The sequence below is a fragment of the Falco peregrinus genome, chromosome 1 (genome assembly GCF_023634155.1).
Source record: "Falco peregrinus isolate bFalPer1 chromosome 1, bFalPer1.pri, whole genome shotgun sequence".
Lineage (NCBI taxonomy): Eukaryota > Metazoa > Chordata > Aves > Falconiformes > Falconidae > Falco > Falco peregrinus.
Genome location: NC_073721.1, coordinates 93,292,324 through 93,559,405, shown reverse-complemented (window position 1 = coordinate 93,559,405; position 267,082 = coordinate 93,292,324). Strand labels below are relative to the sequence as shown.

Sequence of the window (267,082 nt, the reverse complement as noted above, 5' to 3'; positions counted from 1 at the left end):
TATTGCTTATCATCCTGTAGTTTTCATAATACGTGAATGCAGCCAGATTGTTATGATCCCAGAGTCAGCAGTAGAATCTACAATGCATGATGATAGCAGGTTCTCAAATAAAACAGGATCTTGGACAGAGTGAAAAAATGCACCAAAAAAATTTGAGTAAACAACAACAAGACAATCTGCATCTTCTCGGTTTGTGTAGGAGATAAGTTGAAGCTTGGAAACATTTTCTGATATGCCCATTAATGGATGTACAACTCATCCAATCACTCAGGAGCTAATACGGCACTTTTCTGTTCTGTGCATAAAAAATGTCATGCCAAATGACTCTGAGTGGTATCCTTAATGATGAATTTACAACCATCAGTAAGGAGCCTTCTTCGATTGTCTGCATTAAAGCAGCAGATGATTATAATCCCATCCAGTGATGCTTTTCCTTGGCCTTATTAAAAAGAACAGCATACAAAGCAATCATACCCTTGGGTGTCTTTTGACTTGCTCATAAGTATGGCCTAAGTGTTGATTTCTTTTCCAAAAGAAGCCAAATTCCATTTTACAATGATGACAAATCCATCACCTAAAAACAAATGATAGGGGAATGACAATGAATGCCCTGATTGCTCACCTGAGACTAAAAATAATACCAGGTTTCACAGACAATGTTTAACTGGGTATATCTGTCAACTGTCAGTGCAGTGCATGGGAAATAGACAACGGACTCCCACTTTTCATCATCCCGCAGTTTGGGGCTTATCTCATGTATTTGTAATGCAGTGCTGCAGTCTCTCTTGGAGACCCTATATGCTTGATGGCTTATTCCCCATCCTCTGGCCCATGAACCACACGGTCCTACTGCATTGAGCAAGAGAAGCTTGACGTATCTGGAAATTAATTGTGAGTCAATGGGCACATATAATACCTGGAAAGATAAAGTCTGATTTCCCTTTTTGTCAAGTCACTTTTCTAAGGATTACTTTTATTAACCAAGCAAAGGGTTCCAGAACGGGACCACAGTAACACAGAATATGTGGTAAAAGACAGATCTTTCTAGCTTCCAGCAGTTTCTGCAGGAAGTGCTAATGTGCATCTCCTCTGTTTAGCTTCCTAACCAACTGTAGGAAACATGGATGTATTTCTATAGTACATACCAATCTCATGGATTCATGGAATCATAGAATCATTTAGGTTGATATTTCAGTTTTATAGTAAATCACTACTGAGTTTCTCCACACCTCCCTTTTGTGTTCCTAAGAATGCAGCTGAAGTCTTTAAAGTTCAGTCAGTAAAAAAATGAAAAGCAAGATCAATGGCATTTCTTCCTCAGTCTGCTTTTTTTTCCCCCTTCCATTCTGTTCCTCCCAGTAGGTAATTTCTGGAAATTATTTCAGCCGACTGAATCAAGTGAAGACATCTCATGGCAATAGAGGAGGTCTTGCAGGTTAGTTCTGGGGAATGATCGCATGTATTACAGATTCTTTTTTTGTTTTTTTCTTTCTACACCTTTGGTGCTCTGATCAGGTAGATGGACCTATTGACTTAGTTTGATGTTGTGGTGAATTATTTAGTATCAGAGATACATCAGTCAGCTAAACACTAACTAAAAAAACTATAGATATTTATGAGCATCAAAAAACCTAGAGCTCAGCGTAATAATTTCAGTGGTATGCATTCTAGAGAAGGCAATATACAGTTAAAAGAAAAAAGAAAAAAAAGAAAATGGAGAAAACAAGACAACTGAGTTCCATCTAATATTTTCCATTTCCTCAGAACTGTTCATTATTCACTGACATACAGGCAATGGTTGTGTTCCTCTTAAGAGTGAGAAGAAATAGAAATTAACTTGGTAATTTGCTTAAATTTTTGTATAATTGTCACTTTTTGAAATAAATAATTCATTCTATACTCCCTGCCTCTCCCTTTCCAATGTTCCAAAAACACTTTGGACTAATTCTGATCTGTTTGCAATTGTATGCATGTGTCTGTGTGTTAATAGCACAGTATGTTCTCTATGTCCATGTGCTGCAAATCCGGTTAACAGCAGCCTTGCGTCCTATTCTTTCCTGGTTGTACTTCATCACAAATGGTAAGTGATGAAATAACTAAAAATATTATTTATTTTTGCATTGAATTGTACAACTTCCAGAATTTCTTCATCCCAGTCCCATAGTTTTTATAAGGGTCACTTGCCTTATAACAACTTCAAAAGGTCATAACATATACCTTTAAACTGTATTTATGACTTAATAAAATATATTTTCTTGTGAACATATGTTTTAAAATTTATCCTTAGGTTATGTAATGGTTTTTATTTTTAGAAATTATTTCCATTATCAGGTCTTTGGTACTAACTTTACCTTTGGCATAATTATGTTTATGAAGTTACATGAGCTCTAAGAAAGCTCCGGAAGATGTTTCAGCCCAAATTTTTTCAAGTTTATGATACTTGAAGTGAAGTTCTGTGCTGTGAGACCTTGTTTAAATTCCACAATGTGGCACATAATTTGAGGATTTGCACCTGATAACCAAGAGTGATTAAATAAGTATACTGAATTTTGGCTGCTGCAAGGACTGTACATCACGACTGACTCTTCAGGCAAGAAAAGCAAGACCCATCGAGGAAATAGAAATACAACCCTAAAAATCTCACCCAGGGTGCCTTGGAATGAATGTGAGAGTCTGGTTAAATGCAGACCGCTCAAACACTTGTTGATTTATAAGCCTAAGGAGGTGAGAGGGAGAAGACGGACAGAAGAGATAGAAAGCTTTGCCATGGTCCTTGCCCTCATTGCTAGGAGTTTCAGTAAAATTTAAACCTGTTTCTAATTTATTACAGTGCCCATTACTTTATAATGGGTAATGAAATCCCCTTCTGCCAGTGTTGTCTCAAAAGTGAGAATACAAGATACTGCTTTTAATACAAAGCAGCGCCAGTTTGGGTGCCAGGTGAACTAGCACACCTTGGTAGTTTCCACAATCAGTTTTATACATGATTGCATGAAGATTAATTTGTTAACTTCCAACCCTCTAAGACTGATTGGATGGTCATCTACATAACGGTTAGACAATCTTACTGGTTAACTCGCATCATGCTCATTGGGGAAGGGTCTCTGTGGGCTGAGGTTTCTGGTGTAAGGGGTGTGATTTTTAGTATTATAATGAAGTAGTTAATGCTTAAGGACACATCTTTGGCTGTCTGTCCAACAAGTATCAGATCTGTCTTGATTGCAAGACTCTTGTGTTGCCAGCTTTCCAGGATGTAATGTTCTTCAAAGTCACCTTGTCCTAAGCAGCACTTACTTCAGCTAATCATCCCTGGTAGTTCTTTGTGTGGACAACCCGAGCTGAAGTAAGGTGTGCATTCTGTTTCTTCAAGGATATGTGCAGACTGTTAAACAAAACCATATGTCCCTACAGTATTTGCTAGTTAGCTTATACATTCTGGTTACAAAATTTGATAACAAATCACCCCCTTTGAGACTTACTTAAATATTAATACTAGATTAGTCTACTTTTCCTCACATTTTACTAGCTAATAATGAGCATCCTTTACACTGCACTGCATTAGAACATTAATGCAAACAAATGCTATTAATCCCAAACGGCATAGACTAATACTTTTTGTTATCCATAATTTCAAATCAAGAAACCAGGAAGTTAACCACAGCCAAATTTCCTGAAATCTGTATGTGGTGTCATCCTTCTGTATTTCATGTAAAATTTTTGTTTGGTTCTAGACTTCTTTTAAATCAGTGGCAACACAACTGCTTTGATCTATGTACACCCAACAGCTAGAGTTACAAACTGTATACAACCCTCCTTGTGAGGCTGACGTCATATCCAATGCCATTCCATTATGTAGCATAATTTTAGCCAAATCAGAAATTTCTTCTTGCATAGCTTGTATAGCATTGTAAGTTTCATTCCCAACAGTTTTTACTATGGCTGAGATATTCACTATTGTTTTTTCTAGTTCACTAACCCCTAACCAGGGAATAAACCACCTTACAAGTGAACGGAATGCCATAGGTCTCTCAGTTAAGAGGTTTGTTCATTTTTGTCTCGGCATATATGAGTGAATCCATCCATTAGATTGCAGTTGGTTTATTATAGTAATGGTAGGAATTAAAAGCTCCCGGAATGCAGGGAACAGCCCTATTTGAAGGTAAGATCTTTCTATCTTGATTTCCACATACTCAATACCATCCTTTCCCATAGTGGGCTTTCCATCCGATATGCCTCCTGTCGCAAACTGCATCTCCTACTTTTACTATAATAGTGCAATATGGATAATTTCCAATTTTGACTGCATATTTACAGATTAGATCACGTCCAAAAGGATTGGGTCTGGAATTAATACATCTTTGAATGCATCTCCCATATTTTGTTAGATTTAGGTTACTAATTTCTACATCCCAAATTTGTCTTTCATCTGTCTTTGGGAAGATAGATGCACTATTATTTGGGAATACAGGAGTCCAACTTGCATTTCCAGGCAATAGTACTGCTAGCAGAGACAATCTTTGTTGTGAATGTGCAGGGAATTGTGTATAAATCCAAAATTTGATCTATTAGCAATTTGAGCTGTTCTCTGGATTAGTTTTAGATGTGGTTTGTGATTCTAAGTTCCTGATTTGAACATATTATGCCATGTATTAGGAAAAGACCAATTATTATACCACCCATTTTTACACAAAAAATCTTATTTTAAAAGTGTTTGCTATTATCAAAATTAAATAAAACATCACCTCTCCTGGGATAAAAATGATCTCTATGTATGATTCAAATTCAGACCATGTGCAATTCATGAAACCTTTCTCAGTTTTAATTTAAAAGAGTTATTTTCTTCAACAGGCAAATTAATGTCTGTACTTCTTTTCACTTGAGTGTAATGTAGCCATGAATCAATCCCTGAAACCTTAACTGCAGTGTTCATTACCCATAATACCATGTAAGGTCCTTTTCAGTTCTCCTTCAAGGGTTCTTTCCTCCATGTCCAGATGTACACTTGGTCTCCAGGCTGAAATGGATGAACTGGAGCATCTAAGGGGATAGGTGCTCTCTGGTGAACATAGGGAAGAAAGTGTTCTAGACAAAGACAGAAGATATTCCTGAATCATTTGTTTTCCACTAATATGAATCTGTTCACTTTTTCCTGTAAGGTTTATAGCATAATATCTTCCATATAGTATCTCAAAGGGGCTTACCCCTTCCTGAGTGTTATGCAAATATGCATTAGAGCTATGGGGAGTAGGTCTACCCATTTTTCTTGGGTTTCTTGACCTAATTTATCAAGTTGTCTTTCTAATGTCTGATTCATTCTTTCTGCTTTTCCACTAGACTGTGATCTCCATGGAGTATGGAGTTCCCATTTTATTTTAAGAAATACAGGGACCCAATGAAGTGTTTCAGTTACAAAATGAGGGCCTCTATTTGACAATATTCCCTCTGAAACTCCAAATCTAGGAGTTACTTCTTTCAAAAGTATTCTCACTACCTCCTTAGATTTGTTGGTGTGACCCAGGAAAGCTTCAGGCCAACCTGAAAAGGTATCTACCATTACCAAAAGATACCTATACCCATAAGCCTTGGGTAATTCAGAAAAATCTATTAGCCAGTGTTCCCTGGGAATAGAACCCCTTTTTACCTCTCCAGGTGGAGGTATTTTCTCAATTTTTGGATTATTTTTAAGACAAATTGAACATTGTTTGACAAGTCCTACAGCAAATTGTTGCATCCATGGTCCTATGGCATATCTTTTGATGTTCAGAACCAATGCATCTGCTCCCATATGAATGTCTTCATGAGTTCATTGTAATAATTCTCTCATAATCAGAGTATTTACTATACATTGTCTACTAGGTGTAATCCACCAACCATCATTATTCTATTTGCACTGCAGTAGTTTGGCCAACTTATCTTGCTTTGCTGAATACTGGGGTGCAGGCATTGTTAATTCAGAAGCAGGAATTAGTGCCCAGATCATCTTAAATGATACTTGTTTGGTTGCTTCATCTGCCCTTTGGTTTCCTTGAGCAATATTTCTCTGACCAGATTGATGATCTTGACAATGCATTACTGCCACCTCCTTTGGTTCATTAATCGCTGTTAATAATTTCAGAATTTCCTTACCATATTTAATTGGAGTTTCCTGTGATGATAAAAGTCCTCTTTCTTTCCAGATAGGTCCATGAGCGTGGAGTACACCAAATATGTACTTAGAGTTGGTATACATATTGACCCATTTGTTCTTAAGAAAACATTTCAAATGCAAAACTGTAAAATAAACATCCTTTTCAGAGGCATTAGGCAACAACATATATGAATTAGGAACCACTGGGTGTACATCCAAACAATTTGGCTGATTGCTTGTGAATCTTGAACCAATTTGTGTTCCTGTAAATAAAGCTTCTTCGCTGGAGGATAGGGGTATTATATTTGGAACTACATTTGCATAACAGTCCTTATCATAAGAAATTATTTATCAATGGTTCAAGGCCCATTCCTGTTTCCAGTTTTATGGTATTTTTTTTTCTTACTGGTTTCACATGAGGCTTCAGCTCTACCTTAACTGGAGTTACATTCTTAGCTCTTCCAGGTTGTTGGGTGGCCCATACCTTGGGAACCACTGCATCCAGAATTTCTTCAGGTATGTCTTCATTCATCTTGCCATCAGCATCCTGTAGTAAACATAACTGTGCTTTCCAAGCATTGTCTTGTGGAATGTGAATTTAAATCTTATTTTTGACAAAGGTTATTTGAGCTCCCAGTTTACTTAATAAGTCTCAACCTAGGATTGGCATGGGACATTCTGGCATACATGAAATTTCATGTGTTAAAATTCTATTTCTGATTTTACACTTCATAGGAAGTAAGAAAGGTTTTACCTCTTGCTTTCCCATGGCCCCAGTCACTGATATATGATATTTACTTACTGGTCCTTTGCAGCTTGTTACTAAGGAATATGTTGCTCCTGTATCTACCAAAAAGTTTATAGTCTCATTCCCCAGGTGAATTGGAACCAGTGGAACTGCTGGGGAGATATCTATTCTATCCCCTGATCCTCTTTACTCTGAGTCATAAGTTCCCATCGTCAACAAATCAACCTCAGGCACCTGCCTCTGAGGTGTTTGACCGTCCTCTGCCCTAATTTTGGACATTCATTTCTCCAGTGTCCTCTTTTCCTGCAATAAACACGTTTTGAACCTTTCTGTCTTTCTGTTTCTCCTGTTGTATTTCCGCTTTTTCCCCGCTTCCTCTCTATCGTTGTAAGCTTCATAGGCAATTTCTGTTAACTAAGAAATGGACATTCCTCCTGCTCCATACACTTTCTGTAGTTTTTTTTCTGGATATGTGGGGCTGACTGTCTGATAAATAGCATATTAAACGTAGTTTTATTTTCTTCTACTTCTGGGTCTAAATTAGTATGTTTTTGTGCAGTTTCACATAATCTTTCATAAAATGCAGAAGGATTTTCATTTGCCTCTTGTTTTACATTGTATAACTTAGAGACATTTCTTTGCTTTGGAACTCCACATTGTATCCCATACAAAATAAGTTGTTGATATTGTTTTATTGTAGAGGAATGAAGGCAGTGGGTTGATTAGCATTGATAATATGCAGCTGTGGCTTTGCCTCGAAGGCAGTGGGTTGATTGACGTGGATGATGTGCAGCTGTAGCTCGTTCCTGCTAAGCAGTAAAATAGCCCTGAGGATTGTGGGAGAGGTGGTCTGACTTCTGGAGAAGAGTGAAACAGCATGGACAGTAGAATCTGGCTGATGATAAGAGCTTTGTTGCAGCCTGATAATTTGTTTGTGCTGCAACAATTGGTACCCCGTGTGAGGTGAACTGAGTTGGGCTCTTCCTACAACAACTGGTGCCCAACGTAGCTGAGGCAAGCAGGAGAACCTGCGACCCCTAACAGACACCGTGAGAGGTGATCTGGTGATGACTAATTGATATGGGTGTATTGCAATATTTGTTGTCCATCTTAACTTGAATTGCAACTTTTGGTGCCTGACATAGATGGAGACTAATTTATATGAGTGCAGAAGAAGAAAATTCTATGTTAATGATGCTTATAGATATATTTGAAAAAAGAAGCATCAAGTATAACAAGAAGGCAATAAGAAGTTTGCTAGGGTGGTGCAAAGTAAATGATGTGCTAAAAAATTGTCTCCAGCATTCAGACATGGCAAAACACTGGAGAATTTCTTTTTGAGGCTGCCTTGAGGGGGGATAAAATTGCAATATCACTAACAACATGGAGATTAGTCTTAGACTTACTAGAACAATCAAAAGTGGACAGGGAGACAAATACTATATTTGCAATGCTTATGGATATGTTTGAAAAAAGAGGTGTAAAATATGATAAAATGGCAATAAGAATTCTGCTAGTGTGGTGTAAAAAGTATGATTTTCCAGTCACAGTGAAAAAGGTTTTCAGCATTCAGACATGGCAAAGTGTTGGAAGGATAGTTCTTGAGGCTGCCTTGAGGGGGGACAAAATTGCTATAGCCTTGTTAAAATCATGGAGGTTGATCATAGATTTGCTAGAACAATCAGAAGTGGACAGAGAGACAAACCCTATATTAACAATGCTAATTAACCCACTGCCTTCATTCCTCTACATCTTATCATTGCTCTTCCAAGAGGTAAATTTGGATCCCAATCTGCTTCTGCTTTTGGCATAAACCTAGCAGGATTATCCCAAGAATTTTGTCTTTTGTTCTCCTCTTTAGTTTTTCCAAAAACCAATCTCTTTTCCTCTGGCGTAAAGAAGGTATTTAAGTGTCTGAATGTCTCCCCATGTAGGGTTATGATTGATTGTTATAGTTTGTCCCAGCCTATATGTTTTATCTGGATTATCTATATGATCCCACTGACTCCTTCCAATTAAGGAAATCTGAGGTAGTGAATGGAACATGTACAAAGACGGGAATTCCTTCAGGACCCACTGCCTGCCAAAGTGGAGCCTGAATGATGGCCTGCTGCAAACTTGTTCTTCCTGAAGTAGGACTGAAAGTATCTGACTCTTGAGTTCTTTCCACTCCTCCCTTTAACTCATTACTATTACTCTTCGTATATTTTGCTGTGCCACTAAAGCTTGCAAATCTTCGTCATTCCCCCCTCCTTAATACGACCCTGCCCGATTTCACGTGCTGGACAACATTTTTCCTGCTGTTTTTTCTACAAGCTTTCTGCCAGTATCAAAATGTCTCCCTTGCCCAACAATTTACATTTATTCCTAATACCATGATCATCCTTTAGAAAAACAAATCTACATATGGAACTTCATTGCATTTGTCCTGTCATCCACAGAACAACATTAGCTACAATATAGTATTATAATTCAAAGTTCCATTTTCTGACTAGTTTTCAACATCATCCGATTTGTACATTGGCCACCATTGATTACAATATATTTCAATTTATCTTCTGTCAAAGGATCCCCACCAAACTTATTCCAGTGTTTTAGGTTGCATCCCAAAGGAGAGTAAGGGTGTATCTTGATAGAGGAATGTGTAACCCATATTTCCTAGGAAAATTTGTCATAACAAAGGTATCATATATTAAGCTCAAGCTTTCTCACGATGTGATTTTTTTTTTTTTTTACTCATCGACTTACACCAAGATATTTCTCACAAAATTACCCAAACTAACAAAGACACAATCACAATAAATTAACAAAAATACAATTAATGTGGTGTTCAACGGTTCCTCTGTCAAAAGAAAACACCCCCTCCTTAGCTTATACAAGATCTTCGTTCTTTTTTGCACTGTTACGTTGCTTGCTTACAGCTGAGCAGGGGAGAGGAATGGATGGAATCCCTGAAGAATCAATTCAGTACGTGCTGGAGTCCACTCGGTCGTCTCCTCCTCTGGCTGAATCAAGTCAACCTGGGCAGCGTGCTTTCAGCACAGTCCCATCTGGGTCACCAAAGCTGTCATCTCAGAAGTGAATTTGTTACACTGTGTGCAAAATCAAAGAACAAGTCTAAGAGCATGAGATACTGCTTTTAATACAAAGCAGCGCCAGTTTGGGTGCCAGGTGAACTAGCACACCTTGGTAGTTTCCACAATCAATTTTATACATGATTGCATGAAGATTAATTTGTTAACTTCCAACCCTCTAAGACTGATTGGATGGTCATCTACATAACGGTTAGACAATCTTACTGGTTAACTCGCATCATGCTCATTGGGGAAGGGTCTCTGTGGGCTGAGGTTTCTGGTGTAAGGGGTGTGATTTTTAGTATTATAATGAAGTAGTTAATGCTTAAGGACACATCTTTGGCTGTCTGTCCAACAAGTATCAGATCTGTCTTGATTGCAAGACTCTTGTGTTGCCAGCTTTCCAGGATGTAATGTTCTTCAAAGTCGCCTTGTCCTAAGCAGCACTTACTTCAGCTAATCATCCCTGATAGTTCTTTGTGTGGACAACCCGAGCTGAAGTAAGGTGTGCATTCTGTTTCTTCAAGGATATGTGCAGACTGTTAAACAAAACCATATGTCCCTACAGTATTTGCTAGTTAGCTTACGTATTCTGGTTACAAAATTTGATAACACCAGGGGCTGTGTACCAATTAATCTTTAAATGTCTCTGGTAAGAATTGCAGATCTTAGATGTTGTCCTCATCAGACGTTCAGGGATAGCCTCTGTGTTGGGATAATTCTGGGCACTTGGGAAGCGATGTGTAAGAGGCTGAACTACCTTACCCCATCTGGCCATGTCCTAAAGGTCCTTTCATGACGGAGGACATTTATTACTTGAAAGGAAATGGAAGCAAATGTTTCCATGAGCAAAGTCAGGAAGGAGCTATTAACTTGAGAAAGAGAGGGGAAACATCAGATTTTCAGAGTTTGATGGGCACAGGAACTCCATGGACCAGACTGAGGGATCCGTACTTTTGTGAGCATAAGCATTATGCCCTGAGAAGAATTCTTACACAAAACTTATCAGCTGAAGGATTTTAACCTTGTCCTGTAATGTATTTTCACACAGGAAATACTGAATACTACTTACTGTTCTAGTTAAAATGTTCTTGGCTGTTGATTGTTAGTGCTTTTACCACTGTAAACCACTTAAAATCTCTGAAGAAGCAGGTGGAAGGCCAAGAAGATGAGAAATACTTGGAGTAGTCAATTAAGCAGAGGTCATAAATGAACCCCTTTTCAAGAGGCATCATCAAGAATTTGTCTGAAAAGAGACATTTCCAAAGAAGGAAGCAGGTGTCAAATTCCTTTTGGCAGCTGGATGCTTAAAGGCATTTAAAGTGAAAAGCTACCTGATCTACCAAGACACTGAGGGTATGTGCCTTAACAAGCAGAAGGGAACACCTATCGATGTTGGGGTTTACAACTTGCACACTGTAAGGAGGGTGCAGAATGGTGAGGAAAAGTGCTTGATGTGACCATGTTCTGCAGGATTTAGGGCACTGGCACTGTCAGTGAGGAGGAACTTGAAAATTATTTTTTGAGCTCTGTATTCAAACAGCTGTCTGTCTTCTGCAGTATGCAGTAGAAAAAGAGGTTTTGAGCCATTAGAAAAGCAAAGGAAGTGCAATAGCCCAGATTTTGATCATAATTACACCCAGGTGGTTCTGAAGTGACTACACCCGTGTCATTGAAGTTACACCAGTGCAAAACTTGTGTGAGAACTGAATCAAGCCCTTTGTTTTCTTGCATTTGTGTACCAAAAGAGCACTCTAACAGCTCTTAGTAAATAATAAATTAATAATGATGTGATAATCTCCCTTATGACTGGAAGAAGTACAGAAAAATTAGTGTCAGAGTAAGAATTGGCTTGTAGGATTCTTTGAATGTGTAATTTCTAGATCTGTATTGGATATGAGGCTTTTCTGGACTGACTTTAATTTTTATTTCAAACAGCAGGACCATCAAATTCAGTCAAGTTAGTATGTGGTGAACAGTACAAAACCTACAACATATACCTTATAGATCAGATCAGTAAGACCTCTGCTCTGTTCATCATAAAACACCTTTAAATCCCCAGAGAAAGTAGTAGTGAAAACTAATGAAAGCAGGTGCTTTTGCTGTCTTCCTGCTGTAAAGCAAATAATATTGTAGTAGTCGGTTTTGTTTGGGTTTCCCTGTTTGTGCCTCAGAATACACCAGATTGCAAGGTTACATCACATTTTTAATGACTGGAACCACGTCCTGAGATCCCCCTCCGACCACACCACAACTTCCTTCTTTCTTTTCCCCTCCCGGCCAGAGGACTGTATGTAATTATGCCGAGGACATAATTCAATTAAATATTGACAGAACATGTAATCACCACTCAGACCTCCCTCTGATAAATCTCTTTGCTGCTCTCTGACTTCTGTTTGTGGAAAGGCAGTAGAAATGCGTTTGGAAGATAAATTTCTCAATATTCTGTATCAGCCGGAGAGGCTCCTGCCTGATGCCCTGGGCTGTTCAGGTGTAAACCGTGCGGTTCTCGTCGGTGCTAAACAAAGCTCGGTGGGATGGAGGCTTGTGCTTCATGTGAAGCGGAGGATGCAAGAGGAGCAGATAACTTTTGATTTGTGCAAAGGAAAAGTGTGATCTCTTTCAGGGATTCCGGGCATTCAACAGCAAATTTTTCTTCTGCTGCTGATTAAAGAGAAAGTGATAAGTAAGAGCCCCACGTTCCGTTTCAAGGAGGAATGTAGTTTTAGAAAGCGGACTTAATGGAGAGGAAAAAAATTTTAAAATCCTGACCTTAGATAGCCTTTGACGAAAATCAAAGTGGCAGAAAGTAAAGACGAGGCTGTTTCTGCAACTATTAAAACCCAAGTGAGGACAGTGATCATTTCTGTCCATATGACCGGAAAATGTCCCGGGGGGTGGGGACGGGCCCGGGGGTTGCCCGTAACTTGGGATTACAACTAAAGCATGCCAAAAGCGGATCGGAAAAATAGATAAGGAGGTGAGAGAGGAAAGAAGGGCTTTATTGTAAAGTAAGGAAAACTAAGCTGTGGGGAGGAGAAAAAAATGGTAATCGTGGTGACAGAGGCTGCCCCTGTAGCCGACTGGGAGCGGACCCGCTGCGCGGGTGTGCGAGGGCTCCTCCGCCGTTGGTCCTCAGGGCAGGACGCGGTGGGGCCTGAGGGGCCCTGCGGGGACAGGGTCAGGGCTGCGGGGGGCGGCGGGCTGTCCCCGCAGCGGCACCTTCCCCGGCCCGGCGTGGGCGCCCGCCCCGCCGCCTGTCCCCTCCCGGGCTGTGCCGGCAACAGCGTCCGAAGGGAGCGGGGCGCCGCCGTCCTTAGCGAGGGGCAGCCCGGTTTGCGGATGCTTGGGAGCGGGGAAGCGCGCTCCTTCGTCCCGCTGGGGTCGGGGGAGGGAGCCGAGGCTGATGCGCCAGGCGACAGGGACAGGCACGGGTGGTGGCTGGAGGCGGCTCGGGCAGGGACACCTCCACCGTGCCCGGGAGGCGCTGCCCGCCGGGCGGAGCGGGGTGATGTCCGGCCGCAGCCCGCCCCGCTAAGGGCAGCCGCGGGGCTCCCCCTCCGCTCCGGGGCTTCGTCGGGGGAAGCGACGCTCAGCCCGCCGCCCCAGCATCACCGGCGGGGCGTTTTGACGTGCTGAGCGTTTTGGGGACCAGCAGAGCAGGCTGAGCGGCCCAGCGGGCATCTGAGCCGGGTCTTTTTGACACCTCAGCCAAAGTGATCCGATTTCCAGGGGCGCTGCGCTCCCGCCGCGGGCAAGGACTGCGGGGGGCGGAGGGGACCGAAGGCTGGGGTAGGAGCCGCTGGTTCAGCTGTGAGGGACCACCCGGTGCCGCTCGCCTGGCGGGAGCGGTTACACGGGCCGATCTACACCGTGAATGTTGAGGGGGAGGGACGTTGTGGGGGCAGAGGAACATTGTCATGGACGAGAGAGGGGCTGAACGCCCTTACAAACAGCTTTCCGCCGGTGTAGCTTAGCACTGCGAGCGCGACTCTGTCCTCCAGCTGCGGAGAGCGGCGTCCCCCGCCTGCCTTACCTTCGGGCGGTAACACCCTCCCCAAAACACAGCCCGGGGCTGGACAGCCCGGGCGCCCCGTCCCGCTGCTGTCAAGGGCAAGGAGGCGTTCAGAGGCACAGCGGGAGGTGCTTAAAGACCCCCTGTTTCTGGGCGGCTTTGCACAGCTCCTGCGGGGTTTAGGGGATGCTCTGCGCGCTCGGCTTCACCTGCCGGGCTCCGGGGGAGCCAGCGCCGGCACCCCGCACCCTTTGAACCGCGGCTGCCGGCCCCGGGCAGGGAGAACGCGGCTCGCACCGCCGGGCTGGGCGCTGCCCTCCCGCCCGAGCCCCGCACCGCCGTGGCACCGCGGGGCCGGCCCGGCCTCGCCGCAGGTGCGGGTCGCGCTGCCCCTGGCCGGGCTCCGGCTTCGGCTCCGGCACCGCCCGCGACGGGGCGTCCCCGGGGGGGGCGGCTCTCCCGGCTTTCCCCCGCCTGCTCTTTTGGCCGGGATTTGCTTTGACTGCACGGCGCCGGCCAGCCCTGCACCTTCGCCCTCCCACGGCTCAGCCCTGGGGGCGGCTGGCCGCGGTCAGAGAGGGAGCGCACAGCCCTCCCGGCGGTGGCTAGGACCACCGAGGTGCTGCCTCCCCCGGGAGCCCCGGAGGTTTGCATTTCCCCCTGGGGGTGCCCAGTGCCCCCCCTCCTCCCTTCTCCCTCTCCTGCCGCAGCCGAGCGAGAGCCCGTCGCCGGGCGCGGCAGCTGCTCGCCGCCCCCGAGGCCCCAGCAGCGCATCCTCTGCCGCTTCCCCTTCCCCTCCTCGGCTGCCGGGAGGGTATGGCGAGGCAGGCAAAAGGGAACTGCTGTCTGAAAGTAGAGGGAGGCAGTCAAGGTTAGACGTGTATTTACTCAACCTTTATTATTTAAAAAAATTCATTTTAAAAAAAAAAAAGGTGAACAAACGTCTTACAAAACCCCCCCACATAAATAGGACATTCCGTACAGCTCTGGCTATTGGCAGTTCTAGTACTTGACAACATCAGACGCGATTTCCTGGCATTAGAGAAACCCATTTCAAAATCGGTCATCACAAAGAAATACTAGAAATCCCACTTAGCACTTGCTAGGCAGCACGGAGCACTTGTACACAACTTTTCAGACACACACCCGCGCACACACGCAGCTGGGAACAGATCCCGTAGGAAGAGAGCCTCCTTAAAAAATAGTAAACGCTTCTCCAAAAAAAAAAAAAAGTTATTTACAAAACGCACATGGAAATACAGTATTGACAGAGCGTGGCTGGCAAATCAACATGATTTGAATAGAGAAAGGACTATGGCACATCTTGCTCGAAAGCTCGCACAGCAGCCTCCTTCGAGTGTCCCCGGGGAAAGACAGCTCCTGCCATCCGCCTCGCAGCGCCTTCTCCCTCCCCACCTCCCCTCCCGCCCTCCCCTCGCCTCTCCACCCCTGCACTTCTTGCCAGGTCCTTTTTACACTTGGATGACCACCGTGCTGGGGCTCTGGAGCCGGGTTTTGTACTGGTCTAGCCAGCTCCTCAGCTCCGAGATCTTGTAGCCCTCTGGTCCTCTGCCTCCCTGGTACATCACCTTCTCCTCCTGGATGATGTAGAGCCTCTCGAAGTAGGCACCGTAGGCGGCGCTGGAAGCATTGTCCATGGTGTCCACGGCCAGGGGGCAATCGGGCGCCCCTTCCCGCATCAGCTGAGCTGCCCGCAGCCTGTCCTGGAGGCACTGGTGCTTGGGGATGTTGTAGGCTGCGTCCGAGCTGACCCAGCCGTCGGAGGGGTGTGCTTCTTCGATGTACACCAGCAGGAAGTCAGCAATGTCCACGAAGTGCGCGGCCAGGCGCTGGAAGGACCTCAGGCGGGCCATGAACGGGGGTCAGGTGCAGCTGCCGAAGTTGAGGATGAGGGGTCTCTTGCCGCGGGCGAAGTCCAGGATGCGGAGCTTCTTCTGCCCGTCCAGCTGGATCACCTCGGGGTTGGGGGCTAAGGAGCCCACGTGCGCCGACTTGAAGAAGTCCAGCTTCTGCCCGTGCCACACGGCTTTCAGCGATTCCAGCGTGAACATGCGGTTGGAGTCGGACACGCAGACCGGGGGGTCGTCGGGGGGCGGCCCCTCGCTGGCGCTGGCCGCCTCCTCCGCCGTGGGCATCGTCAGCATCTTCTTCCTAATGCACAGAAAATCCAGGAGCCAGAGCATCACGGCGGTGAGCAGGAAGCGGGGGAAGAGGAGGATGCAGGCGGCCGCCTGGGTGAGCAGCTGCAAGGTGTGAACGCCAAGGGAGTGGAGCATCGCAGCGGCTTGTGCTGCAGGGCGCTGGCTGCCGGGGGTCCCCCACGCACCCTGCTTGCCGGGGTCTGTGCAGCACAGCTGAGATCCCGCTTCTCTTTAAGCCCATTTTATAGTCAGGGATTTAAATGAAAAGTGACTCCACCTCCGGCCAGAACCCGCCCCTCTGGAACTTGAGCCTGGGGATTACCTACCCCTCCACTCTAATGACCTAAAAATACACAGACAAAAGGGGAGAGAGCCCCGGCGGGAGCTGCGAGGGACGTGCAACCAAGCAGGGAGCCGCCGCTATCAGGCGCAGGCAGAGAGTCCGAGACAGGGCACCGCCGGGGTCCCCGGCCGCAGATAGCGGCAGGCGCTCACAAACAGCCCCGCCAAGGACAATGCAACAGGCGCGGCCCGGCCTGGCCCGGCCCCGCACGGGCTGTGCGAGCGCGGGGCCGCGGCGGGAGCGGGGGCCGGGGCCGTCCCAGCGGCGGTGCCTGCAGGTGACAGGGACGGGCCGCTCGTGCCGCGTCCCTCCCCGCGCCTCCGTCCCCTCCCCGCCCCGCCAGCTCCGGCGCCCCTGGGCACGGCCTCCGCCCCGCCACACGCCTCGGCGCCGCGGGGGCGCCCGGGGCTCGAACCCGCGGACGTGCCGCGCCCGCATCCTCCCCGCCGCGGCGGCGGGCGGCAGGCGGCTCGCTGACCGGCCTGCGGGCGCCCCTCGCCTCGCCGCGGGCGGACCCGGGCCCCGGCGGGCCCCGGCGGGCCCCGGCCCCGGGGGGGTGCCAGGTGGGCGCGGGCCGGCGGGCGCTGCCCCGCGGCGGAGGAGGGGCGCGGGGCGGCGCTCCGGCCGCTAGGGGTAGCTGTTGCCCGAGAAGCCGCGGCGGCGGCGGGGAGCCGCGGGGCCCTGCCGCCCCCCCCGGCCCAGCGGGGTCCGCACCCCGCCGCCTTTGCCCGGCCCCCGAGCCGGAAGAGGCGGCACCCCGCCGGCGGGCGGCCCCGGGCCGCGGGGGTCGCCGGCCTCCCCGAGGGAGCGAGGGTCACCGCGGGGAGCCCCGGGGCCGCGGCGGGGGGCCGCGCCGGGGCGTGAAGGCGGGGCCGGGCCGTGCGGCGGAGGCGGCCTGCGGGCGCGCTCGACGCCGTCCGGGCCGGGCCGGCCCTGCGCCCCAGGGGAGGGTCACCACGTCCCGCGCCGGGGCCGCTCGGCCCGGCCGGTGGCCAGTTCCGCAGGGAGGTGCCCCGCGGCGCGCGCGGCGGGCCCTCCGTCACGGCAGCGCCAGCGCGGGGGGCGGCAGGAGCGGCCGTGTGCCGGTGCCGGGGGTATACCTGCGCCTCCCTCCCGGGGGTTGGCCCGGCAGGGCCCGCAGGCAGGTGGCCGAGCTGTCCCATCGGGGACACGTGCTGGGACCTGGCAGGGCGCCGTTTGTGTCGGTAGCACCGTGCTGGCAGCACAGGGCACAGCTCAGGCCAGCCGTCTTTGGCCTTCCCCCGGGCAGGAGGCGTTTATGGCCTCGACGTTCCCTCTCGCTGACCTGGATGGGGACCTGGCCCTGGGCTACGGAGCTTAAATCAGATTCGGCCTGTGGACGCAGCCCTGGGCACAACACGCCAGCTACGCTCCCAGCCTTGCCACCCCACCGATGCGGGGCCGCACCTTGCTTCCTCACCAGCTGCCTCAGGAAGGGATAGTGTCCAAAATCCTGAGCACTGCCCTCTGCTATGCAAATGCAACTTGTGCATCCCTGAGCCGCTGCTACAGCTGCCACTCGCCCAGGTACCTGCCACGCTGGCGCTGGGGACGCGCGACCCATGCGTTCGATGTGCATATGGCCCCTGAGTGCCCCGTTCCTGCCCCTGGCCAACACCAGGGCTCTGGCTGCAGATTCCCAGGGACCCTGCGGACCTGCGACTCTCCCTGGGTGCTGCCCACACTTCTCCAAATGTGACTCTGTGCATCTCCGTCCTTCCCGTCTAACATCTGCAAAATGGAAAAATTAATGCTGAGCCTCCTCATGGGAGTCTAGGCGGCTTCATTTTTATGTAACTTACTACGAGAACTCTGAATAAAAGGCAACATTAAAATATCCTATTTTTTTTTTCCTTTATCTGGTTCCGAATAGGCTGCTTTAGAGCAATCTAATCAGGCACCTGGTTTGCAGCCCCCACCCTGTGCGTCATCTTTAGTTGGTATCAACAGCAAGTGAAGGGATTTAAGCATTTTAGCATCTGAATGGAAATATATGCTCCAGTCCTCATAAAGCCACATTCATACACTAGCCTGATTAATAACTTTTTTGGCATTCCATGGTGCTCAGTCCAGGGAAAATTACTGAGTAGATATTTACTATATTGTCAAACTTATTTTGAACTCTTCATGTGGGCCTCTCACCACCTCTCTGTGCAGTTATGCAATCTTGAAAACCACAAATTAAAGCCTCTAAACAGACGCAATAACAAATTGTGGTAGCTCTGAAGAAACCCCCAGGAAAAAAAATTGATCTCTCAAAGCGACCTCTTCAAACTATGCTGACAGACAAAAGCCTGAGTAAACAGATGGGTTTGCAACCCTGAGTATCAACAAACTTTGCTCTACTAGATCAGCGAGAGATATTCAGAGGTAAAAAAAGTATTTGGTCTTATAAAGCGTATTTGTAGATGGATAGGGACTTTGGAAATTACTTTTTCTCCATTCCTTTTGCTTTATTTTTATAGTTTGAAGGAAACTTGTGAGTTGGGGTGTCCTGTTCAGCTGTGGACAGAGCAAAGAACCAAAGCATTTTGCTCCAGTGGCCCACTGCTACACTTCCCTGCCACAGGAAAATTCAAGTAGAACCTGAGACGTGCTGTTTCCTAGCGAAACGGTGGCTCTACACAGCTCTACAAGCCACGCACCGATGCGTTCAGTTGACGTACAGGGCTTGTGTATTTAGACAAAACTCCGTGGGAAAGGGTGGAATTCCTTCTGCAGCCCTTTGGTTCTCAGGAGGTTTGAAGTGACATGTCACTGCTGTTCTCACTTCTGCGTTATGCTGGACCGTTTTCAAAGCCGTGTGTTTTCACTCCGGTAAACCCTCTCTCTACTTCACAGGGGCCATACCTCCCAGCCAGATCTTGGATTATTTTTAGATCTGTGGAGGTAGTTGGTCTTTCTAGGAATCCATATTGCTGCTACTAACAGCGTGGGAACTTATGTCTTCCTGTGCACTGAGGTTTTCATAGAATATATCCTAAACTATGCGATTTTCAGTGGCGCATCTGGTTATGGGTGCTTTTTACTCTTCTGCATGTGGTCTGTAGCTCAGCAGTCACTAACTTAACTTAAATATATATGTTTGTGTGTGTATGTGTCCCCACATGTGTGCACATACAGGATTCATGTTATTTCCTTTTTTTGAGAACTTTATATTTGTAGTTTTTCTTCATTTGATAAATGTAATTTGTAACTTTTAAAGTTCTTTTCATAAGCAGGAGCTAGAAAATAAATTCAGCAACTTACAAAAACAAAACCTCAAAAAGCTGAAATTGAAGCCATCAGGTCTGCTTTGATGTAGAGGATGTGTTGAAATGGTATATTTACATATTTGTATTCTATTTTATAATTTTCTGCGCAAAGGCATGCAATACTTTCTGACAGGAAACTAAATGTGTTTTGGAATAGTTCCACCTCTCGTGTCATCTAAGCTACATGTCATTGATGTGTTAGAACAGAGCTTTATGTCAGGGAAACAAAAAAGACTTAGCTGAAGTTTGGATCTGTCCCTGAAATAAGAGCTGGACAATTTCTCCCCGTGTGAGTGGCTACCCAGTGACTACAGAGAAGTGCAGTAGTGCAGTGGTAAATTACTCACCTGTCTGGTATCTGTTAGAAGTGGGTAAATGTTGTATTGCTGAAACTGGAGGTGGATAAACTCCATTTGCAGTTGTTTGCTCTTAGTGACACCTCTGGAAAAAAGTTACTGTAAGCTGGAGTCTGTGCATGGGTCTGGCTGTCTCTGGACCTACATCCCTCTTAATCTTTCACCACTTTTAGGTGATACCTGTTTTTCTTTTCCTCCCTCCTGTTTGTGGTTTGTTTCTTTTTTAAAATATATATATGAATCAGAAAAAAACCATGCAAAGTCAAGCACCTAGCTAATGTTTTGAGTAGGTTTGAGAACTGAAAGAAAAAAAGTGCCATGCCGCAGATTGGTCTACAAAATCACTAGCAGAGCCACGGACTTTGACTCTCATAGCCACCCGGGCGTTCTTACCTTTGAATACATGATAAGTACGCTGTATATGAAAAAAAGGTTCCCTGCACTGAGGCTTTTTGACATTTCCCCCCTCCCACACTTCTTGCTGACTCAGGGTTGAACTAGGAAGGAATTGTTTAATTTGGAGGGAGGACTGATGCCACAACAGGTCTGTTACTGCACACTCAGGTCTCAGCCTGAGTAAGCAGAAAACAACGTTTTCTTGAGTCTGTGAGCCACCTACCAATGCTTTGCAGCGTGACCAAGTGTACAGTTCCCCTGACGCGTTAGTGGGTTTCTGCACCTGCCTCCACACTGCTGCTCGCTAGTGCCCCTGTTGTGCTAGCAGCCTGTCAGTCTGTGGTAGAAACCAGATAACCAAAAGGTTCTCAATTAAAGAACTCTGGTTCTAAACTCAGATGATTTTGCTGACGGGGTTTACTGTAGGACCACTAAAATAGTGTGTAATAGCACAGCTTATGGTTCGACTTGATGAATGCCAAACAGTGCAACTTCCCACCCCATTAATCCTTCCTCACTTCTGCTTGCACCGTGTCCTGCAGTGACCTGGTTCGGGGACTAAGGAGGCAGAAAAGCTCGGCTTTAGAAAAATGAATTATTTCCTGACAGGTTAGTTCCCTAAACTGGCTCATGGCAAAAAAAGAGGTGATCACATGTGATGCAGAGAATGCACAAGAGAAATGGCCACAGCATGTGGCCAAGGCAGGGGTAGGTAACAGCACCATCCCCTCAGACTGCCTTAGCAATGTTATCAAACTGCCCCCAGGTGGAACTGCATAGTGAGAATGTGTCAAGAGCAGAAATTTCCTGAACAAGCTTCACTGCAAGGAAAATGTACGTAGTCTTACCCTTTTGTGTAGTGGAAGAGCATAGGAGATGTACAGGAGATGACAGTGGCTGTCACAAGGTCCTGCTGGGCAGTGTAGCCCAATGGGGTGCACAGCCGGCTTCTGGGGGGAGCCAGCAATGTCATCTTCAGCAGCAGCTGCTAACATGCTTCCTCCAGCAGTAGGAAATCAGATTATCCAGAACCCCCCCGTGCCAAACATATCTTTGCTACCCATCGAGCAAACTGCTCAAAAGCTGCCTTGGCTCAAGAGCTCAGGCTGGACCCCCTGGTAGTACGGTATAATTATAGTCATCTGAATAGTTTGTTCTGCAGCAAAGACAACAGTCTAGTCCAGAAGTGGAACCCCATAGAGTTATACTGAAGTGGCAACTTTATACGCATTGAATACAGATGAAGTCCTTGGCAGAAAGAAAAAATACTTTTTCTATTGTCTTTTTTCATACCAGTTTCAGGTGTGATGCACAGGAGGATGGGGAGATGCAATTTGCTTGAATCTAAATCTCCTCTAAGAATGTGGTAACAAAATTCACCATGTGCAGAGTTTTATAACAAAGTTTCAGCATATGACATCAAATTTCAATACATTAACACCGTTTAGAGAGATAAGAACAGCAGGCTGATAACTAAGGTCAGTTTTTCATCTTTTAAATGGCAGCACGGCAAGGGTGTTTTCTCAAAATATTAAGGTGATACTTTTGAGGTGACAGACGGGGTCCAGGCTTTGTTGAGGTAAAGGGAACACTGCTCCTTTGAGCAGCCTTGCCATGGGGACGTGTCACAGCAGACTGCCAGTCTTTGCTGCAGGCTGCTTCTCAGCGCCCTGAGGTCTGTGTGGTGAAAGCCATGAGCAAGCAGTGGCAGAACTACCAGCACCTTCCTTGTGATCAGGATGTTGCCCAAGCCGTGAGGCATGATAACAGACAGGAGGAGGGCTGAAGGCCCAGAGTGTGGTTTCCATCTTCTCACTTTCCCTAGCAAGTGCAGTAAAATATAAAGAATTTTAAAATAATTTCATTTAATAATTCTCAGGTTTTCAGGCAATTGCGTGTGCCCGGCTTGAGCTGATACACGTTTGAATTGTCAATCTGTGACAGACTCGGATGGGAAGGCAGGAAAAATAGCATTTAAAAAAAACATTTATTCAAGAAAAATCTTTAGGGATCATGTCTAGGATAATCTTTTTCAGGGTGACCCTCATTTCCTACAATACAATGGTTTTACCCAGCAGTGGTTTAACCGTTTTGAATAAGCTGTAGAGTGGAGAAACAAATATTTTATCAAGAATGGAGGAGTTTACCCAGAAAGGCAGGAGTATCAACCCACTTTAGAATATAGAACAGGGATGATTAATCTACTGACCTTTTAACCCCAACATCACAAAAATGTATATTACATCCATAACGTGGTCTGGTTTTGTGTAAATGATCGCTTTATGCATGACAGACCCGTTCAAAAAGCAAGCGGCATGCCAAAGAGGAAGCTAGAAGTGCATCACTGTGCACTTAGGCTCTCATCAAATAACTCACTTGCTTCAAGTCTTTTCTTTGAATATAAATGTTTATGAAGTTTTCCAGTGATTTTTTTTCTCCTGGCATTTGCCTCACGACTCATTATTTTTAGCCATGTAAAATGGCATTATGCAATTGCTGAAATTTGTCTCTTTCAGCCCATGATGATTTATAAGTCTTAATTTCCAGGATACTCCCTTGAAGTTACCTTCTCTTTGTGACCTCAGGATTTCTCTTCCCAGACCTTTGGTATTTATTTTTACTATTTCTGTGGTCAGGGTTTGGCAATGTTGTTTTGGATTAATGACAAACATACATAAGAACTGGAAGGAATGCACAACTTAATCTCCTAATTTAATGCATGGCTTGTTTATCAATAGTAGAAATAAATTTCTGGACAGGTTTGACACATCTTAATAACAGGCCTCTGCAGCCAGATAGAAAGATTTTGATGTATCTGAACTGCATGGATGCAATTTGCTTATTTTATATTGCAATGCAGTATTTCTTTCTCAAACTTTGCCCAGAAAGAATTGGAAGTGGAAGTCAGTTAGTTTGGACAAGTATGCATTGTTTATATGGAATATTGTAATTGACATAAAATTGTGTAAACCTGCTAACTTCTCTGCTTTTGGATGAAGAAAAGATCTTTGGCATAACAAGAGCCTGAATTTCTGTTCTATTTTTTCCTTTTATGCAGGAAACTGCAAATAATTTAATGCTCAGATGAAATTACTCAGCGTTTTACTCAATTGTTGAATTTTCCTCGTAAACGGTGTGTTTTGCTTTCATCATATATCCAGTATTTTTTTAACTGGCGTTTTCTGATGATCTTTTTACTTTCTCTGTGTATTATTTACCTTCATTGCTTACTTAGTTAGGCTTGATTCCTTTCCTACACAGCCTACTGTGAATAAAACTCTCCTCTGAAAATGATTAGTTTTGCACTTTGTTTACAGAATAGTCTTGCAATGTTATATCTGATAGTCATTAACAGGGAAGCAGAAATAAAAGGAGAAACATTAGTTCTTGCCACAAATAATTTTTAATTCACTGGGATCAGGATCTGGGCCAAAATGTTTAGGTTAGATCAACAGCTCAAGTTCATTTGAAGGGTCTCAATGTTTATGCCTAACAGCGCGTCCTCCTATGACTTTTTATTTTTAGCTGCTCAACAGTTCTTACTTTCTGTGAATTTTAAAGTTATTCTTAGACTAAGCAATACAGTCTCTTCACAGGGAAAAACTGTGACAAGCATAGCTATGTGATACAGCTCATCACTTCATAGGGGCCATCGTTTCCACCTGAAGCTCTGGCAGAAAAAAAACAACCAAAGATTAAATTATTGCTTTAAAAATAGATACTAAATTTTGGGTTCCAGTTCACTTTTCTCGGTGTGTGAATCGTTGTGGATAGCTGGAGAGGTCCACCACCCTGCGTGAAACTTAAATTAAGGGCCACAGTTATCTCTGAATATTAACATAGGTGCAAACCCGCTTCCTGGGATCCAACTATACATTTTTTTCTGACATTTTAATAAAATTGTTTTTGTAAGAGTACTAATCCCTTGCTACCAGTTCTTACCTGAAACCAAGTCTGAATTTCTTGAAAGAAGAAAATGGTGCTTTTTTAGAAAAAAGTATTAATAACCCCCTTTTTATATGGGAATTACATACTTCTATAAAGTGGGGAAAACATACATGAATAAAATGGATCAAAGCGATCTAAGCCCACTAGTAGAAAGGGGAAGGAGTTCTGAAATGCATATTTATTTATTGCAAAGAAACCCTGGATTTACTAGGTACCGAGGGAACATTTTTTTAAGAACAATTATGTTGTATTTGGAAAAACTGACATTTTCTTTCTTAACTAATTTTAATTGGCATTATGCTCCCACTGAGCCAAAAAAAAAAAAAAAAAAAGAAGGGAAGACAGCAGCAAAATATAAATTAAAGTAGGAGTTAGCTGATGAAAGCATAGACAAAAGGCTCTGAAACCTTTCTTACAAATACCTTCTTCAAAGTGGGGTGGTCCCGAGGCATTGGTGGCCTGTGCCTGTTCCTTGGCCTCTTTTACAGTCATCGATGTTGCGCTGCCAATGAAGCAGCTGTCACTTTTTACCAGCGTAATGCCTGCCAGCAGCCGGCTCAGAGTGCTGCTTTTAATTAAATTTCTGATTTCCATTGGATTTTGGTTTGCAGTTCACAGCTAACGGAGATTTTCAGGATGGGGTCTTATAGGGCATCTAGGAGTATTTCAGACACCTCTGCATTACAGAGATCTGTTCAGAGACATCAAGCATCACCTTAAAAGTAGATACGTTTTTGCTTCCATTACTTGCAAGAGCTCTTCCAGGATCTCGCTGCCGAAATGGCTAGAATCATTCGTATTTCCAGCCTAGATGTATCTATGGTTTGCTCGTGTGCCAACATTATGTCTTTGCTGAGACAGTTTTCCTGCCTCCCCTTTATGTGTTAAAGAATCAGAGGATCATTTAGGTTGGAAAGAACCTTTAAGATCATCAAGGGCAGTGCTGTCCCCTTAGGCACCACTCCACTGGAGCTAATAAGCCGAACTCTTGTGGGGCACGTCAGCGCTGGTGGGGACAGGCAGATTCAGGCTCTCTCGACTAATGATCTGAGTGAGCTGGGATGCGAATTGGCCCTCTCCTGGTGCCTATAGGGCTGTGGCAGTGTAATGCTAAGCCTGAGCTGGCGAGTTCTGCTGGAGACTTCATTAGCACCGTGCTAATTCAGGCTATATGGATTCTGGGCCAGTACGAGGCCGACTGAGGCTCACATTGGTCTGCACCTGTTTGTTCAGATGTGCTCACAGTCTCTTCTCGTGAGATGGATTTTCCATTTCTCTGATCCTCCTAGAAGCAGTCTTCGACACCTGTTTCATGTCAAGTCCATTTTCCTGCATCGTATAGGAAGAGATTAATTGGAGAACAAGAGATGGCTCTACCCTCTCCTCCTTTTCCTTGCATTAGCATTGCCTGGCACAGCATACGGTCGCTGGTTCAGCACAATCATTCTCATCAGTCTGGTTGATGTCTGGAAGTCAAGGACAAACACAGATGCAGCTTGACAGCTGAACACCTGGGCAATGAGCATGGCATATCAGGGACACGCTGGGTGTACCCTACATGTGCTGTGTTATCTGATCAGAGCTGTGCAATACAGCTGGGACCTACCTAAAACCCAAAGGGCAAATGAAAAGTTTATATACAGCAGTTCTGGAGCCTTTCTGTTGTATCAGCCAACACACCGTAGCCAACCCACATTGGTGAGCCCAGTGCAACTGGAGGGCATGGGGTGGATGGTGCACTCGCTGGCCATCTGTGTCGTTCACGTTTCCCACAGGCTGGATTTCCTGCTCACGCAGTGCATGGCATGGGATTTCCCAGACACAAACATGGGAGCCCAGGCACATGCTCGGGGGCCGTGTGACAGGGCTGTGGCTGTGGATCTCCCCCATATGGAGCACAGCTGTGTCTGCCCTTGAAAGGGATGACCTAAATTTCACACAGTACTCCAGTGACGTATGACCGGCACAACCCTCACTGCTGGAAATACCCTGTGTGGTTTTGAATTGTACTTGTTTACCATGGCTGCCTCTCTTTAGGAGCTCATGCTAACCCTGAATTTGACTGAACCATCTAGATTTTTCTCCTCCACGTGCAGCTGGCAAGTGCCCAGTTTATAGTGACATTTTTTGCTGCCAGCTTCATAAAACTGAGCTAGGCAGTTCTGGATTTCATCCTGTTTGTACTGCTTCAGTCCTTGAAGTCATTCAGGTCTTGCAGTGAAATAGCCCAGTCCTGTTCTGTACACTCACAGATTTCATAAACTCATTCCTGATTTTTTCACCCCGGTTTTCTACATTGTCTCTGCTGACCATATTCTTTGTGATGATGTTTGATCACGATAATCAGCAGACAGCAGGTAACCTTAGCTGGTGTAAACTGTCACAGCTTTTGCTATCAAAATAGTGCTGGTAATGTTTCCAGCTTAGGTTCTGCCAGTATGTAATTAGAAATGTACCTTTAAAATGCGATATTTCTTTAATGACTGTAAACATCTTTTAAAAGGATTCAGAAGGCTTTGCTTAAAAATATTACCATGCATATGAAATAGTTGCTCTTAGACAAAATTCACACTAAGAGTGTATCATAATATTAAAGGTGTTTCAGTATTAAAGGTTTATATGTTTCTGTTATTAGGAATATTCCCAGCTGTTTAACTCTGCTGTAACTGTGTTTTCTGTATACAAATGACCGCAGCTACTGCGACAAAGCACCATCCTCTTTCTTGAGGGAGTTGCCGGAGAGATATTGCAACACGCACTTGCTTGGCATGACATCAGTCCATTTCAACAGTGGCCTTGGAGCTGGCCTTTCAAGCAGTTTTGTTCTGTTATCTGAAGAACTGGGCATTATGTTGCTATCTTATTTTTTCTATGCCACAAGGGCTGTCTTAGTCCCATGCCCTCTCTCCGGCTTCATGGCTGTGAAGAAAACCTAAGAAACACAAACCAAACACAATAGTGCATCTGAAAGCAGCGTAGCTAACAACTGCAAGAGATACAAACTGGGCCACATCTTGCATATGTTCAGTACTGGTGACTTAAGTGTTGACATTGTCATGGTGACAATTAAGAAGCAAGAAGGGGAGGATCCTAGATCTGTGAGTCACCTCTCGTAACGAACCACCCAAGCTCAGGCCTAGCGGGCTGCATGGGTATGACCCCATCTTGGGGGGTAACCAAGCTGGAAGAGCATGTGTGTACACTAAGGAAACAGGAACAGGTCCTGTAATGAGCAGTCCTGTTTGCGGTGAGCAGTGTCTCGTCTGGGGAACTGGGACAGATGTTGCTTAACTAGTGGGTACTGCCATCACTTTGGCCATTTGGTCTTTGATAGAGGATGATCACATTTGTGCGTGTGGCAATAGAAGGCAGCAATGCAGCCACCAACATTTAATGAATCACTTTTGAAGGTGTTTGTAACTTTTTCTCTTTCCAAGCTATAATCAGTCAGAGAAGGACTCTATTAAATATTATCCTCCATTCTATGTGTAAAAATTATTTACTTTATTTGGTGTTTGAGGCATTATTTTTTCCATTAGGAAAGCAAGCTGTAATCTGTTAAACACCTGCATGGAAGTGTCCCAAAATGACCTGATATGATGAATACTGTTATAGTCTGTAGTTGAATAGGTGCTTCTTTCCCAGCTGTGGGAACTATGGAAACTGAAAATATTATTTCTGAAAAGTTCTGGAATCAACTTTTTCTCTTGCAGAGAGCTTTCTAGTATAGAATTAATGTTGCTTAAGTACATCTCCTTGCAATGAATGTTCCAAAAATAACAAGAGATGGTAAATAAGGTGACATTTATATTTGTGCAGTGCTCATTGCCATCAAATTCCACAACCACAGCCCTTTTGTATAGATATTCAATTTAACAATACATCACCTTTGATTCACAGCTCTGAATAGCTGAAAAATCCTCTTGTAATGCTTGCCCTTGGCCCCCAGTAACATGCCGTTTGCTTGAATTACATATGATGAGTAAGCACTTGAAGCAGTGTACATCTGTACATGTCAGTAATGTTTGTGGAAGGTTTAATTTAGCACCATATATTATATTGCAGTCTTCACTTTCTGGGAAAGGTGATGTGAAGAATTTGTTTTGCTAAGTAAAGACTGCAAAATTCATTACTTACTGTATGTTATTTTGATGTACTATATTTTAATTCTGGATGGATTTTTGCCATTTGAGGGCTGAACAATGTAAATGTTGAAGTTCAGTCTGTGCATTTGTGTCCTGAAGTACATGAGGATGACAGTACTAAAGAGGTTACTAGCACCTTTCTGCCAGTTCAGCTATGTTGTATGTTGGAGGTGAAGTCACTCCCTTCTGTGTAAGACAGAGCTGCTTGTATGCGGCATTTCTCTCCCTGTGTGCATTTGAAGTGTGGGGTACAAATTTTTACTTCCTCTTCTGCTCTAATTGAGCTGTGTAAAACTGCCCTAGAATTGCCATAGTTGTAACTGGATAGTACTATAAATGTATGTGCAGGCGCCCAAAATGTAACTCTTCTCTTTAAAATATATTTGGGATTTTTTTTTTTTTTGCTGTTTTGTTTTTTGGGTTGGTTGTTGTTTGTTTTTTTTTAAGTGGGAAAAATGAAATGCATTAAATTTGTTCAGCTGGCCTATTTGATCTCATCCAACCTGGTATCATACATAACTTGAACATCAAAATATTGTGGGAAACTGTGAGTAATCTGAGTCACTCAAGGTCTGACTAAGGCAAATTTTCAAGGCGATACTGAGAAACATACCTTTTAAAAGACTGTTGGATGTCCTGGTCCAAGCTGGCATACCTGTGGTGTTAGGAATGGTGTATTAGACACTGCAGAAACTAATGTAAAGCATGTGGTTCTCTTTTCATCTCTGTTGCCACACTTCTTTAAAAGGTTATCAACATCATTTCTAACTTTAGCAGCATCTCAGCCTCCATCTTTGAGTCCTGCACTTCTTCCTGTTACACATTCTTCCCATGAGTTAATATAATTTCTCCAAAGTGGCATTCCTTCAAACCATACTATAATAAGCATGGGTAGATGTACATCTACTTGTGGACCACTGGAGACCAGTCTTTGCCCAGATGTAACTGCAGACCTACTCAAAGACAATTCCATTAATTGCCACAGATCCATAGTTGCTGAGTGTCTTATGTGCTTGTCCAAAAGGAATTCACTGAGGCTATCAATGAACTTCACTCAATAACCACAAGTTCATAACAAATTTTGACTCTTACTAATACAGTACAATACAAATGAATGTGTTAACAGTGCAGTTGTTGTTTGAAAACAGCAGTGTTGCTTATGAGAGAAGAGTTTCTATTTTCCTAGTGCAATTTTCACACATTACTATTCATTTAAAGTGAAACAGAAATGAATAGCCACCCAGGCTTTGTAATCTAGATATTTAATGTCTGTTATACATCTATTCTTTTATTGTAACTTCTTCACTGTGTGTTTTTCAACTCTTACTCTGTCCCCATTAATAGCCTTCAGAAATGATTGGTTTTTTTGAAATATAACTTCAAAAGAGAAATGAAATTTTCCCAGCATGCTAAAATCTTGGGTAGTGTACAATGTTGTCACTAGTCATATAATTTAAAATTAACACCATTGACAAATGCTACTTTAAAGCTTCTATTGAAAAATCATAATATGTAAGTGCAGTAGGGCTTTTTGCTGATCTGGATTTATATTTGTATAATGTACAGTTAATAACTGGAGAGATCTTGTTAGAGATTGATTACTCTTCTTCAGTGTGTCCCTTGTTTTGTATCCCATTATTCACTCAAAGGGCTTAATTAAATGAATCTGAGTATAAGCACATATTTGCTGCAACAATCGCAATTCCCCATAGATAATTTTCTTTGGCTTGTCTTGCTGGGATTTCCAGGAAAGTTCCCAGAAACTGTTTCACAGAATAGAGGGATTTCTCTTTTTAAACCCCTTTTTTGGTGTTACACAAATTTGAGCCCAGAAGAGTCTAATTTTGAGAAATAACCATGAATACTATATGCATGTGTGCCTTTATAATAACAAAATCTTCAGAATAATTTGAGTTTAAGTCGAATCTTATTTGATTTCTGTGGTTGGCTTTGGAAACATTTGGTAGTTATTTTCCATTGAAATTTGCACCCGCTTGGGGCAGCAATATGTTTAAGTGGTTCTCCTGTTATTTCTGCTCTGTAATCTTAATTTTAAAGCTAGTTTTCCATTTTTTTTCTTCTTGTTCTGTGTGTATTTATCTTTTACATGGCAATATATAATTCTGCATTTGCTCTTGGTGGTCTTGATCTTAGTGTGTATGCATATATGTTGAAGGGGTACAACATACAGCCCTATAAAGACCATAGTTCTTTAATTTTGAGAAAGGGAGAAGGAGGGATTTTAATTTACATCCGTATTGCTGAAATAAAAATGTAGCCTCTCCATTCAAGAATGTGGCTGTGATTTTTCAAAATGACTTGTAAGGCTTAGAGGATTCCATTTATGGGTGACTAGCCTGGGATGTTTTTAAGAAACAAGTTTTTAGAGAAGGTTCAACATTACAGAAATTTTAACAGGACAAGCTGGCCCCAAAGAACCAGCAAAACTCTTAACTGCTGACCATGAGTGCAGTGCCATTCTCTGGGTCTCTGTTGCATCTGTTGGGTCAAGGTGCTTTATTCTGTATTAGACATTAAATAAAGGTGAATCATGCCTTAGTGTACTGACAGTCTGATGACAGGCACTAAAGAGATGAGGCACATGGAACGAGTCAAAAAGGAGAAGTTCTGTTATTCCGGGATGTTGGTTTTTTTTTGGCTTATTAACTTAGAGATCAATTAAAGACATTTCTATGAGAGCAGGAGAAAACTTCCTCTGAGCACACAGCAGACTGACAAGGTACAAGTCAGCTTGAATCCAGAAGCTGTATCACAGTGTCAGCATGCCGTGACTTAGTGGGAAGTACTAGCTTGGGCAAAGTAATCTGTTCACAGTGCTGCCCAATGTTTGTGCTAATGCTGGCTGGCTTCTTGCCAACTTGGGTAACTTAAAGGGAAGAGTGGCTCTGACTTCTCACACATTCGCACACATGCATCCATTTTTGTGAGTATCAAAGGCTTGTTCTGAGGGTTCCCAAATCAGCGGAGGCATACTGGTCATCTCTAAGGGTATTTACATCAAACCCCAAGAGCTCTAACTGGCATTAGCTGTGGTCAAGAGTTATACCTTAGAGCTCCATCTCATATGTGGTTTCATATGGCAAATACAAAGTAAGAAAGAGATTCTGCTTCCAAAGCTTCAGCCTGAATTGAGAGGAAGCTTAGATGGAAATGATCATCCAGCCTAATCCCTTGCCAAAGCAAGATTAGATCCTGCAGGCTGTTTTCTAGCATTTGCCAATTTGGCTATAAAAGCACCAAACAAATAGGATCCATTACTGCGAAGAGTCTGGGAAACTGTTCCATTGTTTAAAAGATGTCATGACAGTGCATTGTCTTCTGAAATTAACTATATATTTTTTTCTTATCTTAATTACATCTTATCCTTGGTTGTGTTCTGAGGTACCAAATTAAAATCTGACATTCTTAAAGGCTGTGTAGTTGTTGGCTATTGCAATTCACCTTTGTGTCCTCAAGCTGACCAACCTGGGGTGCTGGTCAGCCCAAGGGAAAGGGCTACACATCTGTGTGACCATAATTAGTCTATGTCACAGGGACCAGGGCAAATGATGGCTATAAAACTCCTTTTGCCTTCTTCATGTATCTGACCTGCTCTTCCCTAACACATCAGTTCCTCCATCCCATCACAACTTTTGCTGTTCTTCAATGAACGTTTGCCAGCAGCTATATCTACTTTAGTAAGTAGTGTGGCCTAGTAAGAGTGTGAGGTGAATGCAAAACAGGACCTGTAGAGTAAAATGGGTGGTGCTGAGGGCTTAAGATCCAGAATCATGCATGCTTTAAGGTTTTAGAATAGTTCTGGGCTGGTCCCTCAAACTGCATGTGTGTACTGGTTGGAGATGATTAGATGCACTCCTGGAACACACTTTTGGATTATTTTTTTCTGAAAGCCTTGTGAATCTGAGACTGCTTTATGGTGTGAAACAGAGCATGATGAGTAGGGGTGAACTAAAATGATAATGTAGGTACAATCCAGATCTTTTTGGGAATGTATTGTCCAGAGCTGAATGCAATGTTATTTAGTAGTAAGAGAGATTTGAGTCAGACTTCAGGAAAATGTAATGATAAGGGCAGCAAAGCGCTATGGAAGTTGAATAAAATCTATGATGAGAGGTTTTTAAGAAAAGGCTAAACAAAACAGAATTTGGGAATAAGATCAATATAGTTGTTCCTGCACAGAGAAACAGGAATGGATTCAGTCAGTTTATGACATCTCTTCAAGCCAGATTTCCTGTATGATTCCAAAGTGCACCACCATATCTCTTCTGGAGTAAGGACGTTTGCATAGACTACTCCAAAGGGCTTTGTTTTCTTGCTCTGTGACGGTGCAGTGCCTCATGCTATACTAGTGATTTCTTTCAGTACTGGACCTCCTTGTATTTCTTCCAGCTGATGAATGTGGAATGCCAGGGAATGCCAGGGAAGGTTGTGGAGCAGATCATCCTGAGTGCCATCATGCAGCACATACAGGACAGCCAGGTGATAAGGCCCAGCAAGCATGGGTTGATGAAAAGACAGGTCCTGCATGTCTAACCTGATCTCCTTCTATGACAAGGTGACGCGCTTAGTGGATGAGGGAAAGGCTGTGGATGTTGGTCTACGCAGACCTTGGTAAAGCCTTTGACGCCGTTTCCCACAGCGTTCTGCTGGAGAAAGTGGCTGCTGAGGGCTTGGCTGGGCGCAGGCTGGCTGGGTGAAAAGCTGGCTGGCTGGCCCAGCCCAGAGCACGGTGGTGCACGGAGTTACATCCCGCTGGCGGCCGGTCACACGTGGTGTTCCCCAGGGCTCAGCGCTGGGGCCAGTCCTGTTTGATTCTTTATCGACGATGCGGCCGAGGGGATCGAGTGCAGCCTCAGTCGGTTTGCAGAGGCCACCGGGCTGGGCAGGAGCGCTGCCCCGCTGGGGGGCAGGCGGCTCTGCAGGGGGATGGGGACAGGCTGGATCCATGGGCCAAGGCCAGTTGTAGGAGGTTCCACCTGGCTCCGTGCGGGTCCTGCACGGTCACACCAGCCCCAGGCAGCGCTGCGGGCTGGGGCAGAGGCTGGGAAGCTGCCCGGTGGAAAGGGGCCTCAGGGTGCTGGGTGATGGCTGGACATGAGCCAGCACCGTGCCCAGGTGGCCAAGGCGGCCAACAGCATCCTGGCTTGTGTCAGACACAGTGTGGCCAGCAGGGCCGGGGCAGTGACCGTCCCCCTGCACTCGGCACCGGTGAGGCTGCACCTGGAATCCTGTGTCCAGTTTGGCCCCTCGCCGCAGGAAAGACACGGGGGGGCTGGAGCGTGTCCAGGGAAGGGCAACGGGGCTGGTGAAGGGTTTTGTCCTGGTTTCGGTTGGGACAGCGTAGATTTTTTCTTAGTAGCTGGTACAAGGCTGTGTTTTGGATTTAGTATGAGAACAATGTTGATAACACACTGATGTTTTTAGTTGTTGCTAAGTCATGTTTATACTGAGTCAAGGACTTTTTGGTTCCTTAGGCCCTGCCAGCGAGAGGGCTGGAGGGGCATGGGAAACAGAGGGGGGACACAGCCAGGGCAGCTGACCCGAACTAGCCAAAGGGATATTCCATACCACGGGACGTCATGCTCAGTGTCTAAACTGGGGAGTGTCCGGTGCCCTCTGGTCGCTGCTCGGGGACCTGCTGGGCATCGGTCAGCAGGGCGTGAGCAGTTGCATTGTGCATCACTTGTGTTTTTTTTCCTTTTGGGTTTTATTCCTCTCTCTCCGCCCTTTTTCATTCCAATTGTTATTATATTCTATTTCAATTATTAATTTGTCCTTATCTTAACCCACGGGTTTTACTTTTTTCCCCAGCTGCCCTCGCCATCCGCTGGTAGGACCCGGGGGGAGTCAGCGGGTGAGTGGCTGCGCGGTGCTCAGTTGGCAGCTGGGTTAAACCACGCCAGGTCTGGAGCACAAGTCTTGTGAGGAGCAGCTGAGGGACCTGGGCTTGTTTCACCTGGAGAAAAGGAGGCTCAGGAGGGACCTTATTGCTCTCTACAACTACCTGGAAGGAGGTTGTAGCGAGGTGGGGGTCAGTCTCTTCTACCACATAACCAGCAACAGGACAAGATGAAATGGCCTTAGGTTGCTCCAGGGGAGCTTTAGATTGGATGTTAGGGACAATGTCTTCACCAAAAGAGTGGTCAAGCACTGGCACAGGCTGCCCAGAGAAGAGGTGGCATCACCATCCCTGGAGGTATTTAAAGGGCACGTAGATGTGGTGCTTGGGGACATGGTTCAGTGGTGGAATTGGCAATGCTGGGTTAATGGTTGGACTTGGTAATCTTAAAGATCTTGTCCAACCTAAATAATTCTATGATTTTGATAATGTATGTCCCTTATGCATATCAGTTTCAATTTTTCCAGTTTTAATTTTCTGTCCTTCCTCCTGCTGTTTAATATGTTTTTTTTTTTATCTTCCTTGGCTGCTGTTTAGAACTTCTCCTAGTTTAGCTACAACTACATTGGTGGCAATTTACTCTCCCAGACACTGAAAGTTTTCAATAAAGTTGAATGAAAAATGGTGTCTACGAAGCAATCTACATTGCCGGCGGTAATCTCCTGTTGTCCAGATTTCAAAACATGTAACTGATTCTCTTCAGGTCAGTTTAAAATCAGGTTCAGCGTGACATAATAGCAAATGCTTTACTAAAATGATGGCAAATGATTGTTTCCTGCTATTAACTTGTAATTTGGTCAAGCAAAAAACTTCAAATTAATAAAACTGCAGCCATTCTCTTCCTTTATATTGTACATCATTGTGAATTATTAAATTTATTGAAATAGAAACGCTGCCCACAAAATACACAGTACTGAACCAAAACCCAAACAAGTCTCACTTCTAAGCTTCAGATTACTCAAAAAGAGCCTCAGTAAATTTGGGCTTCTTTGCCCTTGAATTTAAATGGATGTTAAGACCTTAAGTCAGTAAGGTTCTTTTTAAAACACTTCTTTCTGTATGATTTATTGCTTTATGCATTTTCTGCTGTAGTTTATGAAGATCACAGTGTCCCAAGAGGACTGACCTTTTCAGTGGATGGTACAGGTGTCCAGTTTCAACACAGAGGACCAGTCTAGCCTTGCCTCTTGGCTGCTGTTTAATCCAGTCTCTGGGAAAATGAAGTAGCCTCAAACCTACCCTACTAATGTGTTTTAAAATCCAGGTCACTCATCTCCCAATAATTTATCTTAGCACTGACTCCTGCTCAAAAGATAACAAAAATTTAGAGCACCAAGAACATTTCATGTGTGTGCTTTTTTTGCTTTATGATGAATTTTAATTAGAAATATATATATATATATATTCCTTTCTCAGATATTTCCATTTCGCTAGGATAAATAGTATTCAGAAAGATTTTTCTTGATGTCCAAAATTATCTGTATACCCCTATCAATTTCTGATACTGATTTTAGTAATGTTAAAAAAGAACAATAAAGGGAAAATGTTTTGATACAAACATCAGCTTTGGAATGAAAACATTTTCAGCTATGAGGCTCCATTAGTTCTGCAGTTAGCAAATACTTCAATTGACACTGTTGTCAAACCAAGGACATAAGACTGAGAGTGTGATATGTTATCTGCTGCCAATTACGTAAGTTCATGATGCATAAGTTATTGCAAAAAATAAGGTCATGGCTCCTAAACCAACTCCTTTTGAAGTTGTAGTTCTTCATAAAACCTCCCACATATTTGTATATTTTAGTTGGTTAACTCTTAACTGAATTTATGTAAGTGCTTATGAAAATGAAGTATTATATGACGTTAAAGAAAAAGCAGAACCTTGTATGGTCTACAGGATTACCAACATGCTGATATCAAATGCTTGTAGAGAGGTGAATCTGTCTAAAACACAGATTTTAGTTCCAAATCAAAGAGCTTAATCAAAGTTCCTTATCAAAGAGCTGTTTGAAAATAAATGTTTTTGACCACCGAACATAAACATTAAAGTTATTACAGACCATTATATAGTGGATAGGTAAGAGGATTAGGACTCAACCTCCTCAGTTCTTGTCTTACCTTTTATATAGTCTTTTATGGTAACCTTACACTAATCACTGAATTTTTCGATTGCCTTCATTTATCTTTCTGTATGACTAAATATGACTAAATTTCCTGTTTGTCATATGAAGATAGTATGTAAGTAATAGACTTAAGCCTTCATTTGAAAAATGCCCGCAAAGCTGTGAAGAGCATCAGAGGAACAAATCACTCCACTCAGAACTGGAACAGTGAGGTCCTTTATCATGTCTGGGGCAGAGGTTTCAGAAACTTGAAGAATTGTTTAGGTACAGGACTTTTTTTTTTTTCACTTCAGAAAAAAAAGTACGACTTTTAAATATTCTCTCTTTTCAACATTTGATGGAAGCATGACCTTTGCAGATGATTTGACAAAGCCTCCCCTGGAACAGCTAGTAGTCATTGTTCTGCCTCATTTAGGTCAAGGACTGAAAAACAGGTTTTTATAGTCTACTAAATAACTTTACTGTAAGTCTTCGGGGTTTTTTTCTTGAGTTTTTGGGACCCCCCCCCCTCAGCTACCTCTGTTGCTCTGCAACTTAGCAAGTTTGTACAAGTAGTTACCTATTCACTGGCCTGGAGAAAGACCAATGCAATAGTCCAATGGGCAGTCTGAGTTCAAGTCCTTGCTCCAATTAATGTTTAATTATTTATACAAAGAGAAACAGGTCCAACAGGAGAGACGGAGGAGGCTGTTCTTCAGAATAACTGATAGTTTGGTAGCCTGAAAGCTTGCCTGGGATGCAGGATTCTGACGTTCAGACATCTTGCAGAACAGAAACTTGAAATCTGGACTTCTGTGCCACCAGTCAGTGCCTTGATGATAGGATGATTATCTGGGAGGGGTGACAGTTTTCTTGCTCTTTGATGTATTTCAAGTCTCATCCTAGGCATGAGAATCTATCCCAGGTAAGAGCTTCATAAGAACTGGTAAGTACCTGCAAAAAGTTATGGTGTCAACAGAATATAATTTGTCAGTGAAAAAATGCATCACTGTAAACTCTGATGGGGGCATGACTGGAGTTTTCACAACCATGTAGGTCCAGAGTGGTTTGGCCATTGTGATGATCCCTCAAAGCCAATGTGTTTGAAGGAGAGGTCAACAAGCAGCGCTGGAGGGCATGAGTCTCAGGAAGCCTGTAGAATGCCAAAGCATATGTCTGCATAAGTGTCAAACTTGTAAATTAGCTGTTGTTACAAAAGTTTAACAATGGGGAAATGGTCACATACAAACATTGGTTTGGGCATTAGGCTTTTGAGTCTTGCTGTTTTTAAACACTTCAGCTGACGTTGATATGAAACTGGGGCATAAAACCAGGAGCCGGACATGTGATCTGTTGCCAGTTGCCTTCAAACTACCACGTGATGAGGAAAAAAAGAGAGGAAGTGGATGGAGAAATGGGACAGGTCATCTGGACTCTGATAATTAATGTTCCTTAGAAAATAAAAGTTTTGAAACTTTCCTGGAAATGAGGTTTTATGATCTGCTACAATGGCCCACAGGGGGAATGCTGCAACCTACACATATTGACAATTGTGGTATTACCAGGCAGTTCATTTTTATGAGTAATTTCCAGACCAACCCTCAACCATGCAGTCATGCATACAGTGCAACAGTGTGCCATAGAAGAAAGACTCAGCTAGAGGCCAAAGATTATACAGATTTATTAATATTTGGGAAAAAGATCCTAACAGCAGAAAGCAAATTGAGCAAGAGAGAGGGGAAGAAAGAATGGACTTGACAACAAAGCGAGCTCTGTAAGGATGTGATCCAGAGCACAGTGAACTCAATAGAAAGATTTCCATTGATTTCTTAAGATCTTGGATAGATCTCAAGGGAACAGAGACACTCTGTCTTATACCTTTCCCCCTTCTTTCTCCAGCTGAATTGAAAATACATTCTTTCTGGTTCACAACTAGTATCATTTAGTAATCAAGCATCACAATCAAAATGTTGATCATACTTGGGATGTTAAAGCCAAGAATCCTTACCTAAGCAGCCACAGAAATGGCTTGGCTTTTCCAAGGGCTAAGCAATTTGCAAATTCTCTCTAACAGTACTTTCAACATTTTATTAGATTCAGAGTAGTCTTATCGCATACTTAACTTTGCAAACCCACTCTGCTTTCTCCTTTACAAAACTTTGCAAACCCACTCTGCTTTCTCCTTTACAACACAGAGACTAGCGGAGAAGTTGGATCCGTAATCTTGTTTCTCTTAAATCCTTCTCCATAAACACTTTTCTTGTAAAGGTAATGACCCGTTTAGTTGTCTTCTCTTTATGTCTGGTTTAAGTAGTTATAGCTGTTACTTTTAAATAGCTATTAAATATTTCAGTAGTTCTTAAACCATGCCAAAGAATACTTGGAATAAGAGAACAATGAACACAGATGACTGAAAATGAAGTTGTAGAAATGAATTTGATTATATATTATTCAGAAGAAAAAACCAGTTTTTTTGAAGTCCCTGTTAAGGGCTGTTAGAGAAAGCAATATACTTTGCACTGAGTGAGGCTACATAGATCATGAACCCTGGCCTCAAGTAATATATCTCCAAGATCAGCTCAGTTATCTGCTTTCAAAATCTTTCCTTCTATGGGAACAAAGGTTTGCTGCATAATGTAAGCAGTGTTTGACAAACTCATCCTGCTGTGATAGCAACTTGTATTTCATCCTACACACTGAAGAACATAATTTATCTTAACACTAGGCATTGAGCAAGGCTAGCTGTGGGGAAGTAGAACTACTAGGGTTTCCTTTTACTACTGAACTCAATTGAAATCTGCAGTTAAGCCAAGCCTGGTTTAAGTACTCTGTTAATTATTTTCTTTAACATGGTGTGAAAGACCAAGGCTGCTTTGTCGCAATAGGTGGGTAAGTTACCAGCGAGATGTGCCGAGTTGAGGAGCTGGTGACAACAGACAGAAAGAGGAATCCGCATTACTCCCCATCAGTTTGGAGATATAAGAATAAACTTCCTTATAGAGAAACCTGGAACATTTTCAGTGCAGAACATTCAACAGATAGTCCTACTGTCTGATAGATCACAGCCTTCTCAGTGACCTGGAGTTCAGGAGTGAACCCTTCCAGGTCCCTAAGAACAAACCCCTCACTTTGCCCAGGCTGTATGTGGTTGGAGTGCCTGCTCCTCGTCTTCCTCTCCACCGGGATGCCAGCTGTGTCAGAAAGCCCAGATTCCATGATCTGAGGATTTACCCATTCCCTTCACTAGCACAGAAGCTACTGGCTTTGGCAGTTCACTCTGTGATGTTTCCTGTAAGACCCCGTAAGGCAGCATCAGTGGAGAGACAGTTGTCCTTCCCCTGGCCTAAACACGTGCACACACACACTAACAACAGGCATTAGCAAGTCCTCCTGTAAGGTGATTCTGACCGAAGGGGCACAGTGCCAGCACTGTCTCAAGCTCTGCAACAGAGCAGAAAAAATGCAGTAGAAACGGTTTAAAAGAACATAAATGAATAAAAACCGGTGGTTCTCTGCTATTACAGCACTGGACACCGAACATCAATTCCAGTCTAAAGTCTAAAATGATGAAGCACAGAGCATGTGGAGTTTTCAGTTTAACTTCTGACCCAGACCTCCCTGAGGACAGTGGGAATCCCTCTGGGTTTGATAAGGCACAGTAGGGGCTCTTTTCTCAAGGACAGGTAAACACATAGTGATTAACAGGTCATAAAGGAGAACTGATCTTACTTCAAGGACTTGTTTTCTCAGATTCAACCTGCACTATCATCGGTGAAGATCCCCTGGGGGTCCTGCAGTTTTCCCTCTTTGGCTTGCTCTCAGGATTTGTTTTAGTGAGTCCCCTGTCCACAAAGAGGTGTGACAGGCTGATGCTTGAAAACCTGGTCCTGTTCACTCTGTCTGTGTCACAATAGATCTAATTTGTCTACCAGGAAGCCCCTTACGACCTGAGGAATAAAGGGGACACAGACTTTATTTGTAGAAGGTATTTTAAAAACTTGGCATTGTTGCCACAAATAATGTTCAGATGGAAAATCCTGATTCATAAACCAGTATACAAAGGTATGAGTTTGTTGGCCAGAAACAATTACTTATTCCATGCTGTGGAACAATAAGCCCACTAGCATACTGAGCTTGGTTATATACAGAAGTGATGATGATGGTAAATATGATATAGTTCTATGTCTATGACAAAATTAATGGATTTTTCTATGGACCCAGTGCAAATGCTATTGGAGTCCCCAGAAAAAAAACGACAAAAAAACCCCCAAACAAAAATCAAAAGGTGCTTTTCTGTGTTTGCATATGTAAGAAGATGAATGTCGGTTTGGATTTCAAAAACACGAGTCTCAGGATGTATCCAGACACATCCAACACATGACTACACAGCTGATGTATACATTTCTCCTTTTTTCCACTCTCACCATAACGTTCATCAAAGCAGTGGAGATGTTTGATATTCCTGGTGAGATGAGGTCAGTGCCCCTCTCTTGGAGCTGAATCATGTGAAGTAGAAGCTGAAAGAGGACAGAGGGCATGGGAGAGAATAGGTACTATTTTTAGTACAGGGGCATTCTTCAGTAGCCCTGGTATCATAGGAATCTGCAAGGAGAAGTCTCTGTTGGGGACGTGATTCATGAAATAATATACAGAAGGTATGTGGTGACCTGCAAGTAGCAGGCTTCTCTACAGTCATGTCATTGACACCTCTTTGCAATTTGATTTTACCATAAATGTGTGCTAATATTTCAGACATGATTTTTTCCCTTGGTCTTTTAGAGGGTAGCACAGATGGTGACTTCTCTTGTGCGTTTTGCCCTTTACGCTTGTTTCTAGAGACCACCTGAGTGCCTCCATTGTGGCTCTGTTCTTTTCAGAGTGCTATTGATTACATACTGCACTTCGTGGGAATCCGGTGTAAAGGGACAGCTTTATAAGCCATCACGGGCTCCAGGTATCTATTTTTATCAACCTGAGAAGCTGTTGCTTACAAAAAGAGACCCCTACTTCCCAGGCCATGTGTGGCTGACCTCGGTTAGTCCGAACTCCTTTGACCTCAGCGCAGCTTAAGCGATATGACAGCCGAGTCAGCCCCTTTAATTCCAGTCTTTGTGAGGCTCATGTGATAATCATGCACTTGCTCTGTCAGAGGAGCCGGCAAAGCGCAATTCTGTCTGTACGTGCTCCCTGCAGCAGACCTCTTTTCTTGCCTTCTCTCTTCCACCAGATTCCTTTCATTTTGTTGGTTCTATTCAGGAACAAAGAGGACTTTGTTGGATTGCCTTTGCGGTTTATTTTCCTGAGCCTTGGAAGATAGCAGACTTTTGCCACTGTTTTATCCAGCCCTTTATCACATGCACAATACCCTGAATGCTTGATGGAGGCTAGTGTGTGTTAGCCTAACTCTCTGCTTCTTTTTTTTTTTTTTTTTTTTTTTTCAGGTTGGAAGCCAGGGCTGACTTCTGGATGCCAAGTTAGGAATAATTGCCTGAGTAAAAACTCAGGGAGGAGTCTGTCCACACAGCTGCCATAAAGGCTGCAGTCAGAGGAGCTACAGTTGTCGGTAGATTTCGTCTTGTTTTTCATGTTCTCTGGCCTTATCAGGTCCCTGTGTCTACACAGATACGTGTTTATTTACAGATGTAGAACACATCCTCATCAAACAATTTTTGGGCACATGTTCAAAAAGAGGTAAAAAATGCATTGACTGGCCACTACAGCTAATAGTTAGTAGCTTTTATCTAAACGTGTAAAAGTTTTTTGACATGATAAACTGCTACAGTTTTCACAGATGTGGAAAGGCAGTTGCAGAAGAGTTAGATGAAGGACTCTGGTTGGTAGACTTTAACATAAAAGACTCCTCCAACTCTCTGGACAAGTCAGTAGTGTGGAGAAGACTAAAAAGAGGAGCTGACTCTAATCCTTTGCCCTAACCACTGTCCCAGCTGCTTTTCACATGACCTGCCACTTTACCTATTCCCAACACAAAGCTCCCAACGTGTTTCCTTTATTTAATGCATCAAAACATCTTTTTAAAATAATCGAAAATGTGGCCCTTACTCAAGGCTGCCCCTGAGTGATAGCTTTATCTATTTTGTCAATTGCCAGAAGGACACAGTGTGGTCCTGGAGAGTCTCTGGACAAGGTAATAACAGAGAGTTGCTTCATCAAAGCTCTTCCCATGAGGGACGAGATCTGTAACTTTGTTTTTAGTGGAACAAGCTAACATCTCCAAAGGCGCAGTAGGCATCAAAATACAGTGCTTCTGAGCTCTGTATGCAAAAGGTCAGGCAGTGTTTAATCCTGAGGGTGACCTCATGGACCTCGAGGGAATTTCATCAAGGATGTAGTTAGTCTGTATTTTGCAATAATCTGTAGGAAATAAGCTTGGCATTTCAGAGATAAAATTCGCAAGCAGTACCATTCCAGTCACCCAAAGTACTTTGTAGACGGGATTTCTGTGACAGTTTATTTCTAAAAAAGTCTCATGTTCTAAACTGAAACTTTCAGCCCTTACTCAGGCAAAAATTGCACAGAAACCAGTAGGAATACTGCCTAGAGCAGAGTGAAATAAAAGCTGGAGAATCTGGTGCTGTGTTATTTGGCTCATGCTGCAAAACTTCAGCAAATTTGTCTCTCACAAGCAAAGTGAGCCGTTTTGACAGCTTTTATTATATTGAATTACAATGACAAATAGGGGCATTGGTTTGTAGAACATTTGAAAGCGTGATAAACACAGTCCTAATGAGAAAGATGTTTCTTTTTATTTGAAAGAACACCACTGTTTTTTCTCATGCATACTCTAGGTGCACCAACAAAAATAGAAGACCTGGTTATCTAAGGCAAAATTCCTGAAATATCATTCTCTAATTCTCTAAGCTTTCACTTATTACTTTTTATTCCCAGAAGTATTTGATGATTTTATTGTCCACAAAAACTGTGACAGTAATAAAAGAAAATAAAATTCTTAGTGCAAACATAGAGTACCTCAGTGTTTTCTTATGAATTCAAGAATGAATGTAAAGTCAAACATGCTTTTCAACATTAAAAATCTTATTGTCCAGAGGATAAATGGTGCTTACAGTAAGCGGGTTGCTCTTGTATCTCCTATGCAGTTACAGTTCTTGGATTGTTTAACTCCAGTTTTACCCACCGTGGCACTTTTTGATCTTTGAAGACTACAGTGAGTAACTTGTACTATAAAAGAAAATAATTTTACATCCACATGCACATAAAAGTAGTAGCAGGCTCTTTGGAGAATGATCTGTTTGGAAAGCAGCTAGTATGTTACGGGTGCTGCCATAAGTAGCAACAATAGCAAGATAATTTTGCTTACCCACCAGTAACACTTGCAAGTGAAGGCATCTTGCCACAGCTGTTAGGAATTCGATCACTTGTAACAAAGTGTTTAGGCCAGGATGCGGGCATTTTACACGAGGGTCTATTTTGCTGAAAACAGTTTAGTGCTTCTGTCTCTTGCATTTCTAAACTTGCCTCGATGTCTACCTAATACCTTCTTTAAATGTGGAGAGTTGCACTGAGCCTGTGCAGGTTCATTCTGTTATGCCAGCTCCCTGACACAGACCCACGTATTTCATCACCTGCATTACTTTTGACATGGCATTAAAATGGAACTGGGAGGTTACTGCTGTTCACACAAGTGTAATCATGTGTCCAGAGCCTCCCCACAGGTACACATGTTTATGCATGCCCTTCACACACACGTGCATGTCCCTGTGAGCCCACGTGCTCCTTTGGCATTGTCAATCTTACTTTTTTCTAAGTTTCTGAGGAATTTTCAGGAGACTCAGCTCAGCTGTGTCTCTGCTGGCTGACCCTTTTTGCTTACTTCTTTCTTACTTTTCACTTGCCCATTTCTCTTTATTCTCCCTGCATGCCTGCCTCAAACGCTGTTGCAGCCTGCTGAGATCAAGCCCAGGAGCTGCCCAGAACAGAGACGCTTCTCCTAGTGCATCCTGGCAGCATTGCCTGTTCTCTGCAAGTTCATCGCTCCAGGAACTTGCTCTGTGTGCACAAATGCAGTGGGGTGCAGGACCAGATGAGAGGAAGCAGCCAAGAAAGGCACAGGAGCAGAATGCAGATGGAAATGATGCAAGATACGACAAATGTATATTCCTAGTTTAGGTGGATGCACAAGAAACAGCTGCCGCTGGGGCAGCCTCAGATCATCCAAACTGTGCTGAGAAGGGGCACAGCTAAAGGATTTTTTTATATGTTGTCTCATCCTCAAGGCGTGTTTTTCAGAGTGCAGAAATGCTTTTTATTGCATTAGAAGCCACCTGCTGCACATTTACAATTTTTAAATCATCCTTGCTTAGATTCAGCAGAGTTAGGGATAGGGAACTCCTATTGGATCCCATTATCATTTGAACTACCAGAGCAGTATTGTTCTATATGTTAATTTGCCAAGCACTCTGCTCATGTTTAAATAACTCGGTGTAATAGCCATGTAATTATTGCCTGTGCCTCTTAATACATATTCATAAGTTTGAAAAAAGTTTTAAAATCTTTCTCTTAGAGTTCAAACACCTTCCTGCCTCTTTTTAACCCTTTAAACCACTCCTCCTCGTCAAGAAGATCATGTTGACTTAATTTTATACATGGGGCAGTGGAGGGAGGACGAATCTACACTGACGACTTATGCTCTATTTCCTTTTACCAGATTGCTTTTAGACTCTCTTTTGAATGAACCGATTCCCTTAAAAACAAAACCCAAGAGGAGGGTTTGCTCCCGGAACCTCTCCAGAAGCACAATGAAAAAGGAAATGCCAAGTTTGACTCCTTGCACCCCACACAGACTATCCCCAGTGGCTGCTCAAAGTGATGTTTGGGAGGGTACATGTCCCCACATGAGCTTCAGCCCTTGGAGTGGCAGAATTGCTGGGAACCAGCTAGCACGACAGGCAGAGGTGGAGTTTATTTGGCTGAGATGGTGCTATCCCAACACATCTACTCCCATGCCCTCTTGCTGTCCAGCAGCCTGGTCTCTCGGCTCACAGCCTCGCAGCCCCAGCCCACTGGAGGATGCCTTCCCCTCTGCCAGCCTGCCCGCCCCATCCAGGCACAGCCTGGCAGCCTCCTTACTCCATGGCCAGGGTTTCTGGAGAGCTGTGTATGCTGGCATCGCATGGGGCAGCTCTGGGATGTCAGGGCTGCAGGCAGCACTGCTGGGTTCCCAGAGCAGCAGGGCTGCACCTTCCCTCTGCAAGAAGGTTTCTGCCGGGCCACGCTCAGGCCTTCCCCCATGACAGACCTGAAATGCAGAGGTGTATGCCCAAAAGTACGAGGCCTTGTCACCAGGGAATTTGCCTGGTGTAGGAAAAACACCTAAGGCTGGTGAGGATGCTGGCCTGAGCCTATAGGCAACTGGGCGGACACCTTCTACTCCCGAGTGAGAAAGACTGTGCTGCTCTGGGAGCAGAAAGCAAATTCCTAGGAGAAGGACTGACAGCTCTCATTGACACCATGGCAACACCCCGCCATGTTGACACCAGTGTCCTCAGCGCTCCAGGCAGTGAGGCCCTTCTCCAGCTCCTGCCTTAACTGCAGGGGAGCAGCTGCTGAGGCACCAGCCCTGCCAGGGGACCCTGCAGCCCTCCTCAGGACACAGCTGCGAAGGAGATGGGGTGTAAGTCTGCCTTTATGTTTTTCATGCTTACTACCACTTAGGCTTTTGTATGCCAAATACTGTATTTGTATATGCTAAGTGCCTGGTCCTGCACGGTCACACCAGCCCCAGGCAGCGCTGCGGGCTGGGGCAGAGGCTGGGAAGCTGCCCGGTGGAAAGGGGCCTCAGGGTGCTGGGTGATGGCTGGACATGAGCCAGCACCGTGCCCAGGTGGCCAAGGCGGCCAACAGCATCCTGGCTTGTGTCAGACACAGTGTGGCCAGCAGGGCCGGGGCAGTGACCGTCCCCCTGCACTCGGCACCGGTGAGGCCGCACCTGGAATCCTGTGTCCAGTTTGGCCCCTCGCCGCAGGAAAGACACGGGGGGGCTGGAGCGTGTCCAGGGAAGGGCAACGGGGCTGGTGAAGGGCTTTGTCCAGGTTTCTGTTGGGACAGCGTAGATTTTTTCTTAGTAGCTGGTACAAGGCTGTGTTTTGGATTTAGTATGAGAACAATGTTGATAACACACTGATGTTTTTAGTTGTTGCTAAGTCATGTTTATACTGAGTCAAGGACTTTTTGGTTCCTTAGGCCCTGCCAGCGAGAGGGCTGGAGGGGCATGGGAAACAGAGGGGGGACACAGCCAGGGCAGCTGACCCGAACTAGCCAAAGGGATATTCCATACCACGGGACGTCATGCTCAGTGTCTAAACTGGGGAGTGTCCGGTGCCCTCTGGTCGCTGCTCGGGGACCTGCTGGGCATAGGTCAGCAGGGCGTGAGCAGTTGCATTGTGCATCACTTGTGTTTTTTTTCCTTTTGGGTTTTATTCCTCTCTCTCCGCCCTTTTTCATTCCAATTGTTATTATATTCTATTTCAATTATTAATTTGTCCTTATCTTAACCCACGGGTTTTACTTTTTTCCCCAGCTGCCCTCGCCATCCGCTGGTAGGACCCGGGGGGAGTCAGCGGGTGAGTGGCTGCGCGGTGCTCAGTTGGCAGCTGGGTTAAACCACGACAGGTCTGGAGCACAAGTCTTGTGAGGAGCAACTGAGGGACCTGGGCTTGTTTCACCTGGAGAAAAGGAGGCTCAGGAGGGACCTTATTGCTCTCTACAACTACCTGGAAGGAGGTTGTAGCGAGGTGGGGGTCAGTCTCTTCTACCACATAACCAGCAACAGGACAAGATGAAATGGCCTTAGGTTGCTCCAGGGGAGCTTTAGATTGGATGTTAGGGACAATGTCTTCACCAAAAGAGTGGTCAAGCACTGGCACAGTGTAGAGGAATGAAGGCAGTGGGTTGTTGATTAGCATTGATAATATGCAGCTGTGGCTTTGCCTCGAAGGCAGTGGGTTGATTGACATGGATGATGTGCAGCTGTAGCTGTGTGGAGGAGGAGGGGGGGTGTTCTCACCTCTGGAGGAGGGAGAAACAGCATGGACAGTAGAATCTGACTGACGTTAAAAGCCTTGTTGCAGCCTGTTAGTTTGTTTGTGCTGCAACAGTTGGTGCCCTGTGTGAGGCTGACTGAGTTTGACTACAACAGCACAGGCTGCCCAGAGAAGAGGTGACATCACTATCCTTGCAGGTATTTAAAGGACAGATGTATTTAAAGGTGTAGATGTGGTGCTTAGGGACATGATTCAGTGGTGGTCTTGGCAATGCTGGGTTAATGGTTGAATTTTATGATCTTCAAGTCTTGTCCAACCTAAGTAATTCTATGATTTTGATAGTATAGGTGGTGTGCAACAGCACCATGTTAATGGGATATCCAGGGCCTGTTGTATGTAAGTTGAAACTCTCTGCAGGGTGGTAGGTGGGCGGTTCTCTTTACAACGATGGTTAAAAAAGAGGCAAAAGATCTGGAGACATGCTTCAAAGAAGCAGATGAGGAGGTAGAAAAGTAGAAAGTGGGGGAGCAATAGCCTTCTGGAGACATACAAATATACTTGGTAACCTTGGGGCTATCTCCCTGATGTGGAGAGGGGCTGAAGCTCCTGGTGACTGGAAGGGAAGCAGAAAGAAATCTCTGTGCATCCTGTGGGATTGGCAGTGGTGCTGGAAAGGGACACTGTCTGTGAGGGATACGTGGGGAAAGGGGGGAAAGACACACACCGACAGCATGGAATTATTGGTGACCTGGCTTATGGGTGGCTTACTGGTCACCTGGCACGGGTTATGCAAGAGGCAGCTATGACCTGTCCAGCCTGTCTCACCAGGTTTCTCATGCTGAGGTCAGCTAGCTGAACACATGCTCTGCTGAGAGCTCCCAGGCAGTCATACCCATGCTTGTCTTGATATGGTGTCATCACTGTAGGAGATGGTAAGTAGAATTTGCCCAGGTACCAGAAAGCATTTAGTTGCCAGTGAGTGAGGTAGGAAGGGAAACCCAGCTCCCATGGCACAGAGCAGAGTTTTAGATAGCTGCCCTTTTGCAGTTGTCTGGTATAGCTGGTGGTTCTACTCTGAGCCTTCTGCGTAGGGCTCGGAAAAGTGAAAAGTGGCTGTCTGTCTCTTTGGTTGAGGTATTTGTGGAGGATATTAAAGAGTTTCATTAGTTTGCCTGGTGCACGTTGGGCAAGTACCTGTACTAGCCTCCTGGTATTTTCAGTGCAGATGTTGCTTGAGCAGACAAGCTGCCTCATCTCACAGACCTCTGTCATAATCGTGCCCATGCTGGAATAGCCAGCCTTGAACTGGTTGCCATCAGCTGGTGAGAGCTGGGAACAATAAAATGATTGCAAAAGTTTTCTCTTTTACTATGGGTTTCTAGAAGGGGAACTGCTGATGCAGGGAGCCTTGAAGCTGGTCTGGTGTATATGAAAGTGTTGCCTCTATTAAGGGTAATCCTAGGTGCACAGCACAAACTAGTCTTCCAGGGGAAAAATGGTCTCTAGAGCCAGCATCTTTGAGCATGGAGAGACTGGCATGGAGAGCAGATGATGCTGTGTCCCGTGTTGGTGCCATCAACGTGAGAGAGCTTCCCTTTGGCATCAGTCTTGTCTATGCCTTGGAGGTCCTTGAGGAACAAGTCTGTCCATCTGACACAATGCCTTGGGAAAATGGAGTTTTTTTTTTTAAGAAGGTGGATCTATTGATAAGTGTGAAATAGCAGCAAGGGCTGTAGGGATGAACTCAAGGAACTTGTTCACTTCAGTGAAACAAGTGGGGGCAGTGGTGATCATGCTGCTGCCTGCATGTTGGATGACAGCTACCAGAAAGCTTAGAGCATGGCCCACTTCTAATGTGCTTGCTAGTCCTTTGGAGCAAACAAGGCTTGAGCATGATGTGGAGCTGTGCGTGGGTAGGTTCAGCAGCCCATGGATAGGTGTGGGGCTGGGGGTCGCTCCAGTTGCTGTTTGGTGCGAGTGAGACATGAGCTTTCTGATTTACTTGTCCCAGGTATTTGTGACAATGCAGAGGGAGACAATGAGAGTATAACTCTCCTGTTACGTTAACAGGGAATGGATTTGGACTTCCTCAGTCCCAGCGTTTCTGTTAGACCCTACTGCAACTCCAGCATTTGGATCTGTTTCTCTTATTGTACATTAGTTTCCTTTGGGGAATCCCTCTTTCTCTATATAAGAAACATGAAGCACAAACCATAACAGGCTCTATTAAATTATCCAAGAGATGTTGTGCTGGAGAGCATCCCTGGAAGTCATCCCGTTGCTCTGAGGCAAGATCACACTTAGCTAGATGGTCCCTGAGAGAAATTCCTGTAACTCTTCCTCGACACCTCCAGCGATGTGGCATCCACTACAAACTGAGGTTGTGATGCTTCGCTTGCCTTGCACTTCATTTATTTTTTTCCTCTTGACCTCAATGTATCTTTACTGCAAGTCAAGCTCACAATTTCTTGTCCAACTCTTGCTGCATACGGGAAAGCTTTCTTTTTGTAACAGCCTTTCCTTCATATTGGACAACCCTTTGGAGGCCTCTTTCTCTCTATCAAGGCTCCCCTTTCCCAAAGCACTTAATCTTCCTGCTGTGCTCTGCTGGCCTCTCTCTGGCTTCCCTGCACTGCTCTTCTGGTGTGAGCTTTGTGTCCCTGCTGACCTTGTTAGCAATTTAGGTCTAACATTCAATGTGTAACACAAACCTAGGAGTGAGGCGACTTGCTCCAAAGACCAGGACCCTGGCTGAATTCTAGCATGTGATTCTCCTAAAGGATAATAACTCTATGGGGATTTGGTGACCCCTCTGTATGTCCTGGGGAGGAGAGTGCTGGCCAAGGCCTGGGGAGTTCTGTGGCATGTTGGCCCTCCCTGCTCCATCTGCTTTCTATTGCGCTTGAAAAGGAAATTAACTGAGCTAAATGATTTCAAAGTGACATTCTCCACACTGCACTCTAATTCCGTAATTGCCAGCTCCGTGCAGTTCCCAGTACTAAAATGTTTAAAATAATAGCCTTCAAAAAGAGCCAAGGCTTCGAAAGGGCCACGCACCACCTCTGCTGGAGCAGTAAAATGGTGGCAGAATAATTTCCATATGCAGTGGATGGGTGTTTGGTTATTTGGGGGTCAAGCATAGTTTCTTCCTTTGCCAGGAATTTCTCTAAGCCAGGAGTCAAAATTACATTTTTCCTTTGTGAACTCTTAAAATGCTGTGTTGACTGATATATCGGCTGTGGTTTGGTCTACAGTTGACCGCTCAAGCTTGCTGGTGCAAATTTTTGAACAGACAAAAGAAACTTTCTTGTTTTTAACATGGGCTACTCTGTATCTCCATATAGATAGAAGGATGGAGTAAATTTTTACTCTTAGACCTTTGATCTGGTTCATTTCCCATGTGCAGTTCTGTAAATGCCTCAGTGGCAATGATAGCAGTGGCTCGGTTTTGTCTGACATGCGTTAACTACATCTTCAGTGTGGTGTAACATCTGGGACAAGAAAGACAATGCTCATCCGGCTGACAGCGGGCAGCCACCAGAGATTTGTTGGCCAGTGGTGGTTTGTACATCACAGCTCAGAACTGCTGGCTTAGAGGCTTCAGTGTGCAAACCTGCAAGACTAATTTTGTTTTTTACTAAACCATTTGCTGGTTTGTGTTGCATTCATTCCCTAACACTATCTCCATTTGCTCCATGCACACCTTATTTTTCCTTCCCCTTATTTTTTTGGTCAAGTGTTTTATTTCTTGAAATCTACCTCTGAAACCGTTCTGTGCTTTTGGCATAACTTATCTACCAGTATGATTGACTTTGCTATATAGTATTGAGTCCGCTTCTGGAACTCATCAAGTTATTGTAAAGGCTATTGTATGTATTCCATTAAATGAATGTGTATCTTGCCATACCTTTAAACAAGCTTTCTGTTGGTTTTGACAGAGAGAATTCAGCTTTTTCCTTAAAGTAGAAAATAACCAGAATAAAAATAGCAAGTAATCTCTCCAGCAACGAGCAGTCAGAATTTATGTTCTCAGTGTGCATGGCTCTGAAGATGTGATGATTTCCATTCAGCTGAGCATCAGAAAGATCAAAAGACTTTACTGAAGTGTAGCTGTCACTTTGATCAGAAAGCTGTATTGGAAACTTAATGAAAATTAGTGTTTTCTTTTGACAGTTGCGGTTCTTCCTATTTCTAGTTGTGGTGTTGGTACTATGGGAAAATAACCTGACCCTGTTGGGTCCAGACACTGCGGTTGGGTTTTGGGTGAGAGATTAGATCAGGCTTTCCTCCCCTACCACACCCCCCTGCCCAAAAATATAATTGCCTTGAATTTTGGCTCCATCCAGCTGATTTCTGAAGGTGGATTTCTTTTTCTTTTTCCTGATCACAAGTTATTTCATTCATTCCAGATTTTCCAGCTTTCTCAATTCCTGAACTGGATGCTCTTGCCTACTCTGGGCAGGAAAAATGATCTGATGGCTGAGGCCGTAGACTAAGACTTAGAAAGTTTTGGTAGAACTGTGTGGAAAAAGCTGGCCATATTTTTGGGGTGAGTTCAATGACCTGAAGTTTGGTTTTGTTGCAATTCCATTGTGCTTGACTTTACAGAGATCGCAGTGGAGGCTAGGGAAGACTGCAGGAGGAAGGTTTGGGAGGTTGACTGCTGGGATGGTGGCAGAGAATGAGTCAGGAATGAACAATGCAGGTCATCCCATGGGAAACTTTTTGACTGAGCTCTCCTTTGCATTCTCTCACTCAGGTGGTGACTGAATATGGCTTTGAAGTGATTTGCATTTATATTTATATTTAGCTGGGGGCAAAGCAACCTGTTTTCCTCAGCTTTGTTCTGAAGTTATCTAGAAAACTCTTGGTTCAGTGTATTCTGCATTCTTTCTTGGACTGGGATCTTAGTTTCTCTGGAAAAAGCAATTTTTGTTCTTTTGCTATTGGTTTTCTATTTTTTAAATCCCCCTAAAAAAATTCTCAAATTTAAAGTTGGAGCATTAATTTCCATAAGTATTTTACTTTGTGGTCTAATCCTTAGAGCATTAGCATATTAAACAGTTGGATGTTGATCTCAGCTGTTTAAAAAAATAAGATCTGTGAGTTAATTCCAGTGCTGGACCCTAAATAAGTGCCTGCAGATAAGGCACTCCAAAAGCTCTTGTTTCTCTCTGTAACCAGCTTCTACAAATACCAGCTGTAGTCATGTTCAGAGGTTAAACTGACTAGATCTGGGACAAATTAACATATTTAATTTGGATGCCCAGCTCTGAACTTTATAGGGTTCAAAGTGTTTATCACATGGTGGATTTGAAGCCTGATGGTGACCAGACCACGGCTTTGCATCACTGTAATTCTGCTGCTCCAAACACAGGGACCATCTTCAGAGTGGATGGTGGAAACCAGGGCAGAGATGTCCTTACACGCCCCTACCCTTAGAAGAGATGGCAGGAGCACTTGGCCTCAATGTCTATTTTTTCATCAGAAGTCAGCTGGCAATTTTGCTGGTGTTGGCTCTTTGGTGATGCAGAGCCGTCTGCCTCATCTAGAGCTTGAGCTGTCCCTGGGTCCTCTGCAGAACCAGCTTTGTGGGGAAATGGGCATGGTTTTTTTTTCCACAAAGTGACCGCTTCCAACAATGGTTGGTGCCAGCTTGCTTGGAAAAATTAAGCGGGTGGTTAAAGATTAGCCTGTGGCCTGAAGGCTATGGCCTTTTGAAAGAATCTTGTTTAAAAAAACAGACAGAAAAACAAACAGGAGGGGTTGTTCTCAGTTGTCTTCAGTAAAAGGAGCAGTTGATAACAGAATGGCATGTTTCTTCAGTGACACCTTGTGTCCCGCCCAATGAATATATCTAAATCCTTCCTGAACCCTGGAGAGGAGTCAAGCATCCAGAGAGAGTGTCTTTGCTCATGGGTTCAAGACTTCTGTGTTCAGCACGCTGGGCAGACACTTTGTCTCCGCTTTCCTCAGGAGCGTGTTGCCAGAGCCTGCCTGGCTGCTTCTGACAGCCAATATTTCCCACTGCAGAGCCGGCTGCTGCCTCCTCCCTGGGTCTATCGGCCACCTGGAAAGCCCAGCAGACAGCTTGGACCCTGCCATTCCCAAGCGGTATGCACTGGCCCATATGCAATGTGGGCCATAATCCCAGTTGCTAAACAAGAGAGAATATAGATGTTCCTGCATTTAGCCTGGGCAGCTGTCAGCCATGCTCCCCACGGCCTCGCTGAGGCTGTGCGACTGCCTGGTCTCCACCATCATAGCAGTGGGGATGAGCCGTGAAGTTTTCCTCCTAATTCTTAGGTTGCTTTATGCCCTGAAGCTTAAAAGCATAAAGCTTTCCAAAGCACTTGGCTTTATAAAATGCTTGTAATTCTGCGTATTTTTATTACCCGTGTGAAGGCTTCCACCAGTGTAACTTCATGGATTTCTAGTAGAATTATTCTTGATTTCTGTCCATGTGAGAAGAGGATCATATTCCAGGACTTTTCAGCCTGGGACAATTATATTTTCAATTGGAAGCATCATTTTGTCTATAGACATTTCCAAACCTAAATCTTTGAGTTCCACCAATTTATTTCATTGATATTTTGATGTCTTGGCCTGTTTTAGGATGGAAATGAAGGTTGAAATAACAGGATTCCCTCCAGAGTGGAAATTCTGATTTTTGAGCAGGTCTTGCGCAGTATATATGTTTATATACATCTCTCTGCAATGAGCACCTTGGGACCCCAAATAAAAGTTCATTACAGTTGTGTGTTTCTTGCAACAGCATTTGGCAATTTACCGATAAATGGAGAAATGTCCAATTTTAATCCAGCAGGAATTGTCTAGTAATTTCATGGATAAGCTTCATATTGTTCAACTTTTAAAACTAGTAAGGAATACAATAAATACTTGAGAATAGAAAACTCATGTATTTACAAGCTAAATGTAACTTGTGGTGAAGAAGAGAAGAAAACCCATGATACCCAGGTCAGTCTAATGTCCTTGAGATTTTTCTGTGTGGGAATTTGGCACAAGCAGATCTACTATGGCAAAATTAGTGTTTTGAGAATGCAGAGCATCCCTTTTAAGCTCCCCCAGCAGCTGTTTAACACTCCCCTCTTCTCCCTGCATGCCTCCTCTTCATCTCTGATGTTTGAAGCTGTTGCTCTGCTGACCTTCACCTTTCCCAAACCAACTTCTCTGCCTTGCAGACCTTTCTTTAAACAAAAACCTACCTATCATTTGTTTCAAAACCTTTGTTTCACATTCTTATCTTCCATCTTCCCTCTTTCCTCTTTATCAGTCTTCTCAGGACTGGCACCTGCTTTGGGGAAGACACCTTAGAGCGAGACAGGGAGGGCAAGAGGGCATCTTTGTGGCTAGGAACACACAAGGGAAAGTAATTTTACTTTTTCATCTTCCTCCTCCTAATACCAGAGGCTTTCTGTTTCTGGATGGAGACAAAATGAAATTTCCTCTTGTGTTTTTTTGGTTGCATGACAGCTTAGATGTTCCTATTCCCTGGGGATCAGTGGGGACAACGGGTGTTGAGCACCTCTGAAAATCCCTCTTCTTAGGAAGCCCTGCCTCAAAAGGCTGGGCTAGGTCAGGCTTGGCCCCACATGGCTACAGATTGACTCTGAATTGGGCCTGGATACACCTGACATATGCCGACCCAATGGCTCAGCTTGTCTTTTGCTATTTTTGTCTTTTCTTCAGGGAGACAGCTTGACTGCTTATCACAGTGCTTAATTCTCAGGTCACGATCTCTCTCTCTTGAGGTCATAGGGGAATTTTGGCTTGCCAAGTGTTAAACCTTCTGTGTTTATAAGCATTAAACTTAATGTGGTTACTGCTTGCTGCTCTGTTTTGTTTCAGTCTTGTGAAGACTATGACATATAGCTTAAGGACACTGCAGACAGTAACTCAAGCTCTGTTTAAGACATCACAGCTAAAAATGTTTCATGCTAATAACACATTATGGTAATGTGGGACAGACACTTTACGCTGTGTAAATATAAAACTTGCATGTTACGAGAATGAGATTTTATATTTTCTTGCCAAGGGAAATATTTACTTAATTTTTTTATAATATTGATTTTTACATCATTAAAAAAACACCATATTTTGTTAGCTTTTGTGTGAATTAGGGGATGGAATCTTAAAGTTATTTTAAAAATAGAAACCACATCATGCAACCATTTCTACACGATGTGGGAGTGCTGACCTCTTTAGTCACTTAAAAAACACAGTGTGGCTGAGTAGGGATGTCTGGTTGGCTTTTCCAATTGCTGCAGCTCCAACAGCCTGCAGGTGAATGACATGTGGGGAGGACTCTCTCTCTTCAGTCTTCTCACCTTCTTACTTATTTCTCTGATAGCTTTGGATCAGCACAAAATTCTTGTCCCACTGAGCATCTGCTGACCTCAGTGATCTGCTGAAGTCAATCAGCCTCTGCTGACCTCAGTGATTTCCCTAAGAACTATCATGTATATAGAGGCTTTCCTGTCCTTAAGACCTATATTTTAAGACCCTGTCCCAAAACTCACTGAGTCAATGGCAAGCCTTTAACTGACCTAAATAGGCTTTAAATTGAGTCTTAGTTCAGAATTTGCTAGTGGAATACAATAAGGATTTTGTGTCCCAGCATGTTTTGAGCAGAAGTACCTTTCTGCTTCTGGACAAAGAGGGTAAAGCTCTATTTGTGTGGGGCAGGGGATCAGTTCCTGATGTGGGTCCAGGGAAGTACTCTTATGTAAGAGGCCATGAACAACTCTTCTGCAAGCATTGAGAACTGTTTAAAGAGCCACTTGGCAGCTTTTTAATCTAGTTAGAAAAATGTGTGCAAATCTTATTTCAAGGTAAGTGAAAAAAACCAAAACCAAAACAAACGCTAGAGCTATTAAATTTAATCTCTGTCCAGAGCATAGTAATAAAGAAAGAAAGAAGAAAGTACCTACTTACCAAAGAACCATACAAACATACTAGGTCTTGTAAGTTTGTGTTTGCCTGGACTCCAACCAATGCCTGGCTGCACACTGTAAATTTGCAGGTGGTATTTTTGTTTGATTTCATTCAGTCCTCCAGAGCTACCTCTTCTCTAGGTGGAGGTTGTGTATAGATGTTACTTTACTCAGCTGTATGAGAAGGTCTTACACATACTTGGATGAGGTCTCACTATAAAAACCAGTAATTATTTTGCCTTGTATGTACTGGTTAAGGGACAAGACCTATATATAACAAGATACCTTGCTCTTCTATTGTTATGGAGCAATTGCTGGCACATTACAATGTGCTATTATAGGAAGCCAAATTCTGATCTCATTTGTAAATATGCAACCTTTATAGAATACGAGAGGCTCAGATGCATGTAAATGAGGGCAGGAGTTTACTTCATTCTTTAGAAATTTAAAGCAAAGTACAATCATACAAAAACAGAGGTGAAAGAGTCCTCAGCAGATCCTCAGTCACTGGTGTGGATCAAGATAGGACCAATTATGTTTATCATTCCTATCAGCTGTTCATTTGCATTGTACTAGAAGATAATCCAGCATGGGAAACTCCACTCCTTTCCCACATGATATATATCAACAATTCACAGTTAGGTTTTCCTTATGTCAAACCTGAATCTTCCCTACCGCAATCTTAATCCAGTTCCTTTTTGTCAGATCTACCATGTAATATTGCACTCCTGGTTTTTATATTGCTAGGAATATTCTCCTGTGTTTTCTCCCTGGAGGTGTTCACAGACATGTTTTCCAACAGGACAATTGTAGTTTAATTAAGGTGTTGTGGGGCAACAAGAATAGAAACTATTGCATCTACTGACAACAGTCATAGTTCTGCTTATCAGCATAATAGAAAAACAATTTAATTAAATGCCTCTGCTTAGTCAAGTGGGTTTGCAGTCTGAGTCTTCCATTCCTGTCAATGGAGCCAAATTTGTTTATTTTTGGGAATTCCAGAAATTCATGTAACCATTTTCCAAGAATGGCTGTTGTCAGCAGGCTGATAGTAATGTTGAATCATTTGTGCTGGGTTGTGACGAGGATTTTCGTTCCTGAAGAGACAGCAATTGAAAGGCAGGAGTATGTGTAGTTACAAACTGTGGTGGGCATGTACAGCGATGAATATGAAGAGGACAGAGGAGCTTTAAAAAGACCGGCCAGCCAACAGAGAGAAGGGGATTCAAGGTAGGGCACTATGGACTTGGCAAAGGAGATGAAAACTTTGTCCCTGTAAAGGAAACTTCCTAAAAATGCCTCACTGTTGGCTCCACTCTACTTATATTAGTGAGGCTAGAAGACTTAGTAATAGCCTAAAGGATTAAAAGCATGAGTGGGAGTTCTCTGCTTTGCCATACTGGTGGAACTGGAGGAGTGCTCACAACAGTGGGAAATCCTTAGCGAATATCCCTGGTGTAGATAGGGCCTCATAGAGCCTTTAGGAGTTAAATCTGCAGGAAATAAAAAGAGGGGGAGGGAGTGTGAGAGATGCAGTACAGACCGTTCCTAATAGGAGTAAAACTGCACATAGTCCAGAATACAATATATGGAATATAATTGAAAAGATGTTTTGAATGAACAATAACCTTTAAATTCTTTAGTGTGTGTTCTCTGAGCTGTAGAACGTTCTGATTGTTAAGGCAATTAGCTTTTAAAATAGTTATTTTTTTGATTTTAATTACATGCTGCATTTTGCCTTTGTTATTAGATGGGGTCAGTAAGGTTACTGAAGTAATTATTGCGCTCTGCTTGGCACTGGTTAAAGCATAACTGGAGTAACCGCATTCAATTCTGTATGAAAAAACGTGGACAAATTGAAGAATTTAGAGGAGTGGAAGAAAGATGGTAAGAAGTTTGGCATTCAGATCTAAGAGGAAAGGTTAAGATAACTTGGCACCTTTAGCCTAAAGGCAAAAGAAGAGTGTGGGGAACATAATAACAGGAGACATAAAGGAATGTTATAAAGAGGACAAGGATCAGTTATTCTCATTAGTCGACAAGGATGGGACAAATAATAATTGGCTGAAGCAGAAGGGAAGTTTTAGGTTAAATATTAGGCAAAACTGTAGAAGAACTGTTCAGCAGTTGGACAAGCTGCCAAGAGCCGTTGGACAATCACTGTCGTTGGAGTTATTCAAGGCCAGACACCCATCTACAGGAACAGTTATAGAATAATTAAATCAATCCTGCCACAGGCAGAAGGGTGGGCAAGGGGTCCTTCTGGCCTCAGTGACCAAGATTTTGCTATGGATCTACTTTTCCAGGATTCATGCCCACCCCCCTATTCTGTAAACTAGGGAGTCTGCTTTAGCATCCACTAAAATCAAGGAGGAGAGTAACAGTTTAAAGCTGCTCTTCAAAGGATCAGAAAACATGTTAGACATAAAATTATCCCATCATCTGTGTCCATGCATTTCTTTTTACAGTTTCTTAGAATCAGACTTCCTCTCCTCTGGGTGTCTCTGCTTTGTCCTTTTGAAAATGAGTTCCGGGAGAATAAAGTAGTAGCCAAAACAGAGTAGAATGGCTTTGGACTTACTCATTGCTATTCACTACTTTATGGCAGCTTTTAGAAGTTGAATTGTAAATAACCTCTGTGTTTTATTGACAATATGCTCCTCATCTTCTCTACTACTTATACGGAAGAAACTGATCATGCAGAGTGCAAACTCTGCCTTCCTGGTGTCAGCAGACCTCTTTCCATGGATTCTTTGAGATGCTGAAAACAAAGCAAACTTGGAGTAACTCTACAACAAGTTGTTTTGGTACACGATGATTACCAGCTGGACACAGTCCGAAGGTTGGCCTGGGCAGGTTCTGTTTTCATCTGCATGGTGAATGTCAAGGGATGGCTCCAGATATTGGTCACTGTATTTCCAAGCAGAGCAGATCATTTTTAGAGGTACATCACTGGTTTTGGCACATCAGATTAGAATCTGGTTGCCTGATGAACAATTTTTGCTTACTGCTTACGTGTTCTCTGAGAGACACTACAGAGGTGATATAAAGGGCAGAGCTAATTTGTATTACTATAGTGGTCTTAAAGTGGTAATTACATATGCAATTGTAAACCATGAGCCCAGCCTGTTCCCCTCCCCCCCTGTAGAGCTAATGAAAAACAAAGTAGTCTTAGTATTTTGTAAGATCCCAAATGCAGTGCAAGCAATCATTCGGCTGACTAACTGGAAGGCAGAGGCACAGTATGACTTTGCTTGAGTTAAACAAAAAAAACAAACACCAAAAACAAAAACAAAAAGTGCTGGTGGCAAAGATTTTAAATCCCCAGAATAAGGACAGAGTCATACAAAATCCTTGTATTTGCTAAGCCTGAAAACTGAGCAACCCCTAGTGTCTGGAATGCCCTCTCCGGCCGTGGTCTGCCCGCTTCTAGCCAGTAAGATTATCTCAAAGATACAGGGGTACGTCTGCTGTGGAGGTGACCTCTGCTGAATCAAGAGACTAGAAAACAGTCACAGAGCAGAAGATGCCATTGCAGTGATGTGCAACGCCACATGCAAACTAAACAACCCCATGACTATAACAATGAGATGCCTTCACTAAGCTCCATTGCTTTTTTTTTTTTTTTTTTTTTTTCCCCCCCTCCCCTCTTGTTTCCCTTGACATAAAGCAAAAGGTGCTGGGATGCTTTGAGGCAGGCTGCATAGCAGAGCTCCCCTGGGAAGGCTGAGCTGGGAAAAGTCACCCCTGGTAGAGGGGGACCTGCAGCATGTCTGTGTGCTGGATCGATACTTCCAGCCAGAGAGTAGGAAGGGCTGATATTTGCCCATCTTGCTCCCCATCATGGCCCTTGTACACCTGGGAGCTCCATGAGGAACCACAGCTGTCTCATCTCCAGGCTTCACTGTCTCTTACTCCGAGGATGCTCAGACCATCTTCTGCAAAGCATGGAAAGAGAAAGGGGGGATGTTTTACTCGGGCCTGCTTTTCTGCTCTTGTGGAGTCAAAAGAGACCATTTCATAGCATTCATAGCATTAAGTGTGTTTCTTTTATAAAAGCAGATTGTACTTTTGATGAATAATTTATATTTAACATCCATTAAAACCAAGCAAACAATGGTCTTTGAATTTAGTTATCCTTGGCAAATATTATTGATATGTATATATCTAATAGGTCATGCATCTAAGCAGGAGGGGAATGAACATTTTCTTCTGTAATGTCTATTAATGAGTCTACGTGCAAAACTTCATCCAATGGTTTTTTGGAACTATAAACCCTTCCTTTCTTGGCTTAGTTCTTCAGGCTCTGCTAACTCTTTCTTTTTTTATTTCTTCTTTTTTTTTTTTTTTTTTTCTTTTCCCCTGTTGTCTCATCCTGGACTAATTCACATGTGAATGTGAGGGGGAAGAGTACCTTCACCACCCCTTCGGTGCTGAATCAAAGCAGTCTGGAGGGCCAAGAGGCTAGGCACTTCTACTTACAGAAGTGGCTGATGTATTAGTGCGGAGGGCAACACAGCCCTAACAACACCAGTACTTAATAACTCAAAGCTGCTTGGTGTGGCCGTGCTTTTCCTGCTTGTGGGTCTCCTTGCTTGCTAGCACCACTTTGTAACCTCGGGCACCCTCGAGTCCCAACCCCCTCACTTTCAATTCACTGGGGAACTTGTGACCTAACCGCATTAAGGCTCTGCCTGCTCTGGCTTTTTCTATGATGGGGGTGTTTTAAAGAAGATTCCTTCTACAAAGTTGAAAGAGTGGAGAAAGAAAAGTCGGCATGACTTTGGGGTAGTGCAAGCGACTCATAGGAAACTCACTCTAGAGATATCTCCAGAGACTAGTCAAGACAAAAGTTACAGCACAAGCATTTGGAAGGGGGCCACTGCAAACAATTTGTCCTCATTCCAGTTGAGCAACTGTAAGCAGGGACATTTTCAACACAGGCCATTTAGGGACAGAAGGAAAGATTGGATGGCACTAAAAGAAACTACACAAATACATGGTGATAGGATGACTCGGCCACCCGCCACACATACTCTACTGTTTCATTGTTCTTTCTCCTATCATCCTGACATCTGAAAAGGTCCCACCCCGGCACAGTGGCATGGCACAGCAAAGACCGGCATAAATTAACTCCAGGTGACAAAATCACCTTCCTTGGCTAGCTTGCGTTAGGCAAGGAGGGAGGGCAGGGGTCGTATGTGTGGCAGGAGTTGAAGGCAACAGGGTAAAAAAGGATTTTGCTTGTTGAAGTGAGCAATACAGCAAACAGAATTAAAGATGCTTTGCTCTGATGTGGCATATTTTGCTCTGAAAGTCTTGGGTTTAAAAGGCTGCAGTCAACCTGTTTTTTGAGGAAATCCTTGGATATGGTTACCCCAATTTATTTAATCCTTCTCTTCCCCCTAACTCACAAACTGTTCTTGCTCTTCTATTTCCCCCAGCCTGTCAAAGGCACCATACCTTTCTGTGGAAAGTTTCTGTCACCCTCTGTGATTTTGTATTCATGCTGCATAAATAAGAACAAGACCTCCCTCCAGCACCTTGGCATGGGGTGGGGAGTTGCATGGGAGGATGGTGCATGATAGAAATATTATGTAAGCAAGGTCTGACTGTCTGCAGTCCTAGCTCTAGACAGCCGTTGTCCACAGATATTTTAAAGTGGCTTTTTTTCCACCCCCTCCTGAGCACTGCGTCACAATACAGTTCCATTCAGTGAAGAGCTGGCATTTGGGGGCTGGATGGCTCTGCTGGCCCATTTTGGGATGGGGCGCCTTTCATCTGTAGGTCACTGCTTTGAATTCTGCCCACATTTTTGGCAGCCGGGAGCCCTTCTCTTCTGATGGCAATGTGGCAGCATATGCAAAATTGCTAGGAAGTCTCCGATCCTAGACACCATGTCTAGATCGTAAAAGCTACCGTAACAATTGAGTCTAAATGGCACCCTTCTTGGCAGCTGAAGCAGAGGCCAAGCAATAAAAGGGCTATGGAGAATGGACTACTGTCTAGCATCCATAAGCTAATAGTGAAGAATACTGGTGAGGGAGTGTGAGAAAGTATGCACAGCCCATGAAGGCTCTTTTGGGTGAAAAGAGAGGATTTCAGTCTCCTAGGCTGAAAGGCCAACACCTTTCAATAGCAGAAGAATCATTTACAAATGTGAGAACAAAACCATTGTTAGTCCTCGTGCCTTTAACAATGCTGCTTCCTGTTGGCATCTTCTGCTTACTAATAACACAGTCCCACAATTTGTATCTTCACAGTGCTGCACGAGCACTAACTAATTAATCCTTTCTCACCCCTTGGAGGCAAGTAGTTTTTGCTTTTAATGGTCTGTAGTGGAGATGTCTTCCTTAAAACTGTTGCAGATATGTTTATAAAGGCTACATAATACTGACTACATAGCATATGCTAACCTTAGGATTTCTGCTCTTGGTACAGCTATTCCAGTTCAGGTAGGCTACACCCAGTTATATGTTTTGCTGAACTGAGATCTTAATTAAAATAAATGAGGACTAATTCTTGAGAAAAAACCTCAGAGCAGGGTAGGGTTTCAGCATAATGATACAAAACAAACAAACAGCCCCTCCTTTCTACCCTCCAAACAAATCAACTCCCCTTCACTGGAATAATCTCTGGCTGGCTGACCTTATTTATTCAGATGCTGACATGAATCATCATCTGAGCAAGTATTCCCTCCTACACCTGCAGTACTTGGGGTTATAGTTCTCCTGGTTTTCTGCGGCAATAAGAGCTTAGTGTTACTTGGAGCCGTCTCCATCTGGCAGGCCATGAAGTCCACAAAAGCACGGAGGTCTTTCTGTAAAAATGGAGACAGCCCAGATTGCTTTCTCTTTACACAACATCTCAGGAGGACTCCAGACTTCTCTCTTTTGCAGTTATAGTCAAGTGTGCAGTCTCTTTCCCTCCTATCTACTTTTTGTGTGATGACCTCTTCTTGGGGTAAAGAACTGCGTGGGTGAGTTTGGGGGGAGGGGTTGTTCTTCTCGGGAAAGCCAAATTGCAGGATGCAGCACATCTTGAGCTTGGCAGCCTTTCACGCTTCCCCAAGAGGCAGCTGAAGGGCCCAAGCAGGGGTAAGACGTTATCAGCTCACTTCTAGCATGCCAGAGCATATCCCTACACAAAGATAGTGACACACTCTGCACCACAGTTGACCTTCACAAACTAAAGGAGATCCTTCAGTGGTGGCTAAGGGAATATCTCATGTCATCTGTACGTTGTTACAAGGCTGAGTACTTAACAAACGAGTAGCTCTGCAGCATTAGCCATAAAGCGTGTACAAATGTGAAGGCAGAAGTTAAACATTATGTTATCTGCCAGTCATTCATTGTTTGAAGGGACTATCCCAAAAGTATGGCTGAGCGTTGGTGTCGTAAAGATCTATACATTGCTGTTGGAACGGGGTCATTTGTCACCATCTGGGATTATACCACTAGCAGTATACGAGCATATTCAGAGTATTATGCAGCTCCAGGTTTCAGCCATATGGAAAAAGTGTAATATAGTGAGAAATTCAATCCTTTAATAGAATCCAGAGCACCCTCCAGAATGTTTTCCTTAGTTTTAGTTCTTTGCAATGCAGACTTAATAACCATTGATGTAGCATTTAAATTGGAAGAGATGCGACATCTAGATAAGCTGGGAGATCTGCTGATACCAGCTGCCTTCTGATAGGAAAATCCCTTGCTGTTTCACTGGAAAAACCCACCAGGCTTACTAGAGCCAGAGGAAGGGTATGGCACAGCTGTGGCATGCATTAACCTCTTTTGACTTTTGTCTCTACAGACACCCAGAAGGGCTCCCTTATGCCAGAAGAAATATTCTTAAGTAATTTTCATTCTGGAAATTGTCTTTGCACTCAACTCTTTCACGCATTGCACATGTTCATGCATTACACATGCAATATGTTAAAAGCAGAAAAGGATTCTGACGTGTGACAGGATGCTGGTGGTGCACAAGAAAACAGGAGTCCTTCTGTCCTTCCCTGTCATCTACCCCTCTTTAAGGCCATATCTGTGCTAGACTAGTCATGTGGATATGACCTCACGCCTTGTAGGAGACAAGGTTGGTCTGTGCAAATCCATCAGTGACTGTGAGACACCAAAATGGTCATAGTGATGTCCTCAGAAGCCGAAACTGCTTTTTTATAATCTTGCCTGGTGGTGTCAGACCAGCTTCCCCGATGGCAGATAGAGTACATGAAACTGGATGCTATGTTGTTAAGGATTTGGAGTGGTGGTGAAACTGGGAGGAGTTCCTGTAAGAAATTAGCTTAATTGATTGAGAAATAATGATGCCTGGACCAGACTCTGCTGCTGGCTGAGCATCGACAGGAGTGTCTGAAGGAATTTGATGTAATTCTGAGCTCGAGGTATCCAAGAAAGGCTGTTCCTGAGACATGTACCTAGCATGGCATTATAGCCTAATGGCAGAGAAATGCAAATTTTCCCTGAAAAAATGGTGGGGTTTTCTGAGGTCAGGAGCAAATAATATATGTTGCTGTCTGGGAAAGGTACAAATAGCCACAGCTCAGTGCAAAAAACTACATTATGGCTATATCTGGCTTAAGTGCTACATAGTTCTGTGGGCTGTTAACAGATGTTGCCAGAGCAACTTGTTATGACAAGCTGTGTTGTATTTCTGAACCCAGTAATGTTACTGGCACCACCTCCCCCATCTCCCAGATGGGAGTTACCTCTGGTTGAGATAGGTTCACAGCCCGTCCCAAACAAATACCCTTGAAGCTCCACATGAGGAACTAATGAGGCTCTGAGCTAAGTTCAATGTGTGTGACGAATAGTCCTCTGATAGCCAGGTCTTCCTTGCCACTATACAGGTCCATAGAGCGAGTCGTGATATTTTAAGGAGCTACATTTTTAGAGCTAGACCAGGTGAGGAGATGACAGTGGGGAGAGAGTATAGATTGGCAGAAAATAGGGAAAGAAGGCTGGAGAGAGGCAGAGAAGCTCTGCAGAACAGCTGGCATCTAAGGTATTCATGTGGCAGTCCCATGCCTATGTCTATATTCTAAATCAGACAAAGAATTTGTACCCAGGTGGGTAGCCAAGTTGCAGTGCAATTGGATTTGGTTGGGTAGATTCTTCTGTGTCTTGTTTTTTGTAAAAAAAGTTTAAACTCATCTTAATGAGTCACGGGAAAATTTTTTTAGAAAACTCCGTTTTTTTTGAATATCAGTCAAGTTACAGGTCTTGCAGCCAGGTTGGTTTATCTCCTTAAGAAAACCCTGCAAGTAAACTTTTTGAGAAAGTGTATGCATGGTACAGTACATGATCTCTCAGTGAACCTGGCTAGCATAGGATGAGCTTTTCACACTGTGAAACAGATAAATCGGTGGCAGTGATGTAGCGCAGTAGGAAAGTCTGTGGGGGAAAAAACCACCCCAAAACCTTAGCATTTTGTAAGTCAGATGAAAAAAAAAACTGTATTGTGTTGCTTTGTTACTTTTCTTTCCTAGTGATGCAGAAGACACCTCGAAGAAGATTCCCACTTCATTGGCATTTCCTGGTGAGTAGCCAGCCAGAAATGAGGAAAAATGAACAAAGGCTCCTTCCAAGGGACAGCAGTGGGAATGGGTGCAGCGCATGACAGCCACCATTGACCCATCTTTCTTGGTTTGTGTGAGTCAAAGCAAAGTGTAATTGTGATGTAGCCCTTCATCTCTTGCTTACTTGACAGAACAATAATACTGAAAAGATAAATGAAGTGATAAAATAAACAAATCCTCTAAAGCTTTTATAATCTAACTGATTCTTGTCTCCCAAGCACAGCCTGCCCACTGGCAAGATGGGGAGTCGTAGTTTGTCAAAACCAACAGTCTACCGAGCCTGGAGAGAGAAATGCTTTTGAGCAAGAGGAAACGCATTTCTATCACTTTGCAAAAAGCAGGCCCTTAGTCTCACTGCGTATTTGATATGCTAAAAATAACTGTGTGACATGGTCTGTGATCAGGAGCTGTGCTGATCACAGCTGGTCAAAGCCAGCAAGAAATGTCTTGGGCCATTACGACCAAGAGGACGGGCTGATACAGACCACAACTGGCTTATTCTAAAAAGCAAATAACCCTGAGGGTCTGATCTGCAAAAGTGCTGAAGTAAGTGGGAGTTGTGGTTGCTCAGCACTTCCACGGATCAGGCTGCTCTGTCCTCATTAGCCCTGCTGCTGCTAACTCCTATAAACCCTGCAACTGCTTTTCATGCAGATAAGTTATCGTGCAGGAGTATCCCAACACCTGGGCTCTGCTGATATCCTGCCACCTTCCAGATGAGCTCCAGCCCCAGTCCTGGCTCAGGAGCTGCCCCAGCTGCTCTTAGAAAAAAGAAGGGTCTTAAAAGGCAGCTTCTGCACTGGGGTGGGGAGAAAAGGCTCTCCACCTTGGCAAATCCCACAGTGTCTCACAGAATGAAAGCCCCTGAAATACTTCCACAGCATTGGTATTCATTTTTGGTAGCCTAACATCTGTGGATGCCTAATTTTACTAATCCCGCCTGTGACTAGCTCAGGCAGGCTGGCTGATGCATTCGCAGAAAGATGGAGCTAACATGTGCAAGATCAGGAAAAAAGCCAAACCCTCAACAGACCAATGAATTCAAACAAGCAGGTTTCTGGGATTTGGACATGTCATGTCTGCCATCTAGTTACTAGTCAGGGCTTGTTCCATGTAGAAAATGAACAGTAAATAATCCAGCACCACATTAAAGGGGAATAAATTTACTGGGACTTTTGACAAATGAGAGAAAGACTTTCAATGGTATTTTAATTGAGGTGCTTGGAAAATAATATGATTAATAATTAAAATAAAAACATGTGAATTCCTGAACTTATTTTATTTGGCTGTAAAAGCAATTGTATATGCTAAACTAATAGGCAGGAATACAAGCAATGAAGTGTTACTGCAATAATGGAGTTGCAAGCTCTGGGTCCCACTCTCAAATACAATGAGGTTGTTAGCATGAGGTCCTCTTGGCATGAGACGTGATCTGGTAAAAGTTTGACCAGTGAAGTGGAAGCCAGGACATCAGAAGTTCTGTGCTGTTTTGTTCTTTGATTGATTGGGTAAGGCACAAATTGGCACAAAGAACCACTTTCAGTCTCAGTTTACCCATCTGTAAATGGAGACATATATCACAGTGATGTTACCAGACTTAAATATGTTAATGCATTTAAGCTTCTCAGGTGTAAGGTAATATAGAAAAATGAAAAGTTTATTGTTCTTAATCTAAAGTACTATATGAGATTTACAGTATTTGTAATCCTGTATTTCATCTGCAACTTTATCTGTGAATAATGTTTTGCTTTTATATGCGCAAACATGTTCTAGGTGAAAAACAGCATTTTCTTTGCTTTCTAACAAAACTTACTGTAGTGTGCTTTGACATTCAGAAATAAGGCTGCAGTTCTGTTGAGCATTGATTTAGTTTAAATCTTCAATTTAGTTAATTGTTCTGAGCCATGTAAGATGTTGATTTGCAGATAGTTATAGAACTGCTAAAATACTGCTTAAAGATGTAATACTGGCAAACAGTTTATTTGCAATGTAAAAGACCCCTCAACTTTACAAGCCAGAGTTGTTTGTTATAATGAGCACTACATTTTTGCACAGAAAACATTCACTTTATTTTTAGCTTTTTGTACATAAAAGAGGTTGCCCACAGCTAGAGAAGTACCAGTGTTTGCTATGTATAAAAGGAAGAATGAGTTAAGGGTCTTTTGCTGAACATGCTAGTGTTTTTGAAATACTGTGGCTGTCTCAATAGAACAAGATACTCCGTTTGTGTAAAAAGATATAAAAGGGCTGTATGATGATACTGTTAGTCCCTCTGAGCTCAGAAGCTCGAAGTACTCATTGAATAGGGTAGGACATAGTTCTGTTGGCCTCAGAGTCTGGCTCAGTTTCCAGTTTCTGGTGTTAGAGCAATGCTCCCTGACTTACTGTCAGATGATACCCTGGAGGGGACCTTACACTCGCAACGGGATGCCATTCCGAGGGCTGTCCCGGGTGGTGCTGAGTCAGCGGGTGACTCGTGGCAGTGCCCTGCAGTTGGGTCAGGATCTTGGTGGCAGTAAGGGTGATATGGCAGGGCAGTGCACAGGCTGAGCATTTCATCCTGTTGTAGTGGGGAATGTGACATGCCTAAGAAGGAGCAGAGCTGATACTGGACTGAGAGATTTGCATTCTCACCAAAGGTCAAATAACATATATGAATAACATGTGATAACACACTGAAGAAAAACTTGTCTGAATACCCTGCACTGAATACAGGGAATTAGTAGCCAATGCCAGAAGCAGCCAATGCACCTCTGCTGAGGGCAGCTGTGTTTGCCAGGGAGACAGGAAAAGTGTCAAAAAGAGATCTGCCCTGGTTTCAGCTGGGATAGAGTTCATTTGCTTCTCAGTAGCTGGTACAATGTGTGCTTTGGATTTAGTATGAGAATAAAGTTGATAACACACTGATGTTTAGCTGTTGTTAAGTAGTGCTTACTCTAAACCAAGGACTGTTCAAGTTTCCCATGCTCTGCCAGTGAGCAGGTGCACAAGTAGCTGGGGGGGACACCGCCAGGACAGCTGACCCAAACTAGCCAAAGGGATGTTCCATACCGTCGGATGTCATGCTTGGTATCTAAACTGGGGGAGCTGCTCGGGGACTGGCTGGGCATCGGTCAGCGGGCGGTGAGCAATTGTGCTGTGTGTGCTGCATCACTTGTTTTTTTCTTTCGGGTTTTATTCCTCTCTCCCTTTCATTACAATTGTTATTGATGTTGTTATTATTATCACCATCATTGTATTTTATTTCAATTATGAAATTTTTCTTATCTCAGCCCTCAAGTTTTACCTTTTTGCCCAGTTCTCCTCCCCATCCTGCTGCGGGGGGCAGGGAGGGGAGGGGGTGAATGGCTGTGTGGTGCTTAGTTGCCATCTGGGGTTAAACATGACGAGACCATCTCTCCAGGATATTCACCACAACCTGTGTGTCAGCTCCCTGGCCAGGCAAACTGGCTAAAAGCAGCCCTGTACCTTGGCCTGGGATTGACCAAGGTTGGTTAGCGTCACAGTAAAATTCAAGGACCTGATCTTCCCTGTGGCTCCTTTGGGGTGGTCCCATATACTTGGGTTGTCTCCGATCCCAACCCCCCAAGCTTTTTTCACCCTGAGCAAAGCTGCCGCAGGGTATGTGACAGAAGGGCTGCTGCATTACCCGGCAGAGCTGGGTTCTCTGCAAGCACAGCTGGTTGGGGCTGCCTTCATCTCAGATGGACGGGGTCGGGGACAGGTGACAGCTTCTTCCCTTTCACTGCTTGGAGAGGTCCTTTTTAGGCCTAATTCTCCCCTCACTAATTTTAGTCTTATGTAATTCAATTACTTTAGCGAAGTTGCCTCCTGATTTATGTCGGTGCAAGTGATCAGAGTATCAGCCCTTGAGCCTTTTACTGAAGTATGATGTTACACTATTTCTGGACATCATCATGTGCTGGTTGTGCAACAGATAAGAATAATGCTCAGTAAGTCATTAGTACTTCAGTTCAATTTGTGCTAAAATAATCAGCTACATCCCATTTAGTTTCTAAAGCTTCCTCATTATTGCAGCAAACATCAGACCCATGACCTGCTTTCCACTCTGAGAGAGAGGGATAAGTGAATTTAATGTGATCTCTGCATCACAAAAAGTCTGCTGCTGCTCCCTTGCAGTCAGGTGGTGTCTTATCATTGACTTCAGTGAAGGGAGGATCAGGTCCAAATTTCAAACATTTAATTTTCCAGCAGAAGAGAGTCAGGCTTAAACTGCTGCACTTCTCTGGCAAATAATGAATGGGACCTCATTATCTCCATTGGGACGTGACTTTACAGATGACTACATGCTGAAAGTATGCCACCGATAGACTGTCTCTGTCCTGAACTGTGAAACTTGCTCAGAGAATCAAAGACTGCTAACTTGCAAGACACTTCATTCATTCTCATATCATGAATGGTTTTGTCTATGAATGGGACTACTGACCTTGATGATCTGGTATCAGTGTTTCCTGCTAGGTACAAGCGCACAGTGATGCTGTGACTACTGAGCATTATTCCTGCATTTTCTTGAGACGAAAAGTCATGCATAGTAGCATTTACCGGTATTTCTTTCCTTGTAAGATATTACTGTGACCTTGTTCATTTACAAAGAATTTGATGTCTCTTTTGAAAACAATATACAGATTAAGAATCAAAGGAGTTGCTCCACAAGTTTGACGTAAAAGATCTTGGTCTGACTTTCTGAATGTATATTTGCTAAACTGTTATAAAGCCAGAAATTACAAAATGCACTTGATTAACTTTATCCTTATCGCATATTAGAGATGAAATACAAATAGTGCGGAAATAGAAATGATTTGACCTTGATGGATGTTTTTGCCCCTGCCACATATTCCCTGAATTCTACTTTTTAGAGGTATTATGGGGCTAAAATCAGTAGTAGTCCATGCGTGCTTTTCGAGAGTATCTATGGTGGGTGCTGCATAGAAAGCTTGTTGAGACTACGTAAGAGACTTAATGATTTATGGATTTATTTTTACAAAACTTTTCTGACTCAGATAAATACTGTTATTACTGTTCTGCAGATGGGTAAATTGAGGGACTGAAAGCTTAAGCAGCACGCACAAGATCACCCAGTGAGTCTAGAGAAAATAGGCTGGAACCAGAATGTTTTATTTCTATTTTCATATTCTGTAAGTGTTAGATCATCTTTCTCCCATGTTTAGCTGCTATTCTGGCATGAGCTCAGGACCATTATGATAGAGCTATTTTTCATACAATGGGATGAGACTGCCATGGCTTTAATTACAAGCATGTGTTCACTCTTTTATGGCATTGTGATTGTTATGTAAGGTGATGTGTAAAATTAATGAATTTTAAATTAGGAGTTTACATTACAAACCCTTTGGGTTAGGGAAAATTTTCTTTCTCTCCATCCATACAACACTTATTAACTTGGAGACCTAGTTAATGACTGGACCTTGGAACTCGTACCCCAATGCAAGACTAAAAGTAATTATCAATTATTTCTTTTCAAGATAGCAGTTGTTCTAAATAAATGGGGAGGAAATCCCACCTTCAGGAATTTGCAGAAAAGACTCAAGTGCTTACTGCTGGCTGAACACATTTTTCATAGAATTTACAACTGATGGGACACATACTCTTAAACTTGAGTTCAGGAGTAGGGGCATCCTAAATGTGTGGCCCTCAACATATGCTCCTAAATTTTGTAAATTTAACTCAACCCTTTTGGAGGACAATGTGATGGTTTCAGAAATGAATAAATAATGGTACATTTATAGACTCTTTTCAAAGAAAAGAAAGGTAGCCAATCCTTATGACTAATAACTATTATTTAAAGTACAATCTGAGTTGCTTCTTGTAAAATTTCAGCCAGAGTCCTGGCACGACTTGTGTGCCCAAGAAAAGGATATCTATATTGGGAATCAGCTGCTCTTACACAATCTTTGTGATGATTTGGAACCACTTAAAAACAAGTAGTTGATGATATAATACATTTTTTGGATTGAAGATATTCCTGCTTTGAATTAAGAGAATATATTGGTGGTTTAGTTAAATGTCTTTTAGTCAAAATTATATATTTTTATCTTGCAATTGAAGCCAGATCCTTCTCTTACTGTAAAAAAAATACAGGTGTGAAGAACTTTCAGCTGCTTTAAGCATGAGGTCATTTCTATATTGTAGTGGATTTCAAACGGTGGTGTATAGACCACCGAGGACCTGGGGAGTGTCTCCTGGAGATCTGTGGAGGAGCTGGCTAGTCAGATGGGATCTTTTTCTCCAACAGATTAATGGTGTTACAAGTAGCTAAAAATGCATTAAATAGTTTCCAGCTAGCACTTTTAGATGTTAACAGTTGTTCTTGCCTCAGGACAGTTATTCAGCCACCAAAACCAGGACGTAGCCTGTGTGATCAGAAAGCAGGGGTGAGTCTCAAAGATGAAATTTGTAAAGATGGTGTCTGTAGTCTGAAACTCTTTAGCGATCTCTAGCCTATGCCATGCTTTAAAACCCATTGGTGAATGCAAACATCTGACTTCACTGAGTGACTGAGGTGTATTTATATCATTGTGAGAATGCAAACAGGGCTCTAATGAATTGTAATGATTTTTTCTGATGTGGTACTGTCAGTATACAAGTTATTCAGAGGACTTACTGCTCGTAACATGCCCTACAATCACTAGTGATCAGCATACTGAGGACAAGTAAAACTATCTATTTCTTTAACCTTGAATAACCAAATAATAAAATAAAGATCACTTAAAAGAACACCCAATCTATTTTTTTAATCTGAAAAGCTTATAAAGGATACAAGACAGCAAAGCTAGTTGTAGTAATATAATACATACTTCGCATTTGGTTAATAATTGTAAACACATGATGAGTCCAAAGGCTAGCCTACATTTTGCTCCTTTGAGACTCCATTTAGTGTGTGCCTCAGGTGGCAGAGAAATAACCCAAAGTAAAATTTAGCCACCCATATGTGTGGCATTTCTAGAGCTGGTGTTCAGGAAAGACTGCTGTTGAAGGCGCTATTTTCCCACTAAATCTAGAAGGCAGAACACTGTTTCACTTGTGTTTTCTTTCTGAGGCAGGAAGCTGGCCACAGCAGTGAGAAGCATGGGTTATCAAAATATTTTTTGCTATGGAATATGCTTATAAATCACAGATTTCACAATGCTACTTATACAGAGTTTATGATGGCAATTGTCTGTCCGTTAAAACTGGGACTACTAAAAGGATTTGTCACTGAAATTCTTGAGGCGAGAATAATCTTTGGCCATTTTTAGACTGATGCAATACAAAATTACGAAGGAAAATAAAATGCAGTTAAACCCTGGTCAAAGAAATCGACACAACTCAGGGAGTCCACTCTAGGTCACTTGCCTAAATGAAGAAATTGATTTCAACAGCCATAGTAGATCAATTACGAATTGCTGAAATAATTAGTTAAAGCCATTACTTGGAAATCAATGGAAAAGAAACTGTAACCGTTTGCTCAATCCAGCAATTTAAATTTCCCAGGGTGCCGTGAATAAACTGTGAAATGTATCTTTAAAATAAAGTTTTTAATTAGAACTAGCAGTTCTGAACCTGCTGTTGGCAGGAGCCAACCTCCAGAAAAAGAGCCCAGTGCAATAGACTGTGAAGTGTCTGCTCACTGCTTTAGCATTTAAGAATTAAAAAAAAAACAACAATCAATCTTTAAAACTGAAAGTTGTGTTTCAACATCAACATGGGAAGATTTTTTTCTTCTGTGTGGCTAAAGCAGTTTGCAATTGTCAACTGTCATTTTTTACAATAGGTGACAAATACAGCTGGTTTCCTGAAGGATGAAACTTGTTTTACAGGAACACACACACACAAAAGAAAAAAGAAAAAAAAAAAAAAGGTAAAATGCACCTGCAGTAGTAGACTCGGCAATCTAAATACTATCCTACAGTCCACTGCTGGACTGCTGGTGTGGGCAATCCTTCATCAGTTGTGACCCAATTCAAGCAGTCAAGCAAGCACATGCTGAATTACAGTTTGCTTGAATTGCATTGTCTTTGTTGGGACTTAAGCACGTGTTTGAAGTTGAATATCTGTGTCTTAAATCGGGATTATATATGACCTATTATACATATACCTACTTGGCAGACATTTCTTGTCAAATATACCTTACTGCTGTTCCCGAAAATGAGAAGTGGTGATGCTTTTAAAACTCCCATCCCAGGCTGAGTGAAATAGGTGAATTTGTTGTTTTTGTGAACATCCATGGGAAAAAAATAAAAGCTTATGTTAAGGGCCAAAAGGTTAGGTGAATAAAAAAGCAGTGTCCCATGCCACCTGTCTCTGCTCCTTCTTCCAAGAATCATGAGTCTGACTCTGCTTCCCTTCTGCCTGTGGTTTAGGAGTCTTGGTGACCTCTACATTCCTCTTCTTCTTTCTTTGCTCTAACTGTGCTGCCCTTTAGCAGAATCCATTTTTTCTGTAGTCCAAGCCCAGTAACCCTTGTCGCTGACCTCACCAGCCATGTACTCAGCCTGAGCATGACTCACAGTAGTGATGAAAAATCCTTATTCTCCCTAATCTGGCCTTCTCAAGGAATGGGGGCTGGTGGTGGTGGAGAGGGGTTGGGGGAGATTCTGGTATTTCCAAACTTCCTTGCTGGAAGTGTTGTGTCAGTTACGATAATTTGGTGTAGCACATAAATCCTTAGGCTGACTTGCGATTCCCAGCACACCCCTTGTAGTCTAATTAAGGAATTGCATTTCTGTCAGTCACACACTCTGGTGGAAATGCAAGAATGTGAGAAACAATAGAAGCAGGCTAGTACTGAGTCAAAACAGATAAAGCCAAATTGCTTGTTGGACTGAAAGATGGGAGCAAGCAGATGAGAAGCAAGTTGGTCAGAAACCCATTGCTGCTGCTGATAGCTGCATGGCCGTGCGGACGGCGCATCGCTCCGCCTGTGAGCAAAGGGGGAAGGCAGGCAAACCAGCTGGAATGCGGTTAATCTTTTCTTTATGAAAGAGGAAAGATAAGGGCATCAAAATAATACAGTCTGCTACAGCCTGCTGCTGGATTTCAGAGTGAAGAGAGCATCTTACAGATAGATCAGGAGGAAAAAAATAGCTGGCATAAAATAACCCCATGAGTGGGTTGGGTATGAAGCGAGTGGTGCAGGGGCTGCGCGGGAACCAGGGCGGGTGGTGCTGCTCGCAGGCTGCTGGCTGCAGGCAACGCTCTGAATCAGTTCAAGATGGCTACCCAGGGGGAGCACATGGTGGGCCTCTTTCTCCTCTGGAGACTTCTATTTGTTCTCCCTTTCTTGGTGATTTTCTCTAATCTGAAGAACAAGATGTCCTCAATGAAAACAGATGTTTTGCTCCCTTGCATATGGAAAGAAAAATAATTCCCCCAAAATAGAATAAACCCAAAGAATGCTGAGACCAGGGATGAGTTTCCACAAAGTCAGGAGAACAAACCTCTTCATTAACACTCTGACCTGGCCGCTCATTTCCCACCGACACGCTGTGGAAGCTGTTGATGCAAAGATCCATGGGAAGACCTGGGTCTAAGAGCGGGCGAGCTGTGTGCCTCTGTAAAGCGTAAACACCACACTGAGCTGGCTCGCTGCTTTCCTCATCCACGGTCTCCCACTGCGAGATCCTGGTCAATGGCAGTTTTTGTCATTGGCTTCAGCGTAACTAGGAATCGGTCCCAGTATTTAATTTAAAGCACAGCACATAAAAACCCAAAATCATAACATCCCTGCTACATTTATAGAGCTGCATAAGCCACCGATTAACTAATGGATGAGATACTGAACTTTGCTTTACCATCTGTCTTTAATTACATAAAATAACTTGAAGCAATTAGCAAGAAAGAAACACTGTGACACAAATAAATAAATCCTATTGATAGAAACAGATGAGGGAATACTTAGGATATTTGAATATATGGATGAAAGTCACTAAAGCTGTATAATCCACACCCAATGATATTACAGGAATTATCTGACAGATGTACACCGACATTGCCAATTATTTTTAAAAATAATAGTTACCTGTGGAGATGGCAGAGAAACGAAAAGAAAGCTCTGTGTGGGTGACTAGAAAAGAAAATGTGTGGTCCATCCAGCAGCCGTGATGCCTAAGTTTTGTCTTTCACAGAGAAGAGAAACTAATATCAACAGAAAAATATACAAAGCATGAGGTTTCATAACTGCAGACCTAAACCCAGTCACATAAGTCTGCATGCTTCTCAAAGTTTAGGCACCAGTGGAGATTAGGCTCTTTAACACTTTGCAGGATTTAGGGTCTAAGTCTATTTTTTCAGTGTTCAAATACACTTCTGCTGTACAATAGCTGCTGAGTGATTGCTGTAGCTGATAGATGTCAAAAAATAGCTGTCAGCCCCAAATGGAAGCTCTGCAGTCACTTTGCAGAAATGGGTGTTACACCTGGAAGGCAACAGAATTGTCCTTAATGGCTGAGAGGCAAGTAGATCCCTAGTGAAAAAATGCTTAGTAAATCAGGGAGGAAATTAAAGTTGGTGGAATGATAAATAAATTATGAAGACGGCACAGACCAAATTCAGTGAGCGGGGCCTCTGCAAACAAGACAAATTTTATGTCATGCGCTAACAGTGGCTGTATTGATGCACTAGAAATCCATATCCCAAGGGTGGTGCTTGAAAAGACTTTGGTATCATTGTGGGGAAGCAACTGGATGCAGGACTTGGTCTGATGGTGTGAAAGAGGATTAATGTCAACTTTGAGCAGACATACAAGCGGAGTGTAATGCTGGCTATATGGCAGTGGTGTGGGTGCTAGAAATCTGAAAAAGGGTAGGAGAAAAGGCATAAGAATTGCTTGTAGATTGAAGAATATGCTTCATTTCCCTTATCAAAATGAGATGACTGGATTACAGTGTATAATTACCTTCACAACAAGAAAAAATGTATCTTGCATCAGACGAACGTATTGCAAGAATCAGTGGGTGGAAATGTAAGCCAAGGAAATTTAAGCAAGCAATGAGGTTTGTATTTGTAGCAGTAAGTGTGATGAACTGCTGAAACAAACTGCCCAAGAAAGCGATAGCGTGCATATCAAAACTTGATCCCTTTCTGGAAAATATGTGTCAGCCAAACAGAAATTATTGGGCTCAGTATACTCAGTGTATGGGGAACGGGGCAATGCTATAGCCTGTGACACAGAAGAGGTTAGACAGGATGAGGTAATGGTCCTTTCTGGCCTCAAAATCATAAATAAAGTAAAATGGCTTAAACATTTTAGGCCAAATTCTTCTTATTTCATACAGCTAAGTCATCCACTAAACCCAAGGAAACACTGAGGCAAACAGTATCGGGAGCAGCAAGTGGTAAGGTCTTGGAAAGGATAAAGCATAATAAATGTACCTTTCATTTAATATGCAACATTATACATTCTTTATGTTATAGATTTGGGGACCAAGGTTGTAGGCTACAGTCAGCTTGTTCAAAGTCGGCACTCAGCAAGCCAGGCAGTGTGCGCAGCAAGTGAACGGCCAGAGAAACGGACTGGGTGGGAGTGTAAGCGAGTGGATACGGGGAGCACTGAATATGTCATTTGTTACAGTTTCAAGTGTTCATGTCGAGAGAAAGATCTTTAATTGTTTTGGTGGGGAATACTGCTGTGTATGCTGAAATGGGAGGAAGAATGTAAACAAAGGGCAATGATCAATTGCTATGTTATTGTAGCTCGTAGAAATGTCTTGTGGGTCACGGCAGGGACTTTTGACAGACATTGTTCTATTTAATATGTCTATGTTGATTTCAAAGTAGAGATAAACAGCACACTAGTAAACGTGTTGATGATACTAAACCCAGAAGGAATGCAAACAGGAGACAGCAGATAAATTATATCAAATGACCAGCAGATATTAGAAAGCTGGGTACAAAATCTCCCAAACAACTCACAACAACAACAACAACAACAACAACAAAAAAGAAAAAAGATATAGTGGAATGTATATGGCCTGGCCATCAATATTGCTGATAGAGTTTCAACGTATAGGGGACAGCAGATCAGACGGGAGCGAGATATGAGTTTGCATAGCGATAAAGGCTATGCACATACAGACGTGTTACGAAGCAGGGAGGCAACAGTTCACGTGTAAAGCTCTATGCTATTACATTCAGCTCTGTGCTCCATATTGCCAGCCACTGACTGACTGGAAGGAGTTGGAAGAAATCCCACAACGATTCAAAGGCTGGAAAAATCACTTTGGGGGAAAGACTGAGGCTCAAACCCAGCATCTCATTAAACATAAACTTAACTTAAAGTGCATGAGCTGCACTGCTGATTTGCAACTCCCTTTATAGCCTTGCTAGGTGGCTTTAACAAAGGAACTACATATCAAATTAAGCAGTGCGTATGTTTAAGCACTTTGTTAAGCTGGAGCAGAAGGGACTTGGTGAGACCTGTGAGGAAACATGACAAAAGTCTGTGAGCCCTTGGCCATTGAAAGGTGCATATTGGCTGCATCGAAATCAGCAGGCAGGCAGTTATTTCCAGAAGGCTGGGCTGCTGCATTCTTATGCACAGAACAAAGGCCTGCAAAGGCTTAAACCAGACAACATTATATAACTGAAAGGCAGGAAGGCAGCAGAATCAGGCCTTTTCAGTGTAATTTTTGTTAAGGTGAAAATTGGAAGGCTGTCAGGTGGTCTTTCAAGGGAGGTTCATGTTGCTGAGGGTCTTAGGATAGGTTTGAATAAAGCACTGGCAAATGCTTATAAAGCACAGCTTTATGTCTTTACATTGGAAGGCTGGGAGTTCTTCCCTGTCCCAAGAACTCCTGATCATAAGGAGTCACCACAAAAGCTCCACAACTCAAGGTGGGATGAACGGTTCCCTTCTGAGCTCTGAAATCATCTCTGTGACTGTTCGTAAGAGTTCCTGTGAGGCTGAATTCCTATCGCTGATTTTCAAACCAAGGAAAATTAATCTTTAAAGACTAGGGCTGTGAAATGCTGAACTGGGATCACAAATATGGTGGGACTCTCTCTTCTATATAACCATTTATTGTGCTTGTAACAGAATTATCTGAAGTAGAGAGCAGTTTATTCTCTGAGGCTGACATTTGGGGGAGTTAGTACTCGATTCTTTTTGAAAGTCAAGAGAAGGTGAATACCCAGCCCCTTAGACTCTTTTAATCATTGCCACAGATTCAGATTTTATTTTGAATTTTGCTCAGAAACAGTAGAAAATAACTAGAAATAAGCACTTCAGTGTTTCACCTAATAATTCTAGACTTATAATGCAATAAGTATTGCATGATTTTATAATTAGTATTAGCAAATGACTGTGTAAAAGAACATGTAATATTTAATTTTATCTTTCAGAAATTTAATAGTGAAAATAAAAGTGTTGACTTTGGCAGGGATTTAGTCTTGGGAAGTCAGCAGGCACTCTCCTGGGCTTGACTAGTCAATACCCATAAGAATTTAATAAACCCCCTGCGTAGATCATGAAAAAAGCAATAGGGAAAGACCAAGGCAATGATGACTGGGGTAGAGCTTCCCTTTACAAATCTTGATTGAACAAATACTTGAAAGTCATGTTTGTCATCACAGGATGGAAGCCAGGATATGGGGTTAAATTATTCACATGAGTGAATATCTACAGATCCTTCTCCTTTTTCTTCTTTCTCATCGCCCTTTATAGTCCAGTTTTACAGTGGAGTGCTTCATTCATTCCCTAGTGCTTTTACTCTCCCAGCAGGATGTCTCTATAAGCTAGTTCGAGTGCCTAACTCGCAACTTATTGCTCTCCTCATACAGTTACTTAGTCCTAACATTCAGCACTCAGTCCCCTTTGGATGCTGAGTTGCTACAGCAGTTGTTAAAATTTTTATGTGTAGTACAGTACAAAAGCTACCAAAAGAGGGCAACATATGAGCCAACAATAAGAAATGTATCCTGACAAGTTTATGGTTGTGTATTTGTGACACCCTCCCCCTTTTCTTTTTGATAGAGCAAGAAATTTTAGCAGAGCTGGTCAGGAAACAGAATTTCCATTCTATGGGAAATTCCAACACTTAGGGAAAAAGTGAAGGTGCTGAAGTTTTCATGGACTTAAAACTCAGAGAAAATATATTTGGCATGATGGAAGTGTTCCATAAGTGTCAAATCATTCTCACACCAGAAAGCCCAAAAGTTATAATGACATTAAAATATTCAATTTGGTAGGAAAAATGTTAAATATATGAATGCTATAAAGTTCAAAACAAAATTAAATGAAGCAAGGAACCACTTAAACACTTTCACTTTACAGAAAACGATACTTTATATATTATTGAATGTAAATATTAATTTGTCTCTATTAAAAATGTTGTCAAAATAAGTATGGTCTCAAAAAAGCAAGCTGATTAAGACCAAGCTGTGTTTCCTGAAAGAATGTATTTCGTCTGAACATTGTTTAATTACAATTTTTTTGCAGTGAAATGCCTGAGAGAATTTCAAAATACTTTTAATAATCCTGCAAAAGACTAAGGTAAGTGGGCCATGTTCCAGGACCATCCCCGATGCTGTGTTTGTGAAGCTAGACAAAGTACTATCCCAAACACCAGGCATGTAAGCTCAGGAACTGCTATACCTTGGACAACACCAAATGTGCACTCGTTGGCAAACAGTTTATTATAAACAAAGGGTTTTTTCCAAAGTATTCAATAGTACTCCAAGGAGTTAGACAGTGTTGAACACATGCCAGCATGGCAATGGATACAGTAAGCAAATATAATCTACCTCACTTAGGGTAAATATTTGGCTACAAATGTATTGAAAGCTCTTTAATTCTTTGTACACTTCTATGATGGGAACCAGAGGAAAGACAGTGGAGATGTAAAGACTGGAGTGTGAGTTTTTTTCTTCTCTTATCAGCTGCCCAGATAGGCTAGCTGCCAGTCAAATTAAAAACCTCACTGGAGGAAATGAATGAAGGCCTGTAGGTGTAGAAATCCACTGTTTATACAGCTGCACCAAGTTCTGCTAATGATCAACCAGCATCAGCCACGTCTTTATGGAGATATGCAAAATTCTGTGGCAGTGTCCCAGAGGCTGACTATGGAATTTAGGGCATCCTCAGGGCTGTTTCCACACTGCACCACCCCCCCCCCCCTTTATTTGTCTCATCTCTTTTTTCGAGACTAACTTCTGCTTTCTTCTTGCTTCTATTATAGCTTAAAATGCTAGAAAGTATCTGGGAAGGAAAGGGGGCAGATATATGACCTATCTGGAGTGCAATGAAACATTTGGAAAGTTTGGAAGTACTCACCCATCTCGAAGACAGGATATTCTGCTTGCAGGAGCAATACCTTATCTTCTCTCATTGATCCATGTCCTGATTTTGCATCTGTATTCCTGTGGATTCCAAAAGAAGGAAAGATTTATTCTTCCTAGCCAGAAACAAGTAGAGATTCCTGTCTGGAGGGTTTCTCCATTGTCTGATCTACCCCATGAACAATGACTTTACAACATTCACCTGATGAAGGGCTGCAGAATCACAGGATATTAAATAAGATGTTCAGTATAGGAATGACAGCTCTGCACACTGTCTGTGTGGCTGGATCGAGTGTATTGACTCTAATCACAATGTTTTCAGACAGCTCCTGTATTCTGGATATGCAGGAAGCTATTTATATTCATCTGCTTGGCCTTCATTTCTTGTACTGCTCATCTAATTTTGATTAATGTCTTGATACTCCCTCCCAGGCAATGATGCTACTTTTGGGAGACAAACGAGGAACAGTTACAGAATATAATGTATTTATTTTAATGGCACTGGAAAGTGTGGTTCATTATCTGGTTGTGTTTATTTGTAGGAAAAAAGGTAAATTGCACCCTTAAAAATTCTTGCCTCATGGGTATGAGCCTGCACAAGTCTGACTGCCATCTTAACATTGCCACATTACCCAGAAGTCCAGGCACTGGTGTTTATTCAGGAAAGAATTGGCCCATGCACACAGACACACTGATTCTCACAAGTGGTTCTGTGTATGCCTTTGCTCCTTGGCTTCTGCCAAATTCAAGCCTAAATTCTAGGAAGCAACAATAACACTAACAGGAGTCACGTCAGACTTGAAAGCAATTGCCTTAGTTCTGTGGACACAAACTGGACTTCTTTTTCTTCCTTAGAAATGATTTTTAAACATGCCTTGGCTTCCCTGAGCTAGCACAGTTTTACCCTGCGAGTCAGGTTACGAAGAGGGGTCTATTACTCCCTTTGCAGATGTGGTACGTGAGCCTAGTTACATCACATTTTGAGGCAGATGGATCTCTGAAGGGAACTGCAGTATCCAATCATGTGTTTTCTGCCCCTTGCTATTGATTCTTGTGGTTAGTCTGTTTCTGATTTTATTTCTCTGTGTAGTTTAAGGGCAAGTCTGTGGTTTGCCCCATGTGCCCAAGTGAGGGAGCAAGGGTGCAGAAGACTGCCTGAAAATAAATAAATCAGAAACAGATAGAGTAATTGCAAGGACAAATGCCAAGGGATGGAGAACACACAGCATCCTCATGACCAGATACGCCTGGCCTGTTGGAGGAGGGATGGATGTTTCACCATGTGACATAACTCTGTACCACATTGGAGAAGAGAGCCAGAACGTCCTCTTCCTCGCCTGGCTGAGCAAAACCCTCTCGTGCGGTTTGCCCACGCGCCATGTCCCAGCACGGGGAGGAACAGCTTCCCTGAGGTAGGGGTGGGGAGGAGCAAGGCTGGGAAACCAGAGGCTGCTCTTGCCTCTCCAGTGCCTGCCCTGGAGCCAGCAGGGCTAAGCTGACACGAGGAAGGATGTAATCTGCTCCTGGTTGTTTTATGCTCAAAGCACATTACTTCCTTCTGTGGAATAAGAGGATAGTCATGGATGTCGTTGTGACTCATAGTCTCCTGGGGCAGCACGGCTCTGTGCCATGCCTATAATCAAATGACCCAGGGGGTGAATTAGGAAGGCTTTTGATGTCATTCTCTGAGCCCTGCACCACAGGAGACAAAGACTTCTTAACGTAACGTCAGGCTATCTCTTAAACATAACCATGAAACTAACTTTGACTTGCCAGCAGCTGGTACAGGCAGTGGCCTCCCTACACCGCTCTGGCACTTAGCATAAGAAATGTCATTATGTGGGTGGATTAGGCAGAACCTGTCAAAGTTGTGTGCATGTTCTGTGGCTGTGTTTCTTTCCCTCAGCTAATAACGCTGAGGAGATGGGGAGTGGGTTGACACATTTTCTGGCATGTGTCATGTAACCCAGTGAAGTGGAGGACATGTCAGCCACAAGACTCTTCTGCTTTAGTAAGTCACAGGCAGAAGTGACATGCCACACCGGCTAGCAGCCTTAATCCTGTATGTATTCACACCGCTAGAGCCTTCATCATGGTTTCAACTTCCCCAGGGCGCTCTGACAGAGCCAGAGGTATATTTGGAGAAAAGGGTAAGGAAATGTATCCAGACATATATTGTTTAAGCTCAGGGAAGCAGCAGTAGACAGATGCATTTGCATAGCATGTTACCTACAGACCCCGAAGAGCTTTACAAGTTGACTGACATGATCTCTGTAAGAACCACTGAATTTGGCACAGATGTACAGGTGGAAATATTCAGTGGCTGTTTTGCGGTGTGCAGAAATGCTCCATACCAGTTCAGCAGATGATACAAAGAATACCCACACCTGATAGGAAGAGGGTTTTAGGACAGAAGATTCTAAAGCAAGGCAACCAGAAACTAATGAAATTTAGGACAAAGTCACTGGTTCTGGCTCCCTAAACTGGTGAGAGGACAGTTGACATGAGTACTGAGGTAAAAGAATTTCCCAGGGTCCAGCACAATCTCAAGGTAAATCATCCTCAGGGGAGCAGGGAGGAGCTGTGTATTCAGTCTCACAGAGAAGCCTGGTTTTGCACAGCTCCCTGTTTAAAATCTGTGCCGAGGAGATGTGGTTTAGTCCCTGGGCTGAGGCAATATGCCAGGTGGGTTCCTCAGAAACCACCATCAGAGTAACAGAAGATGGGACAAGCATGTCCACCCGGTATGACTGAAATGCCATCTCCTGTCACTGCCAGTATGTTGCAGCTTTGTTCAGCTGTTGGGGGAAGACACATCGTCTGGGTGTCAGCTGCATATCATAAAACACACAGGTCATAGGTCTGATGTGACTTCTAGCACGGACAGCACCCAATTCACCAGCAAGAGTTACTGTACTGCGTTTTCCTGGTTAACTCCATCCCAGCTGAAACCAGGACACTCATAATTTAAAAAAAAAAACAATAAAAATGTAGGGCCAGCAGCTTCTGCAAGTAACTACAGGTGAACAACAACTGCTACTCTGTTGGAACATCTGTAGCATCTCAGGTCAAGAAAGGCCATCCCCAGGGGCCGTGTCAAGGTTCCATGTAAAACTGAAGAGCAGTAGTTGCATAAGCATAAATATTAAGTGGTAAAAATATAGCTTGGCAGGCACAGAGGCAGCCAGTGTGGACAGAGGAACTGCACAATCGCTCCACAGGGAAGGGGGTGCCTCCTCACTTCACTTGCTAGTGTTGAGGCACAGCATGGCATTGTAGTAAGGGGGTAACAGAAACTGCCTGGTAGCTATGCCTCTTGTAGACACACATCATCTCTCCTGGTGCCGGTGCTGCCCCTGTGTCAGACACAGCTGATTAGCCAGTCAGTCAGCTGGTACCTCCTGTGTGGGGCTGAAGAGCTGGATGGGACCTTGAGGGACTGCACCAGGATGCTCTGAGGTGCCAATTCTGCCATAGGGGAGGAAAAGACAGAGGATAATGCTGAGACAGGAGTTGACTCTGGCACTTAATTTGTGCTCGCCTGCACTGCCTGACATTTGTGTGAAGCTGAGACAACCTGCATCAACACGATGGCTGACATGGAGTTTGTATTGTCCCATGATCAACGTGACCCTGCTCAGATTGCCAGATAACGTCACATCTCCAGTTGTGTAACACTGCCACGCTCTCTAGATCCTGGGCCTGCAATCATTATTGAGCTGACTGTTTGTGTACTGGGGAGGGAATTCAAACATTGTTAATCAGTGGAAATGTTAGCTACGTGTCCTTTGGTGGGAGTAAAGCAACAATTCCTTATACATGCAAATACTGGAAGTAGGAATTCATTGGAGAGAAAGAGTATGTGCCAGCAGGGATAAAGGAAGAGCTTTCATTTCTGTATGAGTACACGCCGTGCAGCGTACACAGCAGTGTTTAGGTAGATACCAGTGTTTTGTAAATGAATGATCACATAACTTACAAAAAAAAAAAAAAATCCACTGCTGGCATGATATTTTTGATTTACAGCCAAATAAAAATTAAGCTAAACCCTGCATGTTCATTTATTGCTTTTATTTCCCCCCACCTTGTTTGTTTGCCTGCTTTCTTGTATAGTAATGTGTATATTGTTTGGTTGCTTGTTTGTTTTTCTTTGAAATAATTTTGCATTTAATTTTCTGGACTCTTGCAGAGCAGAAAGACTAGTACATGTGTATGTTTATGCACCTTTGTCCATGTACAAAGACTGATGGATAGCTAATAAAATGCACATCTCTGCAATCCTTTCAGGCTTAAGATCCGCAAGCAGAAGTTGTGAGTATTCAAATAAAATAGAACTGATCCAAAATGTACATATTTAGCTTAGATAATAGCAGCCCCCAGATATGTGCTGCTTTCTGCATTTGGAAATCTGTCAGTAGAACAAAGAGCAGGATATAGTAAGTCAGGCTGTCCTAAAAGCTTTGTGTGATAGACACACTTTACGGAGTTAGTTCCATTTCTCTCACATTTCAAAAGCAGACTCAGACCCTAATTATCATGAGGACAAATGCCACAAAATCATTTTTTGTAGTCAAGGATTGCAATATGTTTTAGAAATCAGAATATATGTTGAAAGAACACAGTTTGTCCCAAGGGTTCCAGTAGAGCTGTAAAGCTTCTTCTTGTTCCTTCCATTTGAAAAACTATTCCTGAATAGTCACTGTGCATATGGATTTTTTTTTACTATGGTTTTTTTTTGCTATTTTTCAGGGAGAAAAAATGTAAATGAGCTGTAAACCTCGTGTTGTTCTGAACTCCTTCTCTCCTCTTTCACCGATGAGTTCATCAAACAAAATTCCACAAGAAACAAATGTTATTATGAGATTAGCAGAATGAACGCCAGAGTTCAGATACTAAATGTTTTTTTTAAAAAACAGTGGGCTTAATGACGTGAAGGAAGTTGTAGTTTAAACATCAAGGTCAATTATTTCGTTAAATATTATTTAAAAGTTACTTGCTTTGAAACAAAACCAGAGCTATCCATTTCCCAAAAATGCAAACAGATAATTCTGCCCCTGTTTGTCAGCTTCACTAGATAACTTCTATTTGATCTTCAAATGAAAACAGTTTCTGTTTCAGATTTATACAACAGGCTGCCTGTAAAAAGAAAAAGATCTTAAGGCTGGACTGCTGTTTACTTTCCCTTCTAATCCTGTGAGAAGATTTGCATAAGAAAAGCAAGTAGGTTGGAGTCCAGGTTTTTCTGTCTACATCGAAAGCATGAGGATCAGCCAGTCCTCCCCATTTATTCAGAAAGAAAACAATTGCTTTTGTAAGTCAGGTGAGCAGGAAATCTTTCAGTAAATTCAGCAAGATTCCTTTAAAAGTAACAGGAGCTACTTATCAAGACTAAATGGAGCTTAGTTAAATAATTATAATAATCAAACACTCAGAGTCTAAGCCCTAAACCTGCCAGTTCCAGGTATGTTTCCTTATGCTGTATACTTAGTTTTAAAACAACATCCAGAATTGGTATTTCCTGGATCCTGCAAAGCAGCCCCCTTGTATTTGCAGGTAGCTTTCTCACCGTTTCTGACAGCATCGGTCTCATTTGGGCTCTCAGCGAGCAGAGCAGTTCCTGGTGGTGATGTGAGCTCTGGGTGCCACAACCCAGCGAGTGTCCCCAGCTCCAGGTGTGACCCCTGGAGCAAACCAGTTAACTCTGCTGCAGAATGGGAATATGGACCCATACCTACAACAGTGCTGTGAAGCAGAATACTTTGTGTGCAATGTACTTGGAGGTGCCTTCAGTGTACAGAAAGGCACATTATTATTTTATAGGAAGAGGATTAGAAGGGATGTTTGGGATCATGGGGTCAAGTCCCTTGCTGTGGGTGGTAACCACCACATCTCAGAAGCTGGTTCACAAACCAGTCCAATTCCATCTTCCAGCGGCTTTCATTCCCTCCTGCCTGTGGAAGGCCTTTCTGGGTCCTTACCACTCTGGTGGGGTGAAGCAGCTTTTCTGTTTCTAGTTTAATCCCTTCCTGGACAGTTTGAACCAATTCTTTCTCTTATAATTATTTTATTTGGGAGGAGGGGAGGGAAACTGTCTCATAATTTTAAGATTCATTTGAATTTTCCTCTGAGCTCCAGACACCTGGTGGAAAGATGCCAGCAACGCTGTAGGCTGGTTTGATGTACCAATAAAAATAAAATAAAATTAAAAAAAAACCCCACCAAGTAAGAAAAGCACCATTCTTAGAAAGCCTCCAGTGTTCCAGCTAGAGCACAAACAGCTTCTTATTTGGGACTCTCCTCGGGTAAATCAACAGCCCCAGGGCGAAGGGGCCGCGGCTCTTGTGGTCTCGCGCAAACCCAGACGCACACCCCGCCCGGGGGGGGGGGCACGACACACAGGGGAGGGAGGGAGGAAAGGGGAGGGGAGAGGGAGCCACCCTCAAACCGCGGCTGAGACCTCGCCCCAGGGAGCCGACGCTCCGCAGGGGCGAACCACCGGGGACCCCCCGGGCCCGCGGCGGGACGCAGGTCCCTGCCCGCCCCGCCGGGCGCAGCACCGCGCCCCCGGGCCCCGCCGGCGGGGGCAGCGCGGAGCGGCCGGGCCGCAGCGAGGCTGGCCGGGGAGGCAGAGCCGCCTTCTGCCCCCTGGCTCGGGCTTCCCCCTGCGCAGGGGGCGGGCGCCTCCGCTGGAGCGGCGCTCCCCCGGGCTGCGGGTGGTTTTTCGTTTGTTTGGATCTGACCTTTTTCCCCTGCCGCCTCCCGCAGGCCGCCCCGTTCCGCACCGCGGCCCCCAGGGCGGGTGGGCAGCGCTGCCGCCTGCTCCCGGCCGAGCCCCGGGCACGGGGAGGAGCAGCCTACGGGCTGCGACGGTGGCGAGCAGGGGGGATTCGGGGGCACCTCGCCCTGCCCGGGGTGGGAGAGCGGGGCTGTGGGTCCGTGCTTCTCGGCGGCCTGCGCCCCCTCTGCCCGCGGGTGAGGCCGGTGCGTGTCCCCCGTGGGAGCGCGGTGCGGTAGCAGCGCTCTGCCCCCGCGCGGGCCACGGGCTGCGGCGGAGGGGCAGGGGCTGGAGCCCGGGGCCCGGTGGGCCATCGGGAAATGCCGCCTCCAGCCCCGGACCGAAGAGCTTCCAGTCCGCGGCTACACTTGGCTCGACGGGGGCGGAAAGAGCTCCCCCCACCCCCCCAAACAACGACACCCCCCAGCCCAGTAAGGCTGAAGCAACAACCACCAGACGCCCTCGAAAAGCACGGGCCGAAGCTCGGTACCCCCAAAGAAAACTGAAAACCGAAAAGGGAGCGAGCCAACAGCTTCGCCAACGAGCACCCCTGAAACAGCGGGGCGAGCCCAGCTCCCCGCCCGCCCGGGCGCAGCGCCCCCAGTCCCGGCCGCCCGCAGGGGGCCCGGCGCCGGCGGAGCCACCCCCGCCCTCCAACCCCGCCCGCCGGTTCCTAATGCCCACAGTGCAGCCAGATGCCCCGAGTGATAACGGGGCCGGGCTGGGGGTCAGCCCCCGAGCCCCGAGTGGTAACGGGGCCGGGGTGGGGGTTGGCCCCCGAGCCCGGTGACACTGAAACCACAAAACAGCTGCAGGTTAAGGTCAGGGAGCGCGCTCGCTGCGAGAAGCGCTGCCACAGCACCTGCGGGGCGCCGGGCACAGCGGCGGCAGCAGCGGGAGAGCCTCCCCCGAGCGCTCCCGGAGCGGGGAGCGGAGCCGAGGAAGAGGGGCTTTTCCCGGGAAAGGGGGGCGGCGGGGGCCGGGACACCGCGTCGCAGCGCTGTGCGCGGGCGGGCCGCCCTGGGGCGCACCTTGCGCCCCCGCGCAGCTCCGCCGGGACCTGCGCGGCTTTGCCGCGGGCCGTCGTGCCTGGCCGGCTCGCGTCCAGCGAGAGCCTTTCCGGGAACCGGCTACTAAGAGCTCAGCGGCTGGAGCGGGGCGGGGGGAGGGCGGGGGGATGAAATAAAAGGCTAAAGAAACAGTGAGATTTTGGGAGCAGGACCAACTCCTAACGTGTTACATAAAAGCCACGGGCGGTTCTTATCAGCAAGCCCGGCCTGAAGAGGAACAATCCCCAGGACCGGCTCCAAAACAACCCTGTTAAAGGAACAATTGTGAAATGCCAGCTTCCCACCAGAGCATGAACAGCAGGAGCCGGGCATGTCCTGTCTGTAACCGGGCTTCTGACAACCAACAGCGAGGAGGGGGGGACGGGAGAGACGTGGGGGGACGGGATCCTCTCTTGACAAGATTTATCAAGAAACATTTAACTGGGCTTTAATCATATTAGCAAGAGCCCAATTAGGGCTGAGAGCGAAGCGAGGCGGCCGGCGGGCTGGGGAGAGGAGGAGGAGCGAGCGATGGAGTCACTCGAGGATAAAGTCCTTTCATCAGGCTGCGCTTTCGGCGAGCCGAGGAGTGCGAATAATCAGTGCCCTTCACTGGGGGGACGGGGGAGGGAGCGGGCGGGGAATGTGTGTAAAGGATCATTAAGGCCAGGCAGAAGGGGGTTTTTGTTGTTGTTTTTAATTATTACGGCTATTAAGGTGGTGTCCCTGGGCTCTCCCGGGCGCCGTTCTCAGGGCACGGAGCAGGCAATAAGCGAAGGGGTCTGGAGGCACCTGCTGCACCGCGACGACCTGCTCCGCGTGCGCTCGCAGGGCTCTCCCTCCCGGGGCAAAGCGGGGCTCCGTCCACCCTCGCTCCCCCGTTCCCCCCCCCTCCCCCCCTGCGAGGGAGAGTTTCCTTAAAAGCCCTTTCCCGGGTCGCCTCCCCCCGATGCCGAGCGCTTCCCCGGCGGCATCTCGCCCCCCGCGCGGCGCCCCGGGGGGAGCGCGGCCCCCGCCCCGCCGCAGGCCGGCCGCCGGGCAGGGCTCGCCGGGCGCCCCGGGAGGAGCGCGGCTCCGGGGCCGCCGGGGCGGGGGCGGAGGGCACATGGGGTCTTCCCGGGGTTCGAACATTCCATGCTTTCGCGTGGGGCGACCTGCCCCGTCTTTAGGGACCCGCCCGCTCCAGCTGGCGGGGATGGGGAGGGCGGAGAGCAAAGGCACAGAGAAAAACTAAGCGTGACAGGTGGGAGCGCAGGAAGCTGCTGGCGATGAGCCCTCCCCGGGTTACGCCGCCGCGGGGACACGCCGGTGGCAGCGCGGCGGCGGCGCTGGGCACTGCGAGGAGCGGGGGCGGCCGTGACCTTGCCCGCGGCTTTCGAGACATCGCCGGCAGCTGCCAGCTGCTGCCCCGGTTTCCGCGGCCGGGAGCGGGGAGATAAGGCGGTGGTGCAGCGGCACACCTTTCGCCCCGGAGGAGCCGGATCCCTGCCCCGCGGGGCAGAGGCTGCTGTTGCTTTATTTTTTCAACAGGGCAGGGCCGAGGGGGGTGGTGGTTGCCATTCGCTCCGATGAGCACCCCCGCTGTCGGCAGCCTCCTCCGCCCTGCCCGGCGCGGAGGGGCGCTCGCCCACCCTCCCGCCTCCTCGGGGCGGAGGGCCCGGCCGCGCCGACCCTTCCCCGCGCCCCGGGCCGCCGCCGCCGCCTCCTCGGGGGGCAGCGCCTCTCCCCCCCCCGCCCCGTGCCCTTTTTGTGACCGTGCCCCCGCCGCAGCTTTCCTGTCCCACGCTTACCTTTCCGGCCTGGCCGCCGAGGGGCTCGCCCCCCCCCTCCCGCCCCCCGCCCCGTCTCCGCCAGCCCCGCCGAGGGGGTGTCGCACGCCGCCGCGCCGGCAGAGCCCCGGCTCTCGCCTTGCGCGCACTCGGCTGGCGCTGGCAGCCCCGCCGGGTTCATCCGAGGACAGCGGCAGCTCCGCGCCGCGGCTCGTCTAGCTGCCAACGCCGCGGCGAGGCTGCCGCTGCCGCGGCCGGGGGTAACTCACGGCGGCCCGCGGCAGCCGCCGGGCAGCGGATCCGCCGGGCAGCGGATCCGCCGGGCAGCGGATCCGCCGGGCAGCGGATCCGCCGGGCAGCGGATCCGCCGGGCAGCGGATCCGCCGGGCAGCGGATCCGCCGGGCAGCGGATCCGCCGGGCAGCGGATCCGCCGGGCAGCGGATCCGCCGGGCAAGCGGGGAGCGGGCACGTCGCGGCCGTTCCTCGCCCCCTTCCCCGGGCACGGAGCCCCCCCCCCCCCCCCCCCCCCCCCTTTGCCCCGGCCCCTCTGCTTCTGCCAAGTGGAATAAACGCCCGGTTTACCGGCAAATATTCACCCTTCCGACACCGAACGGGAGGCCGCCCCCCCCCCCCCCCCCTTGCCGGGCCGGCACCCCCGTCGGAGGCGGGCCGGGGTCCGGCCCCGCGGCCGCCAGCGCTCCCGGCGGCACCCGCCCCCAACGTAAGTGACCGTCGGGTGCGGGGGGGGGGGGGCGTCCCTTGTGTCCCTGCCCCGGGCGCCAGGCACCCAGGGCGACACCCGCGGGCCGGGGCCCTCCTCCCGCCGTGGTCCCCGGGAGCCCGCCCCGCGGCGTGCCGCCGGCGTTCGCTCGGGCGAGGCGAGGGCGGCCGGGAGCCAGCGGAGCGGCGGGGAGGGGGCGGGAAAGGCGGGCAAGCACCGGGAAAGGCGGGCAAGCACAGGGAAAGGGCCCCGCCGGCAGAGCGCCGGGAGCACCGGTGTGCCGCAACGGCGCATCTGCGGGGGTCCTGCCGCATGTGGCTGCCGTGGGGTCCCGGTGGCATGTCCCAGCAAGGCCGAGTGGCAGTTGCCTCCCTGGCGAGCGTGCAGCCGGGCTCGGCGGGCCCAGGTGGGGCCTTTTCCGACCCTCCGCGCCATGCAGCTCTGCGCCAGCAGCACTTGGAGAGCCACATTTCGTGCGTGGTGTCCAGGGTGTGACAGGGATTTTAGACGTGAGGCTGTGGCGACACTCATCTTCCAGTCCACCCTATCGGCTGGATGCGCCCTTTTGAAAGCAGTGGCTCCCCAGACTTAAGAGATTTAATATTAAGAGTTTACTCCCTAAAGTAAGAGATTGTTAAAAGCTGCTTTATCAAGAAACGCCAGCTGCGAAGGGAGTGGGAATGAGCGCTCCGTTCTCTGGGTACACGCTCCGGTTTTGGATGTAGGAAGAAGGCATGACTGGGCCCGTGCTTGGGAACGCTTCAAAGCTACTTGTCATAAATGTGCTAAAATGATAAACTGTGGACTTATGGATGGGGATTATGTTGTCAGTGCTTCAACCTTAAGTTAATTTTTAAGTCCAGATTTCAGTCCTTTGAGAAAAAAAGAGTAGTAGTAGGAAGAGGCTATTATAATAGAAATGCTGACATTGCTAACTGTGGCAGTGTGAACTCACTACTATAATAAGACCTCAGCTAGCAGCCTAATTCCAAAGAGGTGATGTTATCTAGCAATAATGTAATCAGTTTGTTGGCTGTAACATAGGAAGCTGGGAATTGGTCTGTTTTATTGCTATTTTTGGCAAAAAAAAAATAAAATGTATAAGATGCCACGATCAAGGCAGGAGAGCTACCTTTGCTATTTAAAATAATAAAGCAGAGGTCCTCGTGGACATTTTTCACTTCAATGCAGTTTTACAGAAGTATATTTAAAAAGGGATGGCTAGTGAGAATGCGAGCTTTCAAGCTAGGGATTGGAGGATGGAAAGGCCCAAGGGCAGAACATTGTTAAAAGTTTTCAGAGAAGTCCCGAAAGCACAATGTTCACTTTACAAAATAGAAGTTTTCTCCTGGGTATCACTGAATGAGTTTGCATTAATTTGCAGCTGCATATTTAAAAGAAAAAGAAGGAAAGAAAAGAAATGAAAGAGACAAATGCCCTGTTAGTAATTTAGAATTATGCCGCAACCATTAAGAAAATTGCATCAGATATATGAAAAATTGAAACTGACCGCTTAAGCCTTTGAGTTCATACATTCAGTATTCTGCAGCCCTCGCTTCCTTCTTTTGAGAATTATTTTTAAGGAGTAAACATTCTGACAAGTTTCTAGGCAGCTTGCTCTCAAATTAGAAATAACAGCATAAGTGAATTAACTTGTAAGGCCTATGTATTAGTGAAACGTTATCGGTGAAATCTTCCATAGGTTAGTCAGTGATGTTACTTGAGGTCAGAATTTCACCCTCTATGAAGGTAGAAAGTCACAAGAATAGAGACAGACCATATTATCCCTCTAGTTCAGTTTTAGGTTTTACTGTTGCACTTGATAGTGTTCTGTGTGTTTAACCTGATTCAAAATTCACTAGATCAGTGGGACTCTTTGGGTTGGGGTTGTGAATTCTTTGAAGGATCAAGTCTTAAGTTTCTTCATGTTGCTAGGAAGCCCAGCAGTATCAAGACCAAGATCTGTGAAAGTATGTGAAGACAATTAAAACAAAGTAATGAGTATAGCCAAATCATAACTGTCCCTTTTCATGGAGCACCTTGCAAATAACAGAACTGTACAAGAATACTTGGGTGTGTCTGAGTCAACCCGTTCTGGAAATCCTATGATATGCAGCTGCAGAAGCTACACAAATTCTTGAAAAATTGTCAACAAAACCTGAAAGGACCCTAAGGGGTTTTATTCAAATTTGTTGAATCTTGAAAATCATGTTTCCTGAGTTGCGTATGAGCTGTGTTCTGCTTATGAATATATCATGTTGTCCAGTAACTCTTGAAAAGTAGGCTAACACTACTACAGCGACTACCTTGTTCATCTATCTTCTTAAGGCAACATGAACCCTCTTTTTAGATTTGGCATTTAACAAAGTGTTATTGTAAGTGTTACAACCGTTTGTGAATGTGTGTACTCTGGGCTGTGGAAAATCAGGGGCTGGCATTTGCTGTCAGGCTTACATCCAAAAACCTACGAGTTAATTTGCGCTATATGACCACTGGCACTACAGTGTGATGAATTGGAAAAGGTACTTTGTGAAACGTGTATGGTTCCAGAGCTGCTCTTAAACACTTGCTGGAAGCTAGAAAACAGATGTGATATAACAATAGTTGTTTTGTTTTGATTGTGGAGGATAATACCAGCCTGCGATTACTGATTGGATGTGAAACAAAGCTTTATGGCTATATGGACTGGATGTAGCATGGCAGCAGTCATACAGGATGCTAGTGGAAGCACTGCGTATTAGTTCTGTAAAAAGATTCAAACAGCAATTAATCACTGTAGAGGAATGAAGCTGGGTTAATTAGCATTGATAACATACAGCTGTGGGCTGGCTTCAGTGGCGGTGGGTTGGCTGATGTGGATAAGGTGCAGCTGTGGCTGGTTCCTGCTAAGTAGTTAAATAGCTCTAAGAAGCAGGGTCGACTAGCCTGAAGAGTATGAAGAGTCAGCGTGGACAGTAGATGAACTGTAGAAACCTTGTGGGGTATTGGTGGCTGTGTTGGGGCAAGGTGTGACAACTACTTATTGAAGTTACCCTGGTATGGGATGGTAAAAGCCTTGTTGCAGCTGGCTAGTTTTGCTAGTGCTGTGACAAATCACTTTCTCACAAATACAAGAATGAGAGGGTGCTGAAAAATTAATTGAGGAAATGAATGTATAGATACAGAGTATAGTAGTCTGGATGCCTGCTGCCACACTGGAAATCCCCAGACCACTAAAAGACAAAAATTGTAAGGACTTACATTGTTTGGAGCAATCCCTAACCTGATGTTTTCACTTTTTTTTTTTCATAAGTGCTCGCTTGTTGTCAGCACAGAAGAGGTTGCATTAGCCCAGTATAGACATTTTTGCTTCCTTAGTGCATGGTGCTTGAAGTCCTACCTCCTCTATCATCAGTCATGGTTACTTGGCTTTTTAATTTTGATACAAAATTTCGAGAGTTGGAGTATGATAGCACAGTGGTATGTCATTGTGCATATAGGAGGAGCAAAAGAAGCAAGTGAAAGAGGAAAAGGGGAAGGAGAGGGTGTTTGGAGAGCAGAGAAGGAAGATAGGAAATGTGAGGCTCTGCAACAGAGTGACTGGTGATGGCATGGGACAGGAAGAGACTGGACCATTGACCATGCAGAAAGCAGTGTTCAGAGATTGTGGTTTGATTAAATGGCCCCTTATTTAACATGCCCTGCATTTCTCTGCGGGAAAGCAACTTTCAATCTATGTGCAACAGTGAAAGATTGAAGAAGTAGAGAGAGAACGAAAAAGCAAGAGGCAATCTCTTAATTTGTTTCTTTCCTTTTCCTAAAGCCTGCCTAGCCCACATGTTGGGTCGGGTACATTTAGAGGGAATCTTGGATGAAACTAAGCTGGAGCTAGAACAAAGTTGGAAAGAAATTTGATTAAGTTTAAGGATGATAAAAAATATCTGACCTCCCTCCTCCCCCTCAGAGGGTATTTAATGCCCAGCAAAATCATCTACCCGTAGGCAAGTGCCTGACAAGAACATGGTATGTGTATCTACTCTGAAATCAGAGTTCAGGGTATATATGTGTAACTGCAACTCATACGTTGTCTTTTGGATAATTTGTTGACCTAAACTTACACATTTTGTCATCTTTTTCTACTTTTTTTTCCACTTATTTTTTCTGTGCTTTTGGGACAGAAAATCCCTCATGCAGTGTGGTCCAGGTTATACTGGATGTCTCATGCAGGGCAGTATCTTATTCCGTGCATGACTTACTCATGTTGCAAAAGCAGGGTGAGTAATGGGTGCTGGAATTTAGCTCTATATTGCATTTTGCATCTGGGGTTTCTGTAATAGGTTCATGAAGTTCACAGACGACCGCCAGTAATTTTTCTATTTTTCTACCTCCCATTCTGCTCTTTTCCATTTCTCCAGAGATTTTCTGCAGTCCTGGAGGACTTTGCAACTCTGCAAAATGATACAGAATTATATCAGAATGCTCCAAGCACTGTATAAACAGATAGACTGTATTTGTGATGCAAAGAGGGGTTTGGCTGGGCATGATCCCTTGTGGTTCTGGAACTGTGGGTCAGCATTGCACCTTTATCAGCGGCTGCAGGTCTTAGGGATGCGCCGTGTGTGTGTAGAGGAGAAGCAGTGCTGGACCACTCACATTGCAAGTGAGGTGCTTTAGATGGTACCCTGCAACATCACCCTTGGATCCACCATGAGGAAAACTGCTTACTATGTACCAGTGGTGCATTGAAGTACATGCCGGAGGACTCCAAGTACAAGGGTAAATCTGAAGTTAAAAAGCAGCTCTCTAATGCACTAAATCACTGATGTAGCACTCATTGTGAGAAATATGTCCAGGTACACCTTGTGGGAGTACACACAGGTCAGACGAAGAGGGTCTCAGAAAGAGATGCAAAACAAACAAAGTGTCCAGAATCACAAACATCTCATTACCTGATCCAGGAACAGAACAGAGGGGTTGTCTGTAGCTGCACTTTGTTCAAACTTCAGTTGGGCTTGTGTCGTAACTTACTGGTCCACACAGTTTGTCAGACCGTGGGCTATGGGTTTTCTTACTGATGATTCTGCAGCCTCCCCGGGCTCCTGGGGTGAGCTAGTGTACGAAGGTGAGTTTGTTCAGGGGTCTCTATTTAGTGCAAAGAGGTGGTGACAGAAGTTGCTGTATGAGTAAAGCTTGGGGGATGCTGCGCAAGGAGGTCTCCCCTGCTCTGTTCCAGTTCAAAGTCAAGCTGTCTAGATGAAACTGGGGAAAACTGTTCATACAGCTAGTGTTTGGTCTGAAAAGAAGAGAGGGAGACGCAAGGAGGACAGTAAATATCTGAATCTGTACACAGGAGCAGTAAGTCTGTTGGGTCAAGCCCCGAGTTCAGACCCAGAGGGTGCATGCAGTATAGCTGTGCAGAGTCCACTCTTGTGTCCTGCTAACCAGATCACAGTCACTTGTGAAAAAGCGTCTGATGCTTTCCAGGATAAGTTGGCCATTTAGTTTGTCTTTCTAAATCACAACAAAGTCAATAGAGTCAATAAAGCTCAAACAATGCTCTTCTAGAAATTCTCTCTGTCTTAAAATTGCCTTATTCCTATGTGTCTAAGTCTGTGTTTGGATGTGAATTGTAGGACCTTGGGGATATATGTAGAGTTCAGTTAAATTTTGACACGGGAGCAACTGCATTATTTTCCTATTCATTTTCCTAATCTGTAACCAAGCTTTTGTGCAAGACTCTTGGCACTGAAAGTCTGTTTGAAATTGAGTTGTGGAAGTGCAAGAGTTCATAACCCTTCTCTTGCAGCCGCTGTGAGTGCCACCTGAATGCTGAGTGCCTGCCTTAGGGAGTGGTGAGGTCCTCCTGTAGCCACTTGGGCCTAGCAGAGAGCAGCACTGTTACCAACTACACGACAAAGCACACAGAGAGTGCGTAGCACATCCTTCTCTCACCTTTGCCAGGAACAATTAATGAGACGCTTTATTATCCAAACCCTTTCCGAGGCTGAGCTTCAAACTCTTTAACCTGAGAATGGATTCAGCAGCATGCATTTCTTAGTGCCTTGTAGCTCACTAGGTTCCACTTTTGACAGCAATAGAAGAGTTTTCTATTGCAAGCCTTTACTTTCTTGTTTATTTAATATTCATGAACCACTGCTGCTGGCTTAATATGTTAACAGTTAAAGAATGGTCTGGTAACTACTTTTTTTCATGTATGGATTATAAAATGTAGTATCTTACAATATATTGTCTCGTCACTTTATGTGAAGATTTCATTAATGTGTTTTTCCTAAATAACAAACAGCTCCTGCAGAGCTTGTTAGCCATGTGAGGACCATGTGGTGTAAGCAGTTATAAATACACCAGTAAAAAACATTCCAGAGAATTATAAATCACTATAATGTTCAGCTCCAGTGGGTTGATGAATAGTATCTTTATTAACTTATTAACCACTTATCAAAATGATTTGTCTTGTACTTAGACTTAATTTTATGTTCACTGTAAATTTTATATAAAGCCTGACTTTGTTTTCTTTTGCCAGATGTATTTATTTCTGAGGCAAAACTCAGTCTCTTTGGCAAAAAGGAGGAAAATCAAAGAGGCATGATAATCAGCCTAAACTCATCCAAAGCACTTTAAAAATAGCCAGCCCACCTACTGCACTGGGAGATTATATAGTGCAGTGTACAGAAGCGCAGTGTGGAGTAGCTAAGGAATCGTGCAATATGTAAGCTTTTCAAAATGCACTTGAGGCAGCGGCTTTCTACCCAGTTTGTTCCTGCTGGGGCATCTGCCTCTCAGACCCCCACTCCCTTTCAGCTTGGTGCCCAGGATGTTTAATTCTGCTTTCCATGAGAAATGGCCCTGCACGGATTTTTGTTTCCAAATCAGTGGCTTATAGTGGAGAGAGCTGTGGCAGAAGGCGGTCGAAAAGAGCGAGACGGCGTTGTTGTTCAGCGACTGGTGTGGTGGGCGGTGGTGCACCAGCGTTGTCACTTGGGCTGTTACACAGATGGCCTGTGTAAACTTGAGTAAGATTCTAGCAGATAGGTCTGCAAAGGGATGTAGGCACACAGGTGCCCTGTGTGGGCCTTGCTAGGCTCCACAAAACCATGCCCAGCTGTCATCTCACTTTACAAGTGTCTCGGCTCTGCCAGGGAGAGCGTTACAGCCTGCAGGTTTTGTGTGTGGGGAGGGGGGTGTGTCTCGGTTAAGACCTTTCCTGGCCAGTCTTCTCAGCAGGGCCCTATGCAAAACTGTTGGACTGTTCAGGCCTCTGCTCCTACAGGAATACTGTTCCTTGGTGGATCCTATGGTTATCATGGTGACATGTAAATACCTGATGTATGCATACACCAGTTGAATTGGTCTAATTTACAAAAAGCATTTTTATCTTTTTTCCTGCTCTTCCCTACATCAAGCTTGCTCTCTCTCATTATAAATCCCTGCCTGTCTGTTCCTCTAGCCAGCTTTTATCAGTGTTTTACCTTTAATTGGTACGCATAGTTGGCCAGTTTATCTAATTTCCCAATAAACAATCTATCAGTGAAAGAGCTTTTGGCGTGTGGACAGCATACATTGCAAAAGGTGCCGTAGGAGAAAGAGTAGTATGTATGTGTGTTACTACACTACGGCTTAGGTCAGGTGGTCACATCACTCTGTTTGAGGGGAATTTTGCACCAAAATAAACTATGGAGTTGAGCAAAAGGGGATTTTCCCATGATAGACCAAACAGAATGTACTGTGCAAGCAAATGAGGAAATCCAGCCTCATGGTTTCCAGCATCACTGATTTTGGAAGGGTTAAGTACCTGCCAGTAACTGCATCTTGTTAATGTAATGTATATTGGCATTTCCTTTGCATATCTCTATTATGGAATTTGATGAAACAGCTTTTGTTTGTTCACACTTGTCTCTCTTAAAATTTGTATATCATCAGTAAATGTTATTTTTTCTGCAACAGCTTGCACTTTCTTCTCTAGGCAGACAGAAGCCAAGTCATCCTATTGCTTTAGATTATAAATTTCAGCTTGATTAAAAAAGTAAATATGTAGATTTTTACTGCTCCCGACAACAAGGATTGTCACCAGTTGACATGCTGAGGTTTGTTCTACAGGAGTGGAGGGGTTTGCGTGGACCTACAACATGGTATGAGGCCCTTAATACAAGTTTGATTGGGTTTTGTGGAGGTAGGAACAAGCAATTGATAGTGTGAGTCCAAGTGAACACATGGACTGGCCTTCATTTTTTCCGAAGGGTAGGAAGTTCTCTACTACTTTACAATGCATCGAAGACTTTTGATGCCCTTTGGCAGAAAATACGTTCACAGGGCAGGAGTTGGCTAGGCTGTGCACTTCAGATTATTTTAAGCATTTTATTTAGCTGAGAGCTGGAGTTCCCTAAATGGTTGGTGGGATTTGAAAAGACCTCAATGTGCACAGGGAGAGAGGAACCTGCTGTAGCTCTTTTGGGTCCGGAGCTGCCAAACATATAAATATAGATAAGCACGTCCCACTGACTGCAGGGAAAATTCAAATCAAGCTCTTTCTGAAGTTTTTTCAGAGTTGAGATTTTAAACAGTTTCTGTGTTAGGCTACAGTGTAGAAAAGAGTATGTGCTCATATAGTGAGCTTCCTCAAGTCAATACAGAAAATCAGATTTATTTGGTTAATATTATAACTTGGAAGTATAGTCAAGATTTTTGTAGAAAGGGTATACAAGAAAGCTGCTAAATTTAGAGAAAAGGTAATAATTATTCCTGTTGTGATACAGGGAAATAGCCATTGCCTGTTTTTCTACCGGCATTTGCTTCCTACTAACCAAATCATGTTTAGGAGTGACCTGTTGTATTTTTTTCGGCATGCCTTTTAAAGGTGGCGGAGAGAAAGCCTTGCAGGGAGGCTCTTATGCAATTATTGCTGTATATCTTCCTGCTTGTAAGCCCTAATTCCACTCTGATTTTTTTGTGTTTTTGTTTAAATCCTTGAAAAGATGTCATTCTCTCACTGAATGTGTTTTTCCTCCTAAACACAAGCTGTAAATACATACACAGATAATATTATGTGATTCTTTGAGTCAGCTGCTTGCAGTTCTTGTGTTCTATCCTAGGCAACTTTAGAAAATTATTATCAAACCTCATAAGCTGAGACATAAAAGCTCCTTGTCTCGTCTTTGCCATGGAAATTGCAAATTTTAACATGTAAGTGTATATGTAAAAAAATATCCCAGAGGTAACAGGCAAGTCGAATTTTGCAGGGTTGTTACAGACAGAGTGACATCTGTTTTTTATTGCAGTTAATGATTCCTAATACTATGTGCCATTTTGTGTTATGTAACCATTTATTATTAATCTGCATCTCCTATTACAAATCAGTTTTCAATGCTTTTCCCAGTCATATCCTGAGATAGTATGGCGGTATATTTATGCCTACTAAAATAAAACTAAAGGTTTCCTTCCATATTAAGGATTTTTGAAGTACTTGGAGATGGATTCTGTGTTCTCCGTGAAGTAACCATTGTCCTAATCATTACCAGGAATTGAACCTGGAACTACCAGAGCTAGAGGATAGCTTGACAATTTGAGCTCAAAAAGGCTAAATCTTCTGGCTAACAGTTGTAGGAGAGTCATGCCTTTTGTGGCTCTGGCAGACGTTACTAGTTGGAGAGGGAATTATGCTTGTGCAACTCAAAATTGTCAGTGAAATCCAGGGGAATTTGGGAGGTTGCAGGGAATGCAAAATTGGGCTCTTCCAGGAGCTTCCCAGTAAGCATGAAAGTGTTAGTGTGTGTGTGTGTGTGATGGGTAGTGAGAAAGCCTAACATCTGACATCGTTCTGGCTAAGTGCATCCTTCAGTTTTCCATTAGTGGTGGTGGAGTCTATCAGTGAATCCTTTCAGGAGTAACCAGCTGGCATTTCCTAAGCCCTTGTCTGTGTATCATGTAAAGCTCAGTGTTACCACTCTAAAGAAAGACCTTGAAAAGTTAAATGCCATTGGAATTCAGTAATGTAGGCCACAGTGTAAACTGTGGTTAAGTTGAGCTGAGGCCTGCTTTAGAGAAAGAACCTGTAGTTGATTAAGCCCTGCCTGTAGCTAGATAAAAATGAGTTTGAAGTAGATTAATATAAAAACAGTTAAAAGCTTCCTCGTTGTTGTCAGTTTTCAAAATGAAACTTGTCAAGAGTTTGGCAGAAAGAGCTCAAAGGAAGATCTGATTCTAAACTGAGAAAAACAAACCCAAAGGAGCAAACAGCAGTATGGACCTTCTCATGTTTGGTTGATTTAAGTGAATTTTCTCAGTGAAGGCTGTGACTTTATGGCCTTCATTTTTACTTGCCAAGCCATTTTTCTCCAGACTACAATCCTTCATGAGTTGTGTCTGATAGCTTTGTCTAGCACAGAAATTTCTTCTGTACTGCTTGGCCTATCTCCTCATGGCCTTCATGAATCTTCTCTGACATTTACTGTGTGTAATTATTATAAGAACATAAACCAAGGGCAAAACTCAAAAGACAGTCTTGGATTCAGCAAGAAACTGTCTGAGAGAGAATTGAAATGGAGACAGCGCAGCCTAACAGCTAGGGTCATGTCAGAGTTTTTGCTGGAATCCACTTCCATCTGTAACGTTGGATGGCATGTGACCTCTTTTTGCCACGCAAACAGTTTGGCCTACTGCTGGCACCACCACAGTTTGGTGGCAAGGTGGTGCAACTTTCTGTTGTTGACTTGGACTTAAATTCTGTAGTCCCAATGATGAATCAAAAGTGGGACTCGTAGACCATGTCCAGCTAATGCTACCAAAGTGTTTATCAAAGCACAATATTGACTTTACATAGTGTTACACTGGAAAGTCATTTTAGGACATGTTTGAGCTTTGACACCCTTTCTTAATATTTTTTTTTCCCATATCCTTTTGTATATACAGCTAGGTCATGTTAGTGACCACAGACATGAGTCTCCATTCCATTGCACTGGTTTTAAGCCAGAGTAATGCCACTGGTTTTCACAGTATAAAAGACTGATGAAATGTGGTGCAAAATTGATCCCATACATATTCCAATCTCTGAGCGACTTAATATTTAGTGCTAAAACATTTTAAACCTTTAAAAAATAACACTTCTATCAGTCATGTTACAGATTTAAAGTTTGCTGTCTCACGACTTGGCAAAACTTAAGCACATGCTGGGAAGCGGGTATGTCCTTAATCATGGCAAATCATGGGATATTTGATCCTTCAGTTTGACAGTCCTGTAGGAGCGTCAGCTAGTGCTCATGTATATTTACCTTAGTGTTGGAACAGCTTTTCCTCCAGTCTCTATTTTAGGGTAAAAGAATAGAAAAATTTCCATAGATGTAGGCTAATTTTTCCTTTTAAACGGTGGCAGTTTGAAAACTACATCAGACTGGCAATGTTATGGACTAAGAGATAAGTTAATGGAGACCTTGAGAAGGTAAACAAGGCAGAAGTTAGATGCAGGATGCTTCATGGTTCTGTAGGTTGTTCTGTGGCTACAGAAATAAAACCTGTCGTTGTTTCAACAACATACATATTGTAGATATGTATGCTTCTATTACATGCACAGTCCCTCTAACTACTAACAAACCTACTGCTCTGTTTGCAATATGAGAGCAGCACTGTGGCATCTTTAATCTGAAGCTAATGAGCCTGTTCCTGTTAAAATTAATTGCAAAGCTCCAGTTGACAGCAATAGGAGCAATCTCATTATTCTCAATGATTATAAGCTAATACTCCTGACAGCTGACTTGGGAAACTGAGACAGCCTGTAGTCTCAAGGGACAGATCATTGAGGACCTTCAGGTGTGTAAAAGGGGTATAGGGGTCTGTTGTATTTGAGACTTTGTTAAACCACAGATTTCCTGCATGACTTTTGGACTAGTTAATATGACTCCCTTCTGAATCTGTAAACTGGGCACAGCAGCACATCCTTACGTTAAAAGGAGTGATGTGCTCAGATAGTGATCTGTGGCCCATTTTGTGGTTGGAAGAGATTTCTCAAAAGGTTCAGGCATAAGCTTGGTCTGAAACAGTTGGGTAAGTAGCACTAGAAGGTAATTAATTATTAGTTAATTAGTTCAGTTAATTAGTAACTGGTAGAGTAACAGCTGCTGCTCCTGCTTGTTGTATAAGACTTGTAACTGATACACTTTAATGGTGTTGCAGTAGAGCAGCAAAGCAATAGTACTGCAAGTCAATTATTGCCTCTTTCAATGAGGCACTATGTGTCAGGTCCCTTCTAACTCAAGATATTCTGTGATTCTCTAGGTGAAATGGGGTAAGTATGTATACAATTAGGCTGTGGCATATTTAAGGCAATGAAACTTGGTTTATCCTGTAACAAAAATGATTATGTTAAACCACGTTGTCTTGCGCTGCTTAAGGGCTGAGGGTGTACAAAGACTGCTTGGTTCAGTGGATGTGTAACTTGTTAAGCCTTGGTAATTTGATCTGAGCTTATAAAGGCTTAGATAAGAAATTGTGGTTGTTCCTTCTAGTATCACCATCCCTGGTTACATAGAAACAGGTCTGGCCATATAAAGGTCTCACGAAGACTTACACTGATTAACATATTCCTGCCTCCTTTTCTGCCTTCTGCTTTTTTCCTGATTTAAATTGGCCGAAGAACAGAATATCTGGTTCATGGGAAGTCTTGTTTTCCTTACTTTTTTGGGGGTATGGCGTTTTGGTCCAAATTGATCTGGGAAATAAAAATAACTTTTTCTGCCAACCAGAAATTTTGAGATAATTTCATTCTGGAAACAACAAGCATCTAATTTCTGAAATAAATGTGCTTCCTTGTTCCTGCAGCTTCTCAGTGAAAATGGTATTTGACAGGTGACTGACTATCAGCTCTGTAGGGCAGTTGTGGGGCTATATGGGATTGGTGGTGCTCTGGAAGCCCTGCTCTCTGGGCTGCCTGGAAGACTGTTGCAGGTCTTCCAAGCTCTCAGCTGGCATTTACTGGTAGGTGAATGGAAAGTCTGGAAAGGCTGGAAATTACTGGGATTTCCATGTTTTCTGTACTCTCAGTGGGAAGTCGCTTCTTTTAAGGTCAGGGTTTCCAGACTTCCAGCTTAGTGGTTGAAACCATGGAAGCTTGGTGTTTTCCTACTTTGGGACTCTCCACTGAGCAGATCTGCCTCCTGATTCTCACTAAAGTCGCCTTTATTTCACACCTTGTTCTCCAGCATCAGGGTACTGTTCTGTGCTGTAGGAAGCAGAAAGCAGGGGCTCCCATTGAATATTTCATCTGTCTCCTTGCGCTGGAGATGTACCTACTTCGCTTTCAGCTAGCTTGCTGGGGTATGGGTAGCAATCCAGCTGTGGAAGCATGGAATTTAGTGTGGGCTAATTCCTGTATGCAGTTTACCCAGCTTCTTTGGGTGTGTCCTGCATGGCTGCTAGACCACAATGGAAACTACCCACGCAGCTTCAAACAGCTAACGAAGCGGCCTCGCACCCACCACACCCAGAGTCTGGAAGATTCTGGCCCATCTTGCAGAGTAACACTATGCAGAGTTACAGCATCTGGCTTTGGCAAGTCTGCAGGCACAGTCTTTGAAACAAAAACAAAACCATGCATCCTCACCACTGTTTCTTCCCTTATTTACATGACTAAATGCTGTAATGCACACATGTGGGTAAAAGCAGGAAGAATGCACCCCACCAGTGATTATGAGGGAACTGTAGTGGCTCAGCACCCTGCAGGATCTGCAGCTTCATCTGATCCACAGCTTTTTCTAGCCACACCAAGGGTTTCACACATCTTAAGCAGAGCTGGCACTTGCAGTGTGAAAGCTACCTAAGAGGTGTCAGATTTGGCCTTCAAAATTGAAGCAGTTTTATCAGACATTTTTACAGGCAAATTGCAAGTGCACCTATCCTTAATGCTGAATATCCTCCATACATTTCACCAGAGATGCAACTCCTTTCCTTGTCTCCTTCATATATGAGCGATACAGACCTCCTCTAACTGACATGCAAACACAGAAAAAAAATCTTGCAGTCTTGCTTGTGTTTCTACAAGTACACTTTCCATGCTGTGGAACCGAGCACCTTCAACTCCTTTTGTTGCCCCCATGACTTGCACTTCACAGATCTTGGTTTATGGATGTCTGCAGATGGCAGGAGATGGCAAATATTTTAGATGAAAGATGATGGAGAAACAACCTAGTATGCCAACAAAGACTGAAAGCAATTCTTGCTTTCTTCTATTTCAAACGTTTTTTGCAGAAAGGGTTTCTCTGGGAGTGTTAACACTGAATGCATCTGATCTTTCATGGTTTAAGTGATTTCTGCATGAATGCATTGTGTTCTCCTCGTGCAAGTACCTGTGCCTGTGAACAGATTTGAGCACGTAAAGACTGTTTTGGCTTTCAGTTTGTGTTTGAAGATGTCTGCCAATCGTAGACTTCCACAGCAGGAATATTGTGTAAGACCACATGTGTAAGAAAGTCATCCGTGTAACATCTAAAACTCATTGTTTCTTCCATTAGTTAAGAGGAAACACAGTTAGATTAGTTTCTTACCAAATGTGGTTTTTATGGCCTTCTCACAGCTTTGATGATCTTGTGGGAGCATGTAATCATAAATTATTAGAAGGAAATCCTAGCTACTCAGAGCTAAACACATCAGTTATCTTGTTAAGGGGAAAAATGTATATGAATGGATCAGTAGGATTAAATCACTGCAAGACATCATAACCCTCTGGGGAAACTAATAATCTTACTTGTCTCTATCATAAGTGAGCAGAAAGATATTTTTATGCAGACATTTTATTATAAAATGAAACATGGCACTCCAGGCACAAAGTGGAGCAAGAAACTGTGTATAAAAGCATATGTACATGTGTGTGTATACACACATCCATTCTTTTGGTACATGCATATTTCCTTCCAGATGCAGTTAAGAGTCCTGGCTGCTGTGAGGGTTTGGCAGCTTTCTTGTGCAGTGTGGGTGTTTATCATTCTACTGTGCTTGTTCATTTTGTGATGAGTTTCCTCTTGGGTGCAATTTTCAGGCACATGTTCCTGTCAACCAAGGTCAATGCTGAGCCAGAGAGGCAGTGCACAGGTGGTATGTCAGAGTTAGCCTCTGTCTTTTGGCTGCAGACAGTGGCACGTCTTAATTTAATTTATGATTAAACCATTGCCCTGATACAATACTGAAAATATTAGAGTCTTTCTGCCTGGATTTCAGAGAAATGGTTCTTCACATAAACAAGGGAAAAATGAGTGACTGCATATTAATAGACTCTCAGGACCTGACCAAAAGCCTGTTGAAGTCAATGGAAAGACTCCTTGGATTTCAGCAGGCTGAGCTTCGAGCCTTTAATGCATGCTCTGGTGCCTATAGCCCAGGTGGGAACAGCTCTTTGTTAGGCAGGAGGTGGCTTCTTACTTTACTCTCACAAGGTATAGTGCTGGTGGTGGTGGAGAAAGCTCAGGGTGATGGGAGAGTTCATGGCAAAGAGTGGTTTTTTTGCTGCTTGGGTGGCAACTGGGTTCTAAACAAAAATGCCCTAAGGGGAGAAGCACATCGGGGTCATTACAACTGTCATTTGGCAGTTACTAACATGTATTCTTGAAAAAAACTGTTAACACAATTTTGCTGTTTCTTGCCAAACAGCAAAGGCAAGCTGGCTATGTTTTGGAGCCAGAATTGGACTGCAAGCTTTAGAAATACTCTCTAGGATCAGCTGATCAAAAAACATAGGAAACTGAACACTAATAACCCTCCTACCTGCAGAAATCCATGCTTGTTCGCTCACAAACACATACTGTGTTTCTGTTAAACCTCAGATGTGCAGTAGAGATTATGGAAAGTTACACCAGATTTTTGCCTGTCCTTGAATTACAGTAATAATAACCTATGATGAGGTAATACTTTAAGATCAAGGTTGTTGATATTAATTGATTGGAAGAAATTTATTCAGCTATTTAAACTGTATAATGTTTTTGATTCCACTGGGAGTGGATAAAAGCCAGATTTTAGCCTTGTTTTCAGATTTTTCTTGTTAGAGCAGTGCTTCCTGTCCAGAGTAAAGGAGGAAATGCTTGTTCCTCCCAAGACTTTGAAGTTTCTCTGTTTGTCATGTTTAGCCTGGAACAAACAAGCCAGAACTTGCCTCTCACTGTATCTAAATGGCCAACATCCATGACCTGTGAGAAATTCAAGGCCTGAGAAGGGACACCAGTCCCGAGGGTCTATCACAACTCTGGATTCACTGTGACTCCAGTACTGCCGCTGTGCTGTGGCTGCATCACCCCTTTTAGAAGGGCTGCTAGTAAAGTAATAATGGTAGCCTGGAGTACAAAATCTGCAATAAAACCTGAAAAAAACTGTGGTGACAGGAGTAATTATAATGTTCCCCTGAAGCTGGACAGAGAAGGATATATAAAAGGCGGGCTGCAATCTAACTCACTGCGTTTTCCCATTGCTGTCTTGGTTCACTGGGGCAGTTTAACTGTGATTCTGTATCACTAGGTTACGTAAACTAAATATTGCTTAATTGCTTGACTTCAGCAAGTTCAGTGTAATCCAGTCCAGCCAATACAGTAAACGACCTGCCTGGAACCTTATAGAACAGTTTTCTTACTGCTCTAAGACACTTGTTTTGTTGAGACTAAGTTGGTACTTCTTAATGTGCTTTTGAATTTGTTTGGAACGTTTGTCTGTGTTGTGTCCTGCAAAACTGGAGGAAATGTAATTCAGTAACCAAACAGTATAGAATTTCTTGTATGTGCTGTGAATGTTGGCACAGATGGAAACTGGATTAGGTGAACAATGCTGATCTCTCAGAGTATTTTGTGTTTCTTTCTTGCACGCATAAAGAAAAATATCCTGAACTCATTTACTTGATGCCATTCTAGAGTAAATCCACTTTAGTTGATGATGTTAAACTACTAAGCCATGCTACTGATACGGCTGCATTTTATTACCTGCTTTATGCAAACCATGAATAATACAGAGAACACTAGCTACGTGATTTTAGTTTCGGATGCAGGATGTGTGATGCAATCCACTACAGAGTCTATGCACATATGCACCGAGCACATTTTTGAGCTACTGTACTTTGAAATCTGTGCCAGACATCTATGCAGCCAGACAGTAAACAAAGAAAATGATACCTTAGGCCAGGAACCTTCAACAGCACAGAGGGTTTACCTCAGAAACTTCAAATGGGAAACGTAGCATGTGTGAAGTCACGAAGGTTAGTAGGCCAACCAAGAGCAGTTTTGTGCCTGTGAGCTACACGTATGGGATCTAGAGTCAGTCCGAATTTTGCTACTGATTTCAAAAGGCATAGGACTTCCCCAAGTGTTTCTACAGCAGCTTCATTCCATTGGCATCAATGGAATTGCTACAGACTTGGTCAAGGATGCCAAAGGTGAATTTGATACGCTGTCAAAGGAGGTGGTGAAATTTTATATTTATTGCTTCATTCAAAAACCATTTTCCTCTGAATGTCAAATACTTCATGAACATTTTGCCTTAATCTATGTAAAAGTTCTCTTAAACTAAACCCATATTCTTATGCCACTGAACACAGATTCCACTGCATGATAAAGTATTGTAATTGCAATGAATATTAACTGCAGATTCTTCCAGATCCCAAAATGGGACTTTAAATTACAAAGTTTTGATATGTGGCTTACATGTTCCTGGAAATTCTGTGAAATTAAACAAAAGATTGAAGAAAACACTGTTTGGTGTTTTGGTTTGTTTTGGTTTGTGTTTTTTTTAGGTGTTTTTTTTTTTATTATTTTTTTTTTTCCAAAGCCAAGTGTAAGGTTAAAAGCTAAGCTTGAAACAATCTGGTCTGGCTACACAATTCATTGTAGACTTCAAGGAGGTTTGAGGAACTATTTCACATTCCTCAGTTGCAAGTGAATATAGCAATGAAGAAAAAAAAATGTTCTTGAAATGGGAAATCAAGCATCAAATATATTCATAGAAAACTGTGCAGAAAAAGGCTGCTGACGTATGATAATACTTTTGCTGATTTTGGTTTCTCTTTTTTTTTGTGTGTAAAGATTTTATGTTTAGTTAGTTTTCAGGTGATTATTTTTGATGCACTTGTAATAATGGTTATTATAACCTGAGTAGAGTAATTTACTGGCTAACTAATGATACTGTCTTCAGAACCATCAAAATCAAGTTGTGATGCCTGATGGGAAATGTAGTTTCAGATCTTTTCTCCCCATCATACTGAAAAACACTCAGTGTCAAAAGTTGTTTTTCTTATGTGCCAAACAGTACAATGGAGAAAATTGGAGAGTGTTTAGAGCCCTTGGCCTCTTTCTTTGGAGTATCTGTACACTGGCTCTACAGAAGCAGGGAAATGAATGTCCTTAAGGACAGAGAGGAGAGAATGAGTAGCAGAAGATGCTGAATTGCATAGCAGTCAAATAGGAGGAAAAGTACAACATGGGATTTCTCCCAGCAGATGATGTCTGTAGTCCAGAGGGTTCGATCTCTGAACATCGTCCAGTATCTGAGGAGACTGACGGGAAGTCTGAGGAAGGGTTTGTGCTAGTTAAATGCTGTCTGGGAAAACAAAAAGTATTACCAAGAGTTGGTCCCTGGCTTTCAGTTGCAGTTTTGCAGAAAGAAAACTCAGACCTATAATAGACTAATTTAAATATATTAGTCATACTGATATTGCCTTCCTGTATAATATTATTACCTGAAAAGTAAAGAAAATATTAATCATGGTTCTATGTTTCTGCTTCACTTGATAGGAGTGTGCTCTAGTTGAAAGCCTGGTGCTGTACTGTGCCCAGAGAAACCAACTCTACAATCTGATCTTGAACTACCAGCTTTAATATAGAAAAGGAATTTTGCTTTACAGTGGGCCCCCCACGTGAAAGGGGTTTTCTGAACAGAGTTTTGCGTTTGTGATTCCTCATCTTCCCCAGGGTTCGTCCAAGGGGTTACACCCCTGCAACCTTCGCTGGTAAATAGCCAGATGAGACTCGTTAAATCCAAGAATCGGGATTTGTCAGATGTGTAGATATATGTACATAACATGTTCAGAACCAGAGGTGTGGCTAACCTTCCCAAAATTTTGTCAGCTGCATGGGGGCAACAGACCCTGATTATGTGAAGAAGAGACTTCTTGCTTCAAGGGCTGGATTTGCTCCCTCCCTGAAAGCTAATGGTCAAAATTCTTTTGCCAGATTGAAAGCAGAGTTAGTCCTGAATCTGCAGCTTCCCTGCACTTTATATACATTGGGTTATATGGTAGGTTGTAAAAGGATGAGAAAGGTTCTTCAAGCAAAGTACAAATAACAGAAAATTAGTGGCTCATTGACTCTTCACAGGAGGCCTATTTAGCTAATACTAACAAAGCTTTTTCCCCTTTTTAACTAACATGGCTTCAAGTTTTAGCTGCTTTTGTTATAATTCACTCTGGCTTTTTTTCAGCCCTTGCCCTTTGCCTTTGTGATCTCTGTTTTCCTTCCATCTGTAGTTTCCTTTCCTATGTTTCTCTCAAGCAGATTCCTTCCATCCACTACAAGAATGGGTACTCAAATCAATTGTTGATTGAAATCCTGGCTCCCTGGGTGTTTCCCTCTGCTGCCTTTAGTAGTGTCAGGATTCAAGATACATTTGTTTTTCTTTCTTGCCATTACACAAATACTGCTCCCCAGTAGGACTTTGAAGTTCGTATTGTATTCATTAATAAGATTTTAAATCTTTTCAAGACAGTCCCTCCTAGCCCTTCTCCACCAGCAGGACGTGTAGCCCATTGCATATGAATTGGTTCCGGGAGTGGGGCCAGGGAGCATGGGAGTGGGGCTGGGCCAGGGAGTGGGAATAGCTCTTCCCTAAGCGTAGGAGAAGGGATTGCTGGGTCTTAGCTTGTGAGGGTTGAGGAGGGAAAAAGCACGGCCATCTGCACTGAGCATGGGTGGATCAGCTTCTCAGAGAGCTGCCAGCAGTAATGGGGAGTGGGGTCTGCTAGGACCCTAGGAGGTTCACAATTTGTGACCCAGCTGTTTGACCGAACCGGGACAAACTGTCTCCAGTGCAGTTTTGGCTACCCGCAACCTCTGTTGGCTTAGTCCCGTGTTTCTGATGCCAATGCATTGCCTAATGATGTCAGCGGGTGTTTTGGGTTTGCAAGGAATGCAGGAATGGGATCTCTGAAAAACAGAATCTGTATGTAGAAATGTCCTAAAACGAAAGATGTTTTGCAGAAACTTGCATTAAAATTGCAGCAAGAAAACTGAGCTTCTGCTAGTGCCTTGGCTATTGTTTTTATGAATTTTAAGAGCTACCTTACAGGTAGCTCACATTCTTCCAGGCTGTCTTCAGATGCTTTCATAATATGCTTCTGAGGGAAAATAACTCAGGAGAATCTTTCTGACCAAGACTATTTGCCGATTGCCTGGATACCATTGAAGTTTGTGAGACTTAGGAGCTTAAGCACTTTTCTGAATTAGGCTTCATCAGATCAGCATAGCTATTCCAGTGGCTCTTTTGTGGAGATGATAATGTCTCTCAAGTGTTAAAGATTTTAGCTTTACTTAATTTTTGTCCTAGAATTTAACAGTATGCTGTTGTGTCTATGCAGGCCTTTTCTAGGCTTAATGCTTTCAACAGCTGAGTGGAGTGGAGTCACCACACTTACTTCTTCCAAGGGTATTTCCTGCCATAGCCAGTAGTACTGCTTGCTTTAATGTTATCTTCTCATTCTTGTCAACTCTTTTGGAGTAGTCTTCCTTTCTTTTTTCTTGTTTTTGCTTGATGGCATAAGGTCTGAGACAGGAGTTGGGTTCTCTGTAGTAGATGTGCCACGCATGGTATGAAGCAACGCCTTTGTCTGTGGGTCTGTAATGGGCTTTTTGATAGGGCTGAGAGTCCACAAGTGCTTTCTGTGTGCTCGTGCAAAGAACTGATTATAGTTTGATCCAAACAATAAGTATTCACTTTTCTAATGTGATCCTCTGAGTATTCAGCATTCAGTATTATAAGCATCCCCAGATAGCTTCAGGATGAAAGCTTCTGAGACATATTAGCTTATTAGATGTTAGTTTTTAGACTCAGGATGTGTTGGACACTGGAGAGTTTCTGCTATAACAGTGTGTTGAATCCATTTCCATGTAGCCTTCAGCCCCTGCTGTGTATTGGCTTTTGTCAGACTGTGACAATCCCAATTGTGTTGAGGTTTTCTTACCTTCTGACAGAGAAATGTCATTGGCCTTTTCTGACCTTGTCCTGTGGTCACACATGAGGTTTTGAAAGGTCTTTTGAAATGACTTGGCTTTTCCCTTAGTACGATAATATTGCAGAGTACTACTTCCTGGATTTTCCTGCTAGAACATAACAGTTTTTACAGTGGTAAAGTTTTAAATAGTTTGAAATACTTGGCATCAGGATAGAGGGTTTTGTATGCAATATGTTAGTCAGTGTGACTTGTTAAACCCCTAAAAAGAGTGGCTTGTGCAAGAAACTGCATATTCCCTAGTAAATCATAGAAGTGTAGGAATGGGAGGGAGCTTGGGCGACCAGTCCATCTTTCTGTTTAGTGGCTGAGCCAAAGACTATTTTTGGCAGTGATTCGTCTAATCTTTCCATAATGGGCTCCAGTGATGAGGATTCCATGACCAGCCTCAGTGAGCTGTTCCAGTGTATGGATGTTTTTGTTAGTTATTTCGTCCTAATAGCTAACAAATCTTCTTTTGCCACATGGTAAGCGTAACTATTCTTCTAACCTTGCTGGGCATGAAGAACAGTTGATCACTGTCATATTTAGAACATCATCTTGCATATTTGAAAACTTATGTCTTCCCTCAGTCTCTTTTCTAGACTAAACAAACCCAAATCTTTCAGCTTTTCTTCCTAGATCATATATTCCAACCTGGTGTGGGGTTCTTTTTGTTTGTTTTGTTGCTCTTCTCTGGACTCTTCAGATTGTCTACATAAATCTTGAAACATATTGTTAAAAATGGAACTGTATTTTTGATCTGAGGCATCACTATTGCCAAAAGGTGTGGACTGATTACCTCTCATAAAATGCCATATTTGCAAGAGAATTATACTGCTAACTCAGTATCTAAGATCTTTCTGCAGTTCTGTAGCTAACTTGCTTTTCTCTGCTTTGTAATTGTGCATTTGATTTTCCTGCTGAGGTGCAGAACTTGTCTTTTTATTTCATCTCACCAATTTCACAGGCAATGATTAATTGACAACTCTTTGAACCTGTCCTGTGAAGGTTTTTCTACTCTTCACAGCTGGATGACCTGCAAATTTGAAGTGTGACTTAATATTCCATTGTTCTACTTCTAACTGGGCTTTAGTCAATCTTTTCAAAACAAAGCAATAACAACACAGTTTTCATCCAAGAGTCATATAGTAATGTCTTTTGCAGAACTTTCTTCTGCTGGTTTACTGATGAAAGCTTTAGGAGCGTGCTGTACAACATGTGTCACAATCTTACTAAATTTGAGATCCTATCTTCTGTTTCTCACTTAACCTGTGGGCCATAAACGTGGATCTAAACAGAACGGTCTGACGTGTTTTATTTTTCACCTCCGTTAGGAATGCTGGCCAGAATACTACCTGTGTCCCTGCTTCCCCCAGCCCTTCCCTAGAGCCAGTAGTCCCTTCTGGTCGGTCTGGTCTGAGTCACACCTGACAGTTTTATTAGAGCTTACGAACAGCATTGGGCAATGACTGGATCACTAGCTGAAGCTTGGCAGTATGTCTGTAATATCATGGATTTGTGCTTCTGGCAGGCAGGCAGCTAACACCCTATGACACTGGGTTGACAATGAATGTCTTTGTTCATCTTGGAAAGAATTGTAACAGAAAAGAAATAATCTTGCCATGATAGTCATCAATGGAGCAGACAAAAAAACCCCAAAAACAACCAAAACCCCAAAACACAGCAATTTACCTGTAGTCTGGTCTATTCAGTCACAGGTTTTCCAACACTGAAATGGGCCCTCTTTGCTTTCCAAATTATTTAAGAGCAATAAACATACTCATTAGCTGACTTGTCCTCCAACCACTTTAAAAAAGTTTTTAAATGGCTGCTTTATTTCCACCCCCTTTAACTCCTGGCAAATGCACAAATATCTAACTGAAGTCACATTACTTAAATAGAAACTAATAGAACTGCTTGTACAAATAGTTCAGGATCTGGTCACAAATATGCACTAAGCTGCTGGTCCTCCTGGGGTGAAATTCACCTTGGACAGAGACAAGAATTGCACCTTGTTAGTTCAAAAAAGGTAACTATACTCCTTGTATTTTAGTCAATCCAGCTATAAAGTGAAATGGAAAGGCGGAAGAGGGATCTCAAGAGTATTGCTCTTGAGTCATCAGCTCGATGGCTATTTATAACAAAAGAGGGTAATTGTAAAATAAGATGAAAATACTTTGGTTTTATATTAAGTTATCCTAAAGTGAATCATAGCCTCTGAACCAATAAATAATGGGTAAAAGTGTTTAAAGAGGAAAATATATTAATGAAAATATTATTTATTTATTTTATTTGTCTGTTCAGGAAGTGTGCTGTGCCAGTTGCAGTAGTAAACATACCTCCTTTGAATCACTGGAGATGAAAACCAGCCATATTATACTTGAGCTTAGGTGGCTCATATGGGTTTATAACTGTTTTGTATCATTTTGAGCATTCAGGAAAATCCGGCCCACAGATTTTTAAACTATGATTCTGGCTGCAGAGGCATAACACATTCTTTTCTGTTTTTAATAAGTGTCTCTCTTTGTGCAAGAAATCCTTCTAAAAAATTGTACCAGCAGTGCTAACCAATGGGTAGCAGCTAGAGGCGGGGGGGAGAGGAATTGCTTTGGCTGGACAGAGACTAAGGGATTTGTACACCCAAATTTCTATTGTTTTTAATAGGAATTTGGCTTCAAAAATCTTAGGCCTCATATGTATTCAGTCTCTAACAACTGGAGGTCTCTAACCATGCATTCCTATCTTGCTGGATCAAATCCTCCACTGGCTGGTGCACCAGCCAGGGGAAAGCAGATATGTCATCGCACGCATCCTCTGGCAAGACTCCTCCCTTGTCAGGTGCACTTTGCTGCTTTTCTGATCGAGAGCATCTACCATCTGCTGGCTGGAGCTTACAGCTGAAGGAAGGAGGAACCTGTACCCCACCAGGCGTGCAGAGGTTACTTAATAATCTTTAGAAGGTTTACTATGTTATAATGTGGATTAGTTTTTTCATTCTTTCAGTGGCTTTTCAGAAGATTAGGAGAGACTTTATGAAAGTGCAGGTCACTTGTGTGTCCTACCTTTATTCTATACACTCTGGCATACTGTCATTCTGATTCTCCCACGCAAATAACTGAAGGAAATGGAAAAACAAAAAAATTGATTATCTCATTTCAGTTCAGATGGGAAACCTGAATGGACACCCAGAAGCTTAAGTATATAACAAGGGGGTGCTAATTTAATTTCTGAAGGCATATATGATTATTGCAAACTCTGTAATTTAGGATTATTTACAAGAAAGCTAGGTATTACTTTATTGTATTGAGTTCATCAGTGGCTTATAGGTAGAGAATGTGACTTGTTAAGGTGGTTGTAGGTGAAAGGGAAATTTTTGCAATATTTGCATTTTCACTACCTTTTCAAATGATTCTGCAATTTATACAGAAGAGAACTAGCTATACAGAGAAAGCATTTGCTACTGCATATGCTGATATAAAAGTTGCAAAGGAGTGGATTCCTGAACAGAGCTGTGGTGGTGGTGCAGTTAGATTAAGTATGTTCAGTGTAAGTTTGTTAACGCGGAGGATATCAGAGAAATGAGAAACTCAGAAATCTTGATGAAGGCATCAAGACAACAGGACACATCATTTTGACACAGGAATTTTTATGGATTGCATGGGACTGGCTGTACTCCAGAATTAGTTCCAGGCCGAAATGTAATTCCATTCTATATCTTCCTTTGTGTTAGAAACCTGAGTAGTGAGTGGTTATTACGCTAAACTATGTTACGTGCGCTATTTAAGCACACTGAGTACAGTACATGATTACAACTCTATTTTTAAGTACACTTTAATGTGTTTTTACTTAGAATGGCTCTGTAGGTTAATGTTGGACTCAACCCGTATACACAGTGCATGTGGTTCTAGAGGGAAGTCGCATTATCTGCCAGCGCTGAGCATGAGAGGGGAAGTGCTCTCCAAACTCTATGAAAAGAATGTATAAACAGGCATGATATTTTTACTTTTCTGCCCATTGCAGCTGCTCCTTTCATCCCAAGAAAATAAGTGCTCGGTGCAGAGAAGGTGATGGCTGAAATTCTACACCTGTTCCCACAGATATGCAGCTTTCTGGCAGCATAGCACAATTCGTAGCAGGCAATTGAACCACCGAGCTAGTGGGCTAGGTTAATGGGAGGAATTACATTTAAATGCCTCTTTAGCACTTAAGGATGTCTCTAGGTGTCACTGGCATTCCTCTGCCTTCCCACATACCTTCTTCCCTCCTGTGTCAGTTCTTTCTGGGCTAGTTTTTGCTAGTGAAATTCCCATAGGAGCCATCGGTCTATTCTTGAGTTTGTGCCACCTGCCTGAGTCCTGACTACATCAATCCCTGGGTCTGTAGCCCACAGCTTAAAACTGAAAGGTGTTCTCATCCCCTTTCTTTCCTGTTCCACTTGAGGTTACAGCAAAAAGTATATGTAGAGAACATATACAATTTAATGATAAAAAGGCCTGTTTTGTGGTGTTGAATCAACCGTTCATTAAGGTTCTTACGTTTCAGACAGGAGATTTTGATTTAGATCTTCCACCTGTTTTGGTGGATGAAAAAAATCTTTTACCCAGGAGAGTGCTGTAACAGTAGCCAGGGTTGAGGCTTTTGTACTTGATGCCCTCCTGCTGTGTTTTCCTTATGCAGTATTCAGAGGGTAAGAAAAAGAATAGTTTCTAGAAAGTCTATTTTAGGACATTTACTACAGAGGAAAGAGAGGTAGATCTCTCTCTGTTGAGACTAATAGACATCTAGAAAGTGAAATATTTTTTTTTAAAAAGGTGTGTGTATATGGGGAGCGGGCAGGACACTGGCAGCCCGCTGTGGCAGCTTGGTGGCTGACATTCTGCTGGAAGATGTAGGTTAAAAATCTCTCAGCAGAGTAAGAACAGGAAACTGAGGCTGAGATTTATGAATGCCCTGACACTTGGGTTGCAGAGTCTGTAAGTGTGTGTGTGTGTGATCTTATACTGCACTTGTCTTTGTGTTTCCACTGGCTAACTTAAGCAGCTTCCTGCTTAGTTTGCTGCTGTCTGTGTATCCCATTTCAGTGTGCCTGGGGCCTCTGATTGATTTATGTGTTGCTGCCAGCTTGCGACAGCTCATGTGGTTATCACCTCTAGCTGTTTACCCCACCCTTAAAGTGCTAAATAACGCCAGTGGTTCAGCAGCTGGTTTATGAACAGCTCAAATATCACCACAGGGAGGGCGAGGGGGACACTCGGGCACAGTAACCTCATCAGCTGTCTGGGGCTGAGCCATGTCTTCTTGGCCATTCAAACTAGTCTTCCCTCACACGGCACGGGCCAGGTACAAGGCAGAGCTGCTGTGGTCAGGTGCCCTTTAGAATCTAGCTTAGATGCACAAGAGTTGTATTTTGTAGTGCTGACTCTAGCCCTTCTAGTACAGTCTTCTGAATTTAATGTCTGAACTCCATGCGTAATGAAGAGCCTCATTTGACAGATGCTGAATTGGGAAGTGCTATTAAGACTGGAGGAGCCTGTTCTGAGCATACCTGGAAGTGGGCACCTTGGGAATGTCGCTTGGAAATGAAGCCATCAGAAGCTGGGATTCAGTTAGCTAAATATGGTCCTGCTTCTGAACCAGGTTTTTAGACTCCATTCATAATGATATCTGGGGAAATGGACACACTTCTGTGGTATAGAGCATCTCTGGAAACGTATGTCTTGAATAGGCCAGATGAAGTGTGCCCTGAAATGGCCCATTTCTCTCCGCTGTCTTCAGGAGCCAAGGGGGCTGCCTCAGCTGCAGACATCATATCCCAGACTCCCAAAGTGAGATGAGATGAGTATCTCCTGTAGGAAACGGAACTGAGCTGGGCAGAAGCTGATCTGGAGATTCATTGGGTCAAAATCTGGATTTAGGCCCTTCTATATCCAGGTGCAGTTCCTTCCCTATCCAGGCTTTCCCAGCTTGCAAGGCTCAGAAGGGCGTAGTGTTTCTGAGCACTGGGCTTTGGTTTGCCTTTCTGGTGTGTCTCAGTGGAGGTGGAGGAGGGCAGGCTTCCCGCTCTGGTGCAGGAGAAGGGTGTAGTAGCATCTGTCCTGGGTGTTTGCATCTGCTGAGCCTCTGCCGCCTGCCTTGTTTTGGACCCACACAATGAGGCATTAGGAGATGGCCGCTGAACAAGGATGTGGGCCCTGCCCCCCATATCCCTTTTCCCCCTCCATGTTTTAAGTACCACACAACATGAAGTGCGCTCTGGTCTCCTAGCTGGGCATCCTAGCCTGTCCTTTCCTGTCCTGTCTTTCAGCTGCCTCCAGCTCATATAGAAAAGGAGACAGTTCCTCTTAAGCACCCAAATAAAAGTTGGAGTTCTCTAAGCGCTCACCTACTCCCCAGTGTCTCTTTTTTTTTTTTTTTTTTTTTTTTTGTTCTTTTTGTGGCGTGTATCTGGAGTCATTTGGCTTAGGGTTCTTAGCATTGTGATTTAGAGAGGGAAGAGAAACTTCTAGGTAGAGATGTCAACATTACCAATTGCTCCATGTTTCCAGGAAACATCTAGCTGATCCAAACTGGGGAAAAAAATCTGCTGTGAAAAGCTCTTTTAAATTAGAGAGTTTACATAGCTGAGGGGAAACTCAGGTTTCCTTTTTAGTTTAGGTTAGAATTACAAAGGTAGATGCATATAATTTTTTTTCCCTTGAAGTTTTTATCTAGTTAATTTTCCATTTCTTTCTCTTTTTTTCTTGTTTACAGTTCCTGTGCTTATGTAACAGCTCTCCAGAGGAAGCTGCTCACAAGCCCATCTGATATTTCGTGCCAGCTGTTTCAGTGGAGGCGTGCTGGATCAGACTGAGCTCCACCTTCTTCGTTGAGGTATACTATATGAGTAACACCATAAAATACTGTTCAGTCAGAATGATAGCTTATTTAACCTCTTGGCACTCTTTTCATTAATTTCTTCTTGGATCAATTATTATGTTTTGTCTGTCACAAAACTGGGCTGAAAACTCCTCTGGGCATGGAATGTGTCATTCATTTAAACAACATCAAGGCACACTGTTCATGTTTAATTATACTTTAATGCAAGTGCTAAACTGTTTTCAGTCACATTTAACAAACATGTTTTCTGGGACTGGTTGCTGCCTGACCTCAAGTAAGGGCAAGTTAGGCTAAGCCTTGAAATGCTGCATCAAGCTGTCATCTCAAATAGAAGTGAGCTCATTCATCCTCACGTGAACTATTATATAGATGAACTGTGGAAGCAGGATATGTTAACTGCCCACCAGAAAGGACATTGCAGTATGCTGATTTATGATGAGTAAATTCTAGAGTAATCATATTGATGATGCTTAAAAATATCTGTTCGCAATGCTGCAGTAGCTAAGCTAGAAATACTGTGTAGTAGATGAAAGCCACCTGTTGGTGAAGTCTTTTAAAATATACATATAAATATTTCTGTCAGTGCTGTTGCATCAGTTCTTTGTCAGGATATCCATTACGGCATGACACATTCATTTGGAAATGGTCAGAATATATATAGGCCCAGTTCCAGCAGAATGTGAGCATGTGACCAATGCTCTTGCTTTCAGTTGCTCAAAAAGCCAGTTTGATGCAATGTTTAGAAGTGAATGCCATGCTAAGATCGCTTTAATGATAGAGATTAAAAAAAAAATCTAAGTAGAATTTTTTTCAGGATAAGGTGCGTGTAGAAAGCGAAGTCTAAGCTGTGTGTATTTGAGAGATCAGTCTGAAAGATTAAGGACAGAAAACACCACGATACCTAATGCCTTGGTAGGGGTAGGATTTAATGGGTTTTGATGTATTCCAAATAAATTACATTCTGAGCAATGAATTTTGGGACATCAACAATCACTTCATAAGGCTGATGCATTTCAATTTTAAACTGGTTAAGTCAGAGGGCACGTTCACTTCAGTTGACCTACCATTCACCCTGATCTCATCATTACTGTATATTAGCATTTGTCTAATATAATGACAGCACATATATAAAGATGCAGACCAGACTTAGAACTTCCTACAGGCATGATCCTAAGGCTTGAGTGTCTTGTTTGTTTCTAAGTAACATCTGTTGGGAAAAATCATTACATCTGGCAATAGATTTGTTTTGACATCTGAGACCAAACTTTCCTGGATTTTCCTTTTTCTCTTCTTCCTTCCTGCCTGTCTTTCCTGTTTCTCCACTGAACCACCTTGCAGTCATTGCTGATGCTCATCACTGTCCTTTCTTCTTGCTGGTGACAGTGGGAGCAGCCAGCAGGGCTTGGCTTGACAAGTACCAAATGAAGCTTATATGTGCCAGAAACATCCACCTGTGTTAGTGACAGCCACTAGCTTACCAGGTATTGTACCAAAGTCCTTTGAAAGAGGACTTGTAAGTGTGAATGACTGTGAAACCAGTTGTCTTTTGCTGCCCTTAATGTAGAACCGTTCAGAGTTTTAAAATTGCAGCTTAACTTTTGAGTTTGAAGAAAGCTTTCTTTGTAAATTTCCTGGCCCAAAATGCTCTTGCTTCATGCTCTTGCCACGGTACTCTGTTGGTTTGTCCTGGTTCGAAGGAATAAATCCTGTTTTAAATTTCCTTGGTTTCTTATAACAAAGGGCTCTGGAGGAAAGAAAATCTTTTAATCCTCCCAGCAATAACCTGACATGACCTTCTAAACACACTATTAACTCAAAAATATTAGCAATATTTTGTAGCTGTCTTAAGAAGAGCTTACAATAGAGATGGACCAAATATTTAGAAGAATAAATGTACTCTGATCTGAAGAAATTAATATCCACAGCACAATTACATGTTGAAAAAGGACTAAATGTTAGAAACTATTTAAAAAGCTGTGCAGTGGGGTATTGTTCAGTAGCACTGGCAGAGCACAGCTAGTTTTCTGCATGCTCTTTCTAGGCTTGTGATTTCCTAACTGCCTTAGCACAAATTGCTTGCCTTCTCTGTGTTCTTTAGTTGCTCCAATCTGTTTTGCCTTTCCTTCATAAGTACCAAGCTTTTAGAAAATGTTTAGAGTTTTTTTTTTTTTTAATATCCTCAATATGAGATATTTCTTAGAAAATTTGCAGGAGGAGAAGACAATTTTCTGCAAATCAGATCTCTCTGCTATGTCAGTAGGCTGCAAACAATTGCACACAGCTTAAATGTCAAATAGGTATTTTGAAAAAAATCAATGCTGTTGTACTAATATAAGTACATTAACCTAACTTGTTTGGAAAGAAACTTACAGCACTAAAGCATCACAAAGGTAACAACTTAAAATTAGGTATCCAGCTCTCTACTCTGACTGGGGGCAGGGAGACATACCATCACATAGCATGCATAATAGAGAAATTCAGAGAAAAGTCGGTAGGAAAAGCTAAAGAGAACAAATTCATATTCGCTTTCTGTCACTTGGGTTAAGATACCTAAATTCAGAGATAAAATAGGGGTTTGGAGCTAGGAGTTGGTTTGTTGTTTGCATTTTGGTATGCAGCAATCAGCACATGGGCATTCTCTCATAAAATTACTTGAATAACTCCTCCAGCCTTTAGTCAATCATACTCCATTATGAATTTCCATCAGATATCTGATCTATACCCAGTGAAGTCAGTGAGAGTCAACTGCATCTAGCATGAAGCGTGAAGTAACTGACCCATGGAGAGACTGGGGAATATGATGCCCCAAAGTGGGATGTACACAGGTACCCCGTGCTGATATGTGCTGGCAGGCTGCTTCAGAATGGGTAATAACCATGTTCTCAGGAAAGTACTTCAAGGGTGGAATTCCCACTTCTTCAAATTCAGATTTGAACATAATAAGCCGTCCCAATTAGAGCAGATACTTGATGCTGAGTCCTCCTGGTTGTGAGGACATTTTGGGGTCAAGGAGTATGATATGGAGGAAGGGTGGCAGGAATGGTCAGGTATGAATGCCCTGTGTCTTTGGTGGCCCGTTCTTGCAGCCCAGGCCCTCTTTCATGGCAGAAGAGAACCACTGGCATTGTGGAGGCTGGAGCAGCGGCTCCACTGGCCATGCCGCTGCCTCTGATACAGCACGGCCCTGTCATGGCTGCCAAGGTAGCCATAGTGTCCCTGATCGCGGCTGGGATCGGCGGCAGTCTGGTTGCCAGGTCTGATCAGTGGCCCCTGCTCCTCAGTCTTGGCACAGTTTTATTCTCTCACAGGCAAATCCTGAGTGGTTTGGTGTCCGTATTCACGTTTTTGGACACTTGTACTGCTGTGTCATCCTACCTACCGTGAAGATGGCTGAGGCTGCCTTCTGTTCCTGGCTGGTGGTGAGTGTGCTCTCCCCTCTCCTGCATGGGTTTGAAATAGCCTCTCCAGTCTGTGTTCTCAGCCACAGCAGGTACAGTCTAATTAACTCTAATTCTTGGAGAACACCTTACCTAACATGCTAAGAGGTCATTTAGAGGAAAGTGTGGCAGGGACGCATCTCTGCCCTGCTGACACTACCAACTTTGCAAGGAAGCCCTCTGGGGTCTCACCCCCCAGATTATTCCCCCTTAGTCCTAGTAGCTACCCAGTGCATGGGCCTCACAGGTTACTGCTGCAGGGAAGAGACTGTGATAACCGTCAGATATGTCCTTGAGACAGTCCTACTTAATGAAAATCATATTCCATTAGTCATAATTTCTCTGAACACCCTTAAGTGTTTCTCCATTCAGTTCCAAGTCCTCCAGCAGCCAGCACTTTGCCCAAAAAGCTTTCTCATTTTCTTTGTGGGCCATATTGCTGTCTTCACTAGCCTCTGTGGACCCATCTCTGGACTGCCTTCTTGTGCTCCTGCATGTTTTTTGCTTCTGACAAGGAGTAGTTGTTGTAACAAGCAAAGTCCAACTCCCATTTCTGCATTTGACTCTGGGGAAGATCCCTCAGGCTGCACAGCCCAGCTCCTCCTCCAGTCTTGTCATGCCAATTTGTGATTTAGCCTGTAGCTTCTATTGTTATATTTATTGCTAAACAAAAGGAGTATTTTCTTGCTGCCTCACTTAGGCTGAGTAGAAGATAGTTATGTCCACCAGCTTCCATGAGTTTTGTGGCTGCCTGCTGATCAGAAGGCTTGCTTGCTGAGCACCACCTCATCTCCAGCAAGGCAGTACGCAGGGAGCTTGATGGCCTGGCAAATTCAGTAATTTGCCCCAAGGCCATATGGATCTTGTATTATCTATGGCTTGTAATGGGCTGCATATTCCTCACTGATTTAGTGGTTGACTTGTGATGTTTTTGGATGAGTCAAATCTCTGTAATAGTGACACTACATCTATGTATGTGGTAAATGTGAAAGAAAACAGATGCCTATAAAAATCACTCAGTCTGATTTGGAATGATGAGCAGCATTATGATTAATCATAGCTGTACAGCTAATGTGTAGTATCTCTACAGGATGGGGAGGAAATTGTTTGTTTCACACCTACATGACTTTTACCTTAATACTTGGATTGTTTTTTAAAGTCAGCCCAAAATACTCTAGAGTTAAGTGTAGGACTATTTATTTGGGGAGTAATGGTCCAATCACTACTGTATTTTAAAACTTCTAGTACAGTCTTTTCTACATTGAATTTTTCTGGCAGTATCTGCACTGTGCTCATATGTAAAAGGAAACTCATAGTAGTTTCCCAGTAGCCACTGAGCAAGTGTCATCTAGAAATGTGGAAAGAGAGCGTAGCAGTTGTTTCTCAATAGATTTCTTCTAATACAATATAAATCTATTTGGTGCTGTTCTTATAAGGTGTCTCATACCAAAGCTGAAACATTTGCTGAATGCTAGATTAAGGACAGAATCCTACTCCAGACTTAATCAGACACTCTGAAGCACAGAGTTTCCAAATTCCTGAGATCAGAAGGCAAAGAATTTTGCAAAGAAGTATCAGCCAAGTCCTATTCCTGCAACACTGGAGGTTGAATAAGGAAAGAGCAGCAGCAGAAAGTAATAGCTGAACAAAGAAAAATGAAAGGTCTGACCCTATGAACTAGCTTTAAGGTCATGAACAGGATCTTACAAAATCAACGCACATTCATTACTGGAAGAAGCCAGAATGAAATCTTCATCACAGGGCATGTGTGATGAGTCAGATCTGGTCAAGTGGTGTATACGTGCAAAATTCTGAATAAACTGGAGTCTGCTAATCAAATTAACAGGCAGTGAAGGGAGAATTTCCATAATAAAGCCTGTAATTTCCTGGAGAAACTTCTTTAGATTGCTAAGGACAATTTGGACAAATCATGAGACTGTCACTTCTTTCACAGTTCTCTGTGTGCACTGGATTTTGGGAGATGGACAGAGTCTGCAGTGCAGATACATTCTTTTGTTGACTTACCTGCTTTGGTGTCAGGACTGAGTAACTCTTATGCTCTGTAGAACCCTCTTGAGACCTTGTCCTCTGACTTAAATAAAGACTACAGAATGTTCTAAATGCAGTAACAAAGGTCTGGGTTTTTTTTTGGTTTTTTTCTTTTTTTCAGAAGCGCATAAGATGTAAGTTGGTAAATAGACACTGAGAGTAGGTGTTAGATATCTTTCATTTTTTTGTACTAGTTTTTGAAAGATGGCATTTTTCAGAATAATGTGAGAAGGCCTGGAACATGGATTTATTCCTGTTGGAAGATCATTCTGCAAATGGCTCCAAATTGCAGTAATTTAGAAATCTTGAGGTTCTTTCTATATTTGGATTTGTACGTTCAGCAAGCTTTTAGTACAAATATATGAATCTTTAGTAATTACTTTAGTTCATGAATAGAACCTTAACTGAGCTGACTACATGAATGTACCTTACAGTGTTCAGGCTTTGTGAGACATTTCTGCTAAATCGGCTTATGAATTTCCTTTTGATGAGCTTAATTGTTGACAGATTTTTCAAAAGCCAACAACAGCTTGCTTTGCTAGCTAGTATTCATGTGAACTGGGTAGTCTTGTGAATTCCTTTATTCAATTTGCATCATATTTTGCTTCTACTGTAAGATGAAGTGAAATCCTTTGTAGTGAAACTAACAATGTTAGACATTATAAAGACATCTATCCAAATAAAATTAAAAAACCCCAGAAAAATCACCTTCCCAGCTTGTCCTTCAAGATCTGAGAATATGCAAAGCTAGAAAAAAAAAGATAATTTTTCTTTCTTTTTCCCCAAAGGGCTATTTGGAAAAAAATCCTAAATAATGAGATGTGATCTCTTACTCAGTGAAGATACTGGTTTCTTCAGCAGAGCTGTAACTAGGCTTTTCATTTGAGATCCCTCAAGTCAGAATGCATTGCAAACACTAATATATTCATTAAATCAACAAAACAAACAAGCTGTTCTGGCCTTTCACATGAAAAAGAAAAATTCTGCATCTTATCTATCCATAGATTTTGGTTGTTGTTGGTAATATTTTAGACTTTCTATTTTTGAATACTGTTTCCTGAGAGTATAGATTGGAAGAGACTGAAATCTAAGCTAAGCAGTGGGATCTTTAGCTATAATGATGATTGTGGATATCTGAGTGAAGTGAAGCATGTAGAAGCCTCGAAAATAACTGACCCTGTTTTCCTCTGAACATTTCTGAAGAATTCTGTTCCGTTAATAATGCCTTAAAAGTAATAAAGACTGGGATTTGTGGATTCTAGCCAAATGAGGCCACATCCTACAGTCCTTGCTTTGTATTACTGGAGTAAATTTCCCATTTGTTCATGGCAGGATGGGGACTAAGGACTGAGTAAGGGTGGCAGGATGGGAATTGGTTTGTCACCTCTGAGAGTGCGTTTGCAAACTGCTGGAACCACAAATGAGCTCAGTGTTTAGCAAGATGGTGGATGCCAGCATGAAGCTTGGAAGTGCCAATTTTAATTAAAAACTGCATTTTCAAATCAAGTTCCTAGTTAACAATGGGTGGGAAATTCCTCCCACCATGTAAACTTTCTGAATGCTGTATTGACTGGCAAGATGGGTGCAGCTTCTCCTTCCACAAAAGTGCTGCTACCATCATCTTCCCCTTCACCTCCCCCACCAGAAGAAAAAGACTACATTGTTTGTGGAGTCTCTCCTTGTTCACGTCCTGCATTTAGGCCAGAATAGACAGAATTTATTTTGTCCTCCCCATCCCCCTTCCTTCATTGTTAACAACGGACTGAACACATGAGATTAACATGGCTCTTGACATGGCTCAGTTGTTTGCCATTTGGAAACTACCGATTCTTCAGTTGTATAATTAAAAAAAAAAAAAGTATCAAAAGATTAAATCATTTTCTGTTTATTCCAAAGACAGGGAGAACAGAGTAGTAGAGGAGAGATGGGGGAAGCCAACAACAAAAACCAAATTAGTTTAAGAACCAGCATGTTCCCCTTACTTTAAGGAACACAGTAAACATTTCAAAAGTGCATGCCAGCTCATTATCTAACTCAGTCTTCATTGACTTCATGAAAAACAGCAGCAGTTAAGCAATGTTTGCCAAAAGCAAATTTGGGTACATGCATTGCTAAAAAATATGTGACATCCGCTCTGTACAGGTTCCTTAATCTGCCACACAGGGGCAAATCAACATTTCATCATTATCATTTCTCTCTGTTTAGCCCTTTCATGATAGCTCTTCTAGTCTGTTTTGCTCATTGTTTATCCAAAACTGTGGTATGACGTATGATTTGAGTTGTTGGCCAGAAACTAACCTCTCCAAGTGTTTAAAGATATAGACACAACTTCAGTACTATAATCTTGAATGCAATATCTGTTTGCAAGTATCTTTTTTGTGAAGTTTATTGGTTAAAAAAAAATCTTAAATGGATGTGGGCTATTTATGAATTCCTTCTTTATGTAAGTTTTAAGATTTAGTTTGCCATTAATTTCACATATTTTTTTAATGAACATTCTTTTCTAGTTTATGAATAATATAGGTAGCTTTCTTTTTCAGTTTGGTGTGGCATTTGTAGTTTACTGTAACATTATTGAAATTACTGTGACAAAGCATTTGAACATACTGTATATTCCAATATCATAATTTATTGTGATAACAAATGATACAGCAGATTCCATGAGTTGTTCTGTATAGTTAAGTTACCCATTCTTTGGGAAACACATACCTCTGTATGTCCAAAATATGTAAATCCACGGATATCTGGAATCCTATTGAACTTGGTTTCCTTTGGAAGTAACTCTTTACTCAAGAGAAATGCAAGCATCTGTTGAACAATTGTTTTATTAAATAGTTTAAAGACAAGTTTCCTTTGGAAAACATGCAGCCTTTTTCCCAGAGCCCTCACATTATCTGGTGTGCAGGTTTGTGTCCTATGGGCATTAATTTCTCCCATCTCGTCTCTCCCTTCAAAATTAGCAAGCCATTTTAGTACACTTTATCTGAGTTTCAAATCTATATACATGCTCTTCTGCCATATGTTTAAAGTTCAAAGTTGCTGTTCAGTTGTGATCATGTTAGTCTATTCTACATAGTGTATCACACTCTTACTTTTTATGAGTAAAAGGTATAGAAAAAAAGCATGTTTACTTGCTTTCTAAATATACAGTTTCTGATTTTTTTTTAAAAACTTTGATTCAGAATTTTTTAATGAAATGGAGCATTCTGTTGGTAGAAAACAATGCCACTTTCTTACGGCTTTTTAAACATTTATGTCATTTTTCTTTGGGGAAAAATGAAACAGCTGGTGAAATCAGCATTTCAAAATGGAAAAAAGTTTGCTTAAATAAACATCCATTTAACATTTTATCAAAAGATGGAAAATGCTGGTGAAATTTAAATCTCTTCATCTTCCCTAATTCTCCCTTCTTCAAACATTCCCCTTGTTATTGTTGAAATTGTAAATCCTCATGAGGACCAGGTGACAGAATGCAGATTTTCTTTTTCTCTCTCTCTTTTTTTTCCCCGAGGTAGTTATGTCCAAACCAGAGTATATCAATATGTTCCAATATTTATTTCAGGCTTTTCTTTGTTGTTCAGCAAAGATTGCTTCACTCCCGTGGTGTGGTTACTTCAGTCAATGCAGTACAGTCTGGAAAGTACATTGACATGGAAAACCAAAGTGTTACACTTTGAGAGCAGTTTTTAAACAGCAGTAGAAAGGACATTGGCATTGTCAGTCAAAGTAATTGAACTTTAACTATTCGTGTTGATCAGGGAAGTGTCAGAGGAAGAGCATAAGGGGAGCAATACACGCTTGTACCAAAGGTCCTAGCACCTTGTTCCTCACAGCAGTCCTCAGAAGATGCTTATGGAGAAGTGTAAGAAGCAGGGCAAGTACAGAGTGATCCTTCCTGCTGGTATACTTTCCCAGCTTCTGACAGTCAGCAGTTTTGGGACTCCCTGTGCTGAAGTTGCATCTTAAGCATTGTTTTTATGAACCACTGAGTGCGGAAGGAACAATAGGAACAATGGATCACTGTTCAGCATCAGTGGCAACTGCACTTAGAAATAAGTAACAGTGCCACTTCAAAACGCTTGACATGGACAACAGAAACAGAAGAGCCAGGAAATTATGGCAGTACTAAAGCCACACCCATGGCCAGAGGCAACATCTCACAGCTCCTCCAAGTTGTGAACTCCTTAGGAGCTGAGAATCCCTACCATGCAGAGAGGTAGAAGCCAAATTCACCATTATATAATGTAGCAAGTTCAGCCCCTGTGGGATCTTAATGGGACATGGTGTCTTGTTCTTCAACGTAGGGGTTCCTGCCTGTGTGTTCCCACTGAGGTTTTTGTTTGGTGAGAGTTGGGTGACCTTGCCTCGTACAAATACATGACGGCATCAGTCAGCTGACCTCTGGTGATCAAGACAGACTTCCACATTCTCTCTTAATGTCTTTAGTTCCTGTTCAAGCATATGCCCCATGTAGGATGTAAGCGATCCCATGTAATTTTGTCTGGCAGCTCTCTTTGGAGGCTGTCAGCAGGGCTCCCCAATAAGTAGTTCTACAATAGTCTTCCTGCACAATGCTTGACCTAATATGTGATCAGCTGTGTGTTTCTTTCCACAGCAAAACATTTGGAAAATGACACAGCCTGAAGAAAAATAGGAATTGAAAACCTGGCTCGAGATTTCCTCATGAACCAGTCTGCTCCTCTGCATCTGTAGGAAGGGACAGGTAGGTTGTTGCAAGAGTGCTCTGTGAGCCCCGCTGTTAGCCAGTCTCTTGACTCTGCATGTGGCAGTGACTCCTGCTGAGTTCCTGTGAGTTTTTTGCATGCAGCACTTCTCCCTGCAAAGTGGCAACATGCTGGGACACAAAGTGGAAGGTCCCATCCTGCTGTGAGCACTGCACAGAATGGGAGGACAGTTGTGATGGGTAGGAACTGAGCTGCGATGGTGTTGTGGGTAGTTCCTGCTGTGTTTGGAGTCAGTATGTGTATGTTTGAAGTTTACTGGGGATGCAGAGTAATAATGCCAGCACAGGTTTCTAAACAGTTCCTTGCTGCATAAATAGCCCCATTCATTTCAGCAAACTGCTCTGAATGTAACCCAGCTGCCAGAGTATAGTCATATGCCTATGCAGTTCTTCCTTGTTTTATTTAATTTTGCTCTTCCAAAAATGTCACTGAAGCTCCCAGAAATTTTGCTTGGGTGAGGACTGTGTTAAATCATCAAAAAATTTCAGGAGCTGAGACCAGATAAGAATGAAAATTGTAACAGTGTCCACAGTAATCACAATTGAAACCAGTTTTTGCACTAAAGTAATCTGTCTTCCTTTTCCTGATGTGATGTTGTGAATGGCAGTACCTTGTTTCCTTTTGCAGTCCCAGTATTTTTACTGCGTCCTTTATCTTTGTCTTTTGGGAAGAGCAAATAAAAACAAAGTTTTGCTTTACATTTTTGTTTGAAGATAAACTGGAACATTTTAACAGACTAGCTTTAAATGATTGTTTACTTTTGCAGTGGTCAGGGCCAGTTCTCAGGGCTATAGCTACAGGGCTAAACTCCTGTGTTCCTTCTTAACAATTTAGGAGTTGATATTTCTGAAAGTGTGGAAAGGATGGCATTGGTGCAAAGCACTGGGTGTGCTGCCCACTTTGCCTGAGAGAACTGCAAGACTGAAAGAACAAGAGTGATGTAGGTCAGTCTTGGGGAAGTGGCAGAGCACGATCTGTGAATTATACTGATGTATACAGATATGTGAAGAGGGATTTTCTTTCTTTCTTCTTTTTTTTTTTTTTCTTTACTGGATAAACTTTCACTACCTGCTAAATTTAGACTAATTTCTGAGAAGCCAGAGCTGAACCACACCCTTGAAATATGAAGGGCTCTTGCATTAAACCATTGTGCTACCCAGAGGGCTCAGTCAAATAAGGACAAGTTTGCAGGCAGGTGCAATTGCCTTTTAGAAAATTGATAGATGGTGCTTCTGCATGCTGTAATGTGTTGTTTTTAGTCTTTACAAAATACAGCTTGCATTCTGTTAAAACTAGTAACAAATCATGCATCTGGAACAAAGAGGATTGGAGCTGAGCAATATATTACATTTAACTGCAATCTGGTTCAGATCCCCTGATTCCTTTCAGTTTAAACTGCAACAAATATACTCCTCGTCTTCAGTATTATCACTTGTTGTAGCATTTAACAAAGGTCATAGTGACCCAGAGGAAGCTTAAGAGGAAAGTGTTGTGGTGGATCTTGGAAATGGAGTTTGACCTTGATGACAGTGGGCATGAAGCCAAGCCCAGATCTCCTGCATGTCTTTCGTTTGTACTCTTTTATTTTTCCTTATGCTGGGCTGGATTCAATCATGCAGCCACATTTATGGATGAGGCAGAAATCTGCAATAATTAGTACATCTCTCTTCTCTGATGGCTTTTTTTTCAAAGGAATACTTTAAATTGTTTACTTTTTCTGTGGTTGAATTGTTGAATTAATAACAAAAATGTAGCCACTGTTGAAAAGAACAGTCTTCCAGTGAATGCCTGAACATTTAATTCTGTGCTTAGTAACCACCATCTTGTCAAATCTGGTGACAACCTTTCTCTTAATGGGGATTCATCTGCTCAGGTCACTAGGTTCAACACTGTATTACCCTTTTAAATTTTTTTTAATTATTTATAATTTTATTTGTACTTAAAAGCTGGCTGATTAGACTGGTGCAAAACTCTTTGGGAAGTGATATCAATTCTGGTATCAACTGGTATTCACTTACTGACTTTATAGTGTTTCTGTTTAATGTAGTGAGCAATTTTTTAATAGCTAAAGTATTTCAAAACTTTTAAAAACTAGTAACATATGAATCAGTAGAACTCCATTAAATGTTCTGATGGTAACTTATTTCATGGTTCTGAACTGCCAAAGCTATCCTGATTTTCAAAAATTTCAGATATAAACCCTTATTCTTATTAAAATTTATTGAATCTTATTTCACAGACATTTGTGCCATTCTTTATACCATCTTTTGCAACATCAGAGAAACTATCCAAGTAGGCACACATATGTTTAGACAGATTTATAGCTGCTAGTGTTTCCTGGTATAAAATACTCAGAAGGTCTGTTTCTAAGAAATTGTTGGAGCTTTGATGTATCACATAGTTTAAAAAAGTTTTCTTAAGTTTATTTTTAAAGGGCAATGTCCATGTCTTGCACGGGTTTTTTTTCAAATGCAGAATATTGGCTTTGTAACACACCTTGGTTCTGTGTCAGTTGTTTGTGCTCAGATCTTACTAATGTACGGATTACCATACTCTTGCATTGATTACGATTCCTCTTTTCTCTGGGCGAGAAATAACCTGCAGTGCCTGAGAAGTATGTGTTCAGGAACGTCACATACATTACTTATGTTATGTCCAGTAAAAAAATGTTCATATTTTTGAAACACAACCAATTTCTTGCCAGAGCACTTTCTCTATTCTTCTGTTACGGTTCCTGTAGCGAAGAGATGTTTGGGAGTGGGGTTGCTACTCTCATGTATGTAATAGATTAAATTTCTTTCCCTGTGTCCATCTGGTGTAAATATTCTGCATTTCTATGTCCTTTCATATTTGAAAATATATATATGGATGACTGATTTTTTCCATGAGTTCTGTGGTGCTGTAAATAATACCTGAAGTTTTAAATCTGTGCAATCTCAAAAGACAAAATCTGAAAAGTAAAACCTACAAGCTCAAGTGAACCCAGCTGCTAATGTGTAGAAATAAGCTGGTTTTAACATGTTTTTTTTTATGAAGGTAGGAGTTACTTTTGCAAAGAGAAGTCCTTCAGTGCCTGTGTAGTTCAAATTACCTAATTTTTGGTTTAAATGTAAGTACTCTTATTTTAGTGTTTTATATAATCACAAATATAAATATTTGCTTTTGTTTTGCTTCTAACTGCGTCATATACATCTTTCTATTGCATAGGAAATACTGGTATTACTGACATCTTGCAGTGATGTTTCAAATATAAATTGTAGAAATCCAGGTTTTGTGTGATGATATTCTTCGAATTCATGCACTTAGTCCTGGTCATTATTGTATATTCAGTGCAGTGGAAGTCTGAAAGCCCTTTAAAAACACATTAATCACATTAAAATGTTACTAGTGCTGTTCATAACAGCTACAGGACATACGTATCAAGTCATAGTAATATACTTTTCCAGTAAGCTTCCCTTTCCTATCTTCCTCCTACCATTGTGATTTGTATTTGGCTACAAAGGCAACTGTTGTCTTTAATCAAAGAAAGAAAATGTAGTATTCATAGTCTCAGTACAGTTCTGTGATTAGTTTGTAATAAAGTATATTACAAATATAGCTCTGGCATTGTCTCCAGTTAAAAAAAAAATAAATATTTTATCAGGCCCTTTATTTACCAGAATCACACAGAGTAAAAGTTTAACTATCATGTCAAGGCTATCTTCTCAACAGCACAACAGGCAAATTTAAGTGAATTAGAGAACAAAGTACAAATGTGTTTGCAACCAGCATTTCCCTGAGATAATTCACATTTCACTATGTACTTATGGAATACAACTGTGACACTTAGTTGATGTATACATGCTGAGTAGATAAGGGAGGGGGAATCATGTTGTAACATACTTCCCTCGCTGACTCACAGCCTCTTCAGCACCTTATCAAGTCTTCTATCCAACCCCAACTAATTTCTGCCTGTTTTAAATCTAATTACCCCTGTTTCAAATAGTGCATACAACTAAAAATGTTAGAATTCCACTTATTTGTAAGTGAACTTCCTACTGTGTTGGCTATTATGATCATGGTAGTCTATCTGGCGTCTCACAGAAGGCACCTCTGATGAGCTAGCAAAGTTCCTATGGAGCGAAGAGACTTTAGAGACAAAACCTGGCCCTGCTAAAAGTCAATGATGGTTTTGCTGTTGACTCTGATGGCTTCAGAATTTGTAAGAATTGCTTCAATATGTCCTGCGATCTGCTTTCTCAGAGCATTATGTACAAACAGGTCTTTTCTTCAGTAGCACTGTGGCCCCCTGGACTTTGGGATGGGGGGCTCACATAGGGAACAAGAACAACTCATTGTAAACTTCCTTTCTGGACTGTAGAAACAGACAGGCATTCCTGAGGACACAAATAAGAAGATGCATCATATTATCTGGTGTATCTTAAAATTTCTGATTAAGAATTTAAGAATTTACCCCTAAATATGCCAGTTCTTTTAACTAAGTGACATGTCACCACATTGGTCTAGAACTAATACAGTCACATTTCATTATCTCCTGTGATTCTGTGGAACAAAACCCTTTAAAATCTTGTAGGATGATCTAAATACTTCTTTTTTTTGTGTCTGGTATTATTTTAAATGCCAGAAAAATCCCAAAAGAATTTTAATTTTATTAAGGAAATATATTTTTAAAAAGATTAAAGCTTTGCTTCTGATTGTTAAAGTGGTATTAAAACAAGGTGGAAATGTGTTTGTAGTTAATTCCCAGAGGACTCTGTGTCAGAAGAAATGTCACTCTGTATTCTCCTTTTTAGGAAGGTGGCCTCTGCCAGATGTAAGCCCAGAAATGGCAATTGTCATTCACATAAATGACTAGCAGGTTTATTATGCCAGTCTCTGGGGCCGTCTTGAATTTTCGCAAGAAGCAAAGAGCAGGCCCATAAGAAAAAAGTAATCCTCATGGGAACAGTAAAAATATGTTGGTATTGTTTAATTCTTTCATAACATACTAAATTAATTTATTTGTTTTTGAGCCTTTTAAAGCATAATGCCATCAGGGAATGTGTTTTTCATATAGTTCTCTTACAAATATATTAAAGTTTTAGAGAGAGCAGTCTATGAGTAAACATCACTGGTCATCTACATTGGGTGACTGGGAGACAGAAGGCTTGGTTTTTTGCTGCTTTACATTCTGTATAGTAATTGGCATCAGTGCAAATTGATCTTATCTGTATATTTTGAAATCTTTTTGCACAGATGTAGACAACTGCAGAACTTGCAGGACTGTGGAGTATCGGATTCGCATTGTTCATAAGTTCTTGCAAAGCACCCTGTCACTCTGTCATAATACTTACTGTTCAGTAGGTGCTTTTGATGACTTCTCATGTTTGGCTGGTAACGTATAGTTCAGCTGTGTTTCTTCCAAACCACTCAAACGCTGCGTGATATGCTCTAGACTAGGCCATTAACTGAGAGGTGAATGAAACTTACAATCTCCATTTAACTTGCTGTTCAGTTGCGTTATATGCGTAGGAGAACCCTATTATTTAAGTAAATTGAAGTAAGCTGAAGGGAAACATTCTCTGTTCAATATGCAACGGGTAAAAAAAGAATCTCTTGGTTTTTTTGTTCCCCATCATTCCATTGGTCATTCACAAGGTAATAGTGGCAAAATGCCAACGTTGCAAGAAAAACTAGTTTTACAGCTTTTTGGAGAGATACCAACACCAGAAACTATTATACTGTAATAGCTTCTCTTCTGTTTATATGGAACACTTTTTGATTTCTGAAGCTGTACATGTTAAAGAAGAAAAAAAGCCCAAACTTTTACCAGATGATTCACCATCTTTGCCATTTCTGTAGTAGCTTCCGCTCTCTACTATACATCCTGGCAGCAGGTATTTTGAAGAGTGAAAAAGAGCAGAAGCCATTGAAAGCTTCTGGAGCTGTCAGGTTTCTCCAGATATTATCCGTCTGTCTACTTATTATCTGTAATAATTTTCTGTGACTTGCCATATATATCTAGATATAAAGAAAGCCAGCATATCAATCATTTTTATGAATACTGCAAAGATCAGAGTTAACCTTTGGGTCAAAAACACTTCATTTATTTGGAAACATAGAAAGAAGTTGATGCTTGGACATAGCTTGGCAGGTTTCCCTTAGCATCAGTGGAGCTCTGTCAACTTATGCCATGCTTCTCATTTGCAAAATCCCCCTTACTGAGTCCACTGACTATTCTTTTCAGCAGACTTCATCTTTTTGATTTCCTCTTACTGTTGTCATGAAATGAAACTAGCAATGGTAAGAATAATATAAGTTATATACTTTGCAACAGAGGCAAAAGAGTCTTATAAACTTTTGAATTTAACTTCCAATTTTTTCCCAGACAGTCAACATACTATTTTCCTCTACCAGAATCACAGAATGATCAGGATTGGAAGGGAACTCTGGAGATCATCTAGTCTAACCCCTCTGCTAGAGCAGGTCGCGCAGAGTCGCATCCGGGTGGGTTTTCAATGACTACAGAGAAGGAGACTCTACAGGCTTTCTGGGAAGCCTGTTCCAGTGCTTTGTCACCCTCAAGGTAAAGAAGTTCTTATATTGAGAAGGAACTGCCTGTGTTTCAGTTTGTGCCCGTTGGCCCTTTTCCTGTCACTAAGCACTACTGAAAAGAGCCTGGCCTCATCCTCTTGAGACTTTCCATTAAGATATTTATATGCATTGATGAGGTCCCCTCTCAGTCTCCTCTTCTCCAGGCTACACAGGCCCAGCTCTCTCAGCCTTTCCTCATCAGGGAGGTGCTCCAGTCCCCTCAACATCTGCATAGCCTTCGCTGGACCCCCTCCAGTAGTTCTCTGTCTCTCTTGGACTGGGGAGCCCAGCACTGGACACAGCACTCCAGGTCCGTGGCCTCACCAGGGCAGAGTGGAGGGGGAGGTTCACCTCCGTTCATCTGCTGGCCACACTTTTCCTAATGCACCCCAGGATCCCACTGGCCTTGGCCACGAGGGCTCACTACTGGCTCATGGGCAACTTGCTGTCCACCAGCACTCCCAGGTCCTCCTCCACAGAGCTGCCTTCCAGCAGGTCAACCCCAGCCTGTACTGGTGCGTGGGGTTATTCCTCACTAGCTGCCTTTATTGAACTTCATGAGGTTTCTCCCCACCCAACGTCCAGCCTGTCCAGGTCTTGCTGAATGGCAGCTCAGCCTTCTGGTGAATCAGCCACTCCTCCCAGTTTTGTATCATCAGCAAACTTGTTGAGGTTACCCTCAGTCCCTTCATCCAGGTTGTTGACAAGTAAGTTTAACAGGACTGGACCCAGTACTGACACCTGGGGAACACCACTAGCTACAGGCCTCCAGGCAGGCTCTGCACCATTGATCACAACCCTCTGACCTCTGCCATTCAGCCAGTTCTCAATCCACCTCACCGTCTGCTCATCTAACCCACACTACCTGAGCTTACATATGTTGTGGGAGACAGCGTCAAAAGCCTTGCTGAAGTCAAGGTAGAAAATATGTCCCCTCATCTACCCAGTTAGTCATTCCATCATAAAAGGCTATCAGGTTAGTCAGACATAATTTCTCCTTGGTGGATCCATGTTGACTGTTCTTGACGACCTTCTTGTCCTCCACATGCTTTGAGGTGACCTCCAGGATGTTCCACCATCTTTCCAAGGGATGGAGGTGAGGCTGACCAGCCTGTAGTTGCCTGGGTCCTCCTGGTTGCCATTTTTGAAGACTGGAGTGACATTGGTTTTCCTCCAGCCCTCAAACACCTCTCCTGTCCTCCATGACCTTTCAAAGATGATGGAGACTATCTCAGCAATAATATCTGTCAGCTCCCTCAGCACTTGGGAGTGCATCCCATTGGGGCCCCAAGATCAGGATACCCATCTGTGGGTTTGGTTAAGTGAGCTGATAACAAACATGTTAGTCCATGTCTAACAATTCCTGGGTGGTATTAGCCACCAGCACAAGTCCACTATGACCAAACTTGAGCTTCTTAACTTCTCACCCAAATTTTGCTCAATATCTTCCTTGCTTGATCACCATCTTGCCTACTGTTCAGGCTTTTGACCTGGAAAGTCATATTCAACAGACACATTCTCTAAGTCATCACTTTCACATCTTGATGTCTTTTTTTTTTTTTTTTTAATATAATTTCTTTAAGATAAGCCATTGTCATCCATCCACATTCATTCAGCTCTGTCCTACCAAATGGGAACTACTTTTCTTTGGGTTTGTGGCCTTTCTTATCTTCAGCCTCTGTTTCACTGTTCAGATGCTATCTCCAAGAAGGGCTTCTAGTTGGCTACTGATAGTGACCTTCATTTCTTGTTTTTTATTTCAGGCAATTACCTTTTTGCTTTCCTTTCTACTACTACTAATGCTTGAAAAGAATTTCCTGTAACCAGCCATTAAAGAAATCTGTGGTCTTACCCTAGACCTTAAAAACTCTGGGTTTTTTTTGGTCATAGCTAAAAGAAACCTTGGCAAAAACTAGGTTACTAGTGGTAGATCACTACAGGTGGAACTACCAGGTGTTCTATTGTTGCCTTTGGTATTTGTTTCTCTCCCTTTTTATGCCCATAATGTAATTTCATTGGGGCAGAGTGTTATGTGTTTTGCTTACATTGCCACAGTGCCTGACACATTGACGTATTCATGCCTAAATAGTGTTCCTAAGCGTGAAGTAAGGTTAGATAAGCCAGAGCATGTTAGAAAATTTCAGAGTGCCAGTCCTCACTGATTCTGAGCATGTGTCCTGCAGAAGCCATCAGCCTAGGGCAAACTGCAGTAATCACCTGCTACCTTAGCTTCTGTTGGAGGGGCAATAGGTAAGTATGCCACTGAACACTTACATAATGTGGGCCATCTTCAGCACTAAGGTTTTAGCTCCTACATTAAAAAAAAAGTATAAAAGGACTATAGAAGCACAGGGACAGATTCTCTAACAATTGAGTTGTGGGTTCTGTAAGACACATCTATCTGAAATTATAGAACATCTGGGAAAGAGATGTAGTGGGGCTACTCGCAGCTGCAGCAGGAGCTGCTGAAGAAATCCTGCAAAAAATGTAGCTAGATATTGAAAATATAGAAAAACCAGTACAATTAGGATTAGATAATCCTTCACATGACTGGGGAGCACTAGTATTCATCTGATGAACACTGTGTGCCATAAAAAGAACAAAGGTAATCTGCAAGGTCAGGCTACAATTCAGTGAACCTAGAAAAATGTCCTAGTCTTAAAGATATGAGATGACAATCTCAGTCCATGTTTTTTTTATTCCTTAAACTGCAGATTTTAAGTTCAGGAGTTTATAATAGGAATGTTACCTGTAGATGAACTTTGTGTTTTTATAAATAATAGATGCTTCCATGCCCAGGTTTAGTGGTTTTGCACCACCCAGACAAATGCTCACCTGGGCATAAAAGCTCTCTAGTGTTAGAAAACTCAGGAGCCTGAAATGCAAAGGCAGTTCCACAAGAAATGTGGAGGTGAGATACTGAGAACAGAAAGGATGGCCAAAGGATGTTGAGATGAAGAAACAAAAGACAGAAAGCTAGCTAGAAAGGCTGATAAGTTGAGAGACTTGTTTTCTGAAGAGAGGGAGAAAAACAGGGGCTTGAATACAGATGGTTAGATATTACAGAAAATGGGAAAAGGGGAAAGTATGGTTCTTGGTTTTTCCTTCTGAAATGTCTATTTATAGCTTTTCAATGCTGTGATGATGAACTTTAACTTTTGGGTAGACTGCTGCAAGTCATCCCCTTTCACTTTCAGTGAATCCTCATTTTTTGGGGGAAAACTTATAAGCATGTCACTGTTCCCACGTGCAGATATGAAATGCTTAGTCAAGCTCTCAAGCATTAGCATACTTGAGATCATAACAACATGTATATCTCTTCAGGAACATGAATCTTAAATTGACTGTCTGTATTTTCCTGTGGTCAGGAAAAGAAATGGCTAAAAGGGGAATTTGTTTTTCCAGACTGTGGAACAAAGAGTACAATGTTTGAGAGTAAAACAGATTGCTTGTATTCAAGAAATGTGTAAAATACTGTGAAATATAAAAGAAGAACACCCTTTCCTTAGGACTTGCAAAGCCTTTGCATCTTTCTGTGTTTGTAACAGACTTGTCAAACTTTAGCTTTTAATTTAAAGCTCCTTTTATTTATTTTCACTGATTTTTTTATTACAGCAATAATTTTTTTCATGGGCTTAAGAATTAAACAACAAGTCTTAAAACAACTGATTCTTTGTAAGCTGCTCTTCTGAGATTCCCACCTTGAGTTAGCTATGTAAAGCATGAGCAGTCCTTACAATACAGAGGGAAACTAACACCCCTGCTGGTTACCAGTTTGTGATGTAGTGAACATGAGTTGAATTAGCCTGAATGCCTTCTGTGGTGGAAAGTGTTAGGATTTACTTCAAACTGTAAAGAGTCAAATACTTAAGAGAGAACCCGCAGCGAACTGTAAAATGCTTTATTAGTGTTGTCAAAAATTAGTCACTAGAAACCAGCAACAACTCAGATTTTCCCTTGTGGTATGTTTCTTGCGAGAACAGTGCAGACTGTGTTACGCAAATCTGAATCACAGGCAATCCCCACAGTGTGGTATGGAATCACATTGTCCCTATACTGGCCTTTGGGAAGGATGGATGTCCTGGAGGTCCTTAGTCCAAAGAGATTGCAGGCAGTGTGTCCAGGTAGGTCTCATCACTGAAGCACATATATGTCTAAAACTTATTTTCTGTCTGTCTCTCCTGTTACCTGCTTTGGGTCCACTGAGATGATCAGGAAATAGAAGGGACTACTTCCTGCAGCCTTGGGGATATTGGGCGTACAAGACTAGATTTTCTAGCAGTGTCCAAGAAGAAAAATGGCAAGGGGGAAGAAACATCTTGCTCTCCCCTCCCTTCCATTGCCAAACCCCACCATCAAACCCAAGAAATACTGTACACAGGTCAGAGACAAACTCACTGTTTATTTCAAGCTACTGTTAAGAAGCTGTTATTTATTTAAAACTTCAAACAAGGTTACAAAATCATAAGCATAAAAATCAGCAAAGGATGTGCTCTTTCCCCCATCATAACATCAGCCTCAGTATGACTAATTAGCAGGGGCCTGCAGCAATCAGAAAAACCCAAAACTTTTCTCTTTCTTCACAAAGGTTTTTAAGAATAAAACTCATAAATATTGAAAATACCCAGGACAGGAGATGAAAGAGCTCACAGTGTCACTGTTAGAACCTGGCTTTCCCTTGACTCCCTCATAGTAAAGCCTTTCAAGCTGGATCCAGAGAAGACTTGTGCATGCAGAAATGTCTTTGTTTTACTTAGTACCAGCCAATAGTGGACAAAATACTTCTGATATGACAATGATATTTTACATATTCTCCTCCACAATAGACATCATGTACCTGTAATACTAGCCTGACTGAAAGTGAAATGAAAGGAGGAAGGAATCAATACTCTATTTTTTGCCCTCAGCCTGTTTGTCTTGTGCATTTTGGGTAGAATTCCTTCTTGGCAATAATGCAGCAGCAGTAATATTGGGAAAACAAGACCAGATGTGGTAGAAAGTATGGCTGGACAGGTGTGTAGTCATTCCATCTACCTATTATAGAAGAATCTCTGCAGGCAAGACTACAGTCAAGACCATGTGTTGGCATGGGTGCCCAAGAAGGGTCTGTCACTTGGCATGTACAAGAGGCTAGCCTTTCTGTGCCTCTGGCTTCAGTGTGGCAACCCACAAAATATCCTCAGGGTTATAGACCATCTCCCTTATTTCATAGTCCGTATCACCACAAGGTGCTGGACTCCTCCTGAGAAGGCTCTTGTGTTTGTCTTGTCTGCTTTTTGTGGACTTCATGAGATAGACAGGGCTAAACGCTTGAGGCCTGCTTGTCCCAGGCATAGCTGCACTGGAAAAATGCTAATGTTCAATTGTATTGGGCAGAGCATGCCCTGCCCAAAGGCTGACTTGCACTGCTGGCTTTAACTCCTTCATGCTGGGCTGTCCTAGCCTATGGGCTAGAAAACAAACTGATGGAGGAGTTAAGGTCCTGCAGAACTTGGTTATCAGGTTGGGAAGAGGGGTGAAATCTCCCTCTCACTTCAGCAGTCCTGCATAGTAGAGCCTTTAGACTTTGGTGATGGAGAAGGAAACATGTCATTTGGTTTGAATAGGCAGTTTCTCTGCATTCCTTTTGGTGTTAGTTTCCCTTGTTTAGTGTGTGGGTATCGTACATGACAATGGGAAAGAGAGAAGTACTGTAGAAAAACAAACAGGGAAAGAGAGAAATACTGTAGAAAAACAAACAAACAACTCCTCCCTCTCTAAAAAAAAAAAAAAGGGATGGGGGCAGAGAAAAAAAACAAGCAATAAGAAAATGTGGTTGTAAAACCACAAAAATTGGCAATGAGGCTCCAAGGCAAGTGTAAGCCTTGAGATTTCTTTTAGCTCTTAAAAAAATAGTTCAACCCCCAAACCCTCCAAAGCACAACAACTCTCTTTCCGTGGATTCCAGTGTAATGATGCTTCCTGCCTCCTGCACCACCACCACGCACCCTGACCCTCCCCTTCTTTTTAGGAAGATTTGAAAGAATTATTTTAAAGCTTTGGCATAAGTCTTTTTTTGCTGCTTTATGTTCTATAAAGAATGTTAAGTGATTTTTTGCCTGTTTGATTTTTACTTAGAAATTTAAGAAATGCCAAGTCTGTTCTGTTATGGTTTTTCCTGTGTTTTCCTGGATATCTCAGAGGATAGGTATTGATTTCTTTCTCAACAGAACAGCAGGAGTGAATATGCTCCTTCTTTAACAAAGTAAATCTTAATCAAAGCCTGTGTTAGTTGCTGAAAATAAAGAATAATTTTAAACAAAAAAACCCCAAAACCCACCCAAAGACTTTAGAATAATCTCACTTTGCAGTTTCTTTTCCCCAGTTGTTTAGTTTTCACTCTTACTTTTGTAATTCGTGTGGTTAATCATGAGAGTCATTGACAGCAGACTTACTAATGCAAAGGGAGAAAAGTAAGGGGAAAGAAAAACATACAAGGAGGGCTAATATTTAGAAAGGAGCTGCTCTTTGTGCTTCCATATCTATATGTAACATGCTCTGTGGCCCTTTTCTACTTCAGTTCCTTATTAGGTACAGTATGGATAAGAACATGTACACTACTTTTTGTCAAAGTGCATTGAGATACAAGGATGTAAAATTCTACACAAGTTATTCTCCCTGTGTCTTGGAGAAGTGGTATTTGATTCTGTTTGTGTATGAGGGTGATGCAGCCCTATTAACCTTTTTTGGCACCTGAAGTACACAGAGCAAACAAATTATATTAATGAGGAAAAGAAAATCTGATAATTTAAAATTGTGTCCATTAGGTAATCTGTTTTGATATTAGCAATACAAATAAAAAAATTCTAGATACCAGTATCTTGTCCCTGTAAAGCATGTCCTTTTCACAGGCAATGAAAGTGGTGAAACATAAGAAAAGCTATTTTCAATTGCACCTCTGAGGAAGAGGTTATCGGTGATCAGTTTTGGAAATCTTGGCCGACAATTAGTTATGGATGAGAGTGGGGATAGTAGAAGGGTTAATGCAGGGCAAAGGGCATTACTGTCTATTCATGCTATTTTTTCTGTATGAGCTGGGGAGAATCTGTAAATGCCAAATGGGGCAGCAGTCACCAGTGGAGGCCAAACAACAAAAAAGATCCCTCATAAAATGTCATGATTCAACTGAATAGATAATCTCTAATGGTATGGGTATTTAGTATAAATGTGCCTCAAAGGTCCTAATTTCAAAATAATTGCAGCATAACTACCATGTAATTAATGCCTTGGGACTCCAAAACTCACTGTATTATGTCTGAGACTAAAAGTTAATAAGCGCTGCAGACATTAAGGTAAATGCTGTATATGGTTTCATGTTCTTTATTAAGATTAAAAAAATCAAATCCATTGTAATTAAGATGAGCTATATACTATAAAACAGGGCTGAAGTTCCTAAAGTAGGATTTAGATAAAAATTATCCAAGTCAAAAGAGATGCGGAACTCTTTCCCCCCCTCTGCCCCTAGCTGAAACTGGAGGTTCCTACATTTCATGAGCATCGATTTGTGAGCACAGATAGATTAAACTGAGATTGAAATGATAGACGCCTCCAGCTGGCCCTTGTACTCTACTTTTCTCATGGAACTGGCTGTCCATCTGGCAGGAATGGCTAAACTGCATAGGTAGCTTCTGCTGAGGAGCCAAAGGTTATTAGCAAAGCAAGTGGTCAGAAATTTCCAGGTGCCTGACCATGCCGGACTGTAGATAATTACAACTGAGGAGCTGCTTCGTGGACAATTTGGTCATCTCTGCCACTGTGAGCAGTCATTTATTTAGAGACAAGGTGGGTAGAAAGAAGCAATGGTAACAGGGGGCTTCTGCTATTTGACTTTAACTCACCACCCTCCAGGGACCAACAGTCACTGACTCTTTTGTCTGCACACCCCCCAGAAGCCTGAGTGTTGTCTTTTGTACATGCACCTTAATATGGACAAAGCAAAACAGCTCAATATCTAAATCACATACTGACCTGAAAGGGATCTAGAAATAGAGCATTCCTATGTTTATGTCTTCACGTACCAGTATAGAAAATAAAAAAGTAGATCAGTTCTGCACGTGCATGAGAACATAATATCTTGTAACTGTAAACGGCAGACAAATATGTTTTGTATGGACTTGCTGAGATGCTCTTTTTGCATTCCAAGTTGAAGCACAGCAAATCTGTTGGTCCAAGTTCCTTCCTTTCTCCCTTTGCCCCATGTCTCTTTGCTAAACTTTGAAATTTTGACATGGTTGAGAAGAATATGGTTGGGTTTTGTGGGCCGCTTATTTGGGATAGGCAAGGATGCTTTGCTAATTTTAAGAGATAAAGCCAAATGTGTTGAAGCAGAATATTTTGACATAAAGTAGTTGGTGTTTGGGTGATGTCAGAAGACATGTAAGAAGTTGTTTAATTTAAAGAGGTAGATGATACATTAGTGTGAAAAAGGGCAAAGCTGTTAGGTTTGTGTCAGGATGGACTTAATCTATTAGGGATGTTCACGTGCTGAGAGATTCAATCATTTCACAAAACAAGGGAGTGGCAGCTGCTGTTCTATTCCTAAAAGCCACGGCAAGGTTTCCATCCAGCCTGCTGGCCGAGATACTTGAACAGGAAGAGTGGTAAATGTTTGGTCCCCTTTATCTAATGGGATGAAATCCTACATCTTCCACTGACTGAGTTATACCTAACCTCTAGGCTGTAAAACTAGTCTTGGTTTGTGTGGCAGAGCATTCTTCGTCTTACTCCGTGAAGCTTTTTCCGCTGTGTAGGCAGTAGTTGACTATTCACTGTGTCAGAGGAAGAGTGTGCATATGAGGAAAGAGGGCTCCTTGGACACAGATTACACAAAGAGATTTGTGTTTCTTCTCTCTGTTCCTGGGGCATATGGTGCATTTTGCATGAAACTGCTGTTTGATACAGTACAGTAAAAGTCCTGGTAGAAGGGGAGAAAGGGATGCCTCCTTACTTCCAAGTAAGCTACCTGCTGATCTTGTTGTGCCTCAGGTTTTGATGTCTGTTTTGGGCCCAGAGCTTCTTGACATTGGAAAAAAAAAAAAAAAAAAAAAAAGACAGCTCAAAGCTCGAGGCATTGAGCATACTTGTAAGTAGGAAACTTTGGAGATCTGACTTCGAGCTCCCTTGAACTAAGGAAAGAAATGAGATCCTTTACTGACTGGGCAACTACTGGGTGATTATATGAAGACAGGAATCCATCTGCTTTCCCAACCTGTTTTTAATAGAAAAAATGAGAACTGTGCTTATTTTTTTACAAAGACAGATATGTAACATGAGCAGAGGCTTCTGGGCTCCAGATACCCTGTAAATCAAACTGCCTCCCTGAACGAGCAGGATTTAGGGCGTACTCTTTTTAACATTTGCCTGTGGCCAGTTCTAGGTGGTTGCCTCCTGAATATGTTGCGACCAGGTGCTTGCATGGTGTGTTGGCTGCTTTGGATTAAATTCTGAGGCACTTAATTTATCCTGTGAATTGAATAGAAAGCCTGGAACTCCATTCCTTTTCTGAATTTTCCTGTGGGATCTGAAGTACTGAAAGATAGGTGTTATGCTGCCTAACACTGAAGTATCTAAATCTCTTACTGGATCTTGTCCAATTTAGCTACAATGCAAATTAACATACTTTCCTTGTGAAGCATGGCTGATAATTTTTATGTATATTTTAAAGAAGTGAAAGATATTAGTAATCGATATGTTAGCAAGAGGCTCATTCTGTAAAAGATTCCTGAAGGATTACACTGCAGAAGAAACAAGAGAACCCCATTAAACTGTCAAAATGTTCATATCATGAAATACCACCATGCAAAAATATAAAAGCAAAAAACTCAAAGGCAAATTAACAAAATGCAACTGTTACTGGCATTCTTCCTGGGACATATTTTTTCTTGCCTTCCTCATAGAAAACAATCATGAAAGAAGAACAAGTAGTTTACCAGATTCACTGGTATGCTCTGGGAAATCTTTATGGTGAGCATTTGAGTCTCAGGAACATGCAAGTGAATCCTCTTCATATACACATCATGCATGCTGTATGAATTACTGTCTGGAGATCTGTTTTCTCTTGCCTTGCACCTCATATTTCCCTTCCTACCACTAGAAAAAGCATGCAAATATCGGAATATTAGCAATTTATGTACCAATGTAAATGACTGCACAGAAGGAACTGGGTAATTTTGCAGTTGTGATACCCCTAGTGGAAATAATTATCTCCAGTTTAAACACTATAAATCACAGTTTAAAGAAGTACATGTTAAAGTAGACTTGCCTGTTTAGTGGCGTGTCTGCTTTCTCTCAGGAGTCAGTGTCTGAATGGTAGGTTATCCTGCTACTGCTTTTCTTCATTGGTCCTGTATTACTTCTTCCCAGCTTGCCTCCTGCTGAAATAATTGTGGTGCTAATAACAATGTGTGGGGAAATGACCAGATGGGCTAGTTTTCTTAGACAATTATACCAGTTTTTCCAATTTTCCAGACATTTTTTCATTTCTTTATTAACTCACCGGTGCCAGGAATTGGATTTTTCCAGTACATAAATCCTAATTAACGAGCCAGAGGATTGAGCGCTCCATTTTACTCCTGATGTGTCATTTCCCCTCTCCTCTTGCTTAATTGGCATTTTGAAAAGCCAGGCCTTGTGTTTTTAAGGGTAAAAAAAGAAATACAGGAGTGTTTTGGGACAGAAATGAAAATCTGGTAAAGGGGAGAAAAATGAGAAGAAGGTATAGTCAGGATCAAGGCCATCTGGTAGTTCTGGAACTGCAGGGCATGGAGACCTGCAGAGTGGCTGAGCTCCTTCTTCCTGGCACCAGGTGTGACGGAACCCCATCCTGCCATGCCTGTTGGCTGTCTGCTTGCCATGGGCATGGAGTGAGTTTGTCAAGTGATGCCAGCCCTGAGGAGCATCTATGGATTGATTCTGTAGAGCAGAGGCAGCGTTTGGTGCACTGCTGATGTGAGCTGCTCTTACAAGCTTTCCCTGCAGCCTTGGTTTCTGCTTATCAAGGTCCAGAAACAGAAGGGACGAGGAGGCAGAGGCTTGTCAGGAATGAGGGTATCCTCATTCCTTTGAGTTTAAGGACTCTTTCAGCCTTAATATGTACTTAGGGATGCCCTGAGCCTGTGGGGGGGGTTGGTGGAAGGCAGGAGGAGTGGTTGTGAGTCCCAGGGAGGATGAAGCCCTACATTGCATCTGGGAGTGAGTGGGTTAACTGTGGCAGGGGAAAGGAATTGGACAGAAAGGTATTTTTCTGGATAGATAGGATTATAGGGAACTGAACTGGTTTGTGAGGTTCAGAGGTTCACCTGGGTGGCAGAAGGAAGGTAATCAGTTTATGAGTGAGGTTAAAAAAGGTTGTGGGTTCGTGTTGGCATTGGTATGTTGAGGTTTGGGGCAAAAAAGGTCCATCCAAACATGAGATGACAAAGTGGGAGTTCTTGCTAGCTTGTACTGTACAGTTTGCATCCTGGGAGGGAAAAGAGGAGAGTGTGGGTAGAAGATGGTGCCCTGTTTCAGTTTCTACCAGGGTTCTACAGAGGACAGGGGTAGGGGAAGCAAGGCTGATATGTGCAGCCCCACAACTTACTGTGGGTGCCAGCTGATAAGAAGGAAAATAAATAGCAAGACTTTCTGTCAGCTAGGAAGGGGTAACTCAGTTCATATCTTACCCCTCTCTGTAAAGGCCTGTCCAAAAATTTAATCTTTTGAGGTTCAGAAAAGGATGATTAATTCCTTTTTCATTTTTTGTGCTAATGCATTAATTGGTTCCAGGCAGACTGGGAACAGCAGAGCCAAGATATTGCAAGGAAGGCTGCAGTCCAGGTAATTCAAGGGCTGTCAGGAGGCTGAGAAGCACCAAAAGTTCATGATAAAACCTGGAGTCTTTCATTTTCCAAAATGTTTCATAGGTCCAGGAGGTCTGAACGGTGCCATTTTTGGGGTGCTCAAAGAGAAAGAAAGAAAAGAAGGGAAATGTCAGAGTACTTTGGAGTTATTCCAGCACTGCTGTGCTGCCTTTAAAGGAAACCTCAGGAATTTGTCTCCTGACCCTGGGAACCATCTTGCTGGCTCCTGAGATCGTCCTCCCAGCTGGGCAAGATCAGTCTTTAGCACTGCATACTAGCATTCTGAGTCCCGAGACATAAGCATTACCTTTTCTTATGACCCAGTTGAGCGCCCTCTTCATCAGCTCAAGTTTGAGCCTGTTACCTCTTTTTTTGGGTTGTTCCTGGTTTAAAACATGTCATTGCAAAATTCATGCCTACCAGGTGCTCTCTCCTTTTAGCTGTCTGACTTGGTGTGTTCTCCCAGTACTCATACTGGGAGAAAAACAGCATAACAACAGTCTTCAGGGGATTGTATCACCAAAACCTGCTCTGCCAGTCAGCAACAGCACAGTATCACCAAACCACAAGAGCTTTCATATGAGGCTTTTATTTAAAGGAAGTAGAAAAATGCTGGCTTTAGTCATATTAATTTATCCTTTTTATTAGCTTTTAGGGAATGAGCAACAGCTCAGTGAGTTGTGTTTGTAACAAATACAGGTTATGAAATAAGTATATTTCATTATTTGCTCATTTTGCAATGAAAGGCTCTCCAAATCTGTCTCCTAAGTAGTTTAACTCAACATTAGATTTGATGCTGCCAAATACCGACTGATTCAATAGATGATGAGTTTCAAATTCCTCTTTTACATGGGGAATGTGATATAGAACAATGACCTCAATTTTCAGCTGTGTCCTCAGATTCACCTCTTTTTTGGCTGTCTTTTTTTCTCTTTCAGTATCTTATAATTTTTCAATTCCCGAGGGTCTTATAAGGGCACTACTGTTTAATAATTAGACACTATAACTCTGATGGGTCTTCTGGTGACATCTTTTACAACTAACGAGTAGTTAATAGAATGTAATTAAAAGCTCTGATCCTTAGACCTTGACCTGTCTAGACCTTGTATACAACGAAGTGACCAGACAGACCTTACCACTCATTAGGAGTTATCTGCACCCCACTTTACAAAGCTATGTGAGGAAACTGTTTAGGTTTAGCCTCAGGCCACCTGCTTCGTAATCTGTTGCTGTGCACTCGGTTGATCCCACTGTCCTTATAGTAACTGGGAGGCTACCAATGATTTCATTTTAAAGCAAATATTCTAATTCAGGAAGCATAGAATGGAAAGCTGGTTGCTATATTTGTCAGCATCTGACCTTCAGGAAGCCTGCAATTAGGAAAGATTACCTCAATGCTGTGGAGAAACTGGTCATATCATTGTAAAATGGAAGAAAAACATCTAAAGAAAGTTAGGAAAATCAGCTAAAATGTATTTTGGTACAGTGTATTGATCTGGGATATATTTGGCAGTGTTTTTTTTACAGATAATATATTTTGTCTTGTTCTTATTTCAGGACGTCCCTTATATCTTTAAAGACAATTAACACTTTTTACTACTGGTTTTTAAAAAACATAAATTAAAACAGCCTCTATATGCATTTCTGAAGAATAACATATTGGGCATGCCACTAAGAAACACAGGTAGCAGGTTTCTTTCTTCTTCATTAATTTTTTAATATGTATGTGCTTATATTGTCAAATATTGTTAAATATCCTTTTACCTAGTTCGTAGACCTATTCCGTCCCTTACTTTGTCCCACTTTAGTTTCATCCTAATGGGATAGACTAGTTGTGGTCTGAGTTTTTAATTCAGGCTGTGGAATCCATTACCATCCCATGTCTAGGGTTTTTTTTGAAGATAACTGCAGCAAATCATGGAACAAAGGAAAGCAAAAATAAAATTCTTAAGACTTCTTTGATAAATTTTCAATGGCTTAGGGAAAGATTCCAAATACATTCTTAATATATTTGCTCTTGATCCTTTCTGGAAACTGTTATATGGCACCAAATGCATCCATATACAGAAGAGGGATTTTATTGAAGAAAGTGTTTAACTGATCTTGTTAATGCTAATACAACATTTCAATTATTTGTCTTTTGAAAAGTGGTCTATTTTGAGATGTTAGTTGCAAATAGAGGAAATGAAGTGTTGATGTAGTAAGGAATAATTTACTGTGTCTGGAGAGTTCTAAAGCAAAACATCTGGATCAATTTGTTTACAAAGTCCCTGTAGATAAAAAGCACTATCTCTCCAAGGAATCAGTTTGTGCCCTTTCTGAAGAATCATTGAAAAAAAAAGGAAAGTTGACTATCATCATACACAGAAAGCTCCCAGGAATTTGTTTATTAAGGAATCCAGAGAAAGTCTGAAATCCTGTTTCACAGGAGATCAGCCAGTTGCTGAAAACATGGCGTGGTTTTGTGATCTTAATATAACCTGGCCTGCCCTGTTTATCTGCTTCCCCCACACCCCTCATCTTAAAAAGTAATACATTTTAGAAGCTGAGAGTAAACACAGCATGCTAGAGATATGCCAGAGCTGGATATGGAATGGAGATAAAACCTTTGGTTTCACGTGGACATGAAGGTCCTATGATAATTGAAGCATTTCATAATGTAAGAAGCAAACCTTTCTTTTCGTTTTGAAGGTCCAGCTCTTGGTGCTATTGAATTCTGTGGGAGGTGGCCCCCAACTTACAGAAAGATGGGCATAGGTTTAACCTGTGCCTGAAATATTCTTTAGCAAAAGAGCAAAACAAGAGCTTTTTTTGTATTCTGGTGCCATAATCTGGAAGAGCATAGAACTCCATTTGCTGATATTGCATCTACTCTTGAAGTGTATTTTGGGTTCTTCAGCAAATGTAGCCACAGCCATTAGTATCATCACAGTGTGCTTTGCCATGATGTTATTACTAGGTTAAATTGCAATGGTAATTTTATTTATAATGCTGGTTGAGTCTCCTGATGGGACTGTAGGTGTTCTAAGAGCAAAGAGGTCTTTGAAAATCTTCTGTTATAGTTAGTGCAAGCAACAATTTATATATGTTAGCAGTTAGTTATGGCCATAGTTCCTGAGGTCTGTACCTGAATATTGTATGTTTTCAAGAGCTGCTTCATGCACTTCCCTGATTTGTGGTAATTTTTTAGATGTTTTCTGCATTTACCGAACTTTATCTTGAAAAGTGAGTCTGAGCCATGACAGGTAAAGAGTTAATGCGTATTTTCCTCTAAGAGGACACTTTTTATAGATCTTGTATGTGACCTTAAGTTTTTCTGTTCCAAGTTTACCTTTTATGCATTATTTTAGTTAGAATACTGATGCAAAATACTAATATTGAAATGTGATTTTGTGGTTGGAGATTTGACGTGCTCGGATATGTCTGTTGCTTTCTTGGAAAGGTCAGACACATGCGCTGCTATTCTCTATATAGCTATCCTTTTTCAACTCCAAGGGGCGTGACACTCCCAGGAGTGCATTTTTTCTGCTGTTGAGAGGAGTGAAATCTCCATCCTTCCTGCAGGATATTGTCCTTGGAACCTCAAGCAAATTAAACAGTGTTGAAGAAGACTGGCTCTGGGACAGAACACGGGTCTAACTCCATCCTAAGTTTGGTCATGAATCTGAAGGTTGTGGTTCAGAGAAACTTCAGAGCTGTATAAATTCAATTGCAATTCAACATCAGCATCCGCAAAGCCCAACTGAAAGTCCTGCTGTTGTTGACAGTATACTGAGCTCATGAAGAATCTAGACTCAGCACAAACAAACAGGATCATTATATAAATCAAAAGAGAATGAAAGTAGAACCCACATCTTTCAGCCTGAATACTAAAAGTCTGTCAGGAGGAATAAAATCACTGTAAGGGTGATGAGTTGCAATTTCTTTTTGAGTTCTCTTAATTTTACATAGAAAAGAGAAGGGGAGAATGACCTGATTAAGCCATATGGATATGGATTCCTTCTCATTCCAACATGCAGGTTTACTTAACATTAGCATGCAGTTCTTACTACTTCTAGATCATTTTAAGACCATTACCCTAGCCCTGTGAAACGATACTGGTTATCTCCATCCTAGAGTTCTGAAAAGAGCAAAAAGTATTTGTCTTCCCCAAGAAGACACAACAAAGTCATTATACTTGCCTGGATTAGATGCCCTGCTGTTTCTCGGTCATACAGTATTTAATCTGGTGTTCACTTGCAGAGAGAGTGTGTTTTCATGCAGATGCTGAGTAACCTCCCAGTAGTGTGGGGGATATTGCAAAGATTTGGAGTTTTGTGCAGTGTTTCTGTTTCTTGGTGTGGACAAGGAAGATGTGTGCACAGTAACTGGTTGATGATGTGTATTTATACATTCGTTGATAACAATTAAGCAATAGATTTTGTGATCTCCATCAGTAGGGTCTCAGAAGTCACTACGTATACATTTTATTATAAAGTGGTTTAATCACATAACCCAATGTTTTAGGTTTACTTTGTAGATGTGTTTTCTTTTGGTTTGTTTAAAACCAGAAAAGCAATTTAATACTTTATTTATTTTGTTGATTAGTGAAATAATCTCATGGTCTTCTGGTAATTGCTGAAGAAATTAATGGAAGTTTTGGAAAAGGTTCTATGATAAGTAAGACTTTAGCGTGAGATCCAAAAAAGCACTTAGATGCCTAAAGAAAAACTTAGGCAGAATCCTAGGTACCTAAATCCAAGGGAGTGATTCAAATGCCCTGTGCAAAGGCACAGAGACTCTGCATTGCTGAGGCTGCTTAGGTTGCTGAGAACCCAACGTTCTGCTAATGCATGTGCTCCACAGTGCTTTTGTCTTTGAGGAGGTGAACACTGAGCTACCTTTTTCCTTTCTAAGGTAGCATGGTAGTCATGAACTAATTGTCCTGCTACCTACACTCCTGTTTGGAATTTAAATCTAGTTGCTACACCTGCTACCTACACTTCTTTTTGGAATTTAAATCTAGTTGCTTGTCACCTGTGTACTGGTAGTATGGAACTCACAAAACAATCTTCATTTTCATTCAAAATGGAGACCTCATACTTGTTGTTGTAATACAGTAGGATTTCCAACTTCATTTATTATCGATTAGAGATATGTACTGTATCTTTGTAACAATAACAACAAACACATTGTCTATCCATACCAGAGTTGAATAATTTAACCAGTTAAAAGCAGTTGTAAGAAATTTTTTAACATGCTGCCCATCCCTGAATTTGTCTTGATCCTGTTGATTATATACGGGTGTTTTTATTGGAAGTGGTTGAATTACTCTTTATTAATGTAACTTAAATAATATCAGACTGGAACTGTCTGTCTCAATGGAGGATCCACCAAATTTGCCGATTTTTACATCAGCAAAAAACTTACAAATCCATTACTTCTTACATCCATTTCCATTTTCTGTTATTCTTGCTTAACTTCTAAGTCTCTGCAAAGAGGCCTCTCTTTTTATGGCTTCTTTCTGCTGTAGATGTGAGATGGTTGAAGAGAAATGTAGTTTTGATGAAATATTTCACTCTACCAGCTAGATGAAGGAACAAATTGACTCCCTGACCAAGGCTTGGGGAATCTCCTATCAATACACTTAAATTAAGGATTATATTTACCTTGCAGTATTCAACTGGTTTAAAAAACAAAAAAAAAAAAAAGAGAGAGAAGGCAGTGAATTCCTTCTCTCTGGCCACATCTTTTGGTCTTCTGAAATGGAGTGAAATGGTCCTCTCTGCTTCCAATCCATTCTTGGAGGTGTGGTGGTATCAAATAGTTACTATGCCCACACATTTACATATGTGGTGTTTCCATCTCCTGATCTTCAAAAAAGAGGGATTAAATGCAATCTGTAGTGCTCAGCATGCCTAATTTTGCAGAGATAGATCAAGTAGTTCTGTAGTGTATCAGGTTTCGCTAGAATAATTTGGGACGTTACAGACTGCCAGCAGACTAAGTAAGTTTTAGAACCTTTCAACTAAATTTAACTAAATTTTAGAACTTTGCTAACATGTCTTAAGTGATGAAGTGCCCACTGAGTCTGCTCTGCAGTATTACAGGCAGCCGCAGCTTATTGTATTTTCACTGTTGTGAATGCTGGTATTTTATAGAAACTGAACTATTTTCAGTTGTTTAGGAGAGAAGCTGTCACAAGTATGTCTGGGAAATAAATCCTTCATAAAGATGTCTGCTCTGGTGCCTGCCTTTCTCTCACAGACAGTAGACAGGAAAGTGGACAGATACCACAAAGCTTAAAAGGTAACACTTGGAGTTTCAAGCCTATATGCATTTTTTATGTATGTTGGAAATAATAATGTTGGAAATAATATTTTGTAAACATTATTTATACAATCCATGAAGTTACGGAGGTTTTAGAACAAAATAAAAAAAAAGCCATCAGGAAGGAGGCACGATAATACTGAGATGGCACTGGTAGTGCTAAGATTTGATGAGTAATACTAGAAAGGTAACAACAGTGCTTGTATGTAGTAAAGTAATGGAAACTTTCTTCAACGTATTCTAAAAGTGTAATATCATCAGGCAGACTGCTGCTCCTATTGTACAGTGTCCATCACACACAGTGATCTAAAAATGTCCATGACAGCAAACAGCATGAACTTCACCCACTGCAACTTCTGCCAGGGTCCACTGCAGCCCAGCCGTATCCTCAATAATCTGATCGGTTATAACTGTCTGTGGCCATGAAGAAGTGAGAAGAGCTGCTGTACAGCAAAGAAATGTGTTGTGGTTGGTCCCTCGGCTTGGAGGGCAGGGTGTGGAAGTGAAAGTCCAGAGCTCCTCTCTTCTTCACAGTGTGCTGCTGCTTGCTGAGAGAGAAAGTTGCAATGTGGTTCAGTTTCCCAGAGTATCCAGCTGCACAGAATGGATGTCCATTGAGGGGGTGGATGAAGAACATCCCAGATTGAACTGATGGTTGTCATGATGTACTTGGGCCTCTGCGAGGCACTTGACTCCGTTCCACATGGCATTCTGATTTTAAAAAGAATAGCACTATGCAAAATCAGAGTACACCATATTGTATGAATTAAACACTGCTTAGCTGATAGGTTATAAAAGGGAATTATGGGATTCTTCTCTGAGGAGAGTGCTTTGTAGTGCAGCCTGGTATTCAGTTTCTTTATCAAGGTTTTGGTATAAAATATAATGTGACAGCTGGTAGAAAATATAGATGGAATAAAAAAGGGCAGAGACAGAAATATCATTTATAATTGCAGTGGTCTTGTATTTTCCTCTGGATTCTGTCTTTAAAATGCTGGCTGAACCATTGTGCAGGTCTGTGGAATGTGTATCTGGTCATGTTGTGCTGCCATTAGTATGAGAAACTGGTGATAATGGAGATAGCCTACCTATATGCACAACCCTAAGACTTGATAAATGCATCCCTCTGAACAATATAGGTCAATATAAGTAAACTAAGCATCATCTATCTAAATACAACAAATGTTGCTATGCTTAGAATGTAGAATTCTGTATTAAATATTCTTAAATAATATTCAGAATAAAAAGTATCTAACTAATTGAACATGAGCATCCCCTTGCTTGGGTAAATGTGAAGGTGTTTATCTGTAGAGGAATGCAGGCAGTGGGTTGATTAGCATTGATAATATGCAGCTGTGCCCTTGCCTTGACGGCAGTGGGTTGATTGACATGGATGATGTGCAGCCGTAGCTCGTTCCTGCTAAGTAGTTAAATAGCCCTGAGGATTGTGGGAGAGGTGGTTGGGTGGAGGATGAGGAGTGTGGTCTGACCTCTGAGGAAGGAGAAACAGCACAGACAGTAGAATCTGACTGACAGTAAAAGGCTTGTTGCAGCATTTATCAAATAGAATAAGATTATATTACCTTTGGATGTGGCACCAGAGAGACCACTAATGAAACACTGGGTCCAAATCCATAATCATTATTTTCACAGTGTAGTTAGAAGGGGTTGAACTAAAATATGCAGAGCAGTCTTAGAATTTCTAAACTTTGTGAATTTAGCTGTGTTTATCAAAGGTGTTATTTCCTCTGTCCACTAGAGAAACAGCCTAGAGTGCTACCTTCAATGGTAATTAGTAGTGAAGGAGCAATTTGCCTTCATTTGTAGTGTGTTTTCCACCTTTAAATCAGGAGCGGTTTGCTTTCTAAAAGAGATCTGTAGCACAGATGGTAGCAGTGTTCAGGTACGGCAATGACATAGGACCATTTTCCAAGGGCATGTAATGATAGGACAAGGGTGAATGGCTTTAAACTGAAGGAAGGTAGATTTAGATGTTAGGAGGAAATTCTTTACTGTGGGGGTGATGAGACACCGAAACAGATTCGCCAGAGAAGTTGTGGATGCCCCATCCCTGGAAGTGTTCATGGGCAGGTTGGACAGGGCTTTGAGCAACAGGATCTAGTAGAAGGTGTCCCTGCCCATGGCAGGGGGTTGGAACTAGATCATCTTTAAGGTCCCTTCCAACCCAAACCATTCTGTGATTATGAAATAAACTGCTATAGCTAATGAAATGTAGAAGATCTGATACAACTAGCTCATCGTAATTTTGCTCTCACAGACCTGTGATGCTAGATAACATGTATAGTCCACAGTGGACAAGAACTTGGTACTGGTACAACTGAATACAGTTACTACTTTATTTCAAATTGCTGAGGCTTGTGCTTTTGTTGTTGCAACCTCTATTTCAGCCTTAATGAAAAAGAAAAAGGGATAGAAAGAGAATTTTGAGGGAAGAAAACAGTGAATTATTGGTGTTTTTACCTTCCCATTTGCAAGACTCAGTTCATGACATACAAATAAAATTCACTAATCAGGTTACTTACAATATGCAGAGAAGTGCTGCTCTTATGCACTACCAGTGGAAAGATGCTTAAAAATGGTGCACAAAACTATGAAACAGTAGCAGAAATGTTTTTAAAATTTGCACTGAGATTTAAGTTTTGTCTTTGAATTCTGAATGCTGTTATTTTAAATTTTACCTGTCTGCTTGGGGAACAAAAGTGCCTTGGTGAGACTCCATTCATGTGCACGGTTTTATTTTTCCCTGTAATAGCTTCCACAAAATTCTAAGTGTTATGGAAAATTTATCTTCATATATTTAGTGCCCCACACAAGGAACTACATATTTTTGTTTATTGTAGCTGGATTTGTAGTAAAAAAATCTAAATTAGTCTATATGGTGGCTAGTAGCAAAAATGTAATGAGAGAAGTTGGTGACAAAGTCATTGTTCTTTAACTGACAAGCGATTTCCTTCTGCTGTAAAGTGGATGGTTTGGAGCATACTTGAACAAGGTGGAAAATCCTAAAAAAATTCTGAGTGGAAATGGGAATAATGTTAATTGAAGGCTGACAGACATCAGAGCTGTCTGATTTCATTTGCTTTATGTACATCTAATCATCTATGAGGTGTTGCTTTCAGCATGTAACGTAACACAAATGGTTTATTGCCCTCTCTGAACAGCTTTATACATTTGAAAAGAGGAAGGGATTGTATTTTCCTCCCCCAAATGTATGAAGACCAGATTAAATCTTCTGTTTCTTCCAGAGAGGCGAAGATTTTCCAGGATTTTAATATCTTGCTCTGGTTTATAGCATGGGCCAAAGTCATTTGCTGGACAAGAGCAATCCCTGCTCAGTATGTTAGGTATCACACAGCTTTTCTCACTGATATGCTGATTGCATCTCATTGATACATGAGAAAGTGGTTAATTCTTTTACTTGAGTATCTTCTAGGAATTGTGTTAACTCATGTACAAGAAATTCAGCTCTGGACTGTAAAGACAGTACTGCTGGATGAAAATGTTAGTGTGACCTTCTGCTCAGGGTAACCTCCATCATGCTTTTGCTCTTTCACTAGTAAACCTTGGGGAGCAGGGTCCAGTGGAACTGAGCAACTAGTGTGACAGCCCAGTCAGGTATAGAAGAGGACTTGAGTATACAATTTAGCAGCATTTGAACAATCAGTCCCAGGGATTTTCTCATAGGAAATTATTCCAGTCGCTCCTCCTGATAGATTGTCCCAAATTAATTTCCTGCACAGATTCTCAGGTAAGACTGTGCAAGACAAGTGATGCTAGAAGTTGCTATCTCATCAGGGGCTAATCAGGAAGATTTAAATTTAAATTCATACTCTACTTTAATCCAAATTAGCTTCCCTGTGTAGGTGAACCTGCCTATATTTCAGGACCCTTGAATGTCCTTTTCTAGTTTGTCTTCCCTTCAAAAAATGAAAGGCATTATAAGTATAGTTATTCCTTCAGCCCCATCCCAGGCACTTGGAAACAGCAGAGAGGGAAATTTCTGTTTTTAATACAGATTACATGGTACCTAAGGTTTTGATTAAATTACACTGTTAAATTAACTGGCACTAGAACTTAGTGGCAGCATTGTAATGAACTATTACTAGGTCATTTGCAGTCAGGCAGCAACCATATGGCATTTACATGTGTATGCTGGTCCTGCATGGACATGGAAATTGGTCTGACCCATGTGACCTATGTTAGCTGGGGAAATTCTATACTGAAGCCAATTGCCACACTTCCCAGATGCCAAAGGCAAAGCTGCCCTAATCCTGTAATCCCATTTCATAATGTAGACTTCCATGTAGTTTGGAGCACAAAACCAGAATGTATCTTGCTCAGTTAAAATATTTAGCTTGGTCTTCATTCTGGTGGCTTCACTGCATTCCAGCTGCAGGAGACAGGAATTTGAAGACTGTTTACTTGAGCCAAATTTTGCAGGCTTTAATTGAACAAAATATTCAGGGAGCAATATAGTTCAATATCTTCTCTCCTTGCCTATGAATCTGAAGTGCAATGATAGGCAGAGCTCTTCCTCTGTTCGTTTAACCTGAGGAATATGACAAAGCTCTTGCTGTGTAGCTGTATTTTCATAATTCCCTTCCCAGATCTCCAAAACATGCTCCATGGGCATTAAAATAGAGATCCTCTATATGGAAGAGAAGGTTAAAGATTTGGCTCGCTGATCTTGTTCTGGAACACTGCTGGGAGTCTGTGGATTTCAAGGAAACACTTGACAGTGGCACATACTCATACATCTCTCCCACCTGCCCTCCTACTCCTTTACAAACACCTAGATCTGTCATAGTAAGTGTTACTCCTCATCTGTAAATACTTTTAGGTAGCAAAACACGTGTGGCTTTTACCAAACCCTGAAGGCTGGGGTTAAGTTTTTGGGTTCATTTAATGTTCCTTTACAAAAATATACAGATTAAAGGAAACATTCATTAAACCATCTGCAGTAATCACTGTGTTGATAGTTCAGGAAAGAACTAAGACTAGCAGAGGCTAAAAAATTGCATAAAAAAATTCTTTATTTATAAAAATAAGGAGAGGAAACATTGAAATGATGCTTCTTATAAGTAATTGTTTTGAGAATACAACTCCTGGGAATTTCAATGAATTTAAAATCTGGTTTACAGCTATTTGGGACATGTTTAAATCATCATTCCCTCTTCCCTTTATTGCATTTTGTTCTGACAGCTTAAGCAGCAAGGTGACTATATTTTGGAGTCATTGTTTTATTGATATGGAAATTATATCTTCTTACATTACTCCAACTTGTCCCTTACCACCAAGGATCTCAAAGCATATTACAAGCCATATTGGATTTATAGCAATTCCTTTGCTTCCTACTGACAAATACCCACTTCTGAAGCAAATGCAGCAACACATGGCAATGAATTTTAGTGGTCTGTTCTGAGGCCCAAGGGTAATTTCTTTTGGTAGGAAGGGCAGAAATTCTTATGCAACTGAATTTGATCATGAACTTGAGGATACAGGAGAGGCAGGGGTCTCCTATCCAGCTTGTTTCTGTCACATGCTATGTGGAATCTCATCAGTAGTATGCCATCTGATCTGCAGATGAAGTCAGCTATACTGAGTGTTCAATGCAGAAGTTTTAAAGTGTCAGGTGTTGTGGTTTTGCTCATGTAAGCCTTCTTAAGAACTAAAACATGAAGTCTTACTTTACTTTGGCTAAAGGTGTAGGCACTGGGTAGAACAGGGCTAAACGTCACGGTTCAGCCAGGGTCTGGTCATCAGCAGGACCGTGGGAACAGCATGTGCACACTGACTATCTCAATCGCTGGTTGAAATGTTTTAGATTAAATCACCTACATCAGGACTTGTAAATCAGTACTGAATGAGTTATTAAGTGTGCACAGCACATCAAAGTGATAAGGAGAGAGCATTCTTTACGACTCAGGAAGCATTGTGTTAACACAGCACTCTGTTGGACTCACTAGTCCACCTGAAAGGTTTGGATGTGAAACAAATCATGTATAATGAGATGTGCTATGGTGAGATTTATAGAAAACTCAGGTGTGATGGGCAGGGAGACTCTGTGCTGAAATAGCCTTGCTGGTGTAGAACAGAGAACTCCGTGACTAATTGCAAGGCCTTAGATTCTGTGAATGGGAGGGCTGAAAATTCCCGGGAAGCGATTTGTATGCAGAAAGAGTGCAGACACTAAGCATAGTTTCTGGTTCAATTTGTATTGATTATGTAACTGCAGGTTGTACCATCTGTTTGGCAGTGGTGTATCAATCCCGCTTGCTTCTGTCATATATTTCTCCTCCTAATCTTGCCCTTGGGTTTCAGTTTAGATTTGGGGTAATCAGTGTTCCAAGAGAAAGTCAGCCTTGATCGTCTCCCAGTCTTTCTTATATTTTCCTTAAGTGACTTCTTTCTATGTGATGGGTGGACAGCAGCATTTTTAACAGATGTTTTTCACAGGCTATTGCATAATTATTTTTGAAGTGGCTTCTAAAAGCAGATGTTTCCATGTCTTTGTTCTTTCCCCTCCTGACACTTTAACACGAACAGCAGATTCCACTGCTGCTGTTCTTTAGATCTAGTGAAGAAAATACCATAGCAGTGATGTTGGGTTTTTTTCAGCCTATTTGGCAATAATAAATACGTACAGACACAAGTCTCCTCCCTTTCTGCCTTGTCACTAGCATTGCTTACAGATATTATCTCAGACTTTCTCTTTGAGAAATGCTGTCTTTCTCCATGACCTTTGTCTGCAGTTTAGTATTTGATTTTTACTTTCTTCCAAGACTTTGTTTCTAGTAACATCCTGAGTGAGTAACTGTGAATCTTTTACTCCCTGGGACTTCAATGTATAATTTATTACCTTACACCAGGATAGATCACAACTGTCACTTGTGGCATCTCCATCACTGTGAAGACCCTTTGGTATGTTTTTGGAAGTTTTTTTGTCAAATAGCCCTGTTTTCTTTTCCTCTCTCATGAATACATAGATATTCAACAACTGGACTTTCCTATTGTTTACAGAAATAGCCCTGCTTTCTTGCAAACCGTTTTGTAAGAGCACTTCCTAATTTGACTGCGTGTTCCTCAAAGACCAAGGGAATGCAACTAAGAATGAAATGAAGGGCAAGCCCAGACAAGTTTCATCCAGCCATAATTTATCATTACAAAAGATGAACTTCAGCTGTTCATCTAAAATGATGATAAATGCTTGGATCAAGAAAAGAAAGGCTTTCTAGTAAATCTGCTCTGAGTCTTAATTTAAACCTCACAGATTTTACCTCCAACATGTGGAACATCATCTGATGATATAGCACTACAGCTACATGACAGACTTTGTTCTGATTTTGGGTTATTTACTAGTTGGTGTGGGTTTAGTAGCAAGGGTTGTGCTTCCTTCATCTTCATCTTCCTTCTTACTGGATTTTGAGGAAAACCAAAACATTTTTGAAAGAGGCAAGATGTTTTAAATTTCATGAGAACTTTACCTGGAGCACAGAATCGCAGGATGATTGAGGTTAAAAGGGACCTCTGGACATCATGTGCTCCAAGCTCCGTGCTCAAAGCAGGGTCAAGTACAGCAGGTTGTTTGAATTTTGAATATCTGCAAAGATGGAGACTCCTAATCCTCTCTAGACAACGTGTTCCAGTGGTCTAGCCTTATCACAGTAAGAAGCTTTTTTCTTATATTTAAATAGCTTATTATGTATTTGTTTGTGCCTGTTGTCATTTGTGCTTTCTCTGCACACCAAGAAGAGTGTGGCTGCTCTTTACAACCTCCCAGCAGGTATTTATACACATGGGTAAGATTCCCTGAGCCTTCTGCTATGTGGACTAAAGAGTCCCAGCTCATCCCTTAATCATCTTTGTGGCACTTTGCTGAACTTGCTCCATTATGTCTGTGTCCTCCTTGTCCTGGGGAGCCCAGAACTCCAGATGTGTCTCATCAGTGCTGAGCAGAGAGGAAATATCACCTACCTTGACCTGCTGGTAACACTCTTCCTAATGTAGCCCAGCAGGCTGTTGTTTTTTGCAACAAGGGCACATTGCTGGTTCATGCAGGTAACTATTAGGGTAACTGTTCCTTGGTCCAGACTTTCCCACTAGCGTCTGGGGCCTGGGATTCCTGAAGGAAAATATCGTTCCTAGTAAAGGCTGAGATGAAGAAAGCATTAAGTATAAAATGCTTTTTACTATTAAGTATAAAATCATAGTATCACAGAATCTTATAATCTTAGAACAGCCCATGTTGGAAGTCATCCTGAAAGAACATATAGTCCAATGCTTTGTGGCAAAGGAGCCTAGAGGCCATTATCTCTAGCACTCTGTTTAGTTGTGTCTTGAAAATCACCAGTGATGGGGACTCTGTCATGTCCCTTAGGAGGTTGTTCCGGTGACTGATTGTTCTCACTGTGAAAAATTTCTTTCTTATATTGAGATGGGTATATTGGCCTTTTCCATGTACCCTATCCCATTCAGCAGCTAGGCCACATTTTCGCTAGTCTTCCTTTTGCTGCTGATGTACTTGTAGAAGTTTCCATCTGTCACCAGATCCAGCTGCTGGTAGACTTTGGCTTTCCTAACCCCATCTCTGCGTGCTTAGACAATGTCTCTGTGTACTTCCTGGGTCCACCTATCCCTGCTTTCACCTCTTGTTTACTTTCTTGTTGTGTTTCAGTTTTGTCAGGAGCACCTTGTTCATCCCTTCAGGCCTCCTGACACCTTTGCTTGAGTTCCTGCACATGGGGATGGACAGTTCTTTAGTGTAGATGAGGTGATCTTTGAAAATTAACCCTCTGTCCTGGACCCCTCTTTGCTCCAGGACTGTATCCCGTAGGATTCTTCCGAGTAGGTTCCTGAACAGGCCAGTCTGCCCTCCTGAAGTCTAGTGTTGTGATCCTGCTTTTAACTTTATTCCCTCCCCTCAGGATTCTGAATTCCACTGTCACATGTCAGTCAAGGCTTCCCCTAACCTTCAGGTCTCTGACCAGTTCTTCCTGTTTGCAGGTGTGAGGTCCTGCTGAGTACTTACCCTCATTGGCTCCTCAGACACCCAAGTCAGGAATTTATCATCAGTGCACTTCAGCAACCTCCTGGATTGCTTGTGCCCTGCTGTATGTTTCCTCCAGCAGATATTGGAGTGGTTAAAGTTCCCAATGAGGACCAAGACCAAGTTGTGTGAAGAAGACCTCATCTACTTCTTCCTGATTGGGCGGGCAGTAGCAGTTATTGATGTTGCCCATGTTGATCAGCCCCGTTACTTTACCTGTTAGCTCATAGCTGTATCATTTCTACTTGTTCCTCAGTCACAAAAGCATCTTTGAAGAGACAGTAGAACCTGATCTTTGGAGAACTTGAAAAATACACTGGACAGAGTATTAGGAGATGTGCTGCAGGAAACAAGCATATATTGGTAAGGAAAGGAACTGGGTGATATTTTTATTTTTCATCCACTGTCCTTTTATCTTTCTTGTTGCAACAGCAGTGTCTGTCATTGCTACTACTTCTGTTTGTGGCACCAGGCACAGGATGACAGCATGGGTGAATGAAGGGACTTGACTGATACCAGCAATCTCTGAGCCTTCTTATTTTTTCCTTTTCCAATGAAAAGTTTGAAGTTTCATGAAACCTCTTTTTATTTTGCTTCTTTCCTGTGTTCTGTCATGGTGATCATCTCAGTGTTTTAGTTTTCTGGCAAACTGTAGCAGTAACTTTTACTCCAACAAAAACAATTTTTAATCAGTTTTATTATGAGACAAATTTTTGGTGAAAAATTAATTTGCATTTGGCTTTTCATGTTGTTTTCCTTTTCCCTGAACTGTTTCTCCTGTATCTGATTGTTTTTCCTGCTGTGTAATGAGTCCTGATGACCACAAAAGGGTTGGACATGACAGAAACATGTAACAGTTAAGATGTTTGTTTCAATTTTTCCTTTTCTTCAGGTATTTGTTGAATTATCTAGTTATCTGTGTACTCATTAAGATGTCTTATCTTGTCTTCCTCATCTGTTTTTCCAGTCTTAAATTTCTTTTTAAAGTGCTGCTAGGCATCCTTAAGCCAAAAAAAAAAAGACATGTTTACTTCAGCAAGTAAAGATATAAATGTAATCTTGCAAAGGGAACCCAGTGGTCAGTCTTTTATAATCATGGGAAACTTTATTGCAGATTACAGAAAATGAAAGTTTGCTAATTGTAGTATATTTCTCAACAATGTGAAACAGCCTAACCATAACCCCAACTGAAAAACAAGAAAAAAAAAAAAAAGAGTGAGTGGCTGCTGCACTGTAGTACTTCCTTATTTTCCAAAGCAAAATCCAACTTTTTCTTGAAGTAATGTACACAAGTAACTAACTGCTGGCTGCATAACTTTTGGCAATTTATTTGATATTCCAACCAATCTTTGTATAAAGAATTCTCTGAATTGTTTACAGATTGTCCTCCTGCCCAGAGTTTATTCCACAGTCTCTTATTTTGAAAACAACTGTACTTACAGAGAAGTAGCTTGGGCCTTGCATTGAAAGGTTGTGGTTATTGGCCAGAAGATTCATAGAGCTTAGAATCATTCGACATGTGTTTATAAACAGTTAAAAAAGAATAAAGCAAAAGAGGCAATTCCACCCAAATATTCCCATTCAGTATTCTTACTATGCAGTATGGCAGTAATTTATGTTTTCACAACAAACTCTATTTTTGTTCCTTAAAATTCTTGGAAATGTGAAGTCAGTAAGAAGTGACCTGTGAAATTACTCCCTCCACATTGAATGTAGGGTGAAAAAGGAACTAAATGAATACAAGATAAGGATCAGGATGACTGTGACTATTTCTACTGATTCTTTTTCCAGTTTCAACGTATGAGTTGTGTTAACAAGATAGGGACGAATTTTTTGACTCTTATAATTGCACAGTTATGGAGTTTAGTATTAATCTGGTGTCAAAGCTATACAAATGTCTTAGAAACATTTTCATGTTTCATAGATGAACCTTGGTTTGCATTATCTTATCTTGGTGGGTAAAGGCAGTAGATGGAAGGAACTGCCATTTTTAATCTGATCTGACTCTGGCTGAAATCAGTGATGTGGCACCATGTAGAAAAAGCCTGAACTATCTTTGAAGAACTTTATTCCCTATCTGAAAGCACTGATGTTTATAACGCTGTTTGGTGTCTGGGATAACTAGCTCTGCAGAATAATAGGTTTAACTAGTTTAGATGCAGCATTTCACTGATGCATCTACACTGCTTCCAGAGTTCAGCAGCTATTTCTGCATAGTACTATACTGTTTGGAAAGTGAAGATGTGAGCTCATCCCTTTTTAGTTGCCAGAGAATCCAAACAGGGCATTCGATCCTCGTAGCCATAAGACCAAATATGTATATGAATCTCATTTTGTTCCTAGGCAACAACACATATTGCTAAAAACAACCAGTCAATTGCCCCAATTGTTCAAAAAATTGGAAAAGGTTTTACTGATGGGGCAATTAACAGTGTGAAGTAAAACACTGAAAGCACTCAGGAAATTGCAAGATGAGCCTTCATGCTTCCCTGTCTACTTTATTAAAGTACAGATTTTGACTGCATGGTATTTAGCTAAGTTAATTATTTCAGATTGTCTGGAATTTAGGTAGCACCTTTATAAATATTTAAAAAAAACCCAAACAGTCTCAGACTGTTATCAATTAGTATTTGATAATTCATTGAAGATAAGTGATGAAAGGGAAAAAGGTAATGACTACCTTTAGAAAGGAGGAAAAAGAACAGTTAGAAAAAAAAGACTGGTCAACAGTATAAATACAGTTCTCCCAATAATTCTGGAACAAATGACAAACAACCTAATTTTAAACATATAGAAGATAGAGTTGAGTAACACCCAACATACGAATAACAGCCAGAAACAAATTGTGTTAGTTGTCAAACTATGTCAGGTCAATCTACAATAGAGCAGCAGGCTCTGGTTGCAGAAGAATTAGGAAGTCTATCCCAATTTTAGTATATTGATTTTTATGACATTCTAGTAAGAAATCAAGGCAAACATTCTCAGTTAAACTACCATAGAATGAGTGCAAAATGGGCTTACTAACTGTATCTAAATAGCACTTTTCAGTAGTTCTTTGATGTTTTGAATGAATATCTGTTGAGGCTTCCCAGTATTCAATATTTTTGATAGTGCCTTTCATGATGCTATTGAAGAGGCTTATAAAATTTGCAGTTGACACTAACTCTATATACACTAAAGAAAAAAAAATAGAATTCAACATTACATTTAGAAATAAAGTTCAAGAACTGTTTGAAAGGCAAGTGCAAGATACTACACTTAGACAGGAATAATCAACCGTGTAAATACAGGATGGACAACCCAAGTAAGAATACTGTAGAAAAAGCACTGCCCTGGTTTCGGCTGGGATAGAGTTCATTTTCTTCTCAGTAGCTGGTACAAAGTGTGTTTTGGATTTAGTATGAGAATAAAGTTGATAACACACTGATGTTTAGCTGTTGTTAAGTAGTGCTTACTCTAAACCAAGGACTGTTCAAGTTTCCCATGCTCTGCCAGTGAGCAGGTGCACAAGTAGCTGGGGGGGACACCGCCAGGACAGCTGACCCAAACTAGCCAAAGGGATGTTCCATACCGTCGGATGTCATGCTTGGTATCTAAACTGGGGGAGCTGGCTGGGGCCTGCCGATCGCTGCTCAGGGACTGGCCGGGCATCGGTCAGCGGGCGGTGAGCAGTTGTGTTGTGCATCACTTGTTTGTTTTTTACTTTTGGGTTTTATTCCTCTCTCTGTCTCTCCTTTTCATTACAACTGTTGTTGTAATTATTATTTTATTTCAATTATTAAATTGTTCTTATCTCAAGTCTCAAGTTTTACCTTTTTCTTAGTCTCTTTTCCAATCCCACTGGTGGAGGGAGGGGTGGGGGAGTGAGCAAGTAGCTGCGTGGTGCTTAGTTGGCGGCTGGGGTTAAACCTTGAGAAGCCCTAAGGTTAGAGTGGATGTCAAGCTGAATGTTAGTCAACAAGATGATTTAAAAGGAGAGATTTGGATTTGTTTGGGTTGATTAGTCTAAAGAAGGGAAGACCGAAGGGAAGACATGGTAGGAAAAGGACTAATAGCATAAGCTGTAGCAAGAAAGGTTCTGATTAAAAGTAAGAAAAACAGTTCTAATGGCAAGGGAGGTGAAGTGCTGGAAGAGATTGCCTAACGATAGCTTGCAGCATCCGTCAACAGATGAGACAAACATCTGTTAGGAATGACACAGTTATAACTGAGCCTGCCATAGTGCGGGAGGAGGGGAAATGGGTAACCTCTGGAGTGATTCTGTGTTTCTGTTTATGAAATTCCTGCAGAACTCTTATTAAAAACAAGAGTTGCAAGTGGAATACTAGGGATTCTGGCCTTCACAAAATAGTTTTACTGCAGTGCAGGTAATCTGCATGAGGTAGAAACACAGTGACAGCTGTTCATTGTATTTTGTAGGTAGGTTTTTTACTTTATTCACTCAATTATCATTTGTAGTGTGCAGTGCAGGTTTGACCCAAAGTCCATCAGCAGGCAGAACGATTTAATAGATAGGGCACCGGTGACAGTCAGGCAACTAAAGTCTTCCTTGCTTTGCCACCGACTGTTTTTGTAAATCAGCTTGAATCCCTCAGGCTCTCTTTGGATTATTTCCCATGTTTTGTTTTGCCATATTTATTTTACCCTATATGACTCATGGTCTTGCTTGATGCAGTCTCTGGTAAGAAGGGATTATGACACTGTGGATGTTTGTATAGCACCTGGTATTACAGTGCTTGAGCTTAATTGAATCTTCAGTGTGCTACTGTAACACAAGTAATGAGCCACAATAACAGACACTGAAGACCACAAGTCTTCCTGTTGACTACAGCAGAAGTAATTGAATCAGGCCTTGAATGAATGGAGAAGGGATCTTAAAAGGATATTCTTGGTCAGTAGTCTCTCCAAATATCTTCACATCCTTGTGCCATCTTATTCTCCTGTTCTCATTTGCTTGCGTGAGCTGTCATCTTACTCTGATTTGATGTGTCCCTGCTGTAGCATTTTGAAATACAGAATGCATGAAATATGCCTTTCATATGAGCATGCATTGTAGTTTTGCTCAGACATGTCTGTGGTCAAAATCTGATATTCTCTGTCTAGTCACAGAGTTCAGAGGCTACTCTTTTAACTTATCTAAGAAAGCATATTTTCCTAGAGAACTGGCTTGTACATGAAGTATACAGAGAATGGAACATTTTAAAAATTTTGTGTAACACACAAGTGCTGTGCTAAGAGCAGAAGTCATAGCATATTACATTTAAGATTTTGGTGGGTTTTTACTTTTACTGTAATTTAAAATCAGTATTTCTTTAAGTTTTACATAATATATTTTTTTATTGCGAAAAAAATTCAGTGTCTAGCTAATGGTGAGACAGCTTAAAAATAATTGTAACTAGGAACTGGGCCATGATTAAAATTGTTCAGCTGTTCGTTGTATTGTTTGTTCCCAAAACCTTAAATGCACTCTCTGAGAACAATAACAACAGTTAGCATGTAACTCCGTATGGGCCAATTCAAGTAGTCCTTTCTTAGTGCTTTCTTACTGCAGAAAACCCCTGTTTGGGGGGCTTTGTAAGGAATTCAGGGTAGGAATTATGTTCTAACTATTTTGTAATAATAACATGGAAGCTACCATGGAGAGAGAAGAAAAAAGCAGAAAGAAAGGAGAAACAAAATGAAGTTTACCCTACCAGCATATTTGGATTCAGGGACGTGTATAGAACAGAACAGGCTGTGATGTCCCCTTTGGATAATACCTGTATCTCAGTTAACCTCAGTGAAACAGGTTCAATATTTATGACTGGGTTTGCTACAAGGGGGATAAAACTTTGCAATCAGGGTTATAGTGATAGGAACTAAAGAAAAACACATGGTCACTTGCTACAGTAGGTTTCATAAGTAAGAAACCATATTTGCTGTTGGTTGACCTTAGCTGATGCATGGAAGGTGTCAGCTTCATGAGGCAGTGGCTGGTTGACCTTCATGGTTGCTCAGACCTCTGGATTGGTTTGGTGTCTTTGGACCTACAGAAGCTAGGCACTTTTATTATTAAAAATGAACTTTTCTCCTACACATCTTCTGAAATCTTGGTCTGTGTTTCCACCTGCAGAGCAAGCTTCTAAGACTTCTGGTGAAATGCAGAGAACTGTAACCTCTTATGGCTGAGTTCAGAAGTGATAAGCTACATTTGGGATGGGTTTTTCAAAATGCCATTTCTTTTCAACAACTGCTGGAAAGTAAAGTCTTGCAAGCACTTGTGAAAGTTGCACCCAAAGAGCATATTTATAGCTAACTATATAGTGTACAAAGACTATGCTTTTCCACTATAAAACATCTTATCACATCCTTAATATTTTGATTTCACTGAATTTCAGTTGGGTTACCAAGCGTGCATGGAATGCACACTTGGGCCCTTTTATTTTTTAATTTAGGAAGAGCTACTGTAAGCATAATTTGAACCTTTTCTCTTGGGAGAAGTATTGAAACCTCATACATGTTTTAGGATGAGTAAGGATGTGGTGTCACTCACAGTAGGAGCCTCATTTAGAGCCCATTGATGTCAATGGAAACACTTCCCTTTGCCTCAGTGGGCTGTGGACCAGAAGCATACAAGAGTAATTGAACTGAGGATTCTGCTGACTGTATCGTATAGTATAAGCTGTACAGTTTTACGAAAATAAACACATCTACATAGCCAAATACTTAACAAATAATTTAAAAAACATAATATAATAAGAATGGATTTTGCTTTACTGATGTTTTAAGCTGTAATTTAATGTAGCGTAGTGAAAAGGACACAAATACTGTAGTTTTGTATCATTAGAACCAGATGGTCCATGAAAGCCTTTTGGCTAAACTAGAGTTGGGAAAGCTTGTAAACTCGGCTAGTCTGAAAATGTGCTCAAAATTGCTATATCAGATGATATGCCCAGTTTTATAATGTGAAATTCTTTGGGTGTTTTCCTGACATCCTGGTAAGGTGTTATACAATTTAGGCAATTATAAGAAACTTTTCTGGATGCTACTGTCATTATTGTTCTGCTTTGGAATTGGAAAAACAACAAAATTGCCCTAATCCAGTGAAGTGGAGCATCTCGGAAAACATCACAGTGAAGAACTAATGAGGAAAAGAATTGTTATTACTTATTATTGACTTACTGTGTTAATATGATAGGTCAACATTTTTTTGTCTCAAAAAATTAAAAAAAAACCCAACATGAAATTCCCCAACCCAAAACCTCATGACTTTCATCCTGGAAGAATGGTAATTTTTTTTCTCTTTACCATAACAGCAGTGCTGTTAATCAACCATCCTTAGCTGACAGTGAGCAAACAGAATATTAACTGATTAACTCCAGAATGCAATGTTAAAGTAATAAAGATCATCAAGAATGATACATGCAACTTAACTGTTAAAATTTACTTCAATATTAAGTCTGCCACTGTAGTCTTGTGGCAGTCCTGAATCCTGGAAGGTATCATGCCGGTAGCCAGCTACTACTCTGTGCTATTTACCTCTGTGGTCTGAAGAGTGGAAGAAAGAAGCAGTTTTGATGAAGTAGGCAGGTAGGAATTGACACAAATCTCTCAAGAGAGATACAGGTAGCCTGAAATGTATTTCCTATTGCTAACAGATTAAGAGAAAAACAACTGCCCGTAATACTCCAACAAAATTCAGCTATATTTAAGATCAGAGATAACTTTTTGGCGTTCTTTCCTGACTTATGTAACAGACTGCTGATTACAACCAGTAATCTGCAGTTGAATTAGACTGTATCAATTGTCTTGATAATATTATACAATAGTCTTATAACTTGGGCATTAGGAATAGATTTTCTAAACTTTTTTTTCCTGTGATTTCCTACTAATGCTGCTCAGGTGAGAACTTCTTGCCTTTGCTGTATTAGTGGTTTCATTGTTCCTAAGCTGTTTGCATGCAGGAGGTGAGCAGAATCAGGTTCTCTGTGTAGCTATTTCTTAATTTCAATACTGAAATTAAGTCTTGCTCAAAGTTTTGCAAACATAGATCAAGCTGATTTTGGTTGGGCTACTCACTGAATAAGGGCTGGAATGGAAAGTCCTTCCAGGAAGTTAGATTACCTTTTAAAGAAAACCACATTTAAAAACATGGTAATAAAAGAGATACAGTAGGCAGCCCAAGTACTTGATTCAGTAGCATTGTGCCTCTGAACAAGCCAAGGGTCAGTTATAACTTGTCTATGACATTAAGTTGCTTTCTAACTGCACACCCAAATCCCTGGTAGCTCATTTAGCCTGATTTCTCCCCCCCCCCCCCCCCCCCCCCCCCGCCACTCCCCGCCCCCCCCCCCCCCCTTGATGTATATATAGGGGTGTGTGTAAACACTTATTTTAATGCATGTGTCTAGGGTTTGTGAATTTATATCGGTGATTTGCACAACAAAGTCAGGTGGGTACACATAGCCCTGCAAATATTGACAAGGGGATAGGTCCTTTGGTCTTCTGTAGTTTCACAGGAGGGTGCTGGCTTAGGCTTTTCTTTGCATTTAATCTTTGTGGGCTCAGGACCTTTCTTTTTGAACATGAAAGGTCTAGTGAATTAGGCTCCCAAGACTTCATCCATGGCAAATGAAAATTTTCACATATTAAGGAGTTTAAATTACAAGTTTTATTGCCTCTACATGGTCAACCAGACCCTTCCAGAATTAAAGATAATGAAAAAAATTAAATGATCATTTTAAAGTCATGACTTCCACAATCCTCTGTACAAAATCATTTTTTTTTTTGGTTTTGCCTTATTAAACATAAGAGTTTATTTGGAATATCTTTTGTATCTTGGTGAAGCTTTTGAAAAACTTAGTCTGTGTTTCAAGTTTCCAAGGGAACTTGAAGCAAGAAAAACTTACTGTGACTTTGGGTTGACATTTCTCAACAGTGTCCATTTCATAAAACCCAAGACATTAATTTGTATAATTTGGCCTTGGGGTACAGGGGGAAGTGGAGGATAGGGCAGTGGAAAATATACTGGAGGAGTAGTAGAGGTTTGGATCAGAAAAACTATGGCAGAAGCCTTTGAATTTGCAAAAAGCTGTGTGTCTTAAAACCAAAAAAAAGTGGAAAGAATCTTGACTGAGATAGCTATAAAATAATTTCTTAATCTGTGACCTACAAACTGTCCTTTAAGAATATACCAACCCTTCAAGGCTCATGTTGTAAAATTACTCTGGAAATCAGAACTTAGGCAAAAGAGTTAAGTTTGGAACTAGCAATGAATTTATATTAAAAGATACCTGATTGTTGATCCACCAGCTGGTGATGTATCCAGAGGAGTCCTGCAAGAAATAAAATGCTTCCCTTTAGAGCTAATATGTCTCTTTTCATTGTGCCCAAGTACTTGGTGCCATTGGCGCCAGAATAGGGATCTTATGCTGATCCTGAGACTTGTACTTTCCTCCTTGGCTTCTGCTCTTGCTGTAGAGAGAAATGAGGTAAATTCCAGTCAAGCAATCTCTTCTCCCAATATATCAGCTCAGTGCTGCAGGTCTTCATGGCTTCAATTTAAACCCAGCCTTTGCTCAACCCACTCTAAGCTGCCTCCGTGAGCCTGGAGCGTGCTGCCCCTGCCCTGTGAAGCAGCCCATACATGCAGAGCCCTGTTGGAATATCAGCCATTACCTGCTCTGAGGTAGTGACTTGTGCAAGGTAACTCAGATGCTGCAGAATGCCAAACATCCACAAGTCTTCTTGATAACAACCTGGGGCAAACACAAAGGACTGTGTACAGTATGCTGTGCTGTGCAATTACCTGTATTTGTCTTAATGGAGACACCAGAACATAGAGCATGTGGCTGCATATTCAGAGTACTTCAGCTGTAAATATAGAAGACACTTTCGAAAATATCTTAAAAGACGTCTTGTAAAGTAGGTAGAGATCATTTTCCTTCTTCCCTGTTCACTTGTGAAATGTGAAGAGAATTAGAATCGTTGTTCTGGCAAATCTGACAATTTTAAGAAGAAACAGTTCTTGCAAGAGTTGAGCAAATAACGATTTACTTGTGGCCCCTGTTTTGAAAATTTACATTTTGTCCTTAGGTCAGGAAATACCTAAAAGTTGGTGCTACATAAACCTGTGCTTTGGTCCTAGAACTAGCAAATAAAACACATGTTAAATACTGAAACACCGAACAAAATAAGCTCTTCTGAGAGTATAGGTTGGAGTCTGGGAAGTAAGGGAAAGGGAGAAGGAAGGACAGACTCTCTTCATAATGATTGCTTTAAAGTTACCTTGTATATTAACTCACAGAGAGGTTCTGTAGCTCTGCATATGAAGAAAGAGAGATATCCAGTAGTTGCCCAAGCTGTTTGAAAACATTTAGTACCAAGAGGTGAAAAAGCTACCCAGATCTACGGTAGTGGATCATCTGGCTGATATGTGCTTGAGGCCCTGCATGAAGTAGTAAATGCTACATTCCTGTGAACGGGCAGCCATGCACACCCTTACAGCCAAAAGAAAAGTTCAATTTATTTGAAAGTTAAAACCCAGCATGGCCATACTAGCTAGGAATTGCCAGGATAACATGCAGCAGAAATTCTTTCTCTGCTTTGTATTAGGTGACAAGGTGACACCATGCAGGAAGCACTCACTCAGGTGTTGACTCTGCCTTTGGGAAGCAGTTGGAGTAAAGCACAAAGACAAGGTTTTGTGTTAGTGCATTCATTTGGCATTGGGAGGCTCAGTTCACGTATGCAAGTCGTAACTTCCAAGGGCAGAAGGGACCACAGTGAGTGCTCCATGGCCCTGGAGTAGCACAAAATTTTGAAGAATCATTACTGCTCCTGACATCTGTTATGTGATGTTGCAACAGCTTCTATTCCAATGCATACCCACAGACAGGATAATTTTAACATGCATCAAGTCAGCCATCCATCCAGATGTTTTGAGGCACATAATAGAATTATTGATACGAAAATCAAAACAAGGTACCATATAAAGGCAGCCACTGTTAGATCATTATGGATGAGACCATCAGTCTTGTTGCTGTAACAAACCTTGTATTCATTATTGTAGCTTAGGGCATTTTTTTCTTTGCCAGAATTGGCTGTTCTCTTAATGAATATTGCAAATCATAACCCAAATTATATGTCTTAAACTGTCTTAATTTTTGATTTGCACTGAAGAGTTCAGGAGCTTGATTTGTGTCATGGCAAAGCATTCCCTCATGGAGGAAAAGGAGAGAGACATGCCATGAAGGGGCTGCAGAATTCTGTGTGAACAAGCAGTAATTCAGACCTCTGGTACAGAGTAATCTCCATGCTGTGTTTGGACTTCACCCTGGCCTCTCTCTCCTGTGAGCTCCCTCACAGGGAGGTAGTGCTGACTTTGAGTGTTTTGACAAAGACCCAAAGTGTTTCACCAAAGAGATTTAAGCTTTACTGCTAGTGCTGTATGTCAGCTCTGCTAGTGTCATAAATGGAAGATTTTGGGGGAAGAAGTGAAAACATATTGAAATTTTGCTCCTAAGCTGATAAAAAACTGGACTGTTTTACTTCCCATCTCATCTTCAGATAATGATGTCTTTTCTCTTTTGAAAAATTGTGGACTAACTTTTGATTAAAAACCAAAGCAAAGCAGAAGGAAAATCACAAGAAAACTGTCAAAACCAAATGTCTGTTAAAAGCTACCAAGAAACAGCTGTGTTTTTCAATTGAGAGATTTCTATTTTTCTGTTAAATCGTATGTTGTATGTGTATTTGACCTTTTTACAAAAAAAGAAGAAAAAAACCATGACGTTTTATTGATGCCACCAGTTGCAATAAAAGTAGAGTTCCAACAGAACAACACTGAAAAGGAATTTTAAAGACAAATTTATTAGCTCACAGTTCAATTTTGTCTGCACCATAACATGCAGTAAACATGTAAGTCCAGTGGTAACTGGAATTAGTATGTGGACACCTGTTAACTTGTTTTCTATGAATCATTTGCTCTCCAAGCATGACAATCTCATTGCCATATTGACCTTAAACTGAAATCACTCATGAAATAAGAACGATGAGTCACAGTAATTGCTTGGATCAAGCAAAGGACCAAGAACTCTCGGAGCTATTCACCTTCAGGGCATGCTTTATAGCCCAGCTTCTTGAACAGATATCTAGGGAGAATTGGGAAGGGTTGGCATCTATGAAACGGGAAGATGTTGTGCAATGGGATGTTCTTGCTGGCTGATTCTTCCATGTGGGTGGGGTTTTGTTGTTCTTATTTTTATTGTTATGGGTTGTGAGATGGGGAATTGTTTTTCCATTAGAACAGGCAAAACAACTGCTTTCAGTGTAGAATGACCTTTTAGATTATGTGCATGAACCACAAACAAAAAGAACACAATGAAATACTCCATGGGCAAGCACAGTGAGCTTGACTCACCACTTCTGCACCAGATCACTCCAACTGAACAAAGATGGAGCTTTACCACCCATACTATCTGAGGGGAAGAGGTCGCATTCTGCCCCTGACCAGAGTGCCTGTTTGCAGAGAATAAGCACTGCTAATTCACTGTGGAGAGAGAATTACTATCCATGGGGATCCTTTTTATGGCTGTATTGGCTGAATGTCATGAAGAATCGAGACTGTGAAGAAAAGCTTGGCACAGAGTACTGAGATGGAGGATGTATATCACATAATTTGTGTATCACATTCACAACAATGTCTCATGACATGACATGTTTCAGGACGAATGTTCTGAAAAATTAGACTAAACAAAAAGATCTGTGGAAGTTGCATTTCCTAGTTTACAGTGATCTCCATAATATCAGAGAAGGTATCAACACTTTGACTGTTTTACAGAAAATAGTTGCATCTATGTCAGTTCTAGGAAATAGGTCTTCTAATGGGTAGTGGCTGACATAACACATATGTCGCACTTAGCCTTGTTAGGATGTTTTGAGGCTTTCCTTTGAGTAGCTCCCTACCACAGAAACAAATCATCTCCTCATAGAGAGCAGATGAGCAACAACATGTGAAAAGAGGATTTATGGCTGTGGCTGCTTTTCTACATGCCTTAGGTGCCCTGGACTGCAGTTCGATGGTGCCTCCTAGAGGCACAGCCTATAGGTAGGAAGGCAGGGAGCTGCAGTATAGCTGATAACGTTGAGGCAGTATGCAATACCAGTTGTGTATTTACCGCTGTGCTGGCCGATTTCCTCCACAGCTGTTGTGACTTGTGAATTTTTGATTCATTTAATGCAATGAAAATACATAGTACTTGGCCTTTGAACCAGTGTAGACTGTTAATATGAGATAGTGCTTTATGGTTTCTGGCTTGCCTTTATTCCCCCATCGCGGATGCTACACTAATAGCTGCGCCTTCCAGGTGGAAAAGGAATCCTTGCTTTCCAGGAGGTGGTGAATCTAGGTGAGAATTATGCCATTCTGTGAAGGTGAATCACAGAGGAAAATATTGATTGGCAGACTTGGCTACACTGTAAACACTTTTAACCTGTAGTCAAGATAAAGACTTGCAAAACCCAGACTGATTTGTTTCTGGTGATTGATTCCAGTAGGCTGTATTCCTGAAAGCAAAGCAAATTGTACACTGACGATGCAAGCCATGGCTGTAGTCTTTAGATAGATGGTTGTTCCAAACCTTTTCACCTATATTGATACTGAGTTGACTTCCAGTTGGCTAGTGGGTAGTATAGAAAAGAATGTTGAATATAGATTTAATATAGGATAGAAAAGGATGAGTTTGGATGTTTACTCCATCACTTGTTTTGGCACTTGGCATCCAGAGGGAGCATTTCTGGCATTTGCATCATCCAATGCTTTTTTCTGTAACTTGCCTCATTCAAAGTGGATGGGACTGATATTATGTGACCTGTTATAGCCCCAGGAAGTCCACTGTTTTGTATAGACCATTAGACATTTATGAAATGGCTTAAATAATTTCAGTGTGCTGCAAGGTTTTCAAATACTTCCTGAGAATGACCTGTTTCTGAACAGAAAAGCTTCCTTTTGGACACATCCCTTCTGTTTGCAGCTCTTTCCACCATTGCTTCCCATCTGTGGTCCTGTTGTCCATTGTTTCCCTGTCCATGCTCAATGGCGAATTCAGGATAGAACTACTAGGGAAGCAAATACTTAATGTGTCTTCCATCAGTTGTTACTGTGACAAGTGTTTTGCTCTTTCTGAATGGAAGGTGGTCGTCCTGGATAATGCTACAATTAATCCAAGTTCATCATGCACTTCCTGCTTACGCTTCTCTGGTCCTTGCTTCCTGTATGTTTTGGTTTCTTTCTCCTGCTTCAGTTCCTGTGGCAGCTCCTGGCTCTTTCCCAGTTGTTAATGATGATCCTTGTATTAGGGGAAGGTGGTGTTTTCTTGTCTGTCCAGAATCAGAAGAGGCATCTGGACCTTTATCAGTCAATGAAGCAGAAGAAAACTCAGTGTAACTGGATAACTGAGTCTGTAGTGGGAATTCTGTCAGTACAGGACCATCACAACCTGATTTGTGGTGGTTGTAGTAATGATAAGGATATGCTACTAGGTAGAGGATCAGAAAATACACATTGAAGGGATTTAGGTTTTTTGTTGCCTTGCTTGCCATCCTCTTGGGTTGAGGTGAGAAGTGGAGTGTGTTTAACACTACACGTTGTTTTATTAAATGGTCTTAATTTTTTTTTTTAATGTTGTTGTATTAAATGGTCTTAAGGTATTATAGCTTGGATTGGATAAGCATCTTTTCTTACAAAAAACATTGTCATGTCAATAGAGCTTTGACCAAGAGTAGAAGGAGACAGAGTAGGTAGAAAAAAAGTACATGAGCTCATGAACACTTTCTGTGCCAAGATGGTATCTGATGGCACAGCTTTGATCCTGGTGGAGACTTTGTATTTGTCAGGGAACCAGTTCAGTCTAGGTTCATGTGAACATAGAGTGCTGGGTTGTTGTTTTTTTTCAAAAGGCTTCAGGTAGTGATCTGAATGGTTTTGGCATTCCAAAATCTTATTTTTATATTCTCTGAAATTGGATTGAGGATGGCATTTGAATGTGATTTTTCAGCCTCTGTTATCACTGAGGCTGAAGGGATGACTAGACTGACCTCTGCATTGGCTCAGAAGAAAAGCATTTCTATTGATCATATCTGCTTAATATCCAGTTCTTTGTGCAGGCACAGTCCTGTCTAGGAGATGGGAAACAATCTCACAAGCAAGGCTGTTTATTGGGCAAAAAAATAGAGCCCAAATGCAGATTCTTTTTCATACACATCAGCAAAACCCAACCAATATTGGTAATGTGTAGTGCATAAGAGATGACTCTGTGTGAACTCAGATGGGTTTCTAGCAGAAACGGTTCTACTTCTGAGGATGTCGAAAATCTGCCCTTGGTACAGCCTACTCCCAAGAGGTGTTCCTTAAGCACTTCTAGGTCTTGGGGCAATCTCAGGATTCCCCTGGAGCAGTTTGTTGTCCATTTTCATTTGGGAAAGAAACAACCAACTAAACAATGAAATGAACTTATTTTTCCAAAACTGAATCTGTTGAAATTTCCTTCTTGCAGGAAACTTTGAGATGCTGTGTTTTGACTCCTGCTTAGAATGAAGACTTGTTTCGAAATGTGGGAATTTCCTCCCCACAGAACAGAATGTCCAAGTTTTTATCAGCTCTTGCAGAACTATGGCTCTCTCTGGCAATGGGGATTTTATGCCCGATCAATACCTTAAGGCCAAAAGAAAGACATCACCGAGTTGCTCAAGCAGACCAGTGCTTAGGGAGATAGTTTAGTGGTGGACTTGTCAGTGCTAGATTAACAGTTGGACTTAATGATCTTAAAGGCCTTTTCCAACCTAAACGATTCTATGATTCTGTTATCTCACAGCTTCTCCTGTACTTGATAGTCTTTAACAAATGATTGCATTTTTAAAATTTTGGTGCTTTTTTCTTTTCTTAAAGTAAGTCAGTGAGCATTCAATAATTACCTTGCCGTGGTTTCTCAAGTGGAAACAAGGTGGCTGAAATATCTGTGAGTAGGTGAAGTCAGAATTTCATCCTAATACTGTGTTGACCTCTAATTTACTTCTGAGTGTTCAGCAACAGATTTAACAATGCGAGTCACTTATTCTATAATAGAAGTGTTTTCTTATTGTCAGTTAAGACAATCTTAAGAACAATGACTTGTGTCACTCCCCTTAAGCTCAGAAAAGGCTTTGGGTAGTGATCCGAATGGTTTTGGCATTCCAAAATCTTATTTTTATATCTCTGAAATTGGATTGAGGATGGCATTTGAACGCGATTTTTCATATGCTGAAATGTGCCTGAGGTTGGGATGGGCAGGTATAAACTAACACCTGTGAGACACCTGTAGCAGCAGCAGCTAAAGGACAGGTGGAATATACTCCTTCACTGAGTCTGTGGTGAAGCACTCTTGCTGTGAGCTTGCAGGTAACATACTCTTCCTAGTTCTCCAACCATAGGAAATGCCATTGTTTCTTTGAACTTTCCAGTGCTAGTTTTGAAGAACTGTCCGTTAAACCATCTGCAGCCAACAGCCTGATTCATCTTGTTTTTATTAAGATTACTTTAAACAATCCTTATGAACAAATTCCATTGTAATTTTTCCATTTTTGAAGTGTTGTCATGTATAATTTCAGGTATTTCCCTCAAAGACAGTGTAATAACTTTTTTTTATATGCCTAATTGGGAATTTAGCTATAAAAAAAATCATGTTACCAGCATCCAGTATCAGTATCAGGCATGCCTCGGATCACACCATTGAGGCTGTTGGCATTCTTAAAAAGCTTCAGAGTTAAGGAAGAATGAAATAGCCTCAAATAAGGTACTTTATATTTAGTGTATTTATGGCTGCTGTCATGCACCTTTAGAAAATATTATGGGGTCTATTCATCTGTCTGTGTGTTTAAGTGATGAAATGTGTCTGTGATCTGCTGGTACAGACTGGTTTTTGCTGTCAGAAGTTATGCAGGTAAAGCTCTGTGTTTCACAGGTAAAGCTTTGTGTTTATGAATAATTTTTCTGTGAACTGGTACTTTCCCATAATGAAATGGCTGGCTGAGAGTGCAGTTTTCCCTGAGTTAACAAGACCGTCAGTATCCTGGAAGATTTTCCCTGGAAGTTTTTCAGCACTGCAGAGATGGAGAGGTCCCTTGGAAGCTCTTCCTGCTGATACATAAGAGAAGCTGCCGAGAGCTCTTTGCCATGTGTTTTTGTAACTCTCATAATCTGTAAACCACACTTGTGTGGTCAGAAGTATGGCTGACACGGAAAGGAGTGTTTGTGAGCTTGTGACTGGGCTAGTTGCAGTTTCACAGAAGAAAACCAGCTTTATCTCTCTAATCCTTCTGCTGGCAGGCAGGCCATGAAAAATGAAGGTAAGACACTGTACCTATTTATTGCTTAATTTTTTCCCATAAATTTTGACCTTGTGGTTAAAAACCCCAACAAAATCCAGTAATTCTCAAATGTAAACAAGTAGAAAAATAATACTCCAGAGTGCAAGAGCTTGTATCCAAACCCTAAATATGTTAGCACAGCTGCACGTCAGGTGACCCACCACAGTTCTGACACAAAAGTATGTGAAATGTTTGCAAATGTCTAGAATACTGCAAATTTCTGATGATCCCCTAATTGAACAAGAGCAATGAAACTGTTAAAAATCCAAATGGAATGAATGAAGAGTTGTGCTGAAATTATGTAAACAACCCTTTTCCTTAGCTAATATTTAAAAGCTCCGACTAAAGCCCTCCCACGATAATGCTGTGCAAGCTAAGGATCTTGCAATCCTTGCTGAATATATTACTCTGCCTGAGAGTGATCCAGCTGTGTGTTAAGGCATTCTCATGATCTTCTCGGGTGTTTGGGGGGAGGTCAGTGTGTCGCAGTTCAGTGAGAGGCAATCTCTTCAGATGGCACTGCACATCGAACGTAGCACGAAACAAGAAATACTACGGCTGCATCAGTGTGGTAGTGTAACTAGCATAATTGTTGTTGCTGGTTACCCTAGTAGCTTGTCTGTCTTCATCCGGTATATTCTGAATGTAGCTCAATGAGTGAAGCTGTTTGTGACTCCTGGGCAATGGCTGAAGTTCTGCTCACTCCTGGTCTTGTATTGGGTGCTGTGAACTATTCCCTCAGCCGTAGCTGGGTTCCTGTGGTAGGTAAAGCAGTGGTGAGAATACCAGCTGCACGTGCAAAGTTTGGAAATTAAAATTCGCCCTCAGCCAAGAAGCTAACCAGCAAATCTCGAATGCCTAAAGTGAAGTGAAAAGCACATTAGAAGTCACAAAAACATGGCAGAAAACAACAACAATTGCTTATAGAAGTATTAGTGGAATTTACTCAGTCATAAATGTTATGTGCATGCCAGGTCTTTCAAAGCCCTGGGTTTTTTTCATTTAGTTACTGTTTAGTAATAAACCTAATAAACTTCTGCAAATAGCTACTTGCCCCAGGGCAATAGATGCAGGCTTCAACTATAATGATAATTGCAGGAGTTTATCAGTTAAGGCTGCACAAAAAAAGAGAACAAATGAAATAAATGTGTCTTCAGTAACATTTTAAAAATAATTTTAATCCCATGCAGTTTGAAAAGCAATGTTTCCATGTATTAGTAATTTTAAACAAAAAATAACACTACTTTCACTTTTTTCCATGTTTTTCTTTCTCACCTCCACTACTTGAGTAAAAATGTAATTTCTTTTTCTAATCCAGTTCCCCATTTTTTAAAAGGTATTTTGTGAAGAAAACTTTTCTACTTTGTAAAATTTCTATCTGTTGTACTTCTAACCTGTGATGCTGGAAGTAGGCTGTCACCTACTAGCTATTTGTCACATTCAAAGAAAATGTTGCCAAAATATATGGCTGTTAGTTATTCAGCAAATGTGAGTGACTAGTATTACCTGAAGATGTTAAATACTGTTTCTATCTCATATTAGAAAACATTGCTTCTGATAAATATGTTTACTATATGTTTTCCCATTGCTCTTACTGTCAGTGTTCAGAAAATGTGTAGATGTGCTGCTTAGGGACATGGTTTAGTGGTGGACTCGGCAGTCCTGGGTTAACGGTAGAATGTGATGATCTCAAAGGTCTTTTCCAACCTAAATGATTCTGATTCTGCGATTCTATGATTATGGCATCTCTATTGATGTATAATGCTTACCAAAGAGAAGGGCCATTCATTCACAAACCTGCATGAATTCAGACACTGGAAACTAAATTTTGGCTTGTCCAGCAGCTTCCTTGTGCAAATATTGTCAAGATGCAGAAAAGGGCATAGACTCTAGAAATGAATGGGAATGGTGTGATTTTCTCCAGGAATTTTTTGTAAATCAGGCAGCTGATCTTCTGAGCTGCGGTGCCTTGAAGCTTCAGGTGTATAGGCATTTTCAAGTACGTATACTGCCACAAGTATATGTGTGATTGACTGTATTCATAGCATGTAGTAATTTGTGTCTAGAAGAACTTGGTATTACATTTACCATACTTTTTGCTTTCCTAGACAACAGGACATTTGTGTTTGAAGAACTGTTCTGTCTCCAGGGTTAGTGTACATCTTCTGGGACAATAAGAGAAAAATTTGTGTTCTCAAAGGTCACTTATGGCGTTGAGCAAATCATCTGGGGTAAATTGATCCTTATCTACCAGAAAATTTAATCTGGGAAAAATGCTGGTGGTGATGGGAAGGAGGAAGACCTCACCAGGGGTAGGTTTCTCTTCTACCTCCTCTCTTGTGGTTGAAGTCATTCATCTGCAACGGTGGATGCCGTGGTTTAATTCTGTCCTCTGCTCTGGAGATTTAGATCCTGCTGTCCTGTCTCTTAGGACAGGACATGAGCAATTAGCAGCAATGAGGTGTACTGCAGTGTGTTCTGTCTGGAACCTGTCCAATAAGCCACTTTGTACAAACTACTTCAGTAACAGTTGAGAGTCAGTGAGCAGTGGAGTAAGGATGGCTCTCCGACCTGACGTTAATGGTACTCACTTTGGAAGCTGGGACAAATCCCAGTATAGTCAACACAGTGGGAAAGGAACTTGGTCAGTATAGCAGCGTGAATTGTATATAAAAAGTAAGAGAACAATCCTTTTGCAACATTTTGGTAAATTTTGTCTTGCATTTCCTTGCCTTTTCAGTTAGCATTTGCCAAATGTTTGCATTTTCAAAAAATGTTTCTTCTTGAGACCTATGGAACATTTCATGTTAAACCAAGTACAGTGGGCTGGGTGGGGATGGTAGTGGTTTTGGTGTGGAAACCTGGAAAAATTGTGAATTCGGTTCAGTTTGAACCAACATTCTTTTTCAACTGTTTGGCTTGGCAGCTGAACTGAAAAAAGTTATTTGCACAGCCCTAAGCTCTCCTTTGCAGTTGGACCCCTGCGTTTTACTAGGAAAATTGTAGTGTAGTCCCTGGAGCTGTTCATCCATGGCACAGAGGCATGGAATGGAAATCCCACTAAAATGTAGGGCTGATGAAGTTTTTGGAAGTGGAGGAGCTCTAAAAAGGGATTAAATGATGGCATCCACAGTGTCTGTACTACTGGACTCTCCAAAGACACATAGTTGTTTTCCAAGATTCCCTCTGTCATTTGCGTGTTAAAAAGATACCGCTGATGCACATCCTTATGGGAAATGTTAGAAAGAGGAGAGCTCTTGACTTGTGTACATTGTTAGCTGGGAACAGAGACATTCCTTTTTCTAACTTCTTCATTCCATGATGTAATGAGGGCATTTTAAACCAGGACAAGCAAATTGCAAGTGCCAAGCTTTTTCCTGGATGCTGCTTATGATCAAACAGACCCATCCATGCTTTTAAATACCTCATAATTAAACATGCAAAAATGAAGACTTAATTTGAACATGTAAATTAATCACATGTTGTAACAATTGAAATTCATAACTGAACATCCATTAGCAGACAACGCTGTTCCTCATTCTTTTGTTTACATGTTTACGGTAATCACGCAATAGGATTTATGGTGCATGTCACCCTTTGAAAACTAATTCTGCATCAACTTAGGAGATGTGTTCCCTTGTCTATTGTATAGCTTTGCTCTATAAATGCAAATAATTGCAAATTAAGCCCCAGATGTCTAAAGAGCAGCAGGAGTGACCATTGTTTGATGTATGATGCACATCATGTAATTTCTGTGTCACTCCTCTAGGGGTTAAATGAGTTTCATGTTTTGGACATCTTAGGAAAATAATAAACAATGAAGCTCATCCAAAAAACATCTGCTTATATTTTTTTTTGGTTGTTAAATAGAAGACAAAGATATTTAAAATGTGGTTTTAATCACCTGCTAAGAAAATGTTTACATAAAAAAAACATTTTTTCATCCTGAAAACTGTGAATTTACCTTCTGCAGCAATTTAGAAAAAGCCAGAATTTATCCACATTGTGTATTTAGCAAGTAAAAAACCTAGTTGCTATGGTGGGCTAACTTAAATATAGCTTGAGAATGAGGTCAGTGGAGTGAACGCAGTTTGTACCCCTCAGAGCTAATGTGTATGCACATTACCTTAAAGAAATTTACCCAATGGATGTCTGTATTTGCCTGTGTATTTCAGTGCATGTGCATGACAGGCCACGACGCTTTCCCTGACAGGCATTTGTGAAAGGAACGTCCCTTTCACATTTGCATTTCTGTTGAACACCAGCAGCACTTCTATTGATAGGAGCAGAGTTTACTTGACTCTGCTGGGGTCAGAACTCACTGTAGGGCTTGGGCTCTTCATCATGTAATGTGGGGCCTGGTCAGTAAAGTCTCTTCATTAATTTGGATCAGGCCTTGGAATTCCTCTCTGTCAGCTAGTGCTTACTCAGCTGAAAATACTGCCTTGGGCTTTCTCACCCATGCAGGAGAAGGTTGCCACAACTGAACCTCTTCTCTGGTGTTATTGTATAAATCCAGCTTGATGCTCAACATCCCGCTTCTTAATGTGCTACGCAGCTGTCTCACTGTTGGCTTCGTGCCATCTTCATGTTACACCTCCCAGTAAGTCAGCTGCTTCCACTCCGTTGTTTTGTTAATCCCTTTTAAATAACTACTTTTTTATAGTGCTACTTACAGGAAATACCACTTCAGTAATGCCTCTGAATGCCTAAAACGTTGCCATATGCATCTTAAACTTAAAGAACCCTATCTTGCCCTATTCTGTATAGTAGCCTCAGACCTACAGACACTGCAGTGAATTGTGATGAAAATATGGAGGAAATTTTAAAGAAAAGCCTCTCACCTTCTTGCACACAAAGTACTTAACTCTGTTACGGGAAGCACTTGGATGTACACCAGAACTTGGACTGATCAGTTATTAAACGGGGGCCTAGATAATAAGGGGGAGCTACACCAGGACAAAGTGTACTGTGTGAAGGTAGGAAAGTATAAAAATGCAGCAAAGTAGCTTCGTGATAATTAGTGGAAAGGAGATCACAGCCTGTCTTTCTGTCCTACACAAACCTCTTGTTTATTATTGTGGCCTGACAGCATATGGCTCTGAGTTTTTAATGGACTAGTACCATTTCTCAGTTGTTTTTGCTTTCTCTTTTCTCACAGTAAGATGTGACTTAAATTCCTAAACTCAAAACCCCCAAAAATTCAACCCACAAGCCCCAGTGGTATTTGAAGTTTATGTATTCTTTAACCAAAGGGCTTTACATAACCAGATAATGGTACATTCTTTAGTGAAATTCTTGAAGCTTTGGTCTTAACCGCTGCTTCTTGCAGTGATGTGCTTGAAAAAATGTGAACTATGTAGCTGTACCGGAGGGCTGTGTGGTTGAGGTATGTTCTTTTTCTCAAAGTGACAGACTGGTGTCAAGGTCTAGATTGAGGCAGGGTCCTGGCTCCAGCTTGAACAGTCCTGTGGTGACATCAGAATTTTGACATCTACATTTAAACATTTTTTTTTTGTTATTGTCATTATTGCAGAGAAAAGCTGAAGATTTGGAATGAATTAATCCACTACAGAGATATCTGCTGGAGTAAGCAGAGAACTTTAAAGTTTTGTGAGCTGGGAATTGCCTCGTTCATTTTTCATAGGTTATTAATTCTGAAACCTTTGCGCTGCCTGCAGCGGTGGACTTGGATGTGTATGGGAGAAGTTCTCCAGACTGTGGGCAAGGAGACTTGATTTCTGAGAGAACAAAGAGGAACAATAAAGCAAAATCCTTGTTGGAAGGAGAGATATAAAAGTGCTTAAAGAGGCTTGAGAGAGAAAGAAACACGTAAATGGTTCACAAGGCTGGAGTTAAACAAAACTAAGCAGGATTTAGAAATGTACTTAGAAGAAATAATCCCGAAAAGGAAGAGAACAACCTCCCTTTCCACCCAAAATCAAAAAGGAACACTATTAAAATGTTCTTAAAGTATTTAGTTTCTTTTAATAACACTCATAATACATTGGGCAGTCCAACATGAGTCTGTGTGTATTGGCAAAGCATAGTAGCCTTTTGGATATTTAATCTTCATCTAAGTGTGTTTCAGATCTATGTGTGATAAACCTCATTTGCTAAATATGGGAGGTTGATCTACTCTATAACACAGCAGTTGTGTTTCAGGTACTAAACCAAAATGATATAAAGGTCTCAGGCTTCTTGGCTTTTAGTTGACTTGTGTTTTATTCTGAAGTGTGATGTTAATGAGAAATCTCGTTGTCAGGAGCCTTTTATTGAAATATTTCCGAAACTTTGTAATTGCTTTTCTTCTAAATCATCTGTGTTATCTGGATTGCCATTCACTTTACTATGGACAACTACTGGGAGCACCCAGAAATAAAATCAAAGATTGAGTCTTTCTTTCCCATATCTTTGACAATATTCTTGTTTAGATATCTCGAACAAGAACATCATCAAGAAGCACAGGGCTCAACAGCCAGAGTCTAGAGCAAACTAATCTGGCAGTGGATCCTTTGTGGCTTTAGGCAGACAAGGCACATGATTTTCAATCTCAGTTTCCCTTTCTGTAATATAGAGTGATGAGAGTAATTTCACTCCTATCTGACAAAATATTTTAATTGCTATAGACAGATGAAATGGTATGGAAATAGACTTAATGAGGATTGTTCAAAATCAGAGCATATCCATCATTCATCATTTAATTGTTTCAATTTTTATTTTTATTTTTTAATTTTTTTTTTAATGAAGGAACTCAGTTTATAATTGAAGAGACCAAAACATTTAAAGGTTGGATTTGTATTCTGGAGACTATTCTGAATTTCAAGAAAACTACCCCCCCACTGATTCATTATGAGAAATATTCTAAAGGCTTTCCAAAAGTTTTGTCTTTATGCAGAACCACAGTCTGTTTATTTCTTCATGCCAAAGATGAGGTTTGGCACAGGATTGTCCCATACCCTTGCCAAAAGCTCTCCTAAGAGCTCACTCAGTTAGTTTATATTACTACTTTTGAAAAAGGAAACATTAAAGAAACCATACTTTAATACAGTATAAAGGTCCTCTGAAGGCTGAAAATGCCTCCCTCTGGCCCCACCTCACTGCAAAGGGCTAGGGGAAGTGAGGGAAAAAGGAGTCCTACAGTCAAAGAGCTGCCTCTGTGTGAGGCCTGGGAGCTAGGACAGCTTTGCTCTAACCCTTATTTCCCTGCAGACTCTGTTTTCAAAATTTGTTTCTAAGTCTGGTTGCCCAAGTCGAGACAACCATGGCTTCATTTTCAGCATGTCTGGGCACTCTTAGCACCTGTTGATTTTTCTGTGACTGTTCAAGGAAAGAAAGACCTAGGTTGCCTCCTGCCAGTCTCCCAAACTACTGCAAGTGCACAGAGTACCCAGTGCCTTGGTCTGTCCCTGTCTCTCCCTCTGTGAAGACGAGCACTAGTGCATTGCCTCTGCAGCTTCTATGGAAAGTTGCAAATGTCCAACTTGCCCTTTCGTTGCCCTTGAACTAGTATAACCTCCAGCTGGTGTCTGGAACCCCGGGCCTTTCCCTGATATCTGGAATGACACACCAGGCATATTCTCTAACTTTTGACTCGATATGGCATGGTCCTGCATACTGGGGAAAAAGAGGCTTGAAGGATCTGCCTAACTATGCTGCAGGGAGACGCCTGTTGACTAAACTGTTTCATTTAAATGCAGAGGCTTAATATTTTTACACTTCTATGAAGTCTTCAAGTTTGAGATAATACATAATTGAAACATAGAAGGCTATTCTCATAGAAATGCCGGATTCTGTAGCTATACTATGCAGAGTTGAGAGAGTATTTCAGGTGATTGTAAAGACTTGTGTATTGTAAAAGAAAAATGTGTGTCTCTGTGTATCTGTGAATCCATCTATCCATCCATTTATCCATCCAGCAGAACTCAGATTGTACTTTTATAAAGTGAAGCCAGATAAAGCTGTCACGCAGCTGAATATCTCCATCCTTCTGGAGTTGTCCATTCAGCCCATTCATTGTCTACAGGCTGCATGGGCCAGGCATAGTTGGCTGTCAGAGAGAACTCAGCTAAGGCATGTAAGACACTTTTTTTCCATTTGAGTTCCCCACAATAAAATGGCAGCCAAAATTTCTGCATTTAATTTTCAAATATGCTTTATCTTTTTTTTTTTTTTAATGAAACTACCACATCCAGAATTTCTTGTTCAACCACAATGTCTTTTCCTCCTAGGGATCAGTCCAAAGAATTTCCATTAGGTGGCCGAATACCTAAGTGTTAGGGGTGCATATGCAAAACTTACAGATTAAATTTGAGTCTTGCATGGATGGGATCCTTTTTTCTGCAAGCATATTTGTCTTTGAGACCTGTCAGAGTGGCACTGGTGTGGGTCAAGCTCGAGGGTCAGGGCCTTGAAGACTTTTTAGTGAAAGCTATCACTTGAATTACAAGGCATTTCTAGTACGATATGAAAATGAAACCATGCTGAAAATTCTTAAAGTACTCAAAGAGGGAGTTATTTTATAACCTGCAATTATTCTCAATATTTGTGTTTCTGGAGAGAATAAATGTGGAAGGCTTCAGTGGGTTGATCCTCCTATCATAACTTCACACTGATACTCAGATGGCAGTCCTTGAAGAATTTAATCCTTTTTCTCTGCTGTAAATAGATATTTTGTTTAGCTAACCTGCTGGAGGATTTAAAAGGAAATCAACATGTTCTGTAGACTCAAAGAGTGAGGACTGTTTATTTGTACATCCTGACCTCCTGCATATTACAGGCTAAAAAATATTGCTCTGTCACATCCGCATTGAGCCCAAGTCCTTCAATGTTTCATTAAAGTGTTACCTGTAAACACAAACTTGCAAGCATAAATTCTTTCCTACCATTGTTCTTTTTGAAAAACTGATTCCCTGAGCTCAAAATGAAGTCTCCTTTCCTATGGCACTGGATTATCTATTTTTTTAACAAGGCACAATCTCCAGTTGGAGCTTTTCTGGTGGCTAGGAAATTCCTTATGGTTCAATACTAATGGACACTGAATCCTAGTAGGTTGTGTTCACATTGAAGCCTTTCATTTATTGGGAGCACTATTAAGGCCGATCCTGTTCACCCATCCAACTCTTTCCCCACATTGTGTTAAGAATTTAATTGTTTTTGAGGTGTCTGCTTTTAGCAGCACTGTGTTAGGAATTTAACTATGTTTGAGGTGTCTGCTTTTATCAGATATGGTTGAAAATGGTGATTGTGTCCAAAAAATTATTGAAGGGGTAATATGCATGTGACCACTCATGCAGGCAAAGCTTGACTGCCTAAGATTTGTTTCCCTAGGAAATCTGGCACCTATGCTGCCAGAGCTATCTGAACTCCTGTGCATTTTTATTGTTGTATTCTTACCGTTCACTTAAGAAGGAGAGATAAGAGTTTTATCAGATGTGAAACAGCATTCCAAGAGGATATCAACAATGACCAATGGTCTAATTTCTTTCTGATATTCTGCCTGGTTCTAGGGTGGCTTGCAACATGGTGGGTCTATAAAAAATATGTTTAAAGTACACTAGAGTTAGTATATAGTTTAATTTTTGTCATATTTTCAAAGTAGTTTGTCATGTCAACAGCAAATAAGCAGGATGCAAATGAAATGTTGAGGGTCTGTTTGCCTTCACTTCTGTTTGTATTTGCTATATCTGAAGATGCTCCTAGATTTTGTTGCAATAATACTTTTCATTTAGAAATTTGGACCTCCTCTGATGTGAGTCCAAAACATTTCCATTTCTAAGTGCAAAAAGTTGATCCCTATGTAATTATAAATTGGTGCCAGCTTCTAACCACACTACCTTACCTACCCTAGTCCTTTGGAAATGTTTTACTTGCAACAACTTTATATACCAAACATGTTTGTTTAATAAAAATGTTGTTATGATAACTATAAACAACATATTTTTTATATGACTAATGTTTTCATGAAGTTGGTTTCATTTTCACAGGTCACTGCTTCCTTTTCCAGCCTCACAAACAATTTTCTCAATCATCTTGGGCACTGAGCTGGTGCCTCAGCACTTGGATCTGTGTCCTATGATTTGATCTTCTTTTCAGAGTGCTCTTCTATTTTTCCCTGACCATTTGCTGTTTTTCTGACATTTTTTTTTTCTTCTTGTGCCACTTCATGACAGTTTTTCTTCATGATATGCTGTTAAAAGAGTGAGATATCTGGAAAAAAATTAGACTTAGCGTGAAAAAAGAAAAAGTAGCTGACCAATAAGCTACCTAGAAAGTAAGTGATTTTTCTTTTTCTAATGTCTTGTGTGTGTGTGTGTTGCTATCTTAAAATCTACATTCATTACTTTATCTGCAACAGAAGGCATATTTTGTAAATTACCTTAAACATGCTATCAAACTGTAATTATTCATGAATAGTCTCTTTTTATTGTTAATGATATGCATCACACTAAGAGAGTTTGATATACTGATTATAAGAATAAAGTTCATCTGAGGTAACAGAGTTTATTCCTTTCTCAGGCATCCAGCCTGGATCTCAGCTGCAAAGTAAGTACCTCTCCACATCTCATTACCAAAATAGCAACCTTCTTAATCCTTTGCTGTGAAGAACAAAGGTTCGATTCAGTCTCTGGAGCAGAAATAGGATCTTATTAATGCACTGGCAACTACAGTGTTGTTATTTTTGTTAGAAAAGGGAGAAACAGGAATTTGCTGATATATGTTAGATTAAGGGCTGTTATTGTTTTGAGATTAATTGGATTGTTAGTTGGGCCTTTCCAATGGCAGTTGAAAATATACAAAATATCTTGTAATTTAACGTTCTGAATGAGTTCAGGAGCAAATCTTGCAAATTCACTTCAATTCTTTGTATCTGTTCTGGAAAAATCACCCAGGGTATCAGTTAAATGGTGCATTGCTTACTGCACGAGTGGTGAAACTGGGAGGAAAGTTCTTCTGTTGCTCTTGCCTGGAGTGCTGGTCTTCCTGAGCTCAATCCACTTGCTGTCCAGTGGATCAAAGCTGAGAGCCAAGGCTCCAGCGAGGTACCTAGAGCTCAACCTTTGCAGAGCACTGACTCAGAAGAGGTCTATGCATGTGCCGATTGTCCGGGCTTGAACATGTTACAACTGACGTATGAATTCACATTTTGAAGCATTGGAGCTCTGATGGTGTTTTATGGAGTCTTTTCTTTCTTTTGAAAGATTTTCTGTCATGTAGTGTTGGTCTGCAGTGGACTCTGGAATTTGGGATCCCTGTGGAGTAGGCTCTCTATGCCTCTGGCAGCTCATCAGGATAAAGTTGAAATTAGGATTGCAGAGAAGAGCCAGAGGAATTCCACTTGGTGAATTAAATGTTATTGAGCTTGAGGACCTGGAAAAGGGTGAGGGAAGGATCTGGGTGAGCTCCCAAATTGGTATGAATGACTGGCATAGAAGGTATTGCTTAAAGCAAAAATAAATGCAGTGTAACTGAGCCGTTGAGACCAGCAAACTGTTTCTGGAAATGACTGGTGCTTGATAATTCTTAGTGATAGGCAAATGCCATACTCCAAAATATGTGTGGTCCATTGTGCAATTCTGTGTGGGTGTGGATCTTTGCAGGTTATTGGCCTATGCCCTCTGGCACAAAATGTGTTTGCATAAGTCTTAGCATGTAGAACTTTGGGTGTTTATCTTCATGTGTATGTGAAAGGTTCAGGGTTAAGCGAGGGAGAACTATCCCAGAAACTGAGGTCAGCAGAAGCATTCTGGAAAACTGTTCCCAGGCCTGAGTACCGTCACAGAAAATGAAGACCAGTAAGATGGCATTCACAGTGAACCTCAGTTCTCTGCTTCTGTTCCTCATGGTTAGGGCAAAGCCTGTGTTTGGCCTCCAGGAGATAGGACAGAGATATATCTGTTGACAGAGTATGTAAGCTATAGACTTGTGGCTTGAGTGTGTGGACTTTTATTTGTGAGTTAGAAGAGATTTCTGAGCATAGTCTAAGGCAATTAAGTTGTATTAATTGCTGTTTTATCCTGATTGTATATATCCCCAGAAGATTTTAAGTATCAGGTTTTGATAAAACAGGAATGTTTTGAATGCCAGTAGGAAATTTGCGGCCAAGCCTGTTCTCTGTTATACCACTGTAAAGCTGGGATAATTGTATTGACTTCTGAGTGGCAGTGGTAGAACTTGAGTAGGACTGGACATGCGAGAGGAAGCTGTGAGTGTGCGTGAGTGCGCCTTGGGCAGTGAAACAGCTGACTGAAGAAACAGCTCATGTACTGCTCTCATTTCCCCTTGATGGTTTCCAGCTGTCCTCTTATCCCTGGCATATGAAATGACATTAATTAGTTTCAGCTTATGAAAATAAGTGAGAGGCAGTGTGTGTTACACACCTTATAGTGCTGCACATAAACAATGTGCTACATACAACAAACTGTGATCACAGATGCTGAGTGACGTAGTTATTTGGTTATTAAGCCAGGAGCTGAGCAAAGAGAAAGTTCCTTTGGCAAAGTAGTCATAGGCTAGATGGTTTCTCAGACTGTGCAACAGAGGAAGATGTGCTCACATGCAGGAGAGCAGTCTATATTGCACTTGGACCACAAATGAGAGTGTCGCAGACTTTGATCATCACAGGTCTTTCAGTATTGACTGAGGCAGGAGAAAGGAAAGATCTAAATAGGACAGTAAATAAAGAAGGGCAGTATGGCTATTTTCCCTGACCAGTAAGCACATATTTGTAGAGTATTAACAGCTTTGGTTGTTTTGTTTTTACAATTCTTACACATTTTTTGATTAGGAACCCTAGATTGCTTCCTCAAAGAGTATGAAGAATAAATACATATAAAATGTATTTGAAGAGTTTGCACACCTGGATTTCCCCAGCCCTTAGTATATCGTCTTCATGTGGGACTGAATGAGTGATATTTTTATGCTGCTGCAGCAAGAGCTGATACTGCCTTGCTGCCCAGGTTGGTAGGAAAGTATTATTAGAAATTGACTGAGATCAAGAGATGCAGAAGAAAACACATTAAGGCAGGCATGGAAATCACAATGTCTTAACACCACTGTGGGTCCCAAAGGCTAAAAAGATTTTACTGAATTGTATGAGCTGCTGCAGGCTCTGTCTAAAGCAAACTGGAAATTATAAACTCAAATTTAAGTGAATGTTAGAGACTTAGTGGACAAGGTTATGCAAAAGTTGGAATATGTGTGCAGGCTGCAGTCATGATGGAAGAGTTCCTGTGCAAAGGAGAAGCTGGCATTGACAGGTTGGTGTTGCCCAGCTAGAAATGTATAACCCAGGAGAAACTATCCCTATGATGTAAAAATATGAATAATAAATGAACTACAGATACTACTGTGGACAATAATGAACCTGAACAAATATACTACTGAAATACCAATGTCTGATTACTAAGATTATTTGGTAAATGAATGGCCTATTGGGGTCATCCAACAACAAAATCAGATGAACTGCGATTTAAATGTCAAATAGTTTCTTTTGGTTTAGATCATAGAATGTAACCATGATGAAGCTCTTACTATAACAGGAGGGAATTTGTCCTGGTTGTGTGTGGACAGCGGAGGAGAAAACAGAGAAGAAACCAGAAAACCTGTTTGGAAGGGTAGGGGGAACTCTTAGCTTATATGAATTTTCTCTGTTTTACGCTTAACTCCTGATGCCAGCTGAGATGAGAAGTGCTGCAGATACTCAACTGGGTAGTTTCCACTTAATTTAGTGCATTAACCTAGTGATCCACTGGGTGGAGACGGCAGACAAACTTCCTCTGAGATGTTTTACTATAAAAACGATGGGTGGAAAGTAGCCCAAGATCTAGAAAAGTAAGAAAGAGACATGGTGGAACTGCACAGGAGGCTGAAAGTGGACAAGATTCAGAAACAAACCAGCTTTTAGTTCTCACAATAGGACTTGTGTGCATTGTAGAAAGCTGAATTCTATCAAAGCATCTGATGTTTATCTCATGTCTGAGACTAATGCAGCTGTACGAAATCTCATGTGTTGGCTGATTGCCATGACCTTAACCAGAGGGCTTTCAGGCTGAATTTAAATCTCTCATCCACTCAAAAGTCTCATCCATTCAGTAATACTTTGTGAGGTGCTGGTTTTTCCCTCGGGACCTTACAGAATCTGGGAAATTAGTGAAAGGAGTTCGGCAGAGCATATATTGGTTTCATATTTTCATAGGAGGCAAATCCTGAAGGAACGTGTGCCTGCGTAGGACAGTGCTCAGCCTTCTTAGGTGGAGCAGAACTCAGTGTGAAGTTGGGAAAGCGTCAATGAGGAAGAATTTTGATACACAAAATAAGGAATAATAATACCAATCCAGAAAGCAAACTACCAGGCTCTGACAGGCTCTTCAAATGAGTGAGTAAGGCCAGCCTTTACTGGACTGTGAGAATATTACACAAGATTTATCCTGCAGTTCTACTTCTTACTGCTTGAGTCACTGAAGGTATGTCTACTCAGGGTTTGGCAGGCAGATACGAACTTGCTCTGTCCACGCTCCAAGCTGGCTGGGTGAAAGCTGGCTCTGAATGGGAAGCTGTGTAGCCATCATTAGCATGTGGCTGAGCCTGAACTAGTAAGTCCTGCTGGGAAGCAGAATATATTAGCTTGGGATCAGCATTACAGGGCTGCAGTTACATGACTTTAGGATTAGAGGTAGACTCTATCTGGGCATCTTGGAGCACTTGCAGAGGGAATTGCATCTGTTTGTGAATCTGCCATGGAAGCGCACCCTGAATACGTTAGAAGTGTTAGCCAGACATGGTGATCTGGAAAAAGGGTGCCCAAAAGGCTGCCCATTCTTTTTAAAAAAACATCAAGTAAAATTGAGTGCCAAACTCAAGCTTTAACAATCTGCTTTCAGATGCTTTCTGTCAGGTCTGAGGCTTGATGTATGCTAATGTTAAAAGGAAAGACTTAAAACTGTATGTTTGAATGGAAACGCAACTGGTCAGTGGGAAGGGCTGTGCAGCCATGACAAATGAGCACCTTGCAGTAATATCTTCCTGAATTAAACGTCACCCCCTATACAGTCCATTACACAAAGCGCTTGCTCCCTTGTTTACAATGAATGGAAAGTGCTAATGACAGCTTATTTATCTGGTGTGCTAGACTCCTAGGTCGCTTAGGTAGTTTTGAAGATGTTCTTTTTCAAACTACCTTCTGTAATTCCTCTCCATGCCTCTGATTTTCAGAAAAAAAAAGGTGTTTCTAAATAAAATTCATGGGCATTTAAACTATTATTTTGTCCTTAGCCTCAGGAGTCCATTACTTGCCATGTTCTTGAAGCAAATTAGTACAATGCATTCTGTAGGATATAAAACTCTTGCTAACTGTGGCAGTGGATCACTGCAGTCATTAGATTAATACCAACTATATCATCCAGGATCCTCATCTGGTTTTACTGAGCTTTGTTAACGAAATGGAAATGTATGATTAAAGTCATCCTGTCTGTCCTTCTAAAGTTGTGCCTGTGAATGAGTCACTGTTTTACAAATGGGTGTTGCCAGACACTGATATTGAATACGGCTCCAGCCGTCAGAGCTCTGGGTCCAGCACTGCATTCTTGGAGTCCAGACTGGAACACTGAAATTCCCATTGAAATCTGTGGGAATTCTGTGTGGTCAAGGCCCAAGCTACCTTTATGGCTTTCTGTGGCAGCTTGGAGAATGATGTAGCTCAATGCAGTAGGCATCTAACAGCGTGGGGACTCAGTATGCATTTCATGGATCTCTTCACTTTGTCACTTGAAACCCAAGATGGAATTGAGGATATCACATTCCACTTAAGCTCTGTTTGTCTGAGGTCAGTTGAATGCCCTCTACTGTCCCTGGATGTGATACCTTCTGCTCCACTGGCAGAGTTGCAGCTGTGGTTTCTGTGCTCACTGGGCACGAGAACTATTTGCACAGAGCAAGCCCCAGTGTGTCGGTCAGCTTGCCTGCCATGCCTGCTGCAGCAGCCCTGCCTGGCTGCGTGAAGGATGGAATGTGCTTTAACCTTTTGGCAGACATATAGCTGTTTGCATGCCCCAAAGTAAATAGCTCCCAAAGATCTTCGGGTGGAGTTGCTCACAGAAAGCTCTGTCTTATGGGCAAGGTTGACCCAGTAGTTAATTTAGCTTGTTTGCTTCACATACGAGATAGGGTTTGAATAGTTCTGGCCTTGGGGAATTTCACATCTGGATTCAAACTCTTTATGACTACTGTCCCCTAATCTGTGCCATGGGCTGTTCCCAAGTCCCAGTTCTGTACTTTTCCAAGCTTTGTGTTTCATGTCATCCCCTCAGGGGCATTTGTAAAAGTGGGAGGGCCAGACTGGTAATTGCAAGAAAGAGAAGTATCGTCACTGACGTCAATGCAGCTCTGCCACTTCACATTTGCAAGGAATCAGGGATCAGACCCATCTACCAGTGTCACAGTCTGCTGGGGAGGAGGGGAGGCAGCCTGAGAAGTGTTGGGTTTGCACTTCACCAAGTGACAAACAGAGAATCTGAATGCAGTAGCCAGACACATTATAAAACAGGCTGTTGGAGAGACAGCTCTGTGTGGAGGCTTGAGTCTTGATTTACTCCTGGGCATTGTCCTGATATTCCATGGCTTTAAGACAATTTTTTAAAAACTTAATATACGGACTTCCATGAGGGTAATTGGCTGAGACCCCTTGTGTGGCTTCTGGGTGGTCCCATGTGACACAGGAGGCCAGTTGTGGGTATAGCTGCTTTTGTGCAGTTGAGAAGGCTGTAGTGGAAAATCCAAGGTTGGTTGTTCTGTGTTACTAAATGTATGGTTACACATAGATTTGAGGTAATTTAAAGCTTCCAAATCCTTCACCTATCTCAGGATATCTTAATTATTTTTGAAAGCATGAGTTTAAGGGAATAATTTGGAATTGAAAGGAGGGGAGGCTGAAAGCTCTGAGTCAGGCAGAAGAGAGCCAGGGGTTTCTTGGGTGCAAGGGGGAGTAGAGGAGGGGGAAAAGGCAACTTGGTATTAACACACCCCTTCAGAGATCCACTAGTGCTGTTCCCAAAACTCTGCCAGTTTGGTGTATTTCTTCTCCTGTGCTTTTGCTCATCTGAACAATCTCTCCAGAAATCAGCTAGTGCGAGCACAGAAGTAATTCTCTTTGCCAGGTAAATGGGAACAATAGTGGAGTGGGAAAGAATGAATCATTGCCATTAACAAGAAGACTAAGGTTGCTCTCATCATCAACACAATGCAGTGTCTATTCTCAAATGTCAGTGCTAATAACTTTCCATTTACAAATTAGATTTATCCCCCTCCCACACAAACCCACATAGTCCTTACTACCCTTCAAGCTTAGGTCATAGCTCCCTTTTTCTAAGGGTCACCAATAAAACCTTCAAAATCTATCTCCTCCAGTCTGGCTGCTTTCAAGATTGAATACTCCTCCCCTTTTCCCTTTGGGTTTTTGTTTTAGTTACAGCTACATCACTGAAAAATGTGGAAATGTCTTTGAAAGCCCATCTAAGGCCTTAATTATCCTTAACGTAAGAGGACCATTATCGTCTACAGATGAAATGAATAATACAACAAGTAAGAAAGATTCCAAAGTTTTGGTTACCTTAATAAATTCCTAAACGTGAAGGAACTCACAGATCTTTATCCAATGCAACCAGAAATTATTAATGCAGGTGGGAGTATCAAAAGCTTGAGTGTTTCAGCTGGCATCTTACAATATCTTCTGTTGAGACAGTGTTTTTCATCCAGCGTACTGATGGATTGTAACTATAGCTGCCCAGAAAAGATGTAACAAGGATGCCAGTTTCCTAGATAACCATCATGTAGGTGTAGAACATGAGATGCTGCTATTTCAGATGCACATCAGGGTATTAATAGCCTCCTTACTTTGAAAGTAATGGGCTTGTTTGAATTCCTAGTCCTGAAATATAGGAAACATTCAGGATATGTTTTTCAAGCAGGATGGCTTTTAAAGTGAAGTTGAAACAGGTAACTGGAAAAAAAGACACAGAAACAAATCTGAGACTGATTAGTGAAGTTCATTTAACAGATCCTGCTTGCCTAGTCCAACACAAGCAGTTTTTTATTAATTAATAAATCATTCTCTCTTTCTCTGTGGATTGAGAATTCTTCAAAGTGGTTTACATGCAGTTCTTAGCACAGCTGCTTGCTGGGGGTGTGTGCTCTGTGTGGGGGATCTATCAGCAGCCTGGCTACCTCTGTGTGATCTTGGGTAAGGCCTGGATAAAAATCAAAGGCCAGATTGTTCTGTTTTACCAAATATGTTGCCCGGGGCCTGCTAATTAATAGAATGTCTAGGAATGTCATACAACTATTGAAAAAAAAAAAGCGTCACTTGAAAATTGCTATTGTTTTAATTGAATGTTGTCATTTTCACATAGTGACCGATATCTTAGCCTACCAGTCTTTTTGAAAGAGCAAACTGGAACATGGGAAAACAGGCCACTCATAGGGAAACACTGTCTGTTTTCAAGTTAATTTTTAACGTAGGTCTCAGAACCATAAATACTCCCACATGTTGACTAGGGGCCTTATCCTGAAATCCAAACTTGTGTTTCATTCTTATGAGTTATTCCATCATAAGTCAGTGCCGGAGGCTGACTGTAAACAGGGGTTGCAGAATTGGGCTGATTTTGACCTAGCAATAGAGCATAACTCTGGGAACGTTTGCTGGAGATATGGCACTTAGTAACATGGGCAGACCAGCTGGAACTCCGAGGTTGTGCATGGCAGTAGGCATGCAGGATTGTCTACCAGTAAGTGTTTGCAGGATTGGGTGGTAGGTGGTCCTACTTTATTTGCTGTTTTAACAGAAGTCTGGTACTTGTTATGGAGTGAGTTAGTTCCTCTGGGAAAGGTGGGTGTAACTTGTTAGGACATGAAGGATAACTAACCTCAGACATTTGGGAAGTTGTGTGTGTGTTTTGATGCATATGATTTTGTTATGTAAAACAGTGAGGCTCACCCCCTTCTCTGCCTGATCGTGCCCTCTTGTGGGTTTCTGCACAGTTCTTTTGAAGGAGAAGGGTAGCTCATATGATGAGGTGAGAAAGAAGATGAGTGGAAATAGAAACCAGGAGGAATCAGGTCTTCAGATGAATAGTTATAAGGCCTTCTAGCATTCAAAATTTTTTTGTCCTGTGTCACTGGGCCTATAGGGGAAAGCATTAACATTATCTAAAGTTGCGTCTTGATTTTTACAGAATAATCTGGCCATGATTCAATTGTGCATGATGGGATACATTTTTTCTGATATCCCACTGGAAGTATTCCTTAAATACATCCTCATGCTGTCAGAAGAAACTAAAATCCTTTTTTTCCCTCTCTGCATAGCTCTTGGATTGACAGCTGGTTTTCATATGATTTGCTTCTATCAGTGTGTTACAGCAAAGGTGTGTGCTTTGGGCCATGAGTATAATTTTGAAGGTTTCTTATATTGAAAATTCCCTCAGTTGGCACAGTGCTAGATTTTCTGGGCACTCAGCAAACACGATGACATTTTGGAGGTGGAAAGAAGCAATGGGGAATGAGGGGGAGTATCTTTTTATCTGTGAAATACAGTTGTAGTATCTCTGCAGCACTGTGCTTTAAGTACAGTATGCTGGTCTTGGCTTTTATGTGAGAGTTCTGGAAGAGTTTTGTGCACTGCACAGTCTGATTGACAAAGAGGTTTTCTGTCCTCACACGACCTCCTTTTAATTAAAAAAAAAAATCAATAAAAGTTCAGCCACACAGCAAGGGATGAATTTAAAGACTGCACACCATGTGACAGTGGTAAAACTTTCATAATAGCCATCATATTTGTTGGTTTAAAAATCAACTTCATTGTCATAGTTAATAGTTTGCAGCTGCTGTAGAACAGAGGCAAATTGCTATGTATGTGTCAGTCTTAAATGCAAGTAAGATCCACTGACTAGGATGACTTGGTTAGTTTTTCCTATCTATTGGTAGTATTGCTGATCATCATCTCTACGCGATGAGAGGAATTCATTGCCACATTTCAGCACTGCTGAGCTGACTATGTGATCTTGCAAGTAAAATAAACTTGTTTTCAGTGGCCTGCCAAAGTATACTCCATGGTATCCCATTAAAAAGGCTTCCAGGGTCGTGTATAAGTAGGTGCAGTTCCCTTGCACATCTATGCAATATCACCAGCATTGATTTAGCTAGTAAAGATAAGTTACATGAAAAGTGTTAAAGAATTAAAATTTGTCACCTATTGTGAAGCTCAAGAGTAAAAGAAGCCTTGCTGGAAGATCACCTGGTAAGTTCTCTGCCAACTTAAAACTTATGAAAGTACTTGTAGTTTGCACCAAGTTCATATCAGATGGAAATGGGAAGTAGATAGAGCAATCCCTCTCCGTCATGCTGGTGATATGCAGAAGGTATGTAAAGTCAAATGGTCCAGCTGTAGCAGCAGGCTGAGTGCAAGCAGAGGAGTATGTGAAGTTCATGCTGGTGATTTGCAGAAGGTATGTAAAGTCAGAATGGTCCAGCTGTAGCAGCAGGCTGAGTGCAAGCAGAGGAGTATGCGAAGTGCATGCTGGTTATCCTGGACTAGGGACCATCCAAGAAAGCCTCCCTAAGGCATTGGGAGTTGTGGCAATCACAGGGAAGTATGCCTAAAGGGAGGTGTTGTGCCTTTAGGCTGAGCAAATAGAGTGTTCTTTAGATTTAGGGAGATTCTACTTTACTCCTCCCTACTGTATCTGCAATTAGAGCAGGACTGAGCTTAAACCGTGGACCTAAAGGTACAGACTAAAATGTGAGGAGTATCCTTTTTGAGCTATCTCAGCAGGACAGTAGTTATTTAAAGCAGAGCATCCATTGGTGTTTTAGACACCTGTCTCTGCATGAAGAAGTCAGGGAGTTCAAGGAGTGCAGGTCAGGCTGTCCAGGATGCTGTGTTCTCATGGATGAAGTTTAGTTTTTCCATCAAGAAAGCAAACAGTAGAGGAAGGAGAAGGTTTCAAATGACTGAGTTTACAAGAAGGCAGCGCTTTTAATGCTGAAGTCGAATACTCAGAGCCCAAAGGGTGGGAAAAACTCTCCAGGGAAGAGACAGCCCACACAGTCCTGCACTGGATTATTGCAGTGTAACTTCACTTATTTGGGTGAGTTTTCTGATGTGTTTCCTGGGACAGAACCTGACCCTCAGGTCTCATTTACAATTCAGAGAACTTGAGTTTGGCACTTCTGTGCACATTGTGTACTTGCAATAGTTTCAACTCTTGTTATCCCTTCAAGTTTAGTTAATTTGTCAATGTGCTAGTTTGTTTTATTTGCATAGAGACCATGACTAGCACTGAAGTCTTAAAGTAAATACATGTGATCTGTAGTTAATCTGTGCTTTCTTTTTCCCCTGGCCTTCCTGGTTTGTAGAAGTTGCTTTGTTTTACAAACGAATGGAAGTGTATACTGGAAGATGAGGGGAACCTCCAAAACACCCCGTTCAGCTTGTAGAGGGCTCTAGAAGAGTGGCTCCATCGAGTCTGGAATTGCTTAAAAAATAGGTACATACTCCTATTCCTTAATCGTATTCCCCATCCTCTTGATGGAGTTTCCTAGAGGATGGAGGGACATCTGGACTGTGGATATGCAATTAAAATAGTCAATGAACTGTAGGTACCGGCTTTACTTATCCTAAAGCATATGTGTAAAATGTCAGATGGACTCTGTTCATAGCGGTGCCTGTATCTATTGACTAGTTGGGAGACTGCGGTGAGATGTACACTCCCAGATTCTCTGTCATCTTCTCACAGTGGTGGAGCAGTTTGCAGAAGTGGAGGTCTGTGTTTCATCTTCCTTCTCAGGTTGCCTTCCTTCTCTAAATATTGGCAGGACTTCTCAGGGCAGGCATGAAGTAAGTCTGTTGAATATAAATTTTGATTTTTCTCATTATAGCTTTGCCTGGGACACCAAATAATCTACTGACATTTTGGAACTCCAGGAGAAGACCAGAATGTTTCCACCAGCAAAGGTCTCTTGGAATTGTTAAAAGAAGACTGGAACAGTGCTGGTTCTTGCACTTTCTTAAGGTATTTTTTCTCCTATCTGGTTTCCAAAGAGGAGTCTGATTTTCATTTCACATTGTCCCACCCCTGTGGCATTTTTGACATTGGCCAGAAATGAGAAGGCTTGATTTGGAAAGGTGTCATCAAAACAATGACTAGATATACTTGGAAGAAAAGTTTATTATTTGGCTTGCTGCCGCTGAGAGCTGCTAATTACCAAGCAATTATGACCAGACATAATTTTTCACTGTCTAAAGCCGCCTCTTGGGTTTAATATCTGTCTGAAAACAAAAGGCAGAAAATTTTTGTGGAGTTCAAAAGAGGCCAAGAGATGTATAAGTATTTCCTCAGGGCACCCTTTGCTACCTTGGGCTTCAAGGCCAGGAGTCTGGCTATCATTGCCTCCTTAGAAAGCATTCTTGGCTCCAGTTGTCTGATCCATCTTTTCTCTCCTGGCTTCTCAAATAATCAAATCATAAAACTAGTTTGGGAAATACATTTTGCATCTGTAACTCATGTGATCTTTGGATGCTTCAGGATTCAAGACTCCACATGTATTTGCCACAGCTGAGGGCTGTGTGTTTGACTCAAAAATCCTTTTGCACACAAATTAGAGGGCAACCAGTGCAAAACAATGTGGTTAGAATGCATTAACTAAGCAGGAAGCATGGAGATCAGTCTCTGCTGTGTCAGGAAGCAATTTGTCTGTGGAAATGGCATGGCACAGTGCTTGGGAAGACAATGCTGCAAGCAATGTTCAGTAGGCTGGCTGCTCAAGAAGGTCCTACAGGGGCATTGTCAGTGAATCAATAGGCCTGATTTATCACTGTATTATATTAATTCTACTCCAGGGTCACTCCATTCAAGTCAGTGAATTTATCCCAGGGTAAAACTGGGGAAAAACAGTGCCTCATCCCTCTTGCCTTCTGCATGAATTGCTTGCACAGAGCCACATCAATAATTTCAGTTCTGTCCTCTTCAGGGCCCAGCTATGACAAGGTGGGAGCTGGAAGGCTCTCAGCATTGCTTAGAGGAGTTGGGGTATAATCCTGGTACTGGCAGAAATTTCTGAACCCCAGGTTTGCTAGCTAATCCTTAAAAGTGGTTTCTGATGAGGATACAGTGAATCTTACAGTGTGGTTCTTGAGAAGTAAGGCGCTTCGAAAATAGGATTTACTGTTGGGATGGAACAAGAGAGGCTGTCACAGCACTAAACTGAGAATAAACAGAGAAGAAAGCCTGCATGAGAGTGCCATGCAAGTGGGTATAAATGAGGGAGGGAGTAAACTCTTGCCTCCAAACAAAGAGTTTGGCGTTTGCCTGTAACAACATGCAGGTGCTTTGCCAGCATGAAGAATAGGATTGAGAACTGGAAATCTACGTCTCCATGTTCATCTTTCAGCAGGCTTCCAAGCATACACATTTTCATTCAAAATCACTACCAAGCTGTTTATGGCAGATCTGTGCCAACTGCACTGTTTTATGTAGCCATCTAAGCCAAATCATTGTGACCTGATGTGACTCAGTTTTTTTAAAAGGGTGCGCCTTCAGAATTCTCATTTTCTTCAGTTCAAAGTGAAACACTGGGAAAAGTATTGGAATGGATCTGAAAACAGTGAAGCATTCTTATGCAGAGGCAAGAGTGCCATTTAGGCAAACACTAGAAGAAAATCTGTCTCAAGTGTGTTTTTTGAAATGAGTCTGAAATGTTCGTTGGAAAAATATCAGGAATCTTAGACTTAAGTAAACTAATTCACATGCTCTGACTTTGCCTATATCTGTGGTATTGGGAAGTGTAATAGTAGATTCCAAGTGGTCTGTTCCTGAAATTTTAGTTAATTTTTTGTTATCTGCATGTACACTTATTTAAGAGTGTATGTAAAGTCTGTTTTTTTCTGATTCCTGCCCCTCCCCACATGTTTCTCCTTCTCCATATTTCTCTGAATATGTGTCTTACAAGTCTGTGTGAATTTAAAACCTGTTAGAGATATGGAGAACAATTCAGTGAAAAATATCCTTTTTTAGTCAAATATGCTATTGTTTTTCTTGGATTATAGAATATACCTTATTTATGTATTCAGCTGTATAGATATATTCTCACACATAGGTAATAAGTGATTATGCATTTTATTCTTGTTTCGTCAAATACTACCGACAAGTCAACAGTAAAATTTTGCAAAGTTCTTCAAACTGAGGTCAAATGCTTTCAGGCTTTTAAATCCTCTTGGTCAGTGTAAGGTGCTTCAATACTTAGTTGAAATTTGTCCTCTTTATCTTTGGTACCTCTACCTGGTTTTAGCTTCATCTGAGATGGGACTGAACATTTTATTGTTGTTCAGAATTTATAATCAGCAGTTGGCTTTCTGTGCAATACCACTTACCAGTGGTGCTGGGTTGATTTGTTTTTCAGCGATTCCCACTACAGCAGATACAAATAAAAATGGCTGGGTTTTTTTCCCATGCCAGCCTGAGAGTTGGGTTGTGGTTGTTTTAGGTACAGTAGTTGATGAGAGACTTCCTTCTGATGAAATTAGATTAAATAGCATAATTGATGAAATAAGATTACCCCAAATGACCTTTCAGCCTGAATCTTTATTTGAATGGGAAAAAGATTTTTTTGAATGTACTTCCAGATAGTATCTATATTTCTTAGAAACTTGCAGGGCTTTTTGTGGGAAAACCCCAAACTATTTTTGTGTGGCTTTGGCCAAAAAAGTTTGGTTTTCTCTTACCAAATTTCAAAAATGTTCAATAGTTGGCTTTTCTGAAAGGAAGGCAATACTATCCAGAAAGAAAAATACCCATTTTCTTTCTAGCACTGCTTTTTTTTTCTCCCCACATTTCTAACAAGCAAGAGTACAAAAGTACCTGAAAGTACAGCTGTTGTATCTGACATTTCAAAGTAAAAAAAATTAAAATAAAATTACAGTCTTTGAGTTTTCACCTGCTGCAGCACCAGTCAGTGCCAATATATTAGGCTCACAGTTTCACATAAATGCAAACACAGATTATTGTTTCTGCCACTGCATCATTGCAAATACCATTCTGGCTTATTGCCGTTGATACCAGTCACTGAGGGACAGAGGCTGTGGCTGCCTAAATGACCTGTACTACTGCCAAAAGGGGGTCAGCTGCCCTTTTCATATCCCTCCCTTGTGATTGCTTGAGTGTTCATGTTGGTGCAAAAGGTGTCAGATGAGGAAACTGCCAACTGAAAACTAATGAGAAAAAAGGAAAGTTAATGTGGGCATGAGGGAGTGGCATGAACAGGTAACAGAGACCATGTGTTTCTAGTTGAAGTATAAATTTATATTGCTTGGAAATTGCAGTGCACAATAAATTGGTGTTATGTGCTTGAGATTATGCAGTCTTGGTGCCACGGTGAATTACAAATGTTCAGTTGTATGGGGCAGTTCTGTTCAAAAACATGGTTTGGACTATAGCTGCCGGATAGCATATTTTATGGGATGTTTCAGCAGGTCAGCATAAAAGGATTATCCTGATCATGAATCTTACTTCTGTGTGAGTGAGAGAGGTTGTGAAGTTGAGGGTACAGATGGGGATATTCCACCTAGATTTCTGCCTTCCCGTGTCCTTTGGTTCCTATAAAGGCTGCCTGGGCATATTTTTGCTCGTCTGTATTGCCCTTCTTAGACAGGTGGAGGGGATGCTTGGGTGCTTTTTTTCCCCATTCTTGTCACAGTATATTGTGGGGATACTTTTACAGAGCCTGAAACTGCTGTGCAGAAGGTTAGAGTGCAATATTGCTGCTATTCTTATTTTAAATCAAGGGATTGAATCCTCTGACTTCCCTAAATCAGTGTTGGAGCCTTCAGTTATGACTGAAATGAAGATGAAGGCTTAAATGCAGGGATTAGATAGTTAAGATGTGGGTTTAGAAAATACTCCATTTTGCCATCAGATAATTTCATGATATTTCTATAAAGAAGGCTTTTCAACAAAAACTGGAAGGAATTCAGCCATGAGGAATTCCAGCAGTGAGAATTTGAGATGTTTGGGAAATCAGGAGCAAACTGAAACTGAGGTCTTAGAAATGGTGGTATTTTTTTTTCTGGTGCCAAAAAGCAAGCCAAGTTATTTTGTCCTGAATAATCTGTAGATTTAATCTTTCTTGAAGTGCCCAAGGGGTTCTCTGACAGAGTTTTGGAATCTGTGATTCTACTTGGTGCTGTGTTTTACAGCTTCATAACAAAACTCTGAAGTTGATTTCTGCAATGGATAAAGTGGAGTTCAGTATATATTTGATCTCTTTTAATAAGTAGAAACCTTAACCATTGTGTAAATAAAGACTCAGCCCAGTGTGACTATACCTAAAAAAACCATATAAATTTATTGGATTGTGGAAGTAGTGTATCTTGTATCTTCTTCACTTATTAAAACATAAGGCCTTAATTTCAGAGCTAAGAATAAGAAAGATGACAAAGAATAAGACTGGATTGGAAACTATGCAGCCTGTGCCTAACTCCAGTGAAAATAGTTATGGTTGAGTCATTTTGATGAAAGCATGTACAGCCAATGATCTAGAATTCAATCAATACGTATATTTAAACATATGGAGGCAATGATTACCTGAGGAATACATGAGAACAGCATTTTAAGCTGCATAACTTTTTCTCATTTACCATGAAAATGTATACTATTGTATAGATTTTGTTCCTCTTTCCCACAGCCTAAGAAATGTTGAGGCCAGAAACAGCTTATTCTTTAACTTCCCATTGGAGACTGAACATGGCATGTCTATCTTCAAAATCCAGCCTTTCTCCAGCACATCTGCCAGTAGTGGACGTTGACCTTCTCTTTCCTGCTGTGGGCAGACGTCATTCAGTTCAGGAAATATCAGGGAGATGACACAGAGCTGGCTTGGCTCAGCAACTGTGACCCTACAAGACATGGTCTTGAAAATCTTACTGTGCTATAAAGCCAGGATCTCTGTCCGGACATTTCCATTGCATGCAGTCTTTGGCATGTTTAGCAAGGTTAGTGACAATTTAATCTTTGCATTCTCCTTGTCTTTTATCTATACATGGGACTAATCATAGGAGAAGCTAACAAGCATATATATAACAGATATTTTGAATTTTTGATGTCTCTGAGGTATTTGCGTAAACGAAGGTAGGGCAAAATTTTGTATGGAGAGGTAATGCCTTTTGCTAGGAGAAATGGTAGAACTGGAGAGAAACAGAAACTCTCACATGATGAAAACTTGTCACTTTTTTCCCAACCTGCTTCAGTTGCTCCGGTGATGTCTGCAGCAATGTAAATCACTATTTTATTTTATTTTTTGTTATTATTAATGACTTATTAAGTTTAAAGGCAGAACACAAAATAATTTATCTATCTGCACTGTGTGGATGTTGTAACATGAGTCTATCCTACGGGCTATGCTCTTCTGGAATCTGACACTGGGTTTTATTTTGTGTATCTATCATTAAAAGTATTTGGAATAAAAAGCAAGAATTTTGGGACTGTGGTATCTTACTAGCTATATATATATACTTGAGCGTGTATTCAGGTGAGGATGAAACATATGAACAGTGTGATATATGTATTAGTTTCCCTTATTTTGGGAACTACCTGAAGTTATGTGCCTGACCCCACCACTACTGTGTGCCATCATAGAAATCCTGGTTCACTGAAGTGTTAAGTCCACTGCTATTCAGGAAACTGTTTCTTTGAATTCCGTGTTCTCTGGTTTTAATAAATCTTGGTTTTGGCTAGGATCACTCTTGACTAGGTAATTTTACAAATATGTCTGTAGAATGCTGAGAAGCTCATCAGCTTTATGAAGAAGACCTTAAGAGTTTCCAGAACTGTAAAGTTTCTCTCACTAGACAGGAAAGAGATTATTCTGTTATGGTTTAGTAAATTTTGCCTGCCATCAGGCTACAGTGAACAAATAAAAAAAATGAAGAAGCCCACAGACTAAGAGAAGGCTGAAAGCTAGTGCTGGTGGGTGGCAATATAATATAAAACAACATGAAAAATGTCTAATTTATGCTTGGCTGAGCACCAATAAACTCTTGCAGTGCAAGAGGAATGCCATCCCTTAGCCATCATGTCAGATGGAGCATTAGTCACAAAAGGAGCTATGTGACTTGCTGCTAATATCTGCATAGGGGAAATCCTCAGAGGATTTGTTAGGATGCATCCATGGCAGGCTGGACTTGCCAGAGCTGTGTGGAACCACTTGAGCATCTTGGAAGGGCAGCGCTTCATGTGCAGTAAGATAACTCTGGCCTTAGAAAAAGCCATGAGAAATGCTGTACTCCTGTGTTGCAGGTGGCATTTCAAATGCTGCGATATCTGGGTGCCAAAACACTTAGAAATGTTCCTATAGGTTTAATGCAGAAATCTGGGTTTGCCAATTACTGTCACAGATAAGGCCTTTCAGCAGTCTTGTATTTCTATTAGCAACACTGTAGCAGAAATACAGCCACAATATAGCAACACTGAAGCAGAAATATACCAACAATATAGCAACACTGAAGCAGAACTATACCAACAATATAGCAACATTGTAGCAGAAATATAGCAACATTGTAGCAGGAATATAGCTACAATAGAACAACAATGTAGCAGAAATATACCACAATATAGCGACACTGTAGCAGAAATATAGCAGCATTGTAGCAGAAACTCAGCCACAATATAGCAACACTGTAGCAGAAATAAAAGACCAAGCACCCTCTTGACAGTGACTAAGACAGAAACTAATGGCTTCAGAAAGTGAATATAAAAGCGTTCTTACTCTTGTTACATAAAAGGCAACATGTCTTTCTATCTGTTAAAAAAAAAATCTCCAAATAAACACAGCTGTTGAATATCTTGAAGAAAACAAATGTCGTCTTCATGTTTTGTGTTCTATAGCTTTAGTATTTCAGCCTCATCACATAGTAGCTGATACGCATTTATCACTAGGGCAGATTGCATGGTGTGCTTGAAGGTGAAGTTTAATGCATAGGAAGTATCTCTTCTAGTGGCTACTCGTAGCCTTTTTGACAGACATTTGTATGGGGTAGAACGCAAGGCATAATTTCTAGCCGGTTTTTCAGTAGTGAGACAACATCAAATTCATAACTTTATTAAGACTTTCATTTCTCTGTGACCTGATCCTGATAGAACCAGATAGGGTTCAGGTAGGGTTGTAAGTAGATGCATAGGTTGTAGGACATTTAGGCAACCCGATATGCATGTGCAATATAATACATGATGCATGTGAACGGGAATGTATGTGTGACTGTCACATATACGGAGACTGACATTTCTTAAAACGTAATAAGTTAGAAGTAAGTCTCAGTTCTTTTCTCTTATGTATCTACTTGAGTTTAGTCACTTACTGAATTTTCATGTGAATTTAAATAAACAAATAAGACTTTATTTGTGCTTGGTAGAAAGCTCCAGCCTCTTCTGTCCAGTGAAAACTTTGCCATTATGTCTTTATGAATATCTAATGTTTCACTTTATTTGCTGAACTACAAAATGAAAAAAAAAAATATATATGTTTGACAGTGATTTTTTTTTTATCCCACTACAGTGAAAAATCTAAATGTAATGCAAATAAAATATTTTTTCTGCTTAAATTAAACATTTAATGCCCAAAATACTTAATTTCATTTAATTTTTCTAAATCCTCTCTTTAACATTGAGTTATTAAATTTAGGTATATATTAAGAGAAAATAATTCTTTTGAAAAAAAGACCAAACAATTTTGTGGAAAAAATATTCAGACAAAACATTTAAATATTTTCAAGGCTTTTCTGTCCCTCTGCTATCATCCCAGCTACATTTTTCCACTCAATAAACTACAGAGTGCTTTTTTAGGTTGATTTACAGGTGATTCCTTTAACTGTCCTGGTCATTTTCTGATAGCTTCTTATTGTGGTGTGGTATGTTTTGCAAAGTTTTCAGAGAATTGTGGTGCATACATTTTGTGCACCTGAAAAATAAATAAGGATAAGTACATGTGAAGGCCCTTTCTGATCTATGGTTGGTGTAGGCTGCTGGTTAGGCTTGTTTTAATCTTGAAAATCTTAAGTTTCCACAGGGTAAATGAATGAACCTTTGGGCTTGGTTTTCTCGGCTTGGAAGGAAACCAGGCCAACACTGTGTTATCGTGTCCTGTCTCCACTACAGTTCAGGTCCCCATTTACATTAGTTGACTCTGGGAAGTGTGAAGTGCTTGAGAGGATTAGAGGAGGCAGAAGAAGAGGAATTTGAAGCATGTATTGAGTAAGAAAGGCTGCCTGAGGAGAGAGATTTTGGAGCTTGTGTTTATAGACAACTGCGTTGTGGATTTCATTTGAATGGGCTGGTTCATAAACCTCTGTAGCCTGGAATGCAGGACCCATTTGAATGGGTCTGAATTTCAGTGCAAATGTTTTGCCCAGCTGCTAAGATAACACTTCAAGAGTTAGTGGTAAAATAAATTTTTGGTTTTACTTGTAAAGGTTTAATTTAAATTGACAAGCACACTTAAAATTGCAGATGGGCTCAAGCTGAAAAGTAGATGTGTGAAGCCTTTCCAAGTTTAGGCAGGTTGGGATCCAAACCTTCTCCTACTGTTCTGGCTTTTTGTTGCTTTTAAATTCCTCTTTGGTTCTTTAGTGTGTCTTCTGTAAATCTAAGATGGTAGGAACAGCTGGTCACAAGGGATTTCTAATTGTTTGGGTGGATATTTCATGAGAACTCACTCTCTTCTCAGCTTGAGCCTTGACTCCTAAGCCAAACCTGGTGTCTATAAATGCCTAAATGCTTTCTTCTTAGCCCATACCTACAGCTAGGACAAGTTCAATTCTACTAAATTTTCCAGTATACAACCAAAATACATCTCTTTCCAAACACTTTGCTTGAATTATTTCACAGTGAGCCTGGTCTACTCTCATCCCCAGTGTGATGACTACCAGTGAAGGGGCCTCAACAGCTGCTCCTTCTATTTTTGGATAGGGCAGAAAGATTATTATTGTTATACACATATAACGCCATTCGAAATGCAACTCTTCATGCTATAGGACTGGCAATCCTGTGAGTGCTGCCTTTCTTATTGAACAGTATTGGAGCAGTAAGTAAAATTTGATCCAGTAGCCAGAAAGACTGTAACTTACGGAGTGAAACGCACAAAAGCTTGTTTTGATTTCAGTATTCCTCATTTGACAAGTGTTTACCTAGCTAGTGCATAGTCAAAATGCATTGTAACTTTCTGCAACCCCATATCTTTGACGTGTCAAAATTCCCATGAAAACAGATAAACAAAATCTGAAATTTCCAGATGGACAGCTGTACTGCAAGCAATCTACCCATGATTCCAATTTGAAAATGCTTTACATTACTTGTTACAATACAATCACGTCTCAAAATATTAGGACTTGTATCACAGCAGACTTGCTGTAATCATGAAAAGAAGCTTAGTGTCTAGTGAGATAGGTTATGTATTTTGATTTTGATGGATCTGATTTTATGCAGTCCTCCGCATTGCCTTAGATGCCCTGCCAGATGAAAACAGTACAAAATGTTTCCTGATGAGCCCAACACAGACGGATAGATCAAAAATGTCCTTGGCGGTGGGAGCCTGATGTATTCATGTTCTGGTGTAATAGGGAAGAATGCTGTTGACTACATTTCCTGTGACTTATCTTCTAAACTTCTTGCATTTTTCCATGAGTCCATAGAGAAGCAGTCTGAATGCCCAGAGCTTGATTTTTCTGGGAAAGTTGTATGTGCCCTCTAGTTGTCGTCTTTGTGATTTTAAGTACTTCAAAGTGCAGTCTGAAGTTAAGTGTGATAGTTGTAGCTCCGTGTGTGGTTTGAGAGGTGGTTTACAGATACTTAAGATCTCAGGAGTGGACCTTAAAAGGGTAGATACCTGGAAGTGGAAAGTGTAATCAATTTATGAATCTTTTTTCCTTCCTCCTTCATTCCTATCCACCTGTGTATCTCACATGTGCATACTTAGTATAAATGCAGAAATACACATGTAATGTGCAAGTTCCATATTAACTCTTTCATAGAATCACAGAATCATTTAGTTTGGAAAAGACATTAGAGATCATCAAGTCCAACCATTAACTCAGGACTGCCAAGTCCACCACTAAACCATGTTGTGAAGCACCGCATCTATGCATTTTTTGAACACCTCTAGGGACCGTGATTCCACCACCTACCTGGGCAGCCTTTTCCAATGCTTCAAAAACCTTTCAGTGAAAAAAATTTTCCTAATATTCAATCTAAACCTCCTCTGGTGTAACTTGAGGCTATTTCCTCTTGTCCTGTTGCTAGTTATCTGGGAGAAGAGAGTGTTAAGGACCCCCCCATGAGCCTCCTTTTTTCCAGGCTAAACCCCGGTTCCCTCACCTGCTCCTCACAGGACTTGTTCTCTAGACCCTTCACCAGCTTCGTTGCCCTCCTCTGGACACGCTCCAGCACCTCTACATACCTCTTATAGCGAGGGACCCAAGACTGGACACAGGATTCCAGGTGCGGCCTCACCGGTGCCGAGTGCAGGGGGACGGTCACTGCCCCGGCCCTGCTGGCCACACTGTGTCTGACACAAGCCAGGATGCTGTTGGCCGCCTTGGCCACCTGGGCACGGTGCTGGCTCATGTCCAGCCATCACCCAGCACCCTGAGGCCCCTTTCCACCGGGCAGCTTCCCAGCCTCTGCCCCAGCCCGCAGCGCTGCCTGGGGCTGGTGTGACCGTGCAGGACCCGCACGGAGCCGGGTGGAACCTCCTACAACTGGCCTTGGCCCATGGATCCAGCCTGTCCCCATCCCCCTGCAGAGCCGCCTGCCCCCCAGTGGGGCAGCGCTCCTGCCCAGCCCGGTGGCCTCTGCAAACCGACTGAGGCTGCACTCGATCCCCTCGGCCGCATCGTCGATAAAGAATCAAACAGGACTGGCCCCAGCGCTGAGCCCTGGGGAGGACTCATTTCCAAATGAGTTACACAAGCTTTGTAAGTCCTCTCATTATCTAGAATATTCAAACTATTTTTTTGTGTAGATTGGAGAGGGAGTTTTTATCAAGATGACAATTTTGAATTTAATTGAGGTCAGAAGGTCATAGAGGCAAGCACTGAGGTTCTGATCCTAGTCATGAAATTTCATTAGCTTATATAATTTTGTAGATTATTGATGAGAATATTGTATAAATAGCTACCTGAATTTTAGATTATATCTTTCCTATTTCTCTATGAGCTCAAGGCCGAGATTTCTTATGATTATGTCAGCTTTACATCATTTTCTTTGCTGATTTTAGTCCTCATATCTGGAGTACAAAGGAAGATGCCTATTCCATATTGAAGAGAAAAGAGCTACATTCCACTGGAGCCTCAGTCTACATCTCCTCTCTTGTCCTAGTGCAACAACAGCCACTAGCCCTACAGTCAGGGAAAGCTGAAGTCTCCCCAAGCCCATCCACCAAAATGAATAGCTGAAATTGAGAAGAAATTCCGTTCTGACCCCATACTCAAACCCAGTTACCTTATTTCCTGAAAAATACAATTTTTTTGCTGAATTCATTGTTCTATCTTGCATACCTGCAGAAATTAGGTGGTCATAATTCAGTGGCCATAAAATGATTCATTCGTTTTAAAAGTCCACTGACTGAGTGACAGCTAGCAGTAGTACATTCCACAGGTCCACCACAGATAACACAGAGAAGTCTTTAGTGTTTTTAAACTTTGTAACATTTTTGACAATAAAATCTAAAAGAAAACTTCACCCCCACACAGAGTTGCATACAGTATTGGGCTTGGCTGTGAGAGAGAGGAGAAATACGCACATGATATATAGTTTTTCTGTTACCTTTTAAACACAGCCTAAACTATGTATGTCAAAGCAAACACCTATTTTCACCTCTGCTTTCTAGACGTGACCCTTTTGTTTTATTTAATGTTCATGTTTTAAACAGAGAATGGGAGGAAGAAAGAAAGAATGGACTGAAAAAAATGTAATATGCATTTTGAAAAGCCAGTGCAATACTGTTTGGTGTTACATAGATTTGGTTCATATTCCCAGATTTTCTGTAGTGTTGGTCTTGTGGCTGTTATTAAATATAGTCCAAAAAATCAAACAAAGCCAACATATTAAACTATGTCTTACCCTGATATAAATCAGTACAGCTTTGTACAGCATATAGAGAACTAAGCATTAAGTATATGCTAATTTACACATATATTAATTGTCCTGTATGAATAGTTTGGTATCTATTGATGAAAAACTGCATCTCAGATATGTTTAATAATTATATGTGGACATTGAACAAGGGAAGGTTTTACTGGATCATTGTCTTCAGTCTCCACTGAGGATGAACTGCAGCACATAAACCCATTCCTAACCTTACTATCTTTCATCATTAGCCAAAGAATTAACTTTTGCTCCTGCACTTCTTTCAGGAAGCTGTTTTAAGACTTTACGCAGCTGATTGTACAGAAATTTGTTCTTTTTTCTTTCCTAAATTAATTCAGGCCACTTTGTTCCCCTCCTGACGTGATCCTCTAGTTAGTCCTCCAGTTCTTATCTCATGCTGGCATAATTAATGGAGAGCAACCACATTTTGTCCATACTCCCATCTTTGTCTCTCCAGCCAAAGGAGACTCAGTTCTCTGCAAGGATAACTAGCCTTTCTTTCTACCTGTTCTCATAGGAGTTCATTTTTGTACAAAACATAACACAGAGCGCTATCTGCAGTTGTGACCTTGTATAATGATATTAATATGTCCCTATTTCTATGGGAAATATTTTGCTTTTCCTGTGGGCTTGTATCACACTCCACTTTATCATCATACTGATGACTCATAACAATCTTGTGATTAAGTTCTATGCCCAGGTCTTTTGCTTGGTTTGTCATTTCCAGCTGACCAGAACCTTTCTTGAAATGGTACTTATTAGTCACAGTACACTTGGTGAAGAAATATGTTGGCTATCACATTCAGGAATAAATAGGTCCTACCATATTCTGTAGCATGTTTTTTTCCAGTCTATGTCTGGGAAATTGATGTGTCCACACAATGATACAGTTTCTGATAGCCATTTTCTCTCCAACAACATTTTAATGATGTCCTCATCCAGGTTCAAATTTGACCCATGTAAGGGAATGACAAACTTCTGACCCTAGTTTATTTTACAGTCCTTCATTCAAATTGATTTTGACCTTAAAAGCTTCAGTTTTATCCATGTTATTGCAAATTTTTACTTGCAGAAGAGGTCTTTATTAAACTATGGCAGTATTCTACTCCTGATTTTAATCCTAGCTTTTAGAATAGTATCATGTATTTCAATATCCATGTTCCAATTGTGACTGATACTCCACCATGTCGTGTTAGGCTCTGCTATCTGATTTCGTGTCCTGCTCTGTTGGTTCCACTTCCTCTGGTTTGTAACCTTGCCACCTTTCATTGGTTTCCAAACAGCTAAGTTGCCTCTCTGTTACCTCACCCACTTCAACTTAATCATGTATAATCCTTTCGGTAACCGAACTGTCTCCATGACTACTCCTATATCCTGTGCTTATACTTCTCTCTCTACTGCTTGTGCTGATTTTTTTTTTTTTTTCTTTTTACTGAACCTTTAAACTGCTTTTCTTTTGCCTATGTAATAAAATCAGGCTCGGAGAGTTGAACATGACTCTTTTCCAGTCTTCTTCCTTGGGCCTCTTAGTTTAAAACTCTTCTGAATGCTTATGCCAGTTTGAATCCTACGAAATCAGTCCCTCAGGTAGTCAGGTAGAGGCCATTTTAAGTGGCCATTTTCACACAGTTCTGCCTTGTATATTTAATTTATTGTATTATTTTATGTAGAGTATTTGTCAAGTCTGAATCATAAAAATGATGTGGGTTTTTTTTTGGTTTGTTTTTTTTTTTTCCTATGGCAGGAGGTTAAAATATTTGTAGGAATCTTATCATTTACCATAAAAGGATGTAAACAACTGATTCCCTCCAGTTCAAGAAATAGCCCCTGTAGAGAGTGTACAAATTCAAGAATCTTGATTTGGCAGCAGAGTTATTCAATGCAAATCTCATGCAAGCCACAAAGCCATTTTGGCTGCCACTTCTCAGAAAGCTGCTTGTGAATGTAGAGAGACTGATGAATCTTCTCCTTCCCATCATCCTGATCCAAAGAAATGTCCATATGGAAATGCATCTAGAGACACATATAATCTTCAGCTGGTGATCCTTTTTCTTCAGATGCCTGGCTTTTTGCCAGCAAAGGCCAGTTTTGATTCATCTGAGGGCAGTATGTATTTGTTGTATTTCTGATTTCTTCAGACACCTCTGACTCCTGGCTGACTGGCTGAACAGCTGGCTTATTCTGAACAGAGCTAGGTAATGCTTCTCTGTGGAGCAGATCTCACTGAACACCATCAGTGCATTCTGTTAAGTCTGCCAGATGTCTTCTGACTTAGTCAACAATTTTCTATTTCATTTAAGTGGCTTGAGAAGGTATAGGGGGTCCATCAAAGTGGGAATAAGTATGAAATAAAAGGTTAAAGTCATGTTTATTTGCACTCCCTAAATCCAGTCAAGTCTCTGGAGACTTCTACCATCCCAACTATCTGGAATATTTGGATGGCAGCCCTCCAGTTAAGTAGTTGCAAGAGGGGTTGCTGGCTTCAATAGATGTTACTTCTCTCCCAATGTCAGCACTGGGTCATCAACTTTTAGAAGAATTCTGCAACAGAGGATTCTGGCACTCTATGGTCACTTTTGACCCTCTGTCTTTAATGATTGTTTTGTTCTTACAAAAACTTGTGCTCACATTTGCAAGCGCAACTATTACCACTGAACACAGAGATTAGATTTCCCTATGTGAAATTGCCAGTGCGGATCCAAGCTGAGAATTCATATCATGGATGACATTTGCACAGATTTTCACTTGTATATTTGAAAATTTCAGCCTCCAGAATACTGGAGAACAGAATATTCCACTTGTACTTCTTTCTGTGGAAAACGTGGGGAGTGGACATTTTCCCCTGGTTTGTTTTTTGTTTTTCATCCCATCCACTTGCCCTCAGACAGTTACATGTGGCATTTTGGCAAATACAGGTGTGTAATTCATCCTGATTCTTTTGTCTGCTTGAAAAGAGTTTCTGCCTTTGGAAAATTTGGCCCTATCTCTATTCATGGGTACTTTTGACAAGTCTATGTTGGGTTTTTTGTTTTTGTTTTTGTTTTTTTTTTTTTTTTTGTTCCAATAGCCACTTGGTTGGCCAAAGTAACACTGTGTTGACACTACATTGGCCAAAAGAACTCCTGCAGTTTCAACTGGCAGCCTTATTTTCCAATTCCTTCCCTTGATTATTGAGACATGTAGCTAACTTTATAGAGCTTCTTTGTTTCAGCCAAAAGATGGGAACATTTGGTTGAGAGGGTGAAGTGTGTCCTCTTTATGTACTGTTTATTTTACATTTGAGGGGTTCTTGAGGCAGGATGTCCTACATCACTTCATAGTTTTAGTAAGGAAGCTGTCAGATTTTATTAAACTGAACATTATTTAGTGAAAAGATACAAATACTTCAGTCCAAACATCTTTATACATATTTTCCAACAACTTGCTTCACCACATCAGTTGTTCAGTATCTGCAAATTTAAGATGCTTTAATTACACATAATGTGATGTAATGAAAAGCTTGTTAGTCTTTAGCCCAAGCCAATAAAAGAAAACAACTCAAACCCCTTGAATATAATTTGTGTGTTTTTCACTTGTGTGTTTTTCTGTGCATATCTTAACATCTATTACATGTTCTTCCTCTTACCTCCTCTTATTTTTTTTTTCTGTGGTGCTTTTTGTGATACTCAGGAAGCTTGAAAACAAATACATAGAGGCGAAGGGAGGTAAATAGGGAAAAAAAGAGTTCCTGTCTTGTATTGTTTTCCATGAAAAGTGGAGATGGGCCCCCTTCTGATGCAACCTTTTCCTCTATTTTTTAATCTGTTTTCCTAGTCATTTTTCTTAATAGCTTGTTCCTCCAGCTGAAACACTGAAGGAAACAACTTGCATGCCCAGAGAAATCACTTGACGCTGAGAAATGACCAATTACTTGTTAAACCAAGGGCAGGTAAACCCTACTGGGGCAGATCCATTGCCATAACAATGAATTTTGGCTAATTACACTGTTGGTTTCTTTGGTTTTTTTTGGTTTTTTTTTTTTTTTTTTTTTTTTCTTGTATATTTATTTTTGTAATGATACCCTACATTTATATTTCATGAAAGGCTCAACACCCCTACCCTTGCCTTGTTTGTTTTACCTTCTAAAAGCTCTACTTTCTTCACATTCTGGTCTATTAAATTTGTAAAAATTGTCTTAGCATGACATAAATTTCACACACATAAACTGTTAATGTCCAAAAAGTGAAGTGCAGCTTAACAAGTCAAAAGTAGTTAGATATAACTACCTGCAGAATAATAAATAAACAAGCTACCATACTTAGATATAAGTAGTTCATTTTCCTACAAGAAAGTGAATTTGAATGTTAGCTAAATTCTAGGATTGAAGAAGACCACTTATTCTCATTCATAAAAAACCCCAACATTCATTCAATATCAAGCAGCTGGCATTATTGACAGTAGATTCCTTTTAAGGTCAGAATGATGTATCTTTCTCCTCTCCTACTTTTTAATGAAGTCTGGGATTTCAAAAGAACCTATGGGATTTAGCAACAATTTCCCTTTAAAGGGCATTTGGATTTGGAATCTAACTCTTCTAGGTTCTTTCAAAAATACAAGCTGTTATTAATAAACTATCATCTGATGCCTGTAACATTACATCAGACTTCAGCTTTTTTAAGTCCAGGAGACCATATGGGTAGTGTATTCTCAACTACTTCTAGTAACTTCTAGCTATCTTACCAAATATTTAAGTAAATCTGTTCACTGGTGATTTGGCATTAATTCTAGGAATTTAGGCAAAGAGAGGTGACTCATTATTGAACTGTTTTATTGAACTACTAAGCACTGTAGTGATAATCTGATTTAACTGTAAAGGTATTCTTATAGAGAGATTTCATTGATTTTAATGTAGCTAGTTCTTCATGTCTAAAAGATTAGGAAGAAAAACTACAGTGTAAGTAAATAGGAGTCTTATAAAAGGTTTTCCGTAAGTAATTGGAAATCATGATAGTTTTGGAGACATTAAGAAACGTCTTTATAATTAAAGCTGTGCTAATACGAAAACCTTATGAAACCTTGTTTAAAGACCCTCATATCACTTTTCTATGTATAACTGCTTTCACCAGGATGTGGCTAGATTTATTGTGGAGAAAAATCAGAAAGTATTTCAAGAAAATTTGTTAAATAATTTTACAGTTAAAACATGCTCAATGGAGTTTCAGGACTAATACTTAAAGTGTATGCTTTACACTTTGGAGGGATGATTCTTGAAATAATAACCTTTCAATTAAAGAGAAAATAAAATCCTGACATTGTTAGATCTCTTAGGTTAGATCACATGAACAACAGTTGTGAATTCAGTGTCTTCTTCTGTATGATATAACTGTGATCGAGGTAATTATTTTGTTGAGACAGGTCCTGCAAATATTTCCTCACTGTGATTGCTACCAAATCCTAGATGCCTGCTGCCTCCTAGAATAAACATATGGCAGGAAAGCTGCTGGTGGAAATTTTGTTTTATATTCAGTGTAACAGGGTAACAATGGTAACAGTTGCCACTGTTCAAAGGGAAATGACTGATTCAAAACAAAACCTTAACCTGGCAACCTGTCAGAGCGAGACAAGCAGTGATGCCAGTCAAAACAGCAAAGGCTGTACTGTTCCTCCTCCCTCGGTCTTTCTCCTACTATGAAAGGCTGTATTATGTTTACAGTGTTTATTTTATCTCTGAACCTTTTGCTGATGCAGTGCTTCAGTGCTTTTTTATAGTCATTTCCTGCTTTTAGGTGGAATGCTTTAAGAAATTGTCAGTCTGTTTTGTCTGTTGCTGTTGTGCCTGTGTTGCACTTCGATGCCCGAAGTTTTGCTGTCTGTTACTCAAAGCTTCTGCTTTGGCTGGAACTGGAGAAGCTGCTCCAAGAGAGGGGTGGGATGTAGCTGCACCACGGGAATAGGTTAGAGAAGGAGCTGTGACAGCCCAACAGCTGCAGGGTAAACTCTGGCAAGGCATCTGACAACATCTGGCAGCATCTGGTGAGGCATCTGAAAAAAACCCTCTCATCCTTTCTAATGTACTGGGTCAAATGGGGACAGATGGAGGTTTTGTGTTGGGGCAGGGTGGGACTGCATGCCAGGCAGCTGAGTTTTTGAGTAAGGCTTTTATAGTCCTGTAGTTTGGGCACTCAGATCCTGTAATGTGTCAGAAGAACGAGCCAGGTGCCACCCTGGGGCACCTCAGGTTGGAGGCTGAGGAGCAGCTGACCAATACCATGCTCTGCAGTCTGAAGAGTGGAGCAGTAACATGAAAATCAATCTTATCTATAGCTCTTGTGTAGAAGGTGAATCACCTCACGATGATACTACTTGCTGTGCATAGACTGATAATGGCTTTACTTCTGAATTGCAACACACTTCTGCCCAGAGAAGAGATCAGCGCTGGTCAGACTGTCGACCATTATCTCCTTAAAAAAAAATAGAATTTCCACATTAGTCAGAGCACTAAGCAAACCAGTTACCCAAAGAGAATCATAGATAATATCTGTGTTCATTGAAGCTAATATTAGTTCCTAAATAACCTTCTCAAGCCAAGAAGAAACAGCCAAAATGCACGTAAATCCAAAAGCCTGACCTTCCCCCAGCACCTCCCATACCTTGGTGAGTGACTTTGGCCGAGAACGAAGCAGAGAAACATTGGCATTTCTTCTGTCAAAATATTATTCTGCCCCCATGGATGTAGACAGTCTTTTCGAAATATATTTGATTTTTATCTGCAAAACAACAAGAAAATTTCCTCACAAGATGAAACTTTAAAATCAGCTGCTAAGAAAACCAGCTCATTTTAATGAGACTATTTACTAATCCAAAGAGATCTGCTTGGCCAGAATACCAAAATGGAGGCAAATAAATATTTCTCATGCAGCTGCAGCATTACAGATTTAATAGCCTTATGCCTCATTCAGTAAGTGTTAGCACATCTTTTGCTGATACTGTTATCTTCCTGTCTGATGTATTTGCTTGCTACAGACCACCATAAACCTGGATGGTCTGTGTAATGGAAGGACAGGAGGAAGATTGCTAGATGTACCCACAGTTGTAGCAGAGAGTAAAAGATAGTTAAAAACCTAGTAGGGTACTTCTCTGATGTAGAAGCACAGCCTCTTGTGAATCTTAACTCTGTTAAGAGGGAAGAGAGTCAGCCACTGGTACAAGGCTATCATCTGATGTTGTCCACAGGTGTATCTTTTTAAAACATTTCTCACTTTTCATTTCATAAACAAAGGACAAGGTCTGATGCCACCTGATGATACAGACCCAGAAAAATGTTAAGCCATTGCAGCTGTACCTGTTTTAAGTGGCAAAGGAATTGGCCATCAGTATTTAACATTGCAGACTGAAACTGTGAGTGAAAGAGCCTATTTGCTAGACAGCCAGAATCTCTGTCCTTGTCTCTCCATTAAATTTATTTTACTTAATTCATTTTCAGCTGAAAATTTTTGCTTTGTAACACAGTAATGCTGTGGTTACTTCGCTTACCAGCCTTCTTGCACCCACCTTAAAGGGGTCTGTCTCCCTGTGTAAGCTTTATTCTAACAGCTAGAAAGGCTTTTCTTAACATCTAAGTCGTCTGACACACATGAATCTGATTACTTCTTGCCATCCTTTGGTGGAAACAGGGTAAGTGATGACTTATAATTTTTAAAGTCAGCATTGGCTGATATTTATCATTCTGTCTTCAGTCTTCTGTTTTTTTTTCTGATAGGTCACATTTTATAAATTTCCCCTTGTTCTTTGTTCTCCTCAGGACACTTTCCAGTTTACAACATCTTTCTTAAAATTGAGAGACAAAAATAGATGTAGCAGAGGCTTTACCAGTCATTAGTAGAGTGGGATAATTTCCTTCCATGTTTTATGTAGAGCGTTCTTTTTAATAAACACAGAATCATATTATTCTGTTTTGAAACCTTGGTCTGCAGTTGACTCATATTCAGTCTGTGATCCAAATTACCCAGTCCTTTCTTTTCCAGGCTTCCCTTTTTCATACTGTATATTTGAGTTTCTCTTCTAATTGCAGAACTTTGCACTTTACAAAGTTTCATCTAGAGTATTTTATTCCCTGTCTGCTCCCCCCACCCCCCCGCCCCTAATTTATCACACTTACTTTGAATCTTCTGTTTCAAATTGCTTGCAGTCTCTTTCTGTGCTTTGCCCAGGTTTTAGGACTGTTTCCCGTTCCACCGAGTTATTAATGACTGCGACTGTGCTGAGGCCATCTCAGGCATGTTCTAGTTTGAAAGTAAGCTGTTGGCAGTCGCTTTTTTCTACACAGTTGTATACCTATCTTATAGCAAAAATATCTAGCTAATGTTCGAATTGTTTCCTTAGTGAGGAAATCGGTTTTGAGAGAATATCAGCCATTTTAGTGTTTATTTCTCTACCTTTTCCCTTGTTTATTATTATGATTTTTTTTCCTTGAGTATAATTAAAGTATTTTAACATTGTTCTTCTCATTTTACTCATCTGGTTTCCAAGTATCTTCACCTTCTTGGATCAAATCCTTCATTTGGTGGGTAATCCAGTTCAACTATAAGAGAATTCCTTATCTGGTGAATAAAACTCCTGGTTGGTGTTTGTTCTTTACACGCTGACAAGCTAAGGGAACACTTTGTACAAATGAAGTATGTTGCTTCTAATAGTACATGCCTGTCTGTTATAATATCTTTCCTGTGCTCATTCAATTAGGGCTATATAATTTTGGCTGGTTTACAATTTTTTTTTAATTGCATTTCTTTCATCTCATGTTTTTTCTTTGCTTACTTTCTGTTCCCTCAAGCCTAGCACTTGAACTACGTATTTTTAAAATGGCCATTATAGATTGGGATGTTTGGATTTGCATATTTATCAGAATAGTCTCTGGATTTGCCTTGATATGACATGGCTTGAAATATTTCAGCATTTATTTATCAATTTATTTATTTGCCTATCGACTTATTTATTTAATTTAGTCAACTCAGATAAGATGGAGCTGATACTTTGTTTCTTTCCTAGCAACAGCAAAGTTACACGTTTTAGTGAACTGAACGCAAAAAGTGTGATATTTAAATGTTTAATATGAAGGGATCTATCTATTGCTAATTTTCATAAATGTTACTTTCCCTGGCTCCACTTAAGCTTCTGGATAAACAGACATTGACTTCAATAGTGCTAGAGTATTTTTCAGTTTTGTAGATACATCCAGTAATTTTTCTGGTACTTTTGTAGAGTAAGGCATTACTGTGTGAGGGTTTCAATTAAAGGATAGGGCTGTTAATATAGATACAATCATGCACAGATGCCATAATACATAGATTTTTTTTCAGCTCCTAATTTTAATGACGCTTTTCTGATACATCGAGTAATAATTCCACAGTGCTTGCATTAATAACTCAGTGCAGATGCACTTGGACATTAGACAGTGCTCTGTGTTGTGTAATTTTGTTCTATATCATGCTTTCCTCAAATAAGAATTAATGAGAAGAACCTTTGTACTGTAGTGAAAATAAAGTCTTTATTTTACAATTATATTTACATAATTTAAAACTATATGTAAAATAAAGCTGTCTAGTATGTGCTCTAACTTTTGTTAAACACTGGCTTTCAAGAAATACTGCTATATTAAGGATAATGGTGTTCCTCAGGGGTCTGTACTGGGACCACCACTGTTCAACATCTTTGTCAGCAACATGGACAGTGGGATTGAGTGCACCCTCAGCAACCTTGCAGATGACATTAAGCTGTGTGGTGCAGTTGACACACTGGAGGGAAGGGATGCCGTCCAGATGGACCTTGACAGGCTTGAGAGGTGGGCCTCTGTGAACCTTGTGAAGTTCAACAAGGCCAAGTGCAAGGCTCTTCACATGGGTTGAGGCAATACCAAGCACAAATACAGACTGGGTGCAGAATGGATTGAGAGCAGCACTGAGGAGGAGGACTTGGGAGTTTTGGTTGACAGGAAGTTCAACATGGCCCAGTAATGTGCACTTGCAGCCCAGAAAGCCAACTGCATCCTGGGCTTTATCAAAAGAAGTGTGGCCAGCAGGTCGAAGGAGGTGATTCTCCCTCTCTCCTCTCATGAGACCCCACCTGGAGTACTGCATCCAGCTCTGGGGACCCCAGCATAATAAGGACATGGACCTTTGGAGCAGATGCAGAGGAGCCGTGAATGTGATCGGAGGGCTGGAGCACCTCCCTTATGAAGATAGGCTGAGGGAGTTTGGGTTGTTCAGCCTGGAGATGAGAAAGCTCCAGGCAGACCTCACAGCAGCCTTCCAGTACCTAAAGGGGGCCTGAAGAAAGCTGGAGAGGGACTCTTTCCAAGGGCATGTAGTGATAGGACAAGGGGGAATGGCTTTAAACTGAAAGAGGGTAGATTTAGATTAGATATAAGGAACAAGCTCTTCACTGTGAGGGTGGTGAGGCGCGGGCACAGGTTGCCCAGAGAAGCTGTGGATGCCCCATCCCTGGCAGTGTTCAAGGCCAAGATGGATGGTGCTTTGAGCAACCTGGTCTAGTGGAGGTGTTCCTGCCTGTGCGCAGGGAACTGGCTGATCTTTAGGGTCCCTTCCAACCCAAAGCATTCTATGATTATATGATACAATACTATATGAAATGGAAGTTGCTTAGTCAGTTGAAAGCAACCTGTGTAGCAGACATTAAAGTCATGAATCAAGTTTGTCTCGATATCAATATGAGGATGTTTCTCCTAGCAATATATTATTATTTAATTTTACTTCATTCTGGTTTCTAATTCTTACATTCTTTTCATGTTGTGAAGCTTGTTTCGTAGTTGTGAAAGCTAGAGATCTAGTTATTTTGTCTGAAATGAAATTTCCTATTCTTTAGTAACCACAGGACTCTTAAGAGCTGGAGACTGAAGGAAAACATGAAATGTTTGTGAATCATTCCATGGCCATAATAGCCATGGCCATAATAGTTTCTTCAATTATTATCTCATTTTCAAGTCTCCTGTTAGGAAATACTTGCATTTTCTGAAATTAATACCTGTTTGGTCTTTATGTTTTACTTTTGTGCCTGCAGCTCAATCTTTATTTGATTTTGAACAATATTCGTACCCCTTGAATATAAAAAGGTCTAGGCAAAATTAATTTAACAACATATGTGAGTTGTATCAGGCACCAAATAAGTAAGGGCTCACTGCTGTTTAAAATATTTAAATCTTTTATGATGTCTTATAGTTTGAAAAATAATGCTTGTTTCCATATTCGCTATTTTTTGAGTTGGTTGAAAGTGCTGTTTTTCAGAAAAATAGTGTTATTTCAGCCCTGTTGCAAGTCATCTGTACTGATGAATCTGATTCACTACATGTACTTGAATAGGGCAAAGGAATTCACAGTTAATACTACAAGATTCTTTGTGTCATAGTTTTTAAAGTAACTCGGTCTCAGACTGCAATCCAAATTATAGACTTCTATTTTCTTGCAACATTTCATATCAGTTATCAAAAATGTTGTGCCTACAGTATTTATACTCTCTAATAACTATGTCCTTCAAAAATTTGTAATAGCCTTTTCTGTCCAGAACAGCCTATTATTTCAATGGTGTCATTTCACTTGTTTTTTTTTAAGCTGCCTGAATTCTTTTTATTTTAAGATGTATTGTTAGGTTAAGTGGTTTATGCAGACTACATCTGTTTTCTTTGATATGTGGCATTATCCTAATGATAGCCTGTATGTTGAAGTCCTATGTTTGACTAAGTGATTTCGCTGAAACTGGAAGCTGAGATCAGACAAGGTTTCTTCTCAAGCCATAATTCTAGTAATTGAGTCTCTTTGTGTGATATGTATCGGAAGAACAGAATGTGTAATTTTGCAATGAATAAATTACTTGATAAATGTAGATTCTCACTTCAGTATAAGGACAAAGTTGTTACTTTGAATTACTCATTTTTCAGATTAAACCAATTTTTATAATCGGAAAATTACTCTAAAATTGATTGATAATTGATAATTTCCCTGGGAATATTGAGTCAGATAAATTTGAAACTGGAGCTTAACTCTAGTAGGTTAATTTCTGGTACACAGTAAACACAGTTTCTGCTACCAAATTGGATAAACTTTTGAGTGCCTGGCACTGTTGTTCATCATGTATTTTCAAAATATGGTTCCTATGAATACTTGTGCATCAGTTCAGAAGCCCACTTATTTATAGTATTTGCACCATATGATTGCTTGAGTGTTCATGGAAAGCACATATAAACAATATCTGAACATATTCAAGGTGAATTGGTTTAAAAATATGTGTGAAGGGAAAGAGACTATCAAGTTTACATTATTTGGCTGAGTTTACAAATCACGTAATTTATAGCTTCATCCTGTTCCAATTCAGATCTGCTCACTTTGGTGGGGGAAGGCTCTGTACCAAGTGCAGAACTGGTTGGGAATTTGGAAAGGTCTGACACAGCTTTCTGCTCTCTGAGTAGATGTGATGCTGGCTGAACCTCTTGGCCCTGGTTCTCCCCCTCAGTCCCACTGTTTTGTGCTGCATCAGTGGAAAACTGACAGTCTTAGAGATATCCTGGGTGAGGCACCCTTGTAGCAGGTCCGTGCTTCTCCTTCCATGGTCTGCAGCTTAAGTAGGTTAATAAAAACTCCTGGTCTCCCCCGAATTGGACAGCAATTTACTGGAACTGCTAGGATTTGTCTCCCATGATGACAAATAAAAATGACATCTGTACTTCCATCTTTTGCCTGTAGTTTACCAGAAGAAGGTGCAAAGGTTTTAGGTCATGACAACATCTGCCTGTCCTGCCACGAAGACAATAGGAGTGTGAATTCTTGGCCTCAGGAATTTGTTTCCTGTAATTAGATTGCGGAGCGGGATTTTTGTCCCTGTGGTGTTTGCTTTCTGAAGTGAATGCTGTATGCAACAGATAAAAAAAATAATAATATTTAAGCTCGGAATTGCTATCTGGAAAAGTTAAAAGTGCAATTCATTCTTCAGCTATTCAGAAGCAGGTTAAATGAGAATCTCTTCAGAACTTAGTGAATAGAAAAGAGTAAGTGCAGGATCTCTAAAATGTTATGCTGGAAATAATATTCCTGAGGAAAAGAATAGATGTCCATCTAAACACATAATGTGATGCTGCACTTTACTTAGTATTAACGAGAACATTGCGACTGCTTCCAACAAACAAACCAAAAAAAGGTAATTTGAGGGGTCATTGTAGGTTTATTTAGGGTGAGATGGACTTACTGAAGCTCAGTGAAAACTTCAACTTTAATAAGAGAAAAGGAGACAAACACATTTTTTGGTGGCTATTTTAAGAATTTCACCTGAGTTCTTCAGACCTCACCACCCCTCTCATTATTGTTAGTAACCTGATGAAAATGTGTTTTCAATCTCCGGCATTCCAAGATTGTAAGTAAATAATTCTGTCCTTGAACCATAGCGCAGATTAATTACGAGCTGGAAGTTGTTCCTCTTGAACAGAGAATATGAAAGTTTTTAACAAAGAGAATATTCATTAATCTTGTGAGATGTTTTTTTTGGAAGACAAATATGTATTTCTGAGGGGAAAAACACTAACAAGCTTTAGATAGAAAGCCAGATTTTCTGTATACTTGTGTATTGCATGCGTCCCAAACAAGACGTTGTAATAGCTGTGTGTCCTTGTAATGTCAAGTGCAACGTCTGGCCACTGTGAAGCAGCATATTTGTTCTGAGATGTTAAAGCATTAAATGAGCATTTTCAAACAGACCTGAATAGTCTTGTTTTAGCAATACACTTGAAAAAATACATTGCTAACTGTTTGAAGAAAATTATTTTAAAAAGGACAATGGAAATATGCAATAAAGTATACACACATACATCACTTTAAGGGCTGTATAGTTAAAATCTGTGTTCTCTTTCAGGAAGTTTAATCCATATAGGAGGTGGATAGGTAAAAATAGATGTATATATGGGTATCTTTGTTACAGTTTCTTAGATTTATTTTTTACTCAGTGTGCTTTAGTCACATTACTTCAGATTAGGTGGAGTGATGTTGTTGCAGCTCTGGCTCACTTGCAGCTTGGGGAGTGTTGCTCCAGAGGCGTGCCAGCTCTGAGGGTATGCTCTGGGTGCTCTTCAGCTTGTTTTATCCTTTGAATTCGTATAAGGCACTATGGCCCATGTGCATTATATGTGTTCTCCTTTGATCCATAGAGTCTGTTGCCGTTTGTAGGTGTAAAAGCTTGGTTCATAACCTTTAATTTTTAGAGCACTGCTTTGGTCTTAGGAATCCTTGGAGCAGTTTCTCATATCAGCAGAAATCATGAATGTTCCACAGATACTCATTAACTTTGGAGATATAGACTAAAGATCTGAATTTTTCCACTGTTCACTGATCAATAGGTTAAAATTAGGTAAATTTTCTCTGTAATAACAAAACCCACTTTTTACTTGAATTTAAAGGGCAGAAAAATCCTGACAAAAGGTACTCAGGAACTTGCAAAATCTTCCTTGAACGGCTCTCCGGTTTGTACTTTGGGCCATATGAATTATAGAACATCATCGGTGGGGGGAAATAAAAAAAAAAAAAAAGACATTTTTTACACTACTAAAGACTGTAGATCCTAAAACTAGAACTATCAGAAAGGAAAAATATCACATTAGGAAAGAAGAAAGTTGCTAGAAAAAACCCAAAGCGAATAGGAAGAAAGGGCTACGTAATAAAGTAAGACTTAATGAATGCGTTTTCTATTGATACATGATCACTAGAAGGGCTGTGCTTGGCACACCTTAGACATCTGCATTTACCTTAGATGTATTTTTTGCATGGCTGTGTATGTAATGCAGTAGGTACTTGGTCTTTATGAACAGAGCTAACAACAGAGTTTAGGGTCATGGGTGATAGGAGAACAGTGTGAGGGTAGAAGTGTTTGTAGACACTACTATCAAACAGTTGGAATAACCAAGCCCACATACTTCACAGTTAGTAGCAGGTAACGCGGAGTTAATGAGAGCGAATGTTTGAAATGAATTTCTTGCTGCCACCTAGTGTCTAACGGCAAAATGGCAAGGAAATTTCTAGAGTTCCAAGCACGGATTTTACATTCAACATCAGGGTATTCCTCTTATTCCACTTCATACCGAAGTGTAGACAAAGGCCAGTCCTAATATGAAAGTGTTTAAGGTTTTCCCTTGAGAAGAATGGGAAAGTGTAATTTAGCTTGTGCAAGCGATTCTGTGAATTTTCGATGAGAAGTACTCAGTAGAATGGCAGCTAATGTGTTAAAAGTTGCTCTTCTCAAGCCGATTCCCAGCAGAACAGTTTTATGAGGTGCCAGAAGAAATGCTTAATAATATTACTTCCATAGTAGACAGGGTGGAGCCTATTTGCAATATTGGGCTCTACTACTAATTTTCTCCATTAACCCAGACATACTATACCTTCTAGTAGTGTTTACCATCCTCCAGAAAGACCCCAAAGGGTTGTTTTCCTGTTTTATATATAAATCTATATCTATATACGTAATCTCATAGGAATACAATAGGGTACTTGACAGGCTGATCTGACAAACTCAGATAAAGATGTTGTTATTGGTTACTTTGGTTTTTAGATTACTTTTCCTCACAGTCCTCTTCGTTCCACCTGTTCTTGCTCATGAGCCTTTGCTTCCCTGTGCTCCTGTTCTTATATCCTGCAAGTACCATCCAGTCTTTAACTCTTCCCCTTCTCAGCTGCACTGAAGCTTTTGGCTGATGGGAGAGAAGGGTTGTTACACTGGGAAGCAATGCCAGTTCTGTTTGTTTTCAGGCCAGATGTGAAAGACAAGCAGAAGTTGACTGCCACTGTAGCAGTTTTTGTGATGGGAGATGCCGAGTTGTTCCTAATGCATACTGCTGAATGCAGTTATGATGAACACACCCCGCCATCCATTTATTGTAACGGATTTATTGCAAACATCTGAAGAGACTGTGACATCCATATTTTACAATGTAATGAATGGAGACGCTGGTTGCAAGAAAATATTGAAAAAGACAATGCAAAATCAGTTCACCTGAATAAGTGGGTTGGTGATAAGAGGTTTTTCAAAACAGGAAAAGGGTGATCTTTCACTGAGAACAATCATCCACCCTGTTCCATGCTAACCTCCACACCTAGATCATCCAGTTATTTAACAAATGGTTGACCTTCTTTGCAAGCTGTACTCAACTCATCGTGAGTTTGTTTGCCAGTGAGATATGGCCATGTCTTTTGGGGTGATTTCTTGAAGACCCGCATTTACCATGTTGCCTATACACCCAAACCTCTTCAGTCCTTATCTAATAGAGTCAGTGCAGTGTGAGAAATTGGTGCGCATCTTCCTCTTCCCTGTCAAACAAGTATTGGGGGGGGGCTTTTGTCTTGAAAAAAATTGTTCTGTGGTATTAAAAATAAAGCCAGTCAATAGAACTTAAAGTTTTTGGCTTAAATCAGCGATGACTGAGGTCTGTTGACTTTAATGAATTTAAGTCCACATAGATGAGGGTTGGAATTATATAAATGCAGAAAACATCTCTTCATTCTGTAAGCTCTGGAAATGTTGTTGGCGTAAACCACTGGAACAAACTACCCAGGAGAGAAGTGAATTCACTCTCGACATTTCTGAATAAGACTAAATGCCTTTATGGAAGATATATTTTATTCAAACAGAAATTATATGGCTCAGTGCAAAAGTACCTGGATGGAACTCTGTGGCCTGTATTATAGAATCATATGTCTTTTTGGACCTCAAAATCTAGTGGTCTTCAAAGTTTCCTTTTACTTTTTGCAGTCTCGTGCTGTTGGTTATATTTGCTGTTGCTTAACTAAGACAGTAGACTTTAGGAGAGTCAAAAGCCTTTCTGGAAAATTGCCTGCAGAAGGACTGCAGAGAAGCTAGGAAGTGGTTGAGGGCTCCCTTCCTGCGACAGTAATGCTGGGTAGTTATTGACATATTGAAGTGTGAAACGAGAAGTCCTTCTCAAAAGACTGTGGAAGTCACTGTAACGTGCTGAAGACATATTTAATTGTACGTGAAATAAGAGACAATGTCCATTAGACGTGGACCATCATTAGGGTTCAGTGCTAACACGGTTGGAGGTGACTTTCACGTTCTACTTCTCAAAAGCTGTTACTTGAATTTTGGTGGGGTTTTTTGTTTCAGTCACGCATTGCAGTGTCAGGTAGTATTTGGTTCTGAATTCATAACTTATCCTTGCAACACTGAACTCTGGACATTCACATATTTTTTGGAGATGAAAGCTTAGCTGCTGGCACAGAAGAAAACAGTCTCCTGAAAGAAATGTCTGGACTTAACATCCATCCTCAAACTGGATCAGTTTAGCATTGGCAAGAGTCCATTTGTAATCAATCTGCTAACAGAAGAGTGATAGAGTGGCTACTTTCCTTGAATTAAATAACTGAAACCAAGACTTGGGGTCAGTCTTTGGTGCATATGTATCAATCTGTAAACAGTTGGCCACATTTCTACAAGGTGTTATTTCAACAAATAGACAGTTGTCTGTGCAGGTCTAAATACAGACTGAGGTGAAGGGAAGGAGAGACTTTACGTTTCAACTGACCTTTAGGAAAGAGGTTATATCACATAGGGTAGGGATAATTTAAATGCTCTAGACATGCACTAGCTATGGATGCACTTTCTGATGAAAAACTGAAATTGAGTACAAATAGAGCCATCGAGATGCCCTAGAGCCTCTATTCTACATGAAAACCATTTTAGGACAGTGAGGTAAAGGCTTTGCTAATGTAATGCGTAGACGTGCCCTCTCTCATAAAAGAGTGCAGAATCCTAAATGTTTGTGCTGAACTACGGAAGCGATTATTACTAGATGTTAATGTATCTCAGAGAAAAACTCAGTGACCTAGGAGGAACCGCAATATGCTAAACAACATTTTTTTTTTTAAAAACAGTACTTAATAAAAGTGGTTTCCATAGGAACCCAAATCCATGAGAACTGACAAGTTTTTTTAGGGACATTACGACTGGCATGTAATAGCAATAATAATAGTTTTTTTTGTCATCCTTATGTATGCTGTGTGTGTTTTGATTTCCTGATACTATTTTTCAGAATATAACCTGGACTGTATTTTTTCATTTCAAACACGCCTCTCTGTACCACCTCCTTCAGTTTCTGCAAATTCATTCTTATTGTTTACAGAAAATTTACTTAAAAAGAAGTATGGACTGAAAAGTTTGGGATTTGCTTGTACCATGAAGGAATCTTCTTGTTGCACATTCCAGCTTGAGTCCAGGCCAGGCCAGCAGAGGAAGTCTTTTAGAGCTTTCAGAAAATGTCAGATGTGCTGATAAGAAATCAGACACGTGGGTGGAACCATGATCAGAGCCAGGGCCACTTGACATTGTCTCAGTATCTGGTTACTACACATGATGGATTGCTCCTGCCATCTAGGTTGTGCTCAGTAAGCTGGCACTCACTGTTCCTTCTGCTGGCATCTGCGTGATACCACAATTTGCAACCTTGTTAGCAGTCTCATTTCTAAGTCCATGTACAAGCAAGATCTCAATCTTTTGCTTCTGTATTTCCATTCATCTGGACTCCTTTTATTTGTTTCATTATTCCTCTACTCATTCTTGGATAAGATATAGTATTCTGTAATTTATAGTGGAGCTGATTCCTTTGGTGAGTCTGAGGCAGGCAGAAATAAGAAAGTCCTTACAGGTTGCCTAGGCTGCTAGGAGATGGACGGATCCACCTTTAGTGTTGGGAGTTGCTCTGGAATTCAGCTTCTGAGACCACCTGGCCCAGCCAAGCCTTTGGCAAAGATAAGTGTCCCCATCTTGCCTGCCTACAATTTCTCTTCTCTCTCCCCTTACCTGCGCAGACAGCTCTGTTGGGGTGTGTATATGTATTAGTATTGCATTTACTAATTAGTGTAGAGTGTGAGTTTCCTCAGTGATATATTTAAGGAATGCATAAGGATCACTTGTATGTCTGCCCTTCCACAGCAGTGCAGAAAGGGCTGCATTATTCTTCAGATAACAGAGTTTTATGTGCTTACACAACTTGCAAAACAGTTCTTTAAAAGAGGTGATTGTCAAATATAGTTCCAAAGTCTCGTCTCCTAACGTTGTAGATTTCCTCTGAGAATTCCCCTTAAAGGGAAATCCTTTGATTCGTCAGTGTGACAAACCCATTTAATAATAAAAGCCACTGGAAATAAGCATGTATTTTATTGGCGTTTCTACACATTGAGCTGTAGGGGGAGTTAAGGTCAGACGTTGAATATAAAAGGCAACAGTTGACAAAGTAATGTACAGCATTTGTTTGGTGTCCAGCCAAGGATTTGCAGTGCTTTTAAAATGGTAAAGTACATAGCAAATATTTGATGTGCCAAACCACAGAAGACGGTTGATGATGGTTATGGAGTGGAAGAGACTCTGTAAGTAGTCCCCATAGTGTATTTACTATACTGTACATTTTGCACATGCTATTTATTATACTGCTAGTAATATGTTTGTAGTGCTTTTTTTTTTTTCCCATAGTATATTATCATGAACAGAGACCCAGCGGGAGATTTTTACTTATTGTGAAATAAGAGTTGTGCCTCTTGCGGTCCCCTTCCTTCCGTAAAAATCAAGTTAGCATTTTCAGGAATGAACAATGCAGAAGTGTTTTATTACCATATAGGAGATTGTTCTGGAAACAAAATTAGATGTAACAACATTAAAAAAACAACAGCACCCAAACAAAAAACCAACAGTGACACCCTAAGCCCAAAGAGAAGTCTGCTAATTAAGAAACTGGAGAAGGCTGGTACTTTAAACTTCTATTCTCTGTTACATTGCTTCCTTATTTCTTTATTAATTTTCACACCACCACCATCACCACCATTCATTTCTTTTGTATTGTCTTTTCTCATCCTGACGTGTCTACGGTTCAGTCTTCTGCTCCAATGAAGTCACGATCTGGCTAGCTGCAAGCTCGCCAACTCACTGGCCATGAGCAATGCAGCTGCACCAAGCCAGGGCTCAGCATATGCCAGACCCCTCTGCAGGTGGGCATGCAACTTCTGTGCTTCTGCTAATGCCGAAACTGGATGCTGCATCACTGTGGGGTGAAGGTACTGAAGGCTTCCTGGGGGGCTGCCAGTGTGTTTTGTTTCCAGCTCTGTCAGATCCTCAGGATCAAAGGTGACTTGGCATTTGTTCTGTGTGTGGCCAGGCACCCCAGAGCAGGGCTGAGTGCTTGCTCTGTAAATCTGACCCTTCCTTTCAAAACTGCCTGTGAGAAATCCTGGATTTTACATACGTGTTTTTCCTTAGCTTAGACTGGATGATCCCTTAAGTTCTGTTTTCACTTGCGCTGGTAGACCTAAGCAAATCTGTTGAATTCAGTTACAGGGGAGCTGTAAAAAATTGTAAAACAAAGCAAAAAAAGAAGTCTGTCTGGAGGTGCCTGATTTTAACTACTACAGAGATATCTAAGTTCTAAATGTGGATTAGCTTTCAATACAAAGAGAGCCTACAAGTCTGAGACTTCTGATCTTTATGTACTTGGGCTGCTACTTAATTTTAAGCTTGTGAGTGTCCTGTTTGAAGGTGGGACTCTCTCTTGCTTAATGTTAAACATGTGCATAAGTGTTTGTCCGGCTGAAGTCTGCGACTTTCTTCTCAAGGCATGTACGATTTACTGTGTGCATTTGCTAGGCAACTTTAAACAATGCACCTTTATTCTGTTTACAGCAGCTATGGATCCATTTCTCTGTTTGTGGAAATCCACATTTGGCATTTTCAGAGATGCCTGAGCCAAGCTCAAACCTCAGTGTTTGGATATGGGGTGATGGTAGACACATGTCTTGTCAGTTCCACAGTTTTGTTATTTTTTAAATGTATCTGATTATACACGGGGCTTATATAGTGAAAACAAAGCTTTCATTAGCCCAGTTTGGGAGGAGCTGTGGTTAAAGATGAGGGAGAGAAATGACAGAAAAGGATCGTGAGGAGGGAGGCAGGGAAGGATGAAGGCAGGCAAACAACCAATGGTGTTACAGCAAGTGAGGACAAAAATTCTAGAGGCAGCCTTTCGGGGATGAATGAGTGATTAAGAGCTAGCTGCCTCCCGGCTTCTTTGGAGATAGTGAGTGTTGTCTCACATGGAGTGGACTGGTGGTCTCGCATGAAGGAGTGGACGGGTCATCCAGACATATGTTCCTGAGTCTGGGCTGCAGGTACCTTTCTGCCTGTGTGTGAGGCTGCCTGAAGAAGAGGCTTCAGGAGCCTGGCAGTCCTGGGCTTTAACCTCATAAAGGCTGCTTCCCTCTTATGCTTGCAGTTTCCCTGGTGGTAGGAAGAGGATACCAGGTCCCTGCTGTAGGTGGGCTCTGCTGAATTTCAGGAAGAGGAAATAAAGGGGCTAGAGGATCAAGTTGAATAGAAAATGGTAGTCCCTTTGAGGCTGCATTTTAAATCAAATTAAAAATAATTCATTTTGATAGGTTTTTATAGGTTTTATAGCATCATGGGACCCAATCAACTGAGAAGCAAGTGTGAACAAAGCCTATCCATATTTCTCTTTGCTAAGGATATATTTTACAAATCAGAAACTGAAACGCTGATAAATTACAATGCCTGGATCTCAGCCAGATGGGGTCTGGGACAAAGTGGCTGACCAGTCACATCTGTTCTGTGCCTTCTCCACAGAACCTCTTCTCACATTAGGACCAGTAATGAACTTAACCAAAATAGTGGTAATTTATAGTGAAATGCGGAGTATGGCAGGAAAACAGGCTGGAGTTTTCAACAGCCTGAAAAGGCAGAGAACCTAAACTGGAGGGAAAATATCTCTCTGAAGATGAAGGGCAAGATTCTCAATTGATGTACATCTCTGCAACTTGGCATCCGTGAAGCTATGCTGATTTACACCAGCTGAAAAATCTGGAAGGGAACAATGCACTTTTTGTTTAATTTTTATGTGCTTCTCAGACCATCCGTCACATTCAGTTGCAGAGCAATAACATTTGGTAGATGTTTAGTCTTGATTTTTTTTTTCCTGAAATGGGAAGTGAATTAAATGAAGTGAAGATAGAATAAAGCAATTTGATTATTAGAGTTAGCTGAACAGTCTGGAACAAAAAAAGATAATGTCAAATAATGTATTTGACATCATAGTAAAATACAGGCAAATGCATTATTTCTTATAAAAATTGTTAATAGAAATTTACAGAAGTAGATTGTGCTGGATATGACTAGATTTAGGAAGAGCTGGCTGTGTGAAACTCTCTGGCTAATCCATCTCTTTCATAGTATATGTTACATACCCTCTGCCTGTTGCACCTTTACCATCCACTGGCAGCATCACTGAGTGCTGAATGTCATCAGAAGACTCAAGATCTGAGCGTTACCAGTTCTGGTTTAGGGAATGAAAGGGAATTTGGACTGGTGTCTGCCTCTACCTGCTGAGCTCATTTTGTTGCAGTGGTTGAAATCACATGCCAGTCCAGCTGTGTACCCTTTACAAAATGGCTCTTTCTGAAGGGAGGGTGATAGACTGGTGGCTTGCTCAGACAGGAGCACTGTGCCAAAGCAGTAGAAACAATTTATGGACTGAAGACCATGCTCACCTAAAGGAACAACTGATTGTAAAGGGCTCCTTTCTGTTTCTGCCTAAGCCTGTTATCAAAGGTGGAGGGGAAGAACAGGTGATGCCAAACTACTGGCTTCCTCACGTGCAGGCAATGTTAGACTGAAAACAGGGCTGACGACCTGGCAGACTTTATGTCCATCACTGCAAAATGCTGACCCATGCATCAGCATTGGTACGGAGTGGGAAATGACTGGTGCCAGCAAAAGTTTCGGAGCAGGGCATTTCCCCAGCGGACCAAGGGATTGGATTGAAACTCTGGGACTTCCCATTTAGGACTTGTTCTCTGCTGTGGAATACATATATTAAATGACCATTATTCCAGCCCAACAGTAGTTCACAGTCCAATCTGTACTGCCTTTAAAAAAACAGTTTTTTAAAGGTGCTACAGTTTAATATGGGAAAAATATTCCTAAAATATTATTCCTAAGGCTATCAGCCAAGCTGTACAAACCACCCTTGCAGTCAATGACAAATAGTTGTGTGGGAAATACGCTTCCTCTTTCACAGACAATTTTGCAATTTCTAACTGTTATATTTTGCATCCCAAATCAGGAAAGAAAACAGGTATGTGATACTTTCAACAAGACATGCATAAAAAAATCCCAGATCCTGTTCCTTGAGAGTCTCAGTTTGGAAACACTGAAGGAGCCAGGTTTACCTCCCAGGCAGCATGGCTAGGACAATAGCTGGGGAGTCCAGGGAGCAGACCACCTTGCTACACAGCAAGGCAGGTAGGGCAGGGCTGTGGTGAACCAGGCACCAACCAGCCTTGCCATCAGGGAATGCCCAGTTTGAAATAGGCTTACCCAGCGTGAACATCAGGTTAACCCAGTGTGAACTGCAGTGGGAGAGGAAATGCCACTGAGCACAAATTTAAATTCCTTTTATTCCAGCATGGGGAGCTGATGGCAGAAGAACAAGGATATTTGCTGGCAAATCAGCTTGTGAAGGAAATGGAAGAGGAGTGATCAGCTCTGGCTTCTGATGGTGGGTGAGCAAGATTTGAGTGTGTGCTTTATTTGACCTACAGATTGTATGTGGAGTGTGCATTTTCTTGTGCAAGTGCAATAGGCGATCTAGTGTTATGCCCTTCACCAAGAGAGACAGTGAGGTTCAGCTGAGTTGAGAGTGGGGAATTTCTTCACATCACATAGCAGCCCAAGAGAGTAAATATTATGTGGGTTGTGCTGGTACACAGTAGTACACCAAATGTTATTCACGTGGCTTTAGAGGTGTTCAGTCTGATTCAGTGGCTACCCAACACATTTAGTGCCAGAGACCTCTATAACAATATGCTGCTCTTGGACACATAGTTCCTGAAAACATAAATCCCTGTGTGTGGTTACTGTACAACCCGGATCTGACTCATTGCTTCACAAAGCACTTTTAGTTGCTTTGGATATGTGATGATATGCACTATACAAACCTAGTAACCATGCTACTCCCGTAATGGTCTACTATCTCAGAGCTCTCAAGAAAACTTTGGTCTCTGTTATCCACACCATAGCCACTAAGAACTTCATGTGGCAACCTAACCAGGATCCTGTAGCTTCAGCGACTCTGAATCTATCCCCTTGGTGTTCCAGCTGATGGGGAGGTCTCAAGAGGTGTTAGCAGCGTATAGTCCACAGCAAAGTGTTGCACAGTTTTCTTTCCATGCAGTAGGGGGTAGTAAAATACTCGGAGACTACATGTGCAAGGAAAGAACACCAAATAGTAGAGCAACTGAGTGGAAAACAAACAAAATGTCTATTTTTAAACCAAGCTATATCTGTATAATTTTAAATGGGGAACCTTTTGAGTCCTTGTAAAACAAGTTCCTTAAGTGTTTGAACGATGCTATTTAAATGTGTAATGATTTGGCCTACAAAAAAACCCCAACATATTAATTGCTGCACTTTCAGGATGAAAGTATTAAACATTTTAATCGTGCTCTGCATGTTTAGGATGCAAACAAAAGTGCTCATTGTGAACTTGCCAATTAAAGTAGCTGCCAATAGGGAAAGGAGACGTGCCTGTGGCTTTCTTTGGGTTAGCTGAGGTCATGTCTACAAGTAATGCACAGGTTCTTAAAGAAGTTTGGCATCTGAATGCGTAAAAATCCTAAGCAATACTCCACTCTTTCTATCAAAAGTTTTGTAGCTGTTTTCTTCTGACAATAATGTTTACAGAACATCAGGGCTTTTCAATGTAACACTTAAAGAATGCAAAGGGCTGTCTGAGATGTTAGTGCTAAGAACCCAGTTGCAGGACTGCTTTTGAACTTCAGAGCACTGGGCATGAACGTGGCCTAGTCCAATGAGCATCATAAAAATTAAACAAAAAGTGCATTGTTCCCTTCCAGATTTTTCAGCTGGTGTAAATCAGCATAGCTTCACTGATGCCAAGTTGCAGAGATGTACATCAATTGAGAATCTTGCCCTTCATCTTCAGAGAGATATTTTCCCTCCAGTTTAGGTTCTCTGCCTTTTCAGGCCGTTGAAAACTCCAGCCTGCTTTCCTGCCATACTCTGCATTTCACCTTAAACCATCAAGGAAACCCAGTGAAGCTGGTGGAAACAGTCATGTGCTTCGAGTCAAGGAACGGTTTAGAACTTCACTGTTTCAGATCTTAGAGTTTTGAAGTAACAATTTCATTTAAGTCATTTTCTGCAGATTTCTATAGTACCATTTAACATCATATGGAGTATTTCAGTAACATCAGGTTTCTCTTCCAAACAGCATAGAAAAAACAGACTTTTAATTTTCTTAAGGATTTCATAGAAATGTATAACCTGTGGAATTGGTTTCTAGTCATGTTCTCCCACGAAATGAGCCTGATAAGACCTAAATCCCAGCTCACTTATTCCAGTGTATGTTAAGAGCAATCTGAATGACTAACACACAAGGCACACTGGCGTAGAGAGCTGTGAAGAGCTGAGAATCTGGCTTGGTGTTCTCTATTGCGGGAGGGAAGCTGTGTTTAAATCCATATATGAAATGGAAGATATTTATTTTACATTTCTGCAACTGTTTTTAAAAGTTAGATCTCAATCGTGTATTTCTATCTCAGCTGCTGTGGCTTCATAGGAAGATTCTGAAGAAGATCTAGAAATCCTTTGGTGAGTATATACCGAATTCGTGTTATGTAATGGTTTGCATTTTATTGGTAACTATTACTAAAGATTCTGAAGTAAATTAAAAAAAACAACCTGTAAGCCAAATCTACTTTATTTTCAAGAATCTCCAGCTATCACTCACATATCCTTGCCAAACATGTCATTTCTCTTAGCAACAGTATAGATGGCTTTAACAAGTATTTTTAACCTGTGAAAGAAAGTCACAGAGCTCACTTCTGAAATGTGAAATTATGTTCAGATACCTAAGAGCTGGATTCAGTGATAAATTGCTTCCCCTCCTCACAAGACCATGGAAGCTATTCTTGAAGGGCATGCTTAGTGTTTCAGTGTAAGTGGTTTGGATGGAGTTCTGTCTTTCTAGTTGAATTTGGCTTTACTTTTTTCTAATATTATGAATTATTCTGTGTGATAAAATACACATTTATCTTGGGGAAAAATGTTAATATTACAGAGAAAGATTGAGGCAAAGATAACATTAGTTATATACATATTTCTCTGTAATTCATCCACATTTTTACAGTTAAATTGCCACCTGAGTTAGCTTGGGGTAATTTAAATGGCATCCTGGTAGCCATAGTTTCAACAAAAAATTTCCAAAATTTTGCTTGCAGTTTTGCCTACACATAATGTGTAGTGCAGTCTTTAGTGCTGTTTCAGAACCCCTTTAAAAACAGGTATTTCTGGGATGGCAGATGCTAGCAGCAGAGATACTTGGTTGGTATTATCCAGTCAAAGTAAAAGACTGACCAGTCTTTTACAGCCACCTTGTCGGCGGTTTCCATCATCACTGTGGGATGTATAATGCAGAATGATGTGGCAACATAGCTGAGTCTGGCTGTATATGTGCCAGAACCACAAATCTGTTGCTGAATATAATGTACCTTTTTTCCATCTAATGAATAAAGGCATAGATAATACATGGAGGTTCTCACATCCCCCTCTATCTTTCATTCCCATCTTTGGATTGCCTACCAAGTGCTCCAAGTGCAAACTAACATCTGATTTTGATATACCATATCCTGCTATCTCATTTAAACCATGTCTTTGTAGGGCATGTTAATACTTAGCAATATCAGTTAAATACTCTCTTTACTTTCAACATTTATTTAACCAAGTGGGTCAGGCAGACTTGCAATGAGATCACACTGCTAGTGTCCCTTTTTAAGCCTTCTACAGCATCCTGTCTTCTTCAATGCTCATTTTTAGATGGTGAGTTTCATGGGGCAAGCATTATCTTTATTTATGGCTTGTTCAGTGCTAAACACTATTTCATTGTTTGAAGGTTAGTCATACACATTGGCCAATGTGCTTATATTAAGAGCTTTGCCAGACCCAGTGCCTTAATGCTGTTTTTTAACTTCTCTTTAACCTTTTGGAAGAGTCCTTTGAATAGCCACTACGATTTAATTCACCAGTTCTTGAACTTTATTCTGGAGTACTGATTATCAGATGTTAATTTTTTAATAAAATTTGAAAATAAGATTTGAAAAGCTTATCTTATAGTGAGATACATGCCTGGCCATCAGGAATGGAAGAGGGAATATGTAACGTTCACTTTTCCTGTAGGGCTTTTGTGTATAGGTAACCTTATAGTTAGATTCAAAATTTGAAAGAAAAAAAGAACCTTGAGACCTGTTTTAATGTCAGATCCACTTGAATGGCAGGAATAAGAATGCTGATATCACTGGGGTTGAATAAATTTTCTGTAGGAACTAGTGAAAGATAGAGTTAGGGTTTCAGGAAGGAAGGCTGTATCAAGTCTAATTTATTGCTGGATTTATAAGGGTTCAAAAGGTAGCTGGTGTAGTCATAAGCAAATATTTTATTTTCAGTATTCCTGGACACGTATTCCATTTAAGGAAGGTCTGGGATAAGGCTGGGGAACTGGGAAAAAACATGTCAGAGAGAGTAGTATGGCGTGGGCAGGAGCATATGCTTCATATTAGGTATTCCAGTACAGATCCATCCTCTCTCTACAGTATGTGTTAATTTTAGGGCTAGGGCTAGAATCAGGTTTTCAGAAAAGAAGGTAGAAAGCATTTTTATTCTTGCATTCTGCAAGACTGTCAGAGATAGAATGACAGATTGCGTAATTGGAAACAAATGCCTTATATTCGGATTTACTATACAAATCGCTCACTTTGAATTAATAAATTTTAGAGTTTCATTATGACTTTAAAGAGGGAGGCTTCATCAGCCAAGCTCACTGATGGATTGTTTAGGACCAATGGAGATTAGAATGAATGTTGTTTGCTAATGAATCTCAATTGATTTTTCTTTATGAAATAGTCACTTGGTTAGATTTCAGTTTCTGGTTAAAAACAGGAGTAAAGTTAAGAAGAAAATGCTCGTTGAGCCTAGCTTGTCACTAGGTCTGGAATTGCTTCAGGGAGAAGCAGCAGGTTGTTTTATGGAGGGCAAATGCTGTTACTCAGGTGTTTTTTTGTAGAGTTTGTTCACCTGTGTGGGGAGGATGGAGATTTAGAAACACTGCTTCTGATGATACAGCTAGTGCCTTTAATATATTTTAGCTGCAAGAATTAGTTTACTGCCCATATATTAAGTAGGGTTATGGTTTGGGTTTATCTCATGTTTGGGGAAGGAAAAGTTTTGAGCTGAAAGTTTAGGAAGAGGGATGGTATCAACAGCTAATGTTTCATGTTCACATATTCACGTAGGAGTACTACAATTACATTTCAGGTTAGGTTAGAATTGATTTACCTTTTGAGTGTAGAAAATAAGGCTTGAAGAAGTCATTATCGTGTTGAGTATTTCATGATCATCAATGATAAGAACACCTGTTTCACCAAATCCCATTAATTTGTGTTAGGTTTCACTATAGCTATTGGTTACCCAGCTATAATCGTACCCTTGTGATTGCATAAGGACTTGGGAACTCGAAGCACATTGTTTCCAAGATGCTTTTAGATTCCATGGTGCTGGTTTTGGTAGAACTGGTTAAAGAAGAAATTGATAATAATGATCAGCAGTACATGATAGTACACCCAAGGATTCTAGAGAAACTTGTGAGCTAGGTTACTGTTTTGTGTAAAAAGATTGTTCTGAAGAACCAGTGGACACAGAAATTAATATTGTATGTTGACAGAGGATTGACATGGATTTGTGAAGGGGTGTCATGCCTCACAAATCTAGTAGCATTCCGAGGAGCCAATAAGCTTGTGGATAAAGAAATTATGGCTGATATAACCTACTTGTTTTATAACTTACTAAAAACTTTAAAAGAATCTAAGAAGTCAGAGGATAAGATTAAAACACAGAAAGCAGCAATAAACGGTCAGTTTTCACAGAGGAAGGAGGTTACCAGTGAAGTTTCCATGGGATTTGTCCTGAAGTCAGCAATGCTCCAAGTATTAATAAATGGTCTGGAAATGAGGGAAAAATCTAGAGGTGTCTTAGTTTGCTGGCAATACTAAGTTATTCTGTATATAATCATAGAATACTTCGGGTTGGAAGGGACCTTTAAAGGTCATCTAGTCCAAGCCCTCTGTGATGAGCAGGGACATCTTCAACTAGATCAGGTTGTTCAGAGCCCTGTCTGACCTGATCTTGAATGCTTCCAGGGATGGGGCACCTACCACCTCTCTGAGCAACCTGTGCCAGTATTTTGCCACCCTCATCGTAAAAGAATATCTTCCTTATATCTAGTCTAAATCTACTCTCTTTTAGTTTATACCACTACCCCTTGTCCTGTCACTACAAGACTTGCTAAAAGATCTGTCCCCGTATTTCCTATAAGCCCTCTAAGTATTGAAAGGCTGCAATATGGTCTTCTCAGAGCCTTCTCTTCTCCAGGCTGAACAACCCCAACTCCCTCAGCCTGTCTTCATAGGGGAGGTGCTCCAGCCCTCTAAGCATCTTCATGGCCCTCCTCTGCACCTGCTCCAAGAGGTCCATGTCCTTCTTACGTTGGGTTCCCCAGAGCTGGATGCGGTACTGCAGGTGGGGTCTCACAAGAGAAGAGTAGAGGGAGAGAATCACCTCCCTCAACCTGCTGCTCACGCTTCTTTTGATACAGCCCAAGATATGGTCGGCTTTCTGGACTGTGAGTGCCCGTTGCCAGCTCATGTCCAGCTTTTCATCCATCAGTACCCTCAGGTCTTCCACAGGGCTGCTCACAATCGCTTCATCCCCCAGCCTATATTGATGCCAGGTGTTACCCCAATCGGTATGCAGGACCTTAGTCTTGTTGAACCTCATGACGCTAACATTGGCCCACTTCTTGGTCTTGTCCAGGTCCCTCTGGATGGAACCCCATCTCTTGGGAATATCAACCACAACACTTGGATTGGTGTCTGCAGACCTGCTGAGGGTGCACTTGATCCCACTGTTCATGTCATTGATGAAGATATTAAACAGACCCGTGAGCGACACCACTTGTCACTGATTCCATTTGGACAATGAGCCTTTGACCACTATCCTGTCGGTGTGACCATCCAACCAATTCCTTATCCCCCAAGCAGTCCATCCATCAGATCTTTATCTCTCCAATTTAGGGAGAAGGATGTTGTGAAGAACTGTGTCAAAGGCCTTCCAGAAGTCCAGATAGATGACATTCGTAGCCCTTCCCTTGTCCACTGAGGTAGTCACCTCATCATAGAGGCCACTAGATTGGTCAGGCAGGACTTGCTCTTGGTGTATCCGTGCTAGCTGTCTTGAATCACCTGCCTGTCCCCATGTGCCTTAGCATAGCTTCTAGGAGGACTTGTTCCATGATCTTCCCAGGCACAGAAGTGAATCCATAAGGTAAAATTTTACTGTGAAGAATTATAGAAAGGACTAGGATATATACAGTGAAACCAGGAAGTGGCAATTTCAAAATAGGGGGGAAAAAACCCCCACATTTAATTGTTAGGCTGTCAAGATCCTTGTCACAAGATGTTGTGGACAGTTAAAACACGCAGATGCAAAAAGGCCTTGCATGAAGAGAAGAAACCACTGAGAGCTACTAAAGATAGAGGTGCTGCTTCTGGTTCAGGAATTCCTCAGCCACAAATCCCTGGAGGCTGCAAAAATTTTCTGGGCCATTACTGTTGTATATTACAGTGTTCTCATGCTTTTTCCTGGGAATCCACTTATGAATGCCATCAGGAATGGCTGCTGGGTGAATTGGATGCTTGATCTGATCAAATGTAATATGGGAGGGTCTTTATAAATTCGTCTTGTAAAAAAAAGATGAAATATTTGGCATATCTGAACAAGCATAAATGCTATTGGAATTTTCTGAATGCTGCTTTTTTCAGTGCAAAACAGTTGCTATCCTTGTCACCTTACTACATGATTAAAAAGAGAAGACAACTGCTCTAGTAAGATTAATGTGGTACTCTGCATTCTGAGAATTTTTCCACATCCCTTTATTGAGTTCATGATGGCTTCCCATAGCACTATAATCAGACAAGATGGGTATCAAATTGAGTATTTTTTTCCTTTTGCACAACCCTTACCCAAAGTCAAAACTGAGAGAAAATAAGCCAATTAAAAGCATAATATGTTATGCACCATGAGCTGTCTTGCAATATAAATTGCCCAGTTGCCAATCAAGCAAGCCCCATGTCTACTAAGCACAGACTATGCAGCTTTAAGCAGCTTCTTAAAGCTGCCCTCAGTTATCTTTTACTGCTTTTGCTGTGAATATAGTGAATTGGCCACTGTGTCATTACTCATACTTTAGGACAGGACCTTTATTGGCTGAAATCAGCAATAGTTCCGTTTAGGAATTCAAATTAATATTAGGGAGTCAGGAAGAACGATTTGGTCCTTTAAATTACATGCAGACATAATAGAAATACCGTATTGCTCAGGAATAAATGCAAAAAGTTGCAAAATGTCAGACTGCAGACAAACTTGTAGCTACTCAGGACATAGACTAGTCATTCTGTGTTTATTGGAAGGTTCAACTGGATTGCAAGTATTTTTCTCATCAGAATGAACCTGAAGAAAAAAGGGGAGGGTATTAAATGTGACAGCACCAGAAAAATCTGTCCTGGGCTTCTGTATCATATTCAAAACTGCTGACCATTCCTGGGAATCTACCTCCAGTGATATACCTAACAAGACTCTTCACTCTGTTCTTCCCGTTTCATGAAAGACATAGGCGTACCCCTTGGTACGTGTGAGAATTTATTCAGTGCCTCACTGTTCTCCTGTCTTCGTTATACCAAGGCCAATTGAACTCCACCCAGACCTCTGCCTCTGGAAGATGGCTTTATCCGTGGGTGAGCACTGGTTGGACATGCTTGGTCAGTCTGAATCTGGAAGGGCCACAAGACTGAGGTAAAAAGCAGAGAAGAATGTCAGTAGCTTCTCATTCCAGTGAATTCCAAACTATGTTCACGGTCACCTTTTTACGCAGAGAAATTAGATTTTGATGTGTCAGTTCTTTTGCTTTATTGTCTGGGATCACCAGCGAAGAACAAAGTAATTGTATCTTCTGCAATGTGCTTTTTTTTAGCAAATAAAAAATACCTGTGCACTAGGATTTCTTTGATGATAATGAGACCTTCAAATTACAATGTCTTTTGGCTTTTATAATGTCAGAAGTTTGCAGGAGGAAATGAGACATGATGATTACTTGGTTTGGGGGAACCAAGGTGCGGAAGAGAGCAGAGCATAAAACTCTTCTTAAAAATATCTAACTCTTTTTACATAGGAGATTCAGCTTCTTAATTCTTACTCCTGAGAAAGAGATCTGGGTTTCCATTCTCTCACAGACACTTTCTATAGTCTGGATGCACGAAGCTTTGTTGCAGTATTTTGCAAACACAGTAGAAAGTGGCAATAGTTTTAGATGTGTCCTTGGATGCCCTGTGATTTGCAGCAGCAGCAGGAGAGATCTTGTATTTAGTATCAAACAATAGCTCACTATAGAATTTGCTAAACTAGAGTTGGCTTCTCACCATCTCCCAGAACCAACCTGGCATTTCACAATAGAGGAATCAAATGTCTTTTGGCAGCATCTGATGTCATAGTTGCTTAGAGCCTGATCTCAGAATTTGGCTGTTATGAGTCACTCTATCTGTACTCAGCTGTGTAAAACAGACAACAAAAAATGTGGGCATCAGCAGTGTTGTGACCTTTATACAATGTTCAACAGATTGGGAGAAGGCAGGGTTGTTATTACTAATTTTAAACCGTTAAAACACATTGGGTTTTTTCAATACATGAAGGTAATGGAAGCCTATCACCAGAACCATACAGCGTATCGCTTCCAAGGGCATCTTGTTTTGACTAAAGAACTCACAAGTAAAACGACAGCGGAATGTGCTTGGGCAGAAGTGTTGCACCTCTCCTTACGCTGTGCTGTCATGGGTGATGTGTTTGCTGGCTTGAGGGAAAGAAAACTTCTATCTTCCTTTTGGCATATTAGCTAGAGTTGCATCGAGAGGCAAAATAATAATGTCACGTTTGATGATGAAAGGTTTAGTCTGTGCTGAGGAGCTGCTGAAATTCTTTAGAAGAAAATATTCTGTATAATATGCAAGTATTACTAATCTGCCTCACCTCTGAGGCTATTGGGGTGAAACTGGGGTTTCTTTAACAGCTTGTGATCTGGCTGATCTGGTCTGCTTGTAACACGCAACATATATCATATTCTATTGTGGGGCTTGGCCGGTGTCATAAATCAGTTGAGTACTACTAAAGTAACATTTGAACAGCAGTTAAGATGTACGTGAATTATGCATTGTTTTCATGTGGTGCTCATCTGCCACAGATAATTAGGTGAGGAAAACAGAGCACAGCTTTGTATCTTGATCATTTCCTATATTCTTGTACCTTTAGGGAAGGAAAAGTGTGTTTCTTCTGCTTCCTGTCTTACACAGGTAGTGACTGAAAACATGAAGGTACCTTCAAGAATAAAGTGGTTGTATCAAAAAGAGGTGTGTTTGGTTTTTTTTTAAACAATATATTAATAAATAGGAGGTGGTACAAGATTAAAACGAATCAGGAACAAGACAGAACAAGTTTAAGATTTTAGAGCTGCAAATTCATTATCTTTATTGTGAGTTGTGTGATATGTGTTGTTGTCTTTATAGTCCCATCTTTTGTGGACACGCATAATATAAGGACCATGCCTTTCTTTTAATGTCGTCTTTCTGACTGCAGTAGTTGCATAAGATTTGAAAAATCACAATTTTAAACACTACAGCATGAAAAGGTTTAACAAACTAGCATTTTGAGCACAGTCTGCTAGCTGTGACAAACTTTCATTTTCCAAATCAGACTTCTTGTCTGACTCTCCTTCAGGTGGTCTTTCTCTCAGAAATTGGAGTGGTGTAGTTGGACCGTGGAGTTGCATCAATAAAATTGAGTAGGTCTGCTCCAATCTGTTCCCAGTTGAAGCTGGGATTGAGCAAAGTTATGAACTCTCCTTCTGTTATAAAGATCACTGTAATTTCTGCACACCTCATGCTGCATCATACACATTCAGAACTGGAATTTATCTCTGGCAAGAGCTGTCCTTTCCTGAATTATGTCTGGCATGCCTGTTCTCAGTTGTGAAGTATTTATCTATTTCCTGGTGTCAGCTACTGAATCCAATGGAATTATGGTCCCTTTTAAGTATAAAACCCAATCTTGTCATTCGTACTGAATCCAAGAGGTATTATCACTTGTTTCATGGGCCTCTTATCAACACTTACTTTAACCTACTGCTCTTGAAACAGTTTTACTGCACCTCATCAGCACCTGGGCTTGCAAATCCATGATGTGGTTGGAATTGAAGTGCAGGTGGCTCTGCCATCTAGCTTGATTTGGATTGATTGCTGACTTAATAACATAACAGCAAAAATGGCAGCTGAATGTCTGTCTGCCTTTTTCTGTAATAAATGTACATAAAGAATCTCTGCATCTGCTAACTGACGCTACAGATTGCTTTCCCTTCAGTGGAGGTCTTTCCAAATGGTCTCAGAAACAGCAAGGATAGATGCTTGTGTTTTTCCTGGCGTATCAGTGGTACATTGGTTCTGCTTCCTCTGTTTCTGTCACTGCAGTTTATAGGCTGGCCATTAATTTTTCTGTCAAATTGTTATCTGTAGCATATGTGTTAGATGGCACCTACAATACACGCTACCTGCATTCTCCATACTGCTTGCTTAGTTTGGAGTCTAAACCCTTGTGCGGTCCCAATACATTGTCATTATATTCCTTTCACTGCTCACTTTAGCTGCTCTTCCATTGAGTGGTATGTTTCTAAGGCTAGGTCTATTGCCTTAAAAATGTAAAAATGATCGTGCTTTCATTCTTTCTGAGATTACATGTGGGTGCCAAGAATGTGAGCTTTGCAGTATAAACATTTTTTTCTCACTATTCAGTACAAATATTTATTCAGGTAAAGGCAAAACAAAACACTTTATTGCCTACTGTTCTTTCTGGACTTATTCAATATTTTGATGATCTGTTCCAGCATTTGGGGCATTATTCCAACAGGAGTGTCCTGATTATCTACCCTGCCCCCCAGCACACCTACCCTCCCCAATGTTATAAAAATGATATTTCTCATCTTCCGTTATAAATTTTCATGGAGGCTTAGTTCTTGCTTTCAGTTTTAATGCCTGCACATGGATTTTGTCTGGAAATCCACCATGCCTGGTAGCTGGCATCACTCCATGCTGATGATTTCCTTTGTTTCTCACCCATATTTTGTCTCTTTGTAAACTGTGTTCTCTTTATTATTCTGGATCTCACAAGATTAACCTCTGCTGTCATCTTCCATATGCCACATGCTGAGTAGTAACATAAGAAAATGCCACATTTCTTAAGTAAAATGGCTTTAGATTGAGAGAACTGTAACAGAACTAAAGCTTTGTGGCAAGCCAGTACCCCCAGATGGTGAAGACTATGTTTAAGGCCTTTGGAGCTAATTAACTTTTCAAGGCTGCAAGGACTGGAGAAATTGGGATTGAGCCCTGATGGCTGACAAGGGTGAAGAGGGTGTCAAGCCTGTGACACCAGTGCCCCTGACTTCTCTCTGGCTTCATTTTACAGCAGAGTCTTAACACCACATCAGGGAGGCACTTCCCATGGGAACAGACTTGCTAGAATTTGCCTTTAGACTCCAGCCCTATGCTGGCACTAATGTGGTTCTCAGCAGGTGAAGGGGAGATGCTGTTACAAAGATGTTGGTGCTGGGAGAGGTGGGACTCAGGTGCAAGGCGGCTGGGATATTTTGAAGGTTTTTCACTCTTTTTAACCCTGGCTGATCTGATGATATCTTGGGGGAACGCTTTTGCAAATTGGTGATGAAATGTAATCATTCTTTGTTGCAATTTTGTCTATATTTATGAACTCCCATTTCCCTGAATACCATTAAGAAGTAAACATGAGAGGCTTGTTGCTTTAATACTCTCCTGAGACAATGGTCTACCCTAAACTCCTCTTTCTTGCTTAATTTCCTTATCAGGTTCATCCTACGTGCTTTCTAGTTGTCTCTGGGTCTTTCCTGCTGCTGGGTATATGTGTGCCTGTATTTTTGTCCTTTCTCATCCTTTGTGTGTAGTGCCACTGAACAATGATCATTGCCCTGAATTTGCACTTAGTCCCCAAGGAAAATTGCAGTGGTTGGTTCTTTTTCTAGGCCTCTGTTTTGGGTGCTGACCTCCAGTGTTTCTTCTATTCCATGGAAGTGTTGTAATCAGTTTTTTACATTTAGCCTACTACTTTATACTCAACAAAATGCAACTCCTAAATTCAACTCTACTATCAGATAGCTTTGCTATTCCTGTTTATAGATAGCCGTGTTTTCTGTCGTGTATTATCAAGCTGCAGTTCTCCTTTCCCCCATATAAAGTTTTGCTTCTTTTGTACATAGACTCCATGTTTCAGAATGGAAAATAATTGGCTGTTAAGGTAACACAGGGAAGTTACTTAGTTTTCCCAGGTTTCTGGGTGCAGCACTTGAGCCGTTTATTAATTCTAAGATGACCCTTCAGATATTTGAACTTGACCCTTTTTCCTGTCAGCAACACCTGGCAAGAGAGCTAAATAAGTTAAATTGCAGATATAGTCAAAATTTATTTTAGCTAAAGCCTGTTTGTAAGATGTTTGTGTGCCAAGTTATATCTGGAGTAAATTTTTACAGGCAAACTCTAAATCAGGGGCAAGGGGTATTGGAAGAAGTGTAAAGAGGAGTAAAATAAAAAGCTTGACAGACCCTTAACTATCATGAAAATGGTTATGGAGAACTCTATGGTATTAACTTAGATAATTGCCAGAGTCATAAAATCTGGATTTTTCTCTCTGCAGGGCTCCTGGGAGCTGCTGGAGGCGAAGAAAGTTAAATGTAATGGTTCATATATAATTCAGAATTTTGTTTCTTTTTCTCATTCTCAAAAGAATAAAAGTGACCTACTTTCTATATGTTGTAGTTTAGTGAGAAATCCCCCCAACTCCCAGTGTTAGTATGCTTCTCTTTTTAAGCAGGTGCTAACTCCCATCTCTGCTTTACTACTGCTGGCGTAGTATGTGCTAAATGTGTTGTGACATTCTTTCCTCTCAGTTTACAGTGAAGATAGTTGTGCTCCTTCCCAAATTCCAGTTTTGTTAAGCTTCTGGGATTAACGTAGGAACGAAATTAATTTTCTGCATGTTAGTTGTCAACCACACTAGAAGTAACTAATAACAAGCTCTCCTCTAAGATTTTTACTTTTGTATTTGATAAGCTTCATGTAGCGATGGTTTAAAAGAAGGAAACATATAAAAAATGCAGACACCTGTATAAAAAGTCACCACTTCTTGTTTATTTGTCCCAATGCATGTTTGGAATGAAATGGGAAAGGACCATTAGAAATGAACCTGAAGTTCAGAGGAGAGCCAGTATCAGCTCTGTCGTAAGGCCAGATTTGAACTGGAAAGATTTCAATCCAGAGGACTTCTCTAGCCCATCCTTACAAAAGACAAAGAGAACAATCTAAAAAACCTGAGATAGGAAAACGCGGAATTTGGACTTAAGGTTACAACTCAAGGCTGTAAGTCAAGACTTGTAAGGTTACAAGTCAATACTGTACCTCACTACGGAAGTGTGCTGGAGAGAGTATGGAACCAATCCTAGGTTTAATCCTGCCTTCCAAGAAGAGCCAAAGTTTAGTTTGCTGGATCTAGTTCTATATAGAGGAAAGGGAAAGAAATTTAATGAGTTTATATTCTGTCACAGTGCTGAACTCATTGATGATTGGGGAGATATTTCAAATTTTTCAGTTCTTTTCACAGTATATTGTTTCCATCATGGACGTAGAGAGATAGGAACATGTTAATCCTCTTTTGCTCAAGCAGAAGTTGCATTGACCATAAAGAGATTCTGGGATGTAGGATGGACAGCGTTCTACTTACTTTCCCTAAGATAAGTCACTACACAATTTGATTGTCAGATGTATGCAACGGCCAAAACAAAATCATATTTTTCACTAAACAAAATGTATCCTTTAGAACTGTTTGCAGGGAAATATTTGAAAAATAAACATGGTTCTGTTTAGCCATGTTTTATTAACTTATTTATTTGAAGTAAGCAGTTTCTTCCAGCTGTGTACATTAGACCAGTTAGCAAGAGGACTTCTTCATATATTTCTGTTTGTGGATCCACACTTTTGTGATCCAAGTATTAGGAGTTGGGAGTTTGGATCCAAAGGGAATGAATTTACGTATGCAGGACACGTTGTTCAAGGAGCTAATACTTACAGTAAACAGAGGTTGCTTAACTGTTGAGTAATGCTACAATAGTTATTTCCAATATTTTGCAAGAAACAATGTTCATGCAATGTTTTACCACTAGCAATTTGTTAGTGGTTTTAATTTAATGCCAAACAACTCTCGAAGGACTGTAATTTCAGAAACATGGAGTATCACATGTTGGGAACTATACCCTCTTTCTACTTTTGTAAGGTAAGACATATATGAAAGAGACACAATTTCTTTTCTCCCATTAATAATACTTCAAATAGTGTAAAAATACTCTTTTGACATCACAAATAGTAAATTACATTCATTGAAAGGAGATGCACGTACAAGCAACTTATGTTGCAGGCTAAAAAAAGTCTGTAAAAGATGCTTAAAGAAGGTCTTTCTACAACTGACTGCTTCAGGAAGACAGTCATAGTCTGAACCAGCCTTATTTGTCTTCTGGTTTTGGAGCAATGATGTATTATAGTAACGTCAAACCTGACAGTACGACTATACCTAAGTGAGGAGTACTTTTTATCTTAATCGTTTGTACAATATATTTCATTTCTTGTGATGACTATATGAATGGAAACAGTTTTAAAGTGACTGAAAATAAATTATTTGTAAAGCATCCCTGGATCTCTCTCTCTCTCCAGATCCTATAAACATTCATAATACTCCTCTACTTAGCATATTTCGCTGTAGCTTTACAATATCGCTAGATGTTTTCCTTTGCACTGGAAATAGGTGGGTGTTTCCTAGTAGAGATCAGCTTTAGTAAACACTCCTATTAATGCAATGCTCATCAGGTTCTAACATTTGAGATAGACGCATGTTCTTACTTTACAGATGGAGAACTAAAAGGTTCTTAAGATGGATGGATGGCCTTTGAAACGTCTTACTGTGGTTAAGAGGCAGAAAGAATCTAGAGGTTTTATCTCCTGTGCTTTTACTTTCTCTACTGCTGTGCCATTTATGTAGGTATGCATGCCTATATATGTACGTATACACATATTTAGATGTCTGTACTGAAGGGAGACATAGACTTGAGGCAGATTTAATTAAAAACTACTTTTCTTTAATCAGACTTTTGAGCCCAAAATACTGGAGACAAAGTGTGAATGTTTTGAAGGGAAACTAGGACTTTTCCAACTTTTCTGCCACCAGTTTCGTAACAGCTTCTTTGCTGGTGCAATCCTATCATTACCCCTTTCTTTAAAAACAACATAAGATCATCTTGGCCTGAAGTAAGTAAATCCATGTGTATTTATTTATTTGGTGTAATACTGTGCATACCTAAATGCATACATAGTTATTTTCGTGAACACATCTACATTGCATTAGTTGTCATCAGTTTTCACACAGTGCCAGACTGATTGGTCTTCGGTTGCTTCATTTTGTTAAGGCAGTCTGAACAAAGCTAGGTGGCCCTTGGGAAGGTTTGCTTCCAATTTGGTCTTCCAATTTAAGGTATGAGGCATATCAACCTGGTCATTTACATCAAACTCACCCCCAATTAGCATCCACTTGTGAAAATAACTATAGAAGTAGGTCTGAATGATTTCCTTTCTCTGTTCTCTAACCCATAAATGCATTGATAAGTAGAACAGTTTCTGTGGCTATATATGTGCCTTTTAATGCAGAAAACCCAGGAGCTATTTAGGTATTTGTGCTAATGTCTCCTCCTAGACCTTGCTTTGCAGTCCTTTAAAATACTATGTCTAATGCTCCTTGGTGAGACTTCCACAGGAGAAGACTGGCTTTCCACTCAGATGTTGAGATACACATGGTGGTATGTGGAAAAATACTGAGAATGGTTTGCCAGGCTCCTAATGAAAGTTTTGATGGGTTGCTAGCTTGTTAGCTTAAAAGCAAAGTATGCAGCCATGTCTTGTCACATGTAGTAAAAGCACAGTGCTAATGCAATCACACGAGGGGAAGAAGCCTGTGCTGGAAACCTGTGCCTTCTAACAAGAGAGACAGGTAAATGGTGATGAAGTTGCTGGCAAAGACTGTGCTTTGGAGTGGAAAAGTAAGCACAGAGTTATCTGGCAAATGATTGTGAGGAGGGGATGAAGATTAGCCAAGCAGGAAAAGTTTCATCTACCCAACTGTACGTCAGTGGTGTGAGTGCTTGGGAAGGTCTCTGCAGCAACACAAAACATGATGTACTCACAGTAGATGCAGAGTGGAATATCTGTTCTTAGTTGTGAAAAATGGTCCAACATGTTTTCTTTGATATTGTAAAAAGAGAGGCTAAATGGAAAGCAAAAGAAGAGAGATACAAAATAAAATAGAAGAAATTGGTGCAAAAAGGAAGAATGCTGAAGAGCTGATGAGGCTGGATTGAGAGGAGGAAGTGGTGATGCAGAAGTTGAAATAATACTTCTATAGAGATGGTATTTGAGAATGAAGGAAAACTGGGAAAACCAGAAAGTAATTTTAATGCTGTGGAAATGAATAGCATGCAAGAAAAAATGAGGGAAGAGCCCAGGGGAAAGCAGATAAAAGAAAGGTTGCATGAGGATGATGTGTCCCTTGGGAAATGATTTTCACCCTGATCCGCGCATTTTCTCCAGTATGTTTCAGTGCTTATTGCCTTTCAGAACTGATAACTTTCTGATGATTGGAAGTCAGAACATTCTGTTCCATGAAGGAAAAATTTACTGCTGGAATTTCATGGACCTTTTTTTGCGTGCCATTATTTGTTATTAACCAGACCTCCTTCCTACTGCCTTTAAGACCTGACAGAATGCTGGTTTATACAGCACCTCCTACAGAAACACTCAAGATGAGCAAGCTATACAAGTATTGTACAGGTTTTGCCAATACCTGAAGGCAGGAACTCTTAGGCATTTTTGAACACTTTGGTTCTACTTTAGGACTAACTGGAACATACCTCATCTCCAGAGCTTCATTTTCTTTAGAAAAGTATATTGGTTTCATATATGAAACAAAAGTATAATCATTAAGAGCCATCTTTGGGCCTCTTTTAATAAACAGAAGTATGAGATAACCCAAGGAGCTCTAACTCAACTTTATATTGAAATTTCACGTCAGGGAAGTCTGCAATGCTCGGAAATTGTTTGGATGTAAGAAAGCAGAAGACATTCCAACAAAAAGTCATGTCTTCACTCCAGCAGATGCTATGAATAGGGTCTGTTGATACTACATTCCTAGAATCCTTGAGCACTAGCAATAAAGTGTCCATATTTGCATTTCTTAATACTTACAAAGAACTTCTCCCTCTAGAGGAGTAGCAGTGCATTCAGTGTAAGTTGTGAAGCTTTTTCAATATCCACTTGATAGACCCATAATTTTTCACCAGTGACCATTGCTTGGTCCAGTACAGCTGTGAAATATAAATAAAAAAACTGGTCAGGAAAGGGAAAAATTGAGCAGAAATACAAATTGCAGGGTCCAAATTTGTATCTGATGTGAAGTTCTGCTAGGAAGTGGTATTGGTTTACATTTAATTGCATATGAGCTGGTTAAAATTCAGATTTGGATATTGGGCATACATAAACGCTCTACCATATGATGCTAAAAGAAATTTGCGTGGCCTATAGACAATCAATAGTGGTAAAAATACTTTAAAAAGAGCTGGTTGCCTGGTTTTTCTGGGTTGTATGTAAGGTTAAAAAGAAGTCTAAAATTGCACCATTTTTCTGTTGATAATAGGTCACTCCCCTTTTCTGTTGAGAAAGGATGAGAAGCTAGAATGTCAACTTGCATTATGTCAGCTATGGCATAGTGGCTGTCTATATGTAGGCTGTTACCCAGAAGAAAATGCAAGCCAAATGAAAGATAACTTCTCCCTGATGAAAGGTGGAAGGAGCTACCTTGCATTCACAGCAGGAGTTACTGATGTACTGTAAAATTACCCCTTGCACTGTGGAATGCTGTAAGAGGGAAGAAAGTATGGAGAGCCTTGAAATTGAGAGACAATTATTATGGTTCTCAGGATGATGAGTAATGGGTTGCTGTTCTGCACAGCAGCACAGCTGTACAGCTACTGGATTTGCTTCAACAAAACATCAACTTTTCAGAGAAAATTGGCTACAGGAAGATAACAGATGTACAAAAGAAAATAGGGGAAGGATAACTCTTAACGTCTTTATATTTTGTTTACTAGAAATTTTTAAAGGGAGAAAAAGCTTGAATGTTATGGCAAGTTGCTATTTTTGCCCTTATAAACTAATTTTATTGTACCCATTTGTTCATATTATTGCACCACAGGTCGAAGTGCTGTTGTTGCGGCTTGGTGAGTTCATATTCAACCTTCCTCTTCCAAGCACTTGTGTCTTTGGTGCTGTTGAAATGGCAAAAGAAGCTGGCAAGTATCTATGGTTACACTGCTTGTTCTTTTAAAGAATTAAAAACTCTGGTTAACTCTACTCTTTGTTTAGTCTGTTGTTTCAGTTTCTTTGCAATGACAAATGCAGACATTTAGCTGGAGAGAATTATGGTTCAGTCTCTATGAAGTTTATTTCTGTTTGCTAACAAACTACTGTTTTGGGGATTTTGTATTTGTTGTATTATGGTAGCAGTCATGGACACTAATTCCCAAACGTGGCCTTGTAATTCCTGCTTGGGGTTATAATCACAGAAACTACAAAAAGCACAGGAACTAGGAATTTTGCCACAATCCCAGAAATGTTAGAGAAAGAGAGGTCACAATGCCCTGTTAAGTGAGGCTGTGACTGGAAGTGTTTGGGACTTCATGTCCCTGTAAACCTGTTCTCATTGTAGGATCTCTTTGTGGGCATCATACAGACACATAACAAAAAGCTACCTCCTGTCCTGGAAAACTCAGTTTCTAATTTACAGCTTCTTTTAGCAGCAACTGTCCACAATAAATCTCAAAAAGTTGCTTTATGTCAAGAATCCATTAGAGCTTTCACTGAAGCAAACGCTAAACTCCAGTAGCAGGGACCTACATGGATTCTTGAATGTTTATGCTAGGAGTGAGTGGCTGTGTTGCTAGCAGTACATCATGTCTCTTCATAAAAACCTCTGTCTACAGAAGAATGTGAGAGCAGGGAAGCAGGCAGTGATACTTCCTGAGAATATTCTCCTAGTCAAGAATTTGCAGGTCAGGGACTTCCTGAACCAGAGATGATGATGTGGTATCCCAGTGTCTTTACCTCAGTGGATTCCTCTTCCATAAACTTGTCTCCTTTTCTACTGAACCCAAGTCAACTGCCCCCAGGGCACAGCGTTTCACCATGTAATTGTATATTAGGGTGAACATGTCTCATTTTGCTTGTTTTGATGCTGGCACCTGCTAGTTTCAAGGGTAACTCCATTTGTTGGGATGAGCAGTAATTCCTTGGAGTGGCCCCAGATAAAAGATATAACCAAACAACCACTTGTATTACAGCAAAAAGATGTTGAGTGTTATGCTAATGTAGATAACATCTTTTTTTAATATGTATTTTAATAATTAAAAGCATAACTCAGTGATTCCTAACGAATATAATGATGGCAGGAAAAGTCACTAGTGATGGGGGGGAGGGGGAAAAAAAGACAAGAAAACCCCCCAAACTATTGTTCTGCCTAGAAGCCCCAGTGTATTTAATGAAATAGTCTCCTTGCTCACAGCCTTAGGATGCAAGACAGACAGGGAGCAGAAAAGTTTGCCGGTTTATGCAACATTGGATTTTTGACATCCACCAGTTCAGGAATTACATCACACCAGGTTTCTGCTTTGCATATTTTTTTTTTACAACTCACTTTTAGATACAGTATGTCTACAAGATGGTTACAAAAATTATTTTAATCAACCTACCCAGAACTCCATGCTGCTACAGGTAAACTGTGCAACTAAAATCTTAATTTATAGCAAGCAGTAGTCTTTGCTCTCCACTGAGGTCTGCCATGTGAACACACACACATTAATTTGCAAAAATGACCACAGTAGTCTTCATTTGCTACCTTTTAGAAAGTGTGTTTTTGACCACTTGACATTTTGAATGAGGAATCGATCGGAAACAGGACGTGTACTTAAACATCCACGTATCTTGCAAATGAAGTTTTGAAGTTTGCATGGTTTACAGATGGAAATGTGCTCTATGATTTCACATGAATGCTTAAAATAATTGTTAAACAAGTCTTTTCTTTCATGCTGGGCTGAGGTTTCCTTCCACATCTGTAGTAAATTGTCCTAAGGAACATTGACTCAAAAGAACTGGATTGTCTTTTAGTAGATGGTTAGGGTTGGTTGATGAGTCGTGAAAAATATTACTGTTATAGTTGATCACAGGGGAAAAAAAAACGGGTTTATGTATTATATTTCAGCAAGTAAAATACATAAAACCTAATTTCTTTAGCAACACCACCTGCTTTCAGTAAGTCTTCTGCTACCACTTTAGCAGACTACCTTCTATGTCTGATGGGATCCTATGAATGGATGAAGTGCTATGAAATAGAAAACTGGTAGCAGTATATGTGCCAGAGAGTGTCACAGACAATTTTCCAGCAAGTGATTGATGGTTAAGGTTTCTGTATGATACATATTAACTCTTTTGTAGCCTAGATATGTTTCATGTTATCTAATATGATTTAATGAGCAAATTGTCCTTTATCTGAATAACAGATCATGTAGCACCAGTTCTTGTAGACTTCTCTCTCCAAGCTGCGTAAATAATGGTCCTTTCTGAATTATTCCTTTACCATTTTGGAGGGAGTAGTAGAGACTACAGCGATCTTGCTGGTAGCAGGAGAGAGCTGTGTTACACTGATAGAAATCAAGAAAATCTACATTACGTAACAATGGGGTGTTTTTTCATGGAACTGTCTTGCAAAGTATGTATGTGTGGCAGGAGAGTAAGTTTTACCTCTTTACCTCAAAGGAGATGATTGTGCATAAAATGAAAGTCCAGTGATAACCCAATATGAACAGCCAGATTATATACTATGATTTGAAATAGCTAGGGCACATTAGTATAACTGGGGAAGATAACCCAATATGAACCAGCCTTCTTAAAATGGGAGAAAAACATATATCGCTCTGGGATAATACTTTTTTAGACAGAGAGAAATGAACCAAAGTAAAAACTATATTAGTCTTGCAACTATTCCAAAGGCTAGTGATGGGTATAAAAAATAGCTAAATAGTTACGAGAGTTATGTTCTGCTTTGGTATTTGTTGTCTTCTCTTATTTCTGCACATAGCCACATGTAACCATGGCCAGTGAAGTAACATATCTAAAAAGAAAATATTCTGGTTCTGGCTGCATATGTCAAATCTCATACTAGTGTTAAGTTTCTGATTTCTGTCTTGCACAGTAAATAGGCATTCAGCAAAAAAACCAGGGAGGAATAGCATAAACCTGACTGTTGATTTTGAATTAGACACATAAGGAAAAAATGTCTCACCTATAATGTAATTTGAAACCCCAAGCTTTACTTATGCAAGAATTAAATATTCTATGCATATCTGATTTGCTTTTTATTGACAGTCTATATCTGATGTGGCCATTATATCTGTGAAAAACTGCTCTGTTTTCTTCAAGCATTTCTCCCTGTGCTGTTTTACCATCTGCTGATGAATATAAGTAACATTTGTTATTGTAAAGATACTCTGTAGTCTGGCCCGTAACGTGTGATCTAAATTAAATCTTGGTTCTCTGGGGAGTTAGTGATTTTTAGTGGTTCTGAGTATATGTGACTGAGAGTGTCTATAAAACCCACAAACCACCAAAGTAATTTTTATTTATTAATTTATTTGCTATGGAGACCCTGCCCCTACATGGGAAGGGGATGCTAGAAATCTGGGTGCATGAGGTAAGTTCTGCTTACATATGGAGTGAATTAGGAAAGGATGAGAGAGAAAAATACTGCATTTTCCACTGTCCATCAGTATGAAAGTGGAGTAAGTGTTAAGCTGTTGCCAGTTTTAATGCTGAGCAGAATACTGACGGTAAGCTTGTCATCTTTAAGTTGCTCGTTTTACCAATATGTTTCTCTTTGGTCTTGATGGGGGGAAAATCTTAGGCAATCTCAAATGTATTAAGTATTGAAGCACACCAAGTTAGAATTGTTTAAATGGAAAATTTAGCCACATTAATAGTACATCATCTTTTTTTGATTAATGAAAAAATAATGGCAAAGGTTACAGGACAAAATTTAAATATAACCAAGTTAAATAAAGACAGAGTGGCCCCATGATAGGAAAAGAATTAGCCCAAAGAGCTTGAGAGGAAACAAACCCACAGCAGATCTGTTTTCTATACCTGTAAATAAATACAAAATGAACAACTGAAAATTGACCTGAGAGGCTCTCCTTGGTTTTGGAGGAGAGAATTCACTGGAAATGTCGAAATAACAAAAGGGATATATCAGATAAGTGAAAAAAGAACTAAGTTCTTAAGTAATAATCAGAAAAATAATTATAATAACATCAGCAGTGTGTGGAATGATGTTTTTCTGGGTCATAGTTGCCTACATGATATAACCCTCAGTAAAGGAAAACAGGGGAAGATCTTCTTACTTTTCTGCATTATTTTACAATGTGAAATTAGACAATTTTTCCAGATGTCTCTGTTATGTATCCAGTTAGGCAAGCCAAAAGGGTATTCTGCTGTTTCATTGAATAGTGCTTTTTGTAAATTAAACACAATACTTTTATAAAGCATTTGGCTAAGCAGCTACCTGTACTGATGTAGACAAAGCAGATGAAAAATACTCAATGTCATGTGTTTTTGCTTGTGCTGTGAAATATGTTCATCACTGAAATATCAAATGTTAGTGTGACATGGAACAAAATCTGAAGAATAGGGCAACATCTAGGACTTTAATTTCCAAAGTTATAGAAAGCAAAATGAGTGCAAAACATTCTGTGATTCAATCATATAATTCCAGTATGAATAATGAAACAAATTTTGATGATATTACTAGAGGGCAAATGAGGCCGTTCCCAACTGATGAAAATAAGGTTGTACAATCCGAAGCATCACGGAATAAGGCATCAGAATGGAAATTTAATGAAATATTCAGAAGTTCTGATCAAATATATCATAAAGATAGGCCTGAATCAATGCAGTTTGTACCCTTATTCAAACTACCTCAAAATTCCAAGGTATGTAGAGTTCATGTTGTTAGTGTATTATTCAGATAACTTCTATGATTGAAAGTACTTCATAATGAATGCTGCTGGCTGCTTTTAGGAACCCTCTGTCCCCTCTTCTGGACAGCAGAAACAATTTCAGCTGTATACCCTGTATACTGGCATAAAAGAAATACTTTCATTTACTCTCTCAGTTCCAAAGTTTAACTCAAAGTGCTAAAATAAAAGTGTTTCCACTAAATATAAACCAGGTTTTCCACTAGCTCTTTTATGGTTTTGATTTCTCAATATTTCTTAGTATTTCTCTTGATTTGGCAGGTCAGTCTGTTTATACAGGCACTGACCACGATTACCTTCCATTGGTTTTGCTTTTGCAGGAGGCAATCAGAACTTTGTAGAATCGTTTTTTTCAATTCCCAGAGTTCTTTTAATTAAAAGAGAGCTGAAGAGAAACAGAAAACTTGAAGTTTTCTTGACAAATAAATTTTAAAAGTGTATTTGCATAATGGAAACATTCTTAATTGAGGAACTCTTTTAAAAAACCCACACTTGTCCTAATCTGCAAAAGTTCTGTGAAAAGCATCACTCAAAGATCTAGTAGTCTAAACATGCTAATATAAAGTAGTTCTACTTTAGAAATAGAAAGCTGGTGAAGTTCAGCCTTGGGTTGTTTCCTGAATTGTTGCTGTGATTTACAAAATAGCTAGCATTTGATTCTTCTAGTTTCAGCTTTATCTGAAACAATTTGGTGTAAGAGTTATATGGGAAAAGTACAGTTCTTCTAATAATACAAAAACTAACAGAACCGATTATGCTCAAAAGTAAGCAAAAATTACTGTGGCCTGAAATGCAATATGGAAAGTATTAGCACAAGCACAGTTTGTTTTACTACTACAATTAGAGCAAGTCTGCAGCCTTCATATACCTAAACTGACATCAGTCTGGAATGACTTTTCCAGAAATTATAGTATGGCGCAGAAAAGAGTAACATGTGTAGGCATCCTCAGCAGTGATATGCTGAACAGTGAAACATGCTTTAGTTGTTCAGTGTTTAAAAAAGAAACCACTACAGACATGAGCGTGCTTGCCTACTTATATCCAGGAGGCCAGATGCTACACAAAAATGGATAGGTTAAATGTGTGGCAGGGGTCCATCTTTAAGGTAGTTCTATCTTATGCCATGGTATGAAATGATCTCATGATTTGTAAATAGTTTGTCCAGATTAATTATAATTGTGAAAGTCAGGAATATTTTAAATCACTGTGATTATATAGATAGATTCTAGTCTTTGCGTGTATACACGATACACATAATTAGAGCAATGTGCTTCGCTCAAACCAACTGCAATCATGAAATTACTCTTGCCCATTAAACTGTACAGGAGGCTGTGATTACATCCTTTTTATTTTTAATATGAGTTCCCTGCAATTCCCAAGCTCTCAAATGTTTCAAACCAGCTGTAGCAGTAGAACTTTTAATTATACTGTTGTTTAGTGAGTGACATATAGCTACTTCTCAGTCTGAATTAGCCCTGGACAAACAGATAGGACTAATGTGAACTAAAAAATTAAATGCAAAACAGCTCTGGACAGAAATGAATGCCTTGATTGAAAACACTCTCCTACTCTCCTGGTAGTTTTCTTGCATGTTGCTATGGTACAAAAAATTACATTTTTATTACAGGTTTTCTAAAGTGACAGGTGTCCTTTAGAGTGGCTTTCTTGTGCTTTTACCTTTAATTTTGAAAACCAAGTTGTTAATTTGTAATTTACTCTATATAGTGAAAAAGGCAGCATGTTATTGCTCCTGCACTGACTACACTCCACTTCCAATAAAAGGTGTCTGGACAGAACCTTTTCTGGAGAAGGGTCTAGCCTGCTTTGGTTATAATTTGCAATGAATTAGAGGACATTAAGGAGCTTCCTTTTGTTGAAAAAAAGCCCCATAAAATTATTGAACTAGCTGAAACATTAATGAAAAATGCATTTTTGATAAATTGTATTTCTCTCTTTTTTTGAATTTGAATTCGGGAAATATACACGTCTTTATTTTTGAAAAAAGCCGTGCCGTTATGAATATGCCCGTTCCCTTAACTGTACATTAAATATTGGAGGTACTTTTACTTAGGGCAGAGAATATTGTTAGTTATTAGTATCATACAAGTAGATGACCTGAGCCTTATTTCCATCACAGTATCAATTCTTCAGTGCCATGGGAGTTTTTAGAAAGTAAACAGGAGAAGCATAACAGAATTGTCAGACCAAGACTGTCTTAAATTTTGGTCTTTGCAAATGACATTTCTGACTGTGCAGGTGTATTTGGCTTGTTAACTTTGTGTCATCAATAGCTCAGAATTCAACAGATCCTAGTTTTGGTGCTTCTCAGCTCAGAAGCACTTTATGCAACCATACAGATTCTTTGAAACAAACAGCTTGGGGCAAGAATCCAGGACAGTTGCAAAAGCATGGGGTTTTTTTTGTCTTGAAGTAGTTGTGTCATTGCTGAACATGACTTTTCATAACCGCCTATGTTTCTAAATTCACATTCTGTCTGCTAACTTTGTCTCTCTTTCATAGTCAGGATTTAACTAATTGTTCAAATAGACCTCACAAAGCTCTGTTGACCTCCATAGTAAACCACTGAAGGTTAGGTGAAATTCAAAGATTTATTTTTAATATCAGCATATCTTGGGAAATTATCTTTACAGCATTTAATCCAAGCTCTTATACAATAGAAGGTACATTATTTAAACCAGTTACTCATGGACTAAGCCAAATAAATCAGATTAGATTTTATATTTCAGAAAGGTGTTCAGTCTTAATCTAAGAATGTGAAGAGGTGAGGAATCCATGACAGGGTAGTTTGCTTTTGCAGTCAGTATCTTCTGCATCTCTACAGTCGTTGCCTTAATGACCACCTTCTGCTTGTGCTAAATATTCTAACACTTACTCCCGACTTGGTATGATTAGAGACATGCCTCTGCAGAGCTGGCTGACAGAAACTGAGGCAGCATTAGACAGAAATCCTCAATTTCCTTGGAATGGCAGTATTTTGGATGAGATCATTTGTTTCAGCTCAAAACCTATTAAGGACTTCCTTTGCTTCAAAAGAGGCCTGGGAGTATGTAGCAAACTCCCCCGAACAGTGGAGAGTGAGAGGTTCCACCTGGAGGAAGTTTATCCAAAAATCTAACCAAGATACATTGAGTCTTTCTTCTGCTGGAGGAACCTGTCTCTCTTAACCAGTTACAGAAGGCATCAGAAGTAGCTAATTTAGGTAGCTAACTCAGATACTTGGGTTTGGAATATTTGCAGAATACCCAGAGCAGTGAATCAAAGACATGGTGTCTTTTTTTGTCCATCTCACAGAACATAATACCAGAAGTACCTACACCAAGCTCATTTTGAAATCTCTGACTCTGACTTAATGCATGAGCATGTAATGCTGCTAGTGCTGATTGTACGATGCATTCTTTACACAAGAGATTTCTATAAGCTTGTGTGAATAAAGTGGGTGGCGAAACATTGGAACAGGCTGCCCAGGGAGACGGAGGAATCACCATCCCTGGAGGTCTCTAAAAACCATGTAGATGTGGTGCTTAGCGACAGTTTAATGATGGACTTGGCAGTCCTGGGTTAACGGTTGGACTTGATGAACTCAAACGTCTTTTCCAACCCAAACGAGTCAATAATTCAATTATTTTATGTTTCTATGATTCTATGTAGTTCACTTGGATCAAATGATACCACTACTCAAATCTGTATTCTTTGGCCAGATCTTCTTCAGTTCTATGAAAAGTTATTGCAGTTTTCTAGCTGGTATAAATTAGTAAATGTTACATTTTCCATTAAAAAAAAAAAAAAAAGGCTAATGGTTGTCTGAAAATTCCAGTCCATAAAACATGAATTGTTCATACATCTGACTTTTCTGACACCTTCAACTTCTAAGAAGTTGATACATTTGGGTTTTTTACATTGCAAGATAAACTTCAGGAGGTTGAACCAGGCAAAGGATGGAGAGTGAATGGAAACAGATTTTTTTGCCATTGTATCTAAACATAAATCAGTTTCCTTCAGATTGCTTTTCAGTTTTCTTCTGTTCTCTTTAAGGATAAATTATTTTGGATTAAAACTAGT

At 41.3% G+C, this 267,082-nt stretch overlaps 1 protein-coding gene and 3 long non-coding RNA genes across 7 annotated transcripts; 2 read left to right on the top strand and 2 right to left on the bottom strand.

Moving 5' to 3' along the window:
* Positions 1 to 14,836: 14,836 nt before the first annotated feature.
* DIO3 (iodothyronine deiodinase 3) lies at positions 14,837 to 16,894 on the bottom strand. Its single transcript, XM_005244613.3, has one exon. It carries the CDS (start codon positions 16,259 to 16,261, stop codon positions 15,437 to 15,439), a length of 825 nt encoding a protein of 274 aa, XP_005244670.2. The 5' UTR covers positions 16,262 to 16,894; the 3' UTR covers positions 14,837 to 15,436.
* A 20,344-nt stretch (positions 16,895 to 37,238) lies between these two features.
* Positions 37,239 to 87,246, bottom strand: LOC114013729 (uncharacterized). Its single transcript, XR_003556875.2, has 3 exons — positions 87,030 to 87,246; positions 81,459 to 81,544; positions 37,239 to 37,764 (listed from the first exon to the last, which is right to left on the bottom strand). It is a non-coding gene; the product is annotated as an uncharacterized LOC114013729 (long non-coding RNA).
* On the top strand, positions 37,758 to 45,975 carry LOC129782578 (uncharacterized). The gene is made up of 3 exons (XR_003556873.2): positions 37,758 to 41,565; positions 42,053 to 43,794; positions 44,531 to 45,975. It is a non-coding gene; the product is annotated as an uncharacterized LOC129782578 (long non-coding RNA).
* A 4,347-nt stretch (positions 87,247 to 91,593) lies between the features above and the next one.
* Positions 91,594 to 258,256, top strand: LOC114013734 (uncharacterized). 4 transcript variants are annotated; one of them, XR_008745269.1, is made up of 11 exons: positions 91,594 to 91,778; positions 119,740 to 119,859; positions 129,967 to 130,074; positions 191,822 to 191,848; positions 203,231 to 203,364; positions 208,031 to 208,337; positions 238,981 to 239,074; positions 241,140 to 241,188; positions 247,387 to 247,497; positions 249,004 to 249,101; positions 258,115 to 258,256. It is a non-coding gene; the product is annotated as an uncharacterized LOC114013734 (long non-coding RNA). The 4 variants fall into 4 exon arrangements; XR_008745277.1 differs by lacking the exons at positions 191,822 to 191,848; positions 208,031 to 208,337; XR_008745278.1 differs by lacking the exons at positions 191,822 to 191,848; positions 203,231 to 203,364; positions 208,031 to 208,337 and having other exon boundaries at positions 91,595 to 91,778.
* Positions 258,257 to 267,082: the final 8,826 nt, after the last annotated feature.